Below are 248,858 nucleotides of genomic sequence, written 5' to 3' on the forward strand. Positions count from 1 at the left end.
TCATTCGTAAATGCCTTCATCATAAAGTTGGTGACTGACAGAAATCTAAATTAGACTAAATATAGGCCAGACGTAGATCTAGATTGAAATGTATTAAATAATTTGAACAAAATTCACATCTATATTTTTCGTTAAATTATTAAGGTATAGCTTATCTTCTTACTGTTTAGTGGGTGCAGATTTATTTATTATGTAAACAGTAAATCACATTAAGAAGTGAATCTGATGCGAAAATCATAGTACACAATTACCCAGTAGTAAAGTAAGTAAAGTTCCCCTTTCAGATCTAGTGGTCTATAGGGCAGATGATGTAAAGGTCGTCTGTTTCTGTGGCTTACGAGTTACGAGTGTTATGTGGTCAGCACAACGATCCACCGCATTTCCCCAACTAATTTCAGGTACCCATTAGAGCTGGGTGGACTCAAAGGCGCCCAAAGATCCCAAAAGTAAAAAATAAAGTTCTTAGGTGATCAGTTAACGTTACTCTACTTATTCAAGAAGAGTTAGAAGAGTCTTACCAAAGACGACGTGTTGCACTGTTTGCTTTTATGTGAAAAATAACGCCAAATGATGTTTTAAATTTTATTACTTTAAACGATCAAAAAAAGTCAATTATTATTACACACTAACGTCGATCTCTATAAGAAATAAATGCCTTAATTTTCTTGTTTATCGTTTAGTGACGTCTACTAGAAGCACTATATACGGATGAAAGATATTTACGGCAATGCTTTAGATTAGTATTAGACTTCAAAAGTGTAAAAAGTATTTTTGTTTAATCATGACGCTCTAAGTGTTTCCTTTAAAGAGAATAATATAAATCTTGAAACAATTTACTGGCATTCATGTGGCCCTTTCGGTGGCCTTGCTGGCCCAATTGGGTACCGGCCCAGCGGGCATTTGTTCGAATGCCTTTATAGCCAGTCCGCCCCTGCCCAAAAACATATGCACGAGTCCTCTTCGTAGATTTCTCCTCGGCTTTCAATACCATACAGTCACGTCTAATGATAAACAAACTGAGTAACTTAAATGTCAGACCTTACGTACAAGCATGGGTTCTAAACTTTTTAACCCAACGTCACCAGCATGTTAAAGTCAACAACACCAAATCGTCAACTCGAGAACTATGTACGGTGCTCCACAAGGTTGTGTGCTTTCTCCTGTACTGTACACTCTTTACACTAATGACATAAGAAGCATTTATTACTCAGTTAAACTCATTAAATTCGCTGATGATACAGCCATAGTAGGTCTTATTTCAGAAGACGAAACTCAGTATCGAAGCTCGATAGAAGAGTTTACAAACTGGTGCACCGACAACTTTCTAGAACTGAATGTCACAAAAACTAAAGAACTTATAACAGATTTCAGAAATAAAAAACAAACGAAACCTTTCCTAGGAAGACCACCTTGGAACTCTGACAAAGAAAACAGCCCAACGACTTTTTTTCTTTACAAACTGAATAGTTTTAAACTAAATAAGAAGATCCTAGATACTTTTTACGGCGAAACTATACAAATTCTGCTAACATACGGAATAACTTGTTGGCAAGGCATCGCTTCATCTAACCAGTTGCGCCGTCTAGAAAACATCATTAAAAGGGCATACAAAATTAGACTCACAACATTACCACATTTAAAGGAACTTTTTTGGAAGACAACGGTCACACGCTCCATCAGAACTAGGTCAAGATGTCGCGAAGTGGGCGACTGCTGTCAATCAAAACAAGAACAGAGCGGTACAAAAACTCGTTCGTACCTCACTCGGTCAGGCCATATCAACGCCACTCGTTGAGTAGGAAACATGAAAAGGACCAGGATGCCTGTGTGTAGTCGCTGAATGAACTCTTTATGTTGTGTCTATTCTATTTATGTGTATGTTTTTGTTCTGTTGTCTTTATATGAAAAAAGGGTCCTTGTAATCACAACAAATGTCCATAAGGATCAATAAAGCAGTCTTAATTTTAATCTTAATCTTAGTCTTACCTACTTAAAATGTGAGCAACGCTGTACCGACTAATTTTCTTGTATTCTCGGTAAATATTATCGTCAATCCTCTAATCTGTTGGCGTTTCTTAGCAATCTTTTCTTGGTGGCTCAAACTAAGAATGCAGCAATAATTGTTTGTGTTTTATTTTACAATGCTGTCTAAAGTTACGCTCTTTAAAAACAGCCACAAACAGCTCAATAACAATAAAACATTTTGGCTTATTTTCGTGCTCCATAAAAGGCAAAGATCTGTCCAACTTTTTTTTGGTAGTTTCTACTTTCAGTGTCTACTTTTCGTTTCTTCATTAACGCACAAATATTAAATGTTACGGTACCATTCGTGGTGAATCAAAAGAAGACGACTCGAAATGATCCTGCTGAATTTTCAGAAAATTAAAAATAACTGTCAAACATCTTACTGAAAATAAGTTTTTATTTTTTCTTACTAAAAAATATTGCAAAATCTTTGATTCAGTTCGGTCAAGGTGAGAACAGTTCGTTCTGTTTAGGTTCGGTTCGTTTCCCATCTCTAGTTTTTATATTAACAGCTGAACCCGAGGGACGCCTAGGCAGGTAGTAAGAAACGAGTTTGTTTTGTTTGAAATGTTTCGGATGTTCTTTCAGAGTTGAAGATAGTTTACTTCCTAGTCCAAACCTCCCGCAGGACGACGGGGGATGGGAGCGGGCAGGGTTTGAACCCTCGACCATCGATAAATCCGAACGACAGTCCAGCGCGCAAACCGCACGACCAGGCAGCCATCCGAGAGTACTTTATAGTAAATTTAAAGTATTAAAAATCTGTAACAACGAGATACTCTTTGAGAATTCCAAGAGGTCTCAAAAACAATTCTTTTAAGATTCAAACATAAGACAGCTCTCTCAGGCTAGAACGTAAAGCGAAAAAATGTTGGACTAATTTAACACTTCCCCACTATAGTCTTGACTTTTTGAAATAGCTGTTAGGCCTTAATTGGAGATTTTCAGAATAAGTTTAACAATGCCAAGGACGCTAGCTACAACTTCCTTGTTTCCGACTCAATGACAAAGTATTGAGCTACAATGTTAACACTATCTCAGAGCTTAGCTGTTGATCTTCGTGTCAAATCGCGTTTATTACCGATAGTTAGTTGCCCATTTGTTTTTAAATAAGGTTTAAAGTTATAGACTGAACGTCTAATGCATTGACTTATATATATTGTATCTCGACTGGACATGGAGATCTTTTAAAACTACAAAAAATTTGGAAAATGTTTTTTTAGAAGTTAAAACAAGGCGTTGTTTTGTAATGTAGTTATAAGAAGTAAAGTGGGTTTTTTCCAACCCTAACCTATGTAACATATAATTTAATTTTTAGATCTAGATCTAGTAATTGAACAGCAAAAACAAGGTTATAATTATTTTTTTGCAATTTTAAGATACATAATCTAGAAAGATCTAGGTAATCAATCAATTTAAATGTACAAAAGAAGATTTAAAACCAACATACATGAATTATTTCGATCTAGGATTTTTGAAACATTATCTCAATGGAAACTGATAGGAAACGGCTATGTTTTATATATTAGCGTGAATATATAGTTATGTGATTAATAGCCCATTCTAAAGAAAATCCGAGAAATAATTTTGCATTATTTCTAAACTTTGAAAACTAAAGATTATTACTTTTCTAGGACAGAAATTATTGATTGGGGCGACTTCCCTTATAGATTGAAAAAGAGTTACGTACATAAAAATCTATTTATGTATGGTCTGTGAATCGATTAGTCGCGGTAAGAATTTGTTTCCGTTTTCCAGTCTAGATATAATATATAAGTCTATGGTCTAATGCTTCTGCCATATTGAAAGTATTTTGTGCTACAAACAGAAGCGCTTAGAAAATTTGATTCTGTAGTTCTAAAAATGTGCCAAAAGAGTATCCTATCCTATTAACTGTTCCCTTTCAGAAAAATAAAAAGTAACCGTTGTACTAGAACTTTGGAAGATCTAAAAAATTATTGTATGAAATATATCGATTTTTTTCTAGATTTTTGCAATATAAACGGGACAGACGGACAGAAAGACCATACAAACCTAATAGCGATTTTTCCCCTCTCGGGGGTCGCTAAAAACGCATTAGTAATGTGTAGACATTTTAAACAAACCCAAAATATATATTAATTATCATTCGACTTTTTTTTTTAGTATTGGCGCAAACACACTTTGATAAGAGTACTTTGAAAGTATGACTCTTTATCCTAAAAAAACAACAACATTGGGGTGCTTCCCCCCCTCCCCCGCTGTCCAGTCGATCTCCTACACATTTATTTTGATCAAGACAACTCTTCGCCCCTCCCTCTTATCACATCACGCCCCCGCCCCTCATTTTGTTAACAATGGTTTTTGGGTCTTCAGCAATTCAATTTGCGGGAATCCGGTAATAGATTTCAGACAATATCTTGACATGTTAAGAGACCTATGAGAAGTTGCGGGATTAATTCTGACGCAGCGATACCGAAGCAATTCGACTGTGTCCAGTCCTACAATGAATACAGTTACTTGATTGTACTCAAAACTCTTTTCTTTATATGTCAGTGCAATTTGTATATGTCAGTGCAAATATAATTTTTAATATATATATAGAGAGAGACCTCTTATCATTTACAGATTTTTAAAAAAATCTATTCAATCTTTCGGACTATTTCCACCCTTTTCGTACATAATTATGAATAAATAGCTTTTACCTACCGGCTTAGCCCGTAATGTGACCTATTTCTTGTGTTCTCTTTTGTTCTACTATTTCTTTCTCCATTTCCCCCTCCTTTCACGTACATCTCTCTTTTTGTTTAATCTTATACCTCCTATTGTTCTGTGTCTTTATGTCACTAATTTCATCATCTTATTAAACCAAGATCTTGATGGAAAGTTACCAGATGTATATGATCTTGATCTTTCCCATTGGTCAATTCAGTATCATGTGACTGTTTAACTCTATTTCAATAAACATAATTGTTTTTTTTTCTTTTATTAATAGTTTACTGTTTTACTGTCTATTGCAAAACATGTTTTAAAAAATATTTATTTGTTAGCGAAAAGAAAACAAAAGTGTATGAAAGAAGGTTAGGGTTAGGGTTAGTGGTTATTGTTAGTGTCAGGGTTCTGTTTTATGCTCGTTTGCCTTGGCCCCTTACATCCAACATGCACCTTGTAAAGGGCTTAGGGCTTAGGGGTAGTTCTTACTAAAGACAACTGGCTCGATCTACTAAGGGTATGATTCTCAAATCTAGATCCTTAAAGGCGTACAAGTATTACAAAAGTACACTCATCAACAGAGTAGTAATTAATATTTATTTACAGCATTACAATTGGTTACACATATAATATAGAGTACATAATCAGCATTACTAGAGTATCTAATTGTGCCCAAATTAAATATTCCAGGGCGCCTAGAGTGGCCTAGACTAGAATTCAATAATAAATTTCTTAAGAGTATCATGACACAACATAACATTACCAAATTATATGCAGTATACACATAGCAGAAATAATATCTCCTTAATCTAGGCAATACAACTGACAACAATCACCAACACCCTACTCAGACCAGGTCAGCTCTCCAACTAACTAGACTGACCACAGGAAACCTTATTGTTCCTCCCTTGAAAACCCCGTGCTAAAACAGTGCACCCCTCACAACTAATAAAATAAACAAACACACACACACAATGTAACATCTTACACACCCCTGCTCTTGAGACACCTTCGTGCGTAAAATAAATAATTACTAGATGTTGACAATATTATGTTTACGAGTATGAGATGAAAGTAATAATAAAATGGACAAACTGATAAAGTAATATATTGTTCAATTTAACAAATATTATAACATAGATGTTAATCAAATAATCATTCTGCACCTTTGTCCCCACATTGTTTGATAGCTATTGTGACATGAGCTGGGCAAGTTTCACTGAGAACACTTGGTTGTTTTTTTTCACCAGAAAATTGAAATCTCGCGCAAGCTTCGTTTTGGGCTCTGGCCACATGGGCCACATGTTGCGGTCCAATGCTACCACCACAACACATTAGTACGTAGTTGGCCTCTATATACCAAACGCACAACGCTGGCCAACTGCTGGCTCTATTCTAGTCTAGCCTCAATTTTCATGCCATCACTAACTCCCTGTAGAGAAGTAAGAACGTCAAATTTCTAGAAATGTAATACACAATGGCAGCGAAACAACTGCGAAATGCAGTAATGCCTTAGATACTCACCCTAAACAGGGGAACACAGACAAACCTCAAAGAAACGTTATATCAGCATAATTACAAAAAGACTTCACCAGCAATGCAACAAAGAAGGTGCGTTCAAAAATAGTGCACCTAACAAGCATTGGTGCTAGAATTGGTGCTAATCTACGCACCGACAGTTAGATTATTTTGTTAATTAGCAAGTCTGTTCCTTTAAAGGTCGTCACCAAAATGTACATTACGAATTCAATTGACTCGTAATTTTCAGAATGTACTTCAGAAATTAAGATCATTACGACCTCAACAAAATAACCTCTTGCAGGGCTTCAACGAAAAATGTCAGTGTTCAAACTCCAGACGTTTGATACGAAAGTACGAAGCATTAACAATGTGGTCAAGTCTAGTTTTTTAAGCACATAGGATAAGATAGAAAAATATTTTATTCATAAATAGAAGACAAGACTAGACCAATTAATTCCATGTCATAAAATTACTATGTCACTAAATTACCTTGTCATAAAGCTACCATGTCATACAATTACCATGTCATACAATTACCATGTCATACAATTACCATGTCATACAATTACCATGTCATACAATTACCATGTCATACAATTACCATGCCATATAATTACCATGTCGTACAATTACATGTCATAAAATTACCATGGCATACAATTACCATGTCATACAATTACCTTGTCATACAATTACCCTCTAATACTATGTGTATACAGTCATAATAAAAGTTCATAACCACAAGGAAAAAAAAACAAAGAGAAAACAAAGAAGGTTAGAAAAAAACACACCATATCAACAGAATATTGAAAACAGGTAGTCACATAACTATTTATAATTCTGCTCTTTACTTGAAATATTATTTTGACTGATATGGTAATAGATACAAACCATGGATTTCCATCGTATTGTAGATATCAATTACCTGGTGTGACGTCAATATGAAATGTGTTCCCATCGTTGATCAAGTTTAAGAAAGACAAAATGATTACCCGCTGTACCATTACATGTGTACATTTTCCATTGATAAAGAACATGAAAATGTTTTAATGAATCAATTCAATGAGAATATATCTGTTACATTCAGATGACAGCATCTTGTCAGACATTTCAACATTTACTTATATTACATGAAATGAAATATGAAAGCATAATGACCTAAATTATTTTTACGAACTAGGTCAGTCGTCATTTTTAAAGTGCACAGTGAATTGAAACATGTACTCTCCAAATGAAATTTATTTCACCACACTTTGAACTTGTTTATGAAATTTAATGGCTAAGCAGATTTGTCCAATCGATTATGAGTAGTTTAGCTCGTAGGCATCACAAGGCATGGTGCAAGGCAGGGTTACAACAGTAATATAGCATAACAAGATAGAACAAGCTAGAACAATGGCACATACAAATAAGTAACAAGACTTATCAAGAAGACATAGCAAGGCATAACAAGCAATAACAACTAAACATAACAAGATGCAACAACTTTATAGCGCCTTTCGGGTGGAGACACCTCTATTACGCCGTCCTCCTTGAAGCTCGTCAAAGAAGATCACCTATGGCTTGCGGTCGTCTCTCATGCGGGATATGTGTCCAACCCAGTGCAGTTATCGAATGACAATGGTCTCAACTGTTCTCAGAACTAAAAGCTTTGACTTTTTTTTTTGGATAAATTTTGCCTCAGTTATTTGACGTGTCTGCTTAGTAGTGTAAGATGGACTGTTCACACACTTAACATTTTGCCTATTAAAAAGAAAAGAGATTTAACTTCTTGATAGGTAGATAGGTAGATAATCCAAATGGTATAGTTTACGCCTTAGTTTTTTTATTGTCACTAATGTTGTCTCTTTTAATCTTCAACCTTTTTTAGCCGCCCACGAAAGGGAAAAAGAAGCTTTAAGTTTAGTGTGGAATGTCTGTCCGTCCGTCCGTCCGTCCCTACCGTTTTTAGCGGCCCCCGAAAGGGGAAAACACGCTATTAGTTTTGTGTGGCATGTCTGTCCGTCTGTCTCGTTTAGATCCCGTAAATTAGAAAAGATATTGAAAATCTGACATAACAATATTTTAGAACATTGAAAGTTCTGATGCAACGGCTACTTTTTTCTTTTCTGAAAGCGAAAAATCTAATTTTTTAAATCACTTATGCATAAGACATTTAGCTAAAGGATTTTTTTTACGAAAATGTTTTTTTTTTCTTGTGGATTTGAATACGAGATTGACCCTTTACACAACAATTAGATCAATTAGATATTCATTATAAGACATCAGTTTGACCAAGCTGACATTTAACTTCGCATTCACTTTCACCTACCCTTTGGTCTGCTAGACCGCTGGGACACCACAAAGGATCTGTCAACCTTCTTTCTCCATTCTTCTCTGTCATTTGTCTTTGATAGAATTTCATTCTGATGTTCTTTCTGAAAATATTGAAACCTGCCTTTTTATCTGCATTGGTGGACCACTTCGGTGGCCGATTTTGAGTTTGCGTTTCCACACAAACAGTCTTTGTAACCTTGTTTCATTTATGTATTTATTGTGATACCACTGAGTGAGGTAATTAGAGAGGGTCTGTTGAATGATAGTTTCAATATTTTACTTATGATACCACTACATTAGATAAATTAACTTTTACAAAGTCTACTAAATATCTCAATGATACTGTTTGTTAAAAACCATTGATATAAATAATAATGGTAAACAGAAAAACAACCAAAAAAAAATCCTTCGTAAATTTTTGTCGATACTTATTTGTAAACATGAAAGACATCGAATTCCGTAGCAATGAAAACAAAAAGAAGATTTCTGAATGAAACGGAATCACCTTTTTGCCTCTAATGTTATTTGAGATTTACCTACTAGGAGGCGAATCCATAAATATCCAATTTGTTTTGGCGTATCCGGTGTAAATATTATGGAAGTAGGGATAAACCAAGTGTCAGGTCTTAAGATTTAATTACAGACTTATTAATTTGTCTAGGTATTAAAAGTAATATTAATTGCAATGTGTCTATGTTTTACTATTAATTTATAAATTATTATTACTTTTAGAACCTATCATTCAGTCCCAGAGTTCAGCCCAACAGACACACCATACACACCCAGTTGTACATAAATTAATAAATGATGTGTATGATGATTTAAAATTTAAAGTAAACTATGAATTTAATAAAATGAGATTTATACAATGAAATGACATATGATTAATGGTAATGGTAAATGAATACAAGTCCATATAGATCCAATATGATATGAGAAATTACTAAATCATAATCTAGTTCCATTAACTACTGAATTATTATTTCAAATACAATAATAACCACCTTGTAAAAGAATGTCCGTCAGCATTCTTCTCACAATATTTAATTCCAAGACAAAGATTCTGTAAACTGTTCAAGGTAACATAAGTATCTTTTAGCCAGGACGAATGTTCACCCACGATGAAGAATCAAAGTTCAGAGTAGCACCAAAACTCACAACGTCACAATGTAACACCAAGAGACGAAAACATCAGTCCTGAAAATAACTTTACAATGTGAAATAAAGCTCACCCTAAACAGGGGTCAAATAATCCTTCAAGACTATATACCAAGGCCAACGCTAAGGCTATCCAATAACATAGGCACCAGTATAATTCAGGAACTCCAAAGATACAGCTTGGCTCTACAGCCTAAGATGGAGGGAGTCTACCAAACGATCAACAAGAAAAATTTGACGTCATAAGAAAATTTAAACCGAAGCGACAAAGGGAGAGCAACTAGTACACAAGGAAATAAAATAGCGAAAATGACGTCATCACCTATTGATGAAATCGGCGCCATTAGATATATTTACTGCACAACTAAATAATTAGTTGCGACACCAGGTATTTTTATAAGACAAATACATGTAGTTTTTCTTTCACTTTTCGGCGTCATGCCCTTTGCGCTACATCTTTTATTATTTGTATATATTTTTTTATTTCTTATTTTAATCAATTTAAAACAGGTGTTTATGCCACATTTTAAGAATTCTGCAACAATCATGAAATGGATATGAATGTTTCTATTTATGTAAACACGTTCCCTTTTTTTAGGTCTATAAGATGTTGTTTTTACAAAGTTTTTATCAAATTAAATTATTATTATTATAATTAAATTAAATTATTATACGAGGCTTTTTACAAATTCAATTACATGACTGATCCAAATATTCAACTAATTGATACACTGAATTTAAGCTTTGAATTTATTTTTAAAGTATTTTTTTTATTTTGCTTATCATAGAATCACAAAAAGCACAAAAATAAAGTGAGAGAGAGAGAGAGAGCGAGGGAGAGATAGAGAGGGCGGGAGACATATATAGAGAGAGAGGGAGACATAGAGATATAGAGAGAGAGAGAAAGAGAGGAGAGAGAGACAGAGAGTTCAGAGGATCCCTTACGTTTCTATTATGACCAGACCATCTCCACCCACCCTAGATGAAGAGGGAGAGACAGAGAGACAGAGAGAGAGAGGAGAGAGAGGGGGGGGAGAAATAGAGAGAGAGAGAAGAGAGAGAGGGAGAGATAGAGAGAGAGAGAGGGCGGGAGACATATATATAGAGAGAGAGGGAGACAGAGAGAGAGAGAGAAAGAGAGTTCAGAGGATCCTTTACGTTTCTATTATGACTAGGCCATCTCACCCACCCTAGATGAAGAGGGAGAGACAGAGAGACAGAGAGAGAGAGAGGAGAGAGAGCCAGAGAGTTCAGAGAATCCCTTACGTTTCTATTATGACTAGGCCATCTCCACCCACCCTAGATGAAGAGGGAGAGACAGAGAGACAGAGAGGGAGAGATAGAGAGAGAGAGAGAGGAGAGAGAGAGGGAGAGAGAGAGAGAGAGAGAGAGGGCGGGAGACATAGAGAGAGAGAGAGACATAGAGAGAGAGAGGAGAGAGAGACAGAGAGTTCAGAGGATCCCTTACGTTTCTATTATGACCAGACCATCTCCACCCACCCTAGATGAAGAGGGAGAGACAGAGAGAGAGAGAGAGAGAGAGAGAGAGAGAGGAGAGAGAGAGAGAGGAGAGAGAGAGGGAGAGAGAGAGAGAGAGAGGGCGGGAGACATAGAGAGAGAGACATAGAGAGAGAGAGAGAAAGAGAGGAGAGACAGAGAGAGAGAGGAGAGAGAGACAGAGAGTTCAGAGGATCCCTTACGTTTCTATTATGACCAGACCATCTCCACCCACCCTAGATGAAGAGGGAGAGACAGAGAGAGAGAGAGAGAGAGAGAGAGGAGAGAGAGAGAGAGGAGAGAGAGAGGGAGAGAGAGAGAGAGAGAGGGCGGGAGACATAGAGAGAGAGAGACATAGAGAGAGAGAGAGAAAGAGAGGAGAGACAGAGAGAGAGAGGAGAGAGAGACAGAGAGTTCAGAGGATCCCTTACGTTTCTATTATGACCAGACCATCTCCACCCACCCTAGATGAAGAGGGAGAGACAGAGAGACAGAGAGAGAGAGAGAGAGGAGAGAGAGACAGAGAGTTCAGAGGATCCATACGTTTCTATTATGACTAGGCCATCTCCACCCACCCAAGATGAAGAGGGAGAGACAGAGAGACAGAGAGAGAGAGAGGAGAGAGAGACAGAGAGTTCAGAGGATCCCTTACGTTTTTATTATGACTAGGCCATCTCCACCCACCCTAAATGAAGAGGGATAGGTCTTCCTCCTGCCATATGGTGCACACAGTTGCCTACGTGTCCCATGTGCAAGGAGTGTCTCTCTGCTTCCTGGGAAGACGGATGAGGCTGCCCAAAACAACACGAATTGAGTGTTGCCAAATTTAAGGCTATGAGAGGCACACACACACAAATATATCAGACTAAAAATTGAAAGTATAAATATTTATAGACTTAACCAAAAATTAGCCAATGATTTTAATCGTTATTTATTCTTTGCATATTGAGCATTTCCACTCTATTATTTTCTGCTTGTTCTTTAATTAAGCCTCGCTATTAGTCCAAGCATCCTAGAACACGAGACATTGGTAATAGAGAAACTGTATATCTGTTTGGACCTTTCCCAGACAGAAGTTTGTTCAGATAGGCAGATGGAGGCAAGCTTCAGTGGACCTAGATCTGTAAGTGTCTTAGACTCAACTCTTTGGACAGTGACAAAGAAAAAGAACTCTCCATTTGTATCGATAAATTCTTAACCTCATTGTTGACCACCGGAACAACGTAAGTTGAGGTTAAATTCTAGGAATGATTTCCCAAAATCCAACTCTTTATCAATCTCTCTCATAACGAAGACATAAAACGTTGTGAAACATATTAGTGCCATATCATTTCTCATAGCTTATAGGAACTCGCTATATCTGTCTGTCTGCCTATCTATCTATCAATCTGTCTGTCGACCTGTCTGTCTGGTAAATAGTTTGAACAGTTTATTACTTCAACACCCATTCTCGAATGAAGTTGAAACTTTTCGCAATTATTTCTTGTACCCGAGAAAACAAGAATCAATTTTGAAAAAATAGTTTTATAATTATTGGTAATTAATTAGTTTGTTTGGTATCGAAAAAAAGTGAAATAAACTGTACTTGACTGATGAGGCGGTGTACGTTGACTTATTCTCCTTTATGGGAGACGAACGTATGACAAAGGCAGTCTTTTTTGGTGAGCTAAAAGGTGGTCGACGTAACAGAGGCGCCCCACGGAAACGCTTCAAAGATCAGTTTAGGCGTCAACTTTCCTTGGCTGACATAGAAGAGAGAACCTGGTTGCATGCGGCCTCCGAACGAGACAGCTGGAGGTCACTTACGAAGGCCGCGGGATAAAACATTTTATACCAAAAAAAAATCCATTGCCGAGGACAAACGAAGACGGTGAAAAGAAAATATAAATCGACCGCCTGCGGACAATGTTTATGCTTGCCCTGGATGTGGCAAAACATGTAGGTCACAGCTGGGACTGCGCAGCCACGGGAAATACTGCATACCTCACTAATCTTCGGACTCGAAGACTAGCCTTATATATATTCTCCTTTATACTATGTCGCTCTAAAGTTTGAAACTAACATGTCAGAAATGAACCAAATCTAGAATCTTGGTGCTAAAAAGAAAAGTTGGGCGCGAATAAGGAGAGTGAGAAGGGGTATAAATTACAACCTGAATTGAGAAATTTCAGTTATTTGGAATATCCCATAACATTTTGTTTCATATAAAAAATCTTACTATCAAATGAAAACTATAATTAAAATTGAAAATAGAGTAGTCTTTTTCTGAACTATTTATAATGCATGTCTTATAATAGAAATTAAAAAAAAAGAGAGAGGGGAGGGAATCCTCGGATAAAATCCATCAATCAATATGGTTTAATTTACTCTTGCTATAGTGTCTTAGATTTTTGTAAGGTGTTTCATTACCTTGCGATGAACGATTGTTAATGGTTTACAATAACTGTGTTTTTACACTCATCATGGTCATATGGCACATTAGACTGATTTCTAGACTGGTCTCTATGTCATGTGTGGATGAGGTTCGAGTGAAAGGTTATTTATGAAGTATTATATTACTTTCACTGACGTATCTAGGAAGGTGACGCAATAGGTGAACATTTTGTGTAGTCAAGACGGATGAATAGGTTTACTTTTTGAACCTGTTTAAGGTGGTTGGAGTATTGGGAACATGAGACGACCATAGATTCAATAGAAGTTTATATCATCTTCACCTATCCCTAAGAATGTTTAACCGATGGGGCGACACACATGATCCGTCGACAGTTTTCCTCCGTTCCACTCTCTCAAATGCCTCTCTTTCAGCGACAGGTCTGTCTACTCTTTGATGTTGTCTTCCAAACTCTCTCTCTCTCTCTCTCTCTCTCTCTCTCTCTACTTCGTGTTCTTTTTCCTGGTACTGTTCCCTGAAAGAAGGTCGTTGACAGTAGCAAGCAGGTCATCGTGAGGCCCAATAGCCATTGTAATCCGGTTCCAAAGCTCCTTGTTTGTGATGCGGTCTTCTTAAGTGATACCATCACTTCAGTCAATCAGAATGTCTTTCCTTTGTTCGAGATGCCAAACAAAATAACTTATTACCAACAGTTAAATAACTAAATGGGTGGGGTTTTTTTTTTATTGATTCTTGTGTTGTCAGATAAAAGAAATAATTGATTCGAGATTGGGTCTGGGAGAAATAACGTGTACAAACTTTTTACCTGGCAGACAGACAGAGTGAGTTGATATAAGCTTTGTAAAAAAAAAAGTGGCAATTGTTATTAAAAAAAAAGTAAAAAAATATTTTATTTCAGGTTTAAATTTCGCACATCGAAGTGTGACTGGATGGCTAAGTTGATAGAGCGAATTTCGTGGTCTCGCCCACTTTTTATTTTCTTTTTGTTGTTTAATGACAAAATAAAATCTGAATGTTTAGTTTAGCTTATTAAAATGTTTCTATACAACTTTTCTTCTTCCTTGACAACTACGAAACTGTTGCACGAATGTACAGATTTATACGTATAAAAAAATGAACGTTGTAACGACTAAAATCTATATCTATATTATAAATTAGAATGTAAGGCGTATGTATGTATGTGCCGAATAGAAATCAAAACCGTTTGACCAATCTTGATAAAACAGAATTGTTCTTTGGGTACTAACTTAGACCGTAGTGTATGTATTGTAGCACTAAAACAAACTTAAGACCCAAAAAAAAAAATAAACTTGACCAACTCTATGAAAGCATTATAACTTCATCGATCTAGGCTATGTTTACTATGTTTACATGAAAAGATCGAAAGGATCTAGATCTAGATCTAATTTTAAGAACTACACTTTGCGCAGATAGTTTTTTAATTTGACACATTAAAATACAAAATATAGTCTATTGATTTCATTATTTAATAAAATTAAGCTTCAAATTAGTGTTCTAAAAGCATTTCAACATAAATTTGTACCTTATATCTGCGAATTTTGAATTCCTAACGTACATTCTTTCATTAGATATTACACGAAATGTTATACATCCCTCTATTCCTTGGTCTATAACTCTTATGGAACTTCTCTTCGCATAGATAACTTTATAATTAAACACATGAACATATTAATTATAGTCCATTCATTTCATATTTTAATCAAATTAACATTCAAATTGTTTTTTCTAAAGCAATTTTACATGGATCTACATTCGTTCGCCAATGTTTTCATAAAAAATTGAATTCAGGTCAATTAGCTATTTTTTGCTCCATTCATAATATTTTTTTTTCATGAATTGATTCATTAGCTTTACTTATAACATTATTTTCTTTAATTGTTTCTGATGAACTATATCAGTGAACTACATCAGCAATACGCAAGTTAAGACCCACGGGCAGCGAGTAATATCTGTCTAGTCTTGCTATAAAATGGAAAATCCAAGGAATTGATATTTTATTTAAGAATATTTTTAAAGGCCCCCAAAGGGGAAGAGACGTCCGTCCGTTCCGTTAAGATCTCGTAAACTAGAAAAGATAGTGAAAATCCAACAACTTAATATTTTAGACCATTCAAAGTTCTGATGCAACGGCTACTTTTTTTTTCTGAAAGTGAAAATTTTAATTTTTAAAACCACTATGCAAGCAGTTTATTTTTCATAAAAATAAACTTTTTTTTCTACACCTATTCATTACTAATAGTAACAAACGGGGGAATCTATTTAGTAAGGGACATAACTATTTATTATGGCTGTGGAACATTTATGCAAACGGTTTTTTATTTTTGTCAAATAAAAATTGTTACAATTGTATTGCTAAGTTAAATAAGTTCTGTCATACTAACTACTACATTTACAAAAAAAAATGTTTATTTTTTTAGAGAAAAAATTTATTTAGTATGCATATAAGTGGAACAAAATTTAAAACAACAATTAATAAGTAGTTTTTCACATTATCGCGTTTACTGCACTTATCGTGCCACACATGAAACATTAAAATAAAGCAAGGGTGGGCAAATTTTACATGCACATACATTTGATGTTTAATACTTCCGATGACAAACAAGTCTTGTCTTCAACTCTTCATTAGAAATATTAGTAACAAAGTCACTCCCAATCTCCTTCAAGAAACATAACAATTTCTTCCTTGAGATCCCATATTCTTATCAATACCTTGTCCATCCTAAGCCAGCGGATAGTAGTACTGAGCATCTGAACGCTTTGTTCCAAATCTTGAAGTAGACCTACTTTACGGAACTACCTGAAGTGAAAGACCACTAGCTCTTATACATTTGATCACTGAGATTACTGAATGATAAATGTATATGTTTGATTTTCGATGCAGCTTTGCGCAAACTTTCACGTTTAAAGTTTATGGTCGGGATATTGTTCTTTAATTTATTTGAAAAAAAACAACAACACCGTATTTCTCAGTCAAAACAGGGGCTCCATCTGTTGTTACAATTGCAATCTAGCTCCATGCTAGCCCAAGATTTTCAACACAGTTCTTCAAAGCATTGAATAAATAGTGGCCTGATTTTAAATATTTAAATTTCTCGAAATATTGATATATATATATATATACATATATATATATATATATATATATATATATATATATATATAAATGCGGCCCTCCATTCCCAAAATTTTTGTAATGCGGCCCTCGATAGGAAAAGTTGCCCACCCCTGAACTAAAGGATTTTTTTTTCTCGAGGCTTTGAATAAGGGATTGACCCTTTGCATTACAGTTAGATCAGTTAGATAATCATTATATGGCATCAGTTAGGCTAGGTTCAACTTCACTTTCACCTATCCCTTGGTCTGCTGTACCTGCACCTTCTTCTCCATTCTTCTCCGTCATTTGCATTTGATAGAATTTCATTCTCATATTCTTTCTGCAAATATTGAAATCTGCCTTTTTTACCTGCCTTGGTGGACCACTTTAGGGGCCGATTTTGAGTTTGCGTTTCTATACAAACTGTCTTTGTAACCTTGTATTTAAAGGGATACTAGATTGGGCCAAAGCTACGAGTATGGGAAACGTTTTAATGTTGGCAATTCCTGAAAAATAAAGGGGTGGGGACTTCCTGGCCAAACAACATATCAACTATTTCAACGTAGCCAAACATGAATACCAAGGGCTGATTTAAGAATCTTAAAAGAATTGGTTCTAAGTCAACATGGAATAGTATTAATACTAAATCACGAGTATCAGGGATACTAAAAATCACGGGCCTGTGTTCAAATCTAAAAAGAATTATTTGTCGAAAGCCAAATTGTGAATTTACTGTAAGATCTCTATCTGCAGCTTCACTTTTTATTTATAGTCCTTATGTACTTTCAGGTTTTGAGAATCAGACAATGAGAATACTAGGTTTTGTGAGACCATGGTTAAAAGAGGGGGGTGCGGACGATCATTAAATAAAGAGAGAGAGAGAGGAGAGAGAGGGAGAGAGGGAAAGAGAGGGGAGGAGAGAGAGGGAGAGGGGGGAAGAGAGAGGAGGAGAGAGGGGAAGAGAGAGGAGGAGAGAGGGAGATAGGGGAAGAGAGACGAGGAGAGAGAGGGAGAGAGAAGGGAGAGAGGGGAAAAGAGAGGAAGAGAGAGGAGGAGAGAGGAGAAGAGAGAGGGAGAGAGAGGAAGAGAGAGGGGAAGAGAGGAGGAGAGAGAAAGAGAGAGGAGGAGGGAGAGAGGGGTAGAGAGAGGAGGAGAGAGAGGGAGAGAGAATGAGAGAGAGGGAGAGTGAGGAGGAGAGAGAGGGAGAGAGAGGAAGAGAGGAGGAGAGAGAGGAGAAAGAGAGAGGGAGAGAGGAGGAGAGAGAGGGAGAGAGGGAGAGAGGGGAAGAGAGAGGGAGAGAGAGGGAGAGAGAGGAGGAGAGAGAGGGAGAGAGAGGAGGAGAGAGAGGGAGAGAGAGGGGGGGAGAGGAAGAGAGAGGATGAGAGAGAGGAGAAGAGAGGAGGAGAGAGGGAGAGAGAGGAAGAGAGAGGAGGAGAGAGGGATAGAAAGGAGGAGAAAGAGTGAGAGCTAGGAAGAGAGAGAAGGAGAGATGGGGAGAGAGAGGAAGAGAGAGGGAGAGAGGGGAAGAGATAGGGAGAGAGAGGAAGAGAGAGGAGGAGAGAGAGGGAGAGAGAGGAAGAGAGAGGAGGAGAGAGATGGAGAGAGAGGAGGAGAGAGGAGGAGAGAGAGTGATAGAGGTGGAGGGAGAGGGAGAGAGAGGAGAGAGAGGGGGAGAGAGGAAGAGAGAGGGAGAGAAAGCAGGAGAGAGAGGAAGAGAGAGGAGAGAGAGATAGGAGAGAAAGGGAGAGAGGGGAAGAGAGAGGAGGAGAGAGAGGGAGAGAGGGGAAGAGAGAGGAGGAGAGAGGGGGAGAGAGATGAATAGAGGGGAGGAGAGAGAGTGAGAGAGATGAAGAGAGAGGAGGAGAGAGAGGGAGAGAGAGGAAGAGAGAGGGGAAGAGAGAGGGAGAGAAGAAGAGAGAGGAGGAGAGAGAGGAAGAGAGGGAGAGAGGGGAAGAGAAAGGAATTATTTGAGAAGTCAGAGAGCTTTTTACTTTTGTGAATGTGATGTGTGACTGTCCCAATCATTGATATGATTGTGTTCCGTGAACTTAAGATAGAAGATAGAAATTCAACTTATAGACTACAAGTTACGAGTTGATTTGTGATGCGAGTGGGAACAGATATATATAAGGTAATATATGGCTGGACTGGGGTTTGTAAGAAGATCCTTAAACGCATATATAGACAGTGGCGTAGCATCCATGGCGCGAAGGGGTTCAATGTGACTTACCAACCAAGGCGAAAAGGGATTTATTGCATTTGGGCCCTTGACTCATGACTTTGCATAAAATGTGCATATGTTTTTACTCACAGCATATTAAGATTTGCGTTTCTAGAATCCAATAGGGAGAGCATAGTTTATAGGACACTTAAAGGTGGTCATCAAGGAATAATGCTCTAACTGCATTGAGATACTGATATTTTTAATATACTAAAGATGCTTACACAAAATACCTTCTCTCCCTCAAAGGAAAAAGAACGCCTGGAAGCTGCAGCACTTGGGGGAAAATTAGAAACTTTCGATACTATTGCTCTGTACAAAATTGTGAGCGCAATCAACGTTGTTTAACAAATGTTGCAAAGTGATCATCAAGATCTACGTAAAGCTGTGAATTAACTGGAGAAGATCTAGACTGAAGTAGGCTACAACATTTGAGAAGATCTAGACTGAAGCAGGCTACAACATTGGAGAAGATCTAGACTGAAGTAGGCTACAACATTGGAGAAGATCTAGACTGAAGTAGGCTACAACATTGGAGAAGATCTAGACTGAAGTAGGCTACAACATTTGAGAAGATCTAGACTGAAGTAGGCTACAACATTGGAGAAGATCTAGACTGAAGTAGGCTACAACATTGGAGAAGATCTAGACTGAAGTAGGCTACAACATTGGAGAAGATCTAGACTGAAGTAGGCTACAACATTGGAGAAGATCTAGACTGAAGTAGGCTACAACATTGGAGAAGATCTAGACTGAAGTAGGCTACAACATTGGAGAAATGATTCAGAGTGTGAACATGAGGCTGCTGTAGTAGATATCTGGGGTGTTGATCCAGTTTTTCGTTTCATATGATTGAAGAAAGTTAAAACCCAATTTGATGAGACTGCCACAGACTACCACAGACTACCACTGACTACTGTAAACTTGTGAAGAGAAAATTTAATATGCAGAGAAGACTTTCAAAATCGACGTATGTTAACGACAGTGGCGTAACTAAGGGGGGGGGATGGGGGGGGGATTTTAAAATCCCCCCGGGCCCCCACCTAGGGGGGTCCCCCAAATGGGTGTCCGAAATTTATTGTAAATACATAAATTACATTTGATTGACAAATAGTGTCAACGGGTGTCTTTTTTTTCCCAGCATTTATGGATTAAATTTATCACAAAGACTAAACCTAGATCTAGGTCTATCTGTACGTTGACTTTGTTGACATTTTTAAAATATTTTTTCCCACACAGATCAAAGTTTTTTTTGAAGGTTAGTTTTACCTTTTAAACTTTGTTGCCACGAATAAAACTGCATGATATACAGCAAATTCCAGGTATCTTGTTACCTTTACTAATAATAGATCTAAATGTCGAGTATTTTATGGCTACACTAATTAACCTTGAAGCAAAATTTACAGAATCGAGTATAACAGATCCAAAAGTTATTCTTAATAATGCTAGAATAGTCCATTATTCGAGTTTGGCGTCTATAATTTCAGAATTAAACTTCACACTCGAGTTATTACCCCTCTATTCATCTTTCCTCAATCCAATGGAAACTCTCTTTTTATTTCCATCTAATCCTTTTGCTTTCGCACAAAACATAAACAACAAACAATGACGTAATATCATATAATATTAGCACATCATTCCTTTTGAAGTTATTATCACACCCTTCCTTTTAAAGTTCTTAAAAGTGATATCTACTAGCAGGGCCGCCCAAGCATTTGCGGGGCCCTATGCGAAACGGATCGCGCGGGGCCAGTCTGGGTAGGGATGAGCATAATGTCAAAATTATTTTTTTTGAATTAGAAAATAGGCCTACTTTCGTCTTTGCAGTAAATTTTTATCAAATGAAAGCTCGCAAGGCCACTTTTTATTTATAGGAACCCCAAAATTTCAATTTCGTCTATTCTTCAGGAGATTTGAATAAATTCAAAAAAAGTTCAGGACTTTATCGTATATTTTGCCTTTCATGAGATTTCCTGGAGGCCCTGGAAAATCAGGAAGTCACGAGAACCCTTTTATTTTATATACATTATAATGGTTTAATTTAATAATGTACACTTAGAATTAGCGCGGGTCCTATGAAAACGCGGGGCCCACTGCCACCGCATAGGCTGCAGTGGCCTAAGGCCGGCCCTGTCTACTAGGAACTTTAACAATTCGCCCACTTCTGGTTGTTTTGACTGGCACAACAAGTTCTCTAGACGTTGGTCTATAACTGTCTGTTTCGTTTGTTCCAACAGTTTGCAGTTCATTGTCTCCATCTGTATCATAGTACCCAGAGATGTCTTCATCGAAATTCTTATTTAAAAAGCGTTGATTTCTTCTGTATGTTTTTCCGTTTGTCTTTATGATGTAAGATCTGGGTGCTGAATGTTTTTTTATGACAACTGCTTTCTGCCATGTTTGACCTAGACGAACTCTCCGACAGAATAATCTTTAGGTAGTCTTGCTTTTGCATTGTATTTCACTTTGCTTTTCATCTGTCGTTCGTTAAGTAATGTCTCTGCATTTTCAGCTACCGATGGGATCAGTTGGAATGATTCCCTGAGTCTTCTACTCGTCAGCAGTTGTGATGGTGAATAAGGCAGTCCACTTATCGGAGTATTTCTATACTCGAGCATAACGAGATATGGATCTTTCCCTTTTTCTTGCGCACAAAACATAAACAACCAACAATGACGTAATACCATATAATATTAGCACAGAATCTTCTTCATGCAGTGGAAAATTAAGATTTTTTTGCCTATCTTGAATTCTGGTCAAAGCTCTTGCGCCCAATTAATATAGTTCAGAAGAAACTACAAAAGTCTGGACTGCATATACGGGAAGCTGCTAAAGAAATTAGTACCCTTTCATGCTTTCTGCAAAATGATAAGAAACTGACAAAAAACCAATCCATCGAAAAAGCAAAAGAAGGTAGTGAATACTATGGATTCCCTGTAATCAAAACAACCAGAAGAAAGAAAAGACTTGATGGGAAGTTGAGTTATAATGTAGGAATGTCAATAGAACTGCAATTCAAACGTGTTGCGACAGAAGTGCTGGACAGATTTCATATGGAGATGAAGAGCAGATTTCAAAGGTTGGAAACAAAATGGATACCTTTGGGTTTCTTCTTGAACCAAGACACCTGTTAGATGAAGACCCGCTTATGACAAACTGTGCTACTTTCCTGTTTCTATGATGAAATAAATGGCAAATCGCTTTTTTTTAATGATGTCATTGATGCACGAGCACTTTTCATCAACAAACCAGTAATACAATCACCAATAGACATATTGCGGAAACAGGCTTCATATGTAATTACGTGTGCTCAGACTTTGCAACCTCCTCCGAATACTGCTAACTCAGGCCACTTCCATTACGTCATGTGAGAGATCATTCTCAAAGCTCAAGTTCATCAAAAGCTATCTCAGGAGCACAATGACACAAGAAAGGCTTATCATGGCTTTAATGAGTGAAGTCACAAATACTAGAAAGTATCGATGTAGTTGATGTTATAGATGTCTTTGCTGCACAGAATGCACGACGTGAAGCGATATCAATTTAGATTTGTCACTTGTGCATTATTTAACTAATAAATAAAGGTATTATTCATTAAAAGAGTCTTGATTACTTTTTGTTAAGTTTAGTGATATACTGAACCAATTGGATTTGGGGCGTATATATTTTTGCGTACATTATCCCATGTCATATGTCGAATGTCAAAATGTAAGGGGCCCCTAAAGAGTTCAATCCCCCCGGGCCCCCAAATCCCTAGTTACGCCCCTGGTTACCGAACTATCTATGTCATTGTTTCTAAATTATTAGACATATTTCATGGGTATAACAATAGTCAATATTTTAAGTCATTAATTTAAGTCATTTCATTTTAAGTGCAAACGATGATGACTACATGCGTCTTGTCTCCACTGACCCAGATGATATTGCCATAGAATATTATTCAGAGATGCTATCCTTGAAAAAGCCTTCTATAAACATAAATAAAGTCCGTGGTCAGTACTAGATTTTGTTGTTCTATTTATCACAGACAACTACATTTTATCGTCAAGCTTTTCATTGTCACAGCATGCCTGTTATTTCTGACTTTGTCACAGCATGCCTGTTATTTCTGACTTTGTCACAGATTGTTCAGCGGAGCTGTTATTCTTGAAGTTGCGACTGGTCAAAAATGATTCAAGAATTTCTATGACACATAGCATGTTGGCTTCACTTTGTGTGTATGTGTGTGTGTGTTTGTGTGTTGTTGTTTTTTTCTCTGAGCGAAAAACTGCCTGGTTTTCATTAAGTAAATGTGTATAAAATGAAAAATTACACATAAAACATTGTTTGTTCAGTTGAAGCGTTTCAAGTTGTTTCATTCTGTTCAGAAGTTGCAAAAAATTGCAATTTAAGACATCATTATTTGATGGAGCCCTAACTGAATAAACTTAATGACATTATGACTTATAAAACAGAGCAACACTTGCACTGGAATGTTGATATCTAAATACGTTCAGATTACTCGAGTGTTTTTGTCACATACTGAGAATGTTGAATCGTAGGGGAGGGGGCCACCTGGATATTCTTGAATCCTGCTACGCCACTGGAGGATAAAGACAACTTCTACTATTCAAATAAGATTTTCTAAATAGATAAATAGTAAAACACATCGACGGACGTGACCGATGGATAAAACTAGTATGGCCACTCTGTCCATTTTTTTTCTTATTATCAGCATTTTATTCTTCAAGGGGAAGTAATACAAAAATCTTATGATTGATTAATGCATTTCAGGTAAAAGTCTGGTTGTGTCCCCTTAAAAAAAAAAAAATTTGTAAGAAAGTTGTTTTTTCCCACTCTCAACGTTGTACTCAAGAGATGAAACAACAAAACTGAATAGCTCTTAGACAACACTTTTTCAATGTTCAACATAAATGTCCTTGACATTTATTTTTTTTTTAGTTTTGGCGAAAAACATTTTACAGAATTGCTGTTCATACTAAAAATCATTTTAGATTATGCCTTTTATAAATATCCTTGTTATATTTAATGCTTTAATGAGAAAGATTTAGATAATTATATGTATGGAAAGAGAGAGAGAGAGATTGTTCCAATGTAAACCCCTCGCACCTACGAAATGTAATGGGGAGTGGAATTTTGTGACTGATTTTTTGCTTTGATTTGTTTATTTCTTGTGAGATTTTAATATTAAACCATCACTTGCCCCATCAAATACAAGGGTGGTTTAACGGTTTAAGCCCCCCCCCCTCTTCTATAAAACAATAAAGTATGCAAACGACAATCCCAAAATTCCAAAAGGGGGGGGGGGTGAGTTAAAACGCTCCAGATGGTTTTGAGTTTAAAATCCCCCTACAGATAGGTTGAAAACCCCTTCATCAATATTATTTTAAATATTATTCTAAAGCAAACTTCATTACTAAATTCTATGAGTGTAGATAAAGGGTTTTCAGTTTGTTTAAAAAAAAAACTCCAGAGATTTTTTAGTTTAAAACCCCGAAACAGATGGTTTTGACGTAAAAACTTCCCTTTTCGATATAAAATCTAAAGCAAAGTACAGCCTCCAAAGTCCAAGAGCGTAGCCAAAAGAAGGTACACATTTCTTCCAGTCGCTGGGCTTCATGAATAAAGTACAGTGAATAGAATGGAAGTCATCAGCCGAAATTTTAAAAAGACTAAATGTGGCTCAACAAAGATGGCTAAGACGAATTTTAGGAGTCAGTAGTTATAGAGATCGGGTCTCAATCTAGGAAATTCTATTCCGAACTGGGAGTCGACCCCTTAGTAAGGTTGTGACAAAGTGTTGCATGTGGTTTAAGGGACATGTTCTCCGACGAAATGAATAACGCACACCAAGAGTTGCGATGACATGGAGGACATTACTAGAAAAACGCAAACAGGGACGTCCTCGTATAACTTGGCGCCACACTTTCCTGGAGGACCTCCGAACAGAGGACAGAAGGTGGGAAGAGGCTTCAGACATTGCCAGTGACATATTTTTTGGAGACAGCTTGCTGCCTAATGCGCTGAACCGCGTTTGATGATCTAAGTCCTTAGTAAGTAAGAAAGCAGATTAGGTTTTTGAACTAAAATTTTTTTAATAGCAGGATAATGCACTGTAGATACTTCAGAACAGTGATTATTTGCAACGTCGTACCAAGACCTTTATCAATGTTGCGAAAACAATATTATTTTTCTTGAATTTTAACGTTTATTATTAATTTATTAGTAATTAAAAGTTAGACAATCCATCACTGAGTACCGGCGCCTATTTTTTTTTTTTTTTTTTTACAAAAAAAAAGCACTGCTTCAGAATATGCATTTCATTTGATTAGAATACCGAAATAGTGCCTGGCGGCGGGGCTCGTGGGGGAAGTCCCTGCTCTCCCCAATACCCCCTTTTTAGGGCGGGACAGGTTTTTTTTTTACTAGCTCCAGGAAGAACCTATTCTATGGTAGAATAAACTTTCGAAAGAATGAAGGGTCAGAATGTAATAAAGATTAATTATATTTATATATATATTGCGGGGGAGGAAAGACCCCCACCCAAAAAGAAGGGGTGCCCCCCCCCCAACCTTCCCTGACCTTCGCCCGTGCTGTATACCAAGTTACCAGCCCGCTGATTCCTTATTCCATATATTTGTTTGGCATTAGAACTCTCTTACCTGAGAACGTTTTTTTTTGGTCACTCCTGCTTCTAGCTTTTGTTATCTATTTCATCTCTCTCTCTCTATTTCTCTCACTATCTCTCTCTGTCTATCTCTCTCTCTATTTCTCTCACTATCTCTCTCTGTCTCTCTCTCTCTCTATTTCTCTCACTATCTCTCTCTGTCTCTCTCTATTTCTCTCTCACTCTCTCTCTCTCTCTTTCTCTCTCTCTTTCTCTCTCTCTCTCTCTCTCTCTCTCTCTCTGTCTAACACTCTCTATCTCTATCTATCTCTATCTATCTCTATCTCTCTTTCTCTATCCATCTATCTCTATCTCCATCACACATACATACAGATACACACACATACACACTTATTAAAAAAAAATTTAGATTCAGGTAAACACAAAGTTATTGTCTCGCTCTGACGTTCTCTCTACTCCTCAGTGGCGTTGGAAAAAAAAAAAAAAGCTGCAGTTGTCTTGTAATGTCAAAGTAAGTATTTAAACAAAACTCTTTGTCATCATTATTATTATTTTGTGTAATGTTTTTTTTTGTTTGTTTTGTTTTGTTAACCCGGAATTTATATTTTGAATTAAAGCTGATCTCCGAAAGCTCTCATGGTTCATTTATGGGTTTTTCTCGGGTATTTTAACAATGGTTATGTGTTTGTGTGTGTGTGTGTGTGCTTGGAATTTTATGTTTTTTTAAAGGCTGGTTTAATTTGATTAGCATGAAGTTTTCTTTATTAGTCCAGAAATGATTCTGTCACTATGTGGCAACTCCATTTTGTGGTAACGCCTCTGTATAGCGCATGGCGTTTCAGCTTCACATAGACTTAGGTAAATGATATACCTAATTGTATTAGTCTTACGACATGTGTTAGATTATTTGCATATAGACTCAAGCAGGACATACAAAAACTCGACCTAACGTAAAATAGAACCGTCAGGTCTATCAGTTATGATTATTCAAATTTGACTAGAGTTGAACCATCGGTAAAGTCTCATTTAGAGACACTTGAAAGAAGACTAAAAAGTTAACTAGCAGTAGTGTTGAACCATAATTGATACAAAAACACTTTGTAATAAAATAGTCAGAAATAACTAAGATTACATGGCATTTCTTAATCCTTCATCTAGGACAAGTTTGAGTACATTTTTCTTACTCAAACGCTGAGCTTGAAGGGTTGCCTGAATCAGCCAATAAAACATGACTTAACACGTAATAATCTTTTTTTTTCCTAAGAAAATAAAATTTCAAGATTAAGATTATTATTCTTGGGCGGGGGCTGAAGTAATAAGCATGCAAAAAAGAACCCCCGTTGGGGTGCATAAGGACCGAGTTCATAGCACTGGAGGGAATTGAAGAAAACTGCAAATAATCATGTCACCATCCACACTTCGTTCCTCATGGGGCCTTTTTTATGGCGGTTGATGTGGTTCAGAGAAGTAATAGGGGGGTGTCCCAGGTGTGCTCGGTCTTCGGCCTCGCTTCTACCCGAGCGTCATGGGATACGTACCATCGGTATTAGAGATGTAAAAATGTACACCTGCTTTGATCTTTCTTACACAGAAGTTTATGCGGATGGAGGAAAGCGTCCACAGGCCTAGAATCCCAAGAGTTTTAGACTCCACTCTTAGGGCAAATAAAGCAGAAAAAAGTAGTGAGATTATTAACGAAGAAAAAAAAAACAATCGTGAATTATTCGTGATGTGTTCCTCTGATAAAGTTGTGACATACCATACCACTGTGTGTTGTGTGTATGTGAATGTGTGAGTATGTGGGAGACATAGAAGCAAACACATACACAGACACAAAACGGCTTATCTCATGCAAGCGGGATCACCGAAGTTAGACGGTCTTACAATCGGGCTTTTTTTTAAACATTGTTCTCTCCCTTGATGACTACCTTTACACCCCCCCCCCCGCCCCGCCACCGCATCTCGTTGCTCGCCTCGCCGCGGTGCCGCGTTGATTCCCCGTCATCGCTAAGTCACCCTGTCCTCGCAGACCGTATGTGTGCTTGCTTCTGCTAATAGGCGCATGTGTGTGCACTGCTTAGCGGGACAGGTTCACTACCATGAGAGTGTCTCGCTACCGGCAGACAAGGAAGTAAATTTTCATTGGCTAGATCTGCCCGTTTGCCAACCAATCGCCTGCTTCGCTGATTCTTCCGGGTCTGTCTTTCATCTCACGCCTCGAAGAATAAAAATAATCTTTCTGACACAGTTTGCTGTACACACACACACATACACGTTCGGAATACTTCATAAAAACCTGGGTTCGATACTTTACCTGGGAAATAAAATAGTTCGGATACTGGCCGCGGTAATTGAAGGAAGCGATACCGCTTTGTTTATGAATTTGATGAGTTGCTTTACTGCGGGCATGTCAAAGCAAGCAGTCAGTGGGCCACATGCTTCCTTTTTGAGTCAATGCGGCCTTCAATTAGAGAATTCTCCAAAGCGTACGATTATAAATATTTTTTTGTCCTTTTTATTTTGAAAGAAGAAAAAAAGCCTGCAGTATTAGTGGAATACACAGACAAAGACTGGAATTGTGTATTAATTGAATTCGTAAAGAGGGAAGAGGAAAAAAAACATCAAATGTCCTCAAAAGAGATTGAATGAGCGCACTAAGAATACCATAAGAGCGTGTAAGATGTTTTATACAAGCGGGATAATAATACTAATTGTAATAATAATAATAATAATTATTATTATTATGTTCTTCTGAGTGGTCCTTTAGTTTTTATCAGTAAAGTTCCCTTTATGACATCTGGCAGACGATGTAAATGTCATCTGTTTTTGTGGCACACGGTTAAGGAGGTTGTCAAGTGGCTAACTCAATGAACAACAGCCTTTGCTCTACCCCAACTAACGTCATTTGGGGTGGACTCAGAGGCGCCTTAAAGATCGCGAAAGTAGAAAATTTCCAGTCTTCATCAGGATTCGAACCCGAGAAGGCTCGGAAGGCAAGAGCTCTACCACTCAGCCACCGCGCCTCCAGTTTTGTTTAGTGGGTAAAATAAATGGGCAGCCTTGGTGTTAGAATAATGAGGGCGATATAGAAGTCTAACCAAGAAGAAGAACTAACAGAAATAAAGTAAAAAAAAGAAAAAAAAATGTAAAGATAGAATGAGCAATGTCAAGGACGCTTTATTAAAAGAAATTAATTACTTAGAAATTTGCATTTGATATTCGCATCGACTCTTTTTAATACCGTTAGTTAGTTGTTCATTTTTTGTTTTAAATACGTGTTTAGTTGGGCCACTATCAAGGGGTAGACCTTCAATATTTCCTCAGTGTTACTAATATTTTATGCTACAAATGGAAAACTTTGATTGTACAAAAGTACCCCCCAAAAAATCATATACATTTTAAAAGTTTCTTAATTTCTATATTCTGTACACCACCGGATGCACCAAAAAGCTAGCTATTTATAGTAATACCCGCATAGATGAAAATTTCCGTCAGGAATTTACTATATTGCTTTGATTATTTTGTTCCGGACTGTCATCTTGATGGCCAAAGCTGGAACCCTGCCTGTTCCTGTCGTCCTTCGGAGAATTTGGAATAAGACGCCCGGGTACGCTATTCTGTCTCAACGTGGCACCCGGTTGGAAACGATTACTTGAGGAAGTAATTAGGCTAAATGAATAGCAAAACAAAACTCCTGTGGGAGTGTCCAAGGGAATGCGAGAGTTTTTCCATTGCACGGTGCGGAGTTGCACTAATGGCGAGTCCTGCACGGTTAGCTTGGTACAACATAGGAAAATGGCGGAGATTCCCGGGTACTCGGCCTTCGGCCATGCATTCTAGTCCATGCGCCCGGAGTGCCAGATATATCGGAAATAGCAATGCTTTACATAGGCATTGAGTTGGACCTCTTCCAGACAGAACGGTTATGTTCAGGCAGGCTTACACACCTAGATCTCGAAGAGCCTTCGGCTCAGCTCTTTTGACAATCACACGGAATAAGACGTAAGAGTGAACATCTCTGATGGGGAATGTCCACAATTTATGAAGCTAATGAAACAAATGCGGGATTTTAAAAATATAAAACGTTGTGTGATGGTGTTAATGAGTGTGTGTGTGTTTGTGTGTTTCTGTGGTGACGGTGGGAAGAGGTTAGCTATGCAGTATAAATGATGCAAGATATTGTAGTCAGCGGTCTAACTTAGGGCAGATGACTCCAGAACGCCAGACTGAAAAGACGTGTTTTTGTAGTGAGTTAGATTTGGTTCACAATATCATTTTATATTACCACTAAATTCGACTACATTTATTTCATTTAATCTCAAGATGATTTTGCTTATATTGTAGGCCTAAGTGAAGTGGTCGGTTTAGCTGTCCACCAGCAGTTTGGTGCTTCAAGTCAACGACCCTCCAGAGAGGGGTGGGTAGTGAATGATACGAAATTCAGTTCGATAACAAATATAACGGATGCAAAATGTAGCTTCGGGATGTTATTACTGAAGAAAGGAAGAAGAAAAAAAAAGCTATCTGGGTATAGGTGATAAGGAGAACTTTATAACGTCCAGAACCAGTAAGTGGAGGAAATTTAATGTATGTATCCTAAATGTGATCAAATAGAACAGCTTGTGTGGGATTTCAGTCCCAGATAGAATGACAATTATTAGTGTTATAAACCGTGGTTATGTTATGTTATGTTATGTTTTGTTATGTTACGTTTTGTTATGTTGTTATGTTATGTTACGTTTTGTTATGTAATGTTATGTTATGTTATATGTTATATGTTATGTTATATGTTATATGTTATGTTATGTTACGTTTTGTTATGTAATGTTATGTTATGTTACTTTTTGTTATGTAATGTTATGTTATATGTTATATGTTATATGTTATGTTATGTAATGTTATGTTATGTTATATGTTATATGTTATATGTTATATGTTATATGTTATATGTTATATGTTATATCTTATATGTTATATGTTATATGTTATGTTATGTTATATGTTATGTTATGTTATGTTATTTTACGTTTTGTTATGTTACATTGACACTGCCTATCAGAGCGATTCGACACAGCTGGTCTAGTCCGAACATTTATGCTAAATAAATTACTTTACTTTCGAGACGTCTCTCTTGGTACAAGACACAACGAGGCCAAGTGAACAGAGGCATGGTGGCCAAGTGAACAGAGGCATGGTGGCCAAGTGAACAGAGGCATGGTGGCGAAGTGAACAGAGGCATGGTGGCCAAGTGAACAGAGGCATGGTGGCCAAGTGAACAGAGGCATGGTGGCGAAGTGAACAGAGGCTTGGTGGCCAAGTGAACAGAGGCTTGGTGGCAAAGTGAACAGAGGAGGCTTGGTGGCCAAGTGAACAGAGGCTTGGTGGCGAAGTGAACAGAGGCTTGGTGGCCAAGTGAACAGAGGCTTGGTGGCCAAGTGAACAGAGGCATGGTGGCCAAGTGAACAGAGGCTTGGTGGCCAAGTGAACAGAGGCATGGTGGCCAAGTGAACAGAGGCTTGGTGGCCAAGTGAACAGAGGCTTGGTGGCCAAGTGAACAGAGGCATGGTGGCCAAATGAACAGAGGCATGGTGGCCAAGTGAACAGAGGCATGGTGGCCAAGTGAACAAAGGCATGGTGGCCAAGTGAACAGAGGCTTGGTGGCCAAGTGAACAGAGGCTTGGTGGCCAAGTGAACAGAGGCATGGTGGCCAAGTGAACAGAGGCATGGTGGCCAAGTGAACAGAGGCTTGGTGGCCAAGTGAACAGAGGCATGGTGGCCAAGTGAACAGAGGCATGGTAGCCAAGTGAACAGAGGCTTGGTGGCCAAGTGAACAGAGGCATGGTGGCCAAGTGAACAGAGGCTTGGTGGCCAAGTGAACAGAGGCTTGGTGGCCAAGTGAACAGAGGCTTGGTGGCCAAGTGAACAGAGGCTTGGTGGCAAAGTGAACAGAGGCTTGGTGGCAAAGTGAACAGAGGCTTGGTGGCCAAGTAAACAGAGGCATGGTGGCCAAGTGAATAGAGGCATGGTGGCCAAGGGAACAGAGGCTTGGTGGCCAAGTCAACAGAGGCCTGATGGCCAACCCAACAGAGGCCTGGTGGCCAACTTAACAGATTCCTGGTATGATTACATGGGTGAAATACTTACAGAAAAGTAAACCTTTGTATTTTTATTTGTATTTTTATTGAATAAAGTTAAATACAATCTTTATTTCCATTACTAACAAGTGTATCAGTACTTAAAATACAGTCTAAAATGTATCCCACTTAATCAATCACCATTTCATTGCATCGATGTGCTTGTTAGGGGTTGATGGACTTAGTGGCTTATGGTCTATGAAGCTAATGGAGGGGGAGGACAAGGATAGAAACAGCAAAGGATAGAAACAGCAAAGGATAGAAACAGCAAAGGATAGAAACAGCAAAGGATAGAAACAGCAAAGGATAGAAACAGCCAAGAATAGAAACAGCCAAGAATAGAAACAGCAAAGGATAGAAACAGCAAAGGATAGAAACAGCAAAGGATAGAAACAGCAAAGGATAGAAACAGCCAAGAATAGAAACAGCAAAGGATAGAAACAGCAAAGGATAGAAACAGCAAAGGATAGAAACAGCAAAGGATAGATGAAGCTAAGTTGATACAGTTAAGAGTTGCTGTGTGTCATTGGGAGCTTTTAAGACGTTCAGACATAATGCACCCAGGAGTGTTTTGTTCACAAGAGCATTAGTTGGAAGCTTTAATCAAGTTTCATATATGTTGTTTTTACGTAGAAGATTACATTGTGGAAAACACAAGACACAATCATCGTAAGTTCCATGTTCTCACAACAATCAAGGTTAGCAGCGTCCAGACATTGTTCAAACTTGACGATCATTTGGTTGTCTATTGTCATCTGTTGTAGACCCATGTACGGACACGAACCAAGTCCTTGACAGTGGGATTCTTTCGAAAGGAACTGTCTTTAATTTCTATGGAAGCCCAAAGGTTCCGAGAAACATAATATAGTTTATAATTCCGAGAGGTAGATAAAATATACTTATACAAAATAAATATATATACAAAATAAATACAAAGTGAATTCATAGTTCGGATGAGGTGTTGCAAGTCTGCATCAAGAACGTCGAGACACAGATGAGCCTGTCTCAACGTGGTTTATAAAACTTTGATCAGTTCTTTGGTGTCACCTCCGCAATCCCATTGCGAATGTTCGTTTTTAACTTTTTTGCAGGTTTTATTGTACATTTCGCACCATAAGTTACTCAACAAATAAACAAAGCAGATAGATTCGGGCCTAGGCTGTACAATATTGCACTCTCCTGGGATGCTCTTAGTGCCTTTCTCTATATAAATACTCAGGCATATTTGAACATGTAAGCAGTTTATGTTTATACCCTAACTCGAAGATGCCCCCTGAGGGTCTGTCGTGCTAACACATTACTAAATCACTAAATCTTACACTGTATAACAATCACAATAAAAACCATGTATTGACTAACAAGACCATTATTATCATCACCAGACTGTAGAAGTAAAAACAGATTGTAAACTTGTTTTCTAATGCTTTCCAAGTTGCACTACTTCTGGGTCACCCAACACCACGCACGTGTATACCGTGGCCCAAATGATTCATCTCAGGCTATGTCGTTCTGAAGCCGCTGTGGATAACATATATATATAGAGAGAGACACATATAACATATATATATATATATATATATATATATATATATATATATATATATATATATATATATATATATATATATATGTAACAAAGACCTGACTAGATCCCATATAGATTTCCTACAGCTGTTCCACAATAAGCACTGCTCTTTTCGCCCTGTTCAATATTGGTCTATACATGCGTGCATAAAATATGCCGCTTAAAAATATCTTTCGTTCAAGTTGACATTCAATACATACAAAATACTGACCTTTTTTTTTCTTTTTAATGCTCATCTGAGAATACTCACATGTGTAGCCGAGCTCTTATACTATTCAAACTCGTAGACAGTTTTCCTGCTACAATAATAAAACTATTTCTCATTATGTGACTCCGATTAGAATATCGTGATGTAATAGTAAAGAATCGTACATTGATTCGCAGGAAGAGTTTATTGGAACTCTAGAGACCATTGAGTGCTCACAGATGAAGGATATGTAAGTCAATAAAAATATGGTAGCCCCTTTTTTAAGGCTATTTTCACTTCTCATGTTTTTCATATGCGCTGAAAGAAAACTATTAATAGCATCTTATTGGTGTATCTGGTGTACAGAACAAAATGGAAGTGTCGATAAGCTATTTGGTTTTTTTTTTTTGTTTTTTTTTTTGTTTTTTTTTTTAGAATTTTATTCTTTTTTGCACTTAACTAGCACTGTAAATCATTTCCGTTTATAGTTTGTAACTCTTTTTTTTTTTTTTAATTTAGTTGGCAAAATGGAAAAAACAAAACAATTAGGCGTCCTTAACGTTGTATAGTGTATCTTCAAAAATCCTCAAGTTCGTAGAAACAAAATTGAGATAACAAGCAACTTGCACTATGAATCAAAATGTTTGTTAAAACAAGTATGCTCATTGACAGATCTAAAACTATGTCACTTATATGCATGTCGTTCAATCTCTTGTATTAAATAGATAAAACAATTTCCTCTGGTGGGAAAGTGTGTATGACCTTCCATGTCCTAGAGAAAGTACTTGACCAGAAGTAACAGACCAGGATATTGAGTTGCACGTTTTTGTATGACCAGAGCTGTTCCTTTGCCTTTGAGAAACCCATATTGTTATACTTCGTTTAAACATGACTATAGCCTTCCTAATGTTGTGGGACTACTTTTTGTCTGGTTCAAGTCAAATCAACATCTATATCTTGAGGTCTTTTTGTCCTTTGTAAGAGCCAGCGAGAGATCTCTAAGAATTATTTTCCAATAAACATTCAAACGTCGGAGGTGGTGGGGAAATGAAACTAGATAGAGCCTGGCTTATGAGCAGCCCGAAACGCTGACCAATAGCTAGTGTTGAGATCACGCCTGTCGAGAAAGCTTTACCTCTTCGGGAGGACTGCCACAATCCAAGGTCGAGAAGAATTTTATCGACCCTCAATTTGAAACTGTCAGGTAGAGTTGAGCCTTGGGCTCTTGAAACTCTAGGTTAGCAAAAGCGAACAAAGGCTCCCTCTCAAAGGCCTGATTGAGCAGTGTCTGGCAACGGGTCTTACGAGTGTCTATTTTGACGCTGTTATTTCCAGTGGCACGGTTACTTCGGATTCGTGGACTGGAGACGTGGCCGAGGGCCGTGTACACCCGGAACCTCCTCCATTTTCCTATTCTATACCGGACTAACCGTGCGGGACTCGCCATTTATAAAACAGCCGCTTGAGGAACGGTGCCTGGATTGTTGACAAGGTTGTGGGAGCTCTTTCATAATCCAGCACAGTGAAATGAGGATACTCTCGCACCCCCTTAGGCCGTGACCTCCGTGACTCCAAATCGAAGGTGCCGCTTAGGAACGCCCAAGGAAGTCTTGTTTCAATATGATCGTTTCCGTCCGGGCTCAACTATGACTACATATGGTGTGTCTGGTCCACTACGTCTGACAGAAAAAGAGTAAGAACCACTGATTCAAATAATACTGTACTAAAAAAAGGTGTACATCTACTTGCATGTGTATGTTAACGTGAATATTTACATGTTCCTGGTTTGTTATGACGGTTTATATGACCATTACGAAATCATAATAAAATTATTTCTTTTCAAATAGTTGGATTTTTGTTTGTATAAAGTACTCAATAATAATCCGTGTTACCTTTTCCTTGATTAAAAATAGAACTAAGGAAGAATAAAGAGGTCAACAACAAAGTCGGTTGGAGGAAAAAAAAAACGGCATAAACTCATTGTCGATCAGGAAGTAGGAAGTAGGGAATATTGTACATCTATATGGAATAATTACATCACAGGCTATGAGTGTATAGAGCCTGGACCACAGAGCTCAAGAACTATATACACATTTGAATGACATAATGATAATAGCTTGACTTATACATAAATGAAACAAGCAGGATATAAAATACTTTTTTTTTTAAAAGCAGAAATAATGGGAAGAAAATAACAATTGCTGCCTTATCTCAATACTACAATATATTTATCCCTTTTTCTATATAAACGAAATATTAATTAATTACAACTAATTAATTTTAAAATAATTTGTGTTTATATTTTTTTTAATTGATTCACGTATTGTCTTCGACAAAGAATAATTGTGCAAAGTTTCTACTTGGTCTGATAATGGGAAGTGGAAGAAATAACGTATAGTATCAGACAGACAGACAGAGTGAGTAGATATAAGCTTTGTAAAAAGGCCTTGTTATTAAGACCACGATTTTTACATTTCGAAGCCAACCGCTGTTAGACGCTTCCGCGCTTTGTCTAATGCAGATAAACCAAACGGAGGTAACTCTCAAATAACGAAATCCAAGAACACAGGTGAAAGGTCAACAATAGAAGGTAGTCGAGTGAATGTCGAACAAGAAGTTTAATAATAACGAAGGGAACCGTCGAATGTCGTCAATCTCTACGTTCATAATAAAGCTCCTTTCTCTAAAGCCGTCAAAAGTAGTCTCTAAGTCAAAACCTTCCCTATTTACGAAATATAAATAATTTCCAATCGTGCCATAACTAGGGGAAACTGCAAACAATCCAGTCCACCTACTAGAGTACAGCAGCCAATATAATGTCGGTACAACTATTCAGTAAACTGTTCATTTTAAAGTCGTTTGAACCACAGTAGATTGTATGAAGTGAAGAGACAATCGAGATTTAAAATCTCTGTAGCTATAGTTTAATCTCTTCTCATTCCATAGTTACATTTGTAATGGCGTTATTATGGGCTGACTCAAACAACCGATCTTCAAGTGGGACTCATTGGTGAAACTAAAATCACCGACAGAAGAAGGGACAAATGTGAGCAATCGGCGCCCTAAATCTGTATGGGTCAGGCTACCCACCAAGGCGAAGGAAAACTCTGAATCCAAACCTCTGCTGCCTTGAGACTAAAACCAAACATGGGAAAGGCTTCGGAAGTGAACCATGATGAAAAATTGGGAGCCGGTGACCTTTAGGCTGTTTGCAGCACATAGATCCTTCACCCTGGCAGAACCTAAGACGCCGACGATCTCAAACTGCAACATCACCTGCCGTTCTTTTGCCACATCAAATTGGTGGAGGGGTAGGGAGATTCTGTGTGGACAACATTGTTCCGACCATTGCTAATGCCCAGGGTATCATCTCATTCCCATGATCCAGATGGTCCATAGTCGCTTAGCAACGGAAAGAGGTCATAGTCTTTTGGCCGGAGATAGGGAGCCCGAAATTCGAAAGAATCTAAATGCTTATTCTCAAAGTACAGATAATTTTCTTCAATTTAAATATGCACTTGAAAAGTTTAAACATGTTTGTGTTATACGATACTGTCATAAACCTGTTAACTTATCAACATAGTCATGAATAGGCACAGCCGGCGATAACTTATATCAACCTCAGGCAGACAATTACTTTGCCTGCGTGAGTTATCACAATCTATGTAGGTCAAAGCTGGGTTTCATTTGAAATACTAGACACTTCCTTATTCTTGAGAATCGAAAACTGTAATGTTCCTTTTGTCTCAAGAGAGAATAGATGCACCCAGATGAATCGCTGTTGTCTTTAATTTATCAAGATCAAATGGAGAGTCAAACAAATCTTGGTCTTCTGAATTTAGGTGTTTTTAAAATTAAGAATTCATAAAGTGATGCTGTTAAGGTCAACAGATATTGTTAAGATCAACAGGTACTGTTAAGGCCTATTGGAGTTCCCCCGAAAGGACCCATGTGTTTGGTCTTGTTTGGCTCAGCAGGGGTCCTTAAGGGGCCCAAAGTCTTTGCTATCAGCATTATTATCCCTGAAATAAAAAAAATTCTGTACCTATCACCAAATATTGATAGAAATTCTCGGAAGAACATTTGCATATGTGTTTCGAAACTTCCTGGGTTATTCGCTGAGTATTGTCTAGTCAAACCTGACATATCACCACATATAAATGATCTCAAAGCAGAAGATTGGAAGGTCTTGAACGAATTTCGCGTGAATTTCTTCCGCCATCAAAATGAATAGAAGTACTGTAGGTGTAACATAATCAATTATACGATGACAATGACATTATCGTTACAAAACATTATGGTTCTGTTATGGACATATTCTGTTTAAAGATAATCTGGTTATAAGAACTATTTTTTAGCTGTTTATAAAGTTATGAAGATCAATCTCTCTCATAGTAAACAGCCAGAAATCCCAAACTATTTCTAAGAAATACTACAAGATTGTAGACTTAAGAAACACCCTGTATGTCATATTGTTCACTTTTTATCATCTCAGAGACCAATCACCTTGTTGATGTCCAAGGGCTGAGCCGAAGGCTCTTCGAGCCCTAAGTTTGAAAAAAAACCTGTTTGGACGCCAAACAGTAAAAAAAAAAAACCTGTGAGAACACAGTTCTGTTTGAGAGAGACCCAAGTCAATGCCTATGTAAAGCATTGCTGTTTCCAATGCCTTTGGCACCCGACGCATGCTTGGCTGCACATGGCCGAAGGCCGAGGGCACCGGGAGCCTCCGCCATTTTCCTTCGTTGTACCAAGCTAACTGTGCGGGACCCGCCATTTATGTAACGGTTCCTTTGAGGAACAGCGCATGAATGTGGGACGTGTTTGTGGGGACTTTTTTACAACCCCGCCAGTGCAAGAGGTGGACTCTCGTCTACCCGTGGGCATCCCCACGGGACTTATGTTTCGACATTCATTTAGCATAGCTACCCCCTCAAGTAGCCGTTTCCACCCAGGTGCCACGATGAGGCAGAACAGCGTACCCGGGCAGAGACCAATCACAAAAAAATAGACACACGAATTCATTTATTCCCTAGGTAATTCAATTTTTGACTAAAAGCTTACTTTTTGATGTATAGTCCAAAAGTAAGGGTTTGAGTGAAACTCTTCTATGACTGCACATTGTATTTCAATCATTTTAATCGTTGTAATGCACTACGTCTAGGCCTATTGGAGATTCTTGGTGTATCGGGTGTACAAAATAAAGGAAGTGCTGATCAGATAATGTTTTTATTGAAAAGATTTTTTCTACACTTTTTAGCAATGTCGAGTTTCTAATCATTCGACTTTCACTCCATTACCTAATGAAATACAAATGAGCAACTTACTAGAGCGAATAAAAAGAGATTTGATACAAAAGCATCCATCATGCATTGAGTGTTAAAATTGGAGCTTCATTCTTTTGTATTAGTTGGCAACTGTGAAGTTCGATTCAGCTACCTTGACATTGTTTAATAAAAATAAAATTTTATTAAGGATTATGAAGATTTTCTTTTTAGCAATTCACGTCATGTGTACATTAGACGTGTTCACACAGTCTCTGCATTATAAACGAGCGTGTTGAGACTATTGAGGTCACACGAAGGTCAAAGAAATGCTCACGTCAAGGCGTCAAGGTCAAATGTTGGAAAAGTAGGACGGAAGTGAGCTCTTCAATTAATATCTCTTTAAAAAAAAATACTACTCAAAAAGTTAACTTTTTTCACATGCTTATGTTTCAACAGACAAACATCAGAATGGTATTCGAGTACTTAAGTATGTATGACTTAGTCTGAACACAACCTGCTGTTGGCTTATGTTGTTACTTTAATACTTCTTTAACCTATAGATGGCCAACCTTTTCAGGGCCTCAGGGCCATTTACATTTAGAGCCTCAGGGGAAGGATAGTACAGCCTCACCAGCCGAATAGCACAGCCTCAAGGTCTGAATAGCACTGCCTCACAGGCCAGATATCACAGCCTCACCAGCCAAATACCACAGCCTCAAGGTCTGAATAGCACTGCCTCACAGACCAGATATCACAGCCTCACCAGCCAGATAGCACAGCCTCACGGGCCAGATATCCCAGCCTCACTGGCGGATATGGCCCGCAAACCCTAGATTGAACATCACTGCATTTTAATAACTATTTTTAGAAACATAATACTTTACTACCACAAAGTCATTAACAGAAATCTAGTTCTTGTACAAACGTTTAGACGCTTCTTTGAATTAATTTACATTAAACAATAAGTCATCTCATGTCAAGTTTAACACCAATCTGTAGGTAAATTTCTAGATCCTGTATATAAAGATCTATGACAAGTCAATCCTTTATCATACCCCCAAACATTCATGCATCCACATTATTCAGACCCCACCTCCCTTTTTTTTTAACCAGACACACACCATTGTTTTAATTCGATAATGTCCAATGGCGTAGCAAGTTACCCGTCCGTGGGCCGGAGTTAAAGAATACGATGTTAGGCCCACTTCTGGCAAGTTGAGTGTGATTGAACTCTAAATGAGCCGTATTAGAAGAAGTCCAAGAAAACTGGACATAGGAGACACAACACAAAAAGTGCAGAAAAAGTACACGACAGCGAGGTCCTCAAAACTTCGAGTCATTTGAAAAGTGAAGGCCATTGGTCAATTGGTCAACCATGAATAGTCAGATGTTTTGAATAAGTATATATTTTTTTCTCACTAAAATAGGAGCCTTTAGAAATTGTCCTAACGGCATGAGTACTGATTGAATGTTTTACAGCCATTTCACAAGAAACAAAAAAAAATTAGTAGAACCTTTGTTGAGATTGTTGATTGTCCTACCCGGTAGAAAGTCCATTCTATACTCGAGAATAGTTTTCAAGGGATAGATTTCTAAAATACTTTGAATAATTGAAAGAATCATCGTCAAAGTCTTCGCTGACTGGGCCAGCCTTGTCGTACGCAGCAGTCTGTATATTGACGATTGCTGCTTCAAAGGACGATCTGCATTAGCACGATTATCAGAAGTAATGTAGGATCCGATGACAGTGAAAGTAAGCTTTAATTCTGTCCACTTTTGGCGCATGCAGCATAGTTTGGCCACCCCTGCCATAAAGGATATTTTACAGGATGCGATTGTTCTCCATCCAGCGAACAAGATCAAACCAGCACCGTCGTTATCTGGGGTTTTAAGTAAAATTAATTAGGAGAAGGCCTGTGATACACTTAAATTCTTACAGTCTACATGTTTTTTTACATGACCTCGTTTGTGCTACTATTGGTTATCAGCCCAGATGCAATGAACCCCTTCATGCCATGGTAGCCACGCCACTGATAAAGTCATTAATGAGTGGCGCCTAAACAAAAAACAAATTGTTTTGAAACTCCAGTCCTGCTACAATGCTCAAGACCAATTCTTATGCCCGATTAGTACTGGTGGAAGCGAAGATCGATTACGCTAGTGTTTCCCTTCGCCACAGGATGGTATCGATACTTTACTATTACGCTAACTGAAGTGAAGGGGGGAGCGCTTGTTTGTTTACAGTTGCGTGTGCTCCTGTCGCTCGCGCGTGTGTGTTTTTTGTTGTGTTTTTTTTCTGCTGGATCTTGGATAGGTGAACACACTATCAGACGCGCATGTGTATGTACACACACTTCAACAAAAGCATTGTTTCCTAAGTGTGTTCTCGTTTTATCCCAGTGCGTGTAGATATTCTGACGTCTGCTAAGGTCGGCAGTTTACGGCCGGCGCTTTATTTATTGATTCATACTATTAAATCGATTGATGACTTATAATAGTATGAATGAATTTTTGATTTGATCACGTTTCTTAATGAGATACTGTTAATTTCAGTACAGGCGGATAGAAGGCGACTTATATTAAACTGATCTGTCTCCTTCCTGTATGGACATTAGGTGCAGCTGTACCTATAGATCATTATTATCGGATCTAGATGGTCAACAATGGTATGGAACCCTGTTCTGGACTTAAAGCTATTACAGGTGAGGTTATTATTAGTATTATAAGTTCAAAATTACCTACGCCAAGTCTCTTGTTTTTATTTATTTAGAAACGGATTCTATAAAATCACAAAATCAGGCATCATCAACTAAACAAATATTCGCTTGAAGAAAAAAAAAAGCGAAATAAATATGTCTTTATGCTGATTACAAGGGGGCCCCATACTTCAAATAGCTTAGGGCCTAAACAAGTCAAAATCCGGTCCTAATGCAGTGGCGTTATCTACATCTACATATTACTATTGCGGAGGGGGGTCCTTTTAGAAACCTTCAATTATGCGGTTAGACAAGGTTACGGTACATTTTTTTAATTTGATAAATTTGGTATCTTCTAGTTTTGGGATACTCAGAAGAAGTGTTTTGCAGGCCTTTGTGTTTCTCTCCATCTTTGTTTTTTCCCCTTTTGTTTACATGAGATTTACATGAGATGCGTTAGTTAGCGAACCTTCAGCTTTGAAATTTTACCAAATGTTTCTAGGATGACTGATCAGCATCAGATTTTGTGTGAAGGTGAACATTTGTTTTTTGTCTTTAATCCGTGAACGCTGATTCTGCCATACATCGAACCATCTAGATTATGTGTACTACGTCACGATGTGATTCCTGCTCATCTAACTACAACAGCAGCAGTCTTCACTTTCTGACATGTTGCTGTCCATTACTGTCACTTTGTCCGTTGCTGGCACTTTGTCCACTGCTGGCACTTTGTCCGTTGCTGGCACTTTGTCCATTGCTGGCACTTTGTCCATTGCTGGCACTTTGTCCGTTGCTGGCACTTTGTCCATTGCTGGCACTTTGTCCGTTGCTGGCACTTTGTCCGTTGCTGGCACTTTGTCCGTTGCTGGCACTTTGTCCATTGCTGGCACTTTGTCCATTGCTGGCACTTTGTCCATTGCTGGCACTTTGTCTGTTGCTGGCACTTTGTACAATACTGTCACTTTGTCCATTGCTGTCACTTTGTCCATTCCTGTCACTTGACATTCCTTAAGTAGGCCTACACCTCAGTTGACATTACTTTGCCAGTCACGTGATAAAACCTCTTAATTGTAATACAACAACTTTTTTTTTGGTTACAAAAGCAGACAAAAAAGTGTTGCTATTGCAACATATAATTTTCTGTGTTTAAAATTAATTGTTTATGGCTAAAATTATAAATGCACTTATTATCTAATATATACATGCAGCAAAAAGGTTTCAGTAATTTAAAATTCAAAAATATATTATATTAAAATGTATTACTTAATGTATAATTCTTAATACACCGGGCAAAATTACGTAATTTTGTGTTAGGCTTACATCGTTCAGTAATATATAATTAAAAATGATTAATAATATATAATTAAATAAACCATAATCCAGTAACATATAATTGAATAAAACATTACACCATAACGTATAATTGAATAATACATAGCCTATAAATATACAATTGAATCATAAATAATCTAGTAATATATAATTGAATATAGATAACGCAGTAATATGTAATTTAATACATAATCCAGTAATAAATAATTGAAAAAAATACATAATCCTTTAGTACATTATTAGGTTTTACAAAATCCCGTAATGTCTAATAAGGAAATATATTTCTTTTTTTTAAAGTTCATTTTACACAATTTTACACTTTAGTAGTATACAATTTAGATATATACAAAATACTTTCAAATACAAAGCAGACGCGTTTTGTACGATGTCAATAGAAGTGTATCACATTTCTTTTTTCAATTAGTCTTCCTCGTGACAATACAAAGGTAGAAGAATAATTAAATGGTATGTTGTAAAATCTTTTTTTTTTTAAATCGGAGAACTCTATCTAGTCAGCGTAGTAGGTTTTTAGGGGAAAAAAATCGTAAGAAGAAAATGTTTTGATAACAGTTTCAAGAAAGAGTGTTGCGATTTATTTTTTCAAGAAAATACGTTTTCATTGAAACTGTTAATTTTATATTTTAACTGAACTTTTATCTTTTCTTTCTTCTTGGTCTCTAGTTTGTATTCGTTCATATATGTGGTGAATTATCTATTGAACACACCATAATTTGAGTGTCGTTAAAGTATGGGTGTAGTTTGTGTACTTCGGTTGTGAAGGGGGAAGAACAGAATTGTTCTTTTTAACCTAATATGTTCTTTGTAACCTTATATGTTCTTTGTAACCTCATATGGTTCATGTAACCTCATATGGTTCATGTAACCTCATATGGTTCATGTAACCTCATATGGTCCAAGTAACCTCATATGTTCTTTGTAACTTCATATGGTCCATGTAACTTCATATGGTCCATGTAACTTCATATGGTCCATGTAACCTCATATGTTCTTTGTAACCTCATATGGTCCATGTAACCTCATATGGTCCATGTAACCTCATATGGTCCATGTAACCTCATATGGTCCATGTAACCTCATATGGTCCATGTAACCTCATATGGTCCATGTAACCTCATATGGTCCATGTAACCTCATATGGTCCATGTAACCTCATATGTTCTTTGTAACCTCATATGGTCCATGTAACCTCATATGGTCCATGTAACCTCATATGGTCCATGTAACCTCATATGGTCCATGTAACCTCATATGTTCTTTGTAACCTCATATGGTCCATGTAACCTCATATGGTCCATGTAACCTCATATGGTCCATGTAACCTCATAGGGTCCATGTAACCTCATATGGTCCATGTAACCTCATATGGTCCATGTAACCTCATATGGTCCATGTAACCTCATATGGTCCATGTAACCTCATATGGTCCATGTAACCTCATATGGTCCATGTAACTTCATATGGTCCATGTAACCTTATCTGTTCTTTGTTATTTCATGCCTGTCACTTCACTTCAAACCTCTGTGAGCTACAGTATTGAATGTTATTCTGAATTACTGAACACAATATCAGATGTCACAGGCCTTGACGATTCAATATTTTAAGTAATTTTTTGGGGCTCTCCATTTTCTGGTTGTTTGTTTTTATTGCGATGCTATTTTCACGGTCCTGGGATGCAAGTGAGACTTTAAGCTAATGGCATATGCACATTAAAATGTGTTCCATCAAAAACATGGAAGTTGCCCTTTAACAGAAATCTAAATAGACTCAAACTAAATCAGCTCGTGATCACCCATGTAGCCTAACAACTTGCAAGAGCTACATTTTGTTTCTAGATCTAGAGTTCTTGTATGTGAAGGGAAATCCGAATTAATCCAAATTGCAATTTTTTTTTCTGTTAGATTTAGCATCTGTTACATTAAAAGTGTATTTTTTTTCCTATGAAGAAACACATTATCAAAAACTAAACATAGAATAATTATAACACTGCGAGTCTTGTTGACATTATTATATGTTTATATAATCTACTTTATTAATAGGCGTAAACATTTCTCAATTCTCCTAAGGACATAAAGACTCCACATTACGAAACATTTCTCAATTCTCCTAAGGACATAAAGACTCCACATTACGAAACATTTCTATATTGTAGTGAGCTCAACACGAAAGAAAGTTAATCAATAATTATACTTCATAACTTTCTTTTGCAAAATAATGAAACGTACAGAAAAATATATTAGTCAGTCAATTAGGAACAATTGTGTTATTTTACTTAATGTTAAATTTATTCATCTTTTTATTCAGATTCTTTTAAACTATATTTAGAATGCCAAAAATTTAGACAGCTTAGTTTAATATGTAATTTACACTATTAGACGGTAAAATATAACTTACCAAAAATATTGTGGTTTATAGGATTAACATCATTACTGTAAATTACTATCAAATGAGTATCACTTTTAATTCTTTGTTATTTCAAATAAGCTTTTCGCATAATGTTTAATCATTTAACAATTATAAATTGGTATCGTACATTAATTAAATGTTAGTTGTTAAATATGATTTATATTTATCTTGTTTATTGGTATTCATTAGTTCTTTGTTTCGAAACATTTAAATTTGAATTTTAAAGCGAAGTCCCTAAAACCAAGTCTATTTTACATCACCTTGTAATTGTGGCCTCCAGTTTTTATTTGTACCAGCCGCTGTACATAATGTCTCAGTGAAGTAACTTTAAGAATACTAACAAATATAAACAAGTAACTTTAAGAATACTAGCAAATATAAACAAGTAACTTTAAGAATACTAACTAATGCAAACAGTTCAAAAGCTAACATGTAATAAACCAACTTGTTTTATTTCAACAAATGTTTATTTTATTAACTATGGAAAACTTTTCGGATTTTCCCCACAAAATTGGCCAGAATTAAATATGATTTAGAAATAGGTGAATACATTTCTTTTCATAATATTTGTTTTGATTTATCCCAAAAATTGTTAAATTTAACTTTTGGAAATCCCAATTGTCATATAGTTCTGAGTAATGCTGAGTTGCTGCTAGGCAAGATTGTCGAGTTGGTTCATTGTTTGCAGCCTTGTCAGGCTTGTCAATTATTTCATTATATTTCATTCACCCTTTTCCTTCTTAAAAATATAGTATCTAGTTTGGTCATTATATACATGTGACAAGCCATTCCTTGTTTCAGCACTTAGCTTCAATTGTGTAATTACTCTGAGATGCATTACTCATTGTATCATCACCCTTTAATTCTCTAGGGTCTAGACTCTAGACCCATCAATGGCAAACGACGTTTTCCACTCCACTAGGTATGAGGCAATTTGAATAAAGAGTTGGACAAGGGCAATAATTTCGCGCTGTTGGACAAACTGCTTTGCTGATATTTTCTCCGTCTTTGCAACTGACAGAAAATGTCTGAATGACAATGTATGACATTTAGATGACAGGGCTACATAGTGTGACACCACACAACACACATTCATGGACACGAATACACTTCTGAATAAGTTGCAGCTCAAATTATAAAAGTGGGGAAAAACGTTTAATTCATTAATAGAAAGAAGTTTTATTTAAGTAGATTTTATTTATATAAAGTGAACTATGCATATATTGTATGAGATCTTCACATAATTAATCCACCCTTTAAACTTTCTAAGGATATTAGAATTTACCTTTCTTGGTTACCTTTATTATAAAAAAAAACATAGGCTGCATACATTTATACAAATAACCGTTACATAGGTATTACTTTATTGCTTTTAGTCTAGAACCAAATATTTATACGTTGAAAACAACAGACAGTTTGTTATAATAATATCTAAATCTATGAAGTCTATGTGAGTTTATAGGTGTCTCATCATTACCAATCTATATTGGGCGTGCTTATAGTCCACATTATTGTTACTCCTCTAGGCTATGTTTATGGCTACTTTTAAGAGAAAGAAAATAAAGCCAAGTATTTAATTGGAATTGTTTATCGAAACGTTTAGTTCGCCTAAAGTGTGCACACTACGCAAGCAGATTAAGGTAGCTTGTCCTAAGTTTAAATCCTTCTTCGAAAGAAAAGGGTAGACAATCTGCATAAATATCTCCTAAATGATGAAATAAAATGATTGTTTTTAATGTTTGCGCCAGTTTTAATTAGCTATTACATTTTATTTTCTAATATATTTTAAAATATTTTAGTTTAACTAAATATGTTTACATTAACACTCACTAAGATCAAAATTGAGATCAAAATGTTATGGTTTCAAGAGTTATTTGAACACCCTTATGGTTTTAAAAGTACAATCTTCTAAAATGGAATATGAGTTCAACAATATCCATTTATAATTGTAGAAACAGCAGGTATCCCAACATATAGTCCTCATTCGCTAAATACAACAAATCCTTTCTCAATATTCCTTAAAAAACAAAATCCTTTATTGCAATGTATAGTCATTGTCGATATTAGGAGAAACCTGAGCACCCTCATCTAGTGTTCCAGATGTAGCATCATGTCCATGTCTAGTTCTGTTATTTCCATTTAAGATGAAATTCAAGAGTATCATCCCTTTGCAAGAATTCATTAAATGGTTTATTTACACAATAGCATTGCCTTATTAGCTTGCAATTATAAAAAAAATATACTGAAAAATTATTATTTTTTTTTAGAAAGGGTTGCTTAAATAAACAATACACATCTCACCAACTTATAAAAATATTTAGAAATACCTCTAGCGGAGTTATTTGCATTAAATATAGTTTAAATTAAATATACTATGCTTATAGTATTAAATAATGAAAAAACAAAGATGTTTTTGACATTTTTTATCATTCCAAATGTGTGTATGTACCTTAAAGAGTTTAATACATCAATAGACGTACAGGTGGAACATGTACGTTTAGATCTAAAGGCACATCATTAGAATTTAATTTAGTCTGAGTAGATTTGCTGAACCAGGAATTTTTTTCATTGGAGCTGGCTAAAAAAAAAATTAAATCTATCGTTCATTAGTTGCTAAGAGTATAGCTCTTACAAAAAAAAAGTCATCAGATTCTTAAAGCAGGACTTGTCTTTTAAAAAACAATCTTTTTGTACAAAGCTTATAGGCATATCAACTCTGTCTGGTACAAAATTTGAACACGTAATTTAGGAGAAACTTCGCACAATTATTTATTGTACCTAACAAAAAGATGAATCAATTTAAAAACTAACCAATTAGTGATGTAATTATTTGTAATTGTTCACTTTGTTTAATATCGAAAAAGGGAAATAAATTCTACATTATTGAGATATATAGCTGTAAATGTAGAGCTCTTCCCCTTAGACCATCCACTTTTTTTTAAGTATATATATATAAATATTTCCTTTGTTTTATGTTACTTGTTATTGTGGTGTTTTTTTTCCACCACACTGTCTTAAAACGGATCAGAGCTCAAACTAAACGGCGCTTGAAGGTGAATCGGAATCGTTAGTATATAGTTGCATATTAAACAAATCTCTTTCTGACCTTCCTAGTCAGTCATTAGATTATTGTCAAATCAGGTCACATGGTTCAAAGAACAGTACGGTCAGGGTCTTTAAGACACATACACACTCAGAGTGCAACAACACTAATGAGGTAAATCATGTCAGAACTATTCAAGTACTCCTTACACTTCCCTCCCTTAACTATCACTCCCTCTCCCTCGCGTTACACCTTTTTCACACACCCCCCAACCCGCTCTTGGGCGTCACTCTTCTTCAGCATTGTAAAACAAGAGCTATCTTGTGAAAGAGTTAAACAGCCAATACAATGGAACCTACGTTGTAGTTGAATTAAAGCCGTGACTTTGAACACGCCAAATAAACAAAACTTTTCATATGAATGTTCTGAAAGTCTTTAATACTCCACATTATGTTGTGTGTTATTGAGTTATAGTGCGTGTTTTAGAGAGTTTATTTTGTGTGTTTGAGGATTATAGTGTGACGTCAGACGTGTGACGTGGCAACGAGCTATTGGTCTAAACTGACCACAGATAGATAGGTAGGGAGACAGGCAGATAGGTAGGCAGACAGGCAGATAGATAGATAGATAGATAGATAGATAGATAGATAGATAGATAGATAGATAGATAGATAGATAGATAGATAGATAGATAGATAGATAGATAGATAGATAGATAGATAGATAGATAGATAGATAGATAGATAGATAGATAGATAGATAGATAGATAGATAGATAGATAGATAGATAGATAGATAGATAGATAGATAGATAGATAGATAGATAGATAGATAGATAGATAGATAGATAGATAGATAGATAGATAGATAGATAGATAGATAGATAGATAGATAGATAGATAGATAGATAGATAGATAGATAGATAGATAGATAGATAGATAGATAGATAGATAGATAGAAAGAAAGATAGCTAGACTGGATGGATGGATGGATAGGGAGACAGAGAGACAGACAGATTGATTGATTGATTGATTGACTTTTCCCATTTTAGCATATCGTTAAATGAGTTGATACTATGATCTTCAACCGGACAATTGTCTAATTTTCTGACATACGAGCGTTGTCATTGTTTAAATACAATCAAAAGAGTGATTGAAACACAAAGGGAAGCCCTCGATACATGACTTTTACTTTCCTGCTCCACTGGTCAAGGTGTATGTGTCTGCATGTGTATGTGTTTATATCTTTGTTTTTGTTAAATCCATATCATTTAAGAGTACAACAAAATTTATCTGCAGACAGCATCACACAATGACAAGATTACAACACCAATAGTCTGTCATTTTTGTTGTATTGTTTCATTTACCAAGGACATAGCTAGTTGTCTTGTGTGGTTCCGCTTGAAGTCTTGGTAAACCTGAGGAACCAGTGACATTTTCAACGACGCGTAGAGCAGTAGTGTAAACTACGGCCAGCGGGCCGTATCCCAATCCTTGAAAATTGTGTATGCAGTGCATAGTGAAGCCTTAAGTGATTGGTCCATTGCTCTCAACGGTTTGTAACTTTTTTTTTTTGGTCGGTGATGGGACACTTGACACTTGTCGGATGTGGCCCCCGGGCTTTGGGTTTCCAGTCGTCCAGCAAAGGAAGACATGTTCTGCTTTTTGAAATTCTTGTCCTAGGACTGGTAGGCATTGACCTAAAATATCAAAATGTTTCGTTTTTACTCTGTCGTTTATATCAGCTTTGTGTTATCCATAAAATTAATTTAATCGTTCAATGTAAAACAAAACAAGCAAAATGAAAACAAATACTTTTTTTTAAAAAAAAAAGCTTCTATTAAGTGTTATTACATCACTTACTTTGGATTAGTTTGGATAAGTAGTCATGTTATTGTAATGAGATGTAGACTATCAATGATAAATATGTGCAATTGTTACCGATTATTTTAGTTAAGCGCAATTTCGTGCATTTAGCTTTCTCATTCCTATCACTTGTCTAGACCACTTGTGAACGAAAGGGGGGGGGGGGGGGAAGATGGAGGTATCCGTGAATCATTGTGAATGATAGCGTGATCCCTTTTGAAATGCAGGTTTATCCATGATTAGTTTTTAAAGTGGATTTTTTTTCCATCCTTTGTGAGGCTTTCTCCTCCTTTGGTCATTTAAACCAGTGTTTCCAAAACTGTGTTCCGCGAGGCCTGAATATTGTTTCACAAACTACTGGGATAATTAACTAGTAAGCCACCACGTGAATTGACCTCTCTAAAAAAATAAGCAATGTTTTCCGCTAAATACTAAGAATATGCGATGTGTTCCGTGAATGGAAAAAAGTTTGAGAAACATATACAGATGTCTGGTAAGCCTACCCGGGCAAATAAAAATTTGTGCACCACTAGCGTAGAAGATGGAAGCTAAGATGCAAAATGTGCTTTTTGTTTTTACTTAAAAAGATAATCAGAAGACCCAAAGACAAAGTCTAGTGTTGGCGTTTGTTTATGAGGAATTGAAGAAATGCTTGAATCGAAGACAATGTTATCAGGGCTAGAGATGTGTCAACGAAATGTTGTGTCGAGATCTAGAATAAAAGTATTTGTGAAATGTTGTAATGTAAAACAATATCGATACGATCATTTACGTTTGACTGACTGGAACCAATATTAAATGTATCTGAGGGCCAGAACATAATATCGTGCATAAACAAATACCACTCACAGTGTCACACATGTGTCGTATGCACTAGCACTAGCTACGTTTAATTCTGTTGAAGTGTTAAAGGGCCCATAATTCCGGCTTATTTCTAATTGCTGATCACGAATTGCATGGCGATTTTTTTTTTCATTAGCATGTATTATTTTAATTTGAGTACATCTATTTGTCAGAAATAAATATCATCATTGATCAATTCTACAAATCAAATAGAGTTATAACAGTCTTCGTTAGTAGCTCCCTGTAAACGTGTTGGCGACGAGAATAGGGTGTAGTCCGTTGAAATTAACCTTTATTCATTAAGATTCATGGCATTAAATAGAAACGTCATACCAGGCACAAATATGGTCTCATTTTTAAACATAAACGTAATCTCTTTAAAAATTACGTATAATTTAGTAATAATTCGTACCGATTCCCCGCCTCACTTTGTGCATTATACACATATAAAAGCATGCATTGTTTTATTGTCTCCCTTTTATTCTACTTCTTTTTTTTTTTGTTGTTTGTTTTTGTTGTTGCCCTTTAACGCAACATTCGGTTAGAATGTTAAATTAACAGCCACTATGACAAAGATTATATTAACTAACTCTGTATCTTTTTTTTTAAAATGATGCATTTTCCGCAAATGTCATTGTCAAGGTCGGTAAGAATGCAAAAGAGTTGTCTGCACTTGGAGAGTATTAAAAAGAATATGCGGGGGTGGGGGAGAGAAGATGTCCCACAATACCTTGCTGGTGCAGTTCGTAATCCTTGAGGCGAGGCTTGTTGTATAAAACTGCGGTCTCAAACCTTGCCTAATGGATCTGCGGTCTGTTTTTTTCCCCTGCCGTTAATTTCTCCGGGTATTGATTCACACCAAGCCTACACCGTCTAATCATATAGTGAGTAAACGTGAGCTCACCAAACGTAACTCACTGTTTGCAGTCTAATCACAGCCTTCATACCACAACATAGTCTCTCTCGGTGTCAATTTTATGTCCTATATCCTGTGCACGGTCGATTGTGCATTGGAAACAAAAATGTTAGTTATGTCTAGACCGTCAGTTTATTTAGAAAGATCCGAGGTGTCTTTTACAAACACCGCATCACGAATGAAGAGATTACAAACAGGATTAATATTGCAACAGGACCCCACGATTATTATTAGGAGAATGTGTAGGCACTGGTTAGCGCCGCACAATAAAACAATAAGACATTCTAAACTGTTTCGTTTGTAACTCAATTAAAGAAAACAAAAAAATTGGCATTTAGCGTCCTTGACCTTCTACCTGATTCTGGACACGATTGGATGGAATCTGACAAAGCCCGTGGGGTCTTGCACCATATACGTCAAATGGACCGAGAAGTGACATGGCGGCGGCTAGAAAAGGGCAGAACAGTTAAATATTACGCAGTGTAGGACGGGACACTTTTATATCTGTGCATACTTGGCACGGCTAGGTCCGAACGTGGACTTCCGATGCGTCCCTGTGGAGAGTTGGAACCAATGAGGCTTCGTTTCACATCTTCATGAATGTCCCCCAGCTCCGAGAGCTGAAAGGGGAAATGTCTGGAAGGTCACTCGATCTGTATGGAAGCTACTAAGCACTACGCCGGGAGGCCCGTTTTCTACGGGGGTAGTCCTTCTTGCTCTGACCTGAATGGTCTGTCCTGACTTCTCTGTCTGACTGCTCTGTCCTGACTTCTCTGTCTGACTGCTCTGTCCTGACTTCTCTGTCTGACTACTCTGTTCTGCTCTGTCCTGACTTCTCTGTCCTGATCTGTCCTTCCTGCTCTGAAGACATTTTGGTTACATCTCCTTTCAGTGTAGATGTATTTCTTGTGTCTGTTTCTAAACAATAACCTCAAATAGTGGCCATATTTAATATCATTTTAAGATTAGTTGTACTGCTGTGGCTGTTGTTACACAGACTTAATTTGATTCTTCCAGTTTTTCCGCTTTATAGTTTCTTTCTTTATACCGTTATGTAAACTTCCTTCTTGGTGTTTTAATACTGTTATATCAAATGACTCTATGACAAGTACGCCTACTTCTGCTTATCTTAAAAGAAGAGATATATTATACGCGGAAGAAATGTGCATGCTCTAATTTTTATCTCAATACATGCGTGAGACAATACTTCAGAGACCTACACCGCAGAAGCCTATCGTCTTATCTTATCTTTTAAACTACAGACGTTCCTTCAAAGAAGATAATCGCATCGTATCAAAGTAACAATCTAGCTGTGCATCCTAATTAAAGACTTTAGCTCTAGGTCATTGGTTTTCTTGGCTGATTCAGGCAACCCGCTCCATGCACTAATGGCACTAGAGAAGAAATGGCATTTATAAGAATTTGTCCTAGAAATGCGTCCTTTTCTTTTTGTCTCTGATGATTTTATTAGGTTGTGTATTTTGAGCTTGTAAGTTAGGGTTCTTGTGTTTTACAAAATAGTGTTCTATATTACTAGCCTAGGCTTCCAATGCCTAATCTTCTTCTTCGTGATTGTCATTAGAGTAGAGTGCCGGACTCTTGCAACTCTAGTCCCCGTGGATGCATGCCTTCATCTGCCTGTCTGAACAAACTTCTGCCTGAAAAACATCCAAGCAGATGAAAATTATGACATCACTGTTACCGGCGGTTTGTATCCCAAGACGCTCGAATTACAAGCGAGGTTAAAGGAGCTTGTGCAAAGCTTTTATTTTTGTTCAAGAGCTTCTATCAACTCATTCTTTCTGTCTGTCTGGTACCAAGTTGTACACGTCATTGCTCCCACACCCATTCTTGGATCAAGTTGAAACTTTGCCCAAATATTCATTGGCATAGACAAGACTTGAACCAATAAAAAAAAATTAAACCAAGTATTCAATTAATTACTGATAATTGTTTATTTCTGTTAGGTAACAACAAGGTAAATTAATCCTTTTGTATTCACAGCCTTTGCTAAATATTTAGGGTTTCGTCCTCTTAGATGATTGAACACATTAATTCTAGCACACCCTTTCTCTGATCAAGTTTTTCAGTCATCTCTTAACCAGGGCAGAGTACCAAGGGACTGGAATAAAGCAAATGTCAAACCTCCCCCCCCCCCATTTAAAAAAGGAGAAAAATCAGACCCAGGAAACTACAGACCAGTATCACTTACCAGCATCACATGTCAAATGCTAGAACACATAATATGTAGTAACATCATAAATCACTTAGACAAACATAATGCCCTTACTCCATACCAACTGGCTATAGGAAATATAGATCATGTGAAACACAACTTTTAGGACTAATTGATGATTTTTCAAAAGGTTTAGTTAATAGTGAGCAAATAGATGCTATCTTACTAGATTTTTCCAAAGCTTTTGATAAAGTTCACCACCATAGTTTGCTTAAAAAATTAAAATATTTTGGCATTGATGGTCCATTGCATCAGTGGATTAAAGATTTTCTGATAGGGAGAGAACAAACTGTAATAATAAATGGCTCTAAATCAACACCGATAACAGTAAACTCATGTGTACCCGAAGGAACAGTCTTAGGTCCACTACTACTCTTAATTTACAAAAATGATTTACCAAATTGCATTAGTTCAGGAACGAAAGTCAGATTATTTGCAGACGATTGCATAATATTTAGAACAATAGAAACAACACAAGACACAGATATTTTACAAAGAGAATTAGATGAATTACAGAAATGGGAATCAAATTGGAGCATGTCTTTCCACCCAGAAAAATGTCAGTTATTAAGAATAATGAAAAAAATTAAAACAAATTAATGCCACTTATCTTATTCATGGCAAACCAGTAACACAGACTAAAAACGCAAAATACCTAGGTGTTATAATAAATGAAAAACTGTCATGGAATCCTCATATTGATGAAACTATAAAAAAAATCAAACGAAGCATTAGGGTTTATAAAAAGAAATTTCTGTAAATCAAATAAGAACATAAAACTAAAATGTTATTTAACCTTGGTTAGGCCAGTAATAGAATATGCATCCTTGTCATACACTAGTTTTAGAACCACTGTGACACAAAGTGAATTAGTGATTTAGTAATCATGTAACTACTTCGTGCTAATGGTCGAGAAAACATTGGGTCGGTAATTGACCACGGGGTAATTTCAGTTAGCTGATCTTGGACTCTTGTAGAGAGAAGAGTGTTATGGATATCCTTGCCAGTGTAGTAATGCATAAATATTAAAGTTATTATAATTGATTTGTATTCAGGATATATTTCATTGGATTATGATTTATGATGGCTGAAGTCGCCAGTATCTTTTGTAAAGTAATTTATGTAATAAAAACCATGTCTGCTACCAGCGTGTCTATTAAAGATTCTAAGTGTTAGGGTCGGGGAGTCCAGTACTTTAGTGTCCTCACGCACCAGCAAATCTAGTGCGTGTGTGAAAGTATTTAGTTAAGAAGACAAAAAACACTATAGTAGTACCAGAAGAGGTATCTAAAACACACAGAGGCAGACCAATTCAAGACCGTCCAGGCCTATACCAATATCTAGGCCATGACAATCCTCCGTTTGGGACCCCTCAACTCAAGAAAACATTAAGAAACTGGATCAGATACAAAATAGAGCAGTGAGATTCATAACAAACGAATATTCGCATTTGACTAGAGTAACACCTTTAGTAAAATCACTAAATTTAGAAAGCCTTCCGGATAGAAGACTTAAAAGTAAAGTAGCAATTATACATAAAACACTGAACCATAATCTTCAAATGCAAAAACAAAATCTAATAAAATACTCAGCAGAATGATATAAAGATAAAGGCACATTTCTCGTTCCATATGCTAGGACAAATGTGTACAAATGCTCTTTCTTTCCTAGTGCTATTAGAGCATGGAATGGGTTGTCTGAGCTAGCCAGGAAAACCAGTGACTTGGCAGAATTTAGGTCATTGGTTTATATGCATGACTGAATGCATGAAGGGTAGGGCGTAATCATCTTTTTTTTTGACCGCTCTTTGGCAATTTCATGAAACAGAATAGCAATTAGCAACTCACACACTTACACATACATTCTACCACAGTTACACACATACATGCTAACACAGCTGCTCTTGAAAACATGGCCTGGGAAGCAACTCTGCCAAGTATAATAACTCACCAAGTATTTATTTTCAATCTTGTGTACGTAATCTATTTTAAAAATGTGGTTTTACTAAGCAAAAAAAGCTTAATTTTGAAAAAAAAAACATTCTAACTCTAAATATCTTTATTGAATGTTACAAAAACAAAAGCCCTCTCTGTGTTTTAGAAATACATTTAATTCTTAAGGTTACAATTAACCCTGCGACCGAAATGTCCCGTAAAAAAAAAATGACTGATTATCTGACTAGGATCTAAACATATTAACCTATTTCGTCTTTTGTTTTCTGTTGTTGTTTTTCACAGCTGGAAAATCTTACTGTTATTTCTGTGTTTCTAGATTTAGATCTAATTTCTATGGATTCTAAGAAAAAGAAATTTCTTCTTCTATGTTCTGCCCCCAGTACAAACAAGTTCCGCATTTTGTCACACTACCTATCCCCGCCTCTGCCAAACTTCCTGCATGTAAAATTCACGCGCTGAAAATGGTGATTTTTGGGAAGCTGAGTAAATGCGTTGCCTGATGACAGGGCGTCTGACTCATTCTACACTTCAAGTTTGGACCTACTGCTCACGTACAAACAATCCACTTTTCTACTAAGAAAAGGATTAAGGAAAATATTATTAACAGCAACAACTCTAGAGTGTCATTAAGCTTAATAGGTGCACTCTTGAGTAGCATGGGAAGTGTGGGCAAGTAACTGGCCCCCGCTCTGGCCCCCGCTCTATTAGAAGAAACAAATCCCACAGAAATACAAGAGAACGACACTGAAGAGTGACAAAGGGGAAATAACTACAACTGTTTTTTTTTTCAATAACATCCGCCATCAGGTCCAATATCTGTTTGCTAGCGGCCATGGTTGATAGTTCCGCGTTATTTTTTTTTTTCTTCTTAAGCCGAACTGAGGACATAGGTTCGGTCCAATTCTCGGAATTCGTTTAATTTTGGCTTCACCTCTTGTGGCCCTTCCCATCACTGTGGCAGATAGCTAAAGTTTAGTTTTTTGAAATCCTGAAAAGTTTGGGGGTGGGGGTGGGACGGTGTAGCCCCTCCCCTTCCGCGCTCGCCATTTTTGTAAACGATTCAGTGTTTATGTATGTAAGTGTGTGATTGTGTGTGTGTGTGTGTGTACCAATGTCTATTTCATCAATTGTGTCTTTACGTTTGTATATGTGATTGTGTGTGAAGTGTGTGTGTTAACGTCTTAGATTAAGTTTAAGCCGGCGGTGTGTGTGTGTAGAAAATGAAGGCCGAACACTTCAATATGTTTGCCAGTGTGTCTCAATGTCAAACCTATCATGTCTGTACCTGCTTCTGGTGACGAGAGTTCATGTGTGTTTGTGTGTGTGTGTTGTAAGGTACTTACCTGGCTACTTACTGGGATGCCACAGATCATGGATACACGAGCAGAGCTTTACGTTCTACAGGTAGAAAACTTAACCACTGCACTCACTCTCAGAATGTCGCTAGTCACACTTTCTTTTCTATTTCTCTCTCTCTCTCTCTCTTTCTCTTGCTCAAAAGTCGATTGTCTAAGTAATCCATTTTTTGTAAATTGTGAAATGCATTAACAATAGATTGGATGACTGAAACATAAAACCCGCTTGGACGCATCCTAAATGCATATATATTTTCTAAACTATGAATAGTACAGTTTGTTTGAATATGCGTTATTTAAGATACATCTTTTCTAGCTTCTTATTTATAATATTGACACATTAAATTATTATTTTATGTAAAAAAAAATAATTATTCCATGAAGGATGCGATCGGCATATCTTTTATTTCTCTTGCTTTCTCTAGATGATCTAATATTTTACTTATATTCTATCCATTTAGTCAGACGTGACATCTAATATGTTTTCAATTATTCTTTTCAAACTTAACTGGCACTTCCATTAGATAAGCAAATATTACGGACACTAAATCTTTTTATAGGTCCTTTTTTTTATGAAAATAAAATTTATGCAAATAATAGACAAGTTAAAAAAACATCATCTTTGTACATTGTAAATATTTTAATTTATAAAATTATTTTTAGTTACAATTAAATTTAATGATCTGCAAAATACATAACTTTTAATGAATGTATATTTTAGCATTACAGTAGTGGTTTTCTAATTGCAGGTGTATTTGACATAATTCTTTATTTCCATAATTATTAACTGACATAATTGTTCGTGTTTCACATTTGTGTATTCTTCCCTGTCATAATTAAACAATAACATTTTTGTTAGTTATCAAAAAAAAAACCTTAGGTTTGGTCTAGAATTATAGGAGAATGCATGCTCTTGTTATACAACACAAATTTAAGTTTATAATTTCTTAAGGGAAAAAAAAGTTCATCAATAAATCATTAAACCATCATCACAATACATAGAGACATGATTGTTCTGAAAAAAAAACATATTTTGGGCAGAGAAACTAGAATTTTTTAAAATATTTTAATACGCGAATTTTTATATCTATAAATATTTTTTAAAAACTATATTACATAACTTTATTAGAAAAATTATCTAATGGTGTTTATTAAACGAAAAGTAAAAAGATAAGTCTTCATCCAATAGTTCCTCCGTATAAATTACTGTGATGATAAACCTCGCCCAGTTTATAGGCAAAAACTGTTCCTGGAATTCACCAAAATCCCCTAACATTCCTAAGAAGATTCTCGTTGCCTCTCTGCAGGGCGGTACTTCATTTCATTTTCTTTCCAAAAACTGATTACCTCGTTATAAATTTAATATTTACAATTCTGCACTTACAATGAAGTTAAAATTAAGAAATTAAAAGAAAAAACAACAACAAATGGTTTTAAACAATTACATTCTTCTTTACAATTGTCAAACGTGATTTTCACTATGAAATGCAGTTTCGTAACGTTACATTCAGAATGTATAAATTGGAAGTTACATTCATTTATAAAGGAAAACAGTTTTAAATAGTATAGATTGATAGATAAATCTAGATTTATATATATATATATATATATATATATATATATATAGATAGATAGATAGATAGATAGATAGATAGATAGATATATTTATATTAACTATACGCATACATGGATTTACTATTGCCAATGGTATCTCAAAATATTCAGATATTTCAAATGTTTACCAATTATAAAATAAATAATATTTACATAAGATATGTAACTATCAATTTATTACAACATGGAAGTAACAGAATAGAAAACAAATTATACTATTTCATGTCAGTATCAGCGTTATAAATTTGAAGATTTGTATCGCATCATGTGTGCAAAATATAAGAAGTGTTGATTAGCTTTGCTTTTAAAAAGGCCTATGAAAATATTTGTGCACATAGTAAGAACTGCGGAATCAAATATTTTTTTTTCGAAGCTCTTCCGTTTCTTGTACAAAATCATTTTAATAAGAAGAAAATATTCAACTTTCATTTTATGAGCCGAAACTTCACTAAGAAAAACCAAATATGTAAGTAGCGAAAATAAAGGAGATTTGTTTCGTAGATCCACTGCCTCGCGTTAATATAGTGTTTAAATATTAATTTCAATTCTAGTTTTTTAGTTGACAACAATGAAGCTAAATTAGCGTCCTTGACATTCTTTAGTTTTATAGTGAAAATGTCCAACAGACTAAATTAGACAAATTCTTGATTGTAATCCACACAATTATTATCACGCACGATGTGGTTGTAAAGCCTATGCTGTCGTCTGACCACTTACTCACTACCACGACGTCTGGAATGCCCCACACAAAAATAAATGGAATTTGTATTCCAGGCTAAATAATGCATTTTGTTCGTTTGTTTTTACTTTTGAGTGTTGAGTAAAACAAAAAGTATCCATTAAACTTCATATATGTAAGTGATTGTTATAAAGCTTTTCAAGCACCACAATTTAATAAATATTTTTCAATTAATGTAATTTTTTCATAATCGCTTCAATAGCTTAAGCTCAATTTATGACCCTTAAAGAGTGTTACAAATTTTGACACAATTTCTTAACCATTACCCTACAATCTTAATATTATAATAATGTGTAAATAATAGTAAGCAATTGAGGAGTAGTCTGTCACAGGTAAAATGCCTTGACACTATTCAGGAAATATCACGATTTTATTTCAGCAATGGTAGACAATTCTGTCAGGAAGAGGTGTGATGACCAACCGCCAAAATAGTTTTAAAATTTATGAATAATTAATATAAGAAACCTGTCCCATGTATCCACATTCCAGACAAAAAACTTAGGCATGTGTACAAGTCGTATTTTATAACCGGTACAATGTACAATTTAATATTTTCTTTACTCTGCCTGTATAGGTCATTATATAATATAAAAAGACTGTTAAAGAATATGAATATTTCTAATATTGCAACCACGATGGAGAAGTACTAGTAGATACTTTGAATATTCTAATTGCGTTTTATATGAACATTAAGACCTGCATGCAAGAACCAACCAAAGATCAGCCTGTCTTTTCAACAGTTTTATGTCTGTAATGTTTACAAATAAAATTACAAAGCGCATTGAGCCTATATTATGTTTGTTACGATTGCTATATTTAGATCTAGATGAAGTAAATAAATCTTTACTATAAATCATTATTTTTATTATCATATTGTTTGGGAAAACCCAATACGGGAGTATACTGACGCTGAAACTGCAAAAAGAACATGCATCTTATTGTCTTATTATTTCTTAGAAGCTTAATAATAATAATAATAATAATAATAATAATGATTACAACTGACCTCACAGACATCTTCAAGGCCCTTAATATCTCCAAGAGGAATATCGTTGCTTGTCAGGGGACGGTACTGTTGCAGACCTGCCACATCAAAAGACAATTCATTAGTGGACACTTTTGAGGAAACTACAGTGTATTTGTTTCCCTTTAACAAAGCTCATCTCCATAGAATAAAAATTGATTCTTTTGTATAATAACAATAATAATAACAATAATAATAATAACTATTTTGACCGACAAATCGGTAGATTTGAATCGCCCTGATCTGCTGTTAATTGATAAAAAATAAAAAGCCGCTACCATTATTGACATCGCCGTACCACTGTTTCAAACTGAAACAGAAAAATATAGGAAAATATGGGAACCTAGGCTTGGAGATTAAGAGTTTATGGAAGTTATTCAAAATAACAATATACCCCATTGTTATATCAACCAAGGGGATAATAACAACAGACCTCACAGACACCTTCAAGGCCATTAACATTCCTAGGAACATCCTCGTTGCCTGTATTTGGAGGTACTGCTGCAAACCTGCAACATCACCTGAAAAATTCCTCAGTTGAAACTGATAAATGGACTACAATGAATTTTGTTTCTCTTTAACGAAGCTCGACCCTGGCAGCGCCAGAGAATGAATACTCGTTCGTTTGTAACTTAATAATAATAAAAATAATAATATAATTATAATATTAAATTTAACAATCACATTGCATTATAACACTATAAAGATACCATTATAAATGGAATAGCTGACTTTCTTTGACTTTGATACTATAGTTTTATCTAAGTACTTCAGTTGTTATGTTTCTTATAATAATAGTATCATTTCAGAATTATATGTTTGCAAGGATGTTTGTTAAAATTTTCTCTTATTGCGATCTCTCTATTTCGTACAAAAGCCTTGTTTCTATGGTTGGAATAGTATTCTCGATTCTTTCGCATTCCTTGCTCTGTCTGGTACAAAGCCTCGTAGGACAGTCTTTTCTGATTATGGCACATTTTAACGCCTATTTAAAACAATTATCTATTGGTTTTTACAGTAACACAGTTTGTAAAATAAAAGAATATAGACAAAATACTAAACACTTTATCCGCGGATTCACCGTGGGAAGGGATTGCTGTCCGCAATGAGTAGCACTTTTGGAGTAATATTAATTAACTCCTGTCTCGATTGATCTTATTAGCTTGCAAAATTTGCGTTGGTGGACGGACACTCGCTGGGTGGGTTGAAATTCCGCACATGGACATGGCTAGTTAGGAAAGCTGTCTGGGTGTCGCGCTGATTGCGTAAAATCAATCCCCGTACAGGCCAATATTTTTTTTTTTTTTTTTTTTTTTTTTTTTTTTTTACATATATGAACAGAAAATTGAAAATGCGTGACTTAATTTTTTATTTTTAAGTTTCAGAAAGGTGATTTCATGAATTATTGAATTTAAACATGTTTATTTACTGTAAATACTTTTTACAATTATAATTAAACATAGCAAGAAAAAATATCAAAGTAGAAGTCTTAAACTAACATCAGCTTCACAAAGGTGGAGTTGCAAGATAGGTTCTACTTATTTCATTGTGTTTAGTATGACTCCTTAGACTGTTCAGTGAAAGCTTTATATGGTCTTATTGAAGCTGGTTTTCGCAATGATCATTATGTCAATCAAATAAGTCAGGGGTGGCCAACCTTTGGTACATGCGCTGAAAGTGGCGCATTGGACGCATTTCAGCCCCCCCCCCCCCCCCCCCAAAAAAAAAATCGTTAAAAATGATAATAACCCTTTTTAGAAAACACAATTTTCACAGGAATTTAATTTACTAGCTATTACAACGCCAAATTGGCAGAAATATTTATAAAACTAATTAGTCTAAAAACAAAGAAAAAGTTGGTTAAATGTCATTGTTAGTAATGATTCTTTTCTATTCTGAATACGTATGTTTTTTTTTGTTTTTTTTTTGCGTTGGACATTTTTATGTTACCTATTTAAGATTTTTTTTATTAGAAAATAAATGATAATTTCAACATTTTTAAAGAATTTGTTGGAAATTTATGGAAAACCAGATGGTCAAACACAAGGCCGGCCCAAACAATTGCGGGGCCCAATGCGGAACGGATTTCGCTGGGCCTAGTTTGGGTAGGGATAAGCGTAATGTCAAAATTAAGATTTTATATTAAAAAATACATTCGTCTTTGCCATAATTTTTTATTAAATGAAAGCTCAGAATGCCGTTTTTATTTAATGGCATACCAAAATGACAATTTTGTCTATTTTTCAATAGATTTTTATGAGTTGTCAGGAGATTTTAATAATTTTAGGAGATTTCCAGAAGGCCCTGGAAAATCAGGAGGCCGCGGAACCCCTTTGACTAAATATAAGTAATAATGTTTTAATTTAATAATTTACACATAGAATTAGTGCGGGGCCTATAAACGTGCGGGGCCCACTGCCATCGCATTGGCTGCAGTGGCATAAGGCCGGCCCTTGTCAGTCATATTTGAGGCAAGGTTATTTCTAGGAAATTATCCTTTTAAATACGTTAACTAAAGTAAACTAAACCACCAATGACTGGTAGAGTTACTGGAACTGTAATCGTGCTAATGCCTGTCAGATACTGATGCGTTGTCGTTTTGTTTATTTGTGTTGTTTTTTTCCCTTAAATCCCTCCCCTCTACTAAATATTAATGTGTATAACAAAACAAATATGTACAAATTACCAAACAAAGGACTGAAACTTGTAAAAATTTTAAGTGGCGCATCTGGTTCAGAAGTTCAAAAAGAAAATTGGCGCATGGAACCAAAAGGTTGGCCACCCCTGAAATAAGTGCTCAAACACTTTGGCCAACTAAACTAATTAAACAAAAAAAAATAAAAATTTACATGTCCATCTATATCTTCTTTACTCTCCCTTCTATATGCACTTTACTCTCACTTCTATATCCACTTTTCTTTCTAAATTCTATATATATCTTCTTTACTCTCTCTCTCTCTCTCTCTCTCTCTCTCATCTCCCCTCCATATTATCTAAGCTCTTTCAGATTAGTATTTCTAAAGAACATTCCAGAAACCTTGTCTGCAAAATTTTGCGATCAAACTTACATAGTAAGAAATCATTTGTAAATAGTGTTTATATCGACCAATGAGATGCGCCTTATTGTTTTTAAAACCTCACTGAATGTTGAACTCTTATTTGGTTCGCACATTTCTAATACGGTATTTTTTGTTGTTGTCGCTTGAGCAGGATTGATAGGATGTGCAGTGTATCCCCATGGTCTATGACAGACTCCATCAACCTGCGCACACCAACCATGCAGTCTACTTGTGTTCATCTAGTACCTAACACTCTAGGTGAGTCATTCGAATTATTGACACTCTTGACACTTTGGTTTCGTAGAATATGGGTGAGCACATCACTTAGGGTTGGTTTATTTATAAATAGGCATGAATAGCGTTTTCATTAGTTTATAAAGTAGGCAAAGAAACAATAGCAGTTATTATAATGAACTAGCAGCTCATATTAGGATGCACGCAATGAACTTTACGACATATATGTTCATGCCATAATGAACTTTACCTCAAGTATTTGGATGCACGCAATGAACTTTACGACATATATGTTCATGCCATAATGAACTTTACCTCAAGTATTTGGATGCACGCAATGAACTTTACGACATATATGTTCATGCCATAATGAACTTTACCTCAAGTATTTGGATGCACGCAGTGAACTTTACGACATATATGTTCATGCCATAATGAACTTTACCTCAAGTATTAGGATGCACGCAGTGAACTTTACGACATATATTTTGATGCACGCCAAAAAAATTTACAACATGTATTTCTATACATGCAATGAACTTTACGACATGTATTTGTTTACATGGATTGAACTTTAGGACATGTATTTGTTTACATGCAATGAACTTTACGACATGTATTTGTTTACATGGATTGAACTTTAGGACATGTATTTGTTTACATGCAATGAACTTTACGACATGTATTTGTTTACATGCAATGAACTTTAGGACATGTATTTTGTCGCATGCAATGAATGTTCGACATTACTTTGATACACGCAATGAGCTAATAACACACAACAGCGTTTCTTAAATTGAAAAGGAAGGGGTGAGCGCGAAAAGCCCTCACAAGGGGAGGAGACGAGACGACTTAACAAAATGTGTATGTGGGGGGGGGGCGAGAACCGGTCAATTTCTTATTCAAGGGGCTAAACATTTTTTTTTTGTAGTTATTAATCCTCTTGTGATTAGATCTATCACATTTAGCAGTTGGAAATAGTGTAAACCTCGTTTTACCTTCTAGCAAGGACTTTTCAAACTCTATACCAAAAATGTGTCTGCAGCAATGTCACACAGTGTGAACTCAAAAACTTTTTTTTTTGCGTAGAAAGCATTTCAAAACGTCTCCGCTTCTTGACTCTTGATTCTTCTTGACCTATAATAATAATAATATAATAATAATAATAAAAATAATATAAAATAATAATAATTATGTTAGAATTGTTGAATTTCTCCAGACTGCAGTACATCGTCATGGCGACCAGTGCTGTGTGACATAAAAATACAAACGACATTACCTCCCTTATACAACTTATAGAGCGATAGTTTTACTCTACAAAATTAATGAATGTTTGATTGAAAAAAACAATGAAATCCGACAGTGCTGTCATATGCTAGCTAGGGGGGGGGGGGGGGGGCGAGCGAAATTCTTCTTGTTTACAGTGGCGCCACCATCAAAAGTTTGAGAAAAACTAGCATATACTACAATGAATGTGGTGAAATAGTAGCATACATTTTAATGCATAGAACGAAGTATCAATATATTTTATAATGCATGCCAGGAAGTAACAGTGAAACCATCTGTATCGTTTACAAAAATCCTGAGGTGAGCGATACTGTGGCCGAATCAATTAATTTGGCAATTAACAAGTTGTAAATATTAATATGATAGGACTGAGGAATGTGAATAATGTATTACATTATCAGGCAATATCTTTTAGTTATATTGAATGCTATGCAACGTATGTGTTGAGAGCCATGTAAACATTAACAGAAATTCATTTTCAGTTTTCCGTGTATTACGACAAGTGCTTTAAATTTGCATTAAATGCTCCAAAACATTAACACAAAAGGATTCAACGTAAATTACATACAGTAATGGCTACTCCACAGCGCTACGACCTACACAATGGACATCTCAGGACGTCAAGGCGTGGCTAAGATTTTGTGTGGAGGAATTCTCCCTCAGCCCCAACTGTGTAGACAAGTTTGACATGAACGGTAACTCTTACCTTTTTATTACATTTGACTTTTATACCACATTAACTGACCTTTGTATATATTCTAGCTTAAACGTATAAAGTCTAACACACACTCTCTAAATGTTTTTACATGATTTGTATTGTTATTTAAATTCCCAAACTAACAAAATACCGTCGATGATGCTTACAGCTTTTTTTTTGCAATCATTAAGCAATATAAACCTGGTATGTAAATACCGAAACACAGAGGCGTAGTGAACAAAACGTGCGCCCGGGGCAAGATACTTTATAGGCGCCCCTCTCTCCCATTTACCATGAAAATCACAGAAATATAAGAGCCTCTCCGGATGTGGCACTCCCCTTAGGGTAACGCCCGGGGCATCGTGACCCACTTGACCCCCCCCCTCACTACGCTCCTGCCGAAACTTACCTGTGAGTGAGACTAGTGCTATTTAAACAAAGACTCACTTTAAGAAAAATTCGAACCAATAGAAAGAGATGAACTCTACTGGAACAATATTTAATATGTTTGGTTTTCATTCATCAATTTTTAAAAACCTTGTGCAATAGTATGTGCTAGGATTTATACCCAACATTTTTCTAAAGATTCCGTTTTGATCACAAGAGCTTGACATCATAGCTTAGAGAACTAACTAAAAAATCTCGCTCACAGAATGAGTATATTTATGTCATTAGCTCTTGAATGTCTTAGAACATATACAAACACACACGCATACAAACACACAAACATTGACAATTAGAGATTAAAACTCCAGTGCTATTGTCAAATGACCAAATCAACAGCCCCCTTATGCAACCCCCTAATATAACCCTCAATACTATCCTACGACCTGCTCATGACTCAGGGATTCTAATTGTAGGGCCCATGCGTCGAGAAGAGTCAGTGGATTTTCGGAACCTTTTTTTTATTCCTTCCTTTTGAGGTCAGTGGTAATGCAACCTTGCGGCCCTTTAGTAGATTTAGATCTAGTGCATGTAGTTTTAATGCAACCTTGCGGCCCTTTAGTAGATCTAGATCTAGTACTTGTAGTTTGAATGCAACCTTGCGGCCCTTTAGTAGATCTAGATCTAGTACTTGTAGTTTTAATGCAACCTTGCGGCCCTTTAGTAGATCTAGATCTAGTGCATGTAATTTAATGAGGTGTGTGTACCGGAGACAAAGACTATTGTATTATTTTGTCATAGAGCAATTTATTTTGATTTAAATTCATGTTGTTTTATATCATGCAAAAAAACGAAACAAAACAAAAAAAAAAAAAAGACAAAGACTAACATGGTCTAAGGAGATAAGCCTAGATTGGACTATGAGCTATTCTTTAATGTCCCCGTACTGCTTATAGCAGTGTTTCCCGAACTGTGTTCCGCGGAATCCTATTCGTGTTGAATAGGTGTTCGACGAACTACAGGAATAAACAACTAGTAGGCCACAACGCTAATTAATCTCTCTAAAAAATAAGCAAAGTGTTCCGCTAAATACTCAGAATGCGTGAAGTGTTCCGTTAAGGAAAAAGTTTGGAAAACACATGCTTTAAGTAATCTAGACTCTAAACTAACAGTATTTAAATATCTGTAATTGAGATAGCCGATTACATTCTTGTCAACAGAACAGAAGATCTTCTTCTTTTACAATAGTTAACTTGAACAGAGAGAACGCGATTGGAGTAAAGCAGACAAAAAAAAAACATTACGGCAAGCATCGCGTGGTTAATCATAAAGTCAATATCCGTACCATTATGTAGCGTCGTCAGTTTCTGAGGAAAATTAAATAATACGAAATAATGTCACGTGACCATGTGATAACGTTGACATTTTCATTTCGTCTTATAATCACTTTTGCTTTACCTTTTCTGCTTCCTGTTGTTTGGGTTATATCATCCAAACTCTTTTTTTCCCCTCTCTTTAAACTGATAGAGAGAAATGCTATAGAAAACCATAGAGCATTCCTTAAAACCGTTTTAAACGCAGCTTCAAACAAGATACGCTCTAATAATTCAACAGGTGACAATTTAGGCCAACGTTCTATTTATTTATTTAGAAAACTCTTTAAACTATTTTTTTAGTAAAACCCACGATATTATATATTTAGGAAATTGTTTAAATTTTGGAGAATTTTGAGAAAAAATATTTTTTTTTTGAAAAACAACAACAAGATTCGCTCTAATAATTCAACAGGTGACAATTTAAGACAACCTTCTATTTATTTATTTAGAAAACTCCGTCAACTAATTTTTTATTAAAACCCACGATATTATATCTTTATGAAATTGTTACAGATTTTTATTTAAACTTTGAGAGAAAAAAAAATTTTTGAAAAAAAATTGAAATATTCAGTTGCGTTTATATTTTGAAGTAAAATTTATCAAAAATATTTAGAAAAAAAAAAAGCTTTTCTTTAAAAAAAAATGATATTGAAGAAATCAAATTATGATTAGGCCTACATATTTGTGTGATAGTAGGTAATAAAACAGCATTTATAATTTCACCTCAAGTTTATATATCTTGAGTTTGTGTGTGAAATATTTAAAAAAAAAACACCTTTAGTGTATCAATACAGTTCAATATTGTAAAGCAATCATTTCTTAAAATTGTTCTATTCTATTCGGGATTTTTTGTTTTTAAAAAATAAAATGGACAATGCCCACTCTATAACCAACTAATGTCTGCTGGGTACTGGCTGAAATTACCATTTCAGTGACATCATTTCCTGTTGGTTTCACGTGTCTTCATTTTTTTTTTTTTTATGTTTTCTCAAGCTTTGGTTGACTGTTGTGGTTTATGAGCCAACTTTTTTTTTTGCACTTGCTTTGTAGGTTCTATTTCAGCGTCCCTGTCTGATGAAGCTAAATTGGGATTTTCCGAAAAATTTTCCGAAATAATAATTTTTAGGCAATCTATATCCTTTCCTGACTAAGGTTCTCTTGCAGAGTTCTTGCTCAGCAAATAATTGTTAAACGTTTCAGCAGATTTTTGATGTTACAATGAATTCCGTAAATTTGATGTTGATGCTTACTGGAGAACAAAGTCACCATTTCTATTTTAGTGTTTTTTTTTTCTTTGTTCAGCAGAGGTGTGTCTAAGTGTAAAAATGGAGAAAACGTTTACATGCTATTTTGTTTTGGTTAGAGTTGTACATTTTGGTAACGCCTTTGAAAATAGTTGTAGTTTAAAATTGACACAGCTACATCGCAGCCATTATTTAATGCTTGGCCTGGAGTTATGGATTGGGGCTTGTTACTATGGGGCTTGTTACTATGGGGCTTGTTACTATGGGGCTTGTTACTATGGGGCTTTCTTACCTAAGTTTTCCTACATCGTTCAACGCATTGGGCGGCAAGTTACCTCAATTGAGATCAGTCATTAGCGATGATCTTTGCTTTGTCTCAGATGATATCCTCCATTTACAAATATTCAATGGAGGAGGTGGGGAACGATGTTATTTTGGGGACCGCCCTGTTTCCGTTTTCCTTGTTTCAACATCCATGCCATTTTTAGTACCGGTACCCAGGGAGCGTGGTATGCATAGTCTTAAGACATGGTCAACAAATCTCAGGTGATATTCGGTCAAGACTTCGCTGGCTGAGTTGGGGGGGGGATCGTCACATGAGTGTTGCAGTTGGTAATATGGCCTGGGTCTGTGATTCTTGAAGATTCGTATTAGCCATCGCTGCTGAGCCGTACTCAGTCTCCACTCGACCTTGACATAAGTTGGTGTTGGGGCAACAATGTTATTTATGAGATGGATATTCGTCTCCGTTATGAGCCAACTGATTTGCCCAAAAAAGTCGAATTAAAACAAAAATATGGCCTCTGTCATTCCTATTTAAAATACTAAATCGCTGGTAATGACGCAGCCTAGGTGGGTGAACTAACAGATCTGTTTCAGCTTAATGTGGCGTTGACTCCGCAAAGGATTTTATGTAGAAGGAACTGGAGTTAATACAAATATCAATCCGTTACCTTGTGGGTTGCCATATCCAGTATTTGCATGCACAAGTTTAGTAACTATTAATTGATATCCCAATCGACAATCTATTTTATTACTGCTTTTTTATTGAGAGGGTGTGGGGTGAGAGAGGGTATGCAGAGAAAATAAAGGGAAGGCGGGGGGGGGGGGGTTGTGAGAGATATTTCGTTTATTCGATCTATCATGCTTCACTTGGTACACCGTGACAACGTTTCCAAGAATTACTCTTTAGAGGTACTCTTCATTCTTGGAAATTAACCATTCTTGTATCCTGGTTTGAAATATCTCTTCTCTTTTTCTTTATTTCTCCCGGTCTCTTTCTCTCTCTAAATTTCTCTTTCGTTAAATACAAAATGCAAAATGAAACAAACAACCAATAAGAACGAGAAAAGAGTAAAAAAAAAATCAAGAAAACATTTTGGTAAGAATGGCAAAGGAAGTCAGGAACATCCAATAAAAACAATGCAAACTTTTCACACACATACTTCAAGCATTCATCATCACCATCATCTCTCCCTTGACTTTTATGCAGTTAGCAGCTGTTCTTGATTGAGTATCAAGAAAGATGCCATTCTATTCTTTTCTGTCTTACTACATCTTTCGGTGTGTTGATGTTCACTATATTTATTATAGTTTTCTCTAGATATTATTATAGTCAAAAAGTAATAATATAAAGTGTATATTTTATATTTTATTGTAGTTTTAAAAATGCGTCACCAAGATTTAACGTAGGTTTATATATATATATATATATATATATATATATATATATATATATAAGATTTCCACGGTTACACAAAATATCAGTGTTGTGGTCTTTTCAACAGCGGTCTACAAAATGTATTTTTATTTCTAGCAACATGGCGTGAATGAAATGTCTCCTCATGCTGATGCTGTGTTTTTCATTGTTCCATTTGATACTATGACGTGTATGGTCCACTTACATTTTGGCTTTTTGTAGTTTTCAATATTGCCACAAATTGGTCTCCTGATAGCTGAATTTCCGACGTTGTTTTTTTTTTTAATGTAATAGTCTCCCCTCCCCTTCCTCTCCCCCTTCAACCCCCCCCCCCCCACAAGCCTTCCTTCTTTGTCTTATCCAGTTAGTCTCATTCTTGATTCGGAGGTATGTGACTAGTAGTGCCATTTCCAAGTATTGTAGCTGAGATTTAAACTTGTGCGAACTTGTTTCCCTTGACGATCCACTACTTGGAAATCACAGGTGTGCGGAGCATGAGAAAGTGGTTCCCATAAAATCGACGAATTTCGAATAGTCCTGAACTGACCAAAGTTGAGCTGTGTGTACTGGTCAAACTGATTGATTTGAGTTGTGTGTACTGATCAAACTGATTGATTTGAGTTGTGTGTACTGATCAAACTGATTGATTTGAGTTGTGTGTACTGATCAAACTGATTGATTTTAGATGTGTGTACTGATCAAACTGATTGATTTGAGTTGTGTGTACTGATCAAACTGATTGATTTGAGTTGTGTGTACTGGTCAAACTGATTGATTTGAGTTGTGTGTACTGGTCAAACTGATTGATTTGAGTTGTGTGTACTGGTCAAACTGATTGATTTGAGTTGTGTGTACTGGTCAAACTGATTGATTTGAGTTGTGTGTACTGATCAAACTGATTGATTTTAGTTGTGTGTACTGGTCAAACTGATTGGCTTGAGCTGTGTGTACTGGTCAAACTGATTGACTTGAGCTGTGTGTACTGGTCAAACTGATTGATTTGAGTTGTGTGCACTGATCAAACTGATTGATTTGAGTTGTGTTTACTGGTCAAACTGATTGGCTTGAGCTGTGTGTACTGGTCAAACTGATTGACTTGAGCTGTGTGTACTGGTCAAACTCGAAGTACACATTAAAAAATAGCTTTTGTTTTTTCGAAACAAGTTATATTTAAAAAAAAAAAAAACTTTACAAAAATCTCTTAAGTTGCATGAATTGCTTCAATTATTTTGAATTAATTATGTAATTTTTTTAAATCAAAATTGATCTAACTCCATGCAATTTGGGCCTATCGTTTAGGTTTGTTGTCGCTTTTTCTGTTCCCCTTCTGTTTAGTAACGTTCAATTGTTGCAATTTATGTCATTGCAAGGATTATCTCTCATTAGTAAAATATATTTTCCATTAAAAAATTGATTAATAAAAACTAATTGATCAATAATGGGTTAATTTTTTCTTATTGAATCGTGATGTCATCGACAATAAATAATTTTGCAAAGTTTTAACTTGATCCGAGAATGGGAAGTGGGAGAATACAAAAAGTGTAAAGGATTTTGACCAGACAGATGCTTTGGTACAAGCGAGATAAAAACACAAAAAAACTGTTCAAAATCTTGAAAAAAAAAGATAAATAATTAATCACTGTAATGGTATAGATGTTTATAACAGCGTTTTGTAACGATATGAGCTTTAGACATTCCTGGCCTTGTAAGATGAGCAGGTCAAATGATTTAATACATAAATAAAGAGTGGGACGATATTGGCGTGGGAGCGACATTCCTGGCAGCAGATCAGCTACGTTTCTTATGTTCTAGATCGTCGTAAAAATATTTGCGAAAGAAGTTTTTGAGCTGTATTCAAGATATGTAACAAAGTTAAATAAATAATACGCTGTCTGGATCTATAGCCCGAAACGGACACCTATCGACACCATGCCTCTACCATTTTGAGACCAATTGCTCGCAGGATGCAGATCTATACCTTCAATAATAAAAAAAATACCTTCAATAATAAAAAAAAAAATGTATATACTGAACGTCCTTGCCGTTATTCATATATTGCCGCAATGTCAAACCGGATATAGACTAGCATTTAAATACATTTTGCAGTTTGGAGAGTTTAGTGGGCGGAGTTAAGGACATTTTTTTATCCCCTGCCCCATTCTATACCGTCCCTCACCCACCTATTTGTGCAGCCGATTACCGAACATGTGACAAAGAGAGAGGGTTGCAACCAGGGTAATAGAATCACTGGTCTATGCAAAGGGGAGGATAAGAAGGTAAAGTCTGATCAGGAAGTTGTCTTTTCCTAGAAGTGTAAGTATCGCCACAGTTCCAGTCACCAAGCTCGTAATGCGGAAGCTATCCAGTATCGTTGTATAGCTGCGCACGTTTGCAAGCATCGATACCGTGTACTCATATCGTGTAGCTAAGAACCGCAAAGAAATCCCAACTCTTCAGGCTGAAGCGTTTGGAAAACAATACAAAAAAAAAAAAAAAGATTAATTGGATTTGAACCAAATAAATAAGGAGTCATTTTTTGTAATGTTTTTATTTCTTCTAATTTTACACAAAGTCGAGTTAGAACAAATTAAAATGGCAGATCGATACGATGTAATAGTGTTACCTTTGACCTATTTTTTTTTTGTTCTCTTCTAGGAAATAAACTATTTCTTAGATAAGTGATTTTATAGAAAGATAGGAGGGGGGAGAGAGAGAGTTCAGTGAAATCTTTTTAAACATTTAAATTATTTTTTTCCCCATTCATTAGGTCGCACTTAACAACACGTTTTTTGGACAAACGTGGGTTGGTTAACTTTTTTTTTTAATACAGTGTATTTAAGTACAATTTCGTTGAACAATTGGTCCAAGCCAAAACACCCCAAATAAACTTTTTAAAAATGTATATGGATTGATGCCTGGTGGATGGATATATTACTACTTGTATTTTCGGATCTGAACACCTGTGTTTTTTTCTGTGTTTTTAGTGGTCCCTCAAAAAGGGAAAAGACGCTATTAGTTTTGTGTAGCCTGTCTGTCAGTCTGTCCGTCCGTCCATCCCGTTTAGATCTCAGAAGCTAGAAGAGAAAATGAAAATCGAACATCATGATATTTTAGATCATTCAAAGTTCTGATGCAACGGCCACTTTTTTTCTTTTCTGAAAGCGAAAAATCTAATTTTTAAATCAATTATGCAAGCATTTTGTTTTCATAAAAATACACCATTTTTACAACTATTCACTATTAATAGTAACAAACACTGGAGACTTTTTAGTAAGGGAGATGACCATTTACCCTTTTTTTAAAACACATTTATGCATATGGTTTTTTATTTTTGATTAAAAAAAAATAGTATCATTTACAATTGTATTGCTATGTTATGTAAGTTCTGTCATACATTTACAACATTTTTTTTTACTTTTTTTTAAAGAGAAAAAAATCTATTTACTATGCAAATAAGTTGGACATAATTTAAAGCAACAATTAATGAGTAGTTTTTCATATTATCGCATGAACTGCATAGTGGAAGTTATGCAAGCAGTCTCCATAAAGATCTGTCATTGGCACATATACATAGACACACACAACTCTTAAAAATTGTTTTCTGTTATATATGTGTGTACAGCTTACAAAGGATCGCTTACGAGTTTATGTGTTAGACAAAATTCCTTTTATTATTGTTTTTTTTTATTTATTTACAAACCTTATATTAACTCTGTCCGTTTGTCTGTCAGGTGCAAATTTTGAGCACGTTATTTCTCCCCTTTCAATTTTCGGACCGAGTTAAAACTTCGCACACGTTTTCATTACCTCAACGAATCAATGAAAAAATAATATTTATTTATTAGTGGTAATCGATTATATTTTTTTGATATATTAAAAGGGAAATAAATTTTAGTGTATTAAGAAATATGGTAGTAAATATGCAGTTCTTTCCCTTATATAAACTTTTGTTTTTCAAGTATTTTTTTGTTATTTTGCTTGCTAAGTAGCATATCGTCACGTATGACATTAACATTCATATTTTATTGTTTAACTACACGCCTTAAATACTACTCATACACTAATACAGTGATGTCCAACCTTTTTCGGCCTTGGAGACACATACCTTTTCGACCCGGGTGTCAAGGCCCGCATCTTCATGTCCAATGAAAACCATGCGGACTTCTTATGCACAGAAGTCAGATTTGTACAGGTGTATGATAGCGATGCATCACAGGCCGGATTTGGCCCGCTGGTCACAGATTGGGCATCACTGCTTTTATAAATGGGAAAGAATAAAAAAAAAAAACGTCAATAAGTGGGTTAATCGTGTCGCTTTTTTTTTTTTGTTAACTTCTGATTTGTCTGAGTGTGTGTGTGTGTGTGTGTGTGGTTGACACATCAACACGCTTGAAACCGTTCCCAGACAATCTTTGCATGACTGATCTCTCAGTGGAAGTGGAAGTCTTGCGGCCTGCGCGCTCGTTCGGCATTCAGCGCAAGATCCTTGCAGATTTTAAATCTAATTGCAGGATTTATTGCCAGAGGACCAGTTGCTCCGTTATAATCAAGCAAAAAAGGTTAAAGTACACGTTGGATTCGGTGATCAAATGACATGGTCTAATACAGGGGTTCTCAACCTGTGAGTCGCGACCCCCTTGGGGGTTGATTGACGATTTGCCAAGGGTCGCCAAAGACCTTCGAAAAAATGAATTATTTTATTCCTATGTGTGTGTGTGTGCAAGGGGTGGGGGGTCGCGTCAAAGTGGGCAATTGTAAAAAGGGGTCGCCGAGCTGAAAATGTTGAGAACCGCTGGTCTGATAGATTCTAAAACACATTTATCAATGCTTTAGGCAATGGTTACACATTAGCATAACGCACTTTTCGGATTCCATGTTCAATACAAGCGAAATATAAAGATACATAAAAAAAGCAAAGTATATCCAAGGGGCAACACCGCAAAATCACTGCCACGTCTATCAACACTGCAAGGTTTATCTCCGCCCTTTTATTTAAGAGAAAATAATTAATTACTACGCATTGATTAATAATTGTTGAACAAGATCTGATTTCCTAATGCTCTTGTTAGTCAATTTAAATCGAGGAATGTTTTATAGAACTCGCTGTGAAATTGTATTCATGGACTCTGGGGTGTTCACTTTGGGAACCGCTGAACGAAGCTGTAGAATGAACCAAACGCGCAGTAAAATAAATATTTTTAAGGAATTTTCACGTCCTTTACCCTACTATCACAAAATAATTAATATCTTAAGAATGTGAAGTCTTCTGGGCAGATGGTCTCATTCGCTCAAACGTGTCAGTCATCGTGAAATAAATGAGTTCATAATAAACTAGTCTGGATGGCTGCCTGGTCGTGCGGTTTGCGCACTGGACTGTCGTTCAGATTTATTGATGGTCCAGGGTTCAAACCTTGCCCACTCCCATCCCCCGTCGTCCTGCGGGAGGTTTGGACTAGGAAGTAATTATCTTCAACTCTGAAGGAACATCCGAAACATGTCAAACATATTAGTCTATGTATTCCTTACCCCATCAACTCATTTATTACGAATAAAAAATCATTCTTCGGGTAAGGATTTTGTGATCTTTCCATCACAAAAGAGATACAAGACACCGATATCAAAGACAAACAGACACAAAAACTCTTTTGTTCCCCTGGCAATCAAACCATTAAAAAGAAACAATCTGGTATAAACTTTTCACATGTACATTATGAGTGAGTCTGGTGTGAATGTACATTTTTTTTTTTTTTTATAGTTACAATGTTTTGTTTGGTGTAATGCACAAATTGTAAGACAGACTTCCTTACGGACAATAAATATTATTATTATTATTATTATTATTATTATTCATTAGTTTTACTTCTAAGAACATTTTGTTCCATACTCTGTATTCATGTAATATGAAACAGAACTTTAATTTGAAAGGTTCACCAATATGACAAAGCCAATGTTTTCAATTCATAGAGGCAATATGAATACAAAAAAAAAATATTTTTTTTTATTTCACTTCCCAATCTCGGATCAAGTTAAAACTTTGCAGAATTATTCTTTGTCAATGCCAACACATAGAGCAATAAAATATTTTAACTAATTATTTAATTAATTAGCGGTAATTAATTAATCGTGCTCTATGTATATAAAAAGGGAGATAATCCTCCAATATTGATATGGTGCAGTAATTGTGCAGTTATTTCCATCATATGAACTTTTTTTTTTTTTAATAATTTTTTAATGCTTTGCTTGTTATTTTTAAGTTGGCAACATTGATATTTCAGAATTGCGTCCTTAACCTTGCTTATTATGTGTATTCATTTGAAAGTCTCTACCAATCTTCCTTTGATCAATTTTCTTACGTTTTTCCTTAGGTTCATTTGTATCCACCCCATTATCCCCTCTACCGGAAGCACAGATATGTTCAGTTGCAGAGTCTTATTGCTCTGCTCCTTAAAAAAAAAAAATATATTGCTCTAAGACAGGGTTTCTCAAACATTTCCCTTAACGAAACACTTCGCTCAGTTAGACTATTGAACACAACACTTTGCTTATTTTTAAAGAGATTTATTCACCGTATTCACGTCGTGACCTACTAGTTAATTATTTCAGTAATTCGTGGAACACCTATTCAGGCCTTGCGGATCACTAGGGTTCCGCAGAACACAGTCTTGGAGACACTGGTGTAAGAACATATCGAGATGTTCTGAATCAAAGTATAGTCAAAGGGGAGATTACTCACTGTGATTAACTGTAAGCGTGACATTGAACAATAGCATAATTTTAAAAAAAAATAACAAACTGGTATCTTGATATCTTCAAGGAACGAAAACATTTCGTCATTTTTAATAATAATAATAACAATAGATCCATGAATAGATCTAAATGTTTCAATAATAATAATAGATCCATGAATAGATCTAAATGTTTCTAGTTTTTTTTTTTTAATCTATTTACCGCTTCTATATATGTCAAGTATGGACCTGCACTTTCTATTTTCTCGTATTCCGTACCAAGAGAGTATTCTTTGAATTGGATTCATGGGGAGGCTCTCTAGAATATTTTATTCAGTACAGCTTCTGTGCTTCTGATATAGTTTATGCTTTTGTTTTTAATCTGGCGACATACGAATCTGTATAGTTCAATATATTTATCGCAGTGTCAATATCAAAGAAAATATTTTCTTTAGCGCCGATGTATTATGTACACTTTTTCTTGTAAGCCTGCAATTGAAATGCAATATTGATCTAAACATTTTCTACGAACCTTTTCTATTGACACTCTGATTCAATAAACTTTGTTTCGTTTTAAATTGTCGAAAACTTTTGTATGTGTCGCTAACCGTATACAACCACTTACAGTAAAAACATGAGATCTGTTGTCAAATGAGCGGCTTTTGGCTTGGTGGGGTGGGTTACACTTATTATGAAATGGAACCGACTTGATATTGAAATCAAAGCATTGACCTTTGAATCCTACAAGGAACGTTTCTCTTTTGTTGCTGGTTGTAGCAAACTTTCGTGAATTGCTTTGTGAACATGTTGTATTAGTTTCTACGAAATGACACGGTGTTTTGTTACACTAGTGTATGTGCGTGCGTGATTCCATTGCGCGTTGAACCCTTTGTTTCTCTGTAGAGTAGACTTACTTTTTTTTTTTAGTATTCCACTTCCACTTCTCCACCAATATATAAGATAAAAAAAAAATTAACCAAGCATATATCAAGTCATGGGGCGCGGTGGCTGAGTGGGTAAGCGCTCGGCTTCTGAACCTGGGGTCCTGGGTTCGAATCTCGGTGAAAACTGGGATTTCGAATTTCGGGATTTTTAGGGCGCCCTTGAGTCTACCCAGCTCTAATGGGTATCTGACTAAAGTTGGGGAAAGTAAAGGCGGTTGGTCGTTGTGCTGGCCACATAACACCTAGCTTGTTAACCGTTGGCCATAGAAACAGATGACTTTAACATCATCTACCCCATAGATCGCAAGTTCCGAAAGGGAAACTTTACTTTACTCTTTACTATATATATCAAGTCACTCTGTCTGTCTGTCTGTCTGGTCAAAATCTTGTTCATGTTATTTCTTCCAACTTCCATTCATGTATCAGGTTTGCGCAATTATTTGTTGTCGTTGACAAAATAAGAATCATAAAAAAAACACAATTAGTTAGTTAATCGATTAGTTGTAGTGTAGCGAATCAAGTCGTTCTTTAAATATATATATATATATATATATATATATATATATATATATATATATAAATAAAACCTACTATTTTTATAAGTACTTGAATAGCTCAGTTGTAAAACTTCCATCATGGCTGCTCGATTATTTTTCTTTAAATTGCTTTTGAAAAGGCAGCACGGAAACCTCCCCCTTGTTACGGACACTCTCGGCCCCCAAATGGTCTACAAAAGTTATTTTACCATAGCTCAATGAGCATACAACAAGCATGAACGTTGCGATAAGCAAAAACAATTTTTTTTAAATATTTCCATTCTCACACATGAATTATTGTTAGTCTCTGTTAACAAGCACAATATCAAAAATCCATTTTTATAAAACAAAGCTTATTTGAGGGAAATAACTCCTTCTTGCTACCAAATTTAGGTTGGAAAACCCTATTTGAATCTTTTTAAAGTATCACACGAACTAAATTATATTTCTTTAAAGATGATAAAGGCCATTGCAAATACTTTGTAACATTGATATTAATTGTTTTATTTTATATTTTTTTCATATCATGTCAATAGTTAAATTGTTTCAACTGTCAATAGTTAAATTGTTTCAACCACATGAACAAGCTAATACCATTTGAATGGTCATGTTCGCATAATCACATGAGATATCACTTTGAACCCGAATCTTTCGATACTGCTGGTTGCAGCTTTTCCGGGTATCGATTCTAACTTGACGTAAAATAGTTTTTTTGGAGTTAGAACTTTCATACTTTTGAAACATGAATGACATTATTAATTGGTGATTTTCATACATGGCGGAAATTCAATGTAAAGCCAGCTTTATTGGTGTATCCGATGTACAGAATAAAGGAAGTGCGGATAAGATTGTCTTTTGTTCTGAATGTCTATGATAATATTGGGCACCTTTTTAGCACTGCGGAAATCAAATTTTCAAAGCTCTCCTTCTTGTAGTACAAAATAAATTCCATTAGGAGGAGACATTCCTCTTTCGATCTATTATTCAAAACTTAATTAAAAACCAATGACAGCGAACTAACTGTAAAACAGAGATTTGATTCGAAGATCAACTGCCAAACATTGAGATAGTGTTACAAGTATTGCATGGTACTTTTCATTCAGTTGACAATAGTGAAAGTCAATGCAGTGTTCCAGATAGGACTAACTGTGTCGTGAAATCTCCAACAGAAAACGTTGGGGTCCCATTGCCTTATTCTAGTCCTGTATTCGGAACTGCCTGTTGATGGATTTAGCCCATTACATAGAACGCCTTTGTGGAGGCGCCGTGGCTGAGCGGTAAAGCACTTGGCTTCCCGGGTTCGAGTCCTGTTTTATACTGGGATTTTTTATTTCGGGGATCTTTGGGCACCTCTGAGTCCATCCCAACTCTAATGGGTACCTGATATTAGTCGGGGAAAAGTAAAGCCGGTTGGTCATTGTGCTGGTCACATGACTCCCTCGTTAACCGTGGGCCACAGAAACAGATAACCTTTACATCCTCTGCCCCATGACACAAATAAAAGTGGACTACAAAGAAACGTGCATCCTGTGTCGTTTTGTTTTTTTTTTGTCGTTTTTAGATACTTTATTTAGTAGAGATTTTCATATATGGAGGCGAGATCATAAATAGATTTTTTTTGTGGTGTATCCGCTGAACAGGATCCGGAAGTGTTGACTATGAATTAAAAAAGTTTTAAGATAAGTCGTTTTTATTTGGCACTTTTTTTTGGCATTGTAAAATAAAATTTCTAAGCGCTTTCGCTTGTAGCTCAAACTCATTTGTTTTTTTTTGGTTGGCAAGAACGATCTTTTAATATGATGTCCTTGACATTGTTTGATTTGACTATTTGTTTCATTGTCTCTCCAAATCTTCTTTTTAAAAAATTGTTTTACGATGTTCTTTATGTTATCTCTTATCGCCTCTTTATTATTCCACATCGCTTTCTCTTCTTTTTCTAGCTACCGTCTGTCATTGCTTCAAGTATGTAAGTCGGACAGTACTAATCGAAATGCATACAAAGAACAGTTCGGTGTATTTCAAATTTCGCGTGAACATCCGTAACAATCGTTTTTTGGGGGTTTTTTTTGTTTGTTTTTTTTGTGCGTGACGTTGTCAATGGGACGTGAAGAGTATAGGACACCCAAGGGAAATAAACTTGAGTGAAAGATTAGACCTGAACTTTGTGTTTGGTTCTATCGACTGCAGTAGGTAAGTAGGAAGTAGATAGAAGGGTGACGTAGATCTGTGATGGCCTTTCTACAGAGTGCATCTAATCAGGACACATTGACAGGTCAAACCAGGGCGTTGCAGATGCGTTGTCATCAAGATAAGAGGGCAAGGTGTTCTTACTTATTTGTTATCTTTGTTGTTTATCATCGGACACAATTGATCTCTCTCTCTCTCTTCTTTCCCTCCCTCTCTCTCTTCTTTTCCTCCCCCTCTCTCTCTCTCTCTCTCTCCTACTTCCTCTCTCTCTCCTATTCCCCTTTCTCTGTCCTCTCTCTCCCACTGTGTCCATGTAAAGTTGAGTTTGCTCGTGTTACTATTGCTAGCCTTAAAGAACATTTATAGATAACTAGTCGACCCACGGCGTGACATACGCCGCTATTTTGCAGGGTCGGCCTTTGGCCACTGCAACTTATACGACCGCAGTGGGCCCCGCACTTCCATAGGATCCGCGCTAATTCTAGGTGTAAATTATCAAATTAAACCATTTTATAACATAACAGATTTCACGCGGCCTCTTGATTTATAAGGAACTCCTGGAAACTTCCTGAAATTGCAAAATATACGAAAAAGTCATGAAAATATCCGGAAATTATTAAAATCTTTTGAAAACTCATACAAATCTCCTGACAATTGTCATTTTGGGGTGTCATTCATAATGGAAAACGCCAATCCTTCGCGCGAATAAAAAAAAACGGCATTATGCAATACCCGTAATTGAGGAATCTGCTGTAAAAAGCTTCTCGAGCCTCAAACTAATGAACTAATGAGGTCAACAATTCTCAAAGATAGATTGAAACATTTGATAATTACTGCTATTGAGTGTGATCTATGACGGGAATAGAATTTTCATGATATACTGTATGACGCAAGGCTCGTTAAGTAATTCTGTACGTAGTAAAGAATGAATAAAATGCAAAGACGAATTTATTTTCTTATAAAAATCTTAATTTTCACTTATTAACCGTATCCCTACCCAAACTTGGCTCCGCGAAATCCGTTTCGCATAGGGTCAGAAAATGGTTAAGTCCGGCTCTGCCATCTTTTTTTTTTTCGCTGCTTAAGTTACGTGGGGTAGAAATAAATAAAAGAGTGATCTTTCCATGACTTCTTGGTCACAACGGCTAAGTCCGGCCCTGCTATTTACTGACGGGTGAATACATCTTGTTCTCCCCCTCTCTTTTTTTTTCTTGGAATAACTCTAGTCCGACTGCAGAAATAAAAGAGTGATCTTTTTATTACTAGTTGTCCAAACTTTTGAGCCATGAAGAGAATTATATATATAAATTCCAAAATAAAAACTGAAATCGGGAAAAGGAAATTAAAAAAGAAAAATATCGTTTGTGCGAGTATCGTTCTAGCTAAAAGATACAAATTTTTGGCGAGTATCATTCTTGTTTACAAATACATTGTTTGGGCTAGTATCGTTCTAGCTTACAAATACATCTTTTTGACTAGTATCGTTCTTGTTTACAAATACATTGTTTGGGCTAATATCGTTCTATCTTACAGATACATCTTTTTGACGAGTATCGTTCTTGTTTACAAATACATTGTTTGGGCTAATATCGTTCTATCTTACAGATACATCTTTTTGGCGTGTATCGTTCTTGTTTACAAATTCATTGTTTGGGCTAGTATCGTTTTAGCCTAAAGATACATCATTTTGATGAGTATTGTTCTATCATACAGATGCATATTTTAGGCAAGTATCGTTCTAGTACCAAGTTCATGGACATTTTGAGTCCTTGCTTACTCTTCATGTGACTGAATATTTAACGCAACTATTATTTGCTTTTATCAAAACGAAATATAATCTGTATAGACTTAAATGTTGAACTTAGAACATTTTATTAGACCAAAGTTTAAATGGCCTCAAAATCTGATTTTAGTTTAAATCCTTTGTCAAAACAGGAACCAAAAGTATATATATATATATATATATATACGTCTTGAGATCCCTTGGCAAAGCAGGAAGCAATAGTATAGATGTCAAATAACCCATAACCTGGATCGTTTTTTTAAGATCCTTTAGCCAAACAGGAAGTGGTCTATGTGTATCACTATAACCCGTGCCATAAAATATATTATCTGGAATATATGTGTGTCCAATGATTAAAGAGGCCATTACCATTAACGATTCCCATTAACACCCAGATGTGCGTATGCATTCTGTGAATGGGTATGACAAAAGTCGTCTGCTGTGTGTGTGTCTGTCGTCTGCTCTTCTCTTTGACGGCAACGTTTTTGGGGTTTCTAGAGTACATCTACGTGCTGCCACCTTCTAGAAATGTGTACGGAAATTTCATTCGAAAATTATTCCCTCCTAAGTGGACGTCCCTGTTATTCTTGTCAGATAATCGGAGCCTCTTTTTTTTTTTTAACTTTTCCTAAATTTATCTTACAAAAATAGATCGACATTAGGGCATTACTGTACAAAGTTTACCCTTCAAATAACTTACAAATGATTATATATTTATATATGTTTTTATTTTTGTATCCGCCCAGCAGTGACCGGGATAATTCGACTATACTTATATATTGCACTTGAATCGTATCAATGTGAAATGTCACCTTAATCTTATATGTGAAATGTCAACCTAATTTAATATGGAAAAATAATCTGAACTACGGAAATTATGAAAAATAAAATTTCTGATATTATTTTAATTTTTTTTTTTTGCGAAATTTAGAAATGGAGACAGATAAAGCTGGCACTCCAAAACATGCAGATTTATCGTCACTTCCTGTACAATGATTTAGTTTCTCTCCCAATCTGTCGTCTGCAAACACGACTGTAACTATGGTATCGATATGTCTAAACTTCCTCATTGCTTCCGCGTATCGATATTTTATATGGTTTCAGACTTGAGAGTATTGTTACGTCCCTATTCCTGGTTATTTTTAACCTAATTGAGTGTAGGGGGGAGAATTATAAACGAATATGGGGTGAAGCGGGAGTTTGTGGTGTTGTACTATTGTAGTTGTCTTTCTTTCTTTTGTCTTGGCAAAATCTGTAGGTCACAGCTGGGACTGCGCAGCCACGGGAAATACTGCATTCCTCATTAATCTTCAGACTCGAAGACTAGCCTTATTATTATTAGTTGTCTTTCTTCTTAAGTATCACTAATGTAGATTTTCGAGATAACATTTTTATGCCATAAGGTGCTAGGAAATGGTCTTTACAAATTCGATACCAAAATTGTGTAGTCTTTCGTAATATGTCCGAGTATTTTTTTCTTATCTTTTCTTATCTTATAAAATACAGACGTTACTTCAAAAAAGGAGGTTGCTACCTCCTACATTTGCACGTAGATCAATCTGGTGATGCATGTTAATCAATGATTTAAACTTTGCCAAGTGGTTGGTTTTTCTGGCTGATTCAAGCAACCTCTTATAGCACAAGGGAAGAAGGAGTATTTGTACAAACTTGTCCTGAGTCAAGACACATTATGGTTTCTCTAAAAATTTTATTTTGCTATACATTTTACTTTCTGTGTTCCCTGCCTTTAATAAAATCATTGAAAACTTGTACCTACGGTGCTTTGACGTACAAGTTTGTTAAAAATCCTCCTATTGCAATGCCTCAAAAAGAAAGTTCTTCATTCTTGATAATGATTTTGCAAATCTTTTTAAATCGCAGCGCATTCATCAGACAACAATTGGCTACATTTTTTCACGACATTTCCTAAAGTGTAGCCGATGTGCCATAAAACACCAAAACAAAAAACAACTCAGCTACATTTTTTTTGTATATAATGAGTGCTTTGGTCATGGGAGTTCGTGCTGTGTTGTTCAAACTCATTTGTCAGCTTGTTATTTGTGAATCAAACTTTGTAGTGAAGTTAAACTGTTCATTTTCTTCATAGTTCTCGACTTCAAAATGGCTTTTTTTAAACGTTTTCACACAAAAAAATTGCCTACTTTTAAAAGTGTTTTTTTAAAGCTATTTCTCAGTACAGGATAATTAAAGGATCCTTTTTAATAGTAATCTAAGATCTGACTGTCTAAAACGAATACACATTTCTTATAATGACGAGAGACTGCTTTCAGCATTGCAGCAATGCACCGACTTATTGTCACTTTGGAGACTTAATAGTTCGTCCATCGTGGTTCGATGATGACCGCTTTTGTCATCCATGGGGGCTGAGGGCTTTGCACTGGGGTTTTGTGCCTCCTTATGTGGCTGGTGAGACCTATGTGAGCCCGGAATGTTCGGCTGCACACTGGACAGGTTATTCCAGCTGGAGCTAGTGTCATTGGCCTTGCTTTTCTTCTCTGGCGCTTCTCCTCTGCCAGCGTTGTTCTCTTTTCCTCAGCGATTTGTGCGCCAGTTTTCACAGTATAGCCCTCTATGTGCTTTGGAGATTTGAACTATAACAAGACGGCTTCCTGATAAGTGACAGCCATCTTATTAACATCAGAACCACTTATGGACAAGCTCATGTCTTTCAAGACCTAGATCATTACTCGCTAAGAGCCTAAAATATTGTCTATTTGTATCTAGCTATGAAGCTGATCTAAAAAACTAGGGGTCAGAGGTAATAATAAAGCTTGACCTCGAGTCCCAAAGATTAAGGAGGAGTACAGTATCTCACGTGGGCGCGAAGTCTTACCTGTGATCTACATTTTTTGCCCCTCCCAACGCAGACATAACAGTTGTCTGCCGGTAGTTGGTTTCGGTTCTCTTTCCGCCGTACACGTCTGTCCTCGGCCGTAGATTTCCGTTTGGTCTCAGGTGTTTATCCTGTGGTCTTGGTAGTACACCTCCAGCTGTCTCGTTCGGAAGCCACCTGCTGCCAGGTGCTCTCTTCTATGTCAGTTAAATCAAGCTGGCACCTAAGCTGGGCTTTAAAGCGTTTTCGGAGTCACCTCTGATGCGCCGTTTACCTTCTCATAAAAAAAAGCACTGTCTTTGGCATACGGTCGCCGCCCATACAGGATATGTGCCCTGCCTAGCGTAGCTGTCAATTTATAAGCATTTCCACTACACGTCCTATGAACTAATTATTACAGTGGCGTAGCTAGGGATTTTGGGGCCCCGGGGGGGGCTTGACATCTATAGGGGCCCCTGCATTTTGACATTCGGGCATCATGACATGAGATAATAGCGTAATATCTAATGTAAAAACTAATTCCGGATACTCATTTGTCTCCCCGGGGGGGGGGGGGTAAATTTTGACCCCCCCCCCCACCCTAGCTACGCCACTGAATTATTATGCCACTACAATACTGGTATTTAGTATTAGCTATTACATATACTTTATATTAACAATAAAACTCTGAAATGTCCCTTAACATCAACATTGTGCAGTTTTTAAACTGTTTTTAATATCCTCTGTAAAAAAAAAATAAAAAAAATGATACAATGATGTTAGAAAAATGTTAAATCTGAGAACCCTTAAATAATGACAACTTTGAAGATATTCTAAAGAAGATTCTGTAGCGTGTTGTCTTTTGGATTTATAGGGCTACCCCAGTCTATAGGACAACCTGTGTTATGTAGCAACCCCGTGACAATAACCATGACTTGCACATAGATATACGTGAAATTTATGTACCCACACGCCTATACACACACATACACAACACACATAGAGGGCTATGTCACTGTAAACTAAAATGTAGACCGTTGAATAATTTTACATCCTTGTTATTTTGGGGGTAGATAGAGTCGTGATGTTATTGCACTTGGTCTAAGAGTGGTTGCGCACTTCCTTTGCAGGCAAGGCCCTGTGTTTGTTGGAACGGAAAGACTTCATGGAAAGATCGCCTGCCTGTGGAGATGTTCTGTACAATGCATTCAAAAAGCATCAGCATCAATGTGAGTTATTCCCCTTTATTTTTTAAATGTTATATTTTTTAATGTGATATTTGCAGTATAGTATGGGGCGAGGTGGCGGAGTAGTTATACGCTTGGCTTCCGAACCGAAAGGTCCCAAGTTTGAATCCCGATAAAGACTGGGATTTTGAACATTGGGATTTTTAGGAAGCCCTTGAGTTGACCCAAATGTAATGGGTATTTGACAGACGTTTGGTAAGACAAGAGCTGGGGGCCGTCCTAACACCCTAGACATAGAAATAGATGCGCCTTTCATCTGCCCTAAAAACAGATGAGCTTATCATCTGCCCTAAAAACAGATGAGCTTATCATCTGCCCTAAAAACAGATGAGCTTATCATCTGCCCTAAAAACAGATGAGCTTATCATCTGCCCTAAAAACAGATGAGCTTATCATCTGCCCCATAGATTGCAAAGTCAGAAAAGGCATTCTTTATTTACAAAATATTACATTGGTAACTACAACAAATAGATGTTTCAGATTAGATCATACTACGTACTTGAAATTCTTGTATTTTTTTTTATTTTTTTTTAATGTGATAATTTTGATGTATTTTCATTGCTATCTATTGAACAAAATTCTTCATTCATTTGATGTACACAAATTTTCCAAATAAAACTTTTGGTCCGGAAGTGGGGATGGGGGAGGGGAAATGTAAATACGAAGAGGTACTTCCGGAAAAAAAAATAGAGTAATAGAGTAGACTCCCTTTTTTAAACCAAACCAGCCGGTCTGAACTACTCTTTAGAAAAGAAATCTATTTAAATGGAAATGTTAAAAATTTGAAAACAAAAAAAAAAGCACCTTTTTTTTTTTTTTCAAGAAAATCGGGCCATCTAAACACATTCTATTTGTACGTGTGTTTAAATGGTAAAGAAAGTGATTATTATTGCGGGATTGTATTTAAAAAAAAAGAATATTAGTCTCCATATGATCAATAGTTTTATCACAACTTGTGTGTTTGTAAAATGTATTTTGCTAATGTTACTTCACCTACTATGCCTAAGGGACTGTTTTATGAATAGTAATTAAGGATGTGGTATATGTATAAACTATTTCTTTTAGGAAAGTTTTGATAAGAGTCATTGTTACTTGTTGTATTGCATATATACATATATCACCTTTACCTGTGTTTTGCAAATAGGTCACCTTTACCTGTAATCTGCACCTCCTTAGTATCTACATCTAGGCTATACAGAAACCTGATCTCTCTGGCCTGATGATTGGTTACAATCATGCTTAGTGTTTTGTTTGTAATAAAGTATCTACATCTAGGCTATACAGAAACCTGATCTCTCTGGCCTGATGATTGGTTACAATCATGCTTAGTGTTTTGTTTGTAATAAACATTTACAAATGAAATCAAAACGTGATAATTTAAACTTGTAACGTTCCCGAATAGCTTTCTACAATCGTGACTCTCACATCTTAATGGAAATATACAAATACAATGATGGTTTGTTTACTTGTCAAAAAAACAACTTTTTTTAAAAAAATTATTTGCATATTTTGCACCAAAGATCAAGATTTGAGTGAGTGGAGGGAGGGGCCATTTTCTAATTTGCCGTGGGCCAACCTTTTTCTTGCTTGTTTAGGACCATAGTTCATTTTTTGACGAGTTTACCTGTCCAAGGGGAAATAATCTTAGTATTTTTATTTCAAAAACGAAGTTGTCTCCATTTGATAAGCTTCTTACCTATTTTAAAGCTTTGGGATAAGACCTGATACATTTATTTGTTTTTATTAATTCTTATGTGAAAGAAATGTTTATCAGTTTTCATGCACTGTAATGTACTATTAAAGTAAACAAAACAGGAACACACCACTTTTTATTTAAAAGAGACCGGCTTATAATTGAAATTCGATTCTATACGATAACGGTTTTCTACACCAAACAAATTTGGAATGTAAATTTTCCTACTCGTAAATCATGAACATAAAAAAAGTTGACAAAATGAGTTTATGTTTTCACGGGAACTCTTAAGAGGCCCCATGTGGATCTGCTGTCTAAAAAGCAATACAGGACAAAAGACAGGCCATAACTTTAGCACAATGAAGTGTAAATAAAATTACAATAACGCTTTCGTTTTTTTTTTTAATTTTTTAGTTATTTTTTTTTTTAGTAATAAATGTCATCAGTGACCTGCGAAACTTCTACAGTAGTCATTGGTTAATACAAAGAACTAAGCACATCTTTATAGTCACAAAACGACACATAAAACCTTCATTTGTGGATAACACAAACTATGAACTACTAAAATATCCATAGCTACAATCTTAAAATCTGCGATCATTTTTTGTGAAAATAATACTTACTGCCAGCCTAAATACAGCTGGCGTGAACATCGCAAGTATTTGTGTACATGTGGACAAAGACATGCACTTCTAAATATGATCTATTTGGATGAAAAACAAATGGTTCGAATATTGAATTTAAAAAAACAAAACAAGAGAGCTTTAGTTTCTGAAGTTTTATTTGAAGCACGCTTAAGAAGATAGGGAAATTGCAAGTTCAATAGCGCTCTAAGTTTTTGAGATTTGTGGCAGACGGACGGACAGACTAGACAAAACTATTATAGATTTTCACAAAAAAATTGAATTATCTCCAACGCACACAGACACCTTTCCAGTCGACCATCGTCCTACCGCATAACAGTACTATTGAGTGAAATGCTTTGGCTCAGAATGTTACATCGACATTTTCAATTTCAATTAGTTCAACTCTTCAAACCTAAAAATAAAAAAACAGTCTTCTATCATTTAAAGACGTAATTCAAAAAGAAGTACATTAAAAATGTTCTTTTAAGAGCTAAAATTAAAATGGAGCCTTTTCAAATAGATAGAACTCAGACCAATGCCAAGGAACATTTTGGCTCATTTTATAACCGCTTTTCATTAAGGACATTAAATTCTCACACTAGGATTGAAATCAAACACAAGACATCTGGTCTAGAGTAAACAAACTTTGTTTGGAAAAGGCTATACATGTTTCGGGTGTTCCTTCAGATTGGAAGATAATGACATCCTAGACCTAGAGCAACCCTCTCGTAGGACGGGAGATGTCAGCTGGCTGGGATTGAACACGGCACCGACGAGACCACCAAATTACAGTCCAGAGCCCATATCATCACACGACCTGGCAGCCAGAGCTCTACTTTCACTCCATACACGGGATATCCTAAAGGGCCTTAAGATTTTGTTGAAATTCCAAATTTAAGGAATGGGATATAAACCCAACGTCTTTTGCTAGAGAAGTCTATCCCCAGGTGTTTCGCTAAACAAGACATTCTCTCTATCGTCATGTGACCACATCCTGTTTGCTTAATACATACCCAATGATGGAACAAAAAAACAAACCGGAAGCCTCTCTTTGATGTTCTCTGTAACACTGGGCGTAGTTTGAAAAGTGAATATCAAAATATTATGTTTACCAAAATTGTCCATAAATACGGAATACGTCCCTTGTTACTGTTTTTTCGTCTTAGAGTGAAGTCTATTTTGATGCGTCTCATATTGGGGGGGAAAAAGCAGGAGGTGGAGACTCAACCTATTTTAATATCTAGATTATGTCCTTACTGCTTACGTGACTAAATTACTATATTGGACCAATTTTTTTTTTTATATTCAGCAACTCCGGTCCAGAAGACGGCATGGGGTGTTGACATTTTACATACATTTAACAGTCTTAGCGGGGAAGAAATTATAATTAAAGGGAAAATAAAAAAAAAAAAAGTGTGTGGGTTGTCTTCTCACTACCTGTTTCCGAAAAAAAGAAAAATCCCATTCTAATGACGTCAATGGAAAAGAAATGTAAATGAGCACGTGTTTTGCGATTGATGGACTGGAATGTTTTTTGTTTAATTGTTTATTTGTTGTTTTGAGCTTTGTAACGGAGGCAATTTTTGTATAGATCACGAAATACTTTTGGAGAATTTTTTAATGACTTTTAGGAGTTTCTATTTCCCGTTTTCTCTTTTTTTTTAAAATCCCGAATCACGTTCTTGGCAAAGTTTTCTTTCTGTCTCACTATTGGATAAAATGTTAACTATAATTACTTATGAACCTTTTTGTTAGGAGAGGGCAGAAAGGTTGTTGGATGTATGCCCAATTGGGAAATCAGCACCTCCATTTTTTTTTTTGTATTTGTTTATTACAATATGTTTTCACTCAGTCAGTGGCTTATTTTGTACAAAGCTTTTGTCAACTCAGTCTGTCTGTTTGTCTGTTTAGTACAAATTTTGTACATGTAATTTCTATATAACTAATTAAATAATTAGTGGTAATTAATTAATTTTGTTTGACATAGAAAAGGGAAATACATATTACAGTATATAGAGATATGGCTGTATGCATTTCTTACCCTAATGTGAATTTTGTTTTTTTTATTTAATATTTACTTGTTTTATCTTTAGTTTGTGTTTATAAGTATTGAAGAAAAAAAAAAGAAACAGTATTAAAATTCAATGTATCTTATAATCCAGTATTGAATTATAAAGGACTTATATTATTATTAGTTATTATCCAAAGTCATTGACTATATTATCCAGTTTTTTTTAATTTTGAAAATTAAAACCTCTTGTAATCTGTAACGGTCGTTGACATGTAGCACCAAACTGCTGGTAGACAACTAAACCGTTGTATGCGTAATATAGCTTAACCAATAAACTTGAAAAAAAACTTCATTGTGAGCAATACTAAATAAAACTTTATTTATAATATAGACAAAATCAGCTTGTGATAAATGAAATAACTGTTTTAGACTTTAATAATAATTTCGAGTTACCCGAAAGGCTAAATGGAAATGCCACAAAGATTCTTCATTTTTTTTTCCCACCTTCCTTTTTTTATTACAATGGAGCAGATGATGTAATGTTCAACTTATTCTTTAGCCAACGATTAACGATCAGGGTGTCATGTGACCAGCACAACGATCAACCGTTTTTACTTTACAAAGTTTGGTACCCATTAGGGTTGGGTGGACTCAGGGGCGTCTTCTTTATAATACCAACATTAAATTTTCTGGTCTTCACCGAGATTCGAACCTGGGACCTCGGTTCGGAAGCGAAACGCTTTAACCGTCAACCACCACGCCGCTCACAATGCAAATAGAGTGTATGTAAAAATTTGAGTGAATTGAAAATGGCGGTGCTTAGAAAGTTAAAGGAAGTATTGAAAATAAAAAAAAAATTGTTTCAACAACTTCACTGTTCTAGCAGGTCTCCGAGACTGCATCTCTCTGATTCACGAATTGGTCTACCCCCTCCTCCCTCCCCTTTCCCATTCGCCTACATATCCTAAAGTAATATCCTGAACAAGTAACTGTCCCCACAGAATGTCTTAGAGCCGTATACGTTGACCTAGATTAGGTCAAAAGTTCTTTATTTGGAGACAATGTGCGTCATTTCCTTAATTTATGCCAATCAAGAGCAGTAATTTATAATGGTGACTGGTTGAGATCATGAGGGTTTAGTGACCTTTTAATGAAAGGAAGAAAAAGGGCCATGGATACGTATTTGTGAATTTATTGTAACTATTAATTCGTCTTGTCACTACGGTGCTTCATGGAGCAATTAAAACGTCGAAACCAAATTGAATAATGTGAAGTGAACAAGATCGTTGAACTAAGAAATAAAAATAAACTCTCTCTCTCTCTCTCTCTCTCTCTCTCTCTCTCTCTCTCTCTCTCTCTCTTATATCATCATCATCATATGTATCACCCTTTATCATGTGTAGCCCATGTAATCCGAAGTAAAGAATGCCATCAAATGGATCATGGATAAATGCAATCTTATACAGTACTTGCAACCAAATATAACACCTGTCATTGTAGTCGCTTTTTTTGTTTTTGCAACACAATGATCAAAGCAATGAAGTGCTTAAAAGAAATGTCTGTCATAGTCGATAATGAAGAAATGGAAAAGTTAGAAAATGTGATGAAGTAAATACGTTTTTGATCATCTAGATGCAATGAACAGGGGCAGTGAGAAGAAGCAGTGAAAATGGGGCATTGAAAAAATGGCAGTTAAAAGGGGCACTGAAAAGGGGCAGTGAAAAGGGACATTGAAAAAGGGGCAATTAAAAGGGGCAGTAGAAAGGGGCAGTGAAAAGGGTTAAGAGAATTCCATTTTTCTATTGGGCTCAGTGCTCTCTTTCTGTCTTTCTTTCCCTATCTTTCTGAGTCTCTCTTGGATTAGCATTGAATCTACCAAACAAGAAATACCTGTTATATGAAATTAATGGAGTAGCTTTATTATTTCGTAATAAAATGTATCGATAGATAGACAGACAGGTAGACAGACAAAACAGACAGAAAGACTGCCATGTTGGCAGGCAGGCAGACCAAAGGACGGACAGACGACAAAGAGACAGACAGACAAACAGAATAACAGACAAACAAAAAGAACGACAGACAGACAGATAGATAGACAGACAGACAGATAGATAGATAGATAGATAGATAGATAGACAGACAGACAGACAGACAGACAGACAGACAGACAGACAGACAGACAGACAGACAGACAGACAGACAGACAGACAGATAGATAGATAGATAGATAGATAGATAGATAGATAGATAGATGTGGATGGATGCGGATGGATGGATGGATGTGGATGGATGGATGGATGGATGTGGATGGATGGATGGATGGATGGATGGATGGATGGAAAGAAAAGCTGAGGTAAAAAGGGTGACGACAAAGGAAAATAAAGAGGCGTGTCGGCCCTACACGGATGTGAAATTACGGACAGTCCAATAGTATATGTGTGTGTAGGTATGTCTACGCATGTATGTGCTAAAAGGTAAACCAGTATAAGCAAACATATTCAAGTTAGCCTAGTGAACAGTTGACACCTGGCATTGTACATACAGTTGGGGAAAGACTTAACATGTACTACCTGCTCACGCATCATTGGGGTAATAGGAACTATACATTCTTTGGATCAAAGTATTTAGTGCTTAGAAATAATTGCTTCTTAGGAATTGATTGAAACTTCTTTTTTTTTTAATTGATTGTTTACTCATTGACTTATTTTTGTAGAGGTCGTTTTATTATTATATTTTGGTATACCTGTACAGATATCTTAAGTTGTAAAAAAAAAACAGAAAGACTGACAGGTTGGCGGGCAGGCAGACGGAAGGAAGACAAACAGAACGACATACAAACAGAATGACAGACAAACAGAAGAACAGACAGACAAAAAAAAGATGTATGCTATAGTAATCCTAGTATTGCCAAATCTCATATTGCAATATACATTCTATAATAAAACACCTAATTTAAACAAAACAATGGAATCGGATAACGGATTACACTATGTAATCTTCATCCATTATAGAGTAAAATGATCTTTGCAACTGTCACAGCTTTGAATCTATGACCGATTTAAGGGGCAATAACTTGTAATAGAGTTTATAAACGGTTCTTTTTTGACTGCTAACAGTAACAATAAAAATGTCCTTTTTTTCTTTAAAGAAAAACAATACCTCCTGTATACAACTAATAGCGTGATTATTTGGCTCTTAATAAGTAATGAATGTTAGATTTAGAAACAAGATTGTTACCCCGCCACATTTCCCCTTCCCCCGAGAGACAACGCTGTCTTCAATTATATTTGGAAATGTCAACACGTTCTTTTGTCTTCAATTCGACATTTGTTGTCTATTGCAGGGTCAAGACAGATTCCTACAGATTGTTATGTTGGCTTACAGTTGGTCACCGTGCCCCCTAACCAACAAAACGGTAAGTACACTTTACTCTCTTAGACATATATATATATATATATATACACATAAACACACACACAAAATCTGTACATACGATTACATGCATAATTTAATAATTGCTTCTGTCTCAAGATTTTTTTTGTTTGTTTAAATTAGTCCGCGTAGTAAATGTAGGCTTACGTCTAAGCGCTTAGACTAGTGTTTTTGTTATGAGTAATGCCTACATGTAAATGTATGACACTTATTTGCATATCTGGAGTTACATTGGTTAAAATTTAATGAAAAAAAAAAAGTGTATATGCTTTGCCTTTTTTAACGGCCTGTCTGTCTGTTGTGTTCGTCACGTTAAGAAGTCTAAAACTAAAACACGAGTGAACAACGAAGTACACTGTGCTCATGTTAGATGCAACGTCAACTTTTGGTCTTCTAGTTAAACACTTGATTAAAATTTAGTTATTGAAACATTTGTTTAAAACAATAACATAATAAAATATTGTAAAGCAAAATGTAAACATAGGTAAAAGAAATAATCACTAAATGTCATCAATGAAATACAATCAAACAGCTATGTCCCTTGTAATATTAAAAGTTTTGATATTTGTGAAAGACAATCCTCTTGACACCAATGATTTTTTTAAACAAAAGTTTTGGAAAAGTGTGGCTTAAATCGAATGAGATAAAAAGGATCCTTTAGAACAGGTTGCTTGCTAGATACAAAGATGGCCCTCTTGATCTTTCGGGCTGTCGTGTCTATGGTCCTAAATTGGAACCTTGACAGTCTTCTGTTCTGTTTGGCTATGTCGTATTTGGAGGAAAGTCCGAACCAAAAATCTCTAGAAATATTTCAGAAGGTCCTCTCAATGGGGTGAGACCTCTTGACAATAAAAAAAAAAGGGATATTAAAACTTTTTGAAGGAGGCATTTCAAAACGTCTCCGCTAACGTGATTCCTCTCTATTTTTTAATGTTAGAACTGTACATGGTTGTGATGACAACTTTTGTGTGATAGATCTACGGCAAGACGTCTTGCTTAACACGATGATATTAAGACGATGTTTGTCATCAAGAAATCCGAACGACAGTGTGCAAACCCCACGACCAGACAGCCATTCAGACGATATTCTATTGCGTGCACTAAAGTATATCTTTATGTAACTCGAATTTTCTCACATACTAGTAACTAGTATTGGCCACTGCTGCCTCCTTCTTTATTAGACCTATTTGAGCTGCGACTTTCTTAAGCTCAGAACGGAGGAAAATGCTTGGATCCAGGGCTACACTGGGTCAACTTACAACACTCCCCTAGACCCTGGTTGGAGGGACGATCTGCTGCCTTTCCAGAAAGACTTAATTAATGTCAGGTACCCATTAGAGCTGGGTCAGAGATGCCCTAAGGGTCCTGAAATTACAAATCACTTTCCTCACCAGCATTCGAACCCAGAACCCTCAAATTCAGAATCCAAGCGCTTTATTACTACTCAGCCACCGCGCCTCGAATTATATCTTTAAGTTTTTGTTTTTTTTTTTTCAATTTCCTACTAAAAAACATTCCCCAAGGCTAAAGGAGGCGTGAACGAAATTCTCATTTGGAAGGGGGGGGGGATAAGAGGCTTCACCTGCAAACGTTTGAGAAATAGGGCCTACTGCTTTACATCATGTTAACACCTGCAAAACACTAATGCTTTAGTTGTCTTGTCCTACAGATGTGATCAGTTCACCTCCAACACAAGGAAGCAAGTCACCGTATATCTCCATTCTACCCAGAAACAAAGATGGCATTGTCAGCAAAATGAGTTGCTCAGAAAGTATGGACTCTAGCAGTAGTCAGCCGATGGACAGCAAAGAAAGCAACATTTCCCTTAGTCAGGGAGTTCCCAGTAAGTTTTACTCTAAGTCCAAAAATTAAAACGTTCCTAGAAATACACTGAAGTCTTGCAGAGACAACTTAAAAGAGTTTATTTTGGATGGCTTTTAGATGACATGGCTAGTTATCATGGCTTCCAGAGAATAATTTTACTACTTCAGTGAGAGTTACTGTTGCTGTTTTGTTTTTTTTAACTTTGTATTACACAAGAGTGATTTTGTTCAAATTATTCTTAGAAGCAATGTATAACCTAGGTATAAAAAAAAAGTATTATGTTAACTTATTTATGTCTTTGTTTTTCTCCAGCGAGTATGCTAAGCCCTGCACCTTCAGAGAGATGTACCTCAGACAGTGGTAATAAAGAATTTTTTTTAATTCTATTTCTTTTTAGATGAGCAATAATTATTGCTTGATTCACTGCACACACAATTAAAGTCTAGGCTCTACCTAAAATATAATTTCAGAAACATTTTTAATTGGGCTAAAACAATTTTTTTTATTAGTTGACCATTCATTGCAATCTGTTCAATGAGAAAAGATACTTAATTCTCTTGAGAAGCTAGGGTGTCTACTGTCCTAAGTAGGCCTAAACAAAAAAATGAGGAAAATTAATTCTCTTACAAAAATGAGTAGTTTGAAACAATAAAAGTTTTCCTATGCATATTTATTTTATTTAATTCTTTTATCCTCTAAATTTACAACATGTTTATAAAAAAATTTTCTTAATTAGAATTACCACCTGTATTTTTATTAATTATATAATAAAAACGGACGTAATTATCTTCTTTTTTTGAAGTAACTTCTGTAATATATAAGATAACTGAGTTTGTTCAAAGAAACTAATTTTTTTAATCGAAATATTTGAAATAGAGCCATCATGTTAAAAAATGTAAGAAGAATTTTAAAAAAAGATATTTATTCAAATCACATAAATAGTCTTTATTCATTCAATTCATGTTTTAATGTATACAAATTGCTACTTCAAGCTATGTTAAAATGATCACAAAATGTAGAAAGATTACAAAAGGTAGCTCACTTTCTTTCTTCCCAAAGAACCAATTCAGTACATCGCATCTATTAACATATTGTTTTTGGTTCATGGACTTAAACAAACCTGCTATAGGTACTGCATTTGTAAAAATATATTTATGATTATAATAATATAAATTAATACTACTATTAATTATTATTTTCTTTTCAGAAAATGGATCTCCACAACACAACAGTGACCCAGAAATGGAAGCAGAGTTTGACCCAGAACATCCAACAGATGATGGAGGTATTGTGGTTATAAAAGCATTAAGGGGAGATTATAATGACAAATGTTTATAAATTAATAACTACAATAATAATACAATTTTGATATATATTACTTTAAAAAAAAAGTAATACTTTAAAATGCCACAGTTATGTTCCATAGTAATGCTTTTCTGATATTTTTCAATTAATGACCATTTCATTTTATTCGCTGTAAACTAATCAAGCAAATTTAATCCTCCATGTTCTTTAAGAAAGTTATGTTGGGTTAACTGTTGACGTTATTAAATGTGGCTGCCACATACAATGTAGTCTTATATTAACCTTACATCAACTGTCTGGTAAAACGTTTCAACACATTATCTCTTTACACCCATTCTCTGATCAAGTTGAAACTTTGAACAATTATTCCAGTTAGTGAAGACAATACATGAATCAGTAAAATAAATTACCCAATTAGTCAATTAATTACTGGTAAAGTAACTAATTATATTGTTAAATACCAACGAAGTAAATGAATTCTTCAGTATTCACAGTTATGACAAAATATGTAGGGTTTTGTTCTCTTAGATAATAGTGCACATTATTTCTTCCACACTGGGATCAAGCTGAAATTTTATATAATTATTTATTGTACCTAACACAACATGAATCAATTAAAAAATTAACCAATTATTAATTGGTAATTAATTATTTTGTTTTATATTTTTTTAAAAAAGAAATAACTTCTACATTATTGAGAGAGATAAGTTGAAATTGTTGAGTTCTTTCCCTTAGATAAGCTTTTTTAAAATGTATTTTACTACTTTACTCTGTTTAGATATTTATTAAGCATACTGGGGTATATTAAAAAAAAGCATGTTACATATTGTAGCTAGAGCTTGACTTGGGCAAGGCTGATCAGACCTTAGTTCCAACTTAAGGGTTTATTTGTAAGTCAAAGAATGCATCATTGTAGATTCATTATCTTAATATATGTTCAATTTTTATTTATTATAAAAATGTACATACATAGGCAGCATCAAACCATTTGCAAATGAATTTCTTTTTTGTATAGGTTTTTATATTTTATTCCAAAACCATTAAATTTGTTTAACCATTTAAAAAATTGACTTTTAGTTCATTTTAATTGATTTCTATTTGTATGCTTTATACAAATATTTCTAATTTTTCGACAGTTTGTCGCTTGTTATGGGAATTCATTTACCAATTGCTTCTGGATGGGGAAAAATATTCCAAATTTGTCTTGTGGGAGTCAGAGAAGGACCTAACCTTCCGAATCAACAATCCTAATGAGTTAGCAGAGTTCTGGGGCAAACAGAAGAATAGGACAAATATGACCTATGAGAAACTCTCCAGAGCTTTAAGGTAAGACCTTAAAAATGGTTGAGGATTGTCCATCATTATAGTGTACAAAATATATGTTTGATAACAATCTACAATTGAACATATGAAAGAATTAGTTAGCCTAAGACAAGACCATATGTTTTGTAGAAGCCAGAATTCAGTCTTAACTAATATTTCTATGTTGTGATGAGGTTCCAAATGCACTTTTAAGAAAACTCCAGTCTCCAGCCTAAATTTACTGATAACTATATCCTTGAAACTCTGACACTCAGGCTTTATTCCATGAGGAGCAACCAAGAGCTATATAGCGTTTCTCAACCCTGGATCTCATACTCCTTGAAGGAGCTCTTAGGGTTATCATTATATTGCTTGTGTTGACCCTCCTAACACACAAAAGTCGTTTGGAGATTTTCAGACATATGTCTATGTCACGGATGAATGTGTGTATGTATGTATAATCTATTTTTACAATCTGCGCGAATGACCGGAAGTGTGTTTTGTTGTCAGACAGAGACCAGCTTGTGTGATATGCAGTAAAGCTGATTAAAGTTTATGTGTTTGATCTAGTGGTTTCATTGTTTTATTTCGTTAACTAGAACTGAACAAGGGACACCTAGACGTATCGAGACCTAAGGTAGATTCTATCGAGTTATAAGTAGAAATAGAATAGGAAAGCTGTGACAGTCTACATGTCCCGCCCAACCTGATTGGGACTTTTTTGTTGTTGATACTGTTCACCCCTGACATCTGTAAGATTTGAACATCTGGTATGTGGTGAAACCAATTCACCTGATGAATTTTTCTTAGACAGTAGACAGTGTAGGTGAAAAGAGTTTACAATAGCTTTTTGATGTGGTGGTAATATAAGGTCTAGGACTCTGAAAAATATAAGAGTGAAGGGAGCTAGACTACAGTCGACAATAACTTATTGTTGAAAAATAAATTTTAATTATCTTACCATATTTTGTACATCCCTATATGTGATCCCTTAAAAAATATCCTGTTGGTGGAGTATTATTGTAATTTTAATTCAAACTACCATGTGAAATTGAGGAGACTCATGGAAACTTTATGTTCAAATTATATGCTTACCAACCAAAGCATTTCATTATGTGCTGATGGGTAGAGAAAAGATTACATAGCGATCTATGTAAAAACTACACATTTTTCTCACATTGAATATTACTTTTCCACATTAATAGAAGATCTACAGTTTATTAAACTTGTTTTATATGCTTGCATTTTATTATTCCCTATATTTTGACTGTATTTTACAGATATTACTATAAGATGGACATAATTAAAAAAGTACCAGGAAAAAGACTCACATACCAGTAAGCTTTTTTGATGTTACTTTTTAGCTTGGTTAACAATAGTATACAAATAAGTTCAAATCTTCCATGTGATAAATACAAATAAAAATAATTTAATTTTTTTTTGTTGATTACTAGATTCCTACAGCATCCTAAAAAAATTCGAAAAGGTCAGCGTGGAGCAAGACCTCATTGCAACAGGATACCAGTGAATGGTGAAATACAGTCTTCAGAGCCTATTCCAATAGCATTAAGACCATCTTCAGCGTTGTCTGGAACAAAATCTCCACCAATCTCTAGTGGAGTAAATGCTGATAACTGTAGCCAAAGATCTTTTCAAATCTCCTCAGAGTACAAGACTTCTGAGAGCCCAAGTAACATAAACTGCATTTTGCCACCTGTAAATGTTCATGAAAGCACAGATTATGAAAATCTAGAAAACAAAATGGCAGCCAGGCAGGAAGTGGAAAACTATCCTCAAAATTCATTACTAGTTGTGCAGAAAATATCAGAAGAAATAGAATGCGACAATGCAGGGGAGAAAAATCTAAACAAATACAATAGGAGTGATGTTTCCACACCACCTTATGGTACTGACATCAATTTGCAGGCTAATGGTATAATTTTATCACAAAGCTTATCTTATGCTTCTTCATTTTCATGTGTAAGTAGGCCATCACAGACTTTAACCAACATGGATGAGCCTTCAGTCCTATACGACCGCTTACCACTGCCTCAGCACACTATAGTTCAGCGTTCAACATCTCTGTCCCCAAAACGTTTATCTCCAGAAGCAGCATCGCACTTTTGTACATCTCTGCATGGTCCAAAAGAAGCGCACTATAGGCAGCAAACGGCTTACCCTTATGTACAGCTTCACCTGCCACAGCATCAGTATGGCTCCTCTCATAGCCACCATTACTATCCCTTCCAAGACAGCCACTCACATTCATATCAACCCATTTCAAATATGTACCAGCCTGAGTTTCCTAGAGAAGTAGCAACGCCTCAGGAGGCTCATCTTTCTGTTAAGTATGAAACATGTGATGAACAGCCTGAAGATCTTTCAATAAAACCGATAGCCAGAAAAATGCTACAGCAGAAAACCTGTGGATGATTCGTAACTCTATGTTGATGTGGAAAAGACATGAAAAATTGCTCAGAGACATTTATTGTTAATAAAGAAAAACTGTGATGCCCTTTCTTTTTTTAAAAACAAAAAGCAAAAAAAAAAAAAGAAAGGATTTCTTCTGACTTTCAAACTGTCACATTGAAATCAGTCTTTCACCCAACAGTTTAGAAGTATATTAAAGCTACATTTTTAAACAATAGCACTGCACACAAAAAATGTAACAGCCATTTAGGTGAATTAATATCAAATCTATGACAATAGTAAATCAAATATATATTAATTTGGGGGGCGCGGTGGCTGAGAGGATTAAGCGCTTGGTTTCTGAACCTGAAGTCTTGGGTTTGAATATTGGTGAAGACTAGGATTTAGAATTTCAGGATTTTTAAGGTGCCCGTGTCCACCCAACTCTATTGGGTACCTGACTTTAGTTGGGGAAAGTAAAGGCGGATGTCGTAGTTCTGGCCACATCCTGCTCTTTAACCATACAGATACATCATCGGCCCCAAATATCGCAAAGTCTGAAAGGGGAAACTACTTTTTTTTACTATTAAATCTATGACAATAGTAAATCAAATATTTATGAATTGGACACTAATGAATAACATAAGATATTACTAGATGTGTAATATCACATGGTAAGATTCTTTCAAAGACTTCAAATTTTTACAATTCTTTAGTTCCTAAAATATTAATCAAACATAGATTGTTGTATGACAAAAGCAAAAAAAATAAAAAAATGTCAACAAATTAAAAAGTTTAATTGAAAAGAAAAAAATATATATCTGAGTTAAACATAAATATAACTTTTAAATTTAAATATATATATATATACATTAAGCCACTAAACACTGAAAATGATTGCAGTTAAAGAAAAAATTCATAGTTGGATGGCTGCTGGTAATGTGGTATATGCTTGCGTCTGTGATCTGGATGGTTTCAGATTTGAACAGTACTCAGCCATCCCCTGAATTCCAGCAGGAAGTTCGGTCTTCTTCTAGCCAGCTTTTTGCTGCTGAGCTGTGAGCTCTTTTAAAGTTGGGTCAGAATGTAATCATCTTCATTTTTGAAGAACTGACAAGTAAAATCTTTAACTTTTAAAATGAGATAATCTATGCATCTTGGCAAGTTGAGGAAACCATGGCAAATTATTTTTTTTATCATTTATTGGTACCATGTAAAATGAAAGGCAGTATCATTCTCTTACCAAAGAATATTGTTCTGTCAGCTGGTGTTTATGTGCTTGTCCAGTGCTTATTCATACATGTGTGTGAAAAAACTAACTTTTTTGTGTCAATTGTCATGGTTCTTCAAAGTGGGATCACTGTACTTAACTTTAAAACTATCTGCTTATCTATTTTGTATCAGTTAAATCATCGTGTGTGTAAATGTGTTTGTATTGAATCTCCGCTAGAGAAATCTAACAGCAGTTGATGATCTCATGATCCTTTAATCAACTCCTGAATGTGCCATTAGAATGTATTCCTACTCTGCAAAAAGTTTGTAAATACATATTTTCATATTTTATATACAACACATCAAACAGCTGTGATTAATTATTATACTAGTGAAATTGTGCGGACACATTTATATATTTTTTTTAAATATAAAGCATAACAAATTTAATCCTTGGAGTTGGAACTATAAACAATGATAATTTTGTTCATGACCATCGACCAATGTTAGCGAAATCTATGTAATTACAAACTGTATCTTTTATTTGTCTATGATCTTAGGTAGCCATAAATCATTTGAGCATTTCTTTTAGTAAATTGTATCTTTAACACAAATACATTTTAATGTTGCCTTTTAATTTTTAAAGTTGAAAACTTAAATATTTGCCTTTCAATTGAGACAGTAGGCAGCTTTTGAAACATTCCATTGATTTTTTTTCCCCCCATGGCCAAAGTAACTTATTCAACAAATTTAACAATTTTTTTCTAAGAACAATGTCTAAAGCAAACTTTCAATTCTAATATTGCATTTGTCATATAGTAAAAAAATAAATGGGCATTTTTTGTTGGTGTTGTCAATACGCAACCCATCACACCCCTTTTTTTTTTCAAAAGTGAACTATCTCCTTCTTATTAAGTTACACAAAACTTTTGTAAAAGATGGCCATTACTGAAGATGTATTTTAATATAAAGTCTCTATTCATTTTAAAAAATCATTTTCATAATATTAACACATTTTTTCTCCATTGACCAATACAATTTGCCTATTGTAATTAAAAAAAAAAAGGTGTCAGTTTAACAAGCTTAGTGGTTAAAACAGGAACAGAATATCTCTTAATTTGTATGAAGACACCTGCTCATACATACATACATAGGATGGCTGCCTGGTCATGCGGTTTGCGCTGGACTGTCGTTCAGATTTATCGATGGTCCAGGGTTCAAATCCTGCCCGCTCCTATCCCCCGTTGTCCTGCAGGAGGTTTGGACTAGGAAGTAATTATCTTCAACTCTGAAGGAACATCCAAAACATATAAAACATTTTACATACCAATGTTTTAGCTAAAATATTTATATGGAAGAGGATAGGTACTTATCCAGCTATTAATCCTTATGTTTTGCTAGTAAAAATAGTTTTTAATTGTTCAAAGTGATCGTAGCCTAAGTAAAGTGACATTGATACATTAACAAATGCAGTCAATAGATGAAAAATTAAGAAATACCATCCCACCAGTTGCTCAGATGTATTTCATCAAAGTGTTAGCATTAATACCTTACTATTTTGTTATAAAAATTATTAAAGCAATGGTAACTTATATACAAGTGTTTTGAAATATATCTGTAATAATTAAATATAATTATCAACCACTCCTGCCAAAAAAAAAATATTTTTTATTTATTGAGACTTATTTTCTGAAAATGAACTTGATAAATAGTATTTTATTTGGAGTTTTTGTATCTTTTTCATTTCAAAAAGTATAATAAACATCCTCCCCTAATTAATAGTGCACATTTTAAAATTTCACTTTGTTTTGTTGTCTAACTTTGTGCCTACAATGGAATGTAGAAACAGAATTCTATTTATCTAACTACACTGTCTTGTACATGGACGAGCACACTAGCAATGTAAAGTTTATGTAAATAAAATATGTACAATACAATGTGTCCTCATTGTACTTGAAATAAAACATTTATCAAGCCTATTTGCTTGATAGTTGTTTTTTTAATTGTAGTTTGAACTTCTAGTGAATGACAGGAGTCTTTAAAACAGGTTCTATTTGTTATTATTGAACAGTCTACAAAAAGATGTTTAGTCACTGTTCAAAATTCACCTTTTTTTGTGCAATTCCCAAGCTTCAACCAGCCTTAAACCAAAGGTAAAATTTTGTATTTTAATGGCTGCTGATATGTTGAAAGAGATTTTCATTCAAAATTATTTATATGTATTTTTTGTCTTGTGCATAGATAGACTGATCTCTGAGATAGTTTCGTGAATATGATGGCTCTTTTCTATGTAAGGCCTTGATGCTTAAAAGCATGTTAGTAGTACAGGCAACCTTGAATTTAGTTGTTTTTTTTTACAAAACTATTTTTTTTTGCATCATGTCTATTTTTATTATGTGCCATTCTTTTATGTAAATATATAAAACAGATATATATTAAAATTCTGTATGTTTTTAATCATTTTGTACATACTAATTTGAAGTTTGTTGTTTCAAAATAAATAGTTTGTTATTAAACTGTCAACAATGAAGATTTTGTACATGTCAAAGCAACACTGTAGGTGGTGATGAGTTATTAACCTTTGTTCCAGCTCAACAATAAATTAATGTAGCCAGAATTAGGACATTAAAATGATTGTTTCTCTAAACTTTGTCCACTTCTAGTGTTTACATATAAGAAAAAAAAAAGGACTCAAGTCCCATAGTAATAAGCACACAAAAATACATTAGTAAACCCATTAAGCGTTTTTGTGATTGAAGAATAACAAGCAAAATATAAAAAAAAAAAAAAACCTTGTATACTGGAAAGAACTGCACAACTGCTGTCATTTCTCTCAAAACTGCATGATTTTTATCCCCTTTCCCTATATTTAACAGCATACTGAGAAAGATGACTAGTATACTTTGTGACATTTCCGAATGGTCAATTAATCCTTTAGGGTACTGTTTAGATTTCTAAGCTTTAAAACACATTTGTTAAAGATTTATTAAATCATCAAAAGACACCATACTTGGTTGAATTCATGAAATGATGAGAAGAAAATAATCTGATATTCACCATATACTGGTAACCCCTCACCCATAACTAATTTCTATAAGGATGAAACTTCACAGACTTAGGCACAGAACAGATGTTTCATGGTGGAAGGTCATGGTTTACCTTTATAATCAAAACCAATGACTTCAGTTATTATAATATAATATAATATACATATATATATATATATAAATAACAACAGGAAAACAACACTTTGAATAAACCAGCCTTTTAATTACATAACAATAACTTTCTGTTTATGAATCTGACAACAAAAAGATGGAAAAAAAAATAAAACATTCATGAATAACTTAGCTGGTCAGATATGAGATATTTATGCAACAAATTCTAATCAGTCCTGACTATGAACAAAGAGTCTTTACTGTAAGATGACAAAAAAGTTGAAGAAACTAAGATGGAGGGGGAGGTGGAGGGGGTGGTGCAACAGGGGCGATGGCACCAGAAATGGGAGGAGGAGGAGGTATAGGAGGAGGAGGCGGAGCCATTCCCATGCTTGGAGGAGGAGCAGGAGGCCGAAGAGGAGGGGGTGGAGCCATACCAGGAGGAGCCATTCCTGGAGGTGCCATACCTGAAGGTGGACCCATACCTGGAGGTGGGGCCATACCATGAGGCGGAGCCATGCCTGGAGGTGGGGCCATACCATGAGGTGGAGCCATGCCTGGAGGTGGGGCCATGCCTGGAGGTGGAGCCATGCCTGGAGGTGGAGCAATACCTGGTGGTGGCATTGGTGGGGCCTGCATACCCGGGGGAGGTGGCATACCAACAGGGGGTCCTGGTGGAGGTGGAAATCGACTGCCAAAAGGCATCATTCCTCCTGGGGGTGGCATGGGGGGAGGAGGTAATCGTGGTGGTGGTGGAGGTCCTCCAGTAATTTGTGGAACAACAGAAGGAGGCTGCAAAGGTTTCGGGCTTGATGGTCTTGGACCCTTTGGATCAACCTTGAATGCGAACTGAAGAAAGAACTGAAAAAAAAAAATGGAATGATAAGTTAATAACATTTTGTTTAGTTTAAGTTTCACAAACAGAAAATTTAGTAAAGCAGTTCACAGGCATCTGAAAACACTATTTTTGGGTTGATGTGACTAAAATACCCGTACCACTGGCATTAACACTTTTTCAAAAACAAAATTTCCTGTGCATCAATATTGTCATTATCCAGGTGGAGAGACTATTAGAGTAAACCCTGACAATAAGAAAGGTTAATAAAAAAAAACAACAACAAATAAATTTATCGGGTTTCGTCTTAAACAGGATTACATAAAGATAAAAATACATTGTTCAGGCTTGCAACAAAGCCCAGCCATCAATGATTTAAAATTATATAAATAAAAGTACTAATGTAGTTTTTAGTTGTTTTTTTTGGTTTCTTAAACTTATTAAAAAAAAATTTTCTTCAATATTTTATGTGATCTATTGAACTTTTTTTTTTTTTGCATATTCATTCCCTTGAAATAAAATCCAAATAAAATTTGTTTAATGTTGTATCAGTTTTATTAACTTCATCTCCATGCATGTTTTGGTTCTTCTTGGAAATGTTCATTAAGTCAATCAACACTGAGCAAGCTAACACAGTGACGCCCAACCTCCTTCAGCCCACAGGCCAGATAAATTCCCCACACTCTTGTCGCGGGACACATCATTGCGAAAATGGAAATGCAATAGGAGCAGATGACACTTTGATTAGAAACAAGTTGTTTCCAACATTATTTCTATGCAACTAGTTGGATGTTTGAAGTTGTTTTACCGAAACCAATGCAAATACTTCAATAAAAACAGTCATACTTGATGTATTTTGTACAAAAGTAAAAATCTGTGCACTTTTTTTTTTACAGTGTTCACTCAAAGCCAATTTTTTGTTAGCAATCCAATTTCATCAACACTCCAATGTTGACCAGCAAGCTACCACTCACACTTCTACCAAAAGAAGTCAAACTAAATATGGCAAGGACACTGTTCAGATATTTTTTTTATCATGTATTTTACATTCTCATTTATTGTATTCTGATGGGCCGGATAGACCTGCAGCGTGGGCCAGATGTGCCCCGCAGGCCATATTTTGGGCATCACCGAGCTGAAGAATGGAAAGTGGACCTTGAAAATCAAAATGAAGGCAAGGGCAGACTAATGATTAATAACTTAAATATGAAACTTTCTTATTAAATAAATAAAACCCAAGTTATGATATTTACATAAGCAAAAAAAAATCACGTTCTTCACCTGTTTTGTTTCCTTGTTCCAGTGAGTCCAAAGTTTACGAGGATCTTTGTCTACCTCTCGACTTGGCACCTGGTAACAGACATGTTGAATAATTGTAGCATTGTAGCGAGTAGGTTTATGCTTATTTTAGGCTTTCAAAATTAACAATGAATTTGGTAAGAGACAAGAAAAGTTTTCATGTAATGGAAATGACCTGGGTGTTTGGTGGCAGAGTGGTTAAGTTCTTGGATTCCAGAGGGATCCCAGACTTGAATCTCAGTGTAGTGTGTGTTACAAACCATGTTTGTTTACTGTAATGGTAAGGCTAAATTTAAAGAGTCTTACTCTACCTCAGGTATTGAAAGGATGACCATGGCTAGCATGAGATGGTGAGGTCCTGGTCAACAGGTTTATGTGAATGTGTGTAAGGGTATATAAGATGGGTAAGGTTTGAAGTTGACTGGGCTCTGAGAGAGACTCTGAGATTGGAGTTGGTAAGAGTTAGTCAAGAGTTATTAGAGTAGGACAGTTTTTCCTATAGGAGATAGTCAGTGTTGGACCATGTAATTAACTATTTAGGTTTGCATAGATTTGTGAGCCATATGACGTCTAATGTTAAATAGTTCAATAAACTTTTTATTAACTATCTAAGTGAGTTGAGTCTCCTTGGAGAGTGTGCTACTTCTCCACTGTTAGATGTTCCTGTTGTCAAAAGACTGAACTAGGGCTTGGAGTTGCTCACAAGCGATCCAACCCCTTAGATAATGACCTTCACAACCACCCAGATCAACCCTTATATATAGGCGGTTTGTGAATATCTGGGATTTTGTGAGTTAAAGGCGCCCCTGAGTCCACCCAACTCTAATGGGTACCTGACATTAGTTGGGGAAAGTAAAGCGTTTGGTCATTGTGCTGACCACAGAACACCATAGTTAACTGTCAGTCATAGAAACAGATAACCTTTACATCTTCTGTCCCATAGATCGCAAGGTCTGAAAGGGTACTTTACCTTTTTACTACTTTAATGAAAATGGCGTAGTGATATGGTGAACGTATAGCAGTCAAAGAAGTGACTTGGTTAGACATGGAGCTGCAATACTTTTAAGATTTTAAGGCTTCCCAAGACTACAAGAGCTAAGGAATGTATTATAATTATTGCACTGATTTTATAATCAAGCAGCAAATGATTCTACTAACAGGAGATTAAAAGATTTAAACAATTTACCTTGAAAGCAATAGTCTCATATGGTTCTGCTGCAAACAAAAGATATTGCCATTTTCTATCTGGTGGTTCAATGCGTTGTTCATATGCAGCCATGAACCTGTAGCGAGGTTGGATGGACTCAACTATTTCAGGATAATCAATCTAAATGTAGACACAAATTTATTTAAAAATCAATATAGAATCAACAACATAAACTTTAAATAAGCATAAAATGTTTATTAACAGAACAATTTACATTAACACAATGTTGACAGAGACTATGATGCGTTGTCCATGATCGATGATAAATATAAATATAAAAAAGTGAATGCGTAAAGAGATCAATGAAAACAAAGGTGATATTAACATAGAAAATTTGATATAACAAATAAACATGTAAATGGCTCAAGCAGGCCAGCTATTTTCACATCACATTACATACAAACTCAAATTTTAATTGCCATCACAACAGTGAACTTAAATTTGACAAATCTTTCATTAAGTCAATATCTTTTGTAATCCTTTCAGCCAGGTTGATAATCTGATCCCATTCCATTGTCTTCTTATATCTGGTTTCAAAATTATTTAAATTTTTAAAACAATATATTTTGACAAGGATATTCTTTTAGAAGACTATAATTAGCTGTTGCATTTCTTAACTGAATTTGAGATTGATGTACTGGTACAAGATTGTGATTTTTAGGAAAAATGAAAATATTGTATCTATGTCTAAAAAAAATATTTGCAATGCTAAACATGCCATCAAAAGATTATGAGAATCAGTATACAAAACAATATTGAAAGTATTTTACCTGGAATAACAAAGACTGTTGCATTGATTCTGGGTCTCTTTGTTTTGTGACTGAAAGAACAGAAAAAGAACAAGAGATGCATAAATAATAATGTCTTTTATTTAGATGCAGGAAGACATTTCCTATTTTTAATATTCATATTTAAGCATATCTCACTTGTTAAATGCCTAGGTTCTGAAAACGCCATAGAAACATTTTTTTTTTAAATTCTTAAGAGCCTGAAAATACTTTTTTTTTTTATTTCCAATTAAGATTATGAGTTGTTTTTTTTTGTCAAGTTTTTTTTTCAATCATACGCTATATGCATAATGTCCTTGAGGAGAATTAGTTCTAGCTAGTAAAAATGTTTTAGAAATATTGGGAAAAGTCAGGATGGTTAAACAAAAATTTTTTTCTTTTAAATCCCTCCCAACACCTTTTTTTTTTGTTACCTTTGTATCCAGGTCGACCAATCTTGACAAACCGCCTAATGTCTACTTTAGGCCTCTCTGGTGCAGGCTGTGCTGGAGCATCCTTAGCTTCTTTAGCAGCTCGTCTTGCCCTGCAGATACATTGATTGACAATGTAATTACAACAACATATATAGGCAAATATCAATGATAAATAGCAAAATTTGACAATTTAAAAAAAAAAAAAAGTTTATTTCTTCCATGCCTATAGCATAAAATGCAAATAACAAATTTAGAGAAAAAAAAAATGTACTTACAAATTGCTCTGATGCTTCTTTCCTTGAGTGTGTGCCAGATAGCTTCCCTGGAATCATTTTTTAAAAATACAACAGAATTATTTTGTTGGAAAGTAATATGCTAAAATATATTTTAAAAACAACGTGACCCCTGAAAAATAAAATTGCTAAAGCACGAATTTGAAAATAAAAAAATACTTGAGTTAATGTGAACTGAAGTTTTCTTTTTGGGTTCTAATAACTTTACAACCATGTATAAATTAATTATTGAATAACATTAAGCCAAGCTGTGCTAATGTTTTATTTAGTTTAATAGTCATCTTAAAAAAAAGACTTTCTTTGTTTGTATTGATATATTAAAAAAATAATCTAAAAAAAAAAAACCCCACATTTTTACAATATATATAAAATCACCAGCCAATTGTTGTTTTTTTAACCCATCAACATATTTCTTTTTTGATGATCATTCACATATATATATAAATTGAAAAGAAAATGTGTTTAAATAAATTTCAAATGTATTGTAAAGCTAAGTAAAATATAAAATGCTTACTTCATTATTATGTAAAGTAAGGCAAAGTTTACACTCGTAGGAGCCAAGATGGTTTTTCATAAAGTAAGGATCCTGAAAATAGCAAAAAATGTTATGCAGACACATCAAAATAAAAAAATCTGATTGCAAAAAAAAAAAAAAAACACACACAAAAACTCAGTTTCTAGATTTTTTTGTCAAGCTCTTGTAATATTAAGTTTTAATAGCTAGGAGGAAATACATTTCCCATTTAAGCATTTCACAAAATGACTTTACTTTATTGAAGAAATTCAAAAAAGTATAAAACAAATCAATGACAGAATGGGGAAAAAATCAGTCAAACATTTGTCACGCAGCATGCATTTAAAGGAAATTAACAATAAACAGCTGCTCTTAAAACAAAAGAGTTCAGAAACAATCTTGATTAAAAAATGCATGGTAAGTATATACATAAAAAAGAGGGCAACGTGACAAAAGTCTTCATTGTACACATATTTATTTCTAAATGAACGTAGCAACAAAAGTTACTTTATTCAAATCAATAGTTTCCAGAGCCAGTTGCCGAAGTCGTTCTCTCCTATCTCTGTTACTCTCAGAAGCAGAGGCCACACCTCCAGTCCCTGTCTTCCCTCCAGCTCTATGCTGAAAGTCCATTCTAGCGATCTAAAAAACGTTTCTGTAGTAGAATATAAAAAAAAAAAAAAAATTAAAAAACAAACTTTGGCATCAATTTAATTTAAAAAAAAACTACACAGACATCAAATCATTATATATATATATTTATAAACTATTGTTCCTCCAAACTCCAAGGGTTACAACTTGTATTAATTATTTGACGACCAAGGGTGATATAGAAAGCAAACTTCACAGACTTGATGGCTCAGTAGTGCTTAAGTCTCCAATCAGCATGCACGACTAGATAAACAAATGAATATCTTCTCTTTTGAAAGAATATCTGTAATTAATATTCAGCATCATTTTCAATTTGTAGATCTTTATATTATATTTAGCTACACTAGTCACTAGAATGGATTTGGGGCCCCCACAATGAAGATTTTTAAAAAATTATCAAAATTTTGAAGGGTCAGACACTTTTTTTTTTTTTTTTTGACATTGTATTTTTAAACATTTTTACCTACAATATTTGAAATCTTATGGTTGGCAACACTGTTGTGGTTAAGAAGTGTCAGCTTTTACCAAGATCACAATATATAAATCCAGCTTACCCTAAAAAAACTCAGGAATATATTTTTTTAACTAAAATATACAGATTAAATATTTTTGTAAAAAAAGAAGGAAAATGAGATTAAATTTACAATTACTATATTTTTTACTTTGAAATATGGCTTAATTTATTAAATAAATATTATTAATAAAAGGATTTTTATTACAGCTTTTGAAAAAAAATCCTGCCCAGAGCCTTCACTTACTTAAATCTGGCCCTGATCATAGTCTCCTGAAATTAGAGTTCTTGTAAATCTAGATGTATAAGTAACTATCATACTAGATTAATTCATAAGTTCAAGTCTTTATTTAGATCAACATCATATCTATATAGTCTAATTAACCATTTCTATTTGTTTCCATGAATGTGCGACTTGAATAGAGGAATTGTAAAAACAGAATTAACAATACTAAAAACAAGCTGATCTACATCTAACCAATAGTTGAATAGCATCATTCTTTAAGTGACTCAACACAATTTTATTTTTTTCATTGTATATATTGATTTTGAACCAGATAGATACTATTAAACTTTAGCAATAGCCAAATTAAACGATATCAAATGCCTTGTAAACCATATCAGACAAAATGCATTTTAAAATGTTTTAATCATCTAATTCTTTCATTTCAGGTATTTTGTGGTCAAGCAAGAGGTGAACTACCATGTGCAAAAGAAAAGACTAATTGCCACACATGTCACAGTGATAGTTCAAAATTTAGGCAAAGTCATAGCTATAAATTGATTTAGCAATGGCAGGGGAGAGCATACTTAATATTAATAATTATTTTTGGGTGAAAAAAAAGTTATGTTACGCAAAAAAATGTTTTTTAAAATTTATACACAAAAATTCTATATTTGTCAAAATAATGTTTAATAAGCATATATATTTATACATTGCTTTAAAGTATGTTGTCTTGTCTTTTGGATAAAAAAAATTTACTGATTCTGTTTATTTTGAACATTAATCCTCTTGAGACAGAGACTTTTAGCATGTCTTGTGCCAAAACGACAGAGTACTTAGGATTTTTCTCTTACAAAAAAAATCCTAACAAATGAAACTAATCAAATTACATTTTATACACAAAACTATATATATTATTGAAGAGAAATTGGTCGTGTCGTCTTAAGAAGGTTAAAGAAAATATTGCATAAAATTACATGAACACTCAAAAATAAAATGTGTTCGATACTGTAGACAGCATTTTCTAAATAGGAAACCTTGAGTCAAAAACCCCTATAACTCTGAAAAGGTTTAATGGAAAGCAAAGAAAGTGTAATATATATATATATATACAGATTCTCCTTTCAATCCTGAAGCCTATAAAAAATTTATGTGTAGTACACAATTTAGGTTTTGCTTGGCAAGGCTAATGACGCTAATGCATCATATCAGCCTTATATATCTAGTATCAGAAGTGGCAGAAGCACCCCCATTCATGTGTATGAGGTCCAAAAAGGACGCTTTCATATCAGTGTACTTTATCTCTTAGAGTGGCTAGATTGAGTTGAAAAATGATCTTGCATATAAAACAAAACTAAATACATTTAGTGTCAAAAATTTGAAAAAAGCATTTTGCATCGTACTACCACACCAGTCACAGTATTTCTGTCTGTATTGTAATAACCATCTGTGGTGATACAAGTTTCTTTAAGTCTTTATTTGCAAAGAATTTAATAACTATGTACATAGTCATAAGCAGGATAAGGTTAACATTCAACACAAACAAATCCACTAGATGTTTTTCATTCTTATTGTTGACAACACACACTCGTGACTGCCCACCAGTGCACTAACTGTCCAGGTACACAACACTTGACTGTGTGTCACGGTTGGCCACACATGCCATATCTAGTACTAAGTATAGTAACTGTGTCACAACCAACGAAATAAATCATGCATTGAATTCATTGATAAAAATAATGTGAGATGTCCGATCATGTATAATATGGGATAAATTGAAAAGGGGATTGATCATTGTTCAATGTAATAAAGCCAGGCAGCTACTAGATTTAACTAGATCTAGCTAGAGTGATCTAGACACGAACACTAAGACAGTCTACTAAGTCTACTTTAAATACTTTTACTTTTTAAGTTTTTACTCAGAATCAGCAATCAGTGATGACACTTGACACTGACAGTCACAGTGTATCAGAATTAATCAGATTTATAAGGAAGGTAGAATCTATCAGTATCTGTAGTATCAGAAGATGATTGATCAGTGATCATCAGTCAACTCTGAGCTCTCTCTCACTCATCGACAGTAGGTGACTAGCACACACTCTCTCATGAGTGCCACTGTATCAGAATCAGTGATACTAATCAGTTATCAGTAAAAATCAGTATCACAAAACTGACACACTACACAGTGACAAGTCTGACTCGTACTCAAATGAGTCTTACTAGATCTACTTAGATTCTAGTCTTAGTGAGTCTTAGTCTCACAGTCACAGACACTGAGACAGTCACAGTCACATCACTCATCACAGTTCACAGTGAAACTCTGTCAGTGTCTTGATAATCTAGATAAAATCATAGACTTCTAAATTAAATTTTAAAAATTAACATGCAGAATACGAAAATAAATTTCTCTTTATTTATTAACCAACCAATAAACAAAAAATTGATTAATAGATAGGCTTTAGATCTATTAATGCAAAGAAAACGGTGTCAACATCGTTTTAGATGACGAATAACGCCATGTTGGTAAATATTCTATTTCCGCTTTTCACGATGAGGTGAGACTAAATAACGAAAAGCCAGGTCGTCACTTTTTAAGTTTTCAACCAGGAATCTGAAATATGCATGTCTAGATTTCCTTCTAACACTTACTCTTATATTCCTAACTACTTCAAACTTCAGCAGAAGGGGGACGTCAGGGCTCCATTTGTGTTTTTTATACATAAATAATGGCCAAATCGTTAAAATGTCTGTCTTTTACTCTGTTGTTTTAATAATGTTTATTGCAATTAATCCATAAATCGAATTCAATGTTTCATATGTTCTGGTTTAAACACAAAAACTGTCATGAATTGAAAGTATTTGTCATTTTTTTTTTGAACGTATACATAAGTGTGTTCTTAAATTCACGACTGTTAAAAAAAAGTATATTGCTAAGATCTCCTGAAGATCTGTATTGTCTTTTTGAATTCAAATTTTTAAATTACATTCTCAGGCATAAGTCTAACGTTGAAAAAGCGTTTTCGCTGATCAAGTAATTGCGTAAAAAAGAAAAAAAAGATATAAGAGAGAAATAGACTATATTCAGTGAGAGGCATTGAATATTCTCACAAAGGAAAGGAAATAAGCCAGAAATCCCACACGTATATTTGAGCGAATGATCAGCTACTGCAAAAAAATTAATATATATATAGGGCCTAATAATACAGAGACATCTAAATCTTGTCTAATATATAGATGATAAGATGTAGAGATGTATTGTGCAATGGAGGTCTATAATTTTTAATTGTCTTTTTCATGCTTTTGTATTCGATTGTTTTTTACCTTCACTTCCTCCTAACTACCGGTAAAACAATATGGCGTCAACAACACAGACAGAAAATTTGTCGAAAAATAAAACTAAATAACTTAACCTTTGTTGTTCTTTTACTGTAATAGTTGTTATTTCTTTAATTTAAATTCTCCTAACATTAATAAAGATCTAGACTTACTAGGTCTAGTCAGTAAGTGTAAAATCTAATTTAAAATTAATTGACTTGTCAAAAAAAATAATTATAATTTAATTAATTAATATCTTAAAATTATTAAGTTATTATGATGATTTATCAAATTTATGATCTTATCGGAACTTATCCGACTTATCGTCTTTTATGACTATGATTTAATTATCTTTAAGTCTTATTTCCTTATGACTCTTATGATACAGACGTTTCTTAAAAAAAAAATAGAAGATGATTACGTCCTACACCCATGCATTTAGTCATGCATATTAACCAATGACCTAAATTCTGCCAAGTCACTGGTTTTCCTTGCTAGCTCAGGCAACCCATCCATGCTATAATACTATAATTACTAATACTAATAGTGCTAGGGAAGAAAGAGTATTTGTACAGATTTGACCTAATTAATATAAATTAGTAGTTACTCTAGTCTAGTAATAGTCAAATAATGGCAATGTCATCTGGTCTATTCCAAAGATTAAGAATGAGTGCAGTGTTTCACAAGACTATGCAAACTGAGTTGTAAGCTGCATATTTTTCTGCATCTAGTACAGACGCATTTTTTAAGCCATTGCCATACAGTGGTCTATTTACCAAATTTAATTTCTTTTGGTCTTCTGCGCCTGTCTTCAATTTTATAATAAGTAAATAAGGGCTTTCCTTTGGGTTTCAAATGTTTGTCACGCAGCCTTTGCCACATTGTAAGAGCTCTTCAACTGTCTCTTTCAGAGGCCATCTCCTGCCAGCTACTTTCCTCTGTGCCAGTGAGGGTGAAATGGCTCCTGAGTTGATCTATAGCACCTTTAGGGACATTTTACATCATCCTCCTGCTTTGACTCCGTAACTATGTTCCATACTTGGACAGAATTAATGTTTTTTTCCCTTTCTGAGTGAAAATAATGCTTTGATTAAACATTTTTATACATTTTTGTTTTTATTAGAAAATGATATATATTTAGTACAGAATTAAAAAGGCATACATGCCCTTTTTATATAGAACAAAGCAATTTTTATAAACCAAAGAAAATTATTTTTATATTAATGTTTGAAATTTAAAAATAAAAACTTACTGACTGCAAAAAAGCCTCCAGGATCTAGATCTAGAACTTATCTTGGAAAAATTGTATGATCCATATTGGAAAATAATTTTTTATCATATTTATCCATAATGTCACAAAACTTTATAGAGAAAACATCTAAAACACATAAAATAGACATTTTGAGCTAATAATCCATTTCACTACTTGTTATGAAAATTATATTCTGTATCGGTTATCGTTCTTATGTTTACACGTGCTTGTAACTTGTCCGTAAGAATGTGTTCACGAAATGTTTGTTGTGTAGTCATTCAGTGTATTAAAGCCATACTATACAGACATGGTTTTCGACTCTCTTATCTTTATGTTCATAACAATTTAAAGTGTATTAAAGCCATACTATACAGTCTTGGTTTTCGACTGTTCATAACAATTTAATACACTGAATCAAAAAATGTGATATTTGATCTATCATGATATATTTTAATAAGCTATTTGATTTACCATGTTATGTCAACATGTTACATTATGTCATGCTATTCTACATTGTTTGTTTACTTGAATCTCTATTATTATTCTACACTTACTTAATTCTTTTATTGTTTACAATACTAGTTAGCATAATTTGAACCGGGGGTGAATGTTATGAAAATTATATTCTGTATCGGTTATCGTTCTTGTGTTTACACGTGCTTGTAACTCGTCCGTAAGAATGTGCTCACGAATTGTGTGTTGTGTAGTCATTCAGTGTATTAAAGCCATACTATACAGACATTGTTTTTGACTCTCTTATCTTTATGTTCATAACACTACTATTGGAAAAATGAAAACTGACCACCATGGCCAAGTCAACAGCTCTGGGTCTATATCAGATCTAAAAAAATATATCATGATCCAAAGTAGGAATAAATTATTATTCACAATATCTATTCATATTTCAACATAACTATATATGAAAACCATTTAAAAACACCAAAAATGAATGTTCTGAGCTCATTATCCCCTATCACTATCATCCAGAACATAAATCTAAAGAAAAAAGAGCCTTTTTAAGACACCACTCTTTCAAAAAATCTGTAAAAACACATTGAAAGAAGGAAAGTACAGATGTTTATCAAAGGGAAACTATTCAAGATAAAGTTTAAAGCAATTAAAAACATACAGTACTAGAGAAAATATAAATTTTAAAACACTGACGTTGCCAGCATTGATCTGAGCTTTATAGCTGGGTAAAATCAATGATGGTAGCGTTGCTACAGAGTCAAAGAGTTAAGCTTGCAAAAGAAGATTGCCGGAGCTGCATAAGGCCGGATAGTAAAATATGATATTTGGCCGGAGCCCTACATGTCTTGTAAATAGCTTGTGTTACTGAACATGAATATATATATATATATATAAATATTTAATAATAAACTACCAAAATAATTGCAACTAAAAAAATCAGTTTTAAATCAACATTTTTTTCTTATTTATTTCAGATATCAATCATGATTGTTTAAATCCCTGAAACCTTGATTCCTTTTTCATGAAGTGTGGATGAAATAAAAAAAAATCAATCATGCAGTCTTCATCGGATGAATGTGAGGAAGATGTACAAGTTACGGCTGAAGAGATCAGAAGAAAACGCTTGGAGTATTTTAATTCACACAAAGTGACTTCTGATGGTATTGTAAATGTTGCTCCTGACAGTCCTGGAATAAAAGTAATTGCACCAAGCAATGAACAGGCTGAGCTGAGACACATGAATGACAATGAAAACCACCAAATATCAAGAGATGGTGTAAAAAACTTGCAAGGTACATTACAAAACTCATTAAAGAAAAAAGAGACAAAATTCTCTGCAATAATGCCTCCTAAAAATACTATAAGTTCTCAACCAGATAAGATCACTGGAGAGCTAGATAGCAGGCCTGTGAATCTGAAGGAAAATTTAATCCAGTCCAGCAAAACTGAATCACAAAGCTCTGATTCAAGATATCAAAATTTCCCCAATCATAAAAGAAACTGGGTTGACCTGGGATCATCCTCATCTCAGGCAAATAATTTGGGGTCTGAAATGAAAATCTTTGAGAGAAGCAAGCCATCTTATGAACCCTTTAGTCCTAGGATGCAGGAGAGTATTAAAGCAGCTCTAGGAGAGAAAGGTTTGCAGGATCTTCTTGCTAAAGTAAGCTTGGACATTGAGAGACTACACCAGGAGCAAGAGAGGGAAAAAAACATCATAAATGTAGTATCCAACCAAAGTGAACAATCTGCTTTGATGGATGACAGATTACAAATACCCAGCAACCTAAGCAAGCTGAGCAGCAGTAAGGGCAACATCATTATAAGAGATTTACAGGAAATCACAGAAGGGGAAAAAGATCTGTTAAAAAAGGTCAGAAATTATGAACAAGTGACAGTACCCAAAAACACTAAAAACTCTTTTTCTGTTGATGAAATTTATAGACAAGCCTATGGTGGAAAAGTAGGTTTAAACTCTCAAGATATAAGTTTATCCGATGTTACGTATTTAGACCAACAGACTGCGCCGAGATTTAAACCAGACATGATGGACTATCTATTGAGATCTGATCAGGTATTCAACACTCCCAGGAGGAGGCTTTCTTATGAGGGGTTAGCCAGTATGGTTTCATATTCACATCAGCAAAACCCTTTTGCGTTTCCTCCTCCTCCCCCTTTATATCCAGGTGGCTATGAGCAACAGGGAACCCCAATGAGCCCTCACGCTTCAGGTCCACCTGTTCCATACTATGCATTTGAAGACAGTGGCCATTCATACTACCGCTACCCCCAGACTGTACCTCAGTACCCAAGGTTTCCTTCAACCTCACAGTACATGGGGCAGACTACTCTCTCAACTCCTCCTTCACCCGGCTCCTTTTATTATCCATCCCCACATTTTGTGAACCCTCTTGGGGTGCCTACCTTTCCCAATGGTGTACCTCTCCACCTCCCACCACCACCTATAGCTCGCCAACACAGCAGCAGCAGTCCACCTCAACATCCATTTGTTCCACATCCTCCTCCGCATGGCACTAGAAGAAACAGTATTAACAGTTTAATCACTTCAGACAATAAGGTAAGGACCTAGATTTTAATTTTTTTTTCTGAACCAGCCTTCATTTTTGTGTTACACATTTGGAAGGGGTGGGGATATAATGCACACATAGATAGATTAGCATTCTAATGATGCTAAGCTAAATGTCTAGTCTCTAGAGAGAATCCACATTGCAGATAATATACATAACAAGAAAATTAAGCTGAAGAAAGATATTTATTTATTGTTGAATAGTAACATACATTTTCAATATTTAACTTCTTTTATTTCTACTTTTATATAAGAAGTTCATGTTATATCTATTTTAAAAAAAAAAATCCCTCAAATAAAAATATAAAATGGTAATACAAAAAATATTTTAAATTAAGTCCTATCGATTCTCAATGAAGCTCACATATTTAACAAAATACATTTGTCTACCTTTTATAGAATATAGAATCAGCTTTGAAAGTACCACATCCTCCAACAATGCCACCTTCACTTACTCCCAGGGAGAGTTCATATCCAGGACCAGTAAATAGGTAATTGTCTCAGTTGTTATATATTCTATTTCAGGAGCACACAAAAAAAATTTGAAATCCCAAATTGTTTGGCATGTTTTTATTATTTCATAAACTACTTATACAATTTTAGAGTTGCTAAAAAATTGTGATTTATTCTTTTGAAATAAAAAAAAATCCTTCAAAGTACATGACATTGCAGATTTAACTTATTGGACAAGAACAAATATTACATATTTCAAAGGCTTTTTTTTACCGGTTTGTCTCAGAATTATAGTATACACTAGGACCTATTCAGAATTTATCATTCCTTTTATCATCATGGAAATGTTTCCACATTTACTTGGCTTTAATCATAATTGCTAAATCCATTTTATTCTAACCAGTACATTTTTGCAAAAGTGTTTTTCTTTTATTTATCATAAACTGTTGTGGGTTTTTTTTACAGGCGTATAACTGATGGAGGTCATTTAGAGGATATGAGATTCAGTGATTACAAACTTGAGAGATATTTTGAGTCACTGCATCTTAATGAAAGAACACCTCAAACAGTGCCAGACTTGTCTCTTGAACCTGGTGAGAATGACAATGATGATGCCATGACGTCTGTGACAACAGCTACAGCCAAAGGTGTGACAAGTAGACTTCAAAGCTTGGGAGTTGACATGGCTCACCTCAAGCACCTCAGGAGTGACCCCAAATATGAACACATGGCCCCTTCTGAAGATTTTGAGATGCTCTCCAAAGGCGTCCGCTGTTGCCCTGAGTGTGGTACTTCCAATAAGGCTTATATGAACTGGTGTGTGTCCTGTGGGGAGGTTTTGATTGGCATAGAACCACTTTTGCCAGGAAATAGAAAAAACAAACCTAGTAGAACTAGCAAAACAAATCAAAGTTTTGATTTCTCAGAAACATCAGAGGTCCAAACAGATGTCTCCTTAAACTTAAAGTCAGGTACTAAAATCAAAAGGGAAAGTTATCCTCACAAAGACTCACCTGAATCAGGACGTGGTGGATCCTTGACCTATTCTCCAGTCAGGCAAAACTTCGATGACAACGAAGAACCTAAAGACAGTGGAAGAGCATCAATTGGTGATCTGCAAGTAAGTACAGAGTCTCTTGATCAGACTGAAGGAAGAAAGAATACACAAAATTTCTCCCATGAATCTAATGATGATGTCTCCGAGTCTCTGATACTTGAACAAATCAGTGATCCAGTTCTCAGGGAAATAATCATAGCCTACAGCAAGAAAGAACTGCAAAAATCCTCTGAGCAGGGAAGAGCACCTAAAGCCAGTTATGCTCAACCTTCTTCTTCCAAAGCTAATAAAAAGACTTCTGTTCCAATATCTAATTTTACGAAGCAAGTAGAAAATATACAGTCCAATGTAACCGTTGGCGAGTTAGAAAATATCTCCAATGAGAATGGTCATTTGCCGAAAAAGTTGGGCAAAAGAAAGAAAAGACATAGAGACATGGCAATAGATGTTGAAATATTTGGCTATGAGGAGATCAGGGACAGTCGAAACTGCAACCAATCTTCTGATGCCCCTGTTGTCCCTGCCCTGAATCTGGCTCTGTCTAGTGAGGAGGAGGAGGAGAATAGCTCCAGTGAAAGTGACTCGGAAAGAAATAAAAATGATGATGGTGAAAATCTTGCAAACTGCAATGATAGCCAGAAGAATTTTTCAGATGTCCCTATCAGTAGAGAAGAAATTGTCCATTCAAGAGAGTCTCAATCAGGAACATTTTTAAAGTCTCAAAGAAGACCATTGTCTTCCCAGCAGCGCTCTATGAACAGAGGCAAAAGAGAACAGACAATTAACAATGGAGCACCCATTCATCAACGCCACTGGGCTAGATCAAATATAGCCTGGAGTTCTTTTCATCCCCGAGAATTAGCAACAAGGTAATTTGGTTATTAAATGCTGATGTGTTGAATTGACTATTGAAAATAATTTAAGTATTCCCATTAAAATAATGTACCATATTTATTCAATTTAATTAAATAAATTTTTACTTCTAAAAGGCATAAACATTTCTTCTAGCTGCCTTCTTTTTCATTTGTTTTGCATGTTACTATTGTTTCATTAGTTAAAGTAAAAAAAAATTTTGTTCAAAATAAAAATAGGGCTGATAATTTTTTTTTTCATCAATTAATTCAAATAAAAAAAAAATGTCCCATACACAATCTTAAATTTGGGGCATGATGACTGATTGGTAAAGTGCTTGGCTTCCGAATTGAGGTACCTGAAGTGAAGATTTAAGATTTTGAATTTCAGAATACCCCGGAGTCCACCCAATTGTAATGTGTACCTAAGTTGAAAAAAAGGAAAGGGGGGTTGGTTGTTGTGCTGGTCATTAAAACTCTCATTAACTGGCAGTCATAGAAAGAGATGACCTTTACGCAAGGTCTGAAAAGGCTGCTTTATTTTTTACTTAAAAACAAATTCAATAAACTTTGTTTCATAAAAAAAACATCACACCAACAATACCATTCTATTTTTTTTATAAGTTTTGTAATGCCATTGTTTATCTAGTCTTATAAGACTTAGCCAATGGCTAAAGGAGAGGAACAAGAGTTAAGTCTTTACTACAAAGATTTCCAATAAAAAAAAAGTAAAACCTATGCCAGTCATAGCTGTAGAGACTCAGGCCTCACCAGCTTCTTCTTTATGGTGGGACTTGACTGTGACTTTCTGTTTACACATCAGAGCACTAAACCCCTAAACCACTAAACAAAAATAGTAACTTATACTGAATAATATTTGAAAATAATTCTTTCTATTCCAACAATTATGATACTTTGAATTTGAACAAAAAAATAGCTTAACTTGATGAATGATATTTTTGTGTGTGTGAAATAATCAAGCCATTAAAGGTGGCAATGAAATTCCAATGTGTAACAAAAGTGTTTTTCAAGATTTTAAATATTAAACAATTCCTTTGACAGATCCAGCCTTAACATGGCGACTAACTCTATGCATCCAACCCCTCCAAGCAAAAGTAGAAGTGCGTCCAATATTAATGAAGCTGTTGACTCCAGAAATAACCAGGAAAGTATTATGTTGCCTGATAGGCCTTATGGAGTTAGCAGACAACAAAGACCAGCAAGTGCTGGATTCAAACCTAGGTTTGTGGTGTCCTTAATATTGTGTCTGCATATGTATGTAGGTGTTTATTAATCTCTTTAAAGATGTTAGATTTTTAATGCTAGTTTGCAAAAATATTATTTCATTATCCTACTGAATGCTCTATAGTGAAACATCTAACCATAAAGAAATTAAACAAGAAAAACATTTTAAAAATACTTCAAAAAAACAAAGCTAAATTAAGTGTAATTGTATCAATTAGTTTGTATCAGTCATGTGTTTAAATTAGTAATAGATCTAGAATAACAATAATAAATCTGTGTGATTAGAAATATTTTTACTAATTGTTTTTGTTTAATGCAATTACATGCTTTTAGCTTTCTCAATGCGCTATTATTCTATCACTCTGCTGGACCAGTTGGGACAGGGGGAGGAGGAAATAAAGGAAGATTTGTGTGAATATTACCATGCTCGCTTTTTAAATGCATATATAAAAAAAAATTTGAGTTAGGGTGAAGAGAGAAATAATGTGTAGAAACTTTTTAACAGACAGAGCGAGCTGTTATAAGCTTTGTAAAAATATTTGGGTCCGAAATTGGGTGTGGAAGAAATAGCATGTACAAAAATTTTACCAAACAAACAGGGAGAGTAAGTTGATATAAGCTTTTTGAAAATATTTAGCTAGCTGTAAACTGCAATGAAAACTTAAAATATAATCAATATAACTGTATCAGGGGATCTGCTGCTGATCCTGTTCAGAGACCAGCCAGTGCCAAAGTGAATGCTACTAGAATGTCCATTGGGTTTGTTCAGACTAGATCAGGCAGTCCTGTCAAAAGAGAACTAATCACTACATCTGCTGGACCCTCAGAAGATCCTGTAAGGTCAGTAAATAAAGGAAAAATATGAACATGGATATAGTTGTAGGACCAGGAGAGAACACAACAAGTTAAAATAAGTCTCGTTAAATGATTCAAGCTGGAATGAATTGTTAACCTAATTGTCTCTCATTGCCTTGATTTCAAAATGTGAATCTACGATAACTGACGAACATGTTGGGCCGAAAAAAAGGTTTTATACATTAAAAACAAAAGGTCGACTTCATTTCCATTTGTTAAAGAGTTTCTTAGCCTTGAAAATGTACCTTAAAATTAAAAAAAAAAATTATTATTAAACATATTCTTTTACAATTTACTCCGACCATATTCACTTTAATGATAAATAACAAGAATGATTATTATGCACATTTCTTCTTATTATTATTATACATTTGTCCTATTAGCATTATTTGATCCCAAAAATGCTTAGTAACATTTATGTGCAACATTATTTATAAAGGGATTTAATTTCTATTTTTCAGAGAAACTTCAGAGTCAGTTTCAGAAAATGTTCCGTGTATGTCTGACTCTGTTGTCGCTGATCAAACTGAGCTACAAACTTGTAAAGATGGTGATGATTCACCCAGATTTCTTTGCGCTGAACTTCACCGGCTACCCCAAGAAGATGTTCACCAAGCTGGTACTTTCAAATTAATTTATTCATACATGTAGATTGGTATAGTATAAATCTTTGAACACCAATAGTTCCCGGCATTATTTGAAGCATGACCCCGTTATTAATTAAAATGACATAATAATTTATAATAATGGGTACCTGTCTAAGTAAAGGCGGTTGGTCATTATGTTTAACATGCTGATTAACAGTTGGCCACAGAAACAGATGTCCTTAACATCCTTAACATCATCTGCCCTATAGATCGCAAGGTCTGACAGGGGAACTGTACTACTTTAATAACTTACAACGAAATAAAAAAAAAAACTCTACATGTGAACACAGTAAACTTTTATGACCACAAATGTTTTTAGAAATCCTATATAAACCAACTGTCACATCCACACATCCATGTTATAATTACACAAATGGAATGAATGGCAAGAAAACAATTGGCTACCTATCAAGGGGACTCAAGTTTAAATGTTGATTTAAGCTGAATTATGCTTGCTGAGCACTGAAAGGCAGCATGGAAGCCGTCTCCTAGTTATCCCATCCCTCCCTAACATGTCCAGCAAAGTGATTGGATGAAGGATTAAGGGCACGACATGGCCTAAATTGTGCCGATGTGATAAAAACTCAAACCCCAAAGTGATTGGACCATAGCGCAATGAGCATACTATAAGCATGAAAGCTGCACTAAACAAAAGCAACTTTAGTGTGCTTCAAGTAAAGTATCAATAGATACATTTATTCATATAGATACAGTTACTAATTAAAGTTTGCAAGATTTAAAAATTTTTTTTTTTTTTTTTCAATCTAGTTTCTTTCATTTATGTATTTCAACTAGGTTCTGTTTAAAAAATAAAGAAGTTATCTGCTTATAGTTTTATGTCTGTTAACCAAAGACAAATTGAATTTTGTTTACATTCCTAGATAAACTTCATGCAGTGGCTAAGAATGCTTACAACAAGCTGCAAGAAATGGTGAGTTCTATATGCCTGATTTTTCATATTAAGTATTAGTGTTTGTTATTTTTATTTTGAAGAAAGCTCTTTGATATAATAAACTTGTTTTAGGATCCTTCTTGAATCCTGGCAAGCTTTTGAGAAGTCTTTGTTTGAACCTTTTATCCAATTGCTATTAAATTCATATTTTTAGTTGCTAATAATATTAATAAAAAACTGCTCCAAATTTTTTTCTAAAATGCATATTAATTCGTACAAATGTAAATGGCTTTTTAAAAAAGTGTTTTATGTTAAATTTTAAATCATGTCTAAAATCTAGAAACTTATTGGTTCAAACTATAGCTGTTTTTTTTTTTCAATGAGTTTTCAAAAAAAAAAAAGATTTGTGAAAAATCTGAATGTTTTGATTTTTTACAAGAAATCTTGTTATAAAAATGTTCTTTATGCTATCTTAGGTTGGAAAATAAAGTTTAACTATTTTCTTTGAACCACTGTCTTTTAATTTATGAGAGATTACAGACAATAAGGGTTATACAATAGGCTTGGGTTACTTTTGCTTTTTCAAAATTTTTATATCATTATATTATTACTATTATTACTGTAAAAATTAACTAATTTCATCCTCTGGTACTAGCAGGATAAAGATTTGTCTAAAAAAAATTCATTGTGGACCCCTTAACAATTGTTCAATGAGGAATTTTTTAATGATGTGGCTAATCGATAGCTGTATGATCCATATTATTATACAAATTTATGTCATTAAAAAAATACAATGAATGACTCAGTAGTGAGTATCCCAGATACAAATTTTATTGAGTCTCAAAACTGGGTTTATTATTTAGTCTGCAAAACTGGCCAAAAAATTCCTATTGATGTAAGCTTCACCATAGAAAGGATAACCTGTTTAACTGAAATTTCACTTCTGGGATCAACCAATGAGGGGCATCAGTTCTCCATTTTGGTTGCAACTTGAACTGAACTTTGACTCCAAAAAAAAAAAGCAATTAGTAAAAATACTAGCCAGACGTAAGTGAGGGAAGAAAATGTTCAGACTAACAATAGGAAGCGTTTTTATTTTCCAGACTCCTCGCCTCGCAGAGGGTGAAATGTCTATGTGGCAATGTTTACCAGATGAGATCTGGATCTACGTCTTTGCTTTTCTGACACAGGGAGACCTCAAGAACCTGATGTTGACCTGTCGTTATTTTTGCAGACTGGCCAATGATGAAACTCTCTGTATGTTGATGTGTATAACAATTTTTTTGTTTTTCTTTCTTGTTTTATACTGCTTGCTTGTTACCTGTTTTGTAACCTGGATCTAACATCTGTTAAGAACAGTATTGTTAAAAGAATAGGTCTCATATATTTCATCACCTAAGGGAAAGAAAAAGTCTTCAAACTCTGGTGTGCAGAGCAATACAAATGTTTTTTTACAAAGCTATATCAACACACTCTGTCTGCCTGGTAGAAAGTTTGTACACCTTATTTCTTCCCACACCCAATCTCAAGTCAAGCTGAAATTTCGCACAATTATTTCATTTACCTGAAAACATAAGAATCAATCAAAAAAAAAATTAACTGATTAGGTAATTAACTATTGGTAATTAATTATTTTGTTTGGTATCTTGAACAAAATAAAGAAATTGTATGTGACTGAATTGGTGGTTTAAGCTGAATTATTCCCCTTAATAGGTCCCTGCTTTAAAGTAAGTTTCAAACAAACAATTGATAACTATACAATCTTCTATTCTCATAAGCACCTAACTAGCAGAGTGATTAGTATGTCGGTTTGAGCCATGAGTTCAAATTCAAGTAGTTCCCCCCCCCTTTTTTTTTTCTTTATAAATGATTTTAAAAGCAATTATGGATTATGGTCAAATGAACACAGATATCTCTTTCTTCCCCCCCCCCCCCCCTCTCCAAATTTTCCAACTGGACCAGATAAGTTATAGGATCATAGCATATTGAGAAAGCTAATAGCATGAAAAGAAAAACAATTGGTAAAAATATTTCTAATCACACAGATTTATTGTTGTTGGTCTACAAATTACAAATTTAATTACAGGACTGATCCAAACTAATTGATAAAATTACTCTTTGTATAAGCTTTGTTCTTAAAAGCTTTGTTTTTTGTAAAAAAGTATTTTATATTTTATCTTGATTTCAAACTTATAAACTAGTCTGACTACACACTTTAAGAACTAATATAATAGAAAGTATTTCACTTGGTAATTTGTTTTTTCCTCTTCTCTTATTACATGAACTATTTCATCTCCTTGTTCCTCAACCCACTCTCCCTACATTAAGTGTTACATTATCTTCCAACAACTGTTAAATATGTCCAGTTTTGAAATATAAACTAGACTAGAATGCTAATGAATATAAAATAGTTGTTTATCTTCTTTTAGGCTACTTAAAAAACAATGTACTTTCCAATATCCCTGGAGCTTTGGGCCTAAGAAGATTCGAATATGTATTTTGGGAATTATATGCAATGCCTTATGGAACAATTTCTGATAATAGGGAGGTACATAACAGTGAAGCCTAGATGTGCCATGACAGACCTATCTTTGTCTACGATTGCTAACCACAGACCACTCTCATTGGCTATGGTGAAGTGTCAAGGAAATGATGTCTCTCTCTCTGGACTACATAATTTTTTCAGGCAATCTCAGGGAAGACTGCGAGTAGGTTATCTACAATTTTTAAACTGTTAAAATTATTTCTTTGTCGTCAAGTTTTAGGTTATGTCTTGTTCATTTGTTAAAAAGAATGGGAAAAAAAATAAATGCATTCTATTGTAATTCATACTTTTTAGGAACTGAATATCTGTGGCTGCAGTCAAGGATCTTTTGTTGGATCTATCTTACTGAATGTTGCCTCTGTGTACTGTCAGAAACTGACACATCTGGATGCCAGTTACTGCAATATCACAGACGAGGCGCTCATAGCAATATCAGAATGTGCAGAAAAGTAAGTGAAAAGAGTGGCCAGCTCTTATTCTATTTACAAGTTTTCAGAAAAGTTATGTGTGCCTAACAATTCATCTTCCTATTGGGCAGAACAAATATATTACTTTGTATTGTAACTACAAATATTTTTTTTTGTTATTGAAGAGGGCTTTGTAAAAAGTTGCATTTCATGGGCTGTGTAAAAAGGTTTCATAAAGTCAGCACTATATTTAATCTCTATGTGCCAATACTGAACTCTTACCTAGAGCAAACTATATCATATTGCTGCATTTCTTTGTGGGCTTATACTGTGGCAACATTTTTTCAGCTATGGCCATTATAAGTTTAGTTTTCATGCTTAGTAAAACAAAAAGGCTGTAGCATTCTTTTGGGATTTATTAGAATGTAGTCATCATTTGTTTGTCAGCATTGACGATTGATTGTACTATGTGGCAAGTATAATGACCATCTACATTTTCTTCCATGAGCAGACCTCTAACCATTCTGCTACCAGTTCACTGTTTTCCTAACTCAGAACATTTAAGAATATTTTCCTAAAACAATACTTCTATTCATAAAATTGTTTAATAATAATGCTGAAAAAAAAACGTTTTCAGGTTAATTGTATTACCTGGTACCATTTATTCTATTAAAAAAATATCTTTTCTTTAACATTATTTGCTCAGATTTGAAAGTGTTTGTGTCAATGGATTTCAATCAATGAGTGACAATGCTTTGTTAACATTATTAAAAAAACATGGAAAAAGGTAATTTGTATAAATATGTTTTGCTTTTTTTTTCAATTACTTTTATATCGTATCATATGACCAGCGCGCTATGGTCAAATCTTTTTTGTGAACCTGGGATTGGTTAGGTGAGGGGGCATCTGGAAGAATGTTTCCATGCTGCCTTGAAGTACTCAGCTTGAGTCAGATTTAAACGCAAGCCCCCAATTTATGCCATGTTATGGTGTGTGTGTGTGTTTACTAGGTAACGGTGTGAAGAGGTTAAGCTATTGGTTTTTGGTTGTGTAGTTTATAATGATGAAATATAAGCTGATCTATCATTATGTTAACAATGAGAGATGATCTGGAAACATAAAAGATTAAAGGCTGTATATGCTGTTAGGTGGTCATTGGCTTGTAGCTCCAAACAACTAGTACAGCCAAATACTCTATCACTTGCCTCACAACAATATATTGGCAGTATGGTAAAAGTGAAAACTAAATATTCTAAACAAAATTTTTGGTGTCTATTTGATGTATAAAGTATATACATATGACAAAAGTTGTACAGATTTAGATACAATTATTAAACTATATTTCAGCATAAAAACACTGGAACTCTATGCATGTTTCTCACTCACAGCCTCAGTCTTTCCCAAGATTGGTGAGCACTGTAGTAATTTGCATAGATTGTGTTTAGGAAGCTGCAACAAGGTGAGTACAGGCGAAAGTTTTTCTTTAAAAAATAAATATTTTCAAACTCTGTCAGAATGTGCATCTAACAACACTACCATATGTGGTTAATTTCCATTGTTCTCTGCCATTTTCAACATGTTAGGAAAATTTATCAAAATTTCTCATTGAGATGGTGGCCTTTGGTATTGTTGGGCATTGGTGAGATAGCATTCCAATCTTCTGTCATTATGTTCCCCACAAGATATCAGCTACCCATTAAGCTGTCAGGACATCCTAAAATTTTAATTAGAAATCCTGATCACCACTAGGATTCAAACCTTTGATTCACTAGTCAATAGCTCTTTAAAGTAGTGTAACTCTAGAATTGTATGGTTCGTATAATTATATATAAAAAAAAATAAAAAATTATAGCTTTTATATAGCGCTACTTTCATGCTTATAGCATGCTCAGAGCACTTTTTGGTCCAATCTCATTTCTGGACCAGTTGGGGGGAAGGGGTATCTAGAAGTTGGTTTTCCGTGCTGCCTTTAGGCGCTCAGTAAATACAACTCTGCCCGAGTCGGGTGTCGAACCTCGAGCCCCCTTCTAGGTAGCCAAGCCAAGCCAAGTTCAAGCGCACTTGGCCTCTTGACCATGCTTGCCACCATATACTTTCAGACATAAGGTCTGATGACACAACAACAAATGCACATAAATAATTCAAGGTTTAAATTTAAGTTGTATCCTAAACAAGCTTATCTTTTCTTTTAATTCAAGGTTTAAACTTATGGGCCATCCCAAATAAGCTTATTTTTTCAAAATACTTTTTAAAAATTACCTCCCTTGATATATTTTGCCTTTTTTTTTTCCCTTATAGACACAAAGAATCCTGAATAAACTCTACATGAAAAAATCATGTTTATGTTTAATTAGGTGACAGTTAGGTTACCATAGGTTCAGACAACAGAAATAAAAACTCTTTTTCTATGATGAATTAGTATAATTATTTGAAAAAAAAATTATCTTAAATGAATCACCAGTTTGTGACTAATGAAATTGTTTCTATAGTTTTCTAAATAAATGTGTTTTTTTTATTTTTTCCCTTAGTTGACTGACTCTGTAATGATCAGTTTTTCTGTTCATTTGTCTAAAGTGGAAGAGCTTGACTTGCGAGGATGTAAACATGTAAGAAATTAGGAGGACTCCTCATTTTGAACTATAACATCTCATCTCATTTATTTGGCTTTGCTTCGTAGTGTATATTGCCATTAATTTCAAATGAAATATTTATTTAACTAGATGAGTCAATTAAATTAGCATATCTGTGTTTCAGTTAAGAGATGACTGCATCAGAAAAATTGTTAGAAACTGCCCACGTATTCATACACTTGTCTTGGCCAACTGTCAGCAGATCTCTGATGTTGCACTCAGTGAGGTGGCCACCTACTTGAAGACTAATTTAAGGTCAGTCCACATGCAGCTCTTAAGTGTTCTTGCTTTTATCTCTGTGAAGCTCAGGCTTGTATAAGGGTAAATCATTTTCTAAAAGTAGAAGTTGGTCTTAGTAACCCTAGAGGAAAGTCTATCCTAAATATTAGAAATCTCAACAAAACTGCCTCTCTACTGTCACTTGGCATGCATCAGATATCCCTTGAGAAATGAAGATAAATCCCTGAACTTTCTACATAATGGCAGGAGATTAAAGTGAGCAGGGCTGAAACTTGAAATAATTTTGAAAACAAATAAGAAATTATTGAAATGTTTAGTAAATTAGGTTATTTGCTAAATAGGTTTTATTGTTATTAGAAATATACTTCTCTTAATTGTTGGCTTCAACACCATATTTATATCATTTATTCCTGATGCTTTCTCTCTGACTTAGATTGTGTTTTAACTTTACAAAAAGGAAATTAGTTTTAAACTGTCAATAATTTTTATTTTTTTTTATTATATTAAAATAGAAATATATTTAATAAGTTCTAGGAATGCAAATATGGCAGTTCAGCTGACAATATTATAAATAATTATAATCACATGAGTCTTTAACATTTAAAAAAAAAATAGGTTTTGGTATTTTTCATTGTCACCTATTCAGTAAGATTCAATATTCTTCTGGAAAAAGTTCATAATATAGTACTTAAATTTTTTTTAGAGTGCTCGATGTTTGTGGGTGTAATAGAGTCAGCGACCAAGGTGTGATCAGTTTGGCTAAGAACTGTGATCGTTTGACCAGCGTAGACATCAGCTCTACGAGATGCAGCAGTACAAGGTGAGCTGTGTAATAAAATAGAAACTACAGACTTTTGTAAATTTTCAATACTTCTATTCGCTTCTTGAAATCCACTAGTGTGATAGCATTAAATCACTAGACTGCTATTTCAATGGTCTCAGATCAAAGTCTGATCAACAAATAATTTTTCATCTCAGAACAGGACACAACAGAATGAGACAACACATAATCCTGAAGCTAGAAAATAAAATCTAGTGAAACATAGCAGGCCTTAGTTGGGTGTCTCTAGAGAATGCTGACCAAGTCCTTTAAAGCTACATACTTTTCGGAAAGGTCCTCTAAAACACCCCTTTAAAAAAAACATATACATTAAGAGCTTCCTGATATGGAAACAAATGCACAGTTGATATGGACTGGTTATCTGAACCAACCTGAAAATGACAATGCAGAAAAAGAGGATCTGAGCCTTGAAGCAGATTGAGATATTTACTTTGGATTAGAGGAAATAGTTAATTTCTCCAAACTTTCAGACTTGCACATGATGGAAAAAAGTAAAGCTACTGGCTCCAGAACCACCTTATGAATTTTTGTTTTTGAGACTATTCTATTGACTTATTTAAAGATCCATAGTGTCATTGAACTATTCTGACATGAAAGCAAATCTAAAAATGTAAAAAAGAAACAATTATTTTTATTGTTTGTTGTAGATTGAAATATAAAATGTGTAGACAAGCTATGTATTTTACAAATGTATAACTATTTTCAATGCCTTTGTTTAAACTCTAACATGATAGTGTCTGCACAAAGTAAAAGCTGTAGCATGTGTATGATCTTACCTCAATAATGCTGGTTAAATTGGAACTATTCAAGTACAGTGTAAATAAAGAGCACATTACTCTTGTTAACTACATTTTAGAATAGCTCCATATGACCATTTGGAAAGTATTGCAGTTATTTAGTATCATTTTTTTCTTTTAGTGTTTTTTTTTTTTTTTGTTTTTAGTGCTCATGTCATTGAAATTTATTTTATTTTATTTTCTATGCAGCGTCAATCAGCTTGCCTCCAACAGTTGCAATATGTATTTAGAAAATCTGAGACTGAGTTTCCTGCCTGGTTTGTCTGAAGGCTGCGTTGTAAATCTCATTCAGCAGTGTCGAAGGTAACGTAACACTTGGACTACAAGGTTGTCGGGGGTTGGATTTTCCCTTGGCTTGTCTGCCCGGGCACCCCTGACAGTCTTATCATTTTATATATCACTTAATTAAACAAGAGAGCAAGTAATGACAATAGGTTGACGTATATAATAGTTGACAACAAGCGCTTATGTAACAAAGATTGAATGATATGACGTGACATGAATGATAGTTACACACAGCAATTAGATCTAGAGTAGTTACTATAACATATTAACTAATAATTCAGTGATCCTGATGTATGTACAAAATATATAACATAAGTAACATGAAGGCACACCTTAGTCACAATGTCAGTGATACACTCTGGGCTCATGCTGCCCACAACCAAATACAGTCTAGATATTCAACTTGACCTACATTGTTATTAATCTGTTATAAGTACAGCTATCAAGAATAAATTTGGCATCTTTGAAAAGAATTACTTGAAAAAAAGTGAAGAAAATACTATTTCATTTTAATCCAGAAATTGTGCTTAATATCTGCCTAGAGAAACATTCATGTTTGCTGTGGAGTACCTTTATAAGAGTTGTCTCCCTGTTCTTGACTTTAAATTTTGCTGTACTAAAAAAACAAACAAATATAATGCAGGTTATAAATTATGAAATAATTGTTTCAGTACTTTTATCTTCACTTTCATCTACACTAATGGAAACATTTCTATTTTAAAGCTACAGCAGATTGATTGGTCAAGTTACTTAATGTTGAAGTAAAAATAAATATACTACTCATTAGATCACTCAGTAACAGTTGTTTAGTTGGACTGTTGTCTAAATACAAACCTGTCTCATTTTCAATTTCATTTAGACTTTCAAACGGTATTTGCTTATTAGTTTTATGAGACATTTTTATAAAAGTCAAGTTTAAATTCTACTAACAGTCTTGTAATAGAATTATAAATCAACACTTGAATGATTTGTTGCTTTAAATCTATTTACTTCTATTCTGTTTCTTTTGTGGCTAAGATATAATTCACAACCAGGAACACATGTGTAGGCTTTATTATCTTTTTTTTTTGAAGAAACATCTGTACTTCATAAAATAAGAAGGTAACAATAAGAAGATAACAAACGTTCTCTGTGATGTAATTATGAACACCATATTTACCAGTAGGTTTCTGGTATTGTTTGTGTGTGACTCAACTGTAGTACTGTTACTTTTCAGGAATTTCTTTCCCATGTATTGTGCAGGTGTTCTCTTCAGTCTTGTTAAATAATTTTAGTCACAGGCCTAAACATCCCTCCTCCCTTCTCAAAAATGAAATATTTTGGCTTAAAAATTGACAAGTCTGACTTCAGAAATAATTGCACGTAAATCACATTATATTCATATTTTTTGTTTCAGATTAAAACTTCTTCATATATTTGGCTGCACTTCTTTGAGAAATGTGTCCAGACTGCTTGAACTAAATCCTAAGCTATGCATCGAGGGTGACACAACATCTGGAACAAGGAGATCCTATTCATAAAGCTGCTCTGGACTATCGCCTACTCTGTTCTATTTGCCCATTTACTGTCTCATAGTAATCAGTCAAAGTCCAGCATTTTATAGAGGAATATGCTTTTTGACTGTGAAATTATAAATAAAAACTTAAAATGAAATTATCGAATGCACACATTAACTTAACGAAAAATATTTATAAACTGTATATTTTGTAACAGGTCAAAAATACTTTTATATTTTTAAGAAGCTCTTCTTCATAATGTGCTGTGGGATCTGGTGATGGTTCAAGAATGTATTACTCAAGTGCCAAATTATATTTATAAATGTACTTTCTAAAATGTTGCTCAATTTTATTCCCCTATGTTTCATTATATCAATAATTGAGGGATGATAATAAACCACCAGTTTAAATTGAGAACTCATAATATCGCTTTAATCATATTAAAAAATATATATTTTGCACAACTGTTAAAATATTGTTTGTTTTTTAAAATTATTTTGATAAAGGGGAGATAAGCTAAACAATAGCTTGTTTAAAGTTTTGCTGTGGTTATTGAAATTGTTCATTTTGATTTAAATGTAACTGCTCCCCAACATGGGCTGTGCTAGAATTATGTGTAAATATCTAGACAGGGTAATATTTGTGTGTGTGTGTGTATGAGTATGTGCAGCTGTTCACTTTTAGTAAACATGGGAGGTAACTATGCTGTGATCACACCACAAGTCCATTCATATTTATCAAGCATTCACGTTGTATACTAACACTGTATGTTTTTTTTTTCATATGTTTACTGCAAACGCTAGTTGAGGAACATAATAGGATCATAAATATTAAAAACTGGTTACTTTGTTTTAGTTACACAAAATGCAAGGCACAAAGATAAAGGCACATTTCTTATTCCATATGCTAGGACTAATTCATACAAGTGCTCCTTCTATCTTTAATGACATTAGAGTATGTAATGGAAGCCATGAAAACCACCGACCTAGAAGAATTATAAGTCTCATACTAATATGCATGACTAGATGGAAAATTATCTTCTGTTAAGAAGGAATGTCTGCAACTTATAAGATAAGTTAAGTTAAAAAAAATATATATTATTTGTGCCATTATTTGTATTTATTCTTTATATTAAAGATGAATCATGATAGAATAGAATATTCTGTTCGTATTTGTCTTTGAATTAACAGAATCTAATTTTGTATCTCAGGTTTTAATGTTCATACAAAATGTTCATACATGCCAGTTTTCTATTTATTTAGACTTGTTTCTTTAATACATAACAAACATTTAACTGTCAAAAAGTCACATAATAAACAGGGTCCAAGGTCAGGTTCACATTGATTACTTAGTTGATGTCCTCCTTGAGTCTGCTACATTCTGAAGATCTTCCTCTGAAGGTGATACACTATGATTAGTATCTGTGGCCCAACTTGATGTAAAATGTAGACACTTACACTATCATGAAATCAAATAGCTTTTTTCATTTTTAAGTTAAGAAAAACGTCATTGGAGTTATAGAGGTTCCACCATGTGTCGTTATGAATGTATACTAATCAACATGAACAACTTTATTAGTTCATATTGCAACTAAAAACTAGAAAAAACATAGCATTATTCAATTCATTATATAAGTGTCAATGTTCCATATAAAAAAGTCTAATTATTATGAAAGTGTCAATGTGTCTCATCCTTTAACTTGTATGCCTTCCATATGTCACAAACAATTTAAAGAAATTTTTTTTCAGTTTTATCTTATATGTATAAATGTTGAAGAAGCATTACCCTTTTTTACTTACCACCCCAAGACTTCTTCTGACACCACAAACAATACTTTATGTCAATCTCCTGGACACTTTGGTCTAGGATGTAAATCTTTTCGCTCCAGAATTAGAATCTTAAACAAAGTAAAAGAAACACCATTTTTTCTTTTTGATGAGTTTTTATGTGGTTAGAAATATTTGAAACTTCTTTAGTTCTTTTAAGCCCCCACTGAAATGTCCCTTAAGTAAGATGGAATGCCAATAATAATGAAGTCTTTCTGTTCTTTAAAGCTCTTTTGTTTTCCATTGTATGACTCATGTTGTTTGCTGTTAAACTGTTTAGTGTTCTCTTTAATTGTCAAAATGTAAAAATCAAACATATTTTATAATGATCACTCAATTAAAGTTGTAAAATAATGATTTCTCCCTGTCTCACAGTTGTTGCCAGTATTAGTAAAAGATTGGAAGAATATTATTTTATTGGTGACTTTGTTTCGTTTCATTGAATTTTTTTTTATTTATTAATTTTTTTAATATAGTTTCTTAAAGTATAGCAATGAAGTTTAACTAAAACTGCAATTCAGCTTACGGACAGACTGGGCTCTATAGCCAGTGGAAAAATAAACGACATTGTGTAGATTCTATAACTTACATAAGGGTTGATCAGCATGCTTGACTAGCCATACCCATGTGTTATTTTCTTGCCTGACCACTTAACATACAACAAATACTATTGCGTAACACGCTAGAAAGGGAGGTGTGGTGTCTGAGTGGTAAAGTGCTTGGCTTCCGAATCGTGTCTGGGGTTCGAATCCTGGTGAAAACTGGGATTTTTAATTTCGGGATCTTCGGCACCTCCGAGTCCACCCAGCTCTAATGGGTACCTGACGTTATTTGGGGAAAAGTAAAGGCGGTTGGTTGTTGGGCTGGCCACATGACACCCTCGTTAACGGTAGGCCACCATCTTCTAAGACAATATCATTTATATTTATACACTCGCTTAACTAGGATTTTGTTATTGATAAGGGTCCATTTCTTTTATAATCTATCATCCATTAGTTATTAAGAGCAAAATAATTGCTATTGCAAAAGTTAGTCATGGGCGTAGCCAGGATTTGTTTTCGCAAAAGTATGTGTGTATATATATAGATATAATTTGATGATAATTTAATAAGCACGTAGCTTTTTTAACAATGTTTATTTCACTCTACCATAATATTGTATGTATAGTATGAATTCTAACACCGTCCAGCGAATGTTTTAATTTTTTTTTATAAATGTTTTGCTTATTTCATGAATATATAATAAGTCAGATTCCTGAAAGGTAATGACATGCTATCCCCTCCCCTTTAATTCTATGTGAGTTCTGCTAAGCGCACTGGAGGGCATTCTTCGATTTCTTTCCAAAAGACATTAAAAAAAAATGAATTGACATTAGTTTAATATCCGAACAAGATAAGATACTCTTAAAAGATATATTTTGAAAAATTGGGTTAGGGTTAGGGTTAGGGGTGATTGGGGTGACATCATCCCATGACGCAGGTTAAGTCAAACAAATGAAGACAAAACCAGCACTGGTCACTGGCGTCATGCGTCTGGCGATCATCTCTTTCGGACTTGTCATTACCTGTGACACCTATCCCGCCCCCCCTCTCTTCTGGGCACATTTCACTCCTTGTATCTACTCATTCCTCCACCCCTTCCCTTTCTCGTGGGTAGGACGATAATCCGTTTCTAGCACTCCTCTTGACATCACCAGGTGCGAATTTATAATCTTAATCTTTAATTCCGTGAGCGGCCCAAAGTTTAATGACGAGAAACACAAACACACGTTTACATGCAGTATATCATAAGTCACATTGATTAATGGACTTCTAATAGTTCACATAATATAAGATTTGTTAGCAGATATAAAAAATAATTACTCAAATAACTTATATATAAGGTACAAAAACTACTGTTTTTCGTTTAAAAATGTGTTTAAAAATGTATAATTTACAGATTTTTCCACTATATTGTTGTAACTCTAGGTTAGACACTCAACGTAAAGGCAGGCAATTCAACACAGTGTAACAGGAAATAAAGATAGGTGTTTATTCACTAGGACAAACACATAGCATCCTTCAGCTTCCTCAGAGTCTTTCTACTAATTTACCAGTCCTTTAGACTGCAACCCGAATGTGGACCAACGACAGCCTTCCCCGCTTCGCTCCAGGTCCCTTCTGCAACCTTCAGGCAGCACCAAAAGCTGGCTTCTTAGTTTCCAAACATTCAGACTCTTCACAATCCCTGATGCACTGTTATTCTCTCTCTCCTAGTGTCTTCCTGTTTACGTTCACTAGTCCGCTAGTGCGCACCTCAAGCACTGGTGCAAGGCAGGGTTACAACACTACCCCCACCTTAGTCTTTTCGTCCCGAAAAGAAATATGTTTACGGTTGATCAATGCAGGTGGAGGTCGGTCAGTGGGAGTCATAGATTGCATGGAGCGTGCTCCCCACAAAGCGATCCACACTGCTCTCTGCAGGTGCCGTTTTCTCCTTCTCCAGTTGACCAAGTTTCTTTCGACACGATGTTGCAAACGTGGCCTCTCCATCCTGGCGGTTGTCGCTGGCGTCAGCCACCTGACACATCGAGTGGTATTGACAGCTCTTGTTGTTGTTAATGCAGTTGATTCAGAACTGCGCTTCATCAGACCCTTTCTAAGGATGACTCGTGAAAGAGCTGTAGACCCACATGAAGCCACGCTGTTTAACAAACTGTCAGCCTCAGCCGTCTCAGGGAGAATTGTCTGTAAGGCACCTTTACAACGTTTCAGGTGCAAAAGTCCATCAGCTGCAGGGTTCTTCTGACCACCTTCAGAGCCTCTCTCGCTGGTGAAAACAGAAGTATCGAAGTCCACTGGTTTCAGACCCTGTTGATGGGTTTCTTGACATTTGCACTCCCTTCGTGAAGCACCGCATGTACAGTTGTTGCTTACCGCCTGAATGCAGCAATCAAAATTCAAGTTCCCCTCGTAGGCACTGGCAGATCGACAGGGGTCCATAAGGTCCAAAGTGACAGGCTCTAACGCAGGCTCAAAGTTTTCCTGCTCCGTCCAGGTCGTTGCTGCACTCAAAGCTGTTACATCAAAAGTTTCAGTCGCGTAGCAGACTTCTTCTATTGCTTCGACTGTCTCTCTCTGTTCATCTGCGTTTTTCTTGTTAAGATTGACGCATTCTTTGTAACTATCAGTACAGCCACAGTCTTGAATGAATAACGGTTCATTGTTGTTGAATGATGTTAGATTCCTCTCTCTTACAGGATTGATCTGGCCTTGCACGTTACGTATCAGTTTGTCCATAGAATGATTCATCGAATCCTGGAAGGTACAAAGTTCACTTCTTAACCAGTTCTGCATGGTGTTCAGCACCTCACCAATATCTGGTTCTATCTCAAACAGGTATATTTCCGGATCCTCCCCTTCATCAACAAGAGCCTGCCAAAGACTGGCTCTCATTTTTTCTTTGGCACAGAAGATCCTCAGCTCCCTGGCTCGGAGCTCCTCTTTTAACTGTTTACAGCTAAGTTCATCTAGCTTCCTCACCGTTGTCATTGTTTCCTTTCGTTGAGCTGCCTAAATCCCACTTCTGACACCAATTGTTGTAACTCTAGGTTACACACTCAACGTAAAGGCAGGCAATTCAACACAGTGTAACAGGAAATAAAGATAGGTGTTTATTCACTAGGACAAACACATAGCATCCTTCAGCTTCCTCAGAGTCTTTCTACTAATTTACCAGTCCTTTAGACTGCAACCCGAATGTGGACCAACGACAGCCTTCCCCGCTTCGCTCCAGGTCCCTTCTGCAACCTTCAGGCAGCACCAAAAGCTGGCTTCTTAGTTTCCAAACATTCAGACTCTTCACAATCCCTGATGCACTGTTATTCTCTCTCTCCTAGTGTCTTCCTGTTTACGTTCACTAGTCCGCTAGTGCGCACCTCAAGCACTGGTGCAAGGCAGGGTTACAACAATATTATACCAAGATAAACAAAGTATAAATTCTACTCCCCCCCCCCCCCCCCAAACATAAAAAGTGTTCATATCTTTGACTATTTCATGCAAACATACTGTGAAGTATGGATGGCAGCTTGGTCTTGTGTAATGCTAGTGATTTAACAATAATTATATAACAAACTTAAATACCAAAAATAACGGACTAAAGTATCTATTGTTTTGTACATGAAAACTACGTTCGACACAAACACTCATACAAACATTGATATGTAGGATTCTTTTTAAAGAAATAATACAATGAACGTAAGTTATGTGACCAAAACATTTCGCGCTAAAACGTCCCATGCGCCAAAACGGGGCGCCAAAACGTCCTGCTTCGAGTGGAAAAATTGTAGACTTCCCGCTTTTGCCAGCAAGGGGGTGCAGCGGTTCCCCAGCACGGGGCGGAGCCCCGCTGCCAAGCACTATTTCCGGTATTGAAAGCCAACAAAATGCATATTCTGAGGTATCTACAGTGCATTATCCTGCTATTAAAAAGTTTTATTTAAAAAAACGTATGTGCTTTTCTTACTGACTTCTTACCTCCCGCGTCTTTCGGCTCATTGGGCGGAAAGCTGCTTCCAAAAAAAATCTGTCACTGGCAATGTCTGAAGCCTCTTCCCACCTGCTGTATGGACCTCTATGAAAGTGTAGCGCAAAGTTGTACTAGGATGTCCCAGTTTGCGCTTTCCTTGTAATGGCCTCCATGTCATCGCAACTCTTATTATGCGTAATTCATTTTGTCGGAGAACATGTCCAGCAAAACTCATGCGACGCTCTGTCATAATCTTACTAAGGAGTCAATTCCCAGTTCGGCATAGGATTTCCTTGATTGAGACCCGATCTCTATAACTGATTCCTAAAACGCGTCTTAGCCATCTTTGTTGAGTCACATTTAGTCTTTTTCAATCTTGGCAGATGACTAATCACTGCACTTTATTAATGGAGCCCAGCCACTGGTAGAAATGTGTAACCTCTCTTGGCTACCCTCTTGGAATTAGGTGAATGTATTTTGCTTTAGACTTTATATCGAAAAGGGAAGTTTTATTGTCAAAATCATCTGTTGTAGGGGTTTTAAACTAAAAAATCTATGGAGTTGTTTTTTTTAACAAATTCAAAACCCCCTTTGAATTTGTTAACTGTAGTTTGCATTAGAATAATATTGAATAGAGAGGTTTTCAACCTCAAAACTCTCTGTATGGGGGATATTAAACTCAAACCTTCTTGAGGGGTTTTAATGCCCTCTGGATGAGGGGGATTTAAAATCTACGCTCATAGATTTTTGAGTGTGTAATTTGCTTTTTTTTTATATTGAAGAGGTGGTTTTTTGCTGTAAACCCCGCTGGAGGGGGTTTTAAAGACAAAATCCCTCTTGGCTATACTCATAGAATCTGTTGACTAATGTATTATTACTTTATATATTATTGAAGTCTTATATTGAAGAGGGGTTTTATCGTGAAGAGGGGGTTTTGTCGTAAATTTCGGAGGGGGTTTTAAAAATCAAAATCTTCCTTAGATATGCTCTTGGAATTTAGGTATTGTCGTTTTCATTATTATTTTTTTTTAGTAGAGGGGGTTTAACTGCAAAAATCCCTGGTAGGGGGTTTTAAACTCAAAACCTCCTTGGCTGCGCTGGGGCAAGTGATGGTTTAGTATTAAAATCTCACCCAAAATAAACAAAATCAAAGCCAAAAAATCAGTCACTAAATTCCAACAAGGGGGGGGGTGTTGAACCCATGATATATATAAATATATTCTTTAAAAACAGATAAGTCAGAAAACATCTTTAAAATTAACAAAAAAAAAAAAACAACGATTCGCTTGTCTTTATTGACTGAACGTTAAGCAGGTGTGTGAGACATGAACCAGCGCACCACCATGTCGGCATTTGTTTAGACGTGCAATTAGAGTAGCCAATCAGAATCGATATAGAATACAAGCTGACAGCCGTTCTCCGTGGGTCTTTGTGAGGCAGAGCATCCATCATGGCACGACAAGTCGGTCTCTAAACTCTCTTGCTTGTCATTTTAGTTTGTGTCATAACCCACCTCCCTTTTTTTCCCCTCACAACCAAAAATCAAGTATTCTATAGAATAAAGCAAATACAGATTTCATTGTTCTTGAATCCAAAAAGTAAACAAACTACAAGTTAAATAAATATCTTTGTTGCGCAAATGTTTTGATCATTTGAACATGCGCATAATTTTTTACACTATTTGGAACCCCTGTCAAGAATAGTGCTTCGAAATTATATGTATAGTTCTTTACTGCGTATTTATTTCCTAGCGTCATTTATTTTTAGCCTGTACACTTTATCGTCAGATAGCACAGTTCCTTTGTACTTGTAGACTCATTGTACACGACGAGTTGACTCTTCGCTTGTCATTCTAGTACCTTTGGTGTTATTATTATCGTAGTAGAGGTTAGAGTTTTATTGGGGGTTTTTTTGTTTTTTTATTCAAAATATGAACTTATAAAATCAGTCTAAGACGCTGCTAAGGTTGACATTCGTTGAAGGGAAACAACTACACTGTAGTCCCCTTAACGTTTCCTTGAAGAAGTTTCTAACGATGTCCAGTTTTGCAGCAGTATTGCCCTCTGTCAGGTAGTAAGCATATTCTTAGGAATTTTTTATTATCATCATTTTCTATATTATTATTGCCTTAATGTAGCATCTCTTCCATGGTCATAAAGAAAGTTAATAGCGCTATGAACTATTGTCCAAGCTCTTTTGTGGGCATATTTGGAAAAGGGGGGGGGGGGTTCATCTTTAAATTTCGCCTTTCGAGTTCTGGCTTTAGTACGAGTCTAATCTCGAATTTATATTTAAGATGCGAATGTCTATATTTAGGTGCTAATGGCTAGACTGAGGTGTTGAAATACATTGCATCTACTATCGTCATGAAAGACGTGATACTCACGATGAAGGAGATATACATTCTTTGTAAAGCCAATGCTAAAGTTGAATGAAGTTTTAATACATTTATTATGTTTATAGATTATTATTCATTTATGCAATAAGTTGAACTGTACAACAATACTTGGAATTTTGACCTCCTTCAGTCGTAACGACTTTGGTTCATCTCCTAGCACACTTTTTTCATGTGACTGTGGAGCCCTATTTTGGAGAGACACTCCCGTTCACATTTATCCCAGGTTAATGTGGCTTTCACTTTTGGTGGTAGAGAAGTCAGCCATTTTGTTTGTTTGGCACGCGTTTCTTCCAGATATTTGACAATCGATGTATAGATTAATCCATGTTTTGTTTGGTTGTATTTGCTCATCTCTTATTAATTAGACCTTTATCGTTGTTCATTTTAATCAGCGCTTTGTAAATAATTGAGAAGATATTAATTTCAATATTTAAATATGCTACATACTCTTATTTGCAAGCTATTTTTAAGATCCTTCGGAGGCAGCACAAGTGAAGATGATTTAGTTTTCATTCTTATGTAGTCCATGATTCACTGCGGTCCATTAGCGTTCTCTTAACACATACCTTATAGACCTCCATTTTGGGCTTTTGTACTGAGCTTCCGGTTTTCCTCAACATCTTGATCTAATTCTTGCGAAGCTCGACGCAGCCCTCCCTAGGCATTTTTTCCCCATTAAACTACTACACACACGCCCAACACAAAACTCTACACATATACACACGTACTCACTTCACACACACACACACCACTGGCGGATCCAGAACTTTGGAGTGGGGGGGGCGATTTTTTTCCAAACCCTAACCCTAACGCCCATTAAACCCTATCCCTATGCATAAACGTGCGTACAGCATATATATATATATATATATATATATATATATATATATATATATATATATATATATATATATATATATATATATATATTTATAAACCTGGTGGTGGCACAGATGGGGGTAGTGGTACGTGTGTAGTCAACCGACGCAAATCGCCCCAGGCCTGCGCCTGGGTTACCACGGTCGGCCGAGACGAGTGTCAACAAGATGGTTCGGGAAGGATCGGCGTCCTGAACAGAGTTCAGGAGCGTCACGAGAGTTGTAGTCATCTGACCACCTAGAAATGTCGAGCGACGTTCTGTCCGGTTCGAGAAGACCAGTAGGGACCCTATATAAAGAGCGGAGGTGTCGCAGTCAAGACGGTTCACGACAGGGCTCAGAACATTGTCGACTACAGCACAGTTCAACGGTGTGGTTCTGTACGGAGCATTACGACGGTTCAGTGCGGAGTACTGTCAAGTACAGTTGAGACGACTGGCGTCTTGATCTTGGTCTGCGATCGAGTCCGACACAACGAGCCTAGTGTGTGAAGTCAGTCCTGAACTGTTGAGCCCAGTGCAAGCCCGGAACGAGACGGAGAGGCCAGTGCAAGAGTTGGTACGTCGGTACGGCTATTAACGGAAAGATATTTGTTATCGGAGAGCTATTTGTACTGTTCTACGTGCTGCCAATTGTACAGTATTGGATGTTATTTATGGACATTAAACCTTTACGTTATTTTGGAGCCCTGAGTTGTCAAGTTCTTTAAGTTGGTGGTGTATGGTGCAGTTTGCAGAGAGCCTGGATAGTGAGATTCGTAACAATATATATATATATATATATATATATATATATATATATATATATATATATATATATATATATAGATAGATAGATAGATATAGATAGATATAGATATAGATAGATAGATATTCGATAAATGAGAATAAAATAAGACTGTTTATCAATATTCGGCGAAAAAAAACAGAACAAAAAACAGTCATGTTGAGGCCTTTCTCTTGCGAACTTGGGGGTCTGGGAGAGCGCTGTAAGATTCCTCAGTGGGGTTCGGGGCGAAGCCCCGACACCCAAAAGCGTTTTGTTGCATTGTTCACTGCAGAAACGCATTCTCCTGACATATACAGCTCATTATTTATCAATGGGGTTCGGGGCGAAGCCCCGACGCCAAATGCGTTTTCTTGGATTTTTCACGGCTGAAACGCATTCTCCTGACATCTACAGCTCATTATTTATTAGTGGGGTTCGGGGCGAAACCCGACTCCAAAAGCGTTGTCTTGCATTCTTCAATGCAGAAACGCAATCTCCTGACATCTACAGCTTATTATTCATCAGTGAGGTTCGGTGCGAAGCCTCGACGCTAAAAGCGTTTTCTGGCATTCTTCACTGCAGTAACGCATTCTCCTGACCAACAGCTCATTATTCATTCTATTATAAAGGACCTTTTGGATAGTGTGGAAAAATATTGTTACGAATCTCACTATCCAGGCTCGCTGCAAACTACACCACACGACACCACCAACTTAAAGAACTTGACAACTCTGGGCTTCAAATAACGTAATGGTTTAATGTCAATAAATAACAGCCAATACTGTACAATTGGCAGCACGTAACACAAGACTGTACAAATATCTCTCCGCCGTATCAACTCTTGCACTGGTCTCTCTGTCTCGTCTCGGACTTGTACTGAGCCGTTGTAACGAACTGTAGATCGGGAAGATGTCACTGACTCGTCTCTGATACCTTCGCTCTTTATATAGGGTCCCTGCTGGCCTTCTAGAACCGGACAGAACGTCGCTCGACCATTCTGGGTGGTCAGATGACTACAATTCTCGTGACGCTCCTGAGCTGTGTTCACGACGCCGATCCTTCCCGAACCGTCATGTTGAAACTCGTCTCGGCTGACCGTCGTAACTCGTCACGCTCGACCGCTCGTCTAGCGCTGGCCTGGGGCAATATGCGTTGGCTGACTACACACACACACCACCCCCATCTGTGCCACCGCCAGGTTTATAACAATATTCTAATATGATTTTATAGTCCCTTAATACATTGCAAATAAAACCGATTTGTTCTTTGAAAAGATAAGATACCCCAGATATTTAGATTAAGGCTTTGAGGATCGCCGCCGAAAAAAAAAATTCGATTAATAATATTCAATAAAATTCAATCATAAATTGTAAGTTATAGTCCTAAATTTATTTAACTAGAAAAATATGAGATAGAGTAAAGGTTGGAAAAAGTCGACTAGGAAAAGATTATCTGCCTTTTGAACTCATCTCAACCGTGACTGTTATATTGAAAAATTTCGTTTGAATTATAACTTTTCTAAAGCAAAGTCTTTCTTAAAATAGTTATGGTAAATTCATGTCAAATTGCACAAACTCTGTCTGGAAAGGGGAAGGGTGGTAAAATGAAAACGATTAATCCTCGCTCCTTTTTATAATTTCTGCTAATGATTGCATTTTGCATTAAAGAATAGGGGTAGGGCGACTCGATATAGGAATTTACTTTATAGCATATATAAATTATATTAGTGACATGTTTTAAATTTTGTAATTTCTTACTATAATACAAAAATTAAAAAGTATTGGTTTGTCCGATGGGGGGAAGGTAATTGCATGTACCTCACTTCCGCCTGTTTATATTATATAGGTATTCGACTAATTTTGTTCACATACTATGATTTCTCCATAAAAGTAGGACCGCCCCCCCCCCCACTCAAAGGGTTTAGATGGGAAGGGCAGTATAGGTATTCGTTCCTCCTCTTCCAATCGGCCAACAGGTAAACGACTTAATATAAAGACCGGTTAAAATAACAATAACAAGTTTTAATCATATGGATATTTAATTAATTCTGTTAGCAATCTGTGATTTCTACATAGTAATAGGACAGCCCCCCCCCCCCACTCGAAAGTTTATGGATTGATGCCATCGCCCCCTCCCGACCCTACCAATTCGTCCAAAATACTAGAAAGGGGGGGGGGCGAAATAATCTAAAAATAGGTTGAAATATAAATAATTACTATATATTATTAACATAAGTAATAAATTCGTATACAAATTGTGGGAATTTTATACTAAAATTCGTCCGGGTGGGTGGGTGGGGGGGGGCGATCGCCCCTACCGCTTCCCTGGATCCGCCAGTGACACACACACACAACCACTACACTCACAGAAAATAAAAACAAACGCATTTTATTTTAAACTGTTTATTTCAATGCGTGTGTTTATCTAGTCAGTAGCAAGCATTTTGTTCAGATAAAATAATTGAGATTCTTAAAGGATTCTCAGCCTTATTATTATTGCTATTATTTTTGTTATTGCTTTTTTTTTTTCTTACAGCGCACTGATCCAATTTCTTTTGTGGACTTTGGGAGAGGGACTACCTAAGAGTAGGTTTACATGTTGCGCTCAGAAAACACAACTCAGATGGAATGAATTCTTAATTGAAATTCTTAGTCTACATTCTAAAGCACCCCCCCCCTTTTCTTGATTAAGGTTTAGACAAGCGGAGTATGCCGCCAGACACTCCCCATACATTAATTATGAAAAGATAAAAAAAAAATTAGCATAAATTAAATAAGTGTATTTAATAGTTTAATGTCCACAAATCTCTTATGGCTATAAGGCCTCACGATGTTTTGTACAGAACAAATATCTCTGTCGTTGTGTTAACAATTTGTTGTACTTGCGATTAAAACACCAAACTTCAACGGAAAGCTTTGTTAATTTACTAAGTTTATTAAGGTTATGATTCAAATTTGCTCGTCTAGACTTCTCATTGGTAAATACAATACTTGTATGATTATCTAGGCGACAAGACATTCTTATCGATGTAATCATATACACAATAGTTTGCTGTTACATTCACTATAGTTTTTTAATACTATTTGTATATGTTGAGCGTGCGAGATTGATTCATACATACAGACTTGTGCATTCAACAGTTGCAGGCCCATCTTCCGATTGTTCACGGACACGATGTAATGTGCTGAAATCCGAATCCTCCAAAGATCTTCAGACCCAAGACTTCCAGCCTCTGGTAAACCATCCAAAGCTATGTACGATCTGTGGGACACGTGAAGAGGCTGTTGCCATCAGACTTTCTACCATAGGCATTTTATTGTGTGTGCACATTGAACTAGGATAGGCATTTTATTGTGTGTGCACATTGAACTAGGATAGGCATTTTATTGTGTGTGCACATTGAACTAAGATAGGCATTTTATTGTGTGTGCACATTGACTTTTTATTTCTAGACGTTGTTGAAGAGAAAGGCCGCTTTCAAAACTAAGATGATTATAAAAATCAACATGTTCTGATACTTTAGGAGCAGTTGGGTTTGATATGTTATGTGATCCTCTTTACTTGACCCACTTTATCCGACAACTTTATTTGACCCACTTTACTTGACCGCTTTATTTGACCCCCTTTACTTGACTAACTTTATTTGATCCGCATTGTTTGATCCACTATACTTGACCTACTTTATTCGACCCACTTTATGTGACCCACTTAACTTGACACACTTTATGTGACCCACTTAACTTGACCCACTTTATTTGACCCACTTTATTAGACCAACAAGTCATGTCCTAGGAGAAGAAGTCTAATAATATTACATTGTTTCCAATAACTTCCGCTTCCTAAGAAATTCAGATCTTTAAAAGAAAAACGTTTTCCTAGTGAACAATGAAGCTCTCTATAAATTTTTGTTAATTCCATCAAATGGTTTAACTAACAATGCCAAGAGAATTTCTTTAACTAATTGTCACTTTTTCGTAAACCATCATTTAGTAGAGTATACTCTGGAGATGTACAGCTAACATCATTTCAAATCTTATTTCAAAATTATTTTAGAGCATTAAGTTAGGTCTCAGTTGTCTCTAAGAAATGTCTTACACGGGAAATCAGGCTGAGAATCCTTAAAGTTATTAAACTATAAACTAAACAATTTTTTAAAACATTTTTTTTGCTGTTTCTTTTCATCAACATAACATTAACATGATTTTATTTTATATTTCTAAAATTAGATTTATTTGTATAGATTTATATACAGCCAAAAAAATAAATAAAATAAAACGAATAATTATAAAATCCCAAACCGCTAAAATGTAAAAAACACAAAGTCACTCACCTTATCATGTATGAAGTCTCTTATTAAATATATTTTTTATTTGTTAAATAGAGAAACACATTTTTTGGGGGGGAACTTAAAAAAAAAAGGTGTCTAACACAATAGTACAAAACTCAGATAAGATTAACAAAACAAAAAATTCAAATTGTATATCGACATTAGTAATCAACAATATCAACCATCACCAAAAAGAAAAAAAAAATTCAAACAACAAAGAACAAAATTGTTTCATATTTGTCTGTAAAATCTGTAATTTGTCATTTGACACCCGTTTGTTTAAAATATTTCTGCTAATGTCAATTGAAGTGCAAAAGAAGATATAATTCAAAGACAAATCTAAATACAGTCTAAAATAAAAAAAATTAAAAACGGAATTTTTCTTTGAATGATCAGCCTCAGTAGTCCATGTGGTCAGTTCCATGATGACCACGAGATGGGTTTTAACTGGACAGGCCGAAATAGGGCTATAAACTAGGCGTATAGATAACTGTTTTCGTGTGAGTCCTGTAAGAAATAAAAAAAAATGTTAATTGAATTTTTTTTTTCAAAACTTAAAATTGTAGTCAAGTGATAAAACAATCAACAGAGGTACCCCAATTTTCGTTCGTCCTCGGGAACGTATACAAATCTGACAAGTTTGTCACAAGCAGCGCCATAAAAGCAAAGTGCTGAGATTAATGAAATTGAACTTCAGCGAGATTGTCATGCAATGTGGGCACAGAGGCTGGATAGCAATGCGTTAGGGCCGGAATAAGCACAAGAGACTTAATTTGATTTGGAAAACTCTGACAGAATGTATTAAAGTAGTTAGAACATATAAACTGTTCTATATCTATGGCTGCCTAGTCCTCAGCAGCACTTGCGAAACTCAGTCTCTATAAACAAAGCCATTGATACTAAAATCAAACTGATGGGCTCCTTGGTCATGGCCACATCCTTGAATGCTTGCGAAACTTGTGCGCTAACTGCAGTACTATAAAGAAGTTTTCTAACAATAGAATTGATCACCTACAAAGACGTATCACAAACGAGGAGATTAGAAAAAGGATCACAAACGGGCCCCACGATGACCTGCTAAACACTGTAACAAAACAAAAAAAAAGGGAAACTGAGACTTTATGGCCATGTCACAAGGTTCTCGGGGCTTGTAGTTATCTTTGTTCAGGGAACAGTACCAGGAAGAAATAAAGAAGAGGCAGACAGAGAAAGCGATAAAAAGACAAGAGAATGGATGGGCTTGTCATAAAAGAGATTCTCCTCCTCCTCTATCCCTTAGTCTGTTGGACCGTTGGGGCACCAAGCAAGACTCGTCGACCGTCTTTCTCCATTCCTCCCTGTCTTTTGCCTTGTTTAAAACCTCTATCAATGGCAGGCCCGTCCATTCTTTAACGTTGTCCTCCCATCGCTTTCTCTGTCTGCCTGCTGTTGACTGTGCTATTCTATCCAATGCATAAGACAGAGGAATGGAGAAAGATGTTCGTCAGGTCATGTGTGATGCCCCAACGGTTCAACAAACTAAGGGATAGGCAGTGCTTTTTTGTGACGGTAAGCACCGGTACTGCGTACCGGCACGGCGTACCGGCACATTTTTCAATGTGAGGAAAAAATTATCACTTTTCTTGTATTTTAACGTTTATTATTAATTTATTAGTAGTTAAAAGTTAGGCAATCCATCAATGAGTACCGGCACCTAATCACTGAGTACCGGTACCTATTTTTTTTTTTTACAAAAAAGCACTGGTGAAGGTAAATGTCTTCAGTCCCAAATTCGAACTCTGACCCCGGCTGTTAGGATTAGACCTTGATAATCTTCAAGGGGAATAGTTCTAATTAGTGACAATTTACACAAGTTTCACAAAACGTAGAACAAAGAAAATGTCACCGAATGATAAGGTTACAATAAACATAAAAATCATACCGAAAACATTTTTTTTCACATTCACAAAACTACATGAATGTTCAAAGACATTTTACGAACTTCTCCCAAGGAAAAAAAAAATCTGAACAATGCGAGTTCAAAATCAAATAAAAAGATGACATTTTGAATAGAAAAAAAAAAAGTTCTAGGGGAGATAATCAGACAACTATCCAGTCTTTTATGACCTAGTGTAAGGGAGTTAATTCAACATAAAGGCATGGTCTTTCAACGAACAAGAGGCCTGGGAAAGGCAGCACGTGCCACGGTGATAGCATCACTTTTTACTTGATATACGACCTGCTAGTAAAACAAAACAAAACAAGAGAAAAAAAAAACCCTCCCTTATTTCGCCTTGTTTATTCTTAACAACCTATCGCCCCCCCACCCCCACCCGGCCAACCCCCTTTTTTTTCAACATATTTTTTCGCTCTCTAATCAGATTTGCACGATTGTTCACATTTCCCTTGTACCCCCCCACCCCACCCTCACACATCACACAAAGTACACACACTGCAACACACACTGCTTATTACGATCCCTCTGGTGCTGTCGATGAGGGAGCGGGGTGGGGTGGAGGGGGGGGGACGAAGCATCAATGAGTTAATAAAAAGCGATCAGGAAGCGATAAATGTAGTTGGTGGTCCGGTCAGGTTTTGGCCTCTGTAGTTGCTAGTCGTTGGACAAGATGTTGAGATGTTGCTCCAGATAACTAATCCAATATACCATTGTAGGCGTATGTAGAAAATCGACACACATAGTTGAATAGAAGCCTGAAATACTTCTTCATAACAAATAAACTCTTTTTTTTTCATATACTTATAGTATATAATATACAAGGTTACAAAGGCAGTTTGTGTGGAAACACAAACTCAAGGTCGGCCCCCGAAGTGTTCCACCGAGGCAGGTAAAAGGCAGGTTTAAATATTTTCAGAAAGAATATCAGATTAAAATTTTTATCAAAGACAAATGACAGAAGAATGGAGAAAGAAGGTTGAAAGCTCAGTCCAGCAGACCAAGGGATAGGTGAAAGGGAAGGTAAATGTCGGTGTGATCCTGTCTTAACTGATGTCATATAATGATTATCTAATTGATCTAATTGTTTTGTAAAGGGTCAATCTGTTATTCAAAGCCACAAGATTAAAAAAAATAAATTTCCGTAATAAAAAAAAATTCCATTAGTTAAGTGTTTCATGCCCAATAGTTACTTTTGCTGTTCACGAGATGATGTGAAAAACTACTTATTAATTGTTGTTTTAAATTATTTTCAATTTTGTATGCATACTAAATAATTTTTTTCTCTGTAAAAAAAAAAGTAAGCATTTTTTTAAATGTAGTTATTATGACAGAACTAACTACAATTGTTAAAAAAAAAAAATTCTCAAAAAATCTAAAATCGTTAGCATAAATGTGTTGAAAATATACTAAATAGTTATCCACCTTACTAAAAAGCCTCCCGTGTTTGTTACTATTAATAGTAAATAGTTGTAAAAATGGTGTATTTTTATGAAAAAAAAAATGCTTGCATAGTTGATTAAAAAAATTTTTCGTTGTCAGAAAAGAAAAAAAGTAGCCGTTGCATCAGAACTTTGAATGGTCTAAAATATCACGATGTCGGATTTTCTTTTCCAGTTTACGAGATCTAAACGGGACGGACTGACGGACGGACAGACAGATTACACAAAACTAATAGCGTCTTTTCCTCTATCGGGGGCCGCTAATAAAACTTGCATTACCCACCGTCTTTGACCGTTGATTTGTTTATTTCCTTATTACTTCCTGTAAATACTCGCATTATACCGACACCATTGTTAGAATTATTATTATTATTATTTGGCCTTTCCATAAAAATGCCCGCAATTCAACAGCCCCCTTTCGGACAGTGTATTCTAGCACATTTTGTACGTTTAATTGGAATGGCCCGCTTTAAGTCGCCCTCCCAAACACACTTTCTTCTGGTCTGTGAACTTTACAACACTTTTCTTTCCCCTCCCTTTTTTCGTCCCACCACCCTTCCCCTGCCCCTAAAAACACTTGAAGTTTGTGTATCTGGTATCAGACCCGCTTTATCTTATCTTAAAGATTACAATCGTTAGTTGAACAAAAAAAAAAAGAGAATTAAGTCCTTTATAACCCTACCCCTTCCAAACACATATTTTTTTGCCAGTGAATTGGATTACCAATATCACTTACTCCCCTCACACAAGTCTGCGCCTTAGAGAATAGTCCTACATACATTATATGAGTTTACTTCGACTTTCATACTGTTCATTCTGGCTCCTGAAGGCTCTTTGACGCATTCAAAAACCATCAAATTTTAATCAACTCAGGATAGATGTTATAAAATTCCATTTCGACTATTAGGTAGATCGAATTACTAAAATTAAATTGTGCAAAAAAAAAAAAAAACTTTTTTTTTCAAATATATAAACATTTAAAAAAAAAAAAGAGATTTGAACCACTGAACTTATGATTTTAAGTCTGATGCTCTACAGACTGAATCAGGGGAAATTAAATTGTGCAAAAAAAAAAAAAAAAAAAAAAAAACTTTTTTTTTTCAAATATATAAACATTTTAAAAAAAAAGAGATTTGAACCACTGAACTTATGATTTTAAGTCTGATGCTCTACAGACTGAATCAGGGGAAATTACGTAAAAATAGTAAACGGAAGTATAACACTGTAATTGTTTTTAAATGTTGGAATTTAAAAACAAAATGTTGGGTCGAAATATATTGGCCTCGTTCAATCGTAGAATGACTCTGGTTCATCTTGAACCCTTTTTCATGTGGCTGTGGAGCCCTATTTGGAGAGACACTCCGTCTACATATATTGCAGGTCAAGATGGCTTTCGCTTTGGTGGTAGAGGAGCTGGCCATTCTCAGTGCGTCATGCTTTTCTTGGTCGAAATAGCGAATGCCAAAAAGCGGGGTGTTTTTTTTTTTTTGTTGTTTTTTGGGGGGGTCGAAATAGCAAATAAAAAATCGTTTTCGGTAGATTTCTCAGCTGCGGCTTCGATCGTGAAAGGTATTTAGTTGTTATAGGCAAAGTAGTAGCTCGTTCAATTTTCGTATTTTTTGCCCACGACAAGTGGGAGAATTAGTGAAATGTCAGTGATTCAGTACATGCATGAATCAATCAGGGCCCAATACGCGTATAATATAAATATTCAAAGATGTTTCTCTCAACTCATTTAAATCTATTTCTCACCTTTTTCCAGTAACTATCATTTCTCTTTTAAACATATGAGATTCATCCTTTCTCTAATAATAATATCTTAGTCCCAGTCCGTTTATTACATATTCGAGTATGGCCTGAGGAAGTCTATGGCCTGAGGAAGTCTATGGCCTGAGGAAGTCTATGGCCTGAGGAAGTCTATGGCCTGAGGAAGTCTATGGCCTTAAGAAGTCTATGGCCTGAGGAAGTCTATGGCCTTAAGAAGTCTATGGTCTGAGGAAGTCTATGGCCTGAGGAAGTCTATGGCCTGAGGAAGTCTATGGCCTTAAGAAGTCTATGGCCTGAGGAAGTCTATGGCCTGAGGAAGTCTATGGCCTGAGGAAGTCTATGGCCTGAGGAAGTCTATGGCCTGAGGAAGTCTATGGCCTTAAGAAGTCTATGGCCTGAGGAAGTCTATGGCCTTAAGAAGTCTATGGCCTGAGGAAGTCTATGGCCTGAGGAAGTCTATGCCCTCCTTCTGCAGTCGCGAGTGACTATGAACCATCTAACAGAAATATGATGAAAAGGTAGGAATTTGCTTTGGTTGAAATGATGTCGCCCACACAGAAGTCTCCCCTCTACACGCCGCTGGTGTGTCCTGAGGAGCCGACACACTTTGGGAGCATCGAAGTCACAAAGTGTGCTGCAACCGGCTCCTGATTATACCTCATGGTAGACTCCCAACGCCTTTCCAATGCTTGAGTCTAGCTGCACGGCAGCAGTGGTTTAAATTTGAAGTTTTTCTTTCTCCAACTGAAGGGACAAATGTAAATACTTCAAATACATCTGGGTCATATATAATAACAAGTTAGACATAAACAATACTTTTTTTAAACACAAAGCTTATCTTAACTCTTTCTCTCCTAACTGACGATACCAGCGTTGATTCCACCAGAATTCGGTAAATAATTACGGAGAGAAAGAGTTAAGCGTTGTTTTATCAATTAGTTTGAATCAGTCATGTAATTATTACAAACTATACCAGCTTATCAGTCAAGTACAATTTCTTTCTCTTGCTCGAGATACCAAACAAAATAATTAATTAAAATTAGTTAATTAAATAATTTGTTAAATTATATTACATTAATTTTTGTTCTGTCAGGTGAAAGAAATAATTGTGCAAGATTTCTGTCTGATCCGAGATTGGATGTGGGAGAAGTAACGTGTACACACTTTTACGAGACAGACAGAGTTAATATAAGCTTTGTACTCAAATGGAGTTAGAAGATCGCTCAAAGAGACTCATCCATCAAGTCATATTCGGGAAAATCGAAAAGACTAGCAACAATTTCCTAGTAATCTGATAATTGTATTTATTTCTGGTGGTTTCTAATTTCTGATAGTCTTGCACAATCTGGGCACTCAATGCTTGAGTCGAGACACGAGTTGAGCGATAAGTTATCAGAAGAATAAAAGACACCAAATTGCTATGTTATGAAAAAAATGAAGCCTTCTCTTTCCAAGGATCGGAGACGCGGTGGTTGAGTGGTAAAGAGCTTGACTTTCGACCTGGGGTACCGGGTTCAAATCTTGGTGAAGACTGTATGAGAGTTTTAATTTCGGGATCTTTGGGTGCCTCTGATTTCCCACAGCTCTAATAGGGTATCTGACAATTGTTGGGGAAAAGTAAAGGCGGTTTGTCGTTGTGCTGGCCAACCGTGGGCCACAGAAACAGATGACCTTTATATCATCTGCCCTATAGATCGCAAGGTCTGAAGGGGGAGCTTTCCTAGGATCATTACTTTGAAACGCTCTAACATAACCTTTGAGACTGACCAAGAACCATCATTCTGGATACAGACCAGGGTTACGTGGTGGCAGAGTGACAAAGCTTTTGGTTTTCGAACGGAGAAGTCTTGCTGAAGACTAGGATTTTTAGTTTTGTGATTTTAAGGGCACCCATGAGTCTGTCGCAGTTGATTTTGTTGTGGAGTATATTTGTAAGCGTGTACACAATCAAATACCGCCGCTTTCGTCTGTAGGCGATGACGTCATCTGTGGCAATTATATTTTCGTGTAGTATTTTCTTTCCTTGTCGTTTTGTCGTGATTTAAGGGTGACGTCATTTATTAGCTTTTACTTTGGGTTGCATTTTCCGCCATCTTGTACTTGATAGACAAACTGTACTTTTTGTGGTCCTGAATACTCTTTGGTCTTTAGCTACTGTACAGTCTTAGCCATTGTGCCTTGGATTTATTCTTAGTAGGACTATTAGAACGCTGTTTAGGGAGAGTTTTAGTTTATATTGTAATGATATTCTTTTTAGTATACGGATTCGTTAGTATTTATAGTTAGAGATCAGACGTTAGAATCTTGTTGATTATTTTGTATAGAGATTTAGTGCTGGCGCTATTTCATCGTTGAGTCGATACTGCGGGTTATGTTATTACCCTGGACATCGTGGTCGTCATCTTTGTCAGTCTTGTTGGTCAGAAGTTAATGACAGTCTTGGACTGCTACTACCAAGATTGGTGTTCATAGACAGTTTATACAGTACCTGTTACAGAGACAAATTTTTGGCATAAGTTATAAAACTGTGAGGTTATTAAGTCATCATCGATACTTTGTCAATGTTGTCATAATATAAGGTGCTTATCGTACTTTATTAATATTATTTCAGTAATTACTTAGAATGAACTTATGACTTATTCAGTCTTATGAAATTATGTCTTATTTATCTTCATATTTATTTCTAATTACTTATCATTGACATCATTCACTTCAGTATCATTGTATCGATATCATTGTATTAAATTCATATTTTTTAAAATCATCATGCACATCGTTAATTAATTTAAGTACAACTGAGTGTGTGGGGGTGTGTTTGTTGAGCTGAACTTCGGGACTAGTATAATTATAATACAAAAAGAAAACAATTATTCTTTAGTACACACAGATATTGTAATTACAATATTATATTTAATCTACCCAGACATTTAAAATATCTAATAATACATAATTAAGGTCCTGTGGTGACTTAAACAGAAGCATAGTGCTTCGAGACACCAGTTCAATGCAGGGCCGAATATGCACCAGATAAGTTTCCAAATTATTTGAGATATGTGTCACAGTCTTCGTTGACATTGCATGATATAATATTCACGTCATGTTAAGAGTTTAAAAGACACGTGGAATTCCTGATGTAGAAAACAGGAAGTAGAATGAATAAAGTTGACTTGGAGTTCAGTCAAGTCAGTTAAGTCAAGTGAGATACTTTGGACCGGGTGGTCAAGTAAAGTGTTATCCTCTGTACGAGGCAGTCCAGTATATTTTGGTCCAGGATGGACAGTAGCGACTAAAACAGTCTGTAGTAAATTCAGTTAGATAGTAACTTGTGGGCAGTTGTTGCCAGTGCTCCTTTTGAGATATGTATTATTATTATGGATTATTCTGTACAGTGTTACCCGCTGAGATGCGGACGTGATTTGTTATGCGGATAGGATTGTTTATTATTTCTTGACTTGTAGCACTAACAAAGAGTGCAGTATTATTATTATTGTAGTAAAATAAACTTTATATTTGTCTGCTGAAACGGACTTAAGTCAGTTTATAGTATTTGTGTTGTCACGTGTCAAGAGTACTTAAGGAGTCAAGAACCCAGCATTACACGACATTCGCATTCTGCAACCTTGCACCATTTAACCTTCATTTACAATATGAGGCCCTTTATACATGTACACAATGTATATGTTTTTATAGATGAAGAGTTTGTAAGCTGAATAGATGAATAATAAACGTACTTATAAAAAGTAGGCATCAGAAATGTAGACCTGACAACGTAAAGTAGTGGACCGGCCTATCTCATAATACACTCTTGCGGATTGCTTCTGACAAAAAAAACAGAAAATGGAATAATAGCGGGTACGTCATCCTGGCCTAGCTAATTTAAAGATTCTGTTGACGTTTTCAGCACGGTGGGTGGCTGAATAGAAAAACACATTCCAAAAGATAAAAGAGATCTAGCAGTAACACCTCCAACCAGACTGACTGACCTCACTGTTGGGGTTAAAACCCGAGTCTCAGTCACACGTTCAACGTAGCAACACTCAACTGCTCAGATAGATTACTACGGGGCGGGCCGGAAAAACTAGACCGATGACCGCGGCAGAGAAACTCACTAGCCAGACGGAGTAGGTGCCACAGAAGTCACCCGGAACTTAGCATGGGATGGGATTACACGAGCTCAGCGCTGGAGGAAAGTGACGTCTGCAGAACTGGGCTTTTTTTTTTTTTTTAACATGGCTCGTCATCTTGGTTATGTCGGCCATGGCACGATGTCTGATTTGTGTACAGCACCGCGTCCTAACAATGTGGGAAACAAAGAGAGATGACCAAATAAGTGAAATAGTTCGAAACAAGAAAAACATTAGAAATACTTTTTCAAAAAAAAAGCTTATACGAAGTGTAATTGTATCAATTAGTCTGGATCAGTCGTGTAATTAAATTTGTAATAGATCTAGACCAACAACACTAAATCTGTGCGATTAGAAATATTTTTACTAATTCTTTTTTTGTTTTTGTTTAGCGCTATTTCATGCTTTTAGCTTTCTCAATACGCTAGATCATTTCACTTGTCTGAACCAGTTGGGAAAACGGGAGGAGGCGATGAAAGGGATATCTGGTTGACTTTTACCATAATCTTTTTTTTTTTTTCAAAGCATTTTAAAAAAGGGGGGGATGGGAGCGGCCTGAATCCGAGCTCATGACTCAGGCCTACCCAACCCGAGATTCTAACCACACTGCAACTAGAATGCTTATAAAATAGAAGATTATATAGTTATCTATTGTTTGTTTCAAATTTACTTTAACGCCCCAACCTATTAAGGGAACTAATTCAGCTTATACCACAACTTCGGTCAAGTATCATTTCTGTGTTCTTCATTTATACTTATATTTATACAAAATAATTAATTACCAATAGTTAATTAACTAATATTTTATAAGTTAATTCTTGTGTCGTCAGGTAAAAGAAATAATAGTCCGAAATTTAAGATTGATCCGAGATTGGATGTCGGAGAAGTATCGTGTACAAACCTTTTACCAGACAGACAGACTCAACATGGCTTCGCAGCTTTAGCGAACGAATGTATGAAAAATACTTTAGAAAAAGACATTTGAATGTTAATTTGATTAAAAAATGAAACGTTTGGACTATAATTAGTATGTTCATGTGTTTAATTATAAAACTACCTTTGCGAAGAGAAGTTGTATCATCTTAAAGTTGAATTAGAGTTTTAGACCTAGGAATAGAGAGATGTGTAACATTTCGCGTAATGTCTAATGAAAGAATGTTTTTCAGGAATTCTAAATTCGCAGATATAAAAGAACGAATTTATGTAAAAATGTTTTTGAAACACAAAATTGAAGGTTAATTTTATTAAATAATGAAATCAATAGACTATATTTTGTATTTTCATGTGTCAAAGTAAAAAAACTATCTAGGTAAAGTGTAGTTCTTAAAATTAGATCTAGATTTAGATCCTTTCGATCTTTTCATGTAAATATGGTAATAACTTAGCCTAGATCAATGAAGTTATAATGCTTTCATAGAGTTGGTCACTTTCTTTTTTTTTTTTTTTGAGGGTCTTAAGTTTGTTTTAGGTCTACAATACATACACTACGGTCTAAGTTAGCACCCAAAGAACATTTATGCCAAGTTTTATCAAGATTGGTCAAACGGTTTAGATTTCTATTCATAACATACATAGCCTACATACATACATACGCCTTACTTTCTACTTAATATAATAGATTATTATTATTATTATTGTGATTATGATTATTATTATTATGATTCTTCCTCTTATTATTATTATTTTGTAAATGCTTTTAAAAACCTTTAAAATCTTTGTATAAGTTTTATCAAGATTGGTCAAACGGTTTTGATCTCTATTCTGCACATAGCCTACATAGGCTACATACATACATCCGTACGCCTTACATTCTACTTCATAGTATAGATAACTTTCGTAACTTCTTTTGTAGAGAAATGTCTTTTGAAATTACTTTTACTAAAAATTTTGGGCTATTCGCATCTGACATATATAATTTTTACGTTCAGCAACATGGCCAATTGGTACAAATATTTCTTATCCCACAGATTTATTATTAGTAGTAATCTATTCCAGATTTAATAGCAAGACTGTATCAAGTGAATTGATTACATTTAATATAACCTTTGTTGTTGTTTTTTAAAGTTTTAAGTTTTATTTTTTCATGTTTTTGAAAGTATCTCACATGTCTTTATTTTACAAGCTAAATGTAGAAGGTATTGCTTATTTATTAAAGATAAGTTTATAGCCAAGGGTTTCAAATATAAACCGCTGTGCTTAAACTAAAGTTTTAGTAGAAATTTTGAAAAAATAGTTAAAAAGTTCTACCAAAAAATATAATACAGTAACATATTTTGAATTTCATTTTTTTCCCCGAATACGATGATCTCATTGGTAGATATTTTTATCCGTTTTGTGAATCCTAAGTGCATATTTTCCAGCAACATTAGAACACAATCGTCATAGCAAACATTCAGAATTGACCTTTTTTTTTCTTTGCAAATTCTATTTCCTTTTTTTTTTTTTTTTTTCTTTTTTTTTTTACAATTCAACACAGAAAATGCCAAATTTGGAAAATGACCTTTCAAAACGATTTGAGGTCATTATTAGATCACTCGACATTTCGATTCTGACTCTCTGTACAACCGTCACCACTGCTTCAAAAAAGTGCGTCTTTCAATCCATGAATTTCCTGATAAACAAAATGTCGTCCCGAAACGGAGGTGTGTCAAAACATGAAGAAAAAAAAAATTGGCCACAGCAATGACGTCATGACGCTGAAAGCTCTTACTCTCAAACCCATCTTGAAACTGCAAGAGATTCTTCACACGCGTCCTCGGTAGGTGGCTCTATTGTTGTTTCTTTAAAATGTTGTGAACGAGATTAGGATCTAGAGATATCGTCACTTTCCCATTTAGATCTAGATCCTACTTATTCATTTGCAGATGATTTAGGAAATGCACCTACTTATGGTCATGATCTTAATGGAATTTCGAATATCAATCTTAACTTTTTAAATGACGATAGATTATATTATAATAATATAAGATTTTTAAAGCTGATTCTATTTTTTTTTTAATTTGTAATGCATGGTAGGCCTATTTCCTGATCTTAGCAACAGATCTACACCTACACATGAGCCAAACTAAAGTTGGAAAAGCGACTGAGAAAAAAATGGAAGCTGGCGATAAAATTAGGTCTACAGCAGGAGAAGCACACACATCCACAAGAGACAGCGCGAGAGAAAAGTTACATAGAAAGAAAGACATAGAATTGAGAAGATATTAGACAACAGATGACTGCTTAGTCCAGTGATATGCGCTGTCGACTATCGTCTCTATAGTCCCGAGTTCAAACCCAGTCCGAATCCTATGAAACAACAAAAAACAAAATGGACGAAAACGCGAAAGGGAAAAAGGAGAGATAGAAAGGGATGGGGGGGGGGGAGGGGGAGAGATTAAGTTGAAATCTATTTTAAATTGTCTAAATACAGAAACGTGTAGAATCACACCGGACGTTGAGCTCAGCAAGTCAAGACTACAACACACACCCAGCTCAATCATCAACTGTGAGTCACACTAAGAAGTTGAGATAAAGCGTGTCGAATAAACAGACACTGAGAGGATATGGGGGAGATAGAGAGAAAGATAAACTGAGAGAGAGATAGAGAGAGAGAGAGAAATAGAAAGAAAGAAAGAGAGGGAAATAGAGAGAAAGAAAGAGAGAGAGAGGGAAATAGAGAGAAAGAAAGAGAGAGACAGAGAGAGAGAGAAAGATAAATAGAGAGAAAGAAAGAGAGAGAAAGAAATAGAGAGAAAGAAAGAGAGAAATAGAGAGAAAGAAAGAGACACAGAGAGAGAGAAATAGATAGATAGCATTAGGGAGAGACAGGGAGAGAGAAAAGAGACAGAGAGAGAAATAGAGAGAAAGAAAATAGAGAGAAATAGAGAGAAAGAAAGAGAGAGAAATAGAGACAAAGAAAGAGTGAGACAAAGAAAGAAAGAAAGAGAAATAGAGAGAAAGAAAGAGACACACAGAGAGAAATAGAGAGAAGGAAATAGAGAGAAATAGAGAGAAAGAAAGAGAGAAAGAAATAGAGACAAAGAAAGAGTGAGACAGAGAAAGAAAGAAAGAGAGAGAGAGAGAGAGAATAGAGAGAAAGAAAGAGACACAGAGAGAGAGAGAGAAATAGAGAGAAGGAAATAGAGAGAGACACAGAGTTAAAGAGAGAGAAAGAAAGAGAGAGACAGAAAGAGACAGGGAGAGAAATAGAGAGAAAGAAAGAGAGAGAGAGAAATGGAGAGAAAGAAAGAGAGAGAGACAGAGAGAGAAATAGAAATACAGAATGACAGAGAAAAAAATAGAAAGATAGAAAAGGAAAGAAGAGAGACAGAAATGAGAGAGAAAGAGTGCCAGATAAACAGACTTCAGAGACAGACTTCAGAGACACACTTGGAGAGAGAGTGTACAATAATTCACAAAGCGTGACAGAAAAATACTTATTTTTAGTCTGACCTAAAGAGAGACAAAGAAGAGAAAGAAACTTGGGAGAGTGGACAACGCAAATGGTCGTTCATTTAGAATGTTAAGTCCTAAGCTCTATACATTATTAACATACATTTTTTTTTTCTTTTTTTTTCGCCAAGTAAAACGCATAAAAAAAAAAGAGTGCGAATGATTGAATTAAGAGCGCGGCAGTTAAAGGGTTAATTGTAGAGACTTTCACGGGGACACGTTCAGAGAGTTATTTTTAGTGAAAAGTGTAGGTGGACGTTTAGAGACGGTCACACGGAGAGACAAACAGAGAGAGAGAGAAAGATAGAGAGAGAGACACACTGGAAAAAGCGAGGGAGAAAGCGAGAGAAAGAAGGAGAGAAAGAGAGAGGAAGAACGAGAGAGAGAGAGAGAGAGAGAACGATGGAAAGACAAGGAAAGAGAAAGATGGAGACAATAAAACGAGAAACAGAGAGAGAAAAAGAGAGAATGATAGAGAATGACAATGAAAAAGGGAGAGAGACAAAGAAAGAGAGAGTCAATGAAGCAATAAATATTGATAAGACTAACATTTCTTATAGGAAAACAAGAAAATCATTTTAAAAAATTCATTTCTTTTATATAGACAATACCTCAATTATTAAACTTAAAAAATAATAAACTAATTTTTTTAAATTGAAATAACATTTGTTTCAAACCGGCTGTTAAACCCATAAGCTGTTCAAATGTACAATGTTTCTAAGTCGGTAAGCTGGCAGCTATTGCTTGTTTTTATTAGTATGCTCATGATATTGATATCTTGATTTAGATCTACTACTAGATCTAGATATTCCTAGTATATCTAATAATGCCTACGTAACAAAAATTAGTAAAGCTAAGATAATTTTTCAATAAACTTAAAACAACTTTCCATTTACTCAGTTATCGCATAATATCTGTACACAACGGCTGAATTCGCCATGTTTATTATTATTATTATGTTAGAAAAGAACGAATATTCATTCTCTGGTGCAGCCAGGGTCGAGTCTCGTTAAAGGGAAACAAAATTTATCGTAGTCCTTTTATCAGTTTCCACCGAGGAATTTTCTGGTGATGTGGCAGGTCATCAGCAGTACCGCCCTCTGACAGGCAACGAGAATGTTCATATGAATGTCAAGGGCCTTGAAGGTATCTGTGAAGTCAGTTGTTTTTATCCACTTGGTTGATATAACAATGGGGTATATTGTTATTTTAGAAAATTTTCATAAACGCTTAATCTCCAAGCCTACGTATTTGTAATAAGGAGGAGTATCCCTACCGATCAAATTATGTGACAAAGCCAAGTGTTGGTGTATTAACTTTGCAACTTGGTTATGGCGACCTAGGTAGGCAGATTCCGATAAGGCTGAACATCCTGCCTTTATGTGCTCAATTGACTCACCCACATTTCCACATTATCGGCATTTGTCAACTATATTGAGTCATAGGATGTGTTTATCGTATTTTTTAGTCCTAATTATTCTGTCCTGTATTGCTGTAACAAAGCCTTCAGTTTCAGGGTAGAGATGACCTGCTTTGAGAAATGCTAAGCAGCCTTGTCAATGTTGTCCCCATCTAATAAAGCCGGGAATTTTCCGTGGAGTGTTTTTTCTTCCCGTTGGCGAATCTCATGCCCTACGTCGTCTTAGAAGACGATGCGCAAAATTTTCATGAAGATTGTTATATTCTTGAATCAATAATGTCTTACATTCGGAAATTTCCGAACGCGATAGCTATTTCAAAACCGATGTTGGGTCTAGATCTAAGTTATTCTAAGTCTAGTACTCAAGCCAAATTTACATCGATTTATTTTTTTACTTTGAAAAATTATAACGGTCAAACTAGAGTTTTCCCAATGTGGCCAACAAACTAGTAATTCTTTACTCAGCAATATACATCAACCGTTAAATTTCTAGGAAAATCTTTAGAGCCATTTTTTTAGATCAGCATCCAGGTTAGTTCCTGGCTGATTCCAGGTTTCATGAAGTTCTGACTCAAATATTGTAAAAAAAAAAAAATTAAAAAATCTACAGTTGATAAACTAGCCCATACCCCCCCCCCCTCAGTTTCTTCATTCCCTTAGAATTCAAATGCTTGTCAATGTTTCTCTACAATCAATAAAGATATTTGAACTTATTGTTGTGGGGCTGAGTCGCTAAAGTCATTTAGCTACCAAATTGAATGGAAGGTGTAAAGTTTAAATCCCTATGTAGACTAAAACATTCGAGAGTTCACTCCAAATAAAAGTTAAAAGTGAAACATTTAAATAAGCAATGGAAACGTTTTTGTGTGTGTATATTAGCCACCATCTTGTTTGTTATTTAATCTATATAAGTGATCAGAAAAAGATGTCTTAAACATTAGGAATGGTCTACATTAACTCCAGAGTATTATCCAGTTTTAGAACCCTCTTCAAGTCGTTGGGCCTCGTTGAGCCCGCCAAGTTGACTTTACGTGACCTAAAGAGTTAGAAGAAACTCCGAAGACCTTGAAAAGAAAGTCTATTTGTAAGGTGTTTTTTTCCCCTTAAAGACTAATACGGAGGCATGGAGATAAAGGCTGCACGAGTGACCGTTAGAAGGTTGACCGCAATAGTGAACCATGGGGGTTGGGCCATGAGTGTGTATGACTGTATAAGAAATGTGATTGAATGATGTATGTGTTTGTCTGAATCTCTATCTATCTATCTATCTATCTATCTATCTAGCTATCTATCTATCTATCTATCTTTCTATCTATCTATCTATCTATCTATCTATCTATCTATCTATCTATCTATCTATCTATCTATCTATCTATCTATCTTTCTATGAATCTATCTATCTATCTATCTATTTATATGACCCTACATTGCGCACTGTCATTAGGTGCGAGACTGTGTACCATGAGACACAGGACAGAGACACGATAAAAGATAGAGGAAGTCGAAGATGGCCGACAATTAGATCTAGGATGTAAACAAGAAGGGAGTGTTGTTATCATTGAGTACTGTAGTTGAATATTCGTTATCGCACTACTTTTGTTCTATTATTAAACTAGTGTTTTTATAAACTCCTTTCGTTGAGGTTCTTTCAGCCCGCTATTGGCTAAGTTACAGCAATATCTATATATCAATCAATATATCTGTCTGTTTGTCTGTCTATACTCTATCTGTGTATACCCGAATACCTAAATATCGGTCGATCTATCCATCAAGTCTGCATTGTGTGTATGTTTGACTGTAACTTTCGAAACAATGGAATTCAAAAAAAAATATTGATCTCGAGTCTTAAATAAACCCATTTTTAAAAAATAAACAGTTTAACTCTGCACTTACCTATATAATAATAACTTAGTAAAAAAAATCTCAACAATCCAGCGAATCTTAAAGATGCTGTAATTCGCTGCTGACGATTAAACAAAGCACTTGTCCTATCGACTCTCTCTACTCAAACCTTTTGTTTTTAGTATTATGTTTCAGAAACAGATCTGCAACGGTAGAACGTACTTGATACGTAATAATCACGTACATGTTAGCGTGTATTGTAGTCTCCCTTTTTTTTTTTTGAGTGTATGAAATGGAAGTTTACATTTGTTTCCACTTCCCATTGTAAAGCTTCCTCCAGTCGCCAAACGACTATGAATCATCTCATAGACATGAGCTCAAGGCCTGGGTATTAGATGTGGTTGGAAAGATGTCGCCCAAACGGCAGTTCACCCCCTTCTCCACGCAGCTGATGTATTCAAAGATAGAGCAAGTGCCAATACTGTTTGGGATCAGCAGGCTCTGCCATGGTGTAGCACAGTGTCTTCGGCTCCTGAATTTTCCTCATGTTGATTCTCGAAGCCTTTCTCGTGATTAGGTATGGCTGCAATGCATTACAGGTTTGAATTCGGAGTTTTCCTTCAAGACAGTTAGCCAGCCAAAGTTAACGATTTCATTGTTATGGAGTGTGTGTGCGTGTTTCCAAGGTGATTATGAAGAAAGGGAGCATTAATTGTGAGTCTTGTAGAATGACGCAAGATCAGAGGATCTGTCATAATCTATGTTAAGAACGGGAGACGAGTCTAGGATGCCAGAGCGTAAAGACGTGCCTTTTTGTAGTGAGTTGGATTTCGTTTAAAATACCATTTGATATTATTACTTTAGTCTACTACATTTATTTCATTTGTATTAGTCGATACTGTAATAAAAGTTTCATTTAGTTTTGTTTTCAAATAAAAGTTTGTTCAAGTTATTTCAAGTTCTATATAAAGACTATTACACGCCTATATCGGTGTAGTTGTCTACTAGCAATGAGATGAAAAACATTAACAACCGACAACAACACCCCCTCCCTCCTGCACGCTCCAGCTAAGATATTAGATGGAGGGAGATAATTATATAGAAGAATATTGTCATAAGATGATAGCAAGATAAATGTGATTCAATTTCATTTTTTTTAAAAGATACCCCTTGAAGATGTTGTGTTCCACGGGGTATAATTATGGCACAGCTGATCTGTTTCTATGACAGACGGTTTACGAGGGTGTCAAGGTGCCAGCACAATGACCAACCGCCTGAACGTCCCCAACTAATGTCCTACACAATAGGAGACAAGTTCTTAGGAATGCAACAAAATGTCGCACACATTTCAGGCACAGCTGAACGATCGCAGAGAGAATTGAACGGAAGCCGCGCCGTGGACGGGGTACAAGGATATCATGTGACTCGATTCACATCAGGACATCAAGATCGACTGCAGCGACCAAAGAAACTATTACAACAAGAACAAAAAAAAAAGGGGGAAAAACGTCTCCCGCTCAAGTAACTAACAAGATCAATTAACTCCCCTCGTACTATAAAACTTCGCCTCAACAGCTCGAGTTAAAACCAATTGTTGACTTTTTTGTGTGTGTATGCTTGGGAAAAATGAAAAGCGGTTTGAATCTGAACAAGTTCTCGATGAAGTGTTCAAAGCAGCTAAGCGTCATCGGGGAAAAGAATTGCGGTTGAGGGGGGGGGGGGAGGTTAAGGATGATGATGCACAGGAAAAAAAAAATTAATAGCTCACAGAAAACAAAAAGTTAGTTATTTATGACAAAGATCACTAACTAATAGTCAAACTATTCTTACGATTTTTTAAAAATATTAGAATTGAGGCTGTCAGTGCCAGTCAGAAACGGCCCTATTGGGGGAATGTGAGGCCAGTGAGATTGCTTTCCAAGGTCTCGCGGTTTCGTCAATAATAGATGACATTTAGTGTGTGTGTGTTTTACAGGCTCAGGATGTTGGAGTTGACAATCCAAGCTCAAGCATCGTGCAGAACGGCTAGTGAATGCCGGCGGGCAGGAGTCTAAGTCCAGGACCATCGAGTCCTTATGACAGACCAGAGCGCTCGACACACCACCAGGCAGCCATCATTTATTTAGACCACAACATCATCCCAAAGAACCCCTCCCCCAGTATGTACACTAAAGTCAGCATCCCCCCTTCAGTATTTACACCAAAGTCTGCATCCCTCCTCCAGTATGTACACCAAAGTCTGCATCCCTCTTCCAGTATGTACACCAAAGTCTGCATCCCTCTTCCAGTATGTACACCAAAGTCTGCATCCCTCTTCCAGTATGTACACCAAAGTCTGCATCCCTCTTCCAGTATGTACACCAAAGTCTGCATCCCTCCTCCAGTATGTACACCAAAGTCTGCATCCCTCCTCCAGTATGTACACCAAAGTCTGCATCCCTCCTCCAGTATGTACACCAAAGTCTGCATCCCTCCTCCAGTATGTACACCAAAGTCTGCATCCCTCCTCCAGTATGTACACCAAAGTCTGCATCCCTCCTCCAATATGTACACCAAAGTCTGCATCCCTCTTCCAGTATGTACACCAAAGTCTGCATCCCTCCTCCAGTATGTACACCAAAGTCTGCATCCCTCCTCCAGTATGTACACCAAAGTCTGCATCCCTCCTCCAGTATGTACACCAAAGTCTGCATCCCTCCTCCAGTATGTACACCAAAGTCTGCATCCCTCCTCCAGTATGTACACCAAAGTCTGCATCCATTATCCAATATGTACACCAAAGTCTGCATCCCTCCTCCAATATGTACACCAAAGTCTGCATCCCTCCTCCAGTATGTACACCAAAGTCTGCATCCCTCCTCCAGTATGTACACCAAAGTCTGCATCCCTCCTCCAATATGTACACCAAAGTCTGCATCCCTCCTCCAATATGTACACCAAAGTCTGCATCCCTCCTCCAGTATGTACACCAAAGTCTGCATCCCTCCTCCAGTATGTACACCAAAGTCTGCATCCCTCTTCCAGTATGCACACCAAAGTCTGCATCCCTCTTCCAGTATGAATACCAAAGTCTGCATCCCTCCTCCAGTATGTACACCAAAGTCTGCATCCCTCCTCCAGTATGTACACCAAAGTCTGCATCCCTCCTCCAGTATGTACACCAAAGTCTACATCCCTCCTCCAGTATGTACACCAAAGTCTGCATCCCTCCTTCAGTATGTACACCAAAGTCTGCATCCCTCCTCCAGTATGTACACCAAAGTCTGCATCCCTCCTTCAGTATGTACACCAAAGTCTGCATCCCTCCTCCAATATGTACACCAAAGTCTGCATCCCTCCTCCAGTATGTACACCAAAGTCTGCATCCCTCCTCCAGTATGTACACCAAAGTCTGCATCCCTCCTCCAATATGTACACCAAAGTCTGCATCCCTCCTCCAGTATGTACACCAAAGTCTGCATCCCTCCTCCAGTATGTACACCAAAGTCTGCATCCCTCCTCCAATATGTACACCAAAGTCTGCATCCCTCCTCCAATATGTACACCAAAGTCTGCATCCCTCCTCCAGTATGTACACCAAAGTCTGCATCCCTCCTCCAGTATGTACACCAAAGTCTGCATACCTCATCCAGTATGTACACCAAAGTCTGCATCCCTCCTCCAGTATGTACACCAAAGTCTGCATCCCTCCTCCAGTATGTACACCAAAGTCTGCATACCTCATCCAGTATGTACACCAAAGTCTGCATCCCTCCTCCAGTATGTACACCAAAGTCTGCATCCCTCCTCCAGTATGTACACCAAAGTCTGCATCCCTCCTCCAGTATGTACACCAAAGTCTGCATCCCTCCTCCAATATGTACACCAAAGTCTGCATCCCTCCTCCAATATGTACACCAAAGTCTGCATCCCTCCTCCAGTATGTACACCAAAGTCTGCATCCCTCCTCCAGTATGTACACCAAAGTCTGCATCCCTCTTCCAGTATGCACACCAAAGTCTGCATCCCTCTTCCAGTATGAATACCAAAGTCTGCATCCCTCCTCCAGTATGTACACCAAAGTCTGCATCCCTCCTCCAGTATGTACACCAAAGTCTGCATCCCTCCTCCAGTATGTACACCAAAGTCTACATCCCTCCTCCAGTATGTACACCAAAGTCTGCATGCCTCCTCCAGTATGTACACCAAAGTCTGCATCCCTCCTCCAATATGAATACCAAAGTCTGCATCCCTCCTCCAGTATGAATACCAAAGTCCGCATCCCTCCTCCAGTATGTACACCAAAGTCTGCATCCCTCCTCCAGTATGTACACCAAAGTCTGCATCCCTCTTCCAGTATGAATACCAAAGTCTGCATCCTTCCTCCAGTATGTACACCAAAGTCTGCATCCCTCCTCCAATATGTACACCAAAGTCTGCATCCCTCCTCCAGTATGTACACCAAAGTCTGCATCCCTCCTCCAGTATGTACACCAAAGTCTGCATCCCTCCTCCAGTATGTACACCAAAGTCTGCATCCCTCCTCCAATATGTACACCAAAGTCTGCATCCCTCCTCCAGTATGTACACCAAAGTCTGCATCCCTCCTCAAGTATGTAGACCAAAGTCTGCATGCCTCCTCCAATATGTACACCAAAGTCTGCATCCCTCCTCCAGTATGTACACCAAAGTCTGCATCCCTCCTCCAGTATGTACACCAAAGAGTCAGTTTCCCCATTCCTTTTCCGCGCGATAGTTGTCGCAAAAGTAAAAGATTTTATTGCAAATCATATTTGGAATAAGCAGTTGCTTGTTTATTTAGGCATGAACATGACAAACATGCAAGATTGTTTCACAAGCTGTTTTTTTGTATCGCTACTACTTCCTATTCTGATCTATGCTAAGAATCCTAAAATAGAAGGAAACAATGTGACGTCAATGGATACTGACTGGAGACGTTGGCCAAAAGTAGTGAAATAAAAAAAACAAATCGCAACTAAAATGTATTCCATAACGAAAGAGTTACGCCCAAAATATCGGGTAATCCCGTTCATTTTTTTATTATTATTATTAATCTCGTGTGTCCTTTTTTTATTCACCTTCACACACCCACACACACATCCACACACACACACACACTTCCGATTCGCCCCTCTCGGAACATACCCAGACAATCAGATATATATTGGTGATTAAAACCAGTGTGGTCGCACGCAAACACACTCGGGGCATACACATACGCACTGACACACACACACACTGAGACACACGCACATACGCCCTGAGACACACACACACACACACACACACACACACACACATACGCCCTGGGACACACGAGCGCGCGCACCAAGACCTCCCACACATACCCACAGAGATATATATACACCGACAAAATAACTTTACCCAAAGTGACCAGTAAGTAAGTTAGGAGGGAGGGACAAGAAATCAAGACGATCTGGGTGGGGAGGGGGAGGGGGAGGCTATCAGAAAGCATTACCAATAAGTAAAAAAAAAATATTGCATCAGTCAGACAAAGATTGGGGTTGGGGGGGGGGTCAGTTTCTGGTGAGGAGGTGGGGACGGAACATAAAGTCGAGGGCGAAAGCAATTTCTCTCAGAAACGATAGAAACTATTTACTTTTGCAGGGATAGTGTGACGTCTGAGTCTACTTTATTTATAGATTGATTTTTTTTCTGTCTCATAAAAAAAATGTTTTACTTACTGGAAGCGTGCAGTATCTTGGACCAAGGGCTTGGTGTTTTAAACCCAGTTTTATGTTTACCTCGGTATAAGTGACCCATAAAACCTGCACGCCGGAAGGATTATGGTCACTCTCCGGAAGTGCCTTTGTCACGAAATCCACAAAGACTCCATAGCGCTAAGCTTTGTCAGCAGGAACTATTTGATGTTAAATAATTGTATGTTCCATAATTTTATATTCATTAATTATATGTTAACTACTGCCCTTGGTTTCTATTGGGTTCTTCTGGTGGCAAGTGACATGATGGGACTTCAGCAGTCTGGGTCATAAGGTCATAAATATATATGATACATATTACATAAGCAAGAGATATTGTAATGTGGGAGTAGTCCCCTTCATTAAGGATGCGCCGTACTAAGTCGAAATATTTCATGTCTTATTATTATGGTTTTCATTATTATTGTTAATGCAATAGAGATGTCTATGTCTTTCCACTCAATAACACGGCATTTCGAAAGCACCCACGACACGCTGGAGGTCAATTGATAGCTAGTGTTTGCAAAGAATTTGCTTGATAGAAATCTTAATAGCTTCATTTATTTTACTGAGGTCTTTAATATCAGGTCAATAGCTTGTACACTCAGTACTTATTTCAGATGGAAGATGTCATTTAAAAAACTCTGTGAGGAGGAAGTTTTTAACCTCAGATCCTCTAGGGTGGGAGTTTAAACTCAGGGCCCTTTATGAGAGAGGGGACACTTACAATTGCCCCCCCCCCCCCACCACTTGGTCATGCTCATGGTGACTATGTTTCTGTCTGCTTTATTTTTGTTTTAACCTCTAGATCCCCAAATGAAGAATTTTAAACTTCTGTAGAAGTAGAGGCTGACGTCTTTTATTTTTCCTTATTTTAAATTTAGTGGGGTTTTTTTTCGTTTTTTTTTTAAGGCTGACGTCATCTTATTTGATGACTGTGGCAAATTTTCCTGCCCTGTCCATTCTCTTTTTTATGCTATGTATGTACAATTATAATATACTTAAAATGTGTGCAGTGTTAAATATATGTATCTGATTATATAAATAGAAAGGAAGTACTCAAGTGTCAAAGTTTTTATATCTATTTCGTTTTGGTGGAAGCGTCTGATATTTAAATTGCTGTAGGATTCCAGCTTCCGTCGCCTTAAAGTGGCGCTTCTGATGGAAACGTCTAGTAGTGGAACCTGTAGGATACCTTGGAAATTATTTTTTTTTTAAATCTCTCTCGGGATGGGGATTGAAAAACCTCCCAGCACCCCAGTCCGAAAAGTTCGCCACGCCGTTCCACAAACTGGACCGTCTGAGCTGGCCGCTGGAATGGCGGTCCCTTCAGTAACAGTATAGGAAGATGGGATAATTCGCCTGTGCCCAACTCAGCGGGGCCCTTTTTCTGTTGGCTATGCCCAACTCAGCGGGGCCCTTTTTCTGTTGGCTATGCGCTATGTAAATGTCACGGCCGGTCCGGGTAGATTTATGGTCGATGACAATGGTTGATGTCTCAAACAGGGCTCGGAGTGGAATGCTTTCAGTCCTTGCCTGAATTTCGGTAGAAATACTTTCCGGTAGTCAAACAGGATAATGGCGCTTCGGAGCCGATGCCCTACTGGACTTCATCGAAGGTAATGAAATTAAGAGAATAGTCAAGACAATACTGTACAATGTAATACAACCAATGGAAGCCAAGCTGTTAAAGTAACCATACCAGAAATGTAAAGCTAAGATTGAACTTCAAAGCCATAAGATGCTTACGGAAAGAGATATTGAGATTGTGTTAACCTTCGGATACACAGTGATTTGGTAGAGTTTATCTATGTGTATTGATACACAGAGAATCGATTGATTTTATCTTCGTGTATCGATACAGAGTAGACAGAGAATGACATTGTGTTTCTTTCATGTAAAAATAAAATGAGATTATATTTATTTTCGTTTGCACAAGAAATGAGATTGTATATATCTTCGTCAACACAAGAAATGAGATTGTATATATCTTCGTGTATAAATAGAATGATGAGATTTTCCATCACAAACTTGTCGTTGGTGTCAGCATTATTGTCCTTCTTCTTATATGCTCAACAGGTGCAAACATCAACGGGTGTCAGAGGGTGTCAGTGTGTGTCAGAGGGTGCCAGAAGGTGTCAGAGGGTATCAGCGGGTGTCAGAGTATGTCTGAGGGTGTCAGAGGGTGATAGCGGATGTCAGAGTGTGTCAGAGGGTGTCAGCGGGTGTCAGAGGGTGACAGAAGGTGTCAGAGGGTGACAGAAGGTGTCAGAGGGTTCATCTACTTTTTCTTATCTCACTCTTTGGTTCGGTTTGGACATGTTCACAGAATGCCACTAGGTCGACTTCCACAAGACATTCTGTATGGTGATCTCACAGAAGGCAGGAGAGCCGCTGGTCGTCCGTTTTTTAAAGGTTTCCTAAATTTATGCAAACGCGACATGAAGCTCTTCAAAATTGACACCAACAGTTGGGTGAAAGAGCCACTAGGTTGATCCAAATGGAGAGCAAACTTAAAGGAAGGGCCTTGGATTGCATATGGAATACACACCAGAAGTAGAAAGAATGGTGAACGTGTAACAGCACATCATGATTTCAGATCATGTGACCGCAGCTGTGTATCAAGGATTGGCCTCTTAAGTCATTTAAGAAGTTGCAAAGGGAACGATTCTCTCTGAAGACATAAAATGCCATAGAAATATCACTCGTACCGCTTCTTGGGAAATAAAAAAAAGTAAAGTTCCCCTTTCAGACCGTGTGGTCTATATGGCAGATGATGTAAAGGTCATCTGTTTCTTTGGCCAGCACAACGACCAACCGCCTTTACTAATGTCAGGTACCCATTAGAGCTGGGTGGACTCAGAGGCGCCCAAAGGTCCCGAAAGAAACATCCCAGTCTTCACCAGGATTCGAACCCGGCACCAACGTTTCGAAAAACAAGCGCTTTTTTTACCGATCAGCCACCGCGCATTCTTCTTGGGAAATAGCATAATGCTATATATGTTTAAATTATGTTATTGCATATTGTAACCACGTCTCTCGAGATAATGTGCCAGACCATTTCATATGTAAGACAATAAAAACACAAGAGTTCAATGCACTATATAAATCACATATCTTTCAAGTTGAATTTAAATATAGACCTCAATCATGTGACTGAATTTTTAAAATTTAATTTTTTTAAATCCAGAACTCCAAAGATGGTAAATAACACAATTGAGTGGCGCCAAAATTATGAGATATCGTTGTCGAGTTTCTGATCTGATGCCTGGGTCACATACGCACCCTTAAGGATGAAGCAGCGAACCAAAATCTGCAAGAAAGGGGAAGCAATTTGTTCAGCTAAAATATTTCTTAATGTGAGAGTTATTTACTCTTGGCTGCTTTAATCGAATTTCAGATGTTCGAATTTTTTTTTCCCGTATCACTTTTTATTTCTTTGTGAGAACGTTTCCGGAGTGCGTGATGGAGGAGAGGAGAGAAAGAGGAGAGAAAGGGGAGCCATGGAGAAGAGAAAAAGAATATAGAGGAGAGGATATAGGTGAAAGGAAGAAGTTGACGAAAGAGGAGAGAAAGGCATAGAAAACAGGAAAGGTAGAGGAGATAAGGAGGAGGTATAGAGGAAAGAGGAGTAATAGAGGAGAGAAAGAGGAGAGATAGAGGGGAGAGAGAGAGAGAGAAAAGGACACTATGTAGAGAGTTAGGATACATTAAGAAAAATTAAAATTAAAATGGTGACAAATAAAACTCAATCAAACGTCGGCATTAGTTTCTCTTGATCAAACCATCTGCTTTTGAGACCTGACAGAAAGAGAGATGAAAGGTGACTCAAGAACACAATGTATGACAGAAAGAGATGAAAGATGACTCAAGAACACAATGTATGACAGAAAGAGATGAAAGATGACTCAAGAACACAATTTATGACAGAAAGAGATGAAAGATGACTCAAGAACACAATGTATGACAGAAAGAGATGAAAGATGACTCAAGAACACAATGTATGACAGAAAGAGATGAAAGATGACTCAAGAACACAATGTATGACAGAAAGAACACAATGTATGACAGAAAGAGAGATGAAACATGACTCAAGAACACAATGTATATCACAGCTAGATCTCACTAAAGTTGATGTGCTTTAGACCTAGTGCTCTCTAGTACCTCCCCAATTCAGGGCCTAAAGATTTCTGTAGGAAATTTTTTTTACAAAAATGAGTCCAAACTTTATGGCCTATGGGATGCACTATCACAGTGTGACACTCAAATGGAACTGATGTACTTCTTGGTCACAGCCACATTCGTATATGCATGCAAATCTTGGACGCCTCGAGAAAATGAGAAATATAATTCATGCTAATATTCTTTTATAATCAGATACACGTAGACCTTTCTTAACACATAATATCTAGGCTCAATACACAATAGACTGATAACAGTTTGTGACTGCTGAGAGTGAAAAATGTTTCTTTAATGAGCTAGTCCAAACGAATATGTGACTGCTCAGTCCAAACTACATCTTGAATGATTAAAATCTTGTTCCCACTTTCTCTTGTTCCTCCGGTCATCTGATTAGTAATGTTCATCTTGCATGATTTCACGGTTTAAGATAAGCAATTGACAATAAAGTACATCAAGGATTAGATATTACTTGCGACAGTTATAGCCAGATCTTTGTTTACACAGGAACACATGCTGATAAAACTTTTTTCAGTACCATCTCACCTTCCCCTTGACTTTCGTGGTTTAGGTGCTGTGACAGTTTGAGTAACCCAATCCCTCCACTTGCCCGGTCAGCACCTATTCTTAGCAGGATATCAAGAGAGAGGACAGTCTATTCAGTTGTCCAGTCAGCTTTTCTTTGTGATCCTACCACTGTGGCTTGAAGAATGACTTCCGACAGTGTGTCATATCTTAAAATATAACCGAATTAGTTCAGCTTTCAGATTCACGGTATTGAGTTCCTCCTGTTTGTCTGCTAGAATACTGACCTGTAAAAGTACAAACTCGTTTGTCTTTTTTTTTTACCCTGGTATCTGATACTCAGCATGTATCTGCAGCATTTACTCTCAAAAGACTTGTTCTTTTTTTTCAACCTTAGCGTTAAGTGTCCAACTTTCAGATTTCTCACAGTTTGTCCATGACAACGGATACAAAGCTTAAACGAGGTTTTATCTCTATTGATCCTCCATCTCTTGTTATGTTTGACACTTGCAATTAAAATGAGTCAACTTCTAAATGTTTGACCATGTAACTGTATGCAGCATCTTGTACTATCTCCAAACTAGTATTTTGCTTTTTTTTCAGCACTGATTTCCATGACTATTGTTCTAGCTGCAGCTTCCAGTTTAGATGTAAAATCGTGTACCTGATCTGCATTTTTTCCAAAGAGGTCTACATCATCTTTTAAATTTAAACTAAGATTGGAAATATACCGTCCGTTTATGGTCAAGCTAGAAGTAAATCTTTCTTTAGTTTTCACCATGGTATGTTCCAGAAATATGCTATATAGAGCTGGAGAGAGAATGCACCATTTCCGCACTCCTATGGCTGTCCTAAAACATTCTCCAATTTTGTTGTTCAGAAGTACAGATATATTCGCTGTTTTTCTTTTGATATAGGGCTTCGATAACATCGATAATGTTTTATCTATTTTGAGCGTCCTAACCCTTGACACATGCTATCATGTCAAACCAGGTCAGTATTCGGTATTCAGTACCATTAAATAAATATCACGGCTTAGAAATCATCTTGAATAGTGTAATAGTCTTCATAATGTTTACTATTGTTAACCCTCTCACACTGCACACAGAAAAAAAGTATCACTAAACTATAAGTCTTTATATTTTTCGTAGGTCTATTTGTTTATCATCAAACAATACTCATTCCAATATAAACAGATAGTCGTAATTACTAATCATGCCATCACAAATCTCTATTAGTTCTGACAGTCAGTCTGTTACGAATGGGTCACCAAGGTCAGACAGAATACACACACCTGACCAATAGCTCGTTGCCACGTCACAGATCTGTACGACGTGGCAACGAGCTATTGGTCTAAACTGCCCACAGGTTGTAACGTTTCAGGTCAGTGTTGAGGACTTCTATAACGACAGGTCCTATCTGGAGTCATCTATCCTAAGACTTAATGACGACAATGCCACCTTTGTTGCATCATTCACAACCCATCGCTAACCTCTTCCCTTCGTCACCATAGAAACACACGCACACACTCACTCCGTAACAGTTACCAGTTCCGGTCTGCACCTCCTAACGACGCCACTGAATAGCTAAACGTATTTGATAAGAGATTAATTCCTTCAACCAGGTTGGGGGGTGGGTGTCATGTTTCCTTCCCTCTCCCTGTCAGTTTTCTTCTATGGAAATGTTTGCAGCGGATTAAGAATCAGATTCTCGCTTTAATTATTTTTTTCCTCGTAGGATAAATTTCATTAAAAGACAACTTTGAAAGAAATAAAATAAAGTTCAACGAGAGTGACGTCATATTCATCGCGTGACCGGAAGCAGATGACGTACACAAACGCCATCGTATGCCTATAAATTTATGACATGCAGACACACACACACACACAGACTGACACTGTCCCTTGGCAATTGGCTAGACTTAATCACTTATAGGGAAAGGGGGAAAGAGGGCGTTATCTAAAGGTCAAGGTAGTGCTATGAAGACTATCTTTGCAATTCGTCCGAAACCCGCCTTCCAGTATAGACTAGCCAAGATGTCAGTTTACGTTCTACTTTACAATATATCGGACAAAATGTGTTGGTCTAGAGATAGAGCTATGGGCTTCGGAATCGAGCATCTAGAGTTTAATTACCAGAAGTGGCTGGGGTCAATAAATGTGGATTCTCCTTGTCCACTTCTGCCCTGTCCCAGGATTAACAACAGAGAACTGATATTTAAAGCGAGTAGGCACAAATCGTGTCGATTTCTTCTGTCCCGTGGCATCCTTACTTCACAATCTCAAAACAAAAAAGAGTTCGCCTCATGCCAATGCATTAAAACAATGAGGAATGAAAGTTTAGAATAAAAGGTACGTTCGATATTTAGTAATTTAGAACCTTTTGTTTATATTGCAAGAAATACGTTACAAAGATACAAAAGAACATAATTTTTTATGTTACAAAGATTTAGCATTACAAGGTTATGAACCATTTTTTAAAACGATAAAACAATGTTTCTCAAACTGTGGGGTGCAATCCCTAGGGAGAGTGCGAGGTCCATTCTAGGGCGTCATTTTATCTTCTATAAAGGAAAATTTAAAATGTAGACCGTTTTGCGAGAGACGTCTGCAACAATATCGACTCAAAGGGTCTCCGCTAACGTGATTCCTCTTGACTTTTATGTTAGGATGGTACTAATTCTCCCCCCCCTCCCAGCTGCGTAGTAGACTCCCCTTTTCCTCTAACTTCCTCTTTACTTCTGATGCTCTGTTGATACTGTTTTCTGGTTTAGTTTTCATAACTCCTTTAGCAATGAAGACCTAGCAAGATGTCAGGGAATGGAAGCAGTCAATGTTCGAGCTAGGGCCCTAACGACTGTCTAAAGAGCTACTATTACCAAACACACACAATCAGAAGTTGTTGTTTTTTTTTACATACGAGATACCTTATATTGGTCTAAACTAGCCCAAACTAGTCAATTAAAAAAAATACCAAAAATTATTTGTATAGTATTAAAATATAATATAACAAAATAGGTCTAATAAAAAATAACACCATAGGATTCTTAGATGGCATGTTTTTTAAAATCTATTTTTAAAAGTGACTGTGTTTATTTTCTTTTAAACAAAAGGACACCTGGCAATGCAAGGCAGACGTGGGCCGTTAGACGGTCTAAGATGACGTCAGACACATAATATGGTTTTATCTAGGACGATTTCAGTAGTCGTAAAATGTTCCATTAAATGGAAATGATGTCAACAGATTTTGTTGTCTGCATAGCAGAATTGGACCATTTTCGATCTCATCTCATTTGTCCATTGACCTTCGTCCTAAGGGAGCTGTGACAGTTCGCAGAACCAAATCCTTCAACTTTTCCCTATCAGCAGCTGTTCTTAGCAGGATATAAATAGAGAGGCAGGTTCATATTCTTCACGTTGTCCAGTGTTTCTTTAGACGATCCTTTCTTCGTGCTCCCTCCACTGTACCTTGAAGCATGACCTGTGTACCTTGCACGAAAATATTTTTAGACCCTCTGTACCGCCATGCAGTATCAATTGCCTCGTAAGATAAAATAAAAACATTGACTCTTGTTTTAGTGAACTTGTAAGAGTCTTAAAGTACAGAGGTACTGGATTCGGATATTAATACGGTACATATGATCTCAAGGCATAGAGGAAAGGAGATATTGGCAGATGGTCCCTGAAAGAGACGTTTGGAGTGCGCTCACGAAAGCCGTGGGGCACACATTTAAGCCCACATAGAAGCCCTTGTAGAAAACATGCATAAAGAAAACTTAAATAGACGACTGTGGGAGAACGGCTTAGTCTGCATCAGATGTTAAAAAATATGCACCTAGCGACTGGGTTTGTGTGGCAATGCGAAACACTGCACTCTTCATTAATCTTGGGGTTCGACGACATTGCCATTATTACTAATCTCTAGATAGATATTTATTAAATGTATTAAGCAATACAAAGCTTCAATTAGGTTTCTGATGTAAAACCGACTAAAGAATAGAGATTACGAATATCAGACTCTAAAACCAAATGTAATGATGAGATGTTTTGACGAAGGAGCAAGTGAAGCAGTACTTTTCATAGTTAGTGTTTTATTAACTCCAACATGATTCATATAATAACTACCATACACCAACATCTCAGTTTTAAAGACACAATAGAAATCAGTTGAAATAATAACAAGGTTACAAAAGACAGTTTGTGTGGAAACACAAACTCAAAATCGGCCCCCGAAGTGGTCCACCCAGGCAAGCTTCAATATTTTCAGAAAGAACATCCAAATGAAATTATATCAAAGACAAATGAGAGATAAGAATTGAGAAAGAAGGTTAACTGATCTTGTGTAGTTCCCTAACGGTCCCGCAGATCAAAGGATAGGATGTCAGGTACCCATTAGAGCTGAGTGGACTCAGAGGCGCCCAAAGATTCCAAAGTTGAAAATCCCAGTCTTCACCAGGATTCGAACCCGGAACCCTCGGTTCGGAAGCCAAGCGCTTTACCGCTCAGCCACCGCGCCTTCCCTGGCCTAACTGATGTCTTATAATTGTTCTAATTGTTTTGTATTGGCTCAATCTCTTATTTGAATCATCAAAAAAATAATAATTTCCGCAATTAAAAGAAATGTTTAGGAACATAAAGTTTACAAGATTACTATTCGTTTGTAATTAGGTCTAACTTATATACTAATTAGCTTTTTCTCTTTAAAAAACTGCTTGCATAACTGATTTTAAAAATTAGATTTTTCGCTTTCAGAAAAAAAAAGTAGCCGTTGCATCAGAACTTTGAATGGTCTAAAATATTGTGATGTCGGATTTTCAATATCTTTTCTAGTTTACGAGATCTAAACGGGACGGACGGACAGAAGGACAGACGGACAGACGGACAGAAATTTCGCACAAAACTAATAGCGTCTTTTCCCCTTTCGGGGGCCGCTAAAAAAACAGAGAAGAGCACAATAGCAATCTGTAAAGAGAGTTGAAATAGAGCACTGTAAATAGAAGACCTCAAGTTTTTTGTTCTACCCCCTTTTAAGACAAGATTCTAGAAATATCCGGATGCTGATTATTGCAAATTCAAATTTTATAATTAACTCCCTTAATGTTTTTTTTTTAGCTTTTTCCTTAGCGACCAATGCCACGTTTATCCCACGCTACTTTTATATCCAAGTCTGTCAATTTACCAAGAGAAAGTTCACTGAAAAAAGGAGATATATTGCACAATGTACACACTATATACCGCAGAATCATTACACTTAGGTCCTATTAAGCTGACAACATTGTGTTCAAAATGAAAGATAATATTGACATTATACTCATTTTCTGATTCTACCACAGCTCCACTTCGAATTATAAGAAAAATATTTATATATATATATATTCTACCAGGCGTGATGGATTTTTTGAATGTCACGCAACGACATTACATAATCAATCGATGTAGTTTTGTACATCGATATAAATCCAAATCATCATTTCTGTTAAATAAAAAAAAAACATTTAACACGCATTCAATGACCAAACACACTAGATAGCTGAATGAAATTGTAAGAACACAGAATTGCACAGACATGCACACGCATTTCCAAAACAGAGACTCATATACATGACCCTAATCATATCCAACACATACACCCAAGACCTTGAAGAAATTCGTAAGGTCGAATGAAATCTGCAGACAGATCATTTTCATAGAGCGTAACGATCAAACTGCTGATTAAGTGTGTCAGACACTCATAACTCAGACACAGCTTTACTTTGATATGCAGCAAAGAAAAAGAATTCATTTTTAGAAAATCTCACGTGACAAATATGGCTCCTCGATAGAGCGATTAAGTCAAATTAAAGCATCCTCTGGAAACGCCCTTTACTCCTCTAGGTAAAGCCGGCACTTTATTTTTGTTTTTTAATCCTTGTCCTGTCTTGCTAGAGAATGAAGTCTTTTTTTTTTTTACTTCGATATAAAAGATACAATTTTAATTTACTAACGTTAAACGTGTCTGGGTTTTAACCCAGTTCATTAAAAAGTCAATATCATATTGTTTCCAGTTTATTTTGTTTGGATTTTACTTTGATTGCATTTTTTTTTTAACATGACCTTTCGAAACAGAACTTTGCCTGACAGCACTATCTCTCAGTCAAAAAATATTTTCACGAGTGACCTACGTCATTCTTGACTACTTATTTGGACTTCCTTGACTAGAGAATATCAGGATATCTATCCAGTTAAGGGAGGTAATTTAACATATAGGGGACGTAATATAGCATCTAGGGGTGGTAAACACATTGCGGATGGGGTACTAGATCATCCAGGGGAGGTAAAAACATTTAGGGCCCGTAAAAACACCAACAGAGTAAGGCTTGAAAATGAAATTCTTACCATGTCGTCCAGTCCACTGGACACAAACCTCCGGTCAGTTTGTCCTTCACTCTCGGACAACGGTGCTTGCAAACTCTTCAGGATTAAAGATTTTTTATTTAAATTGGATCTGTAGAGAAGTAATTGAAAGTTATTTCAGCGTTTTCAAATGTTAATATTTTAGTTCAGTTTTTATCTTATCTTATCTTATATAATACAGACGTTACTACAAAAAAATTGAAGAGAAAATGATTACGTCCTATGCGTCATGCATCTAGTCATGCATGTTAACCAATGACTTAAATTCTGCTAAGTCAGTGGTTTTCCTGGCTGGCTCAGGCAACCTATTCCATGCTCTAATATCACTAGGGAAGAATGTGCATTTCTACAAATTTGTCCTAGTATATGGAACGAGGAATGTGCCTTTATCTTTGTGACTTTCTGAGTATCTCGTTAAAGACTGGGATTTTGAATTTCGGGATTTTTAGGGCGCCCCAGAGAGTCCAGCCAACTCTAATGAGTACCTTTGTTTGTGGTTGATCGTTGCGCTGGCAACATGACACCCTGCTCGTTAATCTTAACACCATCTGCCTTATAGATCACAAGGTCTGAAAGGGAACTTAAACTTGAAAGTAGACGTATGTAGAAATACAAAGGACATGATACTTTAAACAGAGTCGAACTCCCTACAATTATACATCTTCACTCTCTAGTCACCCCAATCTGTAACTTTCTCACCATTTAGCCACATGGCAATTATTTCCCTTATTTCGAAATCAAACAAAATAATTAATCATCAACAATTAATAACTTATATATATATATTAATTCATTTCTTGTCAGGTTCATTAAATAATTGTGCAAAGTTTTGACATGATCCGAGAATGAAAAGTGGGAGAAAAGACTTATTCAAACTTTTTACCAGACCAACGGACAGACAGACAGACAGACAGACAGAGTAAGTTGATAAAAGCTTTGTAAAAAAAATACGATGTTTTGAATATTCAACAGCTACAACGTTTAGGTAGCGAATGAATAGGATTTGAAACTTGAACAGTTCTATTCCATTGTGAGGTGTGTGTACAACAGTTCTATTCCATTGTGAGGTGTGTATACAACATTTCTATTCAATTGTTAACGATGGTATTAGATGATTTTTTTCTATCTATAGTTCGTCGATCGTGGCTCAATGATGACCACTTTTGTCATCCTGGGGGCTGAGGGCTTTGCACTGGGGTTTTGTGCCTCCTCATGTGGCTGGTAGATGATTTTTTTTAATGATAATTAGACTGTGTTCAACTTGCAAGAAAGGTTTACAGTCGCTTTGCATTGTCTGGGAAATATATCAAGTTAAACAACCCTCGAGAATACGATCGCCGAATTAGACAAACTACGTTAAAGATGTCTAGATTTCAGTCTTCAAGGAAAGTCTCGAGTATAATTATAAGTAAAAGTTTGAACAAAATAGTACGTTAAATCTTGCTACGACATTGTTCATCAATCTGACACGCCTAGCATTAGCACCAAGGAAATCTGTGATGAGAATAAATCTATCATCTCAACTTAGACCTTAAACAATAGGGGTGCGATCAAAAATGTCCTCTTGGGTCTACAAGTAGAGATAGTAAACAGATTAGTCGTTGAACGTAGTATGTCTGACATGCAATCAAGTGATTACTTGGATGGACAATGAAAGTGGAATTGCACATTTAAAAAGCTGGATTGGAAATATAAACGAAGCATATTTCGTTCTAGCTCTACAATTAGCTCACCCTTTAGTCAAAGTCTGAAGTCAAAGCCCAGAACTGCAGAGTTTGAAATCATTTATCTCGACAAATTTCAATATTCTATCGAGGTGAATTTCGCACATAAACTCTTAGCTTAATGCTTGACAATACATTTTATTAAAATTTCAGAAAGATCACTTCATTTATTTTTGGATTAGTCGATTGTAGAGAACATCTTCTACGACTGCAGGGTGCTCAGAAACACATTCGAAGATACTAGTCTTGGAACAGATGGAACTGGTCACTTGCAGGCCGGGGTCTCGCCCTGTACGGAGACAGGAAAACCCTACAGAACACTGCCAGATACCTGGACCGTGCTTTAACTCTTTCTCTCCGTAATTATTTACCACATTCTGGTGGAATCAACGCTGGTATCGTCAATTAGGAGAGAAAGAGTTAAGGGGTTATCTCATCACAGAGGAGCAGTAGTGCATGGAGGCTTACAAATGGATTAGTCCATTGTTTGTTACGTTAAGTGTACGGAAGTCAAATAAATTCAGATTTATTTAGATTTTTTTTTGTAGGTCTAAATCTATATATTTCTTTTTGAACTTTTGTAGTGTGGCCAGTTTGCTGATTTGTAATATTATGATTGACTAGCCAGATATTACCCGCGGCCCGCTGGTCTTTAATTTTCATAGTCTATCACTGATATAGTCACGGATATAGTGTATTAGAAATAATTATAACTAAAGCGAATGCCGGTGAAGAGTAAAATTTTGGACTTTTTTAGGAGCCCTCCTAAACTAAATTCACTTGCTATATGTTGGGGACAGTAAAGGCTGTTGGTCGTAGTGCTGACCACATTGCACCATCGTTCACCATCGGCCATAAGAGACAGATGAGTTTGGCATCATCTGCCCCTAGAGATCGCAAGCTCTGAAAGGGGTACCCCTTTTTTCTCTAATGATCGTCTTGAGTCCAGAAGTCAATCCTTTCGAGAGGATTTGAAGTGGTAGCGGCGGAGCAGTGGCGGTTGGGTTTTGATTCTATATTATATAATGAACATTCGTCGAAATCTTGGCGTCAGCCGTAAGTGGAATGTTAGTAATAAGACCTCACATTTTTTTGGCTAAGGGCCTAAAAGCGACAAAAGTATGTTCAATTTTTGGGTTTGGTTACAAACCTTAGTTTCAACTGGAATAAGAGTGTAATCACATTTCATTGAGTTAGCTTCAATGTTACATAGATAAATATAATAAGAAACGAGTACTGTTCTCATATTTTTTTTATAATACCTCTATTCAATTCAGCACTTCATGGAAACTTCAGAAACTCAATGGAACCTGGACGCGTCCCCGGATCTCAAAAACGGCTCTAACGATTTTCCTATAAATTTAATAGTTGAAGTATACCGCTGACAAAAGAATTACTAGCTCGTTGGCCACATGGGGAAAACTCTAGCTTGACCGATATACTTTTTCAAAGTAAAAAATAAATAAATGTTAATTTGGCTTGAGTACTAGACTTAGATCTAGAGCCAACATCGGTTTTGAAAGGTCTATCGCGTTAAGATTTGTCAGGTTTCAGTTGGTATTAATTCAAGAGTTTAATAAATTAATGTTAAGGAAAATTTTGCGGATCGTCATGTAAGACATATCATTGGAAAAAAAAAAAACATTGCGTGGTCAGCCGTAGCGTAGAGTTCCGCTGAGTTATTTAATAAATGTAAAGTTTCTTTAATTTTACTGATAGATAATCCAAGCATTTGCTTATACTTTTACGTAAAACCAATATAGAATATGTTTAGATTCTAGATCTAGAAATTGGTCTCGATCTAGACTAGATCTTAAGATTTCTATGTGTAATGAAGGTGCCAATAAATAATTTGGTTTCCTATACAATTTTCGGTAGCCGAATCGGTAACAGCGTTCAAGCAGCTGACGATGTTATAACCACGGGTTCAATACCCTGTTTGAGATAACCTTTTTTTTAAATTCTTTTTTTCAATCACCCAATATTGTTGTAATCTATAATAAGGATCGATTTGTTAAATATGTTTTTAAAAATGTATTTATTCTGGTTCTTCGCAACTACATATCTATTGATATATCTATTTTTTTTTTTTTTTTTTTTTTTTTTTTTTTTTAAAGGAAACCTCAGAATTTGCGCTATTCAGTTTTAGCTTTATCATCATAGGAATCCTTGGGCCTTAGGCCTCTTTTCTTTGCCTCTTTTTTGGGCTTTATGTGCCTCTTTTATGGGCCATCTTGCCTCTTTTGTGGGCTTTTTTTTTTTTATATGTTTTTATTTGTAAGTTATCATAATTCACAAGTATTAAATCATAAACAATTGAAAAGAGATTAACCTAAAAATATAATAACAGCAATGGAAATATTATTTAATATCAAAGACATACTACCTAACCAATGAACCCCCTAAAGACAGAAAAATGATACAAGTATACTCTACTCCAGAACAATCAACACAATATCAGATATCCCTGACCCCCAACACCCTATTTCTGAAAAACTACATGAGCATTGTACAGGTATATGAAAATCAAACCAGATAATTCTCTACCCTAAAGTCCATTATTTTTCTAAATGTTAATTCCAAGTGAATAGGATCAAACACCTTATTATTATGTAGACATTTGAGCCAGCTAGCCCAAACAAGATTCCTGTATTCGGAAACAATAATCGAGTTAAAGTTATGTATCATTTTATTTTTTAGTTTTGGCAGCTTGTTTAAAATAATAGACAAGTTAACATTTACATAATTGCCACAGTTTGCTTCCAATATGTCCATTACAGTACTTCTAACTTGAAGGAATAATGGACATTCCAAATACATATGTTTCTCGTTATCAGCATTTTCAAGGTGGCATAATATACATTCACGGTCATTTGCCCGTCTTCTAACCATAGGGGTCTATAACTAATCTCTCTAGCTTTTGGTGGGATATGTTTACTGTGTAGGTTTATGAATGTGTCCTTGAATTCTGTCACCCCAAGAACTCTCCCCGACTTAATCCTATTCACTAGGCTTTCCTGTAACAGCTTTTGAAGTGTTGTGTATGATTCTTTGGTTTTGTTGTGTATTAAATGTTCATTACCAGGTAAAATTCTTGAAATAGATCTGTAAAATGGATGAGTGACTGTACCAAAATAGTGAGGAGTATCATTGTGTATTGGAAGAAGACTACTTAATCTTAAACCATAATAGTAAATTGTCAAGGGAAAGTTTGTTGGGTTCCTAACTACTTGACCTACAAATTTTAGCCTTAGCGAATGTATTTATGTTTTAACATCTTGCAAGTTTATCCCCCCATCCTCTTTGTTTTGAATGAGTGTAGTGTGCTTAATGCTCCTAATAGTGTTTTTAAATATAAAGCTTCTAATTAACTTGTTCAGCTTGTTTATGAATTTAGGAGGTGGCTCTGTAATGTTAGCTAAATAGACAATCTTTGGAATGACCAAACTATTTATCAATACAGCTCTACCAAATATTGTGCTAAAGGTCGAGTACCAATAAGAAACCGTATTTATTTATACAATGTATACAAAAAATATTATGTTATAAAATAGCTTGAGTGATGAATAATAAATATGCTCCAGTTATCTACAATACATTAATATCTCGTTTAAAATTACGAAACTTCTTTGTTAGGAATTTTAACTAGATTCTAATAATTTGCCTTAGAAAATGTCTGGTTAGGCCTATATATCTTTTATAGATGTTTTATTTCGTAATAATTGACAAAGAAAAAAATTTTGGTTTTTGTTTAAACCCCGTGAAAGTACGACTAAATACAAGTTGATTTGGAGATAGATTATTGATTATCGATCTATTCCTCAGTGCATTAAGGGATGGTTTGGGCAGTAAGTAATATTTTTAAAATTGTAGTTGGTGATTATAGTTTTAAAAATGACAAATATCGATTCTTCAATAGTGCAGTCCTTTGTCTATGCTTGATATTCAATCACATATAAGGAATTTTTTTGCAACCTACAAATACTTAATTCTAAATAGTTTAAAACCTTAAAGTAAAAAAAAAGGTAAAGTTCCCCTTTCAGACCTTGTGGTCTATAGGGCAGATGATGTAAAGGTCATCTGTGAACGAGGGTGCCATGTGGCCAGCTCAACGACCAACCGCCTTTACTTTTCCCCAACTAACGTCAGGTACCCATTAGAGCTGGGTGGACTCAGGGGCGTCAAAAGATCCCGAAATTACTAATCCCAATCTTCACCAAGATTCGAACCCGGGACCCTCGGTTTGGAAGCCAAGAGCTTTACCACTCAGCCACCGCGCCTCTTAGTTTAAAACCTTGCTGATACAAAAATAAATTTTTATAACTATTTTGCATCCAACACTGACTTACACGCCAGTTTTACCACTGTTCACATATTAAGAAACTGGGCGTCTACTGACTAAAGTCTACAAAGCCTTGATAATATAAACATCCCCATAATGACTATTTTTCTAATTTATTATTACTAATTAAAATCCTATACTTTAAATGACTGCACTACTGATAAAAATAAATGTACACATGAAATTGTATGTCCATGTTTGTTTGTTACTTACCTATGTATTTTTTACATTATTTTTCTTGGCATTTATTCCACATTTTACAAAAGTCTGATTAAGTTGTTGAATTTCTTAAAAATACTTAAACGTTTATCTTTAGATAAATCTGATGCATCATTTTTATTTGCTTTGAATATCGGCGCTGTTCAAAAATATTTTTTTGAATTAAATTTTTTTAATTTGCTCTGGGCACAAAAACATTTCGAATAGAGGAAACTGGGAAAGTAAAGGCGGTTAGGCAATGTGCTCACCACATGCACCATTGTTAACCATCAAAGAAACAGAACAGATAATTTGTTCCCTTATATCGTAAGGTCTGAAAGGGGTGCATTTTTTAAAGTGTTTAATCTTTATGAATTCTGTATTCTATATTGTGCATTGTAGGTCTATGTCGTTAACCTCTTCTATTTAGACTAGTTTTTCGCTAAACTCTACTCGCCGTAAATACTCACTGACACGCTGTTAAACAGTATCGTGTACTCGATACAGCTCAGCAGACGTCGTCACAAAGTAGTTTAATCATAATAATCGTGTATCTGCTCACCTGCCGAAAATAGCTGCAAACACCGCGAGTCTCTCGTAAGATGTTTATTTGTAGTCATGATCGCGCTCGGGAGAGAAGCTATCCCCCATGTATTTACAATCATTTAATCATAACCATTTACAATAGAAGCCTGAAGCTTTTTATTATACAGTGAAGTTGTATTACGCTATGTAGATTATGTGTACATAGTAATTATCGATAAAACTATTAATACTGCTGAAAAGAAGTAAAAAAAAAAGTCAAATTTGACATCAAATTAGAAGCAAAATAGATTACACATTTGTATTTAGCTGGTACGGGATGATTTTTTGGGGAAAATTTTAACAGTTTTTACTTATTGTTTTTAAAGGCAAAGTTAAAATGATGTTTGCAAGATTTCCGTCTTTGCCCTCGTCATATTTCTCTCTTTCTTTCACAGTCTCTCTCGGTTTGCTCAGTTGTCAGTATAAATAAATTAAGATACAGCATAAACACTTGTATTTTCTATGAAGTATATCTTATCAGGAGCGCCGACTGCGCCGTAATAGACTAGAAGAAGTACCTATCTACTTGAGATATGGGTCCATTTATTAGTGCAGATATTATATGCCAGTGATAGATATTTCTTGTCTTGATGCCACTCTATCTCTATCGAATTAAACAAAATACCACTATCTCTACTGAATTAAACAAGATACCACTATCTTTACCGAATCAAACAAGATACCACTATCTCTACCGAATCAAACAAGATACCACTATCTTTACCGAATCAAACAAGATACCACTATCTCTACCGAATCAAACAAGATAATACTATCTCTACCGAATCAAACAAGATACCACTATCTCTACCGAATCAAACAAGATACCACTATCTCTACCGAATCAAACAAGATACCACTATCTCTACCGAATCAAACAAGATACCACTATCTCTACCGAATCAAACAAGAGACCACTATCTCTACCGAATAGAACAATTTTACCATGCCTCATAAAGTATTTCACTCCCTACCGAGCGGATACTATCTATGTGGAACCTAGCAAGTCCCCGCTACCTCCAAAGACATTGAGTTCTCACCTGAAAGAGTTGTAACTCCTCTGAATCATGTCTTCCAATGTGTGAGGTGACTGGAAGTCATTGTCTAGACTGGACGCTTGGACATTTGACCTCTTGGCAGAAATACCCCGGCACATTTTTGCAAACGGATAATTCCTAGGGAAAAAAAAACAAAATGAAAAGTCTCACTTTGAAAAATAAAAAGAGAGGATTGATATCCATTTGCTTGTCTTGTTATGAGTATGTTGTGACTGTGACAAAATATATGAATAGAAATTAGGAGTAGACAGTTAAAAACAACAAAGTCGTTCCCCGAAAAACATTGCTGTATGGTACTCATACCCTAAATATGCAACTCGGACATATCTAGCTTTCCAGGCTCTCAAAACTTTGGAACCTTTGGATTAGACACTTTCATCTTTTAGGATATTCGTCACATATTATAAGTGTCTGAAATTTGTAAGGGCCCTAGGACCCCACGATGACTTTCTCACTATTGTAAACAAAAAACAAAAAAAAAACTGAAGAGCTATATAGAAGGATTCTGATAACAGAATTGATTACCTACAAAGACCGTATCACAAACAAGGAGATTAGAAAAAGGATCCCAATGGCTCTTGGGCCTGCTAAACACTGTAAAAAAAAAATGGAAACTAAAACTTCTTGACCATACTACAAGGTCTTTGGGTCTTAATACCATGAAAAAGAAGAGGCAGACAGAGAAACCGATGGGCAGACAACATCAAAGAATGGACCGGCATGTCAGTGAAAGAGTTTCTATTCAAGGCAAAGACAGGCCGGAATTGTGAGATACAGATCATGCTTGGTGCACCAAAAGGTTTAACGGACTCTTGGTTATGTGAAGGTGGCGGTGACCTTCGTTGACTTTATGAAGAGTGGATTGTTGTAAGACAGACAAACGTGGTCATGTATTGCGGGTTTGAATGCGTCTGTCTAGAACTTATTTTACAACTATGACACAGCTAAACAAAGGGAAATCCATGTATCAAGTTTCTAAAGGTCACATAATAAAGATGATTTCAACAGGCAAATCCTTAAACAAAATGTTACAAAGACAAATTTTTTAAATATAAATTTGTTACGTGTGTGTGTTTTTTTTTTTTGTTGTTGTTGTTTGTTTTTGAACACATATCCGATAAATTGGGACAGCAATGTGAATACTAACAAAATGGCGGTCTAGCAAGTCGGTTTCCGGTGAGTCTTGGAAGCCATTAGTTGATTGAATAAAAAAAAAATATTTGTGGAAATTAGGTTTGAAAAAAAAATCCGTCTGCTCGAGGAAAAGAAGACTAGGAATAGAATAGGGTAGACATAGAAAGAGATAGATGGCAAAGGTAAACAGTTGGGTATATATGTATAATCAGGGCCGGTCCTACAGGTTGCGGGGCCCTATGTGAAACGGATTGCACGGGGCCTAATTTGGGCTGTGATAAGTATAATAAAGGAAAAATAAGATTTTGAATTAGAAAATAAATTCGTCTTTGCATTTTATTTATACTTTACTAAGTACAAAAACAATGTCAAATTAACTTTACAAGCCATCTACAGTATATAGTAGTTTTTCCAGCAGATAAACATCGATATTTGCATTTTAGATTTAAAATCGACTAGCGAGTAGGATTGACGTTTTCCATATTGAATGACACCCCGAAATGACAATTTTGTCTGTTTAAAGGAGATTTGTATGAGTTTTCAGAAGATTTTAATAATTTCAGGAGATTTTCATGACTTTTTCTTATATTTTTTTAATTTTAGGAGAATTCCTGGAACCTTTTAATAATAAGTTAAATGATTTAATTTAATAATTTACACCTAGAATTCGCATCGAGCGGGGCCTATGAAAGTGCGGGGCCCACTGCGGCCGCATAGGTTGCAGTGGCCTAAGACCGGGCTGTGTATAATAAGTTTTTTTGTGAACTTTTATTTTCTTAAAAATTGTTTCTATGAATTATTCCAACATAATAAGACTTGTCCGAAGATTAATGAGGAATGCTTAACTTCCGTGAGTATGCAGCACCAGACGCGGCCCACACATTTTTCCACATACAGCGCAGACATAACCATTTTCCGCCTGTGGTCAAATTAGATTTTCCTTTCGCCGTCTGGTAAACGTAAAGAAAGATTTTGGCGGGATAATTTTGTTTGTCTCGGTCCGTTATTGTTGTCAACTGTTCTCTCTGTTCTCTTCTTATGCTTCGTATCGATTAGTACAGTGGTGTAGGTAGGGGTGTAGGTAGTGGTGTAGGCAGTGGTGTAGCTATGGTGGGGGAGTAGGGGGAAATATTTGAAGTTCCCCCCGGCCCCCACTTCACCGGGGCCCCCAAACGAGTGTCCGAATTTTAATTTTACATTAAAATTAAATATTACGCCACGCCACTGCCATGTAATCTTGCTATTCGTGTTGTTATATATATGTATATATATATATATATATATATTATATATATATATATATAGGTTAGTTACCTTATTATTATATATTATTAAGCTATATTATTAAGCTATATATTTATGAAGTAAATTATCTGATGTCATTATGTCGAATGTCAAAATGCAGGGGCCCCTAAAGAGGTCAAGCCTCCCCCCCCCCAGGCCCCCAAATCCCTAGCTAGGCCACTAGATGTAGGCAAGCCTATATGAAATCAAGAAGTATCTCTTTAGCAGTTGGAGGGTCTTTAGCTATTAAATTACTGAATAGACGTGATCTTCATTCCTCATTAAATTCCTTGTTAGCAGATATTCAGGAGACATGTTAAAGACGATGGTCTTGACGCTTATCGATGTAGAGTTCGCCCCCTTTTTTATTGAACAAAAGTTAAGAGGGTTTCACGGTTCTAGTACAACGCTCAGCTTCACTTTGCAACAAACGTCGAGTAACGTTTTTCATTTCAATCTTCTCCAAATTTTAAGAACTCAAAAGCACTATCCCCTAGATCCTATCCCCGAGCTACTGTCCACTAGCCCCTATCCCTAGCCATTATCCCCTAGCCACTATCATCTAGCCACTATCATCAAGCCACTGTCCCCTAGCTACTATCAAACTATTTCTCTGTACCAATGAATTATCCACAAACGTGCTGATTTTGTGCATATTGAAACATTCTTACTTCGGCTTAGTTTTAGATGTTTATACAGAAACATTAGTTTTTAACATTGCAACTAAGCAGGGGTCTGGACACTGATGACATTTCTTAGCGTAGATCAAATGTCTAGACGGCCATCCTCGTTCTACCAATTAGCTTGATGAGATCCAGATTAGATCCAGATTATATCTAGAAATATTTTAAAGAATGAGCATTAAGCTTTTAAAAATCCATTCTGGCGGTCAACGGCTTTGTCTGCATCAAATATGAAAAATATACAGGTCGTAATTGGGTTTGTGTAGCCATGTGAAACATTAGACTCATCCTTAATCTTCGGAATCGAAGACATTGCCATATTATTGTCATCATTTTATTTTTAAATTGCAATTGCTCTTATCATTTTTTACCTTCTAATATTTACAAACTTTCTTTTAAAACACTGGCGAGGACTGAATTAGTGTTCCACAAACTCCTGGTGCAATTAACTAGTAAGGCCACCACGTGAAGTAATCTCGCTAAAAAATAAGCAAGGTGTTCCGCTAAATACTCAGAATGTGCAAATGTTCCGTTAAGGTAAATGTTAGTACTAGATCATATTTTTTTTTGGAGTGCGATATAGTAAACCCTGATTTTTTGTTAAATTATTTTTTTTCCTCTTTGGATTTTAAGGATGACGTGCCCGCGCGATTTAAGATAAATGCATTTCTGCATCGGTCAAAATCGCCTGACTCAGAGCGATGCTCATTGACAGTGGCAGGACCATAACAATTCCATTCTAATTAGCAAAAATGGGACATCCATTACCAACTGTAAAAATGTTTGTTGTAAAATGTTTTACATGTTTCGGATGTTCCTTCAGAGTTGAAGATAATTACTTCCAAGTCCAAACCTCCCGCAGGACGACGGGGGATGGGAGCGGGCAGGGTTTGAACCCGTGACCATCGATAAATCTGAACGACAGTCCAGCGTGCAAACCGCACGACCAGGCAGCCAACTTGCATAGAGCCCCAGCATTCCAAAGTCCGGGCCTAAACTGAGTATGGTATATTTAGTTTACAGTGTTCACTGAACCTCTCATCTTAAGATAGTAACTCTTACAGATGAACACGTTGAACTAGGGTAGCCGGGTATAACCCGCGGCTCGCGGGCCTTAGTTTAGGTATTACAGATCTACTGGATTTGATTTTTATTTTGGGCATACATACATACATACTTACTGTGTGCTTTATATTAGAGATAGTAAAGTAAAGTTCCCCTTTCAGACTTTGGGATCCATGGGGCAGATGATGTTAAGGTCACCTGTTTGTATGGCCAACCGTTAACGAGCAGGGTGTCTCGTGGCCAGCACAACGACCAACCGCCTTTACTTTCCCCAACTTAAGTCAGTTACCTATTAGAGTTGGGTGGAATCAGGAGCGCCCTAAAAATCTCAAAATTCAAAATCTCAGTCTTAACCAAAATTTGAAGCCAGGACCTTAGGTTTGGAAGCCAAGCGCTTAACCACTCATTCATCACGTTATTAAAAATAACTCTGTAGTCTCTGCATCAGACAGGCGGCAAATGGGATATTAGGCCTCTTAATTTGAGCTCATTTAAAGTAAACAGCATACTTGATGTTATGTCTTTGCTTCATACTTGATGTTATGTCTTTGCTTCATACTTGATGTTATGTCTTTGCTTCATACTTGATGTTATGTCTTTGCTTCATACTTGATGTTATGTCTTTGCTTCATACTTGATGTTATGTCCCTGCTTCATACTTGATGTTATGTCTTTGCTTCATACTTGATGTTATGTCTTTGCTTCATACTTGATGTTATGTCTTTGCTTCATACTTGATGTTATGTCCCTGCTTTATACTTGATGTTATGTCCCTGCTTTATACTTGATGTTATGGCCCCTGATTCATACTTGATGTTATGGCCCATGCTTCATACTTGATGTTATGGCCCCTGATTCATACTTGATGTTATGGCCCATGCTTCATACTTGATGTTATGTCCCTGCTTCATGCTTGATGTTATGTCTTTGCTTCATACTTGATGTTATGTCCCCTGCTTCATACTTGATGTTATGTCCCTGCTTTATACTTGATGTTATGGCCCCTGATTCATACTTGATGTTATGGCCCATGCTTCATACTTGATGTTATGGCCCCTGATTCATACTTGATGTTATGGCCCCTGATTCATACTTGATGTTATGTCTTTGCTTCATACTTGATGTTATGTCTTTGCTTCATACTTGATGTTATGTCCCCTGCTTCATACTTGATGTTATGTCCCTGCTTTATACTTGATGTTATGGCCCCTGATTCATACTTGATGTTATGGCCCATGCTTCATACTTGATGTTATGGCCCCTGATTCATACTTGATGTTATGGCCCCTGATTCATACTTGATGTTATGGCCCCTGATTCATACTTGATGTTATGGCCCCTGCTTCATACTTGATGTTATGTCTTTGCTTCATACTTGATGTTATGTCCCTGCTTTATACTTGATGTTATGTCCCCTGCTTCATACTTGATGTTATGTCCCTGCTTTATACTTGATGTTATGGCCCCTGATTCATACTTGATGTTATGGCCCATGCTTCATACTTGATGTTATGGCCCCTGATTCATACTTGATGTTATGGCCCCTGATTCATACTTGATGTTATGGCCCCTGCTTCATACTTGATGTTATGTCTTTGCTTCATACTTGATGTTATGTCCCTGCTTTATACTTGATGTTATGTCCCCTGCTTCATACTTGATGTTATGTCCCTGCTTTATACTTGATGTTATGGCCCCTGATTCATACTTGATGTTATGGCCCATGCTTCATACTTGATGTTATGGCCCCTGATTCATACTTGATGTTATGGCCCCTGCTTCATACTTGATGTTATGTCCCTGCTTTATACTTGATGTTATGGCCCCTGCTTCATGAGATAATTAGTATGTCACTTTTCTTTCCTAAATCTTGAGTTTCCTCTGTCACAACACGGTGGCGTTAACACATTGTCAACAAAATATTTTTTTTACAGATTCCTTCAGCGTTCCGTTTGAAATATCGAGTATTGTTGGACTGGCCTTGAGGGTTATGACAAGTCCACCCCCCCCCCCCTCCATTCTGAGGGTGTGGTGTGACATTGAGACACGATGAAAGAACGTTGCATGTCACTTTCCAGAATGTGGTGAACACAAAGGAAACAATCAAATGTCGTGTTCTGTGATTAAAATCGCTAGAGCGTTCATTTACACTTGAGGTAAAGAAAAGAAGTCTCTTCCCAACCCATCTCTCTTTCTCTCCGTGCCTCCTTTTCTCTCTCTCTCTCTCTGTCTTCCTCTATCATTTTCAACATTATGGAGCCTATGTAAGATGATATTGTTTTTAGACTTTTATTGAAACAAGAGTTATATTTTTTTAGAGTCATTAATTTAATTCTAATTAAAAACTTCGACTCGTTACTTTGTCAAATTAAAACTCACGAAATACTAACATAATTAAAATCTGCACCAAAAATCTATTTGTTGGTCTTGACAAAGCTATAATGATAATCTGAGTCTCCTGCAAGTGTTAGGCTTATTTCCGTAATAGTATAAATCTCAACTGCATTGTAATATACTTTTGAACACGATTTTTCTAAAGTGTTATCCAGGTTAACATAAAGACAAGTACATGTCTATCGAAATGTAGATTTGTTTTATCGAGCATATATATAGGACAAAATATAGGAATTTTCATTCTTACAATAATCAAAGTAATCTAATATTTGTGCGCATTTTTTGTTTTGTTTTTTTTTTCAAATCAACTCGTTCTGTCTGGCTGGTAAATAGTTTGTACACGTCACGTTATTTCATCCCATTCTCGGATCAAGTTAAGACTAGGTACAATAAATAATTGTTCCTAATAAATCACGATTCAATAAAAAAAATTAACCATTCAGTCAATAAATTATTTGTAATACATTTTTTTCTATATCGAATAAGGGAAATACTTCTACATTATTGTGTGAAATAGTTGTTAGTGCGCCGAGTTCTTGGATAAGCTTTTTTTTTTTATTTGTTTTTATATTTTGATTGTTTTTGTTTTTTTTTTGTTTTGTTGTTCTTTTTTTTTTCTTTAACCCTATTTTTTATTTGGCCATCAGCTCCTCTGCTGACACACTTCAAACGAATTTCAATTAAAATAATTATTCTAGTAATTGTTAAAAAAAGCTATTTGAATTATATTGGATTATGATCTCACAATCGAATGTAGAGGCTTTGTCTCTTTTTTTTTTTAATTCATTAGGAACTTTAACAACATAGGATTTGAAAACTAAAGTGTATTTTTACATTAAGATAATACAAGATGAACTTATTTCAGTTTACTGTTATGACAATTAATGGTTACCATGGAAATAAAACACTTAAGAATCGTATACCACTTGAACACAGCTTCCATCTCTTGAAGAGCGTTTGCATGAAAGAAGCCTTTCCAAAACACTCACTATTCTTAAAGATAACCTGCACCCATTAAACTACTGTTACACTGTTACATAAGATCTGAACGAAGTGGTCGTCTCCTTTCTATTAGGACTAAAACAGAAAGATTTAAAAACTCCTTCATCCCACTTTCGGTCAGAGTGTTACAAGATCATCTGTTGTCATCGAGAAGTACAAAGAAGTCTAATTTATAAGTGCGAGTGTGTATGTGTTTCGTGTGTGAATGTTGTTCGTATTTGCATCTATATTGTTATTGTACAATAGTTACACTGAGGTTGTCAAATGTAGTCAAACTGATCTTCCATTTGATTGGATCAATAAAAATTATCTTATCTATCTTATCTAAGAATGATAAAAAAGATGTGGTGCATTGCATAACTAGAACCGCTGACCTGGAATGTCTTGGGGTCTAACATTTCTAATTAGGAACAACTTTAAAAGAACAGACAGATGAAGCTGAAGTATAAACTGATAGGAAACTCAGTAGACAAATAACTATGTCTATGCATAGGGTACATTCCTTTTTTTAAATACAAAGCTCAGCATTATAAGAACTCACAAAACTATAGCTCCTTCCTTATGCATTCAATAATATATGTTCACCTGAACTCAAAAAAAGAATTTAGCATTACCTGAACTTACTAAATATGAAAATTAAATTCAACATTCTCTCAACCAGGATGAAGCTCAAGATTCTCTTATTCAAAATCTAAGATACTTTCCAGTTAATTCACAGAAAGGTAAATTATACTACCCCAAAAAAATTCGACTGTACAACGATTTGAAAGTCGACATTCATATTTTGCATACCGTAATTGTTACTATTTGTCAATATCCAGATCTTTCAAGTATAAACCAATCTTAACTAGAAACACATACACCAGTAGTGATGTTCATTTTAACATTTTCTTCTCATTTCATAGATCGTCGTCATTCATTAGGTTACAGTGACATTTTGTGACATTCAACGATGGAAAATAAACCTTATATATAAGGTTGGGAGAATGGTGTCACTATACATATCAGAACTAAATCAACTGGAAACTTGACAAACTAACCAATAGTTGCTTGAACTTTCTTCTGGTAGATCGAATGAATAAAAAGAAGGAACTGTGCTTGATTAAAACTATGAAATATCTCTACTTCTGGCAAAGACCAAACATTAGAAAGGGGGGTAACTCAGTGTGAGCCAGGGGTTAATGTTTGCTCAATACAGTTAGGTTGTCTGCCCATGTCTTTGCGCTCAATGACAACATTGCGGTCTGAGACAGTGCGTTCATACCAGAATTAGAAAACGTCCGCGACCGATACTTCTTTTCCTTGCATTAATAAATCAGATACCATATTTTTTTAAAAATAATAATAAACATAATAAAAAAAATAATATCAGACCACAAGATGTGCACTAGAAAAAAACATACTACAATATGATGAGTTAATAATTCTATGCAGTGTGACATATTAAATTATTAGAACAATTGACGCATGATGAGCCAGTGGCGGAGAAAGATACCCGTGGACCCGAGTTCAAGAATCTAATGCCAATGATGGTGCCATACCCTTCTTTAGAAACTCGAAGGTTGAATGTGATTTTTTTTTTAAATCCAGTCATCCTCTGCATGTATCAGTATTTTTAGAAAAAGAATTTCTAATATATGTACAACGATTTATATGTGAATGTGTGTGTTTCTGATGTAGCCATGTGGAAAGAAGAGCGGATGTTTTGGTTGTATAGACTGAAGATTTTCTATTGAAACCACGAGGTGGTCTGTCATAAGTGAAGGGAAACAAATACAGTTCTGGTGTGCATGCAAAGTTGAAGAAAGAAGAGACTAGCAAGAGACGTGAGTAACTTTAGTGAGTTATATCTTGTTTACATGATCGATTCATTAGTCTTTCTACATAGATCTGGTTTCAGGTTGAATCTGTTTAAATCTATAAATAACAATTTTATTGGTTTGTTATAAAGGAATACTGAATAAAAGAATGTATACGCCTACATCGGTCAAGATGCACTAGCTGTTTGGAGCTAAAAACTAACGTCCGGGTATTAACAATAAGTAATAGTGTAAATTGACTAAATTCATTTTTAACTTCTTCACCTCCACCTTCAACTTGAACCAATGGGGCACCACACATGATATGTCGAGCATCTTTCTCCATTCCTCTCTGTCTTTTGCCTAGGATAGAATCTCTTTCGATGACAGACCTGTCCATTTGTTTATGTTCTTCTTTTTCCTGGTACTGTTCCCTGAAGGAAGGTCTTTGCGAGCCCTGAGGACCTTGTGCTGTAACTATAACGTTTTAGTTTGCCTTTTTTTGACATAGGTCAGCAGGTCATCGTGGGGCTCATATGCCGTTGTGATCCTGTTTCAAATCTCTTAGTTTGTGGTGCGGTCTATGTATAGGATACATTTGATCCTTTTATAGCATCTCAATTTCTTTGCTAGGATCCTCCTTGTCTAGCTCTATATTCGATGGCAGTGTTGGTGACATCGGGTTCATGATTCATACTTTAATGTATATTCTAAGTCAGTGATGCTCAAAATGTACAGATACTGTGAAGACCCGTTTGTGCAAGGATCTCAGTATCTTGCCATGTGATTTTCAAGATCCTTCGGAGGCAGCGCAAGTGGAATGAGTTTAGTTTTCACTCTTGCTTGCGTAGGTAGTCCATGACTATTCTGCCGTACAGTAGCGTACTCAGAACGCATGCCTTGTAGACTTCCATTTTGTTAGCTGTAGTGAGCTTCTGGTTTTCCCAAACTCTTGGCCTGAGTCTAGTGAAGGTCGATGCAGCCTTAACTATGCGTTTTTTTTTTTTTTGTTATCTCCTCTTCCAGAGACAGGTCATCTTGAATTGTAGATCCAAGATAGCAGAATTCATTTACAGCATCCGGCTTGTTAACGTCTATGAGGATGGAGGTTGAAATTACATATAGGCAAAACACGCTGTAGCTTAGGGCTCCAGCATGCTTGGGAGGTCCCCCTAAAATGGCTCCAGGGATTTATTTCATTTTGAAGAACGTGCAAACGAACTATTGTCTTCTGTTGGTTAAAGGGTGGGCCATATTTCAAATAGCTAAAAGCCTTTTCTAGTTTACATCGGTCTTGAATATTTGCAATTGTGAATTCTCAAAATCAAGTGCAGTCACAGTAATCTTCTCTTTGTAATCTTTTTAACTCTTTCTCTCCATAATTCGTTTTCACGTTCCGACGGAATTATTCATTTTGTCCATTAATAGTTCATAAGCCTTCTATGATTGAACCCCAATAACGTTTGTTGTTTGTTATCAGAAAATGTTTTATTTTTGGTATACAAGTAAAGGGAAATGCATGCTCTTTTTTTTTATAAAACACAAATTAATGTTTATAAAATCAAAAATTAATTTAACGGTGTCAAATCAACGACGGTATCGTCAATTAGGAGAGAAAGAGTTAATATCTTGTTTACTTTCAACAGTCGCAGTTTCACGAGATAAAATACAGTAAGAGATTAATAAGAAGGTAAATCCACGTGGAGAAATGCGATGGATATATAAACAAACCTCTAGTCTGGAGAAACGCAAAAAAATTTTTTTTTTTAAATGAGAAGCTGTAGATCAGGAGAAAGAGGACGATAAACGAAACCCAGGGCGCCTAGTGAATGATCACTAATGTGACCTAAATAATAACAAGAAAATAGTTTTAAAAATCTCTTATAACAGACAAAGCTAATCTAATGACAGAGAACTCGCCCTTACAACTATATCAATAATTTCGAAGCTATTTCCCTTATTCGATATCAAATTAAATCATTTGTTACCAATAATTAATTAACTAATTGTTGTTTTTTTTATTGATTTTTTTTTTAAAGTGCAGTAAATAATTGTTTAAAATATAAAACATTCAGTCAGAGCTTTGTTTTTTGTTGTACTGAGCCAATTAGGAAAATTCCTACAGGCTCTTATACTTGGGACAAACAATACACATTTATAATAGCTAAAGTTTCAGCATATGACTCGCATACCAAGCAGGTTATATGGCTGAAAAATGGCATTGACTTTGCAAATGGCCTGAAATTCCAAGATCTCGTTCTCATTAACCTTACGATGAACATTTATACTTCGTGTGTTGTCTGTTTTATGTCTGTCTTTTGTCTGTCTTATGTCTGTTTTATGTCTGTCATTTGTCTGTTTTATGTCTTTTTTATATCTATTTTTGACTGTCTTATGTTTTATGTTTGTCTTTTGTCTGTCTTATGACTGTTTATGTCTGTCTTATGTCTGCCTTATGCACTGGCGGATCCAGAACTTTGGAGTGGGGGGGGGCGATTTTTTTCCAAACCCTAACGCCCAGTAAACCCTAACCCTATGCATAAAACGTGCGTACAGCATATATATATATATATATATATATATATATATATATATATATATATATATATATATATATATATATATATCATGGGCGTAGCCAGGGGGGGGTTCTTGGGGTTCAAACCCCCCCCGAAATGAAATCCCCCCCCCAGCAGGGGGGGGGGACGGACTTAAGTGACTGATTGTTGCTTTCATTTTGTTTATTTTAGGTGAGATTTTAATACTAAATCATCACTTACCACAGCACAGCCGAGGCAGTTTTGAGTTAAAAACCCTCTACCAGGGGGTTTTGAGTTTAAATCCCCCTACCAGGGGGTTTTGAGATTTTAAAAACCCCTATCAGGGGGTTTTGAGATACAAATCCCTCTACCAGGGGGCTTTGAGTTTAAAACCCCCTACAGGGGGTTTTGAATTTTAAACCCCCTATCAGAGGTTTTTGCAGTTAAATCCCCCTCTTCTATAAAACAAAACAAAAAAAAAATGCAAACAACAATCCCCAAATTCCAACAGCACAGTTGAGGAAGATTTTGATTTTAAAACCCCATCCAAAATTTACGATAACCCCATCTTCAATAAAAAAAAAAGCAAATTACACACTCAAAATTCTATGAGCGTAGCCAAAGGGGTTTTGAGTTTAACCCCCCTCCCCCTTCCAGTTGGGGTTTTAAGCTAAAAAGTACCTCTTCAATATTAAAGAAAGCAAATTACACACTATAAAATCTATGAGCGTAGCCAAAGGGGTTTTGAGTTTAAATCCCCCTCCTCCAGATGGCTTTTTCTGTAAATTTTAAAACCCCTCCAGATGGTTTTGAGTTTAAAATTCCCCTACAGAGCGTTTAGAATTGAAAACCTCTCTCTTCAATATTATTTTAAAGGAAACTACAGTCACCAAATTCTGTGATTGTAGCTAAATTGGGTTTTGAATTAAAAACAAAACAAAAAAAAACCCAGAGATTTTTTAGTTTAAAACCCCTCAACAAATGATTTGACGAAAAAACTTTCCTTTTCCATATAAAATCTAAAGCGAAATACAGCCATGTAATTTCAAGAGCGTAGTCAAGAAAGGTTACAGATTTCTACCAGTGGCTTGGGCTCCATTAATTAAGTGTGAATAGTCTTCTACCGAAATTGAAAAACATTAAATGTGTCTCAACAAAGATGGCTAAGACAGATTTTAGGAGTCAGTCATAGAGATCGGGTCTAAATCAAAGAAATCATATGCCGAACTGGGAGTCGAATCCTTAGTAAGGTTGTGACAGAGCGTCGCATGAGGTTTTGCGGGACATGTTTTCCGACAAAATGAATTACGCAAAATAAGAGTTGCGGTAACAGCTTGCCGGAAAATGCGCCGAACGGCGCGAGAGGGTCTAAAAAGTCAGTAAGAATAGCACATTAGGTTTTTGAAATAAAACTTTTTAATAGCAAGATAATGCACTGTAGATACCTCAGAATATGCATTTTGTTGGCTTTCAATACCAGAAATAGTGCTCGGCGGCTTTCAATACCAGAAATAGTGCTCGGCGGCGGGGCTTCGCCCCGCGCTGGGGGAGCGCTGCGACCTCCCCCAGACCCCCTTGCTAGCAAGGGCGGGTTGTCTACAATAAACAATAAACGTCTTTCGAAAGGGTCAGAATGTTATAAAGATTAATTATAAATAATTATTTTTCGCGGGGGGGGGGGGGGGGGTCGGGGGGGGGATCCCAAAACCCTCCCCGAAAAAAAATCCTGGCTACGCCCATGATATATATATATATATATATATATATATATATATATATATATATATATATATATATATATATATATATATATATATATATATATATATATATATATATTCGATATATGAGAATAAAATAAGTCTGTTTCTCAATTTTCGGCGAAAAAAAAAACAGGAAAAAAAACAGTCATGTTGAGGCCTTTCTCTTGCACGCTTGGGGGTTTCCTCAGTGAGGTTCGGGGCGAAGCCCCGACAATCAAAAGTGCTTTCTTGCATTTTTCACTGCAGAAACGCTTTCTCCTGACATCTACAGCTCAATATTTATCAGTGGGGTAGCCCCGACGCAAAAAGCGTTTTCTTGCATTTTTCACTGCAGAAACGCATTCTCCTGACATCTACAGCTCATTATTTATCAGTGGGGTTCGGGGCGAAGCCCCGACTCCAAAAGCGTTTTCTTGCATTCTTCACTGCAGAAACGCATTCTCCTGACATCTACAGCTTATTATTCATTAGTGAGGTTCGGGGCGAAACCTCAACGCTAAAAGCGTTTTTTTTTGGCATTCTTCACTGCAGTAACGCATTCTCCTGACCTACAGCTCATTATTCATTCTATTATAAAGGGCCTTTTGAATAATATGGAAAAATATTCAAATATTCTAATATGAATTTATAGTCCCTTAATACATTGCAAATACAACCGATTTGTTCTTTGAAAAGATAAGATACCCAACATATTTAGATTAAGGCTTTGAGGATCGCCGCCGAAACAAAAAAATTCGATTAATAATATTCAATAAAATGTAAGCATAAATTGTGAGTTATAGTCCTAAATTTATTTAACTAGAAAAATATGAGATAGAGTAAAGGTTGGAAAAAGTCGACTAGGAAAAGATTATCTGGCTTTTGAACTCATCTCAACCGTGACTGATATATTGAAAAATTTCGTTTGAATTATAACTTTTCCAAAGCAAAGTCTTTCTTAAAATAGTTATGATAAATTCATGTGAAATTACACAAACTCTGTCTGGAAAGGGGAAGGGCGGTAAAATGAAAACGATTAATCGTCCCTCCTTTTTATAATTTCTGCTATTGATTGCATTTTGCATTAAAGAATAGGGGTTGGGCGACTCGATATAAGAATTTACTTTATAGCATATATAAATTATATTAGTGACAGATTTTTTTTTTATTTTGTAATTTCTTACTATAATACAAAAACGAAAAAGTATTGGTTTGTCCGATGGGGGTGAAGGTGATTGAATGTATCGCACTTCCACCTATTTATATTATATAGATATTCGACTAATTTTGTTCACATACTATGATTTCTCCATAAAAGTAGGACCGCCCCCCCCCCACTCAAAGGGTTTAGATGAGAAGGGCAGTAGAGGTATTCGCTCCTCCCCTTCCAATCGGCCAAAGATGAACGACATAATATAAAGCCCTGTTAAAATACCAATAAAAAGTTTTAATCATATAGATATTTAATTGATTCTTTTAGCAAGCTGTGATTTCTACAAATAAATAGGACCGCCCCCCCCCACTCGAAAGTTTATGGTGGGGGGGGGGGCGGATTGATGCCATCGCCCCCCCCCCCCCGACCCTACCAAATCGGCCAAATTACTAGGAGGGGGGGGCGAAATAATCTAAAAATAGGTTGAAATATAAATAATTAGTATATATTATTAACATAAGTAATAAATTCGTATACAAATTGTGTGAATTCTATACTAAAATTCGTTGGCCGAGTGGGGGGGGGGGGCGATCGCCCCTACCGCCCCCCCCCCTGGATCCGCCAGTGGCCTTATGTCTGTTTCATGTCTGTCTTTTGTTTTTATTCTTGAAAATGTACTCTCATATTAGATACAGTGAGTCTCAATTTGGGGTCAGTTAAACTCAATTTACGAGGGTTGGGGTACCTTATGTTGTTTTCCTGAACCTGGCCCCACGGGTACCATGCTAGGCCACTATTTGTTCTTCAAGCGAAGTAGCTTAAATATATTCTTAAATGTCTGGCAACACCCAGCTATAGTATACACCGAGACCTCCCCCCTCCACCAGGAAAAACATTCGTTGAACTTTTTTTTCATATAATTTATATATGTAATGACATATTTTATTATATAATTTTAACAGAGATAACTCTGACTAACTTATTTTTATGCATTTATTGTATCTAATAATATACGTTACTGGCTGACTTGGCCTAATTTACAACAAAGCCTCTTATTTTCTATGTCCAATGCGCTACGCAAAAGCTGTCCAAAGTTACATTTAAAAGCAACTATTAGTTTCGGATTCCTTGTAAAATATCTTTCCATTAGTAAGTTTAGCGATATAGAGATTGTAATGGTACTCAGTGAAGTTAGTTATTTTTTCATTTTTACATGTCATTGATTTGAAGATATTTAGTATTCAATGTTATTTAACTTTGACTCTTAACTAGGTGGATGTTTATCGTTGATCCTTATGACAGCGGTAAAAAAAAAAAAAACTAAAAAAAATTACCTGTCTCTTTTTTTTAAATATAGATCTTCACCATAAACTACTTTCATCTTATTTTTTTAAATTATTGATTTATTCAGTACCTAACCTAATAGAAACGTGTATAATATTACATATATCGCTGCCAGGACGTTTTTGCCCTTTAGAAAGATAGCCAATCATTAACGAAACTAATGAAATAATGACTAGACAATAAATAGCTCAATTGAAACTTTGAACCTTACACAAGACGAAGACTCTGGGAACATAAAATCAATAGCTTAAAAAAACAGGAATATTAAAGTAGGATAACTGACAGGTAGATACAAAGTTATAATGCTAAATATAGAAACTCTAAATCTTAACAAGAGATATAACTGTTAAAGAAATACTTCATTCAAATTTATGAAATATATAGAATAGAAAAAGTCTAGTTTGATTATTGGAAATTGTGTACAAATAGATGAGTTTTGAAGCAAAGTAAAAACAAACAAGAAAAACTCTGTACTTTCATTATACTTATAAATCCATAGTTGTGTATTAAGTGCTATTAGAGAAGTACAAACATTTCACTGTGGTTTAGACAATTTATCAAATTAAGGGATGTCTATTCATATCCTTCAAACTACCATTGAAAGAGGTGGCTGCAACAGGTTGGGTTCAAATAGTTCTAATAAAGAAGAACTGTACATCTTCGCCTGTGCTTTCCAGAGTCTAACCATCTTTCTTAAGTCAGGACTGTCAACTCTTTTCTCGAGTGACGCCGTTTGCCTAAACGAAACAGGCCCGCTACAAAGACGCCTTACTGAACATGATGGTGACGCGAACCCCCTACTGCCTTGAATAAATCTAACACTTCGGTTTTAGCCCGTTCCACTTTATACAAATGCATATATCATTTTTCTCTGTCGGTCTGGTACAAATTTAGGACACGTTAAGGCTCCCACTTCCCATTCTCGGATCAAGTTAAAACTTTGCACAATTATTCATCCTCGGTGACACCACGTGAAGCAATAAAGAAACATTAACCTGAGTCCATGAAACTCTGATGGGGATAGTAAAGGTGGTTGTGTGTTGTGCTGACCACATGACACCGTCGTTAACCGTCGACCATAAAAACATGACCTTCACATCATCTTTCCTATAGCTCGCAAGGTCTGAAAGTTGTACTTGAACGTTGTACTTAACGTACGCGTGAAGTACTTTGTACTGTTTCCTTGGCCACAGCGATCTTTCAACGGAAACATTTTTTGGTCTTTTTATTTTAATTGTTGTTCAATCTTCCTCTTTTTATTTCTTTTGTTTTTTTTTTTTTTTCTTCAGGTTCCAAAAAAAAAAATAAACCAATGAATTTATTTTGTTTGATATTAAAAAAAGGAAAATAAATCTGATCTGCAGTATTGAGGGATATGGCTTTAAATTTGGAATTTTATCCCCTAATATTCGCTTTGCTTTTTTTTTAAAGTATTTTTTTATTTGTATGTTTTTAACTTTATTTGACCTGAGCTTTTCTTAAAAGCAGAAATAATGGGTTGTAGACGACAGGAGAATGAATTTCTGAAACTCTGAATGCAGGAACACTCTTGGCTTATAAAGAGGCGGAGCCTCGCAAAGACAATCACTTTGCATGTTAACTTTAATGCTGCATTTCTGCATTAGCTTCCATTATATCGTCTCCACACTTCTGCTTAGCGCTTTATTTTCTTTTTCTCTCTTACAGAATGAAAAACATACAAAACATATATATCTAGGTCTATCTGTAAACCGTGACTTAAAGTCAGCAAGCAAAGTATAAAAAATATTTTATAAACAAAGCTTATCTACGCGGAAGAATCACAAAAATCACTGCAGTATATCTCAATCTTGCAGAAATAGGTTTCCTTTGGCTATATCAGTGTTTGCCAAACGTTCTCCTTAGGGGAAAACTTTCGCACATTTTGAGTATTTAGCGGAACTTTTTTTTTTTTGAGAGATTAACTCTCGAGCTGGCCTACTAGTTAATTATTCCAGTAGTTCGTGGAACACTAGGGTACTGTGGATCACTAGGGTACTGTGGAACACTAGGGTACTTTGGAACACTAGGGTACTTTGGAACACTAGGGTACTGTGGATCACTAGGGTACTGTGGATCACTAGGGTACTGTGGAACACTAGGGTACTTTGGAACACTAGAGTACTGTGGATCACTAGGGTACTGTGGATCACTAGGGTACTGTGGAACACTAGGGTACTGCGGATCACTAGGGTACTGTGGATCACTAAAGTACTGTGGATCACTAGGGTACTGTGGATCACTAGGGTACTGTGGATCACTAGGGTACTGTGGATCACTAGGGTACTGTGGATCACTAGGGTACTGTGGATCACTAGGGTACTGTGGAACACTAGGGTACTGTGGATCACTAGGGTACTTTGGGACACTAGGGTACTGTGGATCACTAGGGTACTGTGGATCACTAGAGTACTGTGGAACACTAGGGTACTGTGGATCACTAGGGTACTGTGGATCACTAGGGTACTGTGGATCACTAGGGTACTGTGGATCACTAGGGTACTGTGGAACACAATTTCGACTTGGTCCGAGAATGTGCAGCGGGAGGAAGACGTATACAAGAAGTAAACAGCCACATCTCTCAATAAGTAGCATCCATTTCACACCCAAAAAAAAAAGATTAAATACCAAGAATTAATTAAATACTTGGTTCATTTTTTGATTGATTTATGTTTTGTTAGGTACAATAACTAATTGTGTAAAGTTTCAACTTGATCAGAGAATGGGTGTGGGAGAAATAACGTGTATAAAAAAATTGTACCAGACAGACAGACAGACAGAGTGAATTGATAAAAGCTTTTGAAAGAGCAGATTACTGCAATTAACTGTAGTATGTCCCGATAACTAAGTGTTAGATGCATATAACAACACTTCGATTGTTAAAGAGAAACAAATGTGAGACATAATGTTATGAAACAAAAACAAACCCTAAGACGAAGCTAAAAAAACTGACTGAAAAAAAAATCAGGAAAGGACAAATAGTAATATTTAAAAAAAAATATAAGCAGGCCATTGGCTAGGCGTTGTAGAGGTCGTGATGTCATGTGACCTAGTCACGGATTACACGCTGGTAATATCTATTCATAACGCGGCGTTCATATATTGTCCCCATTAATCTATTGCGGACAAAGTTCCGGCGTTTGATCAGCGCATCACACAGCCTCCCCCCCCTCCTCCCCAGCCTATTTTCACCCCCTTCACCAATTTTTCCCCCCACTATCTCTCGTTTTCTTCGACATTGCATATGCCATATCAGGGCGCCCTGCTTGAAATAATAAAGGTTATGGGGATGGGGGAGAGTTGGGGGGGGGGGATGAAAATATGTTTAAACAGTCAATCGCATCGGACGTTCGGTTATAAATCTCTTCAGTTGCATCGGCTTGTGTCTTTTAGAAGCGCGCAACGGCCCCGATTTCCAGCCACATTCCGTCCTTCTGCCCATGGTGGTGTTGATTGTTTCCATGTTTCTTGTGATATTGATAATCCCCCCACCTCCCCGCTGCCAATCTTCCCCATACACAGTAGTGACACTATAACGTTTTAACGGACTATCGATTTGATAGGGGAGAGAATGTTCCATGCGACGCTTTTGCACTCTCTCACACACCTGGCTTTTTTCTTTCTCTCAAACCGTTCCCCCTCCACCCCTCTTTATTCATCGTGATCATACGCCTTTGTCCTTCACTACCTCCCCCCTTCACAATTTGATGCCATCCGCCATCGTAAACCCATTCCCTAAAACACCCTCCAACCTCTTTTTTTTTTCGCCTTTCCTCATTGTATGTGTTAATTCTACCGTCATAAATCAGTTGCTATCCGTACTCCAAGGGAGAATAGGAAAAATCTTTATAGCGTAAAGTTATCCCCCTCTAGGAACGAAAATAGAAAGCGGTAATCCCCGGTAAAATAGGAATATGGCGATAATTTCCAAAAATACTTTAGCCCAACCAACACGTTAACCGATGTGTTGAAATGTTGAATTTTTTGAGATGTCACTTTACAACGTTGATCAGAGGAAATTCTTGGAGGAAGGCCAGAACAGTAAGAGAGGAGTAGATTACGCCAGGATTGTCCGTTATAACACAATTAATAGAAAAGGGGGGGGGTACTAATTTGGCTAATCTCTGACAATAAAACCTGGCACGATTTAGCCATAAACATGTGTATTAAATCATATGATCTCTAGACCTCTAAAAAAAATATAAGGCTTTTTTTTCCAGTCCGAAGATTAAAGAGGAAAGCAGTATTTCACGTGGATACGCAGCCCCATCTGCGACCTACATATTTCGCCACAAACTACGCAGACATAAGCATTGTACGCCGGCGGTCGATTTAGATACTCTTTCGCCGTTCACGTCTGCCCAAGGCACTGGATTTTCTGTTGGCCTCAAATGAGTATCACATGGCCCTTGTAAGTGACCGTCAGCTGTCTCGTTCTGAAGCCGCATACAACGAAGTGCTTTCCTCTATGTCAGTTAAATCCTCATGTAAATAAAGTTTAGATTTAAATGTCTTATATTCAATGTATTCAGTTATTCTTAAAGTTTACATAACAAACAAAATATCACATGACACAAAATAATTTTTATGGTCTCACAACATGGAATATAAAACTTGTTCAGAAATCGTTCATTTGATTGTCCTTTTGTTTTCACGCAGTATACACGCGATAAGTTCTCGTACATTTCGCATGTGCTTACATCTCACGCGAAACAAAATGCGTAAGATGGGTATTTTTGAAGGTCCCTGTCTTAATTACTATTTTAAGTCCAACATTTCTGCGACACATAGCACAAAGTTTGTATGGATGGTGATTAGCCATTCCTTAAGTTTAATTCGGAATATACTTTAACTTACAATAACAAACGAAACAAACAAGTTATAATATAACGCTGTCGAGGCAGTGAAGGTTATCCAGACATTGTATATAGGTCATGATCATTGACACAGTTCACTGTAATATACCCGCCACAGTTCGTCAATTATAAATTCATCATCGCAAATCTAGGAACAAAAGCGAGTTGTCAGAATGTGATCAGATCATCAGATGTTCATGTTTAAGGCAAAAAGAAAAGATGCTAGATTATTGAATACACGTAAATCCGAAATGGTTCATAGTTCATGGTTCATAGTTGTTCGTAAAAATTATTAGGTTAGTGCAAAAACAAAAAAAGAAAATTCGGCGCCACTATAGACTTATATATTATATCTAGACTGTAAACCGGAAATAAATTCTTATCCGCGATTGATCGATTCACAGACCTATATATATATAATAATATAATAATATTATGTACGTAACTCTTTTTCAAGCTCTAAGGGAAGTCGCCCCAATCAATCTTTTCTGTCTTAGAAAAGTAATGATCTTTAGTTTTCAAAGTTTAGAAATAATGCAAAATTATTTCTCGGATTTTCTTTAGAATGGGCTATTATTAACAGAACTATATATTCACGCTAATATATGATACAAAGCCAGTTCCTGTTAGTTATCATTGAGATACTGTTTCAAAAATCCTAGATCGAAATAATTCATGTCTGTTGATTTTAATCATCTTATGTACATTTTAATAGATTGATTACCTAGATCTTTCTAGATTATGTATCTAAATATTGCAAAATAATAATTATGAGACGAGAGTACTCTTATTTTTGATGTTCAATTACTAGATCTTTTATCTAAAAATTAAATTATATGTTACATAGTTCAGGGTTGGAAGAAAAAAAAACTTCTTTAGCTACTTTACTTAACAACGCCTTGTTTCAACTTGTAAAAAAAAAAATTCACGACATTTTTTTTTAGTTTTAAAAGATCTCCATGTCCAGTCTAGATACAATATATATAAGTCTATGGGGGCCACACTCAAGAATTATATGAGACGAAATAATTTTCACGTTCATGTTTTGTCTGCCATCTGAACTGTTCTCCAAGCCTAGTCCAGGTATTAGCTAGAAATTGTTTCTGGAATGTCGCCCTGCTGCTGTCTGGCTCTGAGAATGAAGCTAGTGTTCAAATCTTCCAAGCAGTGGGGAGTTGAAGAATGTAATAAATGTCAAATCTAGATATAGTTCTGGGTGTCTATATAATGAAAGTACCAATAAATAATTATATGATTGCATCATTGTAGCTTTGGCTCGGTGGCTAATGTTAGGATATCGAGCTGACGGTGCCAAAGTGCCAAGTTCGATATATTTATTTTAAGTTGTATAAAGGAGAATAGTCTTTTTAAAATGTATTTTACAAATAGTTTTAAAATTATTATATTTATATTGATCCCTTTTGTGTGTGTGTTTGTGGAAAGAGGGTGCGGCAAATTGAAAACAGGTGCTGGGTACATGGTGAACAACTTCAGAGTTTTCATCCAGAGCATTTAGAAGAAAAAAAAAAAAGGATTTTCGCCTCTCAAACATTCATTCTCGTGGAGTTCGATGATGATGATAATGATGATGATGACGATGATAATGATGATAATAATAATGATTATTACGATGATAATGATGATGATGATAATAATGATGAGGATGACAATGATGAGGATGATAATAATGATGATGATGATAATGATGATGATGACGATGATAATGTTGATAATAATAATAATGATGACGATGATAATTATGATGAGGATGATTATTATGATGACAAATACACATGCCAACGTGGACACGGTTGAGTGAAGATAATGTAAAGGGTACCTACTCGCAATTCACTCTCCGTCTTTGAGATTCACTGGAGCAGACTAAACAGAGGAGGATCAAGGACAACACACTCCATCTGTAGACGTAGGCGAGGCAGCTCATCATTTTCTCTGCAAACGACAAAAATCCAACAAACAATGAGGCCCATATGCTAGGATAAATTGTTCCCTATTACCATTGCGGTTCAAGCGGGTTGCCTGAATCAGCAATATGATCTAGCAGAGATAAGGTCTGCTGTTTTTACCGAGAAGCGTCTGAAACAGGATCGATTCAAGGCGTTATTTTGAAAGAGATTTTTCAGTAAGCTTTCGTCAAGGCGATTCTACCCGTCTTTCTTACATGTGAGGTTCGATTTCTCCTGAATCGTGTGCCATGAATCTGTAAATGAACATATCAGACCCTCTTATGTAGGTCTGGCTTAGCAATAAGATATATTATATTAGTATGTGTCGATAAGAACAGTACATTCTCAAATTAAAAGAAAAGATTATGTAACTAAATAATTGTTTTACTGATTTAAAAATAAACCATACGTTTTAATAGCAGCAGAAGGCATGCGTAATGATTTGATGGTATCTACTAAGCCTGATCGGCACAAGATGACAAAGATAGCCAGGATAACTCGTGGTATAAAAATAGTCATAAGTGTTCATCACACATTTAATGGGGAGCTTAAAGTAATTTATGTAGCAATAAAATAAAAAATATTGTAAAGACCAGTGTTTCTCAAACTGTGATCCGCGGACCCTCCCCCCCCCCCCCCCCTCCCAGGGGTCCACCAGACAACCGAAGGAAGAAAAATACATAAAATTAAAACAACTTCTTCGCTAAAAGTCTGTATAAATGTGTATATTTCTAGGCTACCACTGACTGACTGACTAATTGATGAAGAGATCTCAAACTGTCGTAATGGTCATCATGAAAATATAGTGCACAGGTTCCTTTTACCTCCTAGGCGCATGCTAAGAACCAGGTTTCCGATATTCGCGAAAAACCGCAAGCTTTCTATGAAACTTTTTTTTTTTATTATCGGTATTTCACCTAAAGGCCGCAGTCAATATGTAAAACATTCAAAAGGTTTGAGCCTGAGGAATGCAGTATTTTCCGTGGCTACACAGTTCCAGATTAGATTAGATTTCTGACCCAAAAAAAAAAAAAAAAAAGCTCCTGTATTAAAAAGTCTTTTCGGAAATGCGCTGTTAGTGTTACATATCAAAAAAAAGTTTTTGTCACACTACACACCTGGTGAGGAGGAGTTAAAGGGAAACTTCGATGGTTTTTCAAATTTTAGTTATGGACATATTTAAATTCTGCGTAAAAAAGTTGTAATAGTAAACATTTTACCATTTTTTTATTTAAATGCTTAAAAACATTTATATTTAATAAATTAGACACTAAATTCTTGACATCTCCAAAAAAAAAAAGACTAGATTTAACCAATCGTATCGCTTCATTCTGACAGGCTCTTGGGCTTAGTGACGGCCTATTCCATAGATATGGTACAGTTATAAATACATGTATAGGTAGATCTAAAAGCATTAGGATAACCAACTCTAGAAAAAAGTTACATTTTCACCTAAGCCTCTCCTTTTCCCAAGAAGTAAATAGATCGTGTGTCTGACTGATTCGAACAAACTGGTCGGTGTAAGGCTAGTCGAGACTACGTGTAGTCGGTCATGTCAAAACAACCAAGCGATAGTGTTTGTTGTGTGTTGAGTGGTCTGGCGGGGAAATACAGACTACCGTGGTTAGTCAAGCATGTAAATCTACTTTTAATACGCATTTTTCTTTGCTTACAAGATCCTTGATCTTACTGCATAGATGAAATGTTAACGAGAATGTTAACTTTACTGTATGGTCTCCCGTTATACAATAAGTCAATAGATTAAATTAGTAGACTAGTGTGTCGTCACATAGAAACCCGGTGAAAGTCTGTTTTGGATGCGCAGGAAAATTACGTCAGAAAAACATCAATTACTAAGTTATTATTGCAAATAAAAAAAAAAAGAATAATATATTCATTATCTGTAAATCAAAACATATATTATATCAAAAATTGTCAAAAGTACCGGAGTTTCCCTTTAAGATCATATTCTTGAACCCAAGCGACCGGGTACCTTGCTACGCCACTGCTCTTCCATAACATTAACCCTTCCCTCCTCTCTGTTTCATTTCCCCATCTTTCACCCTCTCTACGTTTCACTCTGTCTCCATCTTGTTGTTAACCTTTATCCTAGTAACCTCACAACCTGGTCCTGCTTCGGCAGTTTACAAAAAATCAGATGGGCTACTATTTCAGACTATGTAATTATGTGCAAGTTAGATAACTCTGCTCTATTTTAACATTCCAGAACTAGTTATGTAACTTCCTTAACCTAAACTCTGCAGCTATCAATTATTTTAATTACTCTAGGTTGAATTCCTCTTGTACTGCCACATGTATCTAATTGTAGTATTCTTTTCAATGTAAACAAAGGAGGGGGGGGGGGGAGCGGTATGCGCTTATCTTTAAGATAAATACAGTCGATTTACATCAGGCCAGATTGGGACGGAAAAACTTTATGTCCAAAAAGACAAACAAAAAAACACGACCAGTCTGATCGAGACCAATCGTTATAGAAGGCCTGAGCACTGGCCTGCAACGTCACAGCCTGTGGGCAGTTTAGACCAATAGCTCGTTGCCATGTCACAGGTCTAACGTACTGGCCTGTGACGTGGCAACGAGCTAACGGGAAACAGAATCTAGGAGTAACCATTCTAATATTGCAAAACGAATCTAACAAATTTTTAAAACTCTGTCTGTCTGTCTGGGTTTTTTTTTTACTTCATTTCTTCCACTTTCCATTCTTGGATCGAGTTCAAACTTTGCGCAATTATTCATTGTTCTAAACAAAACATTAATCCTTTAAAAAATAACTAATTAATTAATTAATTGTTGTTAATTAATTGAGTTTGATATTAAGGGAAATAAATCTTACAATATATTGTAACAACCAGGGGATGGGGGTTTCAACCCCCCCCCCCCGAAATGAAATCCCCCTCCTATGGGGGGGGGGGATCGGAATTTAGTGACTGATTTTTTGCTTTGATTTTGTTTATTTTAGGTGAGATTTTAAGACTAAACTACCACTTGCCCTAGCACAGCAAACGAGGTTTTGAGTTAAGCCCTACCAGGGGGGGTTTAAGTTTAAAACCCCCTACCAGGGGTTTTCGATGTTAAATTCCCCTCTTCTATAACACAAAAGAAAATGACAATCCCCCAAATTTCACGAGCACAGTTAAGGAAGATTGTGATTTTTAAACCCCCTCCAAAATTTACGATAAACCCCCTCTTCAATATAAAAAAAGAAAATTACACACTCAAAATTCTATGAGCGTAGCCAAAGGGGTTTTGAGGTAACCCCCGCCCCCTCTTCAGTAGGGTTTGAAGCTAAAAAATACCTCTTCAATATAAAAAAAAAGTAAATTACGCACTTAAAATGTTATGAGCGTAGCTAAATGGGTTTTGAGTCAGTTTTGAGTTTAACCCCCCCCCCCTTTTTTCAGCGGGGTTTTAAGGTAAAAAATACCTCTTGAATATTAAAAACAAAGCAAATTATGCACTCAAAATTCTATGAGTGTAGTCAAAGGGGTTTTGAGTTTAAACTCCCCTCCAGTGTAGTTTAAAGCTTAAATATATCTCTTCAATATAAAAAAAAAAGCAAATTACACACTCTAAAATCTATGAGCGTAGCCAAACGGGTTTTGAGTTTAAACCCCCCGCTAGCGGGGTTTGTAGCTAAAAAATACATCTTCAATGTAAAAAAAACCCAGTAGATTACGCATTCAAAATACATAAACGTTGCCAAAAGGAGTTTTGAGTTTAAACCCCCCTTCAGAGGGTTTTGATGCTAAAAAATACCTCTTCAATATAAAAAAAGCAAATTACACACTAAAATTATTTGAGCGTAGCCAATCCAATTGGGGATTTTGAGTTTAAACCCCTCTCCTACAGAGGGCTTTTTTAAAAGATTAAAACCCCTCCAGATGGTTTTGAGTTTAAGATCCCCCTACAGAGCATTTTGAGGTGGAAAACCTATATCTTCAATATTATTCTAAAGCAAACTACATTTACCAATTCTAGGACCGTAGCTAAAAGGGGTTTTGAATTTAAAAAAAACAACTCCAGAGATTTTTTTAGTTTTAAACCCCCAACAGATGATTTTGACGATAAAACTTCCCTTTTCGATATAAAATCTAATGCAAACTACAGTCACCTAATTCCAAGAGCGTATTCAAGAGAGGTTACATATTTCTACCAGTGGCGGGGCTCCATTAATAGAGTGCAGTGAATACTCATATGTGCCGAAATTGAAAAACACTAAATGTGGCTCAACAAAGATGGCTAAGACAGGGACATGTTCTCCGACAAAATGAATTACGCATAAGAAGAGTTGCGATGACATCCTATTAAATACAACTTGGCGCCACACATTCATGGAGATCCTCAGAGCAGGTAGGAAGAGGCTTCAGACATTACCAGTGGCAGATTTTTGCGGAAACAGCTTGACGGCAAATGCGCCGAACGGCGCGGGAGGGTCTAAGTCAGTAAGAATAGCACATTAGGTTTTTGAAATAAACCTTTTTAATAGCAGTAAAATGCAAAGCAGATACCTCAGAATATGTATTTTGTTGGCTTTCAAGACCAGAAATAGTGTATGGCGGCGGGGCTTCGCCCCGCGCTGGGGGAGCTCCCCCAGACACCCTTTCTGGTAATGGCGAGGAGTCTACAATTTTTCCACTAACTCCAGGAAGAACCTATTTTAGGGCACAATAAACGTCTTCTGAAAGAATGAAGGGTCAGAATGTAATGAAGATTATGTACACACACACATACATATAGATATTTTTTTTGCGGGGGGGGGGGGCGGCGGTGAGGGGGGGGGGTAATCTCCCCCAACCCCCCCACCCGAAAAAAAATCCTGGCTACGCCCATGGTTACAACTATACTGTTCTTCCCCTTCGATAAACTTTGTTATTTTGCTTGGTTTATTGTATGTAGTGAAGCACGTGGTTTCTCTAACAGGAAGCGAGTTCTAAACCCAAGAACAACGTATTGAATACAATTACCCGTTGCTATGTAGTGGTTGCAGTATGTCACCTATTTTCGATAGAATTCAAACGGCTACTTAGGCTTAGAATGTCGTGCGGTAAGCGCGTCTCAATCGTTCGGGATTCCAACTCTGCCTACCGTCACCCTCCCCCGTCTCTAGAGAGGCTTGGGCTAAAGTGAATAGTGTAACATCCGATGATCCGAAACATGTAAAACAGGATGACTAGCTACAGAAAGCGAAAGGGGGGACTAGTAGCTGATGGAACTCGTGTTGGAATCTCATTAAAGACTGGGATTTTGAGTCTCAGGATTTTTAGGGCGCACCCGAGTTCACCCAACTTTAAATCAAATCTTACATTAGCATGGAAAATAAAGGCCGTCGGTCTTTGTGCTGGCCGCATGACATCCTCGTTAACCGTAAGCAAAAGTAACATCATCGAAATCTATAACAACATCTATAGGTCGAAAGGTTTCAAAAGGGGGTACTTGTTTTTTGCTTTATAGAACATAAGCAAAAGCATTTTTTTTCTCAATTTATACCTGTAAAATAAAAAAAATAAAAAAGTGTTGCTAGCTAGCTTCAGACGTCAGACATAGGGAGAAAACTATAGAGAAGGAAGGCAGGGAGTTCTACAATTGAGGTTTCATCCATTATTATAGCTAATGCTGTAAGCCTTGGACTTTCTAGTTCATAATAATTCTTAATTCCCAACCTCTCCCTCCTCTGGTCTTTACTCCCCCCCCCCCCACCGTACGTTCTAGGTTTGCGTAGAACAGTCACATGACTTTTTTTTTTACCCCGGAAGTGAACGTAACCTGATGAAATGAAACTGGCATGTATAAACTCCTAACGGAAATGGCTAGGCCGTGCTCAACCAGCGCTACGTACAGGTCATAGTGTTTGAATCTATAACGCCTACCGCCCGACCCCCATGCACTCCTTTCCTTTCCTTTCAATTCAACCTTGTCTATTTCATTATTATTTTTTCTTGTCTGGTTTCACTATCTGGGTTATTTGTACTCTGTCTTTATCTTTAATACTCTTGTTCTGTGATCACTCGGCCGACACCTCCCCCCCCCCCCGAAGCTATTTAATAGAGTCTGTTAACAAGCTGTGATTTCTAAAAATAAATTGGACCGCCCCAACCATAATCGAAAGTTTATGGTTGGGGGGGGGGGATGAGCGAGATTGATGCTCTCTTTAGTATATATTATAAAAATAAGTGATAAATTCTTAAACAAATTGTGTGATTTCTATACTAAAATTCGCCCCCCCCCTTCATACGCAAGATAACAAAGAGAAACAGAGAGAGAGAGAGGGAGAGAGTTTCCAAGATTCATGATACATTATTGAATGATATTTTGATGTAAAGAAATTAAACTCCACAAATACAAATCATAAAAGTTAAAAAAAAAATGTCTTCTTAATTTTGGACTTTAAGATCCTTGGTTCTGGATTTTATTCAAGAAATTTCTAGCGTCTTCCCATCGCTCCAAGAGCATTATCTGAGATTAATCAAACCAGCGAATTATCTTTTCTAAAGACTTGAGTTTTTCTATTTATGTTTAGTTTGAGTGTACCCCACAGCGATCCCATTCTAGAACAAAACACTGGGCTGTCTTCGCTTCTTGGCTCAGGACACAGCCACACAATCTTTTCCTGACTCGAGCAGTGACAGCTTAAACTGGTGGGCGTCTCAGTGAGTTGACCGATGCACGCAGATATAGTTTCGCCACAGGATATAACAGTGATGACGATAGTGGACGGGGCCGGATTAAGGGAGGGCAGGCGCGGCTACAGCCCTAACGGTAGATATACAGGCAACACTGTTACTATAACACGTAAACCTTAAATATTTTCATTGTTTGTTTGTTTTTTGGTTACTAAATTATGCATTTTAAATCATTTTATTTTTTTGAAACGAAGGAAAATTACATTCCATTTACAAGTACTCTCTTTCTTTTCTAATGTAGCCTGTTTTTAGATATTTATATTTGTAATAATACGTGGTATTTTATTAAAGCTGTATTAAAGTGTAAGGGCCTCCACTAAAATTCTGCCTCGGGGCCTCCATATACGCAAATCCGGCCCTGATAGTGAACACTACTTAAGACCCAGTGTAAAGAAATACCCGCTCAAGATAAGTACAGCGTGGACCTTCAGGCCACGTTTAATTATGACATTATTATGCTTTAAAAAAAAGTATAACGGTCAAACCAGAGTTTTCTCTGTGCGGCAAATATGGTAATTAATTGTTTTCTCAAAGATACACATATGCTGTCAAGTTTCTTGGAAAATATTTAGAGCCGTTTTTGAGAATTTCGTCTGCCCAGATTTTTGTTTTGTGACCCTATGAAGAATGTATTAGTCGAACAGAGAAACTAAAATAAAAAATCTCACTAAAAGGTAAACAATCATATGGCATAATTAATGCAACTTAAATTTAGATTACATATTGAAACTTGAAAGGGTTGGAAAGTCCACATAACCCTGCCCAGGGCTTACACTGATTTAAATTCGGCACTGCTTAATGTAAGTGCGAATTTAAGAAAACGGGCATTCGTACAAAAATTGTTCAGTTTTTATCAAACCAAAATGTGTAGCCTGTAAGTAGAGAGTGATATGCAATCGTCTGGTCTTTTTCATTGATATGACTATGAACAGATAACTTAAAATCAATGTTTGACTCCAAACGAAAAAAAATAATAATTTCCGCCAATACATGACGTCACAGTAAAGAAAAAGGCGTGTCCTATTGAGTAAAAGACTACAACGGTTTAAACTAGGCTTGGTAAAGAAGGCAGGACAGGGGTGGGCATCAGATTGAGAGGCGATCTCATTAGTCGAGTATCATTCCGAGATTCGCTGAAGCACCACTTGGGTACAAGGGACATAACACTCGAGATTTCGCTTCTAAGAAACTAGGGTTGTCTTTTCCCGTGGAAAGAAAATGAAAAACCAATTTTCCAACTAGAGTATCAATTGTTTGTGGAGCAAAGATTTTCGGCATCTCTGGACTCTCTTACTCTTATGACTCACTCTTCACTCCCTCTCTCTCTCTTTTTGTCAGTACTCTTTCTCTGTTCTCTTTAGTATCATTTATTGGCATTGAGAAATTATAGGGAAAAAAATAGGTTCTATTATTGGACAGATAGCACATGACAAAGAAAAAATGCGTTGCTATTACATGTACTACTATTACAAGTCATTTTATTTGGCATTTCAAAAATCTATTCTCTGAAACAAACCACTAATTACAATTGTTTCGGTGGACAATAGGCAACGAAGCAATAATAATAATAATAATAAGGGTTTTCTTCGAATTCTAATCTTATCTTATCTTATATATTACTGACGTTACTTCAAAAGAAAAACCTACGCATTTCACGTGTCAATCTAGTCATGCATGTTAATCAATGACTTAAATTGTGCCAGGTCGTTGGTTTTCCTGGTTGATTCAGGCAACCCATTCCATTCTCAAATGGCACTAGGGAAGAAGGAGCACTTGCATGAATTTGTTCCAGCGTATGACATGAGAAATGTGCCTCTATCTTTGTGTCTTTCTGAGTATTTCATTGGGTTTTGTTTTTCTATTGGACAGTTATGGTTTCGTGTTTAAGTATTATAGCTACTCTACTTTTTAAAAATTCTGTCCTGAAGTGTCTCTAAGTTAAGTGATTTCACTAATGGTATAACTCTAATCAAATTGAAATATTCATTTGTTATTAATCTCACTGCTTTATTTTGTATTTGGTCTAGTTTCTTTATTTTCTTGAGTTGAGGGATCCCAAACAGAGGATGCATATTCTAATATTAGCCTGACCAAGGCGACATGCAGCACTGTAAGGAGGAGTACAGTATTAGTCATGACATGATGACACGATAGTAGTGATACAATTACAGAACCAGGGGGGATTGGATTGACCAACCCCCCCCCCCCTAATGAAATTCCCGGCCCTGCAGGGGGGGGGGGGTCGGAATTTAGTGACTGATTTTTCGCTTTTCTTTTGTTTATTTTAGGTGAGATTTTAATACTAAACCATCACTTGCCCCAGCGCAGCCAAGGGGGGTTTGAGTTTAAAATCCCCTACCAAGGGTTTTTGCAGTTAACCCCCCCCCCTCTTCTATAAAACAAAACAAAGAAAATGCAAACGACAATACCCTAATTCCAAGAGCATAGCTAAGGAAGATTTTGATTTTAAAACCCCTTCCGAAATTTACGATATAACCCCCTCTTCAATATAGGACTTCCATACATCAGTCAACAGATTCTATGAGCGTAGCCAAGAGGGATTTTGTCTTTAAAACCCCCTGCAGCGGGGTTTGCAGCTAAAAACCACCTCTTCAATATAAAAAAACAAACAAATTACACACTCAAAATGCTATGAGCGTAGCTAAAGGGGGTTTTGAGTTTAAACCTCCCTTCAGCGGGGTTTGAAGCTAAATAAACCTCTTCAACATAAAGAAAGCAAATTACACACTCAAAAATCTATGAGCGTAGCAAAAGGGGTTTTGAGTTTAAACCCCCCTTCTGTGGGTTTTGAAGCCAAAAAATACCTCTTCAATATAAAAAAAAGCAAATTACACACTCAGAATTCTATGAGCGTAGCCAAGCCAGTTGGGGGGGGGGGGAGAGGGTTTGAGTTTAAACCCCCCTCCTCCAGATGAATTTTTTTAAAGTTTAAAACCCCTCCAGATAGTTTTGAGTTTAAAATTCCCCTACAGAGAATTTTGGTGTTGAGATTTTTTAGTTTAAAACTCCCCAACAGATGATTTTGACTATAAAAATTCACTTTTCGATATAAAATCTAAAGCAAACTACAGTCACCTAATTCCAAGAGCGTAGCCAAGAGAGGTTACAAATTTCTACCAGTGGCTGGGCTCTATTAATAAAGTGCAGTGAATAGTCATCTGCCAAAATTGAAAAAGACTAAAAGTGGCTCAACAAAGATGGCTAAGACGGATTTTAGGAGTCAGTTATAGAGATCGGGTCTCAATCAAGGAAATCCTATGCCGCACTGGGCGTCGACCACTTAGTAAGGTTGTGACAGAGCGTACCATGAGGTTTGCGGACATGTTCTCTGACAAAATGAGTTACACATAATAAGAGTTGCGATGACATGGAGGCCAATACAAGGAAATCACAAACAGGGACATCCTAGTACAACTTGGCGCCACACTTTCATGGAATTCCTCAGAGCAGGTGAGAAGAGGCTTCAGACATTGCCAGTGACAGATTTTTGTGGAAGCAACTTGCCGCAGAATGCATCGAACGGTTCGGGAGGATCTAAGTACGTTAGAATAGCAGATTAGGTTTTTGAAATAAAACTTTTAAATAGCTGGATAATGCACTGTAGATACATCAGTATATGCATTTTGTTGGCTTTCAAAACCGGAAATAGTGCTTGGTGGCGTGGCTGGGGAGCGCAGACCGCCTTGCTGGCAAGGGCGGGGAGTCTACAATTTTTCCAGTAACTCTAGAAAGAACCTATTGTATGGTACAATAAACGTCTTCCAAAAGAATGAAGGGTCAGATTATAATAAAGATTAATTATGTGTGTGTGTGCGTGGGGGGGGGGAGAGAAAAAATTCCCCCAACCCCCTTCCCCCCCCCCCGAAAAAAAATCCAGGCTACGCCCATGAGGTTTACAATGCTAGACTAGGCTTACAATGTAACTAAAATATGTAATGTATGAGGATCTTCGCTGTTTTACGGAAGACTTTAACTATAAAATGTGTACTTTAAAAAATATTTTCGATGGGTATCTCTTTTTTATTCTGCCCCTTCCTCTTCCCCTCCCCTTACTAAAAAGAAATGTAACAGCCTCATTTTGGTTTTGGTCGTTGGGACCATTCATCGGTCTGTCCAATCAGAAGTCTTTACACTTTCCAGTCAACTTTCGAACACAGGGGAGCTCCCCTTGGGGGCAATCATTGGTGGGGCGTAAAATAGCTTTCATACCTCAGCGCTTGGAACTGCAAGGTCGTTTTCTCGAAGACAAAGGGTCAGAGTTCATAGTGCTGAGAACTCACTTATGACCTACATTTCATGGATCATATTTTTTAAACAACCAGAGCTACAAACGTTTGAGATTTTTTTGAGAATCTTGGGATTTGTTGTTGTTGTTATTTTTAGCAGCACCTAAAAGGGAAACTTAATATTGTTTTTGTGCTTTCTGTTCGTTTGTCCGTCTGACATCTTGAAAACGAAAGACTCCATTGTTAATGTTACATGTGTAGTGCTCAAATATAGTTGATAATTACTTGGTGTTCAGAAAGCGAATAATTTTGCCTTGAAAATCATTTGTGATTAAAACAGAGGGGGTGTGGTCGAGTAATATGGGGGAAAAAAAAAGTCGCCGTTCCTTAAAGGATTCCTATATTTTTGTAACCTGGAACATTTACCGATATCGTGGCTTGAATATTTGTTTGGAGCAGAAAAATCGTATAATTTTTTTTTTGTTTTTCTTTTATAGACTTAAATATAGAACTGCATAAACACAATTTATTTATTCTTATGTATTAAAATTTCCCTCAGAAAGACATCAGAATAGTTTGAAATATCAAATTTTCGTTTAGCTTTTATTCACAAATAATGATGTTATTAATTTATATTCACTATCTATCTATCTATCTATCTATCTATCTATCTATCTATCTATCTATCTATCTATCTATCTGTCTGTCTGTCTGTCTCTCTGTCTGTTTGTTTGTCTGTCTGTCTATCTATCTATCTATCTATCTATCTATCTATCTATCTATCTATCTATCTATCTATCTATCTATCTATCTATCTATCTATCTATCTATCTATCTATCTATCTATCTATCTATCTATCTATTTATCTATTTATTTATCTATCTATCTATCTATCTATCTATCTATCTATCTATCTATCTATCTATTTATCTCTTTCTCTCTGTATATATATATATTCATTTTCCTGTTTAGTAAACCAGGATGTTCATAATTCCTATTTAACTAGCAGCTTCTATGGTACTTAGACCTCACTAAATTAACCTACTTTACTCTACTGTGACTAAACGCATGATGTCTCTAGCGCACAAATAGTTCACCCCCCCCCCCCCCAATCCTTTTATTTTCCCCTTGCCCATCGAAATTTAGCCATGACATATTGATCTTTACGACATGGCTCACCAAACACAACTTCTGTAGTAAACCCTGTCCTCTCCCTCTACCCCCCCTCCCCCCCCCCCCCCCAAAAAAAAAAGGCAGAATTTTCTTTTCTTGTTTCGGGAAATCCCAAATCATCAGAATATCTTGGTAAAGATTTGAGGAGCTCCAAGCCAAGAATTTCAGGCGTTCATTGAGCGAGGGGCTGCCATTACTAGCAATCAATGATGCTCCCAAGTGTAAATCTTATTTAAGTGTACAGACAACCATGAATTAGAGTTCCACTGTGGGGACACACTAGTTGAAAGGAGTTAAATGCTAGTTGTTGTTTTATTTATCCTATAAGACGTTGGTGTGGTGCACTTTGATCGTGTTGCATTTGGAGAGTCAATTTGGGTTGGGGGGGTGATGTGCGTTTTGCAATGCGGTTCATAAGAGTATGATAAATATGACTACCTGAGCAGGACCGGCATCATGCTTAGGCAAACTAGCCAGCCGACTAGGGCCTTTGATTAAGAGGGGTTGGGGGCTCGAATAGAACTTAGAAAATTATTTTTTTATAGAAAAAAATCTCAAAACATGGATCAGATTTCTACGTTTACTAGCCTAGTTCTAAGGTTCTTCTATGACTGTAAGTTTATTCACAAATGTTGAGATCTATTTGTTCGACTACATCTGTTAGAAGTCCATTGTTTCTTCCTTTATATGAATTTAACTTGTTTTTGGTGTTGTTATTGATTTAGATATAGATACAGGAAGGTTTTTAATTTATTGAGTAATTTTTCGGTCTTATTTTTAGTTTTTCTATTTTTTTTTGGGGGGGGGGGGCGTAAAATAGCTAGTCACTATGACTAGGGTCTCCAGTTACTTAACGCTCGCCCTGACCTGGGTGGGGTGTATGGTATGTGCACTGAAATTCCAGGAATGGTCCCAGAGTTAGTATACTTTCCACGTCAAATGGCAAGAAAAAATACCAGATACTGAAGACCTTGGAAGAGCGGCCCTGCGAAGAATCCACACAAACCTGATGCAGTTCCAGCTGCAGAATAGAAGACCGCGGCATCCCTAAATGACTCCTGTATGGCCAATTAATGGGAAGGAACGCGTTCACAAGGAGGACAATGAAAACGCTTTAGGGACACCCACAAAGCTTCTCTGTAAACTTTCAGCATTGACCCAGCCACCTAGGGAGAGCATCATGGCATCGCGCTGTGAAAACTGGTACACAAATTGCTGAGGAAAAGAGAACAGCGCTGGCAGAAAAAAAGCACCAGAGAAAATAATCTCCAGCTGGAATAACCTGCCCAGTGTGCAGCCAAACATTCCGGGCTCACATAGGTCTCACCAGCCACATGAGGAGGCACAAAACCCCAGTGCAAAGCCCTCAGCCCCCTGGATGACAAAAGTGGTCATCATCGAACCACGATGGACGAACTATTACTTTCCACTTCTATTCCCCGTTTAAGTTGTCAATTTGTAGTCATGCCTTTTAATAGGAAACAAAACAATTTTCATTATGTAATAAATTCGTTTAACTATCAAACAGAAAATGCGAAATTCTTTGGAACCATAGATAAAGGTATAATAAATCTACCTAACTTTCTACCTGTCGTTGAGTTCAACGAGCTTTATAATTATCTCCCTTATTAACTCAAGGATTTTTAGGGTTTTTTATTTAACAAAACTTATATCAACTCACTCTGTCTGTCTGTCTGTCCGATAAAAAATTTTACACATTATTTCTTCGACACCCAATCCCAATTTTGCAGTTATTTCTTGCACCTGACAAAACAAGAATCAATTTTAAAAATTAACTAATTAGATAATTAACTATTGGCAATTACTTATTTTGTTTGTTATCGAACATGGGAAAGAAATAGTATTTGACTGATGCGGTGGTATAAGCTGAATTAGCCCCTTAATACTTTGCGTAGAAAAGAGAATTAGGCCGTCGCTTACAGATTTGAAACATACAATACATAAATTTGAAACCATCTATTTTCATGAGCAATTCGCTGACACAGAGGTTAGTGTATTGGCTTGTGGGGCTTGTGGGACTTCTCAACTGGTCAAGACAAGTGATAGGATCATAGCGCATTGAGAAAGCTAAAAGCATGCAATTTCGTTTAACTAAAAGCAATTAGTAAATATTTTCTAATCACACAGATTTATTATTGTTAGTCTACATCTTTTACATGACTGATCCTAACTAAGTGGTGCAATTACGCTTGATATAAGCTTTTTCTGCTGTTTTTTAGCGGCCCCCGAAAGACGCTATTAGTTTTGTGCGAAATGCCTGTCCGTCTGTCCGTCCGTCCCGTTTAGATCTCGTAAACTAGAAAAGATAGTGAAAATCCGACATCACAATATTTTAGAGCAACGGCTACTTTTTTCTTTTCTGAAAGCAAAAAAAAATTAATTTTTAAATCACTTATGCAAGCAGTTTTTTCATAAAAATACACCACTTTTACAACTATTAACTATTAACCACTCTAACCGTAGGCCACAGAAACAAATGACCTGAGAGGGGAACTTAACTTCCCTTTATAAGAGAAAGTGTGAGCTTACAGTAGGACTTGAAAAGAACTGAAACCTTACAAGACACTCACTAACCTATATTGCCAGACTTGACTGTGCCAACTTTTGTTATGTATGAAATCAATAACTCGAAACTTGTTTCATCTGTTTGAAAAGTGCGGGTTAAAAAATGCAGCAATATGCGATTGATCGCAGTTGTTAATACATACATACGACGTGAAGATGGGGAGGAAAAAAAGAGGCGAGGGGGAGATTTGAGGTTTTAACGCCGCGAGAAATTAAAAGTGTAAACAGGGTAAACAAACTTAACTACGTCTTCCATACTGGCAATTCCGTTTGGTTCATTTTGGTTGAAATGTGGCCAGGTATATTACAGAAAATGATGGTCAAAATTAGAACGCTTAGTCAATAACCCAAATAGTTTTTTTTTTTTTTTTTTTTTGTTAGTTAAATGAAACGAATAAATTGACAAATCTCTTGCTGTTTGTTCTATGTTTTTATTCTGTATGACATTTCACTTGTAACTTTTACAATTAAAAGCCGACTTATAAATAGGACAATTCTGAAATAAGGATAGAAAATTGACAACGTCACAAAACAGTCACGTGTACTGTACGATATTTAGTAGCATTTAAAACCTTTGTTCCGATACTTAAAGCGCGTGTCCCTCAACCAAACGCCCTTAGAAGATTAAGGAAGAGCGCAGTGTTTTACATGTTTTATCACACTCTTCTGTGACCTACGTAGGATGCCCCATCCGACGTTGACAAAGCCATTGAGCAGAAAGGAACAGCTTATGTATTGACCCTATAGGACGAGCGATCACATAACAAAAAGGCTATTCGTTATCAGCATACTATGCGCGAGCTGATTTAAAAAAAAATATATAAAAAAACAGCCTATCAGTGCTGGATTTATTTAAAGGCAACATAAGCCAGACTTTAGGGCTTGGACGTAATACGTAATAGATTATCATTAACTCCGAAGGAACATCCCAAACATGTCAAACATTTTACAAACATTCTAAAATATCTGTACAGTTTCCTCGTTCAAGTTCATTTCTAAACATTGAACACGCAAACACAAAAGCGTGTGTTTATCTATGACAATTAGCAAATAGATTTTATTATTCCATATGCTAGGACAAACTCGTATAAGTGCTCCTTCTTCTATAGAGTCATTAGCGTATTGGGAAAATGACTTAGTAGAGTGGGGAGTATCTAATTAACATCCGATTGTTGGAGGCGCAGATCAATCAGCGCTTAAAGAAAGTTGAAGCTAGACAGCGATTCAATAGCAACAATAGAAGTACTGCAACTTTGGTGGGGAGAGGGGGGAGGAGTCACAACATTTTTGAAAGTTTCCTGCAATCACCTTCAAATGTTTGGGATGTGAGTGGCTACATGGCATTAACCGTTTGGCTAACTATTCAAGGGTTTCAATTTCGAATACGGACACCAATTGAGTTTTGTTTGATGGAGTGCCTAAGGGCAGCACGGAAACCTTCTCCCAGATGCGCTGCACGGGAGCGCTTAAAAATATCTCGACTGTCAAAGTACATGAAAAAATCGTGAGATCGAAGGGCTTTTCATTACATTGCTTAGAAACGTTAACTCTATTAAAATATGGATGCGTGTCGAAATATATTTAGAGGTCGCTTTGGCATATAATGCTTTGACCCATAGTGGACATTCATTTTAGACGCTTCAAATAGATCGCATTCTTTTACTCCTAACTTACATGTATGACCAAACTAAAAAAAATATTCTCTGCAAGACTTAGGGGTTCAGTGAAGTTGTGGTCATCATTCAAAGTTTCATCACGTGATCCCCATAGATAGAATCGTTATATATAACAAGTAGATCTTAATGAGCAGATACCTAGAATGATACATCTAAATCTACATAAGATCCTTATTTAGTCTAAATTAGAATTAGATTTAATTCAATTGATTATAGATATATAATCTTAGTTATAATCTAGTATTATTAAAAACGAAATGAATAGTATACTCCTGCTATTTTACAAAAGGATAAAGCATGTAGACTTTATTAGAACTATATCTAGTTAGACTTTCAAGATGTCTATATCAAGATCTGCAATCCTAATTGCTAAATCTAGAGATCTAGATCGTTGATCTTCAATCTTAATTGCTAGATGTAGTTCGTCGATTTAAATTGTGAATGAGGTCCATTGATCAAAATAGTTTTATGAGGCCAGGACAACTAGCAGCTGAGTGGATTGAGAAGAGTGGGGTCTATGGAGTTTAAGTATTTAAAAAAAAAGATTTGAATTCTCGCATTTGGTAGTCAAGTAGTTTAACCACGCACACCACAATAACAGCAATTAAGACATTGCAAATAGTTTGAACTAAACTGATACCTCTTAAATTATTTTTTTTACTAGAAACATGACGAAAACAAAAACACAAACCGGAAAAAATAATACGAAAGTTTCTTTTAAAAAATCAATTTTTGAATTTCTTCACAGATGTTTGTGAAAAGTAATAACATTTTAAGGACAGAAGTTACGAAATAAACTTTATTATTGACAGGTGTATAGCCACCTACAGGTTTTAAACCAGTACTTATTGAATAAGCTCTTGGTAAGCCAGACTTTCTCTATATTTTATAATTAGTGTTAGAGGTTGGTGTCAGCTACAAAATTGATTAAAGTAAATGTCGTCTTCTTAGCTTAATAGCAAATGTAAAGATTGTTATTTGATGTGGCGAGAGGAAAGATGAGGAGGTCGTGTGAAAGGAGGCACAGATCAATCAGCGTTTAAACAAAGTAGAAGCTTGAAAAGACAGAGATTCAATAGCAAAACTAGAAGTACTGCATCTGTATTTTGTTTTGGTTGGGGGGGTGGGGGGCGTGGTGGCACAGTGGCTTCCGAGCCTTTGTTTTTCAATCCCGGTATTTTTAGGGCGCCCCTGAGTCCACCCAACTCTAATGGGTACCTGGCTTTAGTTAGGGAAATTAAAGGCGGTTTCGGTCGTTGTGCTGGCCATATGAAACCCTACTATTGAATCATTAAATAGAAAAATATTATCAAAACATCGTTCACAGGCTAATAGGACCAGTACGAGCCATATGTCCTCTAGGTCGTCTGCTAGTCCATTAAATCAAATGGGTGCATTAGAATGTCAGGGGCCCGGGAAAACGAGCCAAGGCTTGAAAGAAACAAATTACCTTAACATCATCTTCCCTACAGATCGCAAGGTATGAAACTATTTACTTTACTTTTTTTTAGTTGGGGGGGGGGGGAAAGGGTCCTAAAAATTTATGAAGCTTCTAGCTATCACCTTCAAATGTCTCGTATGTGAGTGGCTACGTGGCATTAACTGTTTGGCTAACTATTATTAACTATTGGCCTCTTTAACCACACAAGAAGTTGCAAAGGGATATGATAGTCTCCTAAGAAGTGCATTGCCACTACCATCTCGAAGTTCATATAGGTTTTTTTGAGTAGCATTGCAAGGTCTTTAGCTCTCTACAGGGAGCAGGTGATGGAGCTGAAGTTTGGGCTTCGTACTGGAGCTCAAAGTGGTTCATTGTTGTACGTGACAACGTGACGGCCTAGAGACATATGGCTTGTACTGGTCCTACTAACCTGTGAACGATGTTTTGATAGTATTTTCTATTTCATGATTCATTGTTAATGTATGTTTGCATACGTTAGAATACATTAGCATAATAATAAAATACTCAGAAAGACACAAAGATAAAGGCACATTCCTCGTTCCGTATGCTAGGACAAATTTGTACAAATGCTCTTTCTTCCCTAGCGCTATTAGAGCATGGAATGGATTGCCTGAACTAGCTAGGAAAACCAGTGCCTTGGCAGAATTTAGGTCATTGGTTAATATGCATGACTAAATGCATGACGCGTAGGACGCAATCATCTTCTTCTTCTGAAGTAACGTCTGTATCATATAAAATAAGATAGCATCGCAGATTGTGTATAAGTCATCCTATTAAATGTTATATTGACTCTGTTTTCAGCTAGTCCATTAAAACCTGCATGGATGCATTAGAATGTCAGGGGCCCGGGAAAACGAGCCATAGCTTGAAAGACAACCCTGACAATTAGCAGTTGAACTCTTTGGTAAAGATTTACAAAATTGTCCTTGCGTCTATAAAAAAAAAACGTTAGGGAGACTCCAAAAAACGAACGGGTCAAAGGTTAAGACAGAAAAAAAAAAGAGAATTTTAAAGAATGAATGGGTCAGTAGAGAACTTATGCGGCGTCACAACATCTAAATAGTAAAAATACAATTGAAAAGTGATACATTCATAGCATCATAGAACTAATATTTTAACATTTTTATAAATTGATTCGACTGTTTCTCTAGAGATTTCGTTCTTTGTTGTTGATGATTTATGATGAATGGTATATCTGCACTAATCATGCTGTGCACACTGTGTAGATGTCACTCTAAGAACATTACGTTCTAAACCTAATTCTAATTAGTCTTGTTTTATCTCACTGAACGAACTGACCTATACAAGTTAACAAGTCGTCACACGGCTGACGGCCTGCGTACAAAGACGAAAAACACATTTACCAAAATAAATAATGACGAAGAAGAAATAAACTAAAAAAAAAAATATTTTAAAGATAGCATTTGTCAAATGTTGTCATTTCTTTGTACTTGTGACGTCATACAATTGTTTTATAATTGGCTCGCAGTTAATTAGCCGTTAAGAAAGGGCGAGTGCAGATCAGAGACGACAAAGAGGCACACAGGAACTGGGCTGAGCAGCGAGCCGTGACTGTGACGTCATAGCATTGTATTTGGAGAGCCAGGTTCACGGCGTCCCCGCCCCTGTATTCACCTTTATTGCACCCTCCCTGCACGCACTTGCTCCATCCCCCTCCCCTCAACCTCGTTTGTCAGACCTCGTCTGCTCAGACAAACAAGTTTTCACCAATACGTCCAGTTCTATTATGTGTTTTTGTTTCTTTGTCCATTAAGCGATTCCGTTATATTCACAGGTAACCTCGTTAATGATTTTTAACGCATTTCTCCGTACCTGTCAAGATCACCTGGAAAGGTTTGCCCAAAATGTCTGTTTATATTATCTCGTAAGGTCTGCTCAAAATTAGCGCGAAAGGTCTGTTTGCATTATTTCCTAAGGTCTGCTAAAAATTAGCACGAAAGATCTGTTCACACGAGACCAGTCGTTATAGCAGGCCTAAACACTGACCTGTGACGTCGCAACCTGTGGGCAGTGGAGACCAATAGCTCGCTGTCACGTCGTAAAGACAGGTTGCGACGTTGCAGGTCAATGTCCAGTCCTTCTGTGACGAATGGTCTCGGTTCACATCCCCTGGAAAGGTCTATTTATATCCCCTGGAAAGGTTTATTTATATCCCCTGGAAAGGTCTATTTATATCCCCTGGAAAGGTCTATTTATATCCCCTGGAAAGGTCTATTTATATCACCTGGAAAGGTATATTTATATCCCCTGGAAAGGTCTATTTATATCCCCTGGAAAGGTCTATTTATATCCCCTGGAAAGGTCTATTTATATCCCCTGGAAAGGTCTATTTATATCCCCTGGTAAGGTCTATTTATATCCCCTGGAAAACTTTGCTCACATTATCTTCAACTTTTTTTTCCCATTTACTTGGATGGTCTATTTCCATAAACTCGAAAAGTCTGTTCAAAATTAGCTGAAAAGTCAGTATATAATATATTAACTGAAAATGTATTTTTACCTTAGATTGAAAGGTCTGTTCACATTAGGTCGACCAGTGTAAAATAAAGGAAGAAAATGAATACGAATGTTCACGTGATAATAATTCTTGTCGAAAATCAGTTGTGAGGGTTCGTAATCGTAGGGTCAGCATGCCCCTGAACAAAAATGACAATCTTCTAAGTAGCGGTTTTGTAGTTGGTACATCTATCTTCAAGGCAGCACGAAAAAATAGCCGTTTTCTTGGAAGGAACTGATAAAACAAAATATGAATGCCAACTTTTTTTTCTTATTCTTTTGTTTAAAAATTTCACTCGATAATAGGCATTGCTACTTCAGAAAATAGAAACGACCTTCTAGCATCACACAAATAATAACAGAGCAATACGTCTTGCCCCCTTGATAACTTTATACTTCTTTTAGTAATAACTAAGTATAGGCGTCTTTCCACACAGCCTACCATGTCTCTCCCCCCTCCCCCCAGGCTAATATCTACTACTTCATTTGACACGCCTGACTGTACAACGGCAGCTGTCGATTAAGGAATTAATTATACAGTAAACTTAATGTCAATTTCGGAAAGGATGCGTGTGTTTGTCTGCCATTGTGAGAGGGTATCAGCTTTACTTTTCTACCTACGATCCTCGGCGCAGTGATACCAAGTAGGACTCTCGGCGGAGTAATACCAAGTATGACTCTCGGCGCAGTGATACGAAATGCGATCAGCCTTGAAGACAGACACAACTGTATCGTTGGGAAATGACGGAGGTCGTGCTACATTTTTGATCCTATGACTATTGATAAAAACTTTACACGACAACATGGACAATTAAACGATGATAAATATAAGCCATTGGCCTGAATATAAGAATGTCAAAGGCGGTATCTATTTATGTTGACTAGTTTGGAGTAAATTTGCATGAAGAAAGGTGTTGTGAACAATTCTAAACCCTAGAGATATCTAGGTCACAAGCGCACTGTCTAAGCACTAAGCTACAAAGACAACAGCGTATAAATTCTGTTCAAAATGATTTGTTTCGTACTTATTAATTTACATCATTTTTTTTTTGACGCTACTGTAAAATAATGTCTCTCTATCTGAAGAAATCATTAAAATATAATGAACCAGAAAACATTCACTCATGATATTTGTTTTAGTAGGGGTTTTTTGGAAAGAAACAAGGTTAAGGCCCAGATCTAGTTAAAAGTCAAAAACGCCGTTACCATTTCGTTGATATGGTCATTATGTATCTCAATACAAGTCTATAATGTCATCCAAACAATGTAGTTATTGAACGTCTTCAGAGATGCTATCAGATATTTTTAGTTTTAAACATGGCTGGGCATGAGATCTGCATCAGACGACCTTTTTTGTTTTCCTTGTATAACTTACTGACTTTTTTTTCTTCACAATGTAACAAAAATGATTAAGGCCATGTTCTGTGTTTAGACAATTGATTAGGGTTTGGGCAGTCTAGACCAATAGCATGTTGCCACGTCACAGGACTTTTGTTTTCAAAACGTTGTAAAGGTGAGTGAGGGACTTAACAAAGAAGTCAGCTAAGATGGCGGATGTTTATTTCTCATGAAGAATGATGTGTAGATGATCACACACAAAAACAAAAAAAAACAACCCACAATCAGTCTTGGGTTAGCTTCCGCCACAACACGGAGTCTAGTTCCATCACCACATTTACAGGTCCTTCATCTACTGGCCCTTCATGCTAGTCTAATTTTCAGGAAGCTCCCACTGCGCTTCACCAACAGCGCATTTCCCAGTGTTGTTCTTGATCCACAAGTAGAGCCTCTAAACTGGCCTGATATTATTCAAGATGAAGGACGCCTATTTCCTCTTGTTCCAGAAAGCCAGACTCTTATCCTTTGGGTGGACGGAAGCATCTTCTACTTTAAAAACAATGCTGTCTTGGCCGGTTCTATGTTGTGCACCGGTGTGCACCCGATCTACGCTACCTAGCTTAAACCTGTTGCACGTAAAGAAACTGTCGTAAGCGGAAACGATTAGGCCGATAGGGTGGCAAGAAAATAACTCCGTTGAAAAGTGTCTACGAACAGTGCAAGAGCACTTTCATTGCACTGGTCCGGGATTGAAAGAGATCTCCAACCATGTCAAAACTCACACGCCGTTCATATAGAAGAACATAGAAGCTCTCAGAACAGGTTTCTAAGGAGAAAAATATCTCAGATTGAGATAAAGGGCGAGTCCCGATAGGGTTAGCGTGGTATAGTAAAGGAGAGCTTCCTGAGCCCCGAGACATGGGACATAGACGTGTGACACATAGATATCTTCTTGGACCTCAACAGAAATACTGTTCAGTCAGGCCGGCGGAATGGGACTTTGCAGATGAGGTAAAGGGTACAGGAGGGTACAGGATCTCTTGAAGGAATTAGTGCAGGCCACTCTATCTTCATGACGGAAAATCCCTTGACACCGTTTTATACAGTATATGGGACATGTGTCTTAACCACGAAATATTGTAACTAGGGACAGGCGTAATCCGAGGATCCGCTGTAGTCTCTTACAGAACGTAAATGGAATTTGAAATCTCGAATCGTAAAACAAATAAAAAAAAATTACTGTGATTTACTTTTAGTGTGAAAATTCCGACTGACTTGGTAAAGATTGATTTTTCTTAATAATACCGTCGATACGCTCACAAGAAAGTGCACTATGTCACTGCAAATCACCGAAAAGAGATGATAGATATTTTAGGAATAATTCAGTTCTTTTATTTCATAGTATACCCTTAGACGTAGAAATGTAAGATCGCACCTTTTTTTTTTTTTTTTTTTTAAAGTAATTTTTTAAAACTTATTAAATCGTTGATATCAAACTTTGGACGTGCTTATGTCATGGTGTAGGGTATGAGACCAGTTAACTTATCAAGTATCCCACGAATCAATGCGGCAGTCATTCCTATGTCATCGAACCATCAGATACTGTAAATAACAAAAATCAATCAGTAATTTCTATGCCATGCAGTTAGATCTACTTTTATATTATTCACCCTCCCCCCCCCCCCATTTCGCCTTGACTTGAATTTAACGCTCAAGAAGTGCATGAGACATTACAGTACACCTGGAGACTGTCACACGTGACATGAGTAGAAGATTCCATAGCCATGCCACATTATTGTATTTTATTACCAACAGACGAATAACTGACATTCGATTCATCTAAAGGTAGGTCTAGTCATTGTGCACACTTGATATTGACTGTTGATACGGTGGCATGGAGTCTTTTATGTGGTAGAGTTCATTTAGCGGAATAGGAAGTAAGCGTTGGCGGCGAGTTCAGCTGAGTAAGACGGAGGAATTAATATGTATGTCTTTTTAAAAAGTGTCTGTCTGTCTGTCTGTCTGGTATACATTTTGTAAAAAAAAAAATTCTAACGTTGAAATTTTGCACAATTATTCATAGTCTATGACAATACATTAATCAATCGAAATTGACCAAATAGTTAATCAATTTGTGGTAATTAATTTTGTTTTATATAGAAAAAAAGATGGTAAACCTTGCAGTATTGAGAGATGTGGCAGTGATTTTGCTGTTCTTCTCCTTAGATAAGCCCTTTTATTTTTTTTTTTTTATTATATATTTCGCTTGTTTTAACTTATCTAAGTATAAGAGCTTAAAAACGCTGCTGCGTAAGTTATAAGTCAAGAATCAACTTCTCTAGTCACATGATTACATTGCAAGGGGAAACGAGTGCCACTCGAGACTTAAATGCCAAAGTAGAGTGCACTATTTTTAACGCGGCTACTCAACAGAATGTCTCAGACCCGGTGGTAACCTTCTTCGTTTATCTTAACTCACGCAGACAAAGCCGTTGCCTGGCGAATTTCAATTTAAGTTCTCATTGCGTCGTTTGCTCCGGGAATCGGAGATAACTTTGGATCTCAAAGGTATTCTTACAAGGAGTTCTTTACCCTTTTTTTTTCAGTTTCTAGCAGGTTCTCATCTATGTTAGTAAGAGTAAAATGACCTCTCAATCTGAGATATTTTTTTCCTTAAAAACCTTTTCTGGGAGCTTCTATGTTCTTCTGTATGACAATATTGCCTCTCCCCCACAAACCAGGGCCGGCCATAGACATAGGCAAGCTAGGCAGCCGCCTAGGGCCTCCGATTGGTGGGGGCCTCGCACGGGACTCACTTATTAGAGGAAAAAATACGAAGCATAGATCAAATCTCAAATATAGTGGACCTCTATGGCTCTAAGTCTACTAGCCTATTTGACTTGCTATATTTTTAAATGGAGGCGCGAATCCTGGGATTTTCATTTTCGGGATCTCTGGGAGCCTCAGAGTCCACCCATCTCTTATGGGTGCCTGACATTAGTTGTGCTGGCCACATGACATCCTCGTTAACCGTAGGCCACAGATACGGATTACCTTTACATGATCTGCACTTTAGACCACGAGGTCTGAGGGTGGGATATGAACAAGTTCCACTGTACACATCTTGAACCCCTTTAACAATTCAATAGAAAAATCTTAGTTTTAAAAAAGGTGTCCGCTCTGCTGGAAGCGCTGTAAGAATAAACTAATTGAACTACCGCTTCACCCCCCCCCCCCCACGCCATCTAAACGCAAAAAAAAGCCACTAAAAGAAGTCTGTATTATTTATGGTTTGTCTTGGAAATGGTAACCCTAGAACGTATATCTCTATCAATGGGTTTTGTTTTTTTCGGAATAGTTTTATAACTTTGGGAAGTTCTTTTAGAGAGGAAAATTATGACTTCCTAGAGAAAAAATCTCCTGCAGAGTGGCAGATGTAGGCCAGCGCGACTACAACCATCTTTCCTCCACCTTCCTGCTTTAAGTAATCATGACAATATCCTTGTTTTAATTTGGAGAGACTAGCTTTAGCTACATGTAGTATTATCTGTTTTGTTGTGTAATGGACGGTAGGTTCTCTATATGTATGACTCTATTTATCAAGGTATGTATATTTACTAGACATTTCATAAATATATGTATGTGTAGGCCCATATTTCATTTTATTCAATTTTGTAGGTTTGAGCATTTGTGTGACATATTTTATATGCTTTTAAAAAACTGGTATTCTTATAGGATTTGTTTAATTGCTATCTTTATATAAGATAAGATAAGATAAGATAAGAAACAAGGGAATCGCTATCTTTTTACACAGGTATAAATACTTTTGCTGAAGAAAATATTCATTCTGATTAGAAGTTTGAGCTTACCATCACAATACAACATCACAGAAGGTCAAGCTTTAAATGATTATTACCTGAACATTTGCCCTTTTTTTTGTTGATTTGATTTGATTTGATTTCTGATTTTATGGCACATCGGCACAATTCAGGCCATGTCGATCTCTTTTTAAAGTTATGTAAGATTTTTAAAATATCGAACTGTTCTTATTATTTCTATGTTAGGGTTAAGTTTTTCTGTTTATTTTATTTAGGCAATAAAGTAAAAAAAAAGTAAAGTTTCCCTTTCAGAATTTGCGATCTATGGAGCAGATGATGTTAAGGTCATCTGTTTCTATGGCCAACGGTTAACAAGCAGGGTGTTATGTGGCCAGTACAACGACTAACCGCCTTTACTTTCTCCAACTTTAGTCAGGTACCAATTAGAGCTGTGTGGACTCAGGGGCCCCCTAAAAATCCCGAAATTCAAAATCCCAGTCTTCACCGAGAATCGGACCCAGGATCCCAGGTACAGAATAAAGTACGTATAATTACTTTAGTATATCTGATGATTTCACTGGAGTTATACGAAATTCGAATTTTAAAAAATGTCCCTTAAGAGTGACGCACTGATTTTATTTCACTTTTTTTTAATTTACAAACTTCTTTGTTTTTTGTTTTTTTAATTTTTTTTTTTTAATTTTTTTTTTTTTTTTTTTTTTTTTTTTTTTTTTTTTTGGAATGAACAACTTTTGGATTGGACAAAAATGCTGTTTTAAACATTTCTTTGTAATGTGCCAGTTATAAATGTTTAAAAGTTGGACAGTCCTTGTTTGTAAATTGATCAAAATAGGCCTAAATTAGTCTCAGTATTCTCTCAAAATATAGTTTTTACTTTGATGCACACAAGGTCCGCGAGATGCACATCTCATGTGTCTGAACTGTCATTTATAAAATCTTATAACTTTTAGTTATAGCTAGAGCTAGAGAAGAGTATCCTAGCGATGGAATTGAGATGCTACAGAAGAATCCTAGGAATCACATTTAAAGACACATCACAAACGAAGAGATTAGAGACAGGGTTACTACAGCGATTGACCTCAAGATGACCTGCTAATTAGTATAAAAAAAAATTACGCAAACTAAAGCTCTATGGCCATATATCAAGGTCTTCAGGGCTCGTAAGCGACAATGGCACAGCATTTACACTTGATACTACCTTGCCTTTCTGTAGCCATGGATTTTAAACTGTGAAACATCAGAAGTAGAGTATTTTCTCGTAAACACCTAAAGATCTCTATCTATTATTATATGATTTAGAAGTCGTAGGGTCTTTGCATTTTAGTGCTTCGATAAAAGAAAATGACACACACATACACACAGATATAAATACCCCTTTTCTAATTATGTAAAATATTTTAAATGTATTTCCAGTTTCCTATTGGCTAGTTGAAAGAATAAACAAAATAGTTGTTGATGTTTAACTGAAGAAATCAAAGCTTATTGACCACTTAAAATTTAGAAGTGTCTTAGAAAGAAAAAAAAAATCAAAAATAAAAACTTACTTTAAGGTGAGTTAATTAGGTTTTAAATTGTCCAATCAGATTCGATCTTTGAGAACTCGTAGCTAAATAAACACGAAAATGTCAACGAATATTTCCACAGCTTGAAGAGCTTCGTTTCCTTCAACTGCTTCCAATTTTGTTTTCGCCAAATAGTTCCTTTTAGTTTTCTTCCAGTAGTCGCTTACGTTTTTGTTGTAGAGCAATGGTGACTTTCTATTATGTTTCTTAATTTGACTAAAATGTTTACTGTAGGCCACTATCTATTTATAAATCACAGTAAGGTGAAAACGAGGTCTAAGTGTTTTAATAGTTAAGTATTTGTTCCAGTATTTTCTTCTTCTTGTTTTTTTAAATGAATCTTCTATCTTTCGTTTCGTTCTTGCTCATGACCAGAATAACTTACTTGTTCTGATTTTTATATAGATTTCAAGTCGAACCTGCTTCCCCCCTTTCCAACTTTGGTAGTTTCAGTGGCGGGAGAGCGCCGAGTAGGTTGAGAAAATCGCTCGCCAATTTGACAAAGCAGCGCTCTCTGATTGGTCCATGTTCCCCCCTTATATTCCCTGTTGCTAGCTTTAAAGAATATTGATTATCAACTTTGCGACGATTCTCAAGCATTGATTGATACCTAGCGACGGTTCTCGTGCGAACAGAAACCTAGAGACGCTCCGCAAGCAGAAATTGAAACCTAGCGTCGGTTCTCATGCAGAGAGTAAAAATACAGCGACAGTTATTAACAATTTCAAAACATAGCGACGGTTCTCATGAAGTGTTTGAAAGTTTTTCCTAAAATTACGTTGCAAACAAGCTAAACCATCGCTGCTTATTATATGTGGTGGGTTGGGCACAAGCGAATATAAAAGAATAAAGGCAAGTAGGCTGATTTCCAATTCATCTAATTCCTTACTACAGATTAAAGACCTGCAGCCATACAAGAACACAGTTAAGGAATTCTTACGAAGATAGCTACAAGTAACACACATTTCAGTCAGCAACGTGCAGTGGCAAGAGGTGCCGGAAATTGTGACTGTGTACACGCTGTAACTGCCTTTTTATGTTCGGACTTTGGTGGTCGTTATGGGGCAAAGTTCAAAACGTGATCTGCTGACTAAAGGAACCCTCGATGTGTAGGCCTGCGCTTCTCTCTACGTATAATAAATGTAATCAGAAAGTGAAAAGCATTTGTCTCTGCTCTGAAAGAAAAGCTTGCCTAACGAAAAATAACTTTGGCTCCTCTGCCACCAAAGTGAATGCCACCTTAACCTGCGACACATGTGTCTGGGAAATGTCTCACGAGACACAGGCACGTGATAAGGTGTTCTACGAGATGCACCATTGTAGTTCTACGACTGAAGGAGGTCAGTTAGTTAGTTGGTTAGTTGGTCAGTTAGTTAGTTGGTCAGTTAGTTAGTTGGTTAGTTAGTTAGTTGGTTAGTTGGTCAGTTAGTTAGTTGGTTAGTTGGTCAGTTAGTTAGTTGGTTAGTTGGTCAGTTAGTTAGTTGATTAGTTGGTCAGTTAGTTGGTTAGTTGGTCAGTTAGTTAGTTGGTTAGTTGGTCAGTTAGTTAGTTGGTTAGTTGGTCAGTTAGTTAGTTGGTTAGTTGGTCAGTTAGTTAGTTGGTTAGTTGGTCAGTTAGTTAGTTGGTTAGTTTGTGCTGTGTTTTGTTTGCACATTTGTAATATGTTTGTATGGTGTTTATTTGTGTGTTTTCGTCTGTCTGGGTGGATTCTTTACACTTTGTTCTGCGCGGTGAAAGTGAATGTGAAGTTAAATGTGAATCTGGCCTAATTGATGTCTTATAATGAATATCTAATTGATCTAATTGTTTTGTAAAGGGTCAATCTCTTATTCTAATCCTCAAAAGAAAGAAAATGCCATTTCCTTAAAAAAAAATTTCCTTTAGTTAGGTCCTCTGTTGTACCTTGCCGCTCTCGCCGTTGCACGATATAATATGAAAAACTACTTATTAATTGCTGTTTTAAATTATGTCCAACTTATATGCATACTAAATAGATTTCTTCTTTAAAAAAAAACAACATTATTTTTGGGTAAATGTAGCAGTTAGTTTGACAGAACTTACAAAACGTAGCATTACAAATGTATATAATAAAACAATTTGGACAAAAAATCTAAAACCAATTGTACAAATTTGTTAAAATTATGGCAAATAGTCATTTCCCCCTACTAAAGAGCCTCCCGTGCTTGTGTTACTATTAATAGTGAATAGTTGTAAAAGTGGTGTATTTTATGAAAAAACTGCTTGCATAAGTGAGTTAAAAAATCAGATTTTTCGCTTTTAGAAAAGAAAATGTAGCCCTTGCATCAGAACTTTGAATGGTCTAAAATATTATGATGTCGTATTTTTACTTTCTTTTCTAGTTTACGAGATCTAAACGGAACGGACGGACTGACGGACAGACATTTCACACAAAACTAATAGCGTCTGTTCCCCTTCTGAGGGCCACTAAAAAAACAACAATTAGTTAATCACTTCACCTTCACCTATCCCTTATTCCGTCCTTAGGGCACCACACAAGATCTGTGCACCGTCTTTCTCCATTCTTTTCTGTCCTTTGCCTTGGATAGAATTTTATTCACTGACTGTCCATTCTCTGATCGCTTTCTCTGTCGTCCTCTTCTTCTTTCTCCTGGTACTGCTCTCTTAAGGAAGGTCTATGCGAGCCATGAGAACCTTCTGATATTGCGATAAAAACAGAGTTTGAGTTTACGTTGTTTTTTTTTTTTTTTTTTTTTTAATAGTGTTGATTTTTATATAAAAGGGGAAATAAATCTTGTGGTATTCAGAGTGAATGTGCGGTGCTTTCTCTTATATATGCTTTTTTTATTTATTTTTTTATTCTGCTTGTTAAAATTTAACTTACATTGTTAAAATGGTTTAAGGATTGACCACTTTAGTCACATGATAAACATTTTTACATTTCGTAGGTACTTTCAGAAATAAATCCTAGCCCAAGTCTGCAGGACGGCTTAGAATAGTGGTGGGCAGGTTTTCAACTCCAACCGTCATGACGACAGTCCGAAGCGCATACCGCACTATCATGCATTGGTTCGTGGGTTTTTAAAGGGAAAAGATCGTTTCTCGAAGTCCGCAGAATAAAATGAGTCCATATCTGATTCTTCTAATCCTGTACATTATTACAAAACGTCTTCGAGGACACTGTTAGGTATATTTTGTTTTCCTTCAAGATCAGAGACAACGAAATTAATACGCCCCAAATGTATAAAGAACTGTTAATATAATTTCAAAACACTACTCTCGACAGGGTTTTCCAAATAATATAATACCCATTTTGTGCATGCCCATATAAATTAAAATATTTGCGTAACAAAGACATTTACTGCTTAACTTATAGCATGTTAACTTTTTGGATTCACGAACAATGAAATCTGTATTTGCTCAAGGGCTCGGCTGAGTTCTCTAAAATACTAGATTTTGGACGTGAGAAAAAGAACAACTAAAAGGATTGTTAAAAATCTTTGGAAAATGTTTTATCTCTCCATGATGGGCCTCACAAAGAACCGACGTAGAACGCCTGACTGGTATATCGATTCTGATTGGTTATTCTGATTGCACGTCTAAATTAATGCCGACAGGATGGTGCCTAGTGGACATAGTGACGCGGGGGTTCATATCTCGCACACCTGCTTAAAGTTCAGTCAATAAAGACAACCGAATCTTTGTTTTTGTTTTCAAGTTTTCTGAATTAAATAAGAATGGAATCGAAATTTCGATAGATCTACAATAATTGTGCACCAGTGCAGTAATCTCTAGCCCACCATTATATACATGTCTGTACTACCAGTATAGTTATTTCTGCACCATAAGTGAAAGTGATATCAGGTCCATCATTATAGTGATGTCTGGGGCACCAGTGTAGTAGTCTCTGGACCACAAGTGAAGTGATCTCAGGTTCATCAATGCTTTGTTACCTTGTCCTCAAGTGTAGAGAAGTTTGGCTCACCAGTTCAAAGATCCAAGTACCAAATATTTTCTACCATACAAAAGTTTTGTAACGGGCAATATTAAAATAAATGACTTGAGAAATGAACGAAACAATAAGTAAAAACAAAATGACAGAATAAAAAAGGGTGAGGATAAGATATGAAAGATATGATCTAATATTTTCTTATCAAAAAAAATTATTAGTATAGATTCTAGTAAAGAGAAATTTATTGTGGGAGTGCATTGAAGGAGAGAGGACACAATGAGAGGAAGAGAAGAAGAGAGAAAAGAGCGGGAGGTGAAGCCCCGACGCCAAAACCTTTTTTTTTTTTTTTTTGCATTCTTCACTGTAGAACCGCATCTACAGCTCATTATTCATCCTATTCAATAAAGGATATTTGAATAATGTTTTACTTGAAAAATATTCTAATAGGAATTTATAGGCCCTTACTACATTGCAAATACAACCGATTTGTTCTTGAAAAGATAAGATACCCAACATATTTAGATTAAGACTTTGAGGATCGCCGCCGAAAAAAAGTTTATTCGAAAAATAATATTTAAAAAAAAAAAGTGATATACTTTGTTCAATAGGCATGTTTGTAACTTTATTTTGTTACAGAACTATAATTCAAATCTCTAAAAAAAAACATTTCGGAAGTGGGAGGAGAAATTAATTTAACCAATTAGATTCTACTCTAAATTTTTTTGCATTTTAAGAATTGCATTGTGAATTATTATCCAAGATGTTTTTATACAATAGAAAAGTAATAGCATGAGTAAAGGTTGGAAAAAAGGCGACTAGGAAGATAATATTTGGGTTGAGAACTCATCTTAATTGTTACTCTTATAATGGAAAATTGCGTATGAATTCTAAGATAAATTTGTGTGCAATTACATAAACTTTGTCGCCACATTTGACTTTTCTGTTTTAAAACGTCATCTTGTCATCTGGAAAGGGGAGGGGGGCGGTAGAGTGAAAACGTTATTCATGGCTCTTTTTTATAATTTCTGCTAATGATTGCATTTCGCATTAAAGAATAGGGGTGGGGTGACTCGATTAAAGAATTTAATTTACAGCATATATAAATTATATTAGTGACAATTTTTTTTTCCCTTTTGTAATTTCTTAACTAAAATACAAAAAGAAAAAAGTATTGGTTTGTCCGATGGGCGGATTTTGTCCGATGGGCGGAAGACGATTGCATGTATCTCCCCTCCCATCTGCTACAATCCTTTTTCATTTTATATTTACTATTGATAACATTTGAGATCAGAGTGTGTGCAACATAATATACAAATGGGTTAAAACATCAATATGTAGCTTATATTATATATATAATATATTCAACTAGTTTTGTTAAAAAACTATGATTTCTCCATAAAAAATAGGACCGCCCCCCCCCCCATTCAGAGGGCTATAGTGGGGAGGGCAGCAGATGCAATCGCCCCCCCCCCCCCCACCTCGCCAAATCGGCTAAGATACCAGAAGTGTAGCGACGTAGTATAAAAATGATATAGTTATTCAACTAATTTTGTTCCGAAACTATGATTTCTAAATAAAAGTAGGACCGCCCCCCCCCCACTTAAAGGGCTTAAGTGGGAAGGGCAGTAGATGTATTCGCCCCACCCCACCCCACCCAATCGGCTAACAGGGAAACGACATAATATAAAGATTGGTTAAAATATCAATAACAAGTTTTAATCATATAGATATTTAATTGATTCTGTTAACAAGCTGTGATTTCTACAAATACATTGGACCGCCCCCCCCCTCTAAAGTTTATGGTGGGGGAGGGCGGGATTGAGCCCATCGCCACCTCCTCATACTAGAGGGGGAGGGGGAATAATCTAAAAATAGGTTGAAGTATTAATAATTAGTATATATTATTAGCATAACGAATAAATTCGTATACAAATTGTGTGATTTCTTTACTAAAATTCGTCCGCCGGTTGGCCGAGTGGGGGAGGGGGTGATCGCCCCTACCGCCCCCTCCCCTGGATCCGCCAGTGCAACATGTCCGCTTCTTTGAAAATAAATTACATTCTTTAGTTTATAACAAACTTTATTATATACTGATCACTTACTGATATAAGCAAGTTACAGTACATGTAAACATTTGTAATAGTACATGCTGGCTCATTTACGTCCAGAAAGCAAATGACACAGTATAGTTCTTTCATAAAGTTACATTGCTATGAATAATGTAACTAATTGTTACCCAAGGGAAACAACCGTTAAAATGCAGGACTTATTGTACTGAGTCTATGAAATATAGCACATTTAATCCCAATGGGCAATCACTACTGTTACCCTTTCTAATGATAAAGACTATTTAGATGTATTAAATTATAAATTGAACAAGTAAAATTTATATGAAGTTAAAACAAACTCTTTTTCAATATAAAATCAATTAGTCTTCATTTAATATACAAGATCAAATAGTTCGCACTGATGAATATCACAAACAGTTAACAGCTAACCACCATTTTGTATTGGTAATAATATAGGCTACACCAGTGGTTCCCAAACTTATATATCATAATACAGAACACAAACCCTTTAGACCCTTTCTGGTTTTCAGTAGACTCTCTGTTAACTTATGTTGCATTTTTTGCAAATTCATCAACTCCATTTTATTAAACAAATTTCTAACTGTAGTGAGTCGAAGAGTGAAAAAGTAATTTAAACCTAGTAATTTAAATCAAGTGAGAGAGGTCTACAATTTTTATTGAAAAATTATTATTCCAAAGAAAATAAAAACCCCAAAACTGGCAATTAGTTTTTGTTGACATTTTTTAAAATTTAGTTAAAATAAGTAAAGTTGGCATTCTTTGGGACTATGTGGAGGAATCTT

At 36.1% G+C, this 248,858-nt stretch overlaps 4 protein-coding genes across 10 annotated transcripts; 2 read left to right on the forward strand and 2 right to left on the reverse strand.

The window, feature by feature from the left end:
- The first annotated feature begins 40,961 nt into the window (after window positions 1-40,961).
- LOC106074571 (transcription factor ETV7-like) lies at window positions 40,962-105,476 on the forward strand. Of its 4 annotated transcripts, none has more exons than XM_013235358.2 (11): window positions 40,962-41,439; window positions 63,991-64,097; window positions 65,948-66,055; window positions 86,899-86,997; window positions 94,689-94,760; window positions 96,447-96,620; window positions 96,914-96,961; window positions 97,809-97,886; window positions 99,043-99,232; window positions 100,489-100,545; window positions 100,663-105,476. In XM_013235358.2, the coding sequence occupies exons 2-11, from the start codon at window positions 64,001-64,003 to the stop codon at window positions 101,639-101,641; spliced, it is 1,902 nt and encodes a 633-aa protein (XP_013090812.2). In that variant the 5' UTR covers window positions 40,962-41,439; window positions 63,991-64,000; the 3' UTR covers window positions 101,642-105,476. The 4 variants fall into 4 exon arrangements, with proteins under 4 accessions (XP_013090812.2, XP_013090811.2, XP_055899257.1 ...); XM_013235357.2 differs by lacking the exon at window positions 40,962-41,439 and adding an exon at window positions 57,121-57,452; XM_056043282.1 differs by lacking the exons at window positions 40,962-41,439; window positions 100,489-100,545; window positions 100,663-105,476 and adding an exon at window positions 57,121-57,452 and having other exon boundaries at window positions 99,043-99,236.
- A 602-nt stretch (window positions 105,477-106,078) lies between these two features.
- LOC106074569 (splicing factor 3A subunit 2-like) lies at window positions 106,079-115,302 on the reverse strand. Its single transcript, XM_013235356.2, has 9 exons — window positions 115,148-115,302; window positions 111,844-111,991; window positions 111,337-111,408; window positions 110,805-110,851; window positions 110,530-110,639; window positions 110,099-110,148; window positions 109,308-109,448; window positions 108,104-108,172; window positions 106,079-106,848 (listed from the first exon to the last, which is right to left on the reverse strand). The coding sequence occupies exons 2-9, from the start codon at window positions 111,967-111,969 to the stop codon at window positions 106,276-106,278; spliced, it is 1,188 nt and encodes a 395-aa protein (XP_013090810.1). The 5' UTR covers window positions 111,970-111,991; window positions 115,148-115,302; the 3' UTR covers window positions 106,079-106,275.
- Window positions 115,303-116,060: 758 nt separating this feature from the next.
- LOC106074555 (uncharacterized) lies at window positions 116,061-137,830 on the forward strand. Of its 2 annotated transcripts, none has more exons than XM_056044479.1 (18): window positions 116,061-116,221; window positions 118,734-120,337; window positions 120,746-120,837; window positions 121,265-122,725; window positions 123,770-123,949; window positions 124,643-124,792; window positions 125,269-125,426; window positions 126,336-126,385; window positions 127,450-127,603; window positions 128,891-129,054; window positions 129,186-129,340; window positions 130,005-130,085; window positions 130,646-130,757; window positions 131,827-131,904; window positions 132,053-132,183; window positions 132,872-132,988; window positions 133,996-134,109; window positions 135,488-137,830. In XM_056044479.1, the coding sequence occupies exons 2-18, from the start codon at window positions 118,814-118,816 to the stop codon at window positions 135,609-135,611; spliced, it is 4,845 nt and encodes a 1,614-aa protein (XP_055900454.1). In that variant the 5' UTR covers window positions 116,061-116,221; window positions 118,734-118,813; the 3' UTR covers window positions 135,612-137,830. The 2 variants fall into 2 exon arrangements, with proteins under 2 accessions (XP_055900454.1, XP_055900455.1); XM_056044480.1 differs by having other exon boundaries at window positions 116,063-116,149.
- A 10,519-nt stretch (window positions 137,831-148,349) lies between these two features.
- On the reverse strand, window positions 148,350-242,540 carry LOC106074554 (elevenin-Vc1-like). 3 transcript variants are annotated; one of them, XR_008780224.1, is made up of 6 exons: window positions 242,038-242,540; window positions 214,831-214,939; window positions 191,958-192,092; window positions 184,051-184,159; window positions 149,403-150,797; window positions 148,350-149,332 (listed from the first exon to the last, which is right to left on the reverse strand). XR_008780224.1 is itself a non-coding variant. In XM_056044492.1 (5 exons), the coding sequence occupies exons 2-5, from the start codon at window positions 214,932-214,934 to the stop codon at window positions 150,765-150,767; spliced, it is 381 nt and encodes a 126-aa protein (XP_055900467.1). In that variant the 5' UTR covers window positions 214,935-214,939; window positions 242,038-242,520; the 3' UTR covers window positions 148,350-150,764. The 3 variants fall into 3 exon arrangements, 2 of the variants coding, with proteins under 2 accessions (XP_055900467.1, XP_055900468.1); XM_056044492.1 differs by having other exon boundaries at window positions 148,350-150,797; window positions 242,038-242,520; XM_056044493.1 differs by lacking the exon at window positions 242,038-242,540 and adding an exon at window positions 235,321-235,711 and having other exon boundaries at window positions 148,350-150,797.
- Between the last annotated feature and the right edge of the window lie 6,318 nt (window positions 242,541-248,858).

Source organism: Biomphalaria glabrata, chromosome 10 (assembly GCF_947242115.1).
Source record: "Biomphalaria glabrata chromosome 10, xgBioGlab47.1, whole genome shotgun sequence".
Lineage (NCBI taxonomy): Eukaryota > Metazoa > Mollusca > Gastropoda > Planorbidae > Biomphalaria > Biomphalaria glabrata.

Bases quoted from the DNA above. Each gene is read 5' to 3' on its own strand.
- LOC106074571 (XM_013235357.2), top strand. From the start codon at position 57,310: ATGTCAAACCTATCATGTCTGTACCTGCTTCTGGTGACGAGAGTTCAT. The intron at 86,998-94,688 runs GTGAGTTATTCC...TGTCTATTGCAG, and splicing joins CAAAAAGCATCAGCATCAAT to GGTCAAGACAGATTCCTACA. The intron at 94,761-96,446 runs GTAAGTACACTT...CTTGTCCTACAG, and splicing joins GCCCCCTAACCAACAAAACG to ATGTGATCAGTTCACCTCCA.
- LOC106074569 (XM_013235356.2), bottom strand. From the start codon at position 111,969: ATGGACTTTCAGCATAGAGCTGGAGGGAAGACAGGGACTGGAGGTGTG. The intron at 110,149-110,529 runs GTAACAAAAAAA...CTGTTCTTTCAG, and splicing joins TGGTCGACCTGGATACAAAG to TCACAAAACAAAGAGACCCA. The intron at 108,173-109,307 runs GTAAATTGTTTA...GTCTGTTACCAG, and splicing joins ATGAGACTATTGCTTTCAAG to GTGCCAAGTCGAGAGGTAGA.
- LOC106074555 (XM_056044479.1), top strand. From the start codon at position 118,814: ATGCAGTCTTCATCGGATGAATGTGAGGAAGATGTACAAGTTACGGCT. The intron at 125,427-126,335 runs GTACTTTCAAAT...TTACATTCCTAG, and splicing joins AGAAGATGTTCACCAAGCTG to ATAAACTTCATGCAGTGGCT. The intron at 132,184-132,871 runs GTCAGTCCACAT...AATTTTTTTTAG, and splicing joins TACTTGAAGACTAATTTAAG to AGTGCTCGATGTTTGTGGGT.
- LOC106074554 (XM_056044492.1), bottom strand. From the start codon at position 214,934: ATGATGAGCTGCCTCGCCTACGTCTACAGATGGAGTGTGTTGTCCTTG. The intron at 192,093-214,830 runs GTAGGTACCCTT...TTTTTTCCCTAG, and splicing joins AGACGGAGAGTGAATTGCGA to GAATTATCCGTTTGCAAAAA. The intron at 150,798-184,050 runs GTAAGAATTTCA...TATTTCTTACAG, and splicing joins CCAGTGGACTGGACGACATG to GACTCACACGAAAACAGTTA.